Source organism: Neocloeon triangulifer, unplaced genomic scaffold (genome assembly GCF_031216515.1).
Source record: "Neocloeon triangulifer isolate White Clay Creek 2 clone unplaced genomic scaffold, ASM3121651v1 ptg000001l, whole genome shotgun sequence".
Taxonomy (NCBI): Eukaryota; Metazoa; Arthropoda; class Insecta; order Ephemeroptera; family Baetidae; genus Neocloeon; species Neocloeon triangulifer.
In genome coordinates, this window is record NW_026775544.1 from 3,921,960 (window position 1) to 4,163,588 (window position 241,629).

Consider the following 241,629-nt stretch of genomic DNA (forward strand, 5'->3'; position numbering starts at 1 on the left):
TATCTGCGCATCTCACACATAATTTAATTATCTCCCATATCGTCCTTAACTGAGAGAAACGACTCATAAAAAGATCGTGAATTTTTCTTCATCATTAGTCATTAGGGTTGGGAAACTTCGACTAAATGCAATTTTATTTTTCTTTGTATACTATCAATTCTTCACTAAAATTAAAAATGGAATTGATATCTAAAAACGAAAAAATTAAATCATTTTAAATATGCCATCTGATGCCATCTATCAAACAAATATGTATATTATTCGCACAATAACAATGATGATGTTAAAATGATAAAGGAGTGCTCTTTAAATAAATTGCCCTACTTTTAAGATATTCAATTCAAGAAACTCTAAACGTTCATTAATTATTATTTATAAAGATAATGAATAAAAACAGTTAGAAATTCATAATAAGACTGAAAAACATAAGGCTAAATAATTGATTTATTCTTGTAAATTCATATGAGAATGTCACACAGTTACCAAAGAATCAAATATCAATATTTAGAATGAATTTAGTTTGTTTGAAGAAGTTGACACTCGAGGAGATGATCATGGAAATGAAGAGGACCAAAACTGGTAGAGCCATTATTTGTTTTTGAATAAAAACAATTTTTTTGCAACGAGGAAAAGCCCGATCACTTCATTTCCACGAATTTAGTTGCAAATGATTTTTATTGATATTGTGTTTAGGATCAGACTTTATTTTTGTTTTTTCTTTTAGCCTGGCACTTCAGATTTTTTCAGATCTTTTTGTCAGTACAATTGCATTCAATTTTTATAAATTGTTCAGATAAATTTCATTAATTCGCCTGATATACTGGTTCAAATATTGCTGCAACAGTTTATTTTTTCGTGGATTAATATTTTAGAAATTTTAGAAGTTATTATAAAATGAAATAGATTTTTTCACCTAAATAAACACTTACCAAGTTTCCTGACGCGAGTAATAAAACAGAAGAAAATTGCAGAAATCTAATTCAATTTACGACTGGAGTAAAATTAATTCTCTGCAGGCTAATCATGAAAACTGCAAACGCGATTACTTCGCTAATGAGACGATAAAGCAGATTATTTCCCAGAATGCTAAGTGAGAGATCACACGAGGGGTGTATTTTTTTCCATTGGCAAATCCAATCAAACGGAGCTCGCTGTTCTCCTTGGTGCAAGTTCATCCGGGATTTAATTAAACTTCCCGTTCTTGCTGCGCTGCTACAAACGAACTTGTTTACAAAAGTCGAGAGAGGAGTCTGTTTCCTCTCAATGGCCGGGCGCGCGCTCTCATTTTTTCTTCTTTGAATTAGCCAAATATCCAGCAGCACGTGCCTTTACCCTTACCGTGACCTTTGTTAATTTGACGATCGCCAGCAGCACTTTCGCCGCTCGATCATTTTTCAAGACACGCGGCAGATCTCCATTAAAAGTTGCCTGGTTTTTTGCTATCCCTACTCGAGCTACTTAATTGGACTTGCGGGACTTGTTCGATGCGACAACGATAACGTTGTTTTCCAGATTAATCTTTTGTAACTCAAACTTTTGAGGAAAGCGTTTTTCTGAGGGCTATGAAACATTGTTCAAGATTGCATCTTGCAACTTTTAGCTGAATAATTAACGCACACAATTTTAGTTTTTAATTATCCGTAAATTGTGACGTTGGGAACTTTTGGAGATTTTTTTTTTAGAAAATAAATGAATAATAATTTTAAAATCTTTTCATTTCCAAAAAATTTTGAAAGCTTTGAATGTTTGGATTTGTAGTTTGGAGATAAATTTAGAGAAAAAGTTGTATTTTTTTCCCAGTAAAAAACTTTCCTTCCGCTTATTCGTTATTTACTGATCATACTTTATTGTTTTATTATCAAATCTTTATTTTTTCCAAGACATGTGTATATGATTACATAAACTAGTATAGTTTTCATGAATTGTAATTTACAGCATTATGTGAATACATTTTTACCTTATTGAAAACATTCATATTTCTAAACAACAGTTTTTTACTTTTCACCTGAGACTTCTGAAATTAATAAGAAGGTTAACGGAAATTTGGCATACATGAACCGTTCGGCCCTATATTTCTTGTTTCATTCCAGGAAAATGCCATTTTATTGACAAGAGTTTCCTTCTTCGGATTGATATTTGAGCAAACAAAGTATTATTCTCCATGACGATCACTCTCAGCTGCTTGTTTATATTTATCTTGCCTTTTTTCAAGGAAGGAAACAGCGGCGTGGCACGAAGGAGCCAGAATCGAATTGCGAGGTGACGGCGGAGGAAAACTTTATCAGTCCGCAGCAGCCACGAGCGAAAGCTGCTAGGGGTGTCACACCCCCGAACACACCACTGAACACAAACAATAACTGCACACGCCACTAAACTTGGTAAACAGAGAGCGCGGCGATTTTGGTCTCTCACGTCGCAATTTGAGCAGAAATCCGGCAAATATACTTGCAAAGAGATTAACCGACACTGATAGGGTCATACAACAAGAGGACAACACGTTGCGTGGATATAGAGCCCCGATGGATTCGGTGACACAAAGCAGATTCAGAGGGCAAATAATCTGTGCACTACCCAAGTCGTCTTGCTGCTTGGGATCGCCACGTTACGCTCTAATATGGAAATGTCCAAGAATATAATTATATTAAAAATTAGAAGCACAGAAAATGATACATTATATGACTTGCCAGATAATTAAATTTTTATCTCGTGTTTAAATATCATAATATGTAAAAAAAAAAAAAGAAAAACAAATTGAAGTCTCCTAAAATAACAAACATAGATTTCAGTTACAAATGTCACGTTAAACTGAACTCAATTTAAATTTATATAATTTTTAATAAGTGAAATCTATTATATTAGAATGTTCGAATGTTCAAATCTTCTGATTTTTCTAATTTATAAACAAATAGGAAGTATATAATTTTATTATTTGCATTTAATTTGTTTTGTATGACATACTTTTGTAAGAAGATAAATAAAGGCGATTTCAAGTTTTGGTGCTTTGATGGATTAATTTTAACTTTTCCTCTTTGGGCAAAATGTGGTACTCCACTGTTTGTTTGAAGCACCGCGATAAACTTGCCCAATCTAGGGCAGCTCGTTGGTCGTTTGATCGGTTTAAATGAGACGACGAGCTTCTCTCATCCTGGTGCACTTGGAATTTATTAGTCGCCCAGAGAGAAAGCAAACAAAACTTCACCTGCGCGACTCGAGGTTTGTCTTTCGACAAGATTATCCGCTTACCTGGGGCTCGTCAATTCGGATTATTCCTGATATTGAAGCGCTACAATTTGCCTACAATCCTATACTAACATTAAGGATGGTCCTCAAAAATTTCTGAATTTACGCTTCCACAGATAGTTGGATAGTTTTATAATAAAATCTCGATTTGATTGAGATAATGTGCCTTACCTCGTCAAATACCTTCAACGTTTTGAACATAAATACAATTAATTTGGGCTATGCGATATGGAGATGTCAATGTTTTGATCAAGATGATGCTGTTATATCGAGTTGATTAAAAATATGCAATTTCTAAGTTCCATTTTATGGAGATTTTATATTAAAATTAAATTTTTGGTGAAAGTATATAAATTATTTTTTTTAAAGTTCTATTTAGAGCACTTTTTTAGGAATGTTAATTATTTAACATTTAAAATGTTTGTATCTAATGCTTATTTTAAATTTTTTTTGCATTGAATGATGACATGTTAATCACTCACAATTATTCTGATTAGAAGATTTTGAAACCATTTTTAAACGTAAATAAATTATTTGATTTTACTGGTGCATTGTCTAGAAGTGAGTGTTTTGTTTCTTCAATATTAAATGTCAATGAGCATGTTTTAATTTATTATTAATAATGTATAATAATGAAAATTTTTAATAATCTTCCATTTCAAGTTAAATTATTACGCAAAATGGCAAAATAGACCAAAATTGAACGAGCTATACTTGATCAGCTTCATTTTGTGTTAACTAACTAGCTAACACTAACTAGTAAAATGCATTAGGAATATGTTTTTAAAATTAATTCATCAAACAAATGTTGCAAGAACTTTTCATTATCAAAAACCTGTCCTGTGAAAGGCAGAGGAGTGAAATATTCGCCTAAAATTGAAATCACCTCATCAAGACGCGCAGTTTCTCTCAAGTTTCATTAAGGCTGATGCTCCCTCGCGAATTTCAACAGACTCGCATCCGCAACGCGGTGCCTTCCGGGCCAATTACCGAATTTACGGCGTCGTCTCGCAAAGAAGGGTATTCGGTGAAAATTTAATTTCACCTCTTTCGCCGACTCTCACATTTGCATTCAGACGAGTATAACGTGACGAATTCGAGCCTTGTCAAACAAATGTGACTAGCGCAATGCTCCAGCATCGCATACATATTCCAGCAGAGCCACACAGGGCACGTAAGGGTGAAAGCCCCATTTGCGAGAGAGCCGCCGTGCTAATGGCGCGTTTCATTTGGCCGCTCTCACTCCTTATTAAGTGATAAAGTAGTCATTTATGTTCTGCTTTTTCGCCTCTGGGGCCGCAGTTGGTGGAGATGCAGCGGCGGGTCCAGGTGGGGCCGCGCCTAATTGGCGAGTGCTCGTTCTAATTAGCCCCTGCGCCAATTCCGGGCGCGATTTCGGGCTTTAATGAGGATTAGACAGTGTGTTCTCTCGCGCATCACGAATTATTTAAAACTGCAGGTTTAGACACAGCGCATGCCACCACAGCTCAAGTATATTGTTAATTTGGAGACAAATGTTGACCATATTCAGACATTAAGCATTTCCAATTTAATAAATGGAAAATTTTGAATAATTTTTTATTATTCATTATTATTCATCGAAAATGTGCTAATTTTGTTGATCCTAAGATCTAAATTTATCTTTAAATTTACAAATTTCGTACAAGAAATTTCAAAATAAATTACAGCAAATAAGTTGAAAAAGTGTTCACCTTTTTTATCATCCCATTATACAAATAAATAATACTTTCATATTTGTTTTTGAAAAATTAATAAAAATTAGAGAGTCTCCTACACCCGATTTTAATCATCTTTCAACAAGTTTGAGACTAACTGAGATGATGAAAGTTTTGCATTAATTGCTCTTAACAGCGAGTGTGTGTCACCCAACGTGCAAGGCCTTGCTCCTCTTCCATCACTTTCTCTCTGAAGAAGACCTTCTCTTCTCGCCAAGTGCGATGCGATATATAAATTTGTTCATTATTTCTCGCGGAGAGCTCCCTGGAGAATCCTTGGGAGCAATCCATCATTAACTAATTTGGCGTAAGTGCTACCAGGATTTACTTGACTCGCATATTGCATTATAACGCACTCTAAACGAGACGACAACTGGGGCACAAGGAGACGAGCTTTCCCTGACGCAATTCACTCACAGGCAAGCAATTCATTAGCAATTAGTCATCAAGTATTAGTGGGCGACGGTATAATCAATCAGGGTTCAATTTCCATTGATAAGATTTGTTCGTTATATTCCAACTATTAAAAAATGGTGATTAGGCTTATAGTTGCAAATTGTGTTTATTGATCTATCACAAAGGCAATTGCTGCCCATAACGGGATACATCATTTATACATTCAAAATTATACAAGTTAATATAATTGAGAGAAAAGATGATAATTTTACATACAAATTTTTACAATAACAAAATACAAAACAAAAAGAAAAATTAACAGTAATAAAGTTCTTTGGACATTTTTTTTTCTTTTTCTGGATGCTGAAAGCTTGCATTTAGATGACTGCCTGATACTTCCGAATGCCGCTTTCTTTGTTCTTTTTTTGCTCTTACTCCTGGCAAAAAACTGCAGCTCAAATTATGTTTAGTAAACAGGCTTTATTTTCGCCTTTGATTTTCGCCTCGCAATTCAGCTTTTATTATTCCAGATCAGTCCTTTTAAATTCTATATTAATTTTTTATTTCATTCATTCAGCCTATACTGGTTCAAATATTGCTGCAATAATTTATTTTTTAATGAGTTAATATTTTCATTCAAACACCAACTCTGCGGTAGTGCATTCCAAAGGCGATAGCTTGTCATTCTGAAAGAGTCATCATTGCAATCAAATGGCGGAAGGAGAAACAATCTTATATGTCGATTATGAAATAAAAATCGATGTTTTTAAATTATTATTTTTTTTTTAAGTGAAATGCCAGTTAATGAACAGTTAAAAATTATTTTACCAATTTTTTAAAACAAAATTTGATGGATGTGTTTGATTAAGGCACTTGTCAGAAAAACTTTTGATATTATCGCGCCAGACAGAGCACCGGCCGGAATATTTGCAAGTCGTTGGAGGTGAGCAAGCGGGCGCACGGAATTAATAGATTGACCGTGGGTGCCGAGATAAAAATATCAGCGTGTTATTGTGCTGAGGAGAAGAGCAAAGTTGGAGAAGATGAGAGATAGACGGGTGCGAGCCCATTACATGTATTGGAGGCGGCAGACAGATCTGATTGACTGCAAATGGAGAGAGCTGGGGGTTATTTGTGCCGATGATGATCGTGGGATGGGACGTGGAACGACCGTTCGGAAATCGATGCTGCTGCACAAACTTGTGCATTTGGGAATCGAGGTCATCGTAGCGTGAATAAGAATGGAGAAGTTTGAGATAACAAAAAATGCCTGTTCGATAGGACCAGATAAAAATTATTAAATATTAAAATTAATTTGGGCTTAATTGGTTTTATTTGAAAAAAAAGTGACAAATACTTGGTCATTTAATTAAGATACAAATTTTGCGCTCTAAGCAACATCAGTCAGATAATTTTTATGTAAATAATTACTTTTGGAAGACAATTTTTTAACTAAAATTATTTATTTAGGGAACAGTTTAAAGTAAATTTTTTTTTAATGTGTCTGTGATAGCGTTTCTTTTTTTCCGATAGTGTGGGTTTACCGCGGCGGCCGAGTCTCTTTTGATGTCGGGCATTTTAGAGACTGAGAAGAATAAATAATAATAAATAATCTGAATGTATGCCATAGATATGACTACTTATTTGCGTTGCAACTAGTTCGCAGTTCACTCAAACACGTGAATTAGGTGATTTTCCATCTAATCGGTGATGTTAACAATGATCACAGTTAACTAATTAAATTTAAGAAATATACATGAGTTTATATAAAATTTGATTTCCAATAAAGGTAAAAAGGTTCACCACCTATTTTTTGATCCCTATTATAGCATGAAATGAATTATAGCGAGGCAATATATTGGACTTGAAAATAAATCCAATTTACCGAAAGCTGTTTCAACTTTGGTCTGAAAATAAAAAACGAACCACGTTTCTTGTGCCGCAAACATCGTTGCGAAAGTTAAATGAAATTTTCGATATTGTATGAACTTGTGGATTATGAGAAAAGTTGCGTGGCTCGCCTTGAAGCACTTTGCCAACTTTTTGTTTGACATTGCCTGCGCTCGCGTGTGCAAATAAACTTTCTTTCCTTATATTTGACCCAATTATTTCCGCGGTACTAATTAATTTAGCATCAATCGAAATCCTCACGTTCCGAGATAGAGAAAGTGATGGATCAACTGAGAGTAAATTTTGAGCGGAATCTCTCTGGTTCGCCGCAGCCGCCGCCGCTCGTTTTCTCGTGTCTGAGCCGGCGCGAATTTTCTGTAAACACCTTTATCACGCGCCGCCAAAATTGGTAAACATTCATCGGCACATAATAGCGCCATAAAAGCACCTCTTCGTCTACTCAGTCGATCGTTGCTGGCACAGCCAAAATAAGAATACGCCGCTTTCGAAGAGAAGAGATAGATATAGGCAACCGGCTGGGCACGTTTCCATTCAGCATGGGATTGCGAGTCGTAAACCGAGAATGCCGTCTGCTTTATTAGAACTGGAAATCGTCTCTTTGTCAAACGATTCATGGCATTCAATTCAGCACCTAGTAAATACATAAATTGTTAGACATTTCTATTTTAAAATTAAATTTAAAATACTTGCAATTTGAAATTTGCAGCAAGTCAGCTTGGCCTGCTGGCCTAGTGAAAAGCACCGAAAATTGCTGATAAGACGTTGGAACTTCCGATAACAACACGCCGCGGCGTGCTCTTTTTCTCGGCATCGCCACCGAATCGCATCTCGTCGAAATCAAGGGAACGGAGGAAATTTTCAGCACATTAACTCGCGACCTCGCCGCCCTCGCACCCTCCCTGCAGGTAACTAATTATTTCATTCAATAATTTGAACAATTTTATTATTTATAAATTATTCAAAGCTATTTTGGTTACAGTTACAGCAGTGACAAATCAAACACAAAATTTGTTGACTTTTTTACTGTAGTTTTTGTAAACAATAAACATTAAAAAACGTATGTTTTCAAAATGACGCACTACTTTTCCGCTAAATTAGTTAGGGAATGAACTGCGCACGGCCCTCTCAGATTGATATGCAAAAAGCAGAAGCGCGGTGTGCGTCTGCTTGTCATAATCAGCAGATTTTCCGTTGCCTGCAAATATGAGAACGGTTTTGCAATCAACCAGCGTCAGCTCATCCGCTTTCTAATTATCGATCATGTTTGCTCAGCGCGCGCAAATGGAGAGTATCGCACACTAATGAGTTTAATCTGCATCCCCCTGCGCCGAATTCGACCCAGAAAAAGCTCTCCAAACTGAATGGCTGTCAGAATAAACGAAACGAGGAAAACGGCGAAACGCGCGGTGGAGGGTGGTTTTGTCAACAGAATGCACCTGCACGAATTTCGTTATCAGCGCCCACCAGGGCCGCAATTCGTCGAACACGCGGCCCACGGCTATTTGCTTTAATAGCGAAACTCACTTAGCCCGGCCGTGATGAGCAAAAACCCTCCTGTTGCGTTCAAGCCGAGCAAAGTTATATTCTGCTGACATTTCATGACAGCCCATGGCAAAAATCAATTTATTTGGACGTTCGGAGAATCACCAGTCTGTTTTTATCATTCCTTTTTTCCCTTTTTTGTCAATATGTTTTTCAAATTTCTGAATTTCTGTATTATTGATGATACATTTACGATCAGATTCTTCGTTCTGCTATTACCCTCAATATTAATAAAAATTGTTGAATTTAATTGAGAGAAATAGTATGCTCAGTTTTAATCCAAATATTTTTGGCTACAGGGAACCCACCTCTAATAAAAAAGCAAGACATTACTGAACAGTAAAGGGCTTTTTTAGTCTGGATATTTATCTCGCAAATGGGCAAATAATTTCAATAAAAAATTTAATCGTTTTTGATCTTTCTATTCTCTTTTTAAAACTATAAATGGACTAAAATAGAGTCGATTATTTGATACAAAGGAAGCTGCTTGTCTTATATTTTACAATGAGGCTGGGTTATGTTCTAACATTAGTAAACAATATCTCTCCATCTGTTAGGAACAATTAATCATGCGCCGCACCTGCTGAATATAATTCGGATCTCCGTTAAAACAGAAACCGCGCAAAGTTTGTTTTGCCTCATGGCAAAAAGCACTTTGGAAGTGATGCCTGGTGTCTCGCAATTGACGTAGGCCGCCGAATACAAATGAGCTTTCGGTCTGGCGTTTCTCTCGTTTGCCCCGAGACATTTCTACGTGCGTATTTGCCACGAAAATTGAATCAGCAGTTTGGAAAAACGCCCATTAGTGTCATAACTCCTTTCTTGTGGCCCTTTAGCTTGGAAAAAAAGAAATGAATTCTCTACTGTTAATATTTGAAGAGGGTGAGAAAGAAGTGAACGTGACTGTGCTGCTCCTCAATTGGGCCCCATCATTTTTTTTTCGATTTCTGTCGACGTTGCCTTAATTAATGAGTTTTTTCCTCTTGTTGGATTTTTATACTTTTTTATTACTGTATATTATACAGGTGCGCTCTTTAATTTAAATTCAGTAGACCTTGTGAAAGGTTTGCACGGCATCTCTCTTTCAATTCTATAAAATAATGAGTCGCGAATAATTATTTTTTTTTCAAAGTCGCGTTTTCCTCTCTGGCGAGAATATATAAAAGCTTTTATATCTTAAAGAAGCTCGGCACTTCCCAGCAGCTGCTCACGACTTGTTTGACTTTCCAGCTATTAAATTACGGCAAAAGATCAAAAGCGGCCGAGACACCAATCTGATTTCCCTTTACTTTGAATGACTCGTGTCTTCCCACCACAGATACTAAAATTCACTTAGTAAAAAAAGGGTCAGATTGGGGTGACAGTATTAGTTCAAAACAAGGAGGACCGAAAAGAGCTTATGTCAGAAAATTTAATATCATAATAAAAATAACTGAAAAATAAATTTCAGCAAGTTTTTTCTTCTCAAGTCGAAGCTACAATGCTATGTGATTCTGCCAGGAATAATGTCAGAAATTTATTTAGCCTCTAATGTTTTTTTCTTTCAAAATAAAAACTTTCCTACTATTATAAATTAATTATCTATAATTAAGCAGTTCAGAATTAAAAGATAATAAAATTAAAAATACATAAATCTTAAATTCTTTACAATTGATTTTTAATTAGTTGCTGGATTTTTTAATTCGGACAAAATATGGCGACCCACAAAAATTTCGTCTTCAAAGGAAAATTCTCATATATATTCGCTTATACTGTACCATTAATTAAGTTTATTCCCTCCCTTTTCTTTCATTAGCTCAGCAGATATGCAGGAATTTGTACATTTGAATTGACTAAGCCATTCAACGCGTCACTGGAAGAGATTATTGATTTCCAGAGGGAGCGAGCGCCTTTTGTCAAGGAATTCCAATCATCCTCGAAATTCACTTTCCCTTTTCAACAAAAGCAGCCAATCTCATACTGACAGAACGAGAATCCAAATCCTGTATCCAATTGTAATGGAAAATTGTTACATTATAAATGCACAAAATCCATAGAGTTGTTTGCCAGAGAGAAAAAATATACCAAAACACGCGATCTATTTGTCAAAGAGCGATCAACTGCATCCCAATATAGCTAATGATGGCGAACTACAATAAATTATGTTTGGATGCCTGCAGTATTGCGAGGCTAGCTGATAAAAACATGCTATCTCTGTTGTCCGACGGGCAATTTCGCGTAAAACGTTTGCACTCCATAGGCGGGACAATGAATAATTTACCGGCAATATCAGCGGTTTGTTTTGATTGGGCCTGGCAAGCGTATAAAGTAATGCAAAGTGGTGGCCATTAATCAAGCCGCAAATATCACACATCACTGAGCAATGACTATACTAAAATGACTTTGTAATCATACACATTGAGGAAGTGAAATTTTTCTCATCAAGAAGAATAAAATTATAATTATTCATAACTAGTCTGATATCAGTCTGTTATGAACATTTATGATCATGATGTGATTAAATGATCTTTTAAATTGAAAATTAATATTTTATGTATCACCTTCGTCTGTGATATCAATCAGTAATGTGTTTATTCCCATCTTTCCAACTCGCCCTAATTCCCATATTTGATTTTTTTTGCAGATTGAGGTACATTGAGAATAAAATTGATTGGGTAATTTTTTAACACTGCCGACGCTCTGTAAATCAGTGAACCTCTTTGAGGTTGTTTTCCATTACGCAGCAGCTTAGAGAGGCTTGTCCCATTTCCTGAACCGCCAGACAGTTCACTGTTCAGACAAAACGGCCGCAATACACATTTTATTCCTTCTCTATCTCATTAAAAAGACAAAGTACAAAGAAGCGAGAGCGGAGCAGAAATCGCAAGGGATGAAATTAAATTTGAAAGCTCCCCTCAAAGAAAGTCCTTTCTGGACTCTGAAGGAATTCTAGCAGAAAACGATGTGCTTTTTCTAGCACTTCTCTCTCGGCCGGAACAAAGAGACCAACTCTCTTTGTAAGTTTCAGATGCGCGGCCTTTCTTCGTTGTCATAAAATCCGCAGGGAGCAACTTTCGCCTGCCAAAGAAAAGAAGAAGGAATTCTATTCGAAAGCAAACAAGTCCAGCGTTGAAACTCTAGTTTCTCCATATATGTGGTGGCTGAGAAATAGAAAATAATTTTCTTGCGCTTTTTTTCTTTCAAGTGTGGTCTGCTTTACGCCGCACTCAAATCATTGCTTTATTAGCAGTCCCATTGCATTAGGTCAGTTTTTTTGCCAATCTCGCGTGTTGGCGCCACGCCAAGATAAGCACCATCCAGGAACGGCCAATTACTTGAACATTTTTCTCTCCGAGTTCTTCCCACAATTTGGGCCAGAGAGGATCTTTTTTTGTGCAATATGTAATCAGCACGCGAGCCGACGGGGGTGTAATTTTTTTTTGCCTGCCGTGGAGGAATTTGTTTTGATCTCCCTGCTGACGCCGGGTGATGATTACCAAGTGAGATTTTTTTCTTCAAAAAATAAGGGGAGCAGAACTTTTGCCGTTCGCTGCTGAGTGAGTATTACTGATGCAAAACAATGTTTTGAATCTTTTTAACAATAAAAAAGAGGCGAGCAAAGTAAGAGGGCTAAACATCTCGAGGGGAAAAAAATTATTTTAACTCCATGGGAAAACAAGCAGGCACTTGAATAATTTATTTTGCGTCTCCCAGAATCCCAGCACAATCCAAACTTATTACTTTGGCGAACCGCTCTTAATTAGTGGATTAATTAATTTAGGTCTGAATTAGTTAGTTTGGAATTTGGAGCTTCTTAATTAATTGTGCAGGCTAAATATGATATCTCTGGAATGCTTTGCATTGACCATCGTGAATTTGTTTGACGTTGATGGGCTTTAAAAGCAGGAGGTTTGCACAATCAATTAATGTTTATAATATAATGGTTGTTTGGAATGACCAGGAATGACGATCCAAAACATTGTGAATGAGAATTTTAATTTATGAGGTAAAGCAAAGCTGAAGGGAAATATTTTAAATATATTGCAAACTAATTTTTTCAAACTAACTTTACAGTAAAAATATTTACAATATAACCATTTTTGTTTGTTAAAAACCTGCGACCTGCGATGGTGAAAACAACCGGCGTAAATTGTCCAATAAAAATTATAAATTTAAACTGAATAAAAAATATTTATTTCATCTAATCCAATTCGATTTTTCTTTTTGATGGTTTCACAAAGTTTATAAATGAGAGAGAATGAGGTATGTGTGTTTTCAAAAACATGTTCAGAACGTTAATTTTTACAGTCACCCCTGCCAATTCATTAGTGACGTTTATATACATACGGAACGTGTTTCTCGTTGTCTTTGATGTGCCTCGGGCTTAAATCTATTTAAACAGCGAAACAACAGGACGCACTGGTGTGTTTGACCACTCAAACCCCAGTCCTGAGCGATACACGGTCATATTATGATGATCCCTTTGGCACAAGTTCGACGTGTCACTCTCGGAGAAAAGTTCAAAGTCACTCTGGCTCGATAAATCAGAGGGCGAATATAAACATCATCAAAACCGCGGAACACCAACTCCTCACCTACTCATCAAAACTTTTGCTAATGATGAATCTATCTCGTATGAGCAAAGACCAATTAGGGTCAAGAGAAGCAATTTTAAATCAAGTGCTCTTTCTCCACTTTGTTGACGGGCGTTCGTTTACAACTGGGGCAAGGAACAAAAAGGAGATAAAAATTACATAATTATCCTGCTGTGCGTTCTACTTTTCTCTTCTACACAAAGAGGGATCACAAATATTCTAAATTCTTAATAAATCTCCTAATTAAAATGAAAAAAATATATAATTTGTTATCTCAAGCCTATTATGCTCTCAATAATTCTTAAACTTGGATAAATTTTTAAAATCTGTTTTAAATTTTAAAATGCATTGCTTGCATCCAAAAAATTATAAATAATTAATAAATCAATATGTCAGAAACTCATTTCCATTTCTTACTTAACATATTAATAATTCGAATTACTCAGAGATAGAAAAGGATCCTTTTCTATCATTTTTTTCCTGTTACCAAATTATAAATTTTTGTAATTACGGCTGTAATATGTAATATCACACCATAACACAATGAAATCAATGCATTTTAATTGTTACATGATTTTCATAAGCTCAATTGATATTTTTACTTTTCTTTATTTTGTCTTGTCCTAAATAATTATTTTTTTGAATGCAACCACTTGTAAAATCCATTACTGATTGGCGCCATTCCCTTTACAGCCGGCCTAACTTTCATTAAAAATAAGTCGATGCGCGCAACATGCAAATATAAGTGAGCAAGATTTTGAATTATTAAAAGAAGCCGCAGCAGGTCTCTTTGATGCGCCACCGCTTTTGAGTGTGGTTCACTAAAAGCGAAAGTGCGAAACCCATTCATAGCTGCATGATTAATCCTTTCATTCCTCTCTGAAACCTTATTTACAAACAATAATCCGGCGTAATCTGGGCCACTCGCTTTAATTGCCAACTTTACGGATAATTCATCAGTGCCACTCACTCGCAGCGATGAATAATTATTGCGCAGCGGCTCAATTATTTATAACCAGCGGTATAATATAAAAGTTGCCGGCGACGCAGAAAAAAAGGGGTGTACGTTTCATTTTCAGCCCGTGGGCTTGCTCGCTTACCCGGAGTTTATTCAGGAACGCAACAACAACACTTCTTCTGTTTTGTTTTTTTTCCTCGTTTTTACCATCTCTCGCGAGGAAGACAAAAGAGAGCAGCGCGAATAATTAATACATTTATTTTTAGTCCGACGAAACACACACCTGCGACCTTTTTGATCTTGTGGGCGCAGCAGCTCATTAAAGGGAGAGAAATATAATCTTCTAATGCTTCAGATGCAATTTCGCCCTTCTCGAATTTCAGTACATATGAAGGGGGCTTCTCTAGTGCGTGGGATGTTGCAGTCTGCGGTTTTATTGTCGCTGCACTCTGATTGTTTTGGTTTGCCTGAAGCCATTCTTGTCCTGGTTGGTAAAAGTTGCTTGCAATATAATCAAAATCTTGATTTGGATTCCAAAAATTGCCTAATGGCAAATATAAAGGAATTAATTTTAAAATAATCAATATAATAACTTTTGCAAAACAAAATAAAATATTAACAATTGGCAATTTTAAAAAGAAAAATCATAAAAAAATATTTTTTTTTAATTAAAATTTTTATTTATTAAAAAATCCAAACGATCATATCTTTGCCACACCTAAAAAAAAATTAAATTAAAATTAAATTAATATTTTTGTTTATTATAATTTTTAATTTTACAGCTTTTTAAGTTCCTAGCTAATAAAATAATATTGTTTCCATGAAAAAAAGATGAACTGCGGCTAGAAACCTGGGGTTCCTTGTGGCAAATAATAAAAAAAATTGGGTGGTGCCTTCTGCAACACTAATAAAGGGCACAGACTTTGTCTTGGCCTGACCCTAAAAACTTTTTTTTTGTATTTTGGATTTTCTGTTTCTCTGATAATTATTCAAAACTTTAGGTTTAATTGAATTTTTTTCACCAAATTTATAACATAAAATCGAACACATTTCTTCAATGTCATATAACTTTATTTTCATTTTAATATTTTTAAAGCTACTTTCAATTTTCTAATGAGTTTGCTATTTTTTTTTTATTTTTTTTTTTATTTATAAATTAGAGTCATTTCTCTGATCACACCATTTTCACTATTGTACTTTTCTACAATTATAGGAATAAATAAAGCATTAACTTCTTTATTATTCTGCTAAAACTTTCAATACGCAAACAAAGTAGGGCGAGCACCTTCTTCAATATAAAATGAAAAACTCGCTGTTCACTGAACTATGGAATTACTTTTGTTCATCGAGACAAATATAAACATGTACAAACAAAATGGCAGCTGAAAAAGTATGATATTATTGCGCACACAACCTTCAGCTTCAATGAACGCAAAATAAAAACGCTCATTGTCAGTTCGATTCCTTTCAATCTCCCGTTGAAAATTGGGCAAAAAATATTAGCTGGATTCCTTTTGTGCGAATTTCATTAAACTCGAAATACACTCTCGACGTAGAAAAATCAGAACAGATTGAGTGGGTGAAAGTGGGTTGCAAGTGTGATTCTATAAAAGCAGGCGCAGGGACAAAGAATTGCAAAAAGGCATCCTACGCCTCGCTGATTGTCGCACTCAATTTGGCTGGAAATATCAGAGCGTGGAAATTTTTCAACAATAGGTTGCTCGGGCAGGTGTAGGCTGCGTCTATTTCACTTCGTTTCATCGCACCTCTGTTTATCAGAGCGACGTTTACACCTACGAATGGGTGAAGCTCAAAGCATTTCGTGCACACGTGATTTCCCAGTCTTTTTTTGCATTGCGATATCGCAGCAAAAAACCATATTATGTATAATAAAGTATTTTATTGCAAAACATACTGACAGTAGCAGTCCTTTCGGTGAATATCACTGTAGTGCATGTTCAACTTCTATTTTAAGTGTGCATTGTTGCTATATGGACTCTGAAAGTATTCTTCTGTTTTTGGCATTATTGAAATAAATTGTACTAAATGAAAATCATACATAATTTCATTTATTATTATTATAGAAAAAACGGTTTAAAATTACACAAAAGAAGCAAGTAATTAAAGTTCTTTTTCATAAGGTCAGGATTTTGCTAAAAGAATCTAAATTCAAAGAAAAAAAGAAATTTGACGCCGAAAGATAATTTTTTATTAGTTTTTTAAATAATACGACGAAGAAAATAAACAACCAAACTATATGATGTCACATCAGATATAAACTAAAATATGATACCGTCTGCCTCAGACGTTTTGTGAGAATTGCAATGATCACATCTTCAACAAAAAATTAAATTAGACAATGGGGATTATTTATCAGCAAAAAACTAAACTTACTGTTTAACTTAAATTTTGCTTTCACACAAAAAACTCGGTGCCTAACAGGCTCAACAGATGTGGGCTTATCTGCCGCACTTCTGCGCGCTGCAGCTTAAAATGCGGCAGTTAGGCTCATTTCTCACCGCTGCCGCCTGCCTGCAAATGTGCGGCAGGTAAGCACGTTTTAAGCTGCAGCGTACAGAAGTGCGGCAGATAGGCTCGCTTCTCGCTACTGCCGCTTGTGCGCAGAAGTGCGGCAGATAAGCCCACATCTGTTGAGCCTGTTAGGCACCGAGTTTTTTGTGTGTTCACATGAGTATTTCAAAGGAAAACCTTGGTTAAGGAAGTAAATGGTTTCTTTTGAGATAAAGTTTAGTGAGGAATCAAGGATGCGAGAAAAAACCCATATGTGATAAAAATGTAATTAATTATAAAAGATGAATGGATACATCAAGGTTGAAGTGATTAATGCTTACCAAGAACACAAACCACCTATCTACGCTTAACTTCTTAATAAAAAAATTTTCCAAGACTTCTAGAACAATCCAAGGACAACTGTTGAAATTTAATTAAACGCATAATTAAACTCTATTCAAGTAAGCAGTCCCGTAGATAAAATATTATTTGGTTGGTTTATTGATTATTTAATTACTATGTACTAAAATTAAACCCGTTGCATAGGCTGAACAATCATGTAAATTAATTATTTTCTAATTGTCAAAGGACTCTGTCATTTTCAGTAAATTAAAAAGCGCTCATAATTAAATTCAGAGGTCCATGCTTTTAATTATGCCGCTTTCGTCAAATTAAACATTAAAAAGCTATAATTATCCACTAATGTCCAGAGTGGAGGGGAATTTCGCCCTGATCTCTCTGCACTGCAGCTTGTCAATATTCAGTGAGTGTCTCTTCACCCGAATCTCGCTCTCCAAGTGGCCTCTCATCTTGATTAATTCTAAAAGTCGCTTGTGCGCCTCTTCGAGGCTCGTCTGCAGTCTTCCTGACGAGCCGTCACTTTGCTGTACTTCGCTCAGCAGTCTGCAAGCAAAGAATAATTAATTAGCCTCGCAAAAACAGACAGGTGAGAAAGATGAATTTTTGTCCCGACGCCCAGCCAAAGCTGAAACTTGAGAGGATATCTATCTTTTGCAATGAATTATCCAAAGTACACTAAAAGTCCTAAATTTGTTATTTCATATAAAAAGTTTTTATTCCGTTTGTATTTTGAAACGGGATGCTATTTGCAGAGCTTCCTTAAGAGAGAATTTTACAATGTATAATTATTGAAACCTTCCCTGATTGACAAAATCCTGGTGATTTTTCAAAGAAAATTATTTATTTTATTTATTTATATAAAATAACGAAAAATATAGTTCTCCGTTATGGAATAAAATTAATCCAATACTCCTGAAAACGTATGTATATAACTTTTAATTATAAAACCCGCGAGCTTGAAAAGTATGAAAAAGAGAGATCATCAGTCCCAGCATTATCGCTTTGATGAACGACCCATGGTGTATGGGTTGGAGCATTTTGTTTCTATCAATCATTGAACCTGACGCTTCGCCTGCTTATTTATGCATGATGACGGTCGGTGGCGGGATTCATCAAAAGCTGGGTCAATTCCAATGGCAGACACCGCCGCTCATCAAATTTTGTCCACGGACTTTGGAGAATTTCATACCAAACGGTAAATGTGCCGTTTGCGTAAATTGTAAATTCAATTTGAGAGATGGAAAATGGGAATTTGAATTTAATTATTTTCAGCATTTCCATTTAATGCTCATGGCAAATTCAAAATAAACTATTGGAAAGGTGTAACTCCAGAGGCAACCACCTCATCAAAAACCAATTAGGAAAATAAATAAAAAAATAATTTACATAAAATAAATAATTAGTATATGAAATTTTTATTTCACATAAAATAAAAGCAAATATATTTCAAAAAGCTTAAAAAATAAGGCAAATTAACTTTTGTAAGCATCCAATTGAATAAATATCAAGAATTTTGTCCTCAATTGAAGTTTTTAGTCACTCATACTCATAGAGAGAACAATGGAAGCAATATTTAAAAACTCATTGTGTTACAGCAACGTGTGAATGGAAACAAAAGCCAAAAATTGTTCCAACCGAGCGAGTTTTTTGGCTGCTGGGCGACCGTGATTAGTGCCATCACTTTGCGCGGTGGCGGCGCCATGTTGACTTATATTATCTGAGCAAAGCACATTAAAAATTTTCCGCAAATTACATTCATGAATGATGGCGGCGATTCATAAATCTCACCGTGTGAAAAAGTGGGTGCAATTTGGAACGTGCGTCGTTTGACGCAAATTTTAATTGCCTTTCCCAAGGGACACCATTCAACCCCGGCCTGAATACGAAGTCCACAATAGGGATGATTAACGTGAAAATGACAATTTTTTTTAAAGGTGATTCTTTGGATCAAATTTTAGTTGAATCAGTTCCAGGTAATGCCGGTAATAAGCAAAAGAATCTATTCCAAATGGTCAATTTTTCGAACACTTTAGAAGAAACTAAAATTAAAAGTTAATAGTTTAATTTATTTCTCTGATGTAAATTTATGATTTATGAGGGCAGTGAGTTTCAATTTGGTGCAATAATTTAAAGACCCCGTCAATTTTATTTTTAAACAAAACATTCGTTTGCTGTAAGTTCCTAATAATTTATACCTGTATTAAATATACATCAAAAATTAAAATTCTGGAAATAAAATACCGGCAGCCTAAAAATAATCCAAATCCAGTCCCAGATGTTTAAAAAAAAATCGTGGGATTAAACAATGCATTTTTATTTTTTTCCCTTTTTTATCAAAAATAGGGAGGAATTCGCTATCAGGATGAATTTGGTAGGGCGAATTAAAAATAACCAAAAATACTTTTTTCAAGAGAGTAGGGTCGGTCACAACTCATTTTGTATCTATGGAACTTGCGAAACGCTGCAAACAAAGCTTCTACGCCCTGTTGGAAAGCTTTTAATGGAAAAGCAGAGTGCACAGGTGCGCAGGCTGGCAAAATGAGAGCGAGAGAGAGCTTTTTGAGATTCCAAGCGTGTGTTTCGAAACGACGGTGAATAATTTTGGAATCGAAAATCGATAGGGCTTTGCCACAGAATGAAAAATTTGTAGCAGCTCACAGATGTCAAAGTAATTTTTAATATGCAAGGCAAAAGAATAGGTAATGCTATAGGCTATAAGTGGAAAACCTCAAAATAGGTTATTTTAGGTCATTATATAAGTAGCTCTAATTTTAAGTATGTGAAAAATTAGGCCTAATAACATTAAATATGTAAGAATTATTAATATTATTACATTGTCTTCATTTTTTTTTTTTTTTTTTGCAACAAGGAGGTTAAAAAGGTGGTTGCATAATATTCAACATCTCCAATTCAATTACTAACAAATTAAATTTTCTCGATCAAAATATTTTTCTTTTATTGTTTCTTTTTATAAAATTTGACAGACAGATATTGCTTTCATCTTTTTCTGAAATTAAATAGGTTTGGATGGAATGTAATGATATCTTAATAAAGAATAAGTTGATCCTTATATCCTTATAAACTTATTAACAATAATTGATATTGAATTTAATCTATAATTATCAAAATATCTGTTTTGTAAATATATCAACGCGCAGGAATTTTAACTTTTGTAAGGTTCACACATTAAGTAAAATTTTTAACGAAAAATATTAAAAATAATTATTGTAAAAAGAACTGGAATAAAAGAAGTTGAGTTCAGGATCTTGAAGGAGAAAAATTATTAAATTTATTCCATTTTCTATCTGTATTTCTACTTTAAGTTGCAAATCTCCATATAAGTGGTTGGATTTGTTTGTTATGCTATGCAACCCATAACCCATGCCAGTTTTGGTCGGTGCCCTTCAACACAAACTGCATTCAGAGCATAATTCTTGGGTAGGCAAAATTGAAATTCATGGAGCACACCCTTCCCTCTCGTTCCAGTGCATCCGTTGGAGGCGCATTGTTGCACAACGCCGAGGGTTGATTTGAGGCTGAGAGAGCGAGCAGGGGCTGATTGCCCCTTGGGTGCCCGGAATTTAAATTATCATTCATTAGCTTAATTGAATCGACGCGCACGCTCTTCGTAAATTGAGAGTTATTCCAATGAAGAGAATTTCTTTTCATGCTATGGTCGGCGTTTTTTTTCTGTAAAGAAATTCCCCCTTTCTAAAAAGTTTTCTAACAAAAGAGGAGAACTTAAATAGTAAATTTTTCCTGAAATTTGTTGTCAAGAGAATGAGTGAAGTGATTTTTTCGGATCGTGTTTTCATCAAACCAAAACAAACTTTGATAAATGTTATAATACCCCTTTCTTGCTTCTGTGAATGTGTACGATTGACATTTTTTGTTGCTTTTCATTTATCAAAATTAAAATTGACTTTCATTTGGATGATGCAGGAAAAAAACATGACTAGCTTCAGCACTTATTTGATTAGCCAGTTGTTAGTGTGCGTGGATTGTGGTATTTCGCTTGGAAATGGTAACAAAAGCAGACATTTTCGCTTTGTGAATTTTCTGTATGGCTGTAAAGCAAAATATAACTAAAGCGAACGTAAATAAGTTGCAGCGCAGGAAAATTTAAAATGTAGCTCATTAAAACTTTTTAATTGGAATGGTTGGGAATGGTTTGATTCAGTGAAAAAAGCTACATGCGTTTATTCAGTGTGCTCTCACGTTCAGTCAAGTTAATGGTTTTCAGTTATTATTAAAAATATAAATAAACACTACGCATATTCAGAAGTTTACAAATTGAAAGAAATATTTTTCATCATAAACTCATCAGCACTCAGGATTTTTTTTACCGATTAAATTCACTCATTCAAAATAATAATAATAATAATCTTGATTTAATCGGAATCTATATTTCTTTATAGAGGTTTAAATAATTTTAACTGTTAAAAATTATCTACAAAATAGTCAACCAAAGAAGAGAAAAGTAGCAAAAATTTATCAAATTGAAACATGCTCAAATCAATATAAATACGCTTTATTGCAATTTGATAAGAGAGAAAAATGCGTGTTAATAATAATAAAATAAGTTGCACTTGCCCGTATTGTGGCGGATCATCGCAGTTTTCCGTAGGCTGAGGACGCGCCTTCCGAATCTGCAACCGTTGCTGCGCCACCCTGAGTGGAATGCCATTATTGAACGACGCCTTTTGCAGGTCGGCTATCAGTTTCTCCGTGTCAACGATCCGCTGTAGGACCTGAAATAAGTGACATAAGACATAATATATACTAGTTATTTCTTTTGCCTGCCAGATTTAAATTTGCACTGAAGAATCATAAAGATTTTTTTTTTAATTCAAAATGTATGATTTCTTGAACAAATTATTTTAGTTATTATTTCTGTGAAATCAGCTACATTGACGATCCTATTCCCTAATTTTATCAAATTCTGATAAACCTGCATAAGAAAATTGTAATTTTAAATAACAAATTTAAAATACTTTGGCGGTCTTTTAAATTAAAAAATATCGAGTCCAGAAAATTAATAATACCAAGTCTAGCTGGTGCTCCAAGGCGATCCTGCACTCTTCAATTTCAGAGATGCGTTTTTCAAGGGCGTTCTCCACCGAGTCAGCCTGTGATCGCAGATTTCGAGCAACCGTGGTTAGGATTTTCTCGATGTCTCGTCGGAGGGTGGCAGACGCTGCCATTTGTCGCTCCACGTGAGCCATGTTTTCCTTGCTGAACTGCTCCCACTGCAGCGGATCCACTTGTCTGGAAGAATTGCAGCGTGTTTTATACTCTCGCTGGAAAATCGTTTTGCTCGGCAGGGAGTTAAGGCCGCGTGACATGTGTCTACTATGATTGAGTGGGCTCTCTTTTGTCGGGTGTTTTGGGAGGTCTTTGTACTCGGCGTCACAATAAAAGGACAATTTATGAGTCTGGCCTTTGAAAGGAAGAGCGACTCCCGACGGCGGAAAATGGTCCAGCGTTATATCTGGACCGTAAAAGATGTGAAAAATAGCCCTTTTTCCTCTTTTGAGAGATTTCTGTTATCATTGAATAACGAATAACGGCTTTATTCAAATCAGAAGCAAACACCAGACTAACAAATTCTTTCAATAGTGGAATTGTATCAGTTTTGCATTACTTTCATTTTGATGAAACCAAAAAAATTAAATAAATAAAAAATAAATGTTTCCAATAGATAATTATCAATTCATTTTACTTAAAACGAGAAAAGTTTTAGGCTGCAATTAAAAACAAGTTTTTATAGAAATTGGGGGAAGATTTTGTTACACAAATAACTACTAAAAATTTTTAGTTCACTGGTTTTCAAAAGTGATTTACATTTAGTTTCAAGCTGCAACTTCTTTTTATTTATAATTACTTCTCTATAGAAAAAACGACGTGCGTTATTTAAGCAATAAGTCTTGCTTGGATGTAAAAGCAACAGAAATTAAAATTCATCACGCCTACCCCTCTTTTGTTCTGACTTTATTTTTGCTTTGAAAGGAGGAAAAACTTTCTTCATTTCCAAACTTCACGCACGAGTTAAGTTATATTTAAATTTTTTTAGAATTTCCATCTTCCCAACTTTGATCAACCTACGCAGTTTTATTTTTTACAGTTAAGTTAAGAGAAAAATTTGTTATTATGAAAAAAAAATGCAAAATACAGTTCAAATCTATTTCATCAAAAACACGTACGTGCGTGAGTGAGAAGGATAGATGCTTGATTTAATAATGCCAAAGTGAAGGAACTGACAACTAATTTGGCAACTTGGTCGATCTGAACACAATTGAAAATGGGAAGTGCGTGTTTTATTATTCATGGCAGCGGTGCAGAGGGACTACTAATGAGTATCAGCAGACGGACGGACAGGCGCAAGCAAGACTTAATTTTGTTTTCGCCCAAGCCGACCAAGCGCGAATTAGAGCAAAGTTTGCCTGTGGTGCGGTTTTTGCCCTCAATAGATTAAGGCAGACTAATGCGCTGCGGGAATCGCCAGAGCAGATCAATTAGATCGAATTCGCTGCAGACTGGACTTTGAATGATTCAGTGTGGTTTTTGAGTGAGCAACTCGCAATTACATCGATTGAGTGATAAATATTAAAAAATTAGATTGAAAGTTAGAAGTATATTAAAAACTTTTATCAAGAAAAGGACTTGAAAAGTCATTTTTTTCCTAACACAAAAATGAAATTATCAATCCCATAAAAAAAATTCAAATTTTTTTTCCAGTTGAGTGCTGTTTGACGGAAAATATTTAGGAATCTCTGCGTTTGCCCTTTGAGAATTGAAGGACGAGGTGAGGTTGTAAATTTATATATCAATGATTAATGGAACTGTCTGCCTGGTTTGAAGTTCTCTTGATGGCAAAATGATATTCAACTCTCTCGTAGAAAAAAAATAAATGTGAACTGCTTTTGCGGAAGCTGTGGATGACGTTAAAAAATAAAACGTGCAATGGAAATTGCGGCAACTTTTGCAGACTTATTTGAATGCTGCAAATTAGCTGTTGATATGAATGCAGCTAATTTTCTGCTTGTAACTTTATTAATTGATCGGAAAATTGCTGAGAAATTCGTTCTGTATTTGACAGGTTAAAAATATTAAATAACATTCAGCTGCCTGAATAAAGTTGCTCAATGTTTGAAAAGTAAGCACGTCAACGGCATCGAAGCATTGGTTATTTGATTATTTCTCAACTTTGAAGCTTTCAGTGTATTTTTTTAATTTTAATAAACTTCATATTTTATAAATTTTGATGTTTATGCTAAAAATACTTTCTCCTCTGTAAATACCTATCAAATAACTTTGAAGAAATTTACTTACGAAAAAATTTTAAATTTGATCAGACCATTTTTAGTTGCATTTTTAAATAACTTTATCCAAAAAAGCAAAAAAATTATGCTCTTTTTTAAGAATTTCATGTTTTATACATTACAATGGTTATCGATTATAGGTTTTGACTCGCGAATTTAGCGTCGCTCCAATAATTATTTCTCCTCCAATTTCGCCCTTTGATGTATATTTAAAAAAATCAAAGTCTCTTCAATCGTATTTATCTATTAATAATGATGGCGTACGTGCCATGCCGCAGCAATCAACCCACCATATTGCTAATTTAGACCGTGTTATTTCGCCCTTCTGATTTCTGTAGAGAATGCTTCAGTTGTTTCAACTGGCATTATTCATTTGGACAGCCCTCGTGTGAACTTCAGTCTGCTGCTGTCTGTCACTTGGCAACACAGTTCACTCCCACACTTTACTCGGAAAGCAGGGCTTTGATTGGACCTTCCGAATTGCAAATACTAATAATTCGCCTGGTATATTCTGTTGATACAATCGATACGAACCAAAAGTATTTTTTTTCTGGCCCTATGTTCTAGGTTTAATTTGGGCAACAAGCGCCAAGTCAACACAAATACAGCGAGAGAGTAGCCAAATTATCCGTGAGAGCTGCCGTCGTGTTTTGCATGTCAGGCAAACAGTCGGGCTTTCCTGTAGCACGGGTTGCGTAACGCGGATAGCGTAGGCGCGAAGCAAAATAAGTGACCCTCGGAGGCACGTGTAATCTCAGAAATCGGCCAAATTTGAATTGCGCGTTATTCAAGTGGATCTTCGCGTGTTTGCAGATTAATGTAGCTTACGAGCGACGGCATTTTGATAAACAAGCTGCTCATTTTCCGCAAGACCGACCGAAAATGGAGCGAATTAATTAAACACGCCATTTGAGTTTTCGCTCCTGTGATTTCATTAGCACGAGTATCAAAAGAAAAGGAGACGTTGATACCAACTTCTGGGCTGGCTACAGGCAGAATTTAACTTTCGGTGGTGGAATTCGTGTAGAACTTTTACCTTTTCAAAGTTTTGGAGCAGTGGGTGTTCTTTTGGAATCTTAAATTACACTTGTGATTGTAATACAATTCTTCCTCATTCATTACGTTAAACTGGAAGAGGTGGGTTTGCAGACGAAAATGATTGATAAAAGTGTCGAAAAAACCTACAAAACGATTTTGAAATGGATTTGGAAGTAATTCAATGGTTGTATATTATAGGTAAATTAAAATAATTATTTTAGATGATTTAACTTCAGTTTTGTCAATCTTAGAGACCGTAGACGACCTAGACACTATTAAATTGAATAATCATAAAATGTTTTCAGAACTATAATGTTTTTATTTAAGAAAGAAATGCTTCAGAAGTTAAGTCTCATAAATTTTTGCGCAGGTAAATTAAATTTTCTGTAAATATAACCGAATATAAAGAGGAAATGGCTGAAGAAATTAATAGAGTCAGAGAATTCGGTTCTGCCTTTTGGCCTGGAGGAAAACGTGTTAGTCTTGGCAAGAAAAAGTAAAAGGCCTATGTGTGAAGAGGGACTGTGTTTGCGCGTTTTTTCTTGACTCTTCTCTCAATCTTTTGTTTTGCAAGAAAAAGATTCTTACTGAAAAGGTAGATGAGTCGCCGAGGGGCAGAGGCGCGCCGCGTCACATCTCGCCGTGTTTATGAGCAGGCACTCGGTCTCCAAGTGACCTGCTTTTATTTTGTTGCTCCAGTCTTGCTCGGTGAGATCGCGGCCGTTCCGCAGACTGCACAACTGCGACCACGTTTCTGCCGACAAATTCTGCAACATGCTTCTCGTGCTGTCAATTAAGCAGCTCTCCTGCAACACGTGATGGACCAGAATTAATTTCACTCTCGAGTGATTTATTTATCTCGACTTTTTCTACAACCCAATCGCTTCGTTTTGAAATACATGTTCCTGGCTGCGAATACGATCGCCGCAGCCAAGTGGAAGAATTAAGTGAAAGCTCTCATTGTGTCTCCGGAGCAATTTGTTCCATTTTCGAGAGTGAACGTAATCTTCGTTACTGCACACTTGAGTCGGCCTTTTGTGACGACGAAATGGACTGCGCGGAGTGCTGCGTTTTTGTGTGTTTCCATCTGCCAGTGTGTAATTGAATTCGCCAACTTTTAATGGGCATGCGAAACTCGTGGTCTTGCTGTCGAAGTTTATTGCTCAGACTTAATCCTAAAACCATCCTTCTACCATGAACAATCAAACAAGAGTACTTAAAATGATATTCGTCTTAAAAGGGAGCCGCCCCCAACATTAACATTTGAGAATTTTTTTGTCTTCATATAAAGATTATTTCAATGAATATATAAACAATTCAGTAATTTTGATTGAAAATTACCAATGAAAATTGAAGAAAATTTGTGTAAAATTCCACGATCAAGTGTTAATTTGTGGTGTGAATTGAAAGGCGGCTTTTCCTTGCAGGCAAGTAAGATATTGTCTTTTACAAAACACCAAATTAAATTATTTCTGCAGCTCACGAATTTTATAATGAGGTGCGGTGCGTTGAGCAAATTGATATTGGAAGGGAAACAAGGTATCAAAATTTTTTCTTATTTTTATTGCAAATCCTAGATTTTAAAAATTATCAAAAATTCACATGATTATTATTTTACTAAAGAGTATTGTACGTTTCTTGTTAACAATTTACAAAATTCACATCAGTCATAAATATTATGTGTTTCATTCCATAGGGAGATTCGTTCGCGAAATGGATAATCCATTTCGCGAATTCTAAATTTTTAAAATTGTGACTATTGAAATGATCACAAATTAATAAATTCTCTTTCATTTTAACTCAATGTCGACTTGTCGAGTAAATTTTGGTGACTCTACAAAATACATAGGAATATTATTTTAATTGAAATTTTCTGACCTGGTGAAGCTGCTCCTGAACTTCGTCTGCGACGAGGTCTTGCTCCAATCTGTTCTGCCGTCTCTCGAGGCATTCGGCGTTGATCAAAGCCGGCGTCGTGAGGGCCACAATGGACCTTTTGACGCGCTGCCTCTGCGTTTCCAGATGCTCTTCCTCCTCGCGGCACATCCAACAAACTTTGGACAGGTCGCACAGAACGCTGCGGATTTCCTGGGCGCGGGCGGATAAGAGGCGAGAATTGGTCTTTTGGTCCGTATCACTGCGACTCGCACACTCGGTCATGCATTGTCGGCAATCCCTGTTCGTCCTGCGGCAAAGTATGTGGGTAATAGAATTCCTCTATGTGCAATACATATAATATATATACATAAAAACTGTGAGTTGCGATAAATTCCAAATAAAATCACCAAAAGCAAAAAGCGAAGAGTAGATTTTAATAGAAATTTCAATTTTGTTTCAACTGAATAATGTTTGAGGATTAAATAAAATGTCAATAATTTTTATTCAATATTATACTATAATATTTCTACATGCGTCTACCAGCAGCTTCAATTATAAGCTCTAGATTGGTGTATATAAACAGAAATTCACTTTCACATAATCAAATTTACTCTGCGTTTCCACTTGAGAGAATTCGTGGGCTTTGCTCATTTGCGTAATTTCAGCGCTCCTGCGTGAAATAATTGATTTCGCTCTGAGTCAAATTTCAGCAAGCTGTTGCCAAGAATGAAAATTTGCTAAATAAACAAATATCCTCTGATCTTCATCGGTGTTAAAAAAAGGAGCGGCTTAAAAGTTTGTGAATAATTCAGTTTCTATGCACGCAAGAGAAAAAATAATAAACGTTTATTGCAAAAGTTTTTATAAGAAGCTTAAAAAGTGTACCAGCTTTAGGTGATTTAAAAAGTGTACACAAAAATATAACTAGAGCTAGGTGGTGTTTGGTTCTGTTAATTTTTCGTTCGCAGGATTTTTTTCTTTAGCGAAAGCGACAGGGGTGTCACTTGCAAATTAATTTCTCCTGGCATCGCGATCTCCTCTTGCAGCCGCGACACGTTCCGCGCATTTTATCAAAACGAGAAGAGCCGCCGCGTCAGTACGTTAATTAAAACTTGCAAAAGTTTGTAACTCTGTCTCGTCGCGCGACACGAAGAACGACTCTCGAACAGACGCGACGAAATGAGTTGAAAGTTGACACGCCGACGTTTACCCGTACATAGTTTCCAAGACAACGCACCCACTTGTGACAATGCAAATGAGTGAAATGAGCAAATTGTACGCAAGGAATATGGAATATCCATTAGAATTATGATGGAATGTGAAATAATGTGATATTAATTTTTCTGTTACGCAAAATTTATAATTATAATGTAAATTAATCTTATATTACATGAAATTTAGTAGCATAATATTGGTGTTCAATTTTCAATTTGCTATTATAAAATCTAATTTATATTATATTTTATACACCGATTTTACTGCAAAATTTGCATTGTACTGTATAAGTTAAGTGAAAAAATAAAAGTTAAAATATATAACAATGATTTTTAAATTATAAACTTTAGCAATGCTCATTTTTTTATGTTAATTAACTATTTATAATTAAAATAAAAGATTTCTTACGTTCTTTCCTCCATTTGAAATTAAGTTACATTGATGTAGCACAACATACATCAAATTCTATAATATCTTAAAGAAATAATTTTTTTTTTATATAATTTATATTGTCAAATATCGTGGAAATCCTCGAGTGTCAACTTCTTCAAAGAAGTTGTCAAATATCATCTGTTTCATCAAAAGTGATACGATTATGAGAGATTATAAATGCTCTTCTCAAGTATAAAAATGAAAAATTTTCTCATGTGAAACCTAAAACTGCGCAATAAAGGGGCGCACGTATAGGCACTCTTTTTTCTGCAAAATGCGCAGTGCACATAGTTAAAGAGCTCTCGTTAATGACTTTGTGCCACTATTAAGGGCGCAAGAAATGTTCGCTAACTACGTGCACCTAACATGCTCACCGATTTCGTAAAGCCGCGCGTGAAAGGCGAGCTAACGAGAGAGTGAGAAGAGAGACCAAAAGTGCGAGATAAAATTAACCATGAACAGGCCATGGGATGAGGTGATCACATCATGCACAAAATGAAACTCTCACCGAGCAGCACATTTTGGAGGAAAATGAGAAAAAAGGGTTATCAAAAAAGCCTTTTTGGCATTATTTATGAACAATGTGCGCTGAAGGGTGAGGCGCGAAAATAAATCCCCCATGCTGGACGTAAATCTGATTAGATATTTTTCCACTCCGTGTAAATAAAATAACTCGTGATGAAAAGTTTTACGCTGAGAATTTGCATGTACATATAACTGGCGTATTTAAACCCATATAATTTGTATGCAACCGCGGCTTCACAGGAAAAGTGTCAAGCACAAGTTGCACAACAAAACTCGGAACTTTATTATACAAATGTACAATTACGCAAATAATTTTTCCAATAAAACTAGCATTCTGCTCGGCTTCACACTTTTCACTCCGCATTATACATAAACTTTTTACTGCTCTGCTTTCCGTGCAATTTCTCTTTTTAACCCATTGTCGCATCAAATCAGTGAGGAATCGGTTTATTTCTTATTTCCACAGCTTGGCTGGTGCTCTGGGAATTTATTGCTGGCAAGGGAAATGCATTTATTTCACTTACGCGAGTGCAGCGAGCTGTGCATCCGTTGATCGCGAGCACAAATCCGCATTCGCCGAAGCCCATTCGGCCGGAGTGTATCTGCACAGGGCGTACTTCCGAGCGGCTGTGTCATAATTTGCGATATGCGTTGGAACTTGAGCTTGCAAATCTACGTTGGCAACGATTTTCGGCTTGAAATCGACTGTGCTTGGGTCTATTGAAAAGTAAGAGCAGAGAAAAGGAGCCAATTTAGATAATTGCACACTCAATTAAGTGAAGTGCGCAGCGCTAGTTTCTTTGGAGAAGAAAAGCAGGTCTTTCATCTCTGCAAAAAGGAAAGCTTGGGACGGTGGTTTCAAGAGAGACGCATGTGGTTTTAGAGTAAATAATTAATTACCATCATTGCCCGCCGTATAGTGGCAGGCGGCCTCTTTGTTCAAAGTCTCTCGGCAAAGCGGCCGCTGCTTGGCTGAGGTTGCCCTGCTGCAATTTTCCATTCCGTGCTTTCTCGCGGTTATTAACATTTTCCTCTCTATTTTTGTTCACAAGGAAGAGATACTTGCAGGGTTCACCATAAACAGGAATCCTAGCAACCGTGCGAGAAAAGACTACTGATTCATATGAAAAATCAATAACATGAGGAAAATATATAATGCAGAGAAAACAGGACACTCCAGAAATTTCTGCTTCTTCTTATTTAAGTGAATAAATAAATATTTCAAACTTAAAACATCTGCCCAATTCCAAAAAAACAATTTGTAAAGAATAAAATTACGAAAAGCTTTTAAATACAAAATTAGTGATAATATGTTTTTAGTTATTCAACTTTAATTGAACCTAAAAGACTAATCAACTTTGATTTATTTTGTGAAAGGGTTTGGTAATAGATTTTTTACAATAATATGCTTGAGTACACGTGATTTGGGTTTTATTAGCATATAATTTATGCAGAGTCGAATAATTCAAAAGAATAGACGTCTGCTAGATTTGCAGACTAAATCAGAATGCTCTCATACATTATTTGGTGTTGTTGCAATTTGCAATCCCAAAATAATATTATACCTAAGTGCCTTCTTCATACATTATAATATAAGGAGGCGGAAAATCTCTGTTTTAAGAGTAGTGGAATACACTAAACACATACAACAAAAGTGGAAAAAGAGATAAGAGTAACACATTTCAAGTTCTTTATCTTGCAAACTTAGCGACCACAACAACTGCCAGATTGAACAGCTTCGGCTAGTAGGTGTGTTTGCTCCTGTGTTGCTTGGCAGCGCGGGAAGATCCTCCGGCACCATGATCACGCTTCTTGGCCCTTTCATGGCTGCAGATGGTAAAATTATTAAGTTGGCATAAATCAATGTTAATTGCTGGACAAGTTTCTCTTTAAGTTATGTCAAGAACAAATCTTAGTAAATATAACTCAACAAAAATATCAAGTAAGGTTAAAATGCATATGTATTAGTAAAATTATGTAAAAGAATATTAAAATAAATGTATAAATAAAACAAACGTAAAAATAAAAACAAACCTTGTTTGAGATTTGGAAGTAGATGGGCTTGTCTTAGGATGTCTTACTCTTTGGGAAGTGCTTCAATTTTTAATGTAAAAATAAGAAACAAAACAAATTTTTTGAAATAAAATTCACCTTGGAGGGGGAGCAGCCAATGCAAGTTGCTCCCTGTTCCCAGTATCTTCAGTCACGTCTTCAATAGTAACTCCACCGTAGTGGGCGATCCTTCTTTGATTCGCACTACTACTGCGCGGGTATCCCCTTGTAGCTGATTGCCACTCGTTATTGAACTCCTCGGTCTCATCTAAATGAGCTAAAGGTTTTTAGAAATTCTTATATAAAAAAGTTTTAACTGACTGACCATCAGAAAGGTTGACGAGCTCTATGTGTTCCTCTCTTTGTCCAGTCCGTGTGTTTTGTCTCTGTTCAATGATGTGCGACCTTTCGCCAATGTGGTGTCCGATGGCCATTTTCTTGGTGCCCGTCCTCGAGTCTGACACAGTCTTTGTGGTTTCCTTGACTCCGCCTGGAGCTGCTTTGGTGGTTGAGGTGGCTTGGTAAACTTGAGGGCGCCCGTCGGGTCCGATCGTCATTGAGGTCATCGAGGATGAGCTGTACGATAGACCCTGAAAGTCACAGACCAAATTTTAACTCTGTGCAATTTAAGCATGGTGATTTGTTTACAAAACCAAAATGTGTTAACAATTCAAGAATTTCTTACGTTGTTTCCTGCGTCCATCATGAAGGGATTCATCATTCCTGGACCGGGCCTACCTCGGGGCATCATCTGTCCACCTCCCATGCCCATCAGAGGGCCGCCGAGAAGGCCAGGGAAGCCCATTCCGGGCATCCGCATGCCTCCCATCATGTCCCCAAAGGCGTCTGACATGACGGAGTTCATCATCGCATTCATTTGGTTCATGGCCCTGGAGTGAAACCTGAAATTCAAGGGCGATGCTGGTTTAGTTCGATTTGGCAGTCACAAACTCGTTTTGGTCCTTCTCGGAACGCAGTGGCCGGAAAAGGCGAAAGATCGTCTTTCAAGCTTAAAACGGGCCGGATAGAAATAACTCACCCAAATATTGGGTCGTCGTCGAGGTCGCCTCCCAACATATTGAACATTTTAAGGCCAAAGTTTGCGAGAATATGGATTTATAAACAGCTATGTTCTTGCCACACAGCTGAATTCGAGGTCTAGTTGGCTGAAATGGAAGAAAGATGAAAGTTGTTTTGAGGACTTTTACGGGCAATCCTCCTCGCACCAAAAAATGAGGTTACACAAAGGAGCGCACTTACTGTTAGCGGGAACATTCGAATTCCAATGCTCGAATGCTCCTGTAAAGGAGAATTTAAATCTTCGCGCCTTTTATTTTCGATTTTACAAATCTTCCATGTGGATTACACTTTGTATCTAGAAAATTCTGGAATTCTCTTTCTTTTTATCAGTAAAAAGAAATAAATTAGCCAATGTAGACGACAAAACGTTTATATGACGACAAATTTATATTGTCGAATTTTACAAACAAATAAAATTACTCACATTTTTTAGGTTTTTTTTTATTTTCAAATGAATTGCTTGCAACTCCCTTATGCACACCCCAACTACTGTAAAGACCTCCTGGAAAAGTCTTGTTGTCCCCACCATCGCTTTGTTTTCAATTTTCAATGTCAAACATTTAAGGGGGAATTAGTGTGGTTAGAGTTATTGGAAACCCTTCTTTTCACATCTGCTTTCCCAAATATTAAAAAATTTGTGAACTTTTTTTCAAATGAATCATCTCCTCTGGCCTCGCGAACTGCGCGGCGCGCTGCTCTGAGCATGCAACTCTGCGATCTGGAGTTTTGGCTAATAAATCTTTCTATACGCCCTTCAATCCGTTTTTAGTGGCATCAATCGAAAGATTAATGATTTTGGTAACAGAAAATGTTCATAGTAGCACATATTCGTCGATAGTAATTAGCCAGGAGTTCAAAAACTATATTTATTTTGCCGTGTGATCGAACAATATTGAGTTTTCTCAGTGAATAAATTGAAAGCGGTTATATTTTAATGTTTTAACCGGTAGCCTATACTCTCAACTGATTTTTCGTACCCAGAAATATTCCTTTTGCGTGTCCTAAGTAAGAAATAATCGGTTTTTCTTTCGGTGAAAGTGCGGTGAAAAATTGGAATAAACATCCACTTGGCAACACCGCATTCGTTTTCTCGCTTGCTCTTCTTGCCGGCCGCCCCGTTTCATTTTGTGGAGGGGAGGCCTGCCGTCGGGCAAGAGCCGCTCGTTTTGATAGACTTTTGCGCGAATGCAATATTTTTTTATAACGCGTTATATTTAAGTATTCAAAATTTCAGCGTTGAAAGAAAATTGAATCATGTATTTTTTGATATGCTTGTTTTAAATTAATTTTGACTAGGAGCGGAGTTATTAACGTTTCCGCAAGACTTTTGTTTTTTTAATTTAAAAATTAGAAAAAAAATTTTAAACATAAAAACCCTTGATGAAAAATGTTGCCAATTAAATTTCCTACAATTTCTTTCACAGGCTTGATGACGTCAGAATTTTTATTACATATGTACGGAAGGCTCAAAGTCAAAATATAATTTTTTAACATAGAAAAAAAATTTTTAGAATTTTTTTGAGATAGCCAATCGATTGGAAATTTAATTTTAACTCTGGAATTCAAATTTCATCAAAAAATATTCAGCCGTTTCAAAATGAGAAAGTTATATTTGATGGCACCTCAAACTGCTTTTGAAGACGAAGGCGGCATCAGAGCGCTCATGAGAAAGCAAGCTGCAGCTTAAAAACGGCTCAATATTTTTTCATGAAATTTGAATACCAAAAATAAATTTAAATTTCCAATCGATTGGCTATCTCAAAAAAATTCTAAAAATTTTTTTTCTATGTTAAAAAATTATATTTTGACTTTGAGCCTTCCGTACATATGTAATAAAAATTCTGACGTCATCAAGCCTGTGAAAGAAATTGTAGGAAATTTAATTGGCAACATTTTTCATCAAGGGTTTTTATGTTTAAAATTTTTTTTCTAATTTTTAAATTAAAAAAACAAAAGTCTCGCGGAAACGTTAATAACTCCGCTCCTAGTCAAAATTAATTTAAAACAAGCATATCAAAAAATACATGATTCAATTATCTCTCAACGCTGAAATTTTGAATACTTAAATTTAACGCGTTCTGAAAAAATATTGCATGTGCTCAAAAGTCTATCAAAACGAGCGGCTCTCGCCCGACGGGGGCGTCGCTGGTTGCCACCAAATGAAACGGGCCAGCGGCAAGTGTTGTTTCGGCCGCGTACGTGTCGGCGGCGCACTAAAACGCAAAATAAATGTCACCAGCCGATTCTGCAGTATGTTTTACGTGATTAGTGCATTCCCAGAGCTCAGAAAAAGCAAATTGATGGACTCGATCGCGTGCCGTTTTCGCGCCTGATTTTAAAACACGAGCTACAGCGCCACGCGCGGCGAGACTTATGAACTAATCTACCACACTAATTCCCCCTTAAAAGTAAACAAAAAGATCGTTCTGTGCGAATGCAAAATTGTTAGATTACATACAACTGCAATACATAATGCCGAAAGTCAAACGAAAACCGGTTAAGCTTTGCGATCGGAACATTGCAAATTCGTCTGCTGGGGGAACGTCGTCGTCTGCTAATGCATCTGAACAAAAACAAAATGCAGGTATGAAGATTACATAATTTTTGCCGGCAAAAATCAATTACTGGTATGGGAATTTGACATCTCTGTTTTTCCATTTCAGCAAGAACTCCCAAAATTGCTATTTTTGACATGCCAAAAGGACTGGACGAATTCTTAGATGACTGCAATTATTATCTTTCAGTCAAGACAGACAACGCCGAAGTTGAACCCCAGCACTATAACCTGGGGTCGTTGCTTCTTAAACTGGCGGATCCTTTCAACGTGAGCCTTTTAGACAAAGTAGATGAACTGTGGCTGTACGTTAGTGCAATCCCAGGCCGCAGTTTCATTTATACAGAGTGGGTGGAAGATAACGAAGAGCTGAAACAGAATGTCAAAAAAGCAGTTTTCAGCCGCATTGATGAAAGCACCGACCTGTCGTTTTTGGCTGGTGAGCAAATCTAACCAATTCTATTTTTACAATGAATCACGATCCCATTATACTTCCAGATGATCAGCCTGGCAAAATGATTCGCTTTGTCTTGAACCCTGTCACCGACCAAGTGCAGTTGGTCATCAAAATTAGTCTCTTGGATTCCTACATCAGCACAGACAACCCGTCGGGCATGCAGGTCAAAAGCAACAAGGGCGTGCAGAACGTCATGAAGCACTTTTACAACGTTGAGATTCCTCCGATCAAGTTTCAGCGTGAGGAGCGCAGTTCCGTCAAGCATCTTGATCTACTCTACTCAAGCATCAAACAGTTCCACCAGGCCCAGAATTCTCCCACAGATGTCCAACATAAGGAAATAAAAGTGCAACTCAGGCCCTACCAAGTCAATTCGGTCAACTGGATGCTACTAAGGGAAAGACTTTTGCACGAAACATCGTCGGAGGAGCTGCACCCTCTCTACCAGGAAATCGTGACGCACACGGGTGAAGTTCTTTTCTACAACAAGTATCTCGGGACGTTTGTTAAGAAGAGGCCAATTGTGAAGCCACCAACTCCTGGTGGCATATTGGCTGATGAAATGGGCCTTGGAAAGACGGTGGAGGTGCTGGCTTGTGTCTTGGCAAACCCTCGGCCAATGGAAGAACTCAAAATTGTTGATATTGTCGATGAGGTGAGAGGAAAATTATTTTTGTGCCCAAAAAATGAGCAATTGTAAGAACATTTTCTAGATTTTCTATTATTTACCCCAGTCATGAAAATTAGACAGGTGATGCAAATACCATAATTTCAAATTTAATTTTTCAGGATAATGTGCAGGCATACAAACCTGCCAATGCATTTGATTCATCGGCTGAAACAATTATTAAATCTCCAAGGAAGTCGAAGATCGATGCCAAAATTGATGTCATGTTTCGCAGTGAGAGTAAAAAGTCGGGCTCTGTAAGTAAAAAGCTTTTTTTCTTTTTTACTGCAAATTTAATAAATATATCCAAATTAGGCTTGCAGAAAAAGATCTTTGTCAGAGATGGAGGTAGAAGAGGGAACGGACGAGTTGCAAGTTAAAGAAGAACCCCAAGGAAAAGAAGATAAAACAGTTGTGCCGAGAAAAAAGGTTAGATTTTCTGATGAGATCAGTCTGGTCCCAAGAAAAGGCAAAATCAGAGAGTTGCCTGAAGAGCCAGAAGATCTCCACCTGAAATCCATCATCAAACCTTTTGAGAAGCCAGAGAACCTTCCAGTGGATGACAAAGCAATAAGAGATATGGTTCACAAGGCCAGGAAAAAAGCTCGGGAAGAAGCGTACATGAAAGAACTCTCAGCCTATTCAGCTGTGAAGCATTTGCAAAATAATAAAAAGCGTCATTCTGGCTTATTTGAAGGAGAAATCGAGCGCAAGTCCTTTTTCGAATGTGTCTGCGGAGAGGTCGGCAGCACTGACATGTATGATAACGCAAAGGTCAAATGCACTGAATGCGGCATAATTCAACACAAGAAATGTGTACGCTTCAATGATGAGAAAATGGGTGCTTACTTCTGTCCTCATTGCAACGTTCGAAGACCACTGGTTGAGTCAAAAACCACCCTGATCGTCGCACCAGCGGCCATCAGCCAGCAGTGGATGGACGAGGTCAAGAAACTTGTGAGCGAGAGTTCTCTGCTTATAAAATTCTACAAGTAAATGAATTATATCTATGGGTTTCAGTTTTTCTTAATTATAAATTCTCTAGTGGAGTTTTCAGTGATGGCTACTATCAGCCTCAATCATTTGCTGCTTTTGACATTGTCATCACTACCTACGAAGTCCTCAGCAAGGAGCTTGACTACGTTGATTTGCCACATTGCAATGCGGTGGATGGAAGGAGGTTCAGAAACGCCAAACGATACACTTCCCTTCCCTCTCCATTACCCTGTGTGCAGTGGTGGCGTGTCTGCCTTGACGAAGCTCAGATGGTTGAGTGTACAACTACAAGATCGGCAGAAATGGCCTTGCGACTGAATGCAGTCAACAGATGGTGTATTACTGGAACACCAGTCCAGCAATCCCTTCAAGGTAGTGACAGTGACACAATGTATTTCTGATTGATTTATTCCCAAAAAGGTTTTAAAAAACCTCTTTGTGAGAAAAAAAATTTTATTTCAATTTAGGTACAAAAGCATTGCAGAATTTGTAGAAAAAAATTAATAATTAGATTTTTTTTATTCTTTCAAAATACTTATCTTTAATATTTCAGATCTGTATGGCCTGGTGATGTTCCTTGGCGTTGATCCTTTCTGCTTTGATATGTGGTGGAATGTACTTGTCCAAGGCCCATTTATCACCGGCAACCCAATCCCACTCTGTGAGCTAATCTGCCCTCTGATGTGGCGCACAGCAAAGGTTGACGTTCTTGATCAAATCAATATTCCACCCCAAGTGGAGGAAATCCATTGGATCAATTTCTCACCAATTGAAGAGCATTTTTATCGCCGGCAGCATGTTGAGTGTGGGAAAATGGTCCTGGGCCGCATCTCGCAGCAGCCGAGCTTGGACCTTCGGTTGCAATCTTTGCCCAAAGACGTTCTTGATAAAATTCTGAAGCCTCTGATCAACCTTCGACAAGCTTGTTGCCACCCGCAAACTGTGAAAGGAAAGTTTTCCGTGGCCAACGCTCACAGCAACAAAACCATTACCATGCAAGAGCTCATGAAAAATTTAATTATAAAGGCAAAAACGGAGTGTGAAGAATCACTTCGCATGATCATCTCGTCTCTGAATGGTATAGTTTTTTTTATTATTATTTTATATTTTATTAATTAAAACTAAACCTTCCAGGGCTTGCTGGTCTTAGTATTATTCAGGAAAAATGGGCTGAAGCTGCACAATACTACCGGGAGGTTTTGACTTTTGTCGATGAGAACAAAGATAAAATCAAAGCCGACAAACTTCAAAGGATTCACACCTTGCGAAACTTGAAGGAGCTTTTGGAAAGCAACCATGAGAATGTTATAATTAGAGAAAGTGAATTAAATTTGGATAAAGATTCAGAGCAGCTGGAAGACGAGTATCTTGCCAAGTTTATTTCGACTGTAAATAGTATATTCACTTATTTAGTTTTTATATAAAATAAATTTTTTGTTAGGTTGATAATGCCAAGCAATCTTTGCTCCCGTTGTCAGCCAAGGTAACTGAAGCTGAAAAAGAGCTAGTTTTGGAAGAAGCGTGGTGGAGTTCGGTACTCACATTGGCTGCAACTCTTGACGACGAGCAAGAAATTGTGGAAAGAATCCGACAGACAATTGAGGGTTTGAACAAGAAGTCGCCTAAGGAAACGAAGATAAAAATGAACCAGTAAGAAATTGGCTTTTTTATTGTTCTTATAGCTATTCAAATTTGATTTCAGATTCAAAAACTTAATTGCTATTGAAGCGACTCTTCTCCACAACACAGAATCTTTGGACAAGGAGCATAAAAAAGTTCTGAAGGATATGAAAAAAATTCAGTCCATGGATGCTCAATCTTTGGTGAATGAAGCCGTCGATTGTCACTTGAGAACCATTCTCACTGATGAGGTCAAGAAGAAGAAAAATAAGTATGCTAATAACTAAATTATCTTGCCTCAAATTCAAATCATTGAATTTTTAGGTGCAAACTTTGCCTTGTGAGTGATTCATTCAAAAAATATGAAAAGGTTCTCTTCAGAGAAGTGACTTCCAAGGACAGCTATGAACATATGGATCTTGATGATGTTCGTATTTTTGGGCAGCTCCAGACAATTGTTTGGGCGGCTGGAGACACCGAAAGAGTTCTAAAAAGTAATTTCATTTCATCATTGCATCTAACAATAAGTTAATTTTTAAATCTCTCCTAATAGCATTGCATACTTATGCCAAGCTGAAAAACGTTGACGAAGATTGGATTAAAGACGGAGCAGCACAACTAAAGTTAATTGATGCTAAGAAGAAAGAATTTAAAGTAAATAAAAAAACTACCTGATATTTAAATTAATTCAACACAATTAATTAGAATCTGAGAAGCCTATGGAGTCAAATCAACGACTACATATCAGCTCTGGACGAACTCAACATGTGCAAACTGCGATTCCGTCTTAGATACGAGAACGAGCCCTTGGTCAAGAATAAGCCCAGAAAGAAAAAGGGAAACCCTGATTTGGGCAGCAATATGCAGAATAAGGTTGAGCACATTTACATAATTGAAGAACATGAGGTGGAACCGCAGAGTTTGCGGCTTACACTGGAAAGAAGTGAAGGCGAGAGAAGTCTGCGCCGTCGAAAAGGCCAACTGCAGTACCTGCTCAACCTTGAGCAAAATGACATCGCCATAGCTGGAGGGGAAAATCCTGAGCCGTGTCCAGTCTGCAGGAAGACTCTTGGGTCTCAAGTAAGCTTTTTCTTAATTAGAGACCACTTTTTGCAACTTTCGGTTTTTACTTATAGTGGACTGTTTTACTTTGCGGACACTGCTATTGTGTCGAATGCTTGGAAGAATTGAAGCGCCGCCGAATAAACAAGCGCATTTTGAAATGCCCCATTTGCCGGGAGGACACGGCTTCAGGTGAAATCTCTTACATCAACACCAAGATGCAGCCGGAAATTGATGCTAAGAAAAACGAGCTTGACGAGTTGGAGGACTTGGAGGCGATAAAAAAACTGGGTCGGCAGCAGTCTGCGAAGGCCGAGGTGATTGTTCGGGAGATTAGGAAGATCCTGAAAAAGGACCCAACCGACAAAATCCTTATCTTCTCTGCCGTAAGTGTTATTAGGATCTAGGTACAATGCATATTTGAATTGTTTTTGTAGTGGGTGAGCATGTTGGACGTCCTGCAATCAGCGCTGACTGAAAATGACATTTCTTGTGCACAAGTCAAGTCGGGCAAGAAGTTTCAAGAGGCAATTCAACTGTTCAAGGTAATGTGCAAGAAGCAGAGTTGCGGCGTTTGACCCTTGTTTTTGCAGGACCCGCTGAAGAAAGTGACGGCGCTATTGTTGCCCGTCTCGAGAGGCTCAAAAGGCTTGAACTTGACTGAAGCACGGCACGTCTTTCTTGTTGAGCCTATTTTGAACCCCGCCAGCGAACTCCAAGCGCTTGGCCGTGTGCACAGAATCGGCCAAAACAAGTATTTTTTTTTCACTTTTTCGAAGATTTTGCTCATATTAAAAATTTAATTTATTCCTCAGGGAGACAATTGTGCACAGATTCGTCGTCAAGGGAACCATTGAGGAGCGGATGCACATTGTGCTGAAGGCACACCAGGGTCACACCCAGGTCGAAGAAGATCCAGTCACCCTGAGGGATTTGTACAACATGTTTGCCTCTCAACAAGACACTCCAGATTCTCAAGAGGAGGAGAATGATGATCTGCATGATATGGTTGTGATCTAAGTTGATATTTTTCCATAAGTATTCACAGATAATTTCTGTAATAAATGTAAACTTAGGTTAAATAAAATCTAGTTAACGTCCTAACTTATTTTTAGCTTGGTGAAGTGTCTCAATAAATTTTGAAGCCAAAGTGAATTTTATGAAGTTTATTTTCAACTTTTACATTTCTATATAAATTGCCAACATATTCCTTCATTTTGTTTTTTTTCACTATCATGTTCTCTTTAAATAATTATTTAACACGCCTTAACAGATAGTTCCATATAAATTACAAAATGCAATTTCCTCTTTTTTTATTAAGTATAAACCTCACTTTACAGAGTGCGGCCGTGTGTATGTTAAAATGTTTTACTTTTTTACGTTTTAAAATAATATACAGAATTTTTTTTCTTTTGACAACACCAAATTTCCTTTTGCCATTTAGGTTTTTATTTGTATTGTTATTTCATATTCTTGTTAAATACAATAGCAAATAATGCTCTTTTTAATTTAACATTGATGCACAGTAAATCGGCGAGAAGAAATCAACCAGACCAAAAAAAGCACTGATTGCCATTGAACAGGAGACAGAGAGGATGAAACAAGTATTTTATTTTCGCGACATTTAACTCCGTGATGATTTTTTTTTTTTGCCTTGCGAGTATGTTCAAATAAGTGAGCAAACGTCACGTTATTATCCTCCAATACACGTATGTCAACATGATAAATGCAAATTTTCCAACAACCTTTACTTGATAACTTTTTACGCGTTATAAGATGCAAACAATAACTTTTTACTTTTGAGTATCTCTCTGATGTAATTAGTATAATTGCTTTTTGTGTGATTAGAGATGTGTTGACAATCTGAGTCGAAAAATGAAATTATGTGACAATCAATTTCGCAATCTCGTCAATGATTAGTTTGTGATAATTGTTTGAGACATAAAACATTACTCGTCGACAGGCACCTACAAACACATAATTATTTTATGCACTCCTATCTAATCGATTAAATCAGTAGCAGCGACGATTTGGTTAAAAGCAAGTCCGCGAGTTTAGAGATTGAGAGATTTTTTCGTATTGAATGAAACATTTTTTGCCAGATTTTGTTTAGCCACGCCACAGCCCCAAATAATTTTCAGATTTTAAAGTTTTAGGATTCTGACTGATCAAGTGAGTGAATTTTGCCAACAAACCGCGCTATAGACAAGAACTGCTGACTAAATTTTTCTTTAAAGTTAAATCCTTTTTTTAGATTATCTTCTTTTTAATTCCATCTTATTTAAGTTTCGTTAGCATATAATTAACACAGCTTGTTAAACACCTGGTAATGCATAATAATAATGATAACAAACACTTTTTATTATTTACGTTAATTTTTCTTAAGGTATTCTCTTTAATGTTTTGACACTTCTTTTTTTCACCTCACCTCTCCATTTCATATTAAAAATGATTGTTAACAATGAATTATTTTTGGCACATGTACCCATTTTCCAAAAACTTTGCACGCGTTTTTTTATTTTTATTTTTGCTCCTTCTTTCGCCCTCGTAAATTTGTTCTCGGGTGATTTCGATTTAATTCCCCTCCAACCAACAATTCCAAATATTTTAATATAGTTCGTGGATTTCAACATTTTTCACATCCAAAATCAATCACCACCGAGCACTCAATAAAAACGCAATTAATTTCAAATTTTCGTGTGCATAACAATTTGATAAAAAAAACGTAGGAAAATTTTTTAATTTTACAAATTTATCTCAATCAAATAAGCTGTATTTAATTATATAAGTAAAGCGCACTAATGCTATCACAAATCTTTTTCCAGTTAGCAATTGCAAAGTCGGAGCTCGTCAATGAAAATATAATTTAACCAAGGAAAATAATTAATTGCGCGCAACACCGTTAACTTTCTTTATACAGGAAGACCCAATTTGCTTATTTCCGTAAAATACTTTGTGCTGATTGGCAGTGACTCGCACTTTTGTTATCATTGTAGCGGGGGAAAAAATTAATAACAGTAATTTCAGCCAAACTCTGCAACTGCTCCGGTATATTATATATTTAGTTGAAAAATAAATATAATCGAAAAAAATTATTAATTCCAAATTAAATGTTAAAATCTCACATTCTCACTTGAGTCACACCTGTACAATTTTTTAGTGTTAAAAATGAGCACAATACATGATCAAAGTCTCTTGATTAAATCTGCGGCTCCCAACAACGCACGGAACGAACGTGTCCTTTTGTCCAAAAAGTGTCAAATAGAAGTGTGTGTTTTTATTCAGTGGATTTGAGCGTTTGATATATATAATTTTAAATTTCTTTATCCAGTACGAGACAGGACAGCCGGCTGCTGCTCTTCTTCATTTTTTTATTTATTGATTTTTTTTAAATTTTTCTAGACACTGTCCACGCTGCTGGCGTAGTGGAGTTCGGGGGCGTCGCACACGTGTTGCATGCTGCGCCGGCTGCCGGCCAGACTGGGCGGAAGACTGCCCGCCAAACTCGGGGGCAGGCTGCTGGGGGCGGCCAGGTTGCCGATCATGCTGCCCGCCAGGCTGCCGGCCAAACTACCGCGGTAGCCGACGCCTGGGGAGCCGCGCTGCAGGCGGCGCCGCCGGCTCTGGCGGCGCCGGCGCTTGCGTTTGCGGTGACACCAAATGCAGAACGCCAGGATGAAAACGACGGCACCTCCGATGCCCGCTCCGAGCATGGCCAGCGGCTCAAAAGGCGGCTCCGTGTGACCTGCGGGACAACGCGCCAACATAGCACGCAATTTTTAGTCAAACTTGTCGAAATGGCAGGTTGGACGACGCGATTTTTTCCATATATTTAAAAAAAATAAAAATGTTTTTGGCACTGGACGTTTATTGCACATTAAATTTATTGAGACCAAATCGAGTTTTAAAGCTTGTTTAATCGGTGAGGATTTGTTAGAAAAATTTGAGATTCTTCACATATAGACAAATTAGTTGAACTAAAATTTTTTGTAAAAGTGTTTGAAGAACGATAGATAAAAATTTGTGGCAAAATTTCACATACATAATTTTGGAAATTTTTCAGCTTGATTTGACTGCGCTAGCTAACACATAATATTAAAATTAGTTTGAATATTTGAATAAGAAAAATTGCTCTCTGCACAAGCTGCAAACTCGATTTGGTGTCGGACGTGTTTGCTCTACGCAGACCAGGAAATTACTTATTGATTTTTCATTTTTGAACCCGCGGCGAAAGATAAAATTTGCATCTCAAAAGAGCGGAGACGGGCTTGGGTTCGCTACAAAAGACTTCTTCTGAATGCAATATAGAGACGAGCGAATGAGCATGATTTTTAGTTTTAGTCGTTTTAGAGATAGTTATGCAACTGTTTGAACGCATCTGCTCGGCGTGTTGCGTCCCTTATGTACTCGAGGTATAATTTTAATAGGCCTCTGCAGTAATGATTTTTATTATCGATTTCAAAAAAACAAAGAATTATTGATATTTAACAAAATTTTAATCGCAATTTTGATGTCTGGTATGAAATATGAAATTATGTGTTTATAATAAAAATCATTAATGAAGGACTTTAATTTGGGGAATATAATCAGATTTGTACAAGAAAAGATTCATTCCTGGTTAATTGCTTTTGAAGAAGAGGGTGAGAAATTTCATAGTAGCGTCCAGTGCCAAGGGGTCCTTAATCCTAATGCAAAATGCAGTGCTCATCAATTCATGCGTCATGCTCAGCAAATTAAGAGAAAATATTAAATAGAGAGAGAATTGCAAAGTTGTGCCATGCGTGCGAATGCATTATCTCATTCTCAAATATAAATTTATCAAGTGTCCATTCATCGATCACTTTTTTTTCAGATAAAAAGCTACATCTCGAATTTTTCTGCTGGTGATTATAATTTTTTTCAATTTATATTGTGTCCTAATGACATATAATATGAAAATTATGTACACAAATAAAACTGACTAACTGTGATAGTAGTTTAGAAATTTGTCCTGAGGAACAGAATCTAACGTACAAGGACAGAAGGCGAAAATTGGATTGAATTTTGCACAATTAATCCAACAAACACAAACATCGCGAATAATATCTTTTGAATGCAATTTTTTTCAGTGCATCGAAAAGACAGCTCGGTTTTGAAAGAAAAAAACGAAAGTCACAGACAAAGAAAGAGGTACTGATATAATATTGTTATACAGATATATAGAGAAAAATCATAAAATCAATCATCTGGCCACTGGTTTAAATATGGTAATAAGAAGCGATATATATAACTTTAGATAGAGATATATGCAAATCGCTGGTGTTTACCTCGTATTTATTGTGAGGAGACAAGATTGTGAGATTTTGGAAAAATAGCAGGCGCTTTGAATTGAGCTGGATTCTTTTTATCGGGGTCTTTTTAGGTAGTAGCAGTAGTAGTAGAAGTAGTGCAAAGTGAGCTGTTTGTTACAATTTTTTTTGTTCATTTGGATTTGAGAGGGAGAGAAAAATGTTTGCTCTGAATAATATCGCGGCAAGCATTATTCCTTCGCTGGCATCGTCAGTGTGAATGTGTGTGAGTTCTAGAGGAGGGAACATCACGAGAACATGAGAAGAAAGCAAAGACCACATAAGAGGACAAGGCTGTCTGTGTTGCACGATACTGGGGAGGCAAATGCACCACCTGCGGCATCAATCAACACACACAATAATGAGAATCATTCAATTCACAACACCCAGGCAATATATATAGAGATAAATTTCTTAATTAATATTAAAAATGAGAGGTCTATTTAAATAAACAGGGATTTCAGTGAGGAATTATATAGAAGAGTCACCATTCGAAAAGGGAAAAATATCAGTGCAGTTTGATATTTAGTTTCAGGCAGCAGGATTCGATTTAGATTAAATTTTTTTTAGAGAAGAATTTTTATTGTATATATAATGGTTTAGAAAAGGATCGTCTCCTAGGAAGATATTTTCTCTTTGTTCGGTTCTGACAAAGAAGATATTGACGAAATGATCAGCAACGCTCGTTATCGTAAATGGGAGGGAAAATCTTTCTGCTGCAAACTGCCGGAGAGAAAACATTTTCGTGACTTTATTATGGTGGATTTCATTTCAACGTGGCCTCTAGTTGACTATCAAAATATAGCAATCTTTGCAGAAAAAAAAAATACTAACTAAAAAAATAAAAATTTGATTTTTATACATTTTTTTCTGTTACGAATAAACATAGAAAAGCCATTTTGTGAGAAATTTTTCAATAGTGACCAAACGTGTACAAATTCACTTTCAGTTAAATTTTTACTTGAAGCCCAATTTTGGAACTGAACACCTAGCTTTCTCACGAGAAGGTGTTTGGGAAAATGTAACTCGTCTTAAATTCAAATGTTGCTTATTTTATATTATGCTCCAGACAGAATTACATTTTTGACCCCAAGATTTCAGATCAAAGAAATTATTTAAAATGACATATAAAAAAGTGCTACTTTATTTGTTTAAGGAAAATATAATATAAAATATAATGAGAAGGTTTTTTACTATTTATTCTTTTGTTAGTTGCAAATAATATTATGTATTTATTGATTTTTACTTTGCGAAAGATATGACTCATTAGCATAATTAAATATTCGGGTCTTGTTAATTTTTGATCCTCAACTGAGATCACGATGAAATGAAATCCAGCATTCTTAAATCTGGGCCACTAGTCCTAATTGAAAACTATTTATATAAATGTGAAAATTCCATAACTCTTTCTGACTGAAAATACTGATATAATTTTTTTCTTTCTAAATTTGGAGATATAGCTACTGAAAGTATTGACCTATCGGCTATTGATCGATCAGTACAATGAGAGAACTGCTATCAATGGCACTCACTGTAATTAAAAGCTCCCCTTCAAAGATTTCGATGGGGGTGCTTTTAAGTACAGTGGAAGAGAGAAAATTCAATGCACACGACATCGAGAATGTCAGTCTGCATGCCAAAAATTCGAGAGAGAGTAATAATAGATTGTATAATTGATGAGTGAAAGTGAATAACAATTATGAATGAGCAGAGAATTTTGATATATGGGTAGAGTAATAGTAATTATGTATGTAGCAGGCTTTAGCAGCATTGCGTGGTCTTTTTTTCACACTTTGATAATAATATATCAAATTGGTTAGTTAGTAGGCGTGCGGCTTGCAAGTTTCTTGGAGGCAGTGATTTAAACCATTAATTTTTTATTTAATTTCCATAATTCTCAGTTTCAAATAAATTCATCTCTTATGGTTCTTTATTAATTTTAACAAATCGTGACAAAATGCAGAGTCTTATTATTATTAAACTTTTGATAAACGTTGGAATCATAAAGGAAAGAACCAATTTTTGCAGAAATTTATAATTTATTTGTAAAACTTTCAACCTATCCAATTACCAATTAGGATTCAAGCTTTAAAATAACAGAGTTTTTTTCCAAGAAACTTGCGCGGCCGCAGCAGAAATTAATGCAGAATGAACGGATCGCAAGAGGGGGTTAACGAAGAGAGAAATATATTGGAAAGTGAGTGCGGTGATGACTCACGTGTCAGCGATACTCACAGTTGGTCTCGTCCGAGCGGTCCTCGAAGCCACAGTTGTCGACGTTGTTGCAGCGGAGGCGCTCCGAGATGCAAAAGCCGTTTTTGGAGCACTGGAACTGGTCGCAGCCCGGCGACTCGGTCATTTCAGTCCACACGGCGCGGAAGCCGACGGCGCCGACAGACTTGTCGGCTGAAATAAAACTGATTCGCATCACATGGTTCTCGGAGGTGAACTGCGTCCGGTCCAGCGGCAGCTTCTCGCCGCACAACTCGAGCGGCGGGCCCTCGTTGCCGCGCCAGATGCGCACCACGGCCGCCGGGCAGCCGCGGTTCTGCGGGTCGCCCTCCACCGCGAACGCCTCAAAGTTGAGCAGGATTTTGAAGCGCGGCCGCACGCTCAGGTACCAGTTGCACGTGCGGCTCGCCAGGCCCCGCTCCGGACCCTCGTAGTTGTTCGGCCAGTTCGGACTCGTGATCACGCCGTACTCCTGGCTGCTCACGTTGCTGCCGCAGTCTGTTCCAAAATAACAAAGGTTGAAAATAAGTTAATTGAAAGTAAACAAGAAACCGGGGACCATGCACTCTTGCAAAATTTATTGGTAATTGAGATGAGAAAAGGACAAGAAAAGAAAAGAATATTTTACTAACAAAAAATTGTTTCCTCTTTTACTTTCATAAGTTGTAATTACTTCAATTATTCATCTTGCTTATTTCAATTTTCTTTAGAATTAAATCAATCAAATATAATTAAAAATACATTGACTCAATATAGTCATTTATAAGAATTTCTCCTGTTACTCCTGTTATAAATAGGTAATTTAAAGTGAGAAGAAGCAAAATATAAATGAAAATATTTTTTTATTAACTCAAAAATATATATGTGAGATTTTTCTTTTCATAAATACGCGATTAATAGGTAATTTTTAAATCGCAAGTTTTTTCTTATAAAAATAGCATAATTATGGGCTGTGTTTGAACATTTTAGTTTTTTCCCAGAAGATATGTGTTAAAAAGTTGGTCAATTTTTCCAACCTCATCATTATTTCAGTTAAAAAATCAGCTTAATTAATATGCACCTATTTCACCACAAATAAAATATTTTTTTTTCCAAATTTTTTAGTCTTAAATTGTTATTATTTACAAATAAATTAACAAAGACATAAATTTTTCTGAATTTGTAATTCTTATTTTAAAATTCAGAATAGAAGTTGGAAAATGTGACTGACCTCCAAATATTGATTTGGCCACTTCGAACATGTATCTAGCCTTGAAGCCGCTGAACACGCCTTCGTCGTCCGAGTGCAGCAGCACCTTGAGCCCGGTGGCGCCGCGATTGGACTCGACGGGGCCGGGCGCCGTCACGCCGCAGTACCGACCCACCAGTTTCTCAGTGCCGTCTTTGTACATGTTGTAAATCTCCAACCAGTCTTCTTGGCAGTAATGGCTGCGGAGGGACCACGCAAATTCATTAGCCATCAAGTGTAGTGAAAACAAAAGCAGCTCACCCGTAAGAGCCATGAGTGGTGTTGGCCGAGTCAGCTCTCACTTTGAAATGGTCAAAAACGATGTTGACCTGCTCGTTGGGAGTGGCAATAAAAATATAGGTGCAGTTTGTGCCTGAAGGGTAGTTGGAAGGATAGCGCGGCGAGTTGAACTCGCCCCTCTTACGGCTAGTGCTTCTGTACGTAAATGTACACGACCCGTCTGGAGCTGCAGTCCCAGGTATCCGGTATTCTGTAGAAAAAAAATAAACAAAATGATTAATATCTATTTAACAATTTCAATTTGCGTGTTTATTATTTAGTGACGCCAAAATGAATACAATTTTGACATATTTTGACCAGAACTTAATAACCCAGATAACGTTATAATTAAATTATTATAAATATTACCAAATGTTACTTGGTTAAAATTATATTGACAATACCAAAAACATCTTGAAAGATCAAACTGTATCATTTCTTACTTACTAACGGAGCATAATATATGAAGTTTTTAATTTATATTATTTATTGTTAGAAACAGAAAGTGTTGATAAAGTGATTTACATACATCAATCAATTAAGTTTTCTTTAAAATCTAAAGTTTACGATTTATGTTGCACAATGTAAGAAAAAATAAAATAAAATTTATTATTAAATTACTCAAACTCTGAAAACCGTTAAATGGATTGATTTTTTTATCATTGCTTTTTATTGTGTCAAACTAATACGCTAATTAATACATTTATGTTCACTTTATTAAAATATATTATACTTTAATTTAAAAATAATTGCTGATGCTGAAGCTTGCAATAAAAATTGAAAATAAAATAATTATCTCTATTTCATCCTCATTATAAGGTTTGATAAAAAGAGGGACTTTCAAATTAATTAGTGTTAATTAGTATGTAATAACCATATTATTATATTTTTCTGTGGCTTATTCCCAGATAAATAATAAAATGAGCAGAAAATTCCAAGGGTTAAAAGAAATTTTATATTCTAAAAATTAATTTGAAAATTTCCTACCAGTTTCAAAAGTGTACTTCGCTTTGAAGCCGCGGCCCTGCACTTCGCCACTGCTGAACACCATGACAAGTCGAGGCCCATCAGAGACAACCTGCGCCGGCAGCATCTCGCCACAGAACTCGTGGTCGTACTTGTCGTAGGCATCCATGGTCTCTTGGCCCTTCAGGTAGATCTTCAAGTAGCCGTCTGAGCACCTGCAATCAATCCCAATATTCAGCTCTCGATCACCAACTCTTCTCCAGAACTCACTCTCCGTTTTGGCCGCGTGGAATTTCGAACTTATCAAAACTAAGGCGCACCCTCTCCAGGTGCTGCATATCCTGCATGCCGTAGATGAAGTAGCGGCACACGATCTTCGGGATGTAGGGAAACGGGTAGTTGGGGCTGTACACGATCCCGCGCGATTCTTTCTTGCTCAAAATCTTCTGGTCGCACTCCGAGCCGCGTATATGCTCACCCTCACTTTTTATAAAATCTAAAACAACATTATAAAATTTATTAGAAAATAATTAATTGGTAATTTGAATTAAAAATGTATCTAGAATTAAACAGTAAATTTTTGTTGATGGGTGTGATTTTTAACATTTTCGTTTTTGTCAAACACAGATACTGCTGATTTTTTTTCCTATAGAGACATTCAAATTTGCATGTCTGCGTAAGAAGGAAAAAAATACGATAATGTTATTTTTCGCTTTCTCACAATCAACCCATCCAATCAGGGAAGTCTGGTGGAAGCACTCACAGCGCGCAGGGCCATTATATTACTGCCGATTATTATGATGTGACACTGGGCCATCGCATCTGATAAGAGCTCTCTGTCACTCACTTACACATTGTGACACGCCGAGCTCCCTTCCTCCGTCACCCATTTTCTTTCTTTCGCAACAAACTTGGCCCCGGTGCTGCCAGCAGCTTTCCCGACCCCGGCCAGACCTCCCATGTATATTTTTCTCCCCGAGCTAGCGGAGAATAATTTTGCCAATATAAAAAAAAGAAAGTGTCGGGGGAGAATTTGAATTTATCGATCGGCCGAGTTGAGACAGAAAATATCTCATACGCACCTAGTTTGACAAAACTCTCGCTGAACTCAAATATCCCCTTGAAGCCCCGGTTCTGAGTGTTGGCAGTTCTCTGAAGCGTGACAAACGAGACAAATAGCGACGACTCGCTCGAATAAAGCACCAGGTTTCGTTGTTGTCCACAGTAAGTGCCAATTGTAGCACTTTCATTAGTTAAGCCATCATAGACCTTCACATAGTCAAATGGGCAGCTGCAAACAAAAATAAAAAAAGAGATCAAACTTGGGAACTGAAAAAAGGTAAACACTTTTATATTTTTGTCGCATATAATTGGCCGGCAACTCGAAGGAAGAAGTTTCTTGGGCAAACTTTTGTTCCCCTTTTTTACGGAAACTTATTCTTTCTGGCTGCGCGTCCTTGTTACTGTCAAACGAAATGGAACGACAAAAATATATGCCCGTGATATGACGATTTTTGGCAAAGTGTGCAAAAACTTACTGAGGGCCTCCGAAGAACAAATCAAAGTCGCGGAACTCAAGTCGAACACGTTGGCCAGGCTTCCCAATGAACTGGTAGGAACAGGTCAAGTCCTTGGGGTAGACTCCTGGGTACGTGGGGGAGATAATGTTTCCTGTGCGCCTCACATCTGTGTGCACCGTGAATGTGCAAGGTGTGTTTGGCTCAGGGGTGCCCACTTCATATTCGGCTGCAGTGCACAAAAGCATTTTAATTCATAATAAAGTCATACTTTAAAAAAAATATGTTTAATTTTATATTTTTATTAAATGAATTTCATACTATTTTTCTGTTTTACAAAAAATTGTCAGTATATATATGCACTATTTAATTTTTTAAATTAAAACATTTAATATAGATTGTTATTGCATTAAAAGCGACAATTAATTCTTTTATGAGCTATGAGCGTATCTTTGTATGGCTCATCATTATAGACGATGGGTATTTTTCTGCTTAAGTATAAAATTAAATATTCCTCTATACTTTCTGTAAAATTTAAATCAGCTTATTTAATGAAGATTTTTTTCCCCTAAATCGTCAAACTTTCTAAATAATCTTTTATAATATAAATAATCATTATTATAAAATCAACGATACTTTTCTTAAAAATCATAATCATAATTCAACTTGTAAACTATTTTAAGAGCCACATAAAATAATTTCGAAAAAAAAAACAGTGAACATTGCTAAAGCAAAATTTCCCAACCGTATGCTTTGAAAAACAGACTCACAGTCATTGATGAAGGAGTACGTCCCTCCAAAGAGATCAGGGTAGGTCGCGTTCTTGTCGGTGAAGAATCCGAGGGCAAGAGTGCGGTAGAGCGAGATTCTCCTGCGAGGTGCGATCGGACCGCAGTAGCGTCCGCCAAACGGCGAGTTGATCAGGTCGGAGACGTTGCTATCCTTTATCTCGACGTACAGGTCGATGTACTCGTGGACGCACCTGCAACACACGGCGCCGGATGTAGCTTTTTGGCACGCAGCGATTGGCAATTTCCCGCGGCTGTGTGTGAGTGTGTGGGGTGAGTGAGTATATATTTTATGTGAGGAGGAGAGAGAACAGGGGGCCAAATAACAGGGGAGCATAGCAGAGTCATACATCATTGCCGCGCGATAATTGATTGGTAAATATTATGCATGTTATATAATATAGAAGACGCATGCACGAGCACGTTGATGAGAAAGAGCAGGTGCCTGAGTAATATGGTATATGATATAAAAAAATAATAATAATGAGAGGTAACTAACACACTATACATTTTTTCACGCAATTTATGTAATGAGTTTTTAAGCACTTGGATTTTTACTCCCTTATTAATGTAATGATCGATCCAAAAATGAGATGCAAAAATTCATTCCGAAAAATGCCATTTGCATGATTAAATATTTTCTAATTAAACTCTAATAAAATCTAAAATACAATTTAGATCGGCCTCCATCTGAAATGCAACCTTTGTTAATTATTCTATAAAAAATAAAATACGAAGTTGGTCAATGAAAATATGGAAAATCCCTGATGCGAAATGCAGAATATCTAGAATCGTGATATCAGATTTCAAGCTGGAAAAATCATTAGCAATAAAATTATTTAACTTGAATTTTAATAATAATCTAGCCTAACTCTTCTCCAAGACAAACTAAATTATGCTAACAATAATAATATTTTATTATTTTTCTTTATAAAATTCGATGTAATAAAATTATAATTGTGTCTACTAACGACATTATTTCTAATCAATGTGCACCATATTATCATATTATTGAGATTCTCCCAAAGTCTTTGCGAGATGGATAAAAATATTGAAGCAATAAATTTGTATCAAAAGTGTCCATTTTCTTATATTATCAGTCTTCAGAATTTAACATTAAATTTGAACAATATAAAAATTTAATTAAAATTTTCAAGTGATTATTAATCTAAACGATATGATTTTTTGTTGAGCCCAAAAGAGAAATTTGCTTTACAACCACTTGTTATTAAAGTTGGTCTGCAATTGATGTACAACTCCATTGTAACCATTGTTGAACTTAAAAACTGAAGTCTTCTCCAAAGTACAAAAGGTCAGCTCAGCTATTGAAATCAATATTAAAACATTGTTGCTCACTTGACAGCTTTTGTTCCAAATAAAATGCCCTTTTGGTCCAACATCCAACGCTGTACACCATATTGTTTATATAACAATGTAGCTCGGAGCTTCTGCTATGAAGCACTTCAGCACATTTTACTTGTTATTCAACTTAAAAATAGAGGCAGAAGTACAAAAATTTAAATTTCAAAACTTAATTTTTCAATAAATTTAGGGTGCCTCATTTTGAATTAAGTCACTGCAATGAAAAATGGTTCGATTGCTGTCTGTTAGCACATTTGTGAAAATGTAAACACACTACATAAGAATTGCAAAAATTTTTATTTTAGAGTCTTGCGTTATGGATAAGTTGCCACCATTTTATTTTTTAATGAATGCAACAATGTAATTTTTTTATTCTTGCTCTTATCTTTGAAAAAATAAATGGCGTCTCAACTTATCTTCTTCTGTTATCCATATCGCGGGGTATTGCACTGGTGCCTCAAAATTTCTCTTTGGAGCGGTTGGTTCTCTTTAATTAAAACCGCAAAATAAATCTGAGATCAAACTTTTCCATTTTTTTTCTTCAAAAATTCCTGATTTTTTTTATTAGAGTTGTTTCCCCTAAGCAATTGATCATAAGGTCCCGGCCTAAAAGCGTCACGAGGGAGCAGCGATAATCTGTCTGTGACAATCCCTCTTCACAAGACCCGAGGGACGCGTTTTGGAAAGACACAAATACGGATCTCTCTGTTTATGTCGTCCCAGACGGAATTTTCGAGTCTGCCATGAAAAGCAAAGCAACAACCAAAAGCTGCAATAGGTGTTTGGAATGAGAGAGGCGTATAGGTTTTAGGATAAGTCGTAAAAAGACTAAATTGATTTCTCTCTCCGAATCGCCTCACTTCCGATCGCCGTCAAAAATAATCTCGATTTTTCCGCACACGCGAGATGGAAAGGATTAATTCGTTAGAAAAGAAATGGTGAAAAATGCAAAGCAGGGGGGAAGATTTTTTTCTTCTCTATCTCACGTGAAAGACTTCAATCAGTTGTCATTTCGAGGTCGGAGTGTGCTGATTTAATGCGAGGCCCAAATATAACTGACAATGAGCGAGCGGAACTAGGGCCGTAGGTACGTAGGTCGGCTGCACGTTTGTGTGTGTGTGACGTAATCCCGGGGATCAATGAATTCAGTCAATCAGAACAATGGAGGCGCTGCAAAAGGTGCTAAGCCTTTTCATCGTGACGAGAGCGCGCCTGAAAACGCGAACAACAAACGCCCCGGGGGCAAACCGGCTTTTGACCAAACAGTCACGTCAGAGCGTTGAAGTGAATCCTGAACGTGACATTGGGCGTTATTCAAGGGAGGAGGTGGGAAAACTTTGGGGGAGAGTTTGTTGGAAAAAGTTTCAGTGATTTTGGAATTATTTGACTTAAGATTTTTTAAACCAAAAAGAATTAAATCTTATTATTAAATTAATATTTAAAAAGGGTAAATCCCACCTCTACTATCATTATTCATTATGAATTCATTACTTTTTTTTAATCAAAATCAAATTTGTTCTTACTTAATTTCAAATTTTCACAATCATTTAATGGTCATATGAATTTTATTCAAAAGGTATCTTTTTTAGAGTTTTTTTTTAAAGTTGGAGAGTAAATTGTATTTGAAAATTTGACATTTTTTTTTCAATCTGAAAACATTTGCATACTTTTAAAATCCATTTTTCAAGTCCTTTGTAAACGATTTAATAAAATTAAAAGGGAAAGACTTGTTTTTACTTCAAACTCTTGCTCGTGCTTGTGTTTTTGTATTTTTCTGTCTTCCAGGAACAGAATAATCCAGCGAAAATACTCGTGTGCTTCATGACCAAAAATCACGCAAGTCTCGTTAAATATGCAAAAATTGTCCCTTTCATCCTCGGCTCTTTCGTTCTGGGAATTAGCGCGTAAAGGTTATAAATGGAACAGGTTTCGTGATGTGAAAAATTTGTCGTTTCTATGTTACATATATATATTTAAATTATTTCTATATTTATTAGACACGCAAAAGCATAAAAAAGGGCAACCACCATGACAGGGCAATGATGATAATAATAAGCACGTGGAGGCAAAAGGAGGATAATTGAATGAATGAGCACATGACTGATTGGTGTTTTGGAGAATTTAGCCATTCCATGAAACATCAGCTGCATAATTATAATATAATTATTCAATCCAATGGAATATAACAAGAGAATAACTAATTAGATAATATATCACATGCTAATTATTAAAATTAATCGATTATTTTGTTATATTATGCCGATGAGCGATGGAGACATATTATAGCCAATATATATGAGAGTGAATAAAAGTATGTATGTAACTGAAAAACTGGTGGTAGCAGTTTGCAACACATTCAATCATTCGCCCAAGGATCAATAATAATTGTCATGTCAGAGAGAGCCTAAATAATCTACTTACGCTGGCAAATGTCCAATCGAAGATCCACTGAAATAACACATGAAAATCAAGTGTGATATCAGATAGTATAAATCACGGTGTTAGTGGTCTATCTCTAAGCCCCGGGGTTAAAAATACTTATACTGCAGCCTGAAAAAATTCGTGTAAATTTTTTAAATTATGCTGTACAGTTGTGCATTTTTTTCTGCTATCGATTCTTACTTGGTGGGGTGTATTATATAGCCTGAAGTGCAAATCTCCGGTATTATTTCCTCGAGTGCAAAATGTCGAGTGCGCGAATAAATATATATAGAGTAATATACACAATGTGCGGTTAGGACTAATAATAGGAGACGTAATGGCATCTGACGGTGCGGCATACATAAATGTCAACCGTGGAACGTCGCCGCAAAAGATAATTTTTTCGCCTGACTTTTGCTCTTGCACAAAAGAGGAGTTTGTGGACAAAACTAGTGCTACTTACTCTGGCGGCGTTCCTCGAAGTCCAAAGCTGGTGAAGCCGACCTCGACCCGCTGTCTGGGGCCTGCTATGAAGGTGTAGATGCACTGTCGAGACTGAGTTTGGTTGGTTGGGTTAAGGATGGTCGGCGCCTCGAAAGTGCCATTCTGCGGCGCGCCAGGCCGACTCACGAAGGTCCGATCGCACTCTGAAAGTTCACCATCTTGGCGTTAGCAAATGCGGAGGTGTGCAAACATACAGCAAAAGCGGCTAAACATCAATTTGGAACGAAGCAGTCGAAGTTTTAAAATGAGATATTTCTCATTTGTGAGACGTGAAATTAAAAGTATTAGTAAAAAGCTAAAATTTCCCTCATTATATTAGCCTTATTTTTTTTATCATTTTTTTGGGGGGGAAAATTCAATTTTAATTAAGGAGACTTTTGTTTTGAAATTAACATACTTATGCAGATTCCATTTCAATAATGCGCACAAATGACTTTTAATGGTGCAATATTTCAAAAAATTTAATTTTTTTTTATTAAATACCATATATTCTTAAGAATCTGTTCAGAAATTTACAAATTTTTAGATTCGCCAAGTATCTATTTGTTACAAATTAAAAATTAAAAATCAAGTTTCTGTACAACTTATATTTTAAAGCGATACTCAGATTCCAAGCAATTAATTTAAATTTCCAGATCAGCAATTGAAGTTAAATTAAAATTGAGATCCATGCAACCTGCGTGACTGCCGTGTGTTTGGGTTGCATACTTTAAAATGCTGAGCAAAACTTGAAATTACCGCTTTTTTACGGCTGATGATGAAATGAATATTTCAGCTATTAAAACGACACGGGCGCGAGAATGGATTTCTTTCTTGCTGTTGAATCAGAAATGCAATTTCCGATCCAGCAAAAAAAGTCGACTGCTTCCTTTGAACGAATTGGGTTGTGAGGCGAAAATGAGATGGGAGTAGATGATGTGGACAGGGTTTGTCGATGAATCAAAGAGAGATGAAACATGCTTTAACGGTAGGAAAGTTTTCTCTTGGTGGTGAAAAACGCCTTCATTCATTTGATCTGATTGAGGAAGACAGATTGAGAGAGAGAACGGAATTGCAAAGGGGCACACAAATTACGGGTTAGTTCTAGAGTCAATCTCGAGTGGCTAATCAACGTAGGTGGGGGTTTAAGCACTTGGAAACCAACTTACTATCTAGAGGTATCTAAACACATAGATAGAGAGAGCCCGAGACACACACACACTAGAATGAAAGAAAACATACTTGGAGCTTTAGTAGGAAAGGAAGGAGCGCCCGACGCTAAAGTGGAGGCTGCAGCCTGAGGGCCGTCCGCCGTCGCCGCAGAATTGAGCAGCTCTACTGAGACGGCGGCGGAGGAGGTGGAGGAGGTGCCAGTTATATTGCCCGGGTCCTTTGCCGCGGATACTGCACCGTCAGACAGAGTACGTGTGAGAAAAGTTCGAGTGTCCGGTCAGTCGGACGGAAAGGAAGAGAAATAATAATAGATTTCCTTATTGATATTATTGAAAAAGCTCTAGAAATTTTCTCGTGAGAGTGATTAATCGAAGGATATGGTTAGTTTTAATTCCTCAGATGGCAAAAAATTTCATTTTAACCGTTTTTTTTATAATTTTTCCACATTTTTATATAATTTTAAAAACTGCCCTTTGGAAATTGAGACTTTTTTTTACATAAAAACAACTTTGCTTGAGATTTCTTTACTTAAAATATAAGGACTCAATACCATATCTCCAAATGCTATACTCATTGTTGAAATTTCAGGCTGAATGTTTGTTTTTATCAATAAGGAGACCTAAAGAGGGATGAAATTATGAATTCACTCAAGCGCGTCCCTTTCCCTTGATATAGGGCTGATGCTTTCTCCCTGTGAAGATGTTTGCGAGTGTGTTTGACTTTGTTCGCCTCCGCGCATTATGGTAATTAGACTTGCTTTCAAAGTTGCACCAGACTTTAATGGAATCGGGTTTACGGTCCCGCTCTTTTGCTCTGTTTGTGAAACGCAGGCAGAGCAGCAGGCGACCCAACCCAATGCGTGCATTTTATCAAGCTGGCGTTTTTCGAGAGGGTGAATTATTTAAGCGACTAAACCCTGCGCTATTATGCTGAAGAGTGTGTTAGTAGGATAGGACTAGAGTGTCAAAATCAGCTTGTACTAAATCGCATATAAATTGAGAATTACTGAATCAGGAATTTCACCTCTATACATTTTAAAATTTCATATTTTCTTAGGAGCATAACAAATATTCCTGAATTTAAAGCTCCATATTTCCAATTATTAAATTTTATGGAAAAACAGAATGAAAATAATCAGATAAAAATGACCAAGTGAGCTTGAACCCAATAATTGATTAATTTACTACATACACCAGTAATAATTATTTATCTACGAGCTATGATTTATTTATATCAAGCATAATATAATTATTTTTTAATAATGTTGAAAAACTTTACTTTGATTACCTAATTTAAAATCAAGAATTATATTACTAAAATAAATTATGTAAAATATTTACATTTAAAAATCGGACTTTTTTAAATTTTAATAATTTAAATAAAACATTAGGAAAATGCTACTATTTTCTTTTGCAGTAATAAAATTAAACATAAACAATTTCCTTTAGGAATGAATGGCTCAAAATTGATATCTATTGATTTGTTTTTAACGATTTGCTCCTCTGAAGTCGTCTCGAGCCTCTTGAATATTTCGTAATAGCATCCTAAATTATTATATATTTTCTAGAACAAAAGCTACTTCCCTTACTCTCTTAAAAGTCGTGTGCAAATTAAAACGAGTGGCGCGCACGTGCCGTTGGAGAGATTCTGGTCTGCAGCATTTTGTCAATTTTATTCAATTAGCCTAGGTAAGAGGCTGCTCGAAATGCGCATCACGAACGAGAGCGGCGCCGGCTGGTTATCAACAATGCCTTTTAATTGGCAAGTGAAAGTGGCTCGCCCGGAAGAGACCGCGTGTTTCAATCAAGCGGAGAGAGCGAGAGAGAATTCTCATCACACCAGCCGGGGGCTCATGCCAGTCAAAACTGGAAATGGCCGCTTTTGCGCGTTAAGAGGCGACGGTCGTCAGGGGGCCGCTTGCCTGCTTTGCTGCCTTGCGAAATATTTTGCCTCATTAGTTGTTGCAAAACTTATTTCGAAATTCGCTCGTAATTTTCGCAGATTTCTACTGACGTAATTCGAGCATGAAAATTATTTCTGCTATTTTTGCGGAAGAGCAAAAAGAATACCATAAATTCACAAGAGTGCATTCACCTGAAACTGGCAGCGTTCCTTAACGCGAGATGTTTGTCGGTGGCCTGAATATTTTTCATGACTAGGCTGCGATATGGGCCGGCAAAGCAGCAACGCAGCTCCAGTGTTGATTGCATGAAAGAGCTCTCTTGCTCTCAAGTTTAAAGTTGGCGGAGCAACTTTTTTACTGCTAGGGAGGGTACTTGTTATTGCTTCGAAACCCTCATTTTTGTTCTATTTTAATTGTGCAGCACGGCAAGCGACTCATTGTGAATATTAGGTGAGGGTAAAGTTTTGAAAATAAATTTCCCTCATTAGAATAAATATCCATTACTTTTAACAAACGCGTAGATTTTTAAAACTATGCTGACTGCAAATTGTCCAATCATGTATGAAAAAATAATTGAAATATATGCATAAAGTTTGCAAACAATATTATGAAACCAATGACTGAAATATTATGATACGCCAATGAGTGAGATTTTGTTCAAAATTTAAAAAACAATATTCCTATTAAATATATCTATTTTATGTACATTTTTTTAAATCAGAGATATTTGGGAACCAGTGAAAAAATGCGGGAAATAAAAAAATTGTGGGGCAGGGTCTTTTATTGGAATGTCAAAGTTCTCGAAGATCCATTATCAAAATTTATTTCAAAGTTTATATAAAATTTAAAAAGATCAGGTTTTATGGTAAGTATAATTCTTTGCGTCTATTTTCCCAAGTGACTTATTTCAGTAAAATTTTATAAAACGTACGATTAATATTTCCTTGATTCCTTTTAGGGCTTTATGAAATTTTCTGTAGCAATAATAATTAATAAATTTTTATGATAATCATTACAATTTTATTCATTTTCTTCATATCCCTCCCTTTTTCCATAAACAGGAACGGTTGCAAAGCTGCTATTTCTATGTATTATCTTCAGCGATTTTCCCTAAATCAAAATGTAAAAGGTTCCATCTCACAAGCCGATGCCAAGAAGGAAACTTGAATACTGGCAACTTTTAGAGACATTATTAATTTATCTTTTTACCTAGAAAGTGTTTCCAGGAAACGGAAATCGCCTAATTACGCGAGTTTTATCTTTTTTCGGGGTAGGACCAAACCAAGGCCAATATATGTGAAAAACTTTTCATGTCATCCGTCTCTGCTTTTACGGCCGAAAACTTTTTTACTTCTTTTCGGAAGAAAAATATAAAGTGAGCTGGCTGCACAAAAGTCAAAAAGAGCCAGTCGGTCAGCGAGAGATGACGGCGAGTCACACAATTTACACAAACAAATAAGCCTCCGAAAATACCCGGCGGTCGAGTGGGGTGTCCGATTGGCGGACTGCAACTCTCGAGTGGCGGCGGCGCTGCGATGATTTCGAGAGTGCTCGCCCGGCAACTTTGTCATTAAAACTGGGCGCACCCTCGTCTCTCGTGAGTGAGTCTCTGCAGCCCACCCCGTGTCTTTTGTTCTTATATTGTGAAAGTTGCAGGTCGATCGCTGCACCCCTCGGATGAACGGAACCGGCTGTTCTCCCCCCTACACCTCTTTCCCTCTTGGTTGCACATTTTATTCTTTTTTATTATTGTTTTTGTTTGGAAAACCTCCATGTGCTCCAAAGCCTCTAAATAAAAGATTTGTAAAATCGGGCATAATTTTTTTTCCAGTGGAAAATTTGTATACTTACACATTTCTAAAAAATTAAAAAAAAAAACGAAGTTAAAGTTTGAAATATATATATAGTGTTGTCTCTTTGGGCAGTATTTTTCAAGTATTTACACAGAATTTTTCGTCATATTTTTTCTCCCTTCTTAAATAATTATTATAGTTTTACATTTCAAAATATTTGGACAGTTCTATTGTGGTGTACATTCTTTTTGTTCCGTATTTCTTTTGTTTGTTGTATTTTACGACACAATGCAATCATCCCCCTATGGAATACATCTTCATATTCAGACGAGAATTTTCTTTTCCAGTAAAATAAATATTAAAGGAGACACTTTTTTTTCATTTTGGGAACATGGAGGTGATCCTTTCTTTCTTCCAGCACGTGCCATATTTAAATAGGACACGCTGGTGTGTGGAGAAAATGCAGCACAAAATCAGAGTAGCGCTATGTGTTCCACATTTCGCGATGCAGACGCTGCAATAAACTTCAAGACTCGCCCCTGTCGTCAGGGCCGCCGTCGAGTGCATGCGCGCCACACTCTCGCCGCTTGCTTCAGCGATTTTCTGTTTGTTTTATAATTATTCCTGCAGGGAGAGATACTTCTTTCCACTTGAAATATTTCCAACGTCACCGAGCCACTCCTCCTTCAATGTGCGAACTCATTTCCACTGCGGGTATATTTTTAGAAGCACATTTATATCGGCACTTAGGCTCTTGGTATAAGCGGAGAGAGCATTTTCTGTCTTGCTCTTAAATTAAGAAAGAAATTTTTTATTAGATGAGCGAGCAAATTCAATTGTTTAAAAATTTGAGTGAAGCATAGTGAATGTATAATTATGGTCTTTGCAAATTTTAATTATTTTGGAAATCATCAGGTTTAAGGACTCCTTATTGCAATGCTAAGAGTACCAAGGAGGTTTTTTTTGATCGCACATATGCCCAATGTTATTTTTTTGCCCCATGAACCCTCAAATTTTTTTCTGCTAATCTGTTTAGGGTCATTCGCTTATCATTTTGTGAAATTTTGAGCAAAAAATTTCGGGCAGTTTTTTTTAATCACCAAAAACAAAAATTTCCATAAGACGCAATGTAAAAATTCAAAAAATCATATTTCAAGAATAATCGGCGCTACCCCCCATTTTTCTTTGTGCAATCAACTCTACTGATAGGTAGGAATCTATAAAAAAAATCTGGGTCCAAAAATTTCGGGCCGATTTGCCGCAAACAGGAGTTGTAGATGTCAATAAGCAGGCCTTAAGGGATAGTTTTCGTCAAGATTTTATCATAACTTATGTAGATTAGTTTTTATATATTTCATTTTTTTTTAACAGTTGAACTTTAAATAAATTTGTTACATAAGTCAATACTTTCAATTCCCAAATTTGTATTACACTGCAATAATAAAGAAAGTAAAGAACAATAATTTTATTTATAACTAAGATAAAATCAAATTTCAAAATTTACTATTCTAGTATTTTCTTTTTACATGCCTAATCCCTAAACCCTATTAATTTTGTCTAAAATTTATATATCTTCAGTTCTTGAATAAAATTTCAAACTTCGTTTTATTTTTTTGTGAGTAACAAGTTTGGAAGGTTAGGCGAGCGAATCCACCTCAACCGTAATGGATCGAAATCTGCGAGGGCAATAAAAGAAAAGTAGTAGATCCGCTTGCACTTTCATGATTATTTAACGACCTCCGTCTCCTCCACATACACGGACCGAGAGTTGATCCTTGTTTAATGCTGTTTCGATTTGTTGCGCGCCGGAACCAACTTTGCGCAAACTTTTTCATCCCACCTATAGACGCAGCTATAGGTGGCGGTGGTGGCACGTGAACAAAAGGTCGACGAGCCATGAAGCAAATATGTTTTTGACTGGATCAGAGGATCAGACTCATCAATAATACCAACTCTGATGGATGGGGTAATTAAAGGGCACACAGACGTGCTAGCCGAGGGGCATGATCGCCGATAAAAGTACATACAATATTTTCCTTTGAATCAAAGCGAGCGCCACTTTGCCCCCTATTCACTCGGTGCAATCGAGCGGCAGAGAACACCGATTTTTTTTAAAGGCCTACACAACTTTATTGATTGTTGTTTATATTTAGACTTAATTAGAGTTTTCAGGTCAGCAAATTGAGAGCAACTTATATGAATTGTTTAAAAATTAATGAGAGAAAAAGTTAATTATTAATGCAGCAAAAGTTTTCAAACTTGAATATAAGTAAAAATTTATAATATTTAGCTCAATCATTCACTAAAATTAATACAAACACAAAAATAACTTCAAATTAATTTATTTGGGTTCATGAGTGAGAAGGATCCAAGCTCTACAAGAAGGTTATGTTAGAGATAAATAAATAGGAATTGTGCTTTTAATGTTTTGAGCATCATCTTTTGTTGATCATTGAATAAAACTTATCATATGAGGCCAATTATTCCAATTTTTTTTTAGATAAATTTACCATTTCTCAGATCTTCCCAGATCCAAATTTGCAAATCCGCTTTCTTCATTTGACACGAACAAATTGCAGTAAAATCCCTTGTGCAAAATGACTGCAAAAAAAGTGAGATTTTCTGCGTCAAATGCAGACCTGGATAGCATTAAATCAAAGTTTTTATAGAACTTTGAATAGGCGGACAATTTCCTTAAGCTCTCTTTTTTCTTTCTGTTTGGACATACAAATTGCTAAATAATTTATAAACTGAAAGAGCAGTGTTTCTGTAATTGTTTTATTTTTTGTAAGTTCTTCGAATATATTTTCGCGGCAAATTTTATCTCATTTATTGAAATTGTAGACTAAATTTCTGCTCCTATAAATTACATCTGACTATAAAAGCCATATTTGAGTAACTTTTGAGCATTTTCAACCCAAGTTTCCACTTTTGACACTAAAAATTACTCCCCCACTTCTGGGAACTTTTTAAAATTTTATAACTCACCATTTTCGTCCGTCATCAATTTAAATATTCAACATTGCCGAAACGTGAGAACTAATTAAATTTTCAGCAAAGAGAAAAACTAATGAATCCGTCGACGAGCAATTAATTTCGGCCTCTCACTCACTCAGAGGGTGTCAAAGTCAGGCGGGGCGGCTTAATACGCGGCGCACACACACACACACACCAAGGCAATAACTTTCGCCTGACACATAAAGCGCAATATTAATAGCAGTGGATGTGTTGAACAAACAGTTGCTGCACGATGATGAAACTCGAGCCCGCTCCCAACACACAAGACGTTGCAAGTCAGTCAGTCACCCCGTTCGCTCCGACCATGCCAGATGGCCATAAATATTCTGGCTTTTATGGATCGCAACTCTCAAATCTTAAACACATGCCGAGTTGCTTCTCTCCGGTTAAAAATATGAACTACTCAAGAAACTTTCCGATGACTTATTGCGCACTCAACAACTGACTCTAATTGACTCAATTTAGGCTGGTGAAAAAGTCATTTTGTTTTTTCTTCCCTCTAAAGTTTACCCTGGCAAAAATGATCTTTGCGAATGATGTCATTTGGATGCAAAATATGTACAAAATAAAACAACCTTTTTTTAGGACTTTTTCTATGAGCAACAGGATTGGTATTAATATTTCTTATGAACTTTTTTGCTGCATTTCAATTTTCACTGTTGATTGTGTCAAAGGTTTACAAAATTTTGTAAAATAAATTAACCATGTTTCTTAATGTTGTCAAATTTAAATAGAATTTGCACAGTTAACTATTTCGACTTTTTGATGATGAAAAGCACCAATGCCTGCAATTTCAGGAAAAAAGATAATTTTTTACCAGTCTACGCAATACTAATGGACGAGTAGCGCCGATTTTCCAGCTGTGTGGTGTGTTTTTGTTGGGGGCGTGTTTACGGTGGAGGTGTTTCTTTGCGCGGAGATCGATGGTCAGTGGCAGGTTTGGCGAAATGGAAGCGAACAGAGATGAATGGCAAGACACCTTTTCTCCGCCTCGCATGATTAATGTTGGCCTGCGGTGCTCCGATAACAAAAGGGACGTCCGGTGGACATGGACCTTAAGATGTAATAACCCAGAAAGGGACACAAAGGATGAGATTCATTATCGGGACTATTGGCGAACGACTTCTTCTAATACAAGCAGAGACCGATGCAAAATCGCGCGCCACGCCGCTAATAATCGCAAATCGATAAACTAATAATTTTCTGTTCCGATGTCAGGTCGAATTTCCCAATGGATTCATTTCAGAATGGACCAAACCAAAAATATATTATCCTGTATGGATAAGTTCACAAAATATATAAAATGCACAGTGCTGTAGTTCGTTTGTCTGGAAATCTCTTTTTGTATTCTAGAAATTGGACTCTGATCGATGGCGATTTATAAATTCAATTAAGGACTTTAATAATTTACTTTTTCCACAAACCATTGTAATTCAACCTGATCATTTAAATTATTTAAAAATTTATTTTAAATATCCTCCTAAAAGATTAACTTGATTTTCATTTTATATAAATTCCTACTTGTTTAAGACTTCACGGTGTTGCAAATATTTCGCATGACTGATTCTTCAGTAATGTCCCTTTCTTTCATTCATTCTTTGGAGAGCTCCTTTGTCTCTCCACTTTTCACTGAACAAATACGCACTCGTTTCATCTTTCCCTCGGTGCGAGACTTATTAAGAGAAAAGGCCCATTTCAACTGAAAAGAAAATGACCAATACGCAGCAGCAGACCCTTTGGTGTAAAAGGGGGACTCTCTCGTCAGTCATCACAGGATCAAACTAACTGCTCTCCATTCATAATGAACGCACGTACTTTGTGTGTCTGCGTATATAGGCAGATGGCAGACGAGGAGCTTCTCTTGAAAAAGCAGTCGGAGAAAAAGAGCAGACTAGTCTTTTATTTCCAGCGGAAAGCGCCGGAGTGGACAATCTGTTCTCCAATAAAACGCAGCCACGTGCACACGGATTGTGTCTTCTTTTCTTTCCGTCGTCGGTGAAGGAAGAAAAGAAAGAAAGTACACACAAAAGCTCCTCTTTTTCTCATTCTCATTGTCGAGTTTTTTTCGCTCTCTGCAAGGACACGTGCATCCCTTGCAGCTGGAGCGGCACTGATTTGAATTTTCACCGATTCATCGCGATCGCTTGTGTGCAGAAATAAGAGAGAGACGGACACGCTCGCAACCAGAAGGAGAGCAGATTGCATTAGCGTGATAAGCGGGAGCGAGTTCGAAGCGATTGTAAAAATCATCATAGTGGATCATTTCTGGTTCTACCGGTCTCTATAAGAAGTCGTCGAGCGAGCGGTTTAAGCCACTTGTGCGCTTTGTTGGCATAAAGGCGACTTTGAATGTTGATTTGCTCACTGATTAGACGCGTTACCTACCAGAGGGACTGAGTTAATTAAATGTTTGACTAAGTTGGGGAATCCGATCTCTGCACAGAGCTGATTGAATTGTAGATCAGATATATATTTTTTTTCTTCAGAAAATGAACGGAGAAAATCATTCAAACTATTATTCAAAATTCATAACTTGGCGTGAAAACAGGTTTCATCATTTTAAAATGTTCTGAAGGTTTAAATTTCGCAATGCATCACTTCTTAGTAAAGCAACAAAGAATCTTTGGCTATGATTAATTTGAGATGCAGATTACAAGCTAAAATAGACTGAAGTAAAAAATAGCATTTATATTTAAACAAATTTTACTCTCTTTTGATCATTTTTATATCATAGTTAAAATTCGAAAACTTGCCAAAACATTTTATTGTTTTATGCATATGTTGAAGGGCATTAAAAAATATTTGCATCCTTTTGTATCGACTTGAAAGAAACAGCAATAAAACACATACACTTAGTTCAAATTTAAACGTCATTAGTTCTTAATTGAATAAAAAAAGAGCTTTTCAAAATTTCCTAAAATTCTGAGCTACATTACTTGCTTTCTTTTCATGAAAGACAATATATAGGTACAAGCAAATTGCACAGCAGCCTTGACCTTTCGCAGCGGCGGTTAGCGAGTGCAAACCCCGATATATTCATCGACCTGTGCCCTCTCGGCTCTCGGCGCGCCCAATAAATCCGCAGTTCAGCAAAGAAGTTGCAAATGCGAGCAAAAGGTTCTCTGTCTCTTATATTCTTTTGACTCTTTCAGCCGATCGCTCTATTTTCGTGTTTCAGCCTCTTTCACACGGCGGGGTGGCCAAATCTCTCCCTTTCGTTCCTTCTTTCTTTCTTGCTTTGCACGTCGAGGAAGAGAGGGACGAGTAATTAAGGCGCGACAAGGAGTCTGGTGTGTGCTCTTTGCGCGAGTTGGAAAAAACCGTCGGTCGTGCTTCGCGAGACTGCGACGAACAATGCAAGCAAGTGCCTCTCGATGTCACTGATACTTGATGACTGTGGGAAAAGCAGGAGGCGGCAGCGCGTGACGAAACAATAAATGCGCGCCAGCCCTTGCATGTCTTCTATGTGTTTAAAGCAGAAAAACACACAGAGAGAAAGAGCGAGAGCTGCGTGCCCTTGATGGGAACGCATCCCAGTGCCGAAAAGAAAGAAGAATAAAACTCCCTTGCATGAAAAGTGCGAGAAATAGGGCAAAAGAAAGAAATATATATTTTTTAACATAAAATTATTAAATTTAATGAACATTTCTGCGTTGAAAACTGTGTTTCACTGACCAAAACTATTTTGAAAAAGAAGCTACAAATGGTAGTAAATTAGGTATGTTCGAATGGAAAATGATAATTCTTTATAAATTTTTGCTATTAATTTCCTTCTAGAAACTGCTAAATTTTAAAATAGGTAAATTTCTATCACAGTTATAGAGTTTACTTGTAGCAATACCAAATATACTTTTCTTACGTTTGAGTAAATATATTGAAATTTTCATAATTCCACTCATTTACAGAAATTTTCTGTGGAAACTATGAAACTAAAATAAAAAAATTGGGTTTTTAATTGATCGTCTTTCAATTACACTTTTAGCTCGTTGCGTTACACAAAGGCAGGTCAAAACTGATATTATTTAAAAATAATAAATAATAAATGCATTTAAAAATGCAGAGCATAAGAAGAAATTTAATTAGCAGAGCAATAAAAAAAAATTGTATATAATTGGATTGGAAATCTAAAAAACTGTCAATATAATACTTTGTGTAAAAACCGTGGAAACTTTTTAGACATTTCAAAAATTAATCGAAATTTGGAGCATTCCCATTTGAATCCACAATCCAGTCATAAAAACACACTCCGTTTCGACACTAGGGTTGCACCCCCTCTTCACCGAGTACATTTTTGTCGGCGTCTTCTCTCCGTGCTCTCGTTTCTCATTCTCTCTCTCTCTCAGCAGGTGCCGTTTATTATGATCATTATTAAGACGTGTACCATGGCAAAAATTATTCTCGCTTGGATTAAAATAAAAATAAAATAAAAACACGAAAGCGAGGGAGCACATATACTACATAAAAAGTGGGGAACTGAGTGAGCAGGGATTTTTCCAGGGAACGGAAAAATACACGCAAAATGGCCGGATACTTTGATGTGTAATAATTTATAGTGGGGCCGGCGGACGAGCGGCTCTCTTTTATTAGGCACCGCCACCGCGCAGGATTAAAACGAATGTTCTCTGGTAAAACTTTTTGTCGGGGCCGAATTCAATTCGCTGCTCTGCACACCACACAAATGCCAGGGGTGCCCGAGGGCGAGCTGCAAGTGGACGCGTTTTATGTTGTCGTACGTCATTCCGAGTGAAATGACACTTCCGTTTCATCGTTTCTAAATTCTAAAAGTGGTTCAAATTAGCACGCCTGCGACCCTCGAGCGTGTTGTAGCAGCAATTAGAGTGTGTGCGTCAAAAACTGTATCACGGCCAAAATTAAAGCGTTTACCTCATGATTTTTGGATTAACTTTTTAGTTATTTTTTTAACTCATAGTAAATTAAATATGATTTTTTTTCTCCCTCAGAAATAAATAATTATGCATCAAGATTCTAATAAAATTAAACGTTAAACCAGATCAATATTTTAAAAGGAAGAGAATGTACAAAGGGTTAAATATTCAAATTTTACAATCATCTCTTCTCTCTTTAAAATTATGGATGATCTATTTGAGCAAAAAACATTCCACATATAATTAAATTATCATTTAGCAAAATTAATTTCATTTGAATGCAAATTTTAACACTTTTCAGAACCTGAAACTCACAAACAATCCTTTTTATCGATTGACTCGCTGTGGCGAAAAATTTAACTGCCCACGCAAAAGCCACCATACCTTTAAAACTTGCAAATCTCCCAACGAGGGCAGCAAAATCCACCTCCCGCGCATTAAATTTATAAAGCTGGAAGGCACTTACGAGGTGCAAAACTAATTAATTCTGCACAAACTTTGCCAAAACCAACATCGCGTCTACTAAAAAAGAAAGCAAAACAACCCCTGGTGCCCATGTACTGCATATTCACTTCCCATATCGATCCAATTATTTTTTTTTTCAATCCACCCGCATAAGAATGATTAACGGTCGCGTTTATGTACATGGGACGCGCATATAATTAGTAATTCGAGGACGAGCGGCTGCTGCTGCTGGCGGCGCAGAATTTTAATGAAACAAGCAACCGCCGTCGCTATTAGTTGCGGTCTGATTTCAGTGCCGGGGTTAAAACAGGTTAATAACCAATTATTCACCGCGCACTTGCATATACCTCCCATCCAAATTGCAATCTCACCGCAGCAGTGGGTGGCTTAGTTCAATTGAAAGCTCCGATGAGATATTTTAATTTTCAATTTGTGAGAGGTTTGGCAAAAAGTAATCAGTTTGGAAAATGGTTTTGATGCAAGGAATAATAATATTTATCGATAAAGCTTGAAGATAAAATTGGTTCTTTTTGTATTATTCAAATATGTGTAAGGAAAATAATTTCTGTAATTATTCTAGCTTCTGATTTTAATTTTTAAAAACATAAAGTGCTTTTTAAGAATCCAGATTTCATCCCAATATCTCGTGTAATATGGCTGCGCACCAATATTGATTAATACTTTTTTTTTTATCAAAGAAACCAAAATATGAAAGAAAGATCAGCTTACTTTACTTTAAGAGTGCCCTCTTCATTTTTAAAATTTATTTCTAACGTTATGCAACTTGTACTACGGTGGATTTAATGAGATTTATGGATCGATTGATGAGTAGGGCATAGGTAGAAAATCAACAAAAATTTTTTTAAGTTCAATAAAAGTTAACCGTCATTCAAGTCAATCTATCAAAAGATATTTAAAGAGTTTTGGATAAAATAGTATATGATAAGATGCTCCAGTGTTCAAATGAACTTGACCACTTGACCCATCATGTGAAAGGCAACGTCTGGTCTTAAACCAACAAATATGGCGCCCGAAATAATCCCCCTCTAATATGTATGTGTTATTTGCTTGCTGTTGATTGCTTTGCTGGACCATCATCAACACAGGTACAGAGGGCACGTGACCTATATTCCATTTATTTTCTTATAAAAAATATTATAAATAAATTTAAAAAGCATGCAGCAGATAGATTTTCAGCATAAATGATAAAACGTTCTGTAAAAAAAGTATTTAAGGTGTTGTTCCATTTTCCCAGATATTTTTCAATTAACTGTCAATGTGATAACTTCTAATAGTGCTAAAATCTTGTTTCTTATTTTCAATAAACTTGAGTTCAATTTTGAAAAGAAATATGATCGAAAAATAAATCTCTGATTGAACACATAAAAAATTGCAAAGTAATTCATCGAAAGAAAATTAATAACTTCATTAAATCCAACAAAGAATTTGTGAAAAAGTTTGACTTGAAAGGATTTAACTTTAATTTTGAAAATAAAACTTAATTAACAGAAAATATTTTGATTGAATCAGGGTGTTCCGCACACTTGAAAAACACATCCCTTCGGCAAGTTTGTTCTTGCGATTAGAGGGGGAAAGGAAGGATTTGCTGACAACTTCCATCAGCGCGATTCGGCAAAAGCCGAGCCGTTTACCTGCTGATGTGCAAATAAACAGGGCCCGACTTTTAGTGCAAGCCACGCGGGGAATAAATCAAACGAGAATGCTTTTGCCGGCACACCGACAGACGCAGCCCGGAATTTAAGTTGCTTTTATGTACTATATAAAACCACACCCGGCGGTGTATTTTAAAAGGACCATATCCGAGCACTGTGTTTTGAATAAATATGTTTTGATATATTTATAGCACGCGGCGCTATCACACGGACGCAGAGAGTGATTATTTGTGGGGGGTGTGAAAATTATTGCGAAAGCAATTTACGAGTTTTCCTTTTTTTACGGACCGGCAACCTGTTTTTCTATGAAAATAAAAGTGATAAAAGGGTGGAGAGAAGGTTCTCTATCTCACCGATTGTCCGAGGAAAATGATGAGGATGATGAAAACGGCGAGCAGCACCAAAATGCAGCCTATGGCGATGGCCACCATTGCAGACATGGGTCCCGCAGGCTGAGGCCTCGGATACTCCCTACCTTCTATGGGCATAGGGAGGCGCGGCCAGCGGGCATTGTTGCACCTCTCTCCCCAACCGACGTCTGTACCAAACTATCTCGCATCCCGGCGGAGGTGCCAGCGCCGCTCTGATATCGCGCTGAATTGCTCCGGCCTGCGCACTGCCTGCCTGCCTGCTTGTCACACATTGCATATTGCCGACGCCACCGCCGCCGCCACCGTGCGTTCGCGAAAAGATATTAAAATAATTTTCATCGCCCTTCTACTTCTTCTTCTTCTCCCCTTCTGCTACTTTTGTAATTAAGTTTTGCTCGCCCAGTAGAGAAAAAGTTGTCTCTCGATTTTTCCTTTACTCTTGATTCGATTTATATTTTCTTATTGAGTCTAATTTTAAGTTAATGGACCCGACTCACTCGCCCACTTGCTCTCTCCGGACTAATGCAAACACTTGACTGTTTGCTTTGCATTAATTTGGCGAAGGCGCGAAAAGCATTTTGAGTGGCGGTGCTGATTGAAATATTTTGCACGGCAGATTGAACAAAAACAAACATTCATTTGATTTAATTATAGATTTTTAGTATCAAGATTAATTTATACCAATCATCAATCATTTGAATCAGCATCAATTCAGTGATTCATCGCTGGGTTCTGCTTTAAAATAGTCAGCAAGTTGATATTTACATAAATTTTAGTTATTTTTATTGTTGTCGATATTTTCATCACTTTCTGACTAGGAGAATATTATAGAATAATAAATTAACAGCTACAACACACATACCAACAAAAATGAAAAATTATTGATAATTCTGGAAATAATCAAACAAATTAAAAACTAGGAAAAAAAATAATAATACCTTTTTTGGTCAGGCCAAGACAAAAAGCCATCGGCCTGTGCTCTTTTGAGCTTGCAGAAGACAAGCTCTTATTTTTTATAATCGGATGATTTTTGTTTTCATTGTAACTTAATTATCAACATTCATCATCATCAATTATTTGGCGTTCACAGAACATGAGTTTTTTTTTTTTTTTTGCTATTTTTGGGAAAAAAATGCCCTCTGTATCAATTTCTCAATAACACAATTTAATTATTATATTTTATCTTTTTGTTCATGTTCAAGATATTATTGTGTAATATTCTTTTGGGTAAAAAGTATGACATTATTTTACAATTTGTTATAAAAATTTTACACTGAACATGTATTATTAATCTACACACAGGGAAGAGTTGAAAAATAAATGTATCACGACCAGATTTTTTACTGTTTGTTAAATAAATGTCAAGAATCAAAGGATTGAATGTTGGTAAAAATAAATTGCAGGCGCGTTCTGCAGGTTTCATAAATTTAATTAACAGTGCTTTGAACTTCAATTAAAATTTTAGACTTTCGTGGAGTTTGAGAGTTGTATGAAATCTTGAAGAGATTAAACAAATCTTAGCCCTGACCGAGTGAAACATTAAAATAGATTTTCCTTGAAACACACTTTTTTCCTCATTAGATTTTATAATAAAAACTTGTGTTATGAAAAGGAAACAATAGGACCCCCAACTTAATTAAAACATGCCCGAGCTAAAAATAGAACCAACCGTCTTCTGCGAAATGTCGCAAAGCTCAGCAACTTCCGCCCTCTATTATTTTCCTTCCTTGTTTTTGCGCATTTCTGCAGCAGTGGCACTTGACAGACAGGCAGCTGAATGAAATGGTCTGGTATGTATAATGAGCGTGTGCCTGAACGTATTAATGAAGCTCCTGCGGTGATAATTATTATCTTACACAAAACGACAGGGCAGCAGAAGCAGGGCGCGCCACAATGAACATCGTCGCCACACAAAGCGCGCGCACGGCTGCTGCTGCATGTCACCGGTAAATAATGAGAGCGAGAGCGATGTATCAGAATTATGTATGTATTGTGGCTCCATTATTGCACACCCAAGTATGTACGGCTGGCAAATGTGCATTGTCAGCTGCCTCACATAATATGATATTCCACCGTGCACCACCAGAGAGAGGCTGCAATAATCCTCTCAATAATTGATTTTTGTTTCATATATTCGCGGAAAATTCGGTCACAAGGGAATTGTGATTGACCTGGAAAAAGGGCATAATTTATGAGCGCACGTGTTGTGTCGCGCGCAGCCATCGGAAAAGTTGAATTTGCATTTCAAGCGCAAATCTGATCTGCTCTCTGTGATTGATTTTTATATTGATGTTCATATATATCATGGTGTGCATAGATTTAATGCAAACTCGCTACAAATAGAATAAGAGATAAATTTTTATTTAAATTTGGGGTGAGCTCGATTCTTAAATTTCTTTATAGTCAAAATTGTTAACTAATTTAGTCAAAGATTAAGCAAACAAGAAGACTCTTCTATAGTCAAAACCAACTTAAAATTTTTAATTGTTAGTAAAATTAAAAATCAGAACAAGGAAAGCGTTTACAGAGAATCCTGATCACTTTCTGTGGCCATCGATTTTCATGCCCCCTTCAAAGAAAAGTTTTAAGAAAATGAAAACTGAGTGAAAATTTATTTTTATCTTTGAGTAATTAAAATTAATTTACCAAAATACTAAAATATATTGGTTCAAAACCTACGATTTTGCTCAACCGTTAAAATTACATAATTTGGATAAAAACCATTTTAAGCTATTTTTTTTAATCCATATTTTCTACATCTGATTGTGAGTAAGATTGATCATTAAAGGTCTGAAATTATAATATTGGCCAAGAATATTGGCAGCCTTAACTCCAAAATTGTTTGCTTTAGTCTCGTACGTGTCATAAAGTAAGATCGTTTGTGTACACAAAATTACGATTCAGTGCAGTGTGCACCGCCAAAAATTACACCCGAACCCTAATCTGCATAACACCCAACAGCGGGTCCCTCGACGAGCAACGTGTGCCTGTTGTTTGCTGATCGAATTTCAGGGCGAGAATCCGAAGGGCCGCGCGGCACACATTCGAAATTACCATTATACATAAAATGCAAATTTGCTCGCCGCGACCAATCCGGTTAATGAATTTACTCTCGGTCGGTTTACGATAAATGTATATTGCTGAACAGCAGGTCGAATCATTTAGTTCTCCGTTTCAAATCCCCCGACGCGAGCAAGCGAGTGACACGACCACCCTTGCCTGCTTCCAGTTCCAGCGAGCACTCTCATTAAAACCACCCCCGTAATTAGCTCCCCCTTTATCGAAATAAACCACCCCTCTTTTCTCGTTCTCTTGCAAAATCGCAGCCAGCATCACGCATTTTTATCGCAGCCAAACAAACTCGCTCGCTTTCTCTCTGCGTCTGATAAATTGGCAGGTGGGCTCAAAGGAACGCGTGCGGTGGCGCCCACCCCCCGACCCCCTTCCTTCCTGCCTCCGAGTCTTCCTCATCTGTATGTGTAGGTTCGGCATGTTTCAGCATCCCCAGTAACAAGCGAGCGAACGACGTCACACAAAGCACCGTCCATCTCTCTTTCTCTAACCATGGGCTCTCTCTCTCTCTCTCTCTCTCTCTCTCTCTCTTGTGAACCCCTCCAACCCCTTGCAATGCTGAATCGATTTACCCCACAAGCACAGTGTTATCACTGCGAGACCAATCGGCGGCGCTGTCGTTCAGCGGCTCTCCAAACTTACTATTTTGCTTCAATGTATTTTGTAAAATCAAAAATTATTTCTCATATAAAATATTTTAAATTGCTTAATTCAATGATGTTATTTATTTTACCTTTATTATAATTAATTCCATACTTTTTATAGATTTTTGTATATTTAATTGTTTTACAAAAGGTTTTTGAATTTTTTTTTTTTATCAAAATTTAAAGACAAATTAATATTTATGTAAATACAATCAACAACCATTAAATTTGCTGTAAAAGTAATTTATTTTCTTTGTAATTATGAGAGTTTGAGTGTAAGATATTTTAATTATGATATCTTGAGAAATATAAGAATCTATTGAACATTCTCTGAAAATATTGATATAAAATGATACTTTGATAGATTTATTTATGCTCTAATAATTTTCCTCCCTTATTTATATCCCCAATTCTAATTCATTTCACTCTCCCCTGAGACAGATGATGATAGTAATTGCCCTCGCTCGCGCCCCGCCTGCTGCGGAAAGTTAAATGAGATTTGCATAAATTCGCCTGAAAAGTTTTGTCGCGCCGCTTTTGAACAATTTGTATTTTATATTAAGTTGTCAGCTGCAGGCGTGTTCTGCGAATTAAGTTCAATGTTATTAGATTTGCAGGCGGACTCGCGTGCGCACGACTGCATTCGCACCAACATCAAACGTGCGAATCTCTATGTCTGTGCGTGCTCATCAGCAAATGCACGTAGCTTTTTTATTCAAAGTGTGTGTATTTGCAGACACAGTGCTGTGTTTGTGACGTCCCATTTCTCACCACCTTCTTCACACCTTTGAAGAATTCCAAGAAAGATTCATGACGTGATTTCTATATGCGTAAGAATATTTTTTGCCTCTTACATTTTTAATTATTGTTAGATTCAAAGTGTTTTTCATTTTCTATGAGTAATTTTTTCCTTTTTTTTGTGCTGAATTTAGTTACCATTAATAATTGACTAACTTATAAACAGAACTGTCTAAACATAATTTAATTCACATTCTAGACAAAAATAAAAATTATATATCTAGGTGAGTGTACAACCACATAAAAAAAAAACTAAAAAAAACTAAAGTTTAAAATAAACTATACTTTCTCGTAAAAATAATCAAGTTTAAATCGGAATCAATATAAAATTTAATAAATAAATTTCATTAATAAGTAAAAAACAAAATATAAATTGTTTTGGAATATTATCAAAAAGTTATAAATTAATCAAAATTGTTTTTAAATATTATTTAAAAATAATATAATTCTAGTTTTAAGTCCACTATCTGTACATTACATTTTACGTAACTTGGTCAATTAATTATAAATGAATTAAAAAATATATTGTACTAAAATGACATACTTTATTGAGATAAATTTTCTTTTATTTCTTAACTGCTTCTTAATAATCCTCATTTGAGCGAGTGTGAATTTCCAAAATCTTTTATATAAACATGAATCATGAATCTCAGGTTCAATGCAGTGTCATCTAAAACTATGAATTATCATTAGTGTGAAAATCATTTAATAAAAATTTCTATTGAGCATCCATTCATGTTTTAATAAATTTGAAATGTTATACCCTTTAAATATCATTTTTTTTTTAGTCCCATAAACGGAATCGAGCGTCTGAATACAAAAATAAAATATATTTAGTGTCATGTTATGCACAGCCTTTTACTATTTAAAGCCTAGCTGTGCGTCACGCATGATCAATACATTTTCTATTATCTAGCGCGTATCAACTCATCGTTATGCAAGTTTTGCCGGAAAGTTGGTGGGTGATAAATTGCACTTGAGGAGGACTCAGTGCCTTGAGCCCCGAGTTGCCGGCGGGCGCTTTCATGCGAACGCACACAGAAATGATCATGCCTGCGAGAGAGAGGTGCCGCGGAAAATGGATATTTTCGCAAGATGCGCAGATTAAAATGAATAGTGAGAGGAAGGAAGGATAAGACAGTCGCGCTCAGAAACACCGCCGCTCTCTGCTCGCACGCGCGCTCTCCGCGCTCTCGGCGGCCGCTTTTGAAAAAGATGCCATTTCCTGGACGAGGGGAAATCTTATTTTCACCCCGTACCATTTTTCTCCTTCCATAGTAATTCAAAATAATAAGACTTTTGTTTCTTGAGAGTGAAAAATGGGAACTAAAAGTTAAAGAGAAATGAGCGCGTTTCTATTTTACCAAGGATTCTCTTGAATATATCAAATTTTTTTGGTATGTTATATTTCCGATGATGTATTAAAATGATATCTCTACTTCTATTTTCATATCCATGTTTAAAAAAAAAAACATCGATAATTTTCAGGATGGACAAAAAGAGGAAATTGAGACAAAATAAATATACGGAGAATGTTCAGTTTAAAAATAAATAATAAAATTATTTAAAAAAATTCTTCATTACAAATTAACTAAGGAAAATAGTGGTATTATTTTGACATTTTTAACATTAAACCCATACAATAATACAGGGAAGGCAAATCAGACCATGGAGTGTTGGATTTTAGAATCAAACTGCTCTCTTAAATAGAAATGAATAAAAAAAAAAATACATTTATTTAAATATTTAATTTGAATGCATGATTTCTTAAATACACACAGTAAAATGCCAGTTTTGTAATCGATTTCTGATCTTCTCCCTACTTCAAGTAAAGAGTAAACAGCAAACAACACTCTCTTTCTGAGTTTGATTAATTCCTTCGGTTTCATTTTATGCAACTGGCTTTTGATGTTTGTTTGTGATCCCTTTGCAAACTCGTTTGATTTGCCTCAAACACCGAACTTGGGCAAATCTTTTATGCAAATTCCCCGAAAAAGGTCTCGCTCGCTCTTGAACCGCACGCTCTCTCAGCTCTCGTTAATAATATGCCATGATCGCGGCTGAAATTTCGGTCTGGGCGACGCAGCAAAAGCGTTTTTGTGGCTTACGCTCCGAGTAAACTTGTGAATATTTATACCGCGGGCATTAAAATTTAAGCGCGCCGCATAAATAGCGTTGTTTTTGTTGATTTTAAGTCTTCGCCGCACAAGCACACGCACAAGGTAGGAAAGATGGAGAGAAAGCGATGGTGACGCAAACGGCCCTCGACCGACCCGCTGCTTTACGAGCAAGGAAAAAACGTGGTGGACACTACCGGCCTCAAGTGTCCCCATAAACTCGGAAATTGCCTGTTAACGATCTCAATAACCGCGCGTCCTTCCGCATTTATTTCCAGAGCTCCAATTTTAATCATCATTTCACCCAATTTTGCTTTTTACAGCATAAAACATACCTCTTCAAGGTGGTAGTTTCCTTGCAGTGGAAAATGAATATTCCATAAAAAATAATTATAAATTAATGTGCACTTTTGTGGATTTCATATTCTTATTCCCAATTACGTAAACAAGATACTTGGTAATTTATTTACACTCAAGCTCCATTAAAGGTATCAAGGATCATCATTCACTGCACAACATGTTGGTAATAAAATAATTTATGTTTCTCAAAATGAAATTTATAAATTAAGAAATTACAAGAAAATTATAAATTAAATTTTATTTGAATTAAATGTTGAATTTTAATTTATAGATCAAAATATTTAATTTCAAATAATGAAAACATTTAAATAAAAACATGATAATTAAATTATTAAATACTAAGAAATGGGAGTCTAAAATTTTAAATCTTTCGTTTTTTTTTTAAATATTTTTTTAATTTTTTTTTAACAGAATTTAGCCATTACTTTCTAAGTTTTTGAAATAATTTATTCTCATTCTATAGTTGGCAATAAATTTCTATAATATAAGGAAATATAAGGCAAGAGACCGACCCAATAGCCTAATAAGCTCACGGGTGCCATAAGCAAAAAAAAAATTTATAAGGAAATAGTAGAAGTTTGTTGTGATTTTGGATAAAAACTAGAGTTCTGGAGCAGTTCTAATGGAAATAATTTAATTTCCTACCGTTTTCTTCCAAATTCATGTTACAAAATTATGAAAAATATTATTCAACTGTGGTAATGGGCTATGGTAATTTGTATGAGGTAAAAAATGATATGAGGGAGCGCCTATATGAATTTTTCCCACAGAATGGTCCACTTTATCATGCTGATGATGTATAAAACGACGTGATTATCATTAGCTTTACACTTGCTCCACCTTAACTTATTCCGCATAATTCAACCGTAAATATTTGTGCGGCGCTCTTAGACCGCTCGCTGCTGAAATATGTAGAAAAAATAAGCATGCAGCTGTGGCCGGGAGGGCCGCCAAAAGGGGCAGCGCCGCTTTAATATGTAGAGAATTTGTAAATAAAATTCGTAATATAATATTGTGCACAAGAGAGCACTCGAGTGGAAAAGATGCAGCGTAAGGCAAAAGAGTATGAAATATGTGTGGAAATGCGTGGAATGGTTTTCATGTGTACGAATGGGGAGGCGCTGCTACCCAGCACCTCTTTACAACAATTTCCATCAAAGTGTATACATATTATACGGGGGCGCCTAAACTAAAGTGGGGAAAGCTCAGCACAAATTTGATATACATATGCGGGTGTTGTCAGGAGGGGTGGCATACACGACAAATAAAAAAAAACGGCTGGCATACCTGATCCGGAGAAAAGTGGAAGAAGGGAAAATAACACCAATAGCACCAGGAATGGGCGCCAGATGACATCACCAGGCAGCGCTACTCGGATTATTGACAACGAGAGCCGCTTCTGCAGATCCTCTGACGCCATGGCAAAGTATTCTGCAACACAACAATACATTTTTTGTTTATTAACAATTTTGAATATCTTCATAAAGAAACAATAAATCTTTATTTAAAAAATTTAATGATATTTTTCATAAAACTATTTTAATTTTGCATGCAGTATTTCTTATTTTTTGTATAATTTGTGATATCTTATTATTTCATTCATGCTTTTTGCAATATATAATGTTGATGCTGCTATTTGAAGTTGATATTAAAAAACGATATTTATGGCAAGATTTTTTTCTTATAATAGATTTGTTCTATAATTGTATGATGTAATGAAATAAATAACTATTCTTTCTCAATTACGATTATCAAGCCACAAATGGATTAATAATATATAAATCTCATGGCAAAACATTGATCAAATTTATTTTAATTTCTTGTACTGATGGATTTTTTTTACAATGAAAGAAATTAAGTAATTTATTTTGCCTAGAGTGTTTAAATTTAGGCAACCATTTTTATAAAACATTTGTGTTCAACTTTTTCTACCTTGGACTATCCCTTATCCCATAGCTGCTGAAGCATTTTTGAACCAATTAGCCATTTAAACAGTGTTCAATAGAAACTATGCATTTTTAATTATATAAGAGTTCTCAAATATGCAAAATATCTGCAGTGATTACTTTTTTCAAGCATTATTATTCATTTTTTTTTTCTTTTTTGCAATGAAACAGAAAAAATTTAAAAAACGGTCAAGAAGCTTTGTTTTGGGTTTTAAACAAATGCATATTTTTCTTCTATTATATTTCAATACAAAATTCTGAATTCAAAGATATATTTGAGAATTGATCAACAAAAACTAGATGGGACAGGTAATTTCCTCTTTTTTCGACATTTTAAATAAAAGTGTCAAAAGACAAGTATTATCATAATGGGTATAGAAAGGGAGCAAATCAATTCATCTCGTTTGCATCTATTCCTAAGAACTGTGATTTGCATATTATCACATTAAATTTTGTACGATACTCTCTTGTAAAGCACAACTTTTTTATAAGAATGCTGACATTTCCTCTTCAATCTCTCTCAAATATTTTTGTAGCGCTTTCTATTTTAATTTAATTAAAATCTCAAAGTCGCGACAAGTCGTTGTGATGATAACAACTCTCATTTCGTGAGCATCAAGACGAGATTAATGTTTTAATTTGACGAAAAAAAATGCACTCCGGGGCGTTCTGTCACGGGGACGCGCGCGACCATTAATCAAATTTGCGCCGCGTGAAAGGAAGCTTTGTTTAATGAAAATTTTAAACGGCTGGAAGCTTCTGCTGCTGGTGTGCTCTTAACGCGCGCGCACAGTTAAGATTAATACGCGTGTAAATAAAAATATATGTACTTCTGGCACGCGCCCTTCTTCCGCCGCAGAGTGGATGGCGGAAGAGTGTAACGAAAAATTGAAGCGAAGAAATGGAGTCACTTTCACTCCTCTCGCTTCGCACCTGCGTCTGACTTTTAAATTTTCCAAACTAACTTTTACATATATGCGTGAAATCTTCTCTGCAAAATGAACAGTTTGCAGCGGCAACTCGTTTAAGTCACCAGCGTATGTTTATTATTGTCATTATTATGTGTGTTAAAAGCAAGGGTTGATAGAAATTTCCGTTTAATATTGATTTTTGATATGCATAAGTTTCTGTACGTTCAGTGAATCGATAATGTATTTACAAATGTTTCAGCAAGTGGAAAAAAATTCAATTTGAATGAAATAATTTAATTATTATGCAATGAAATTATTATTAGACCCACTATTAACTTACACCACCAGATGCTTTAGCTATGGGTACTCAGAGCTCACAATGCAGTATTTTAATCACAATTAATATCAGTATGGCATTCTAAATGACCTAGTGTCCTAGTGACCAAATTAATGAATTTTTGCCAATTTAATTTTTTATATTGTCAGCTCTCTCTCCCTATGCAATAAATATTATTAATTCTCAATGAGTTTTTACCGAATTTCAGTGCTTTTTTTCAAATTGCAAAATTTAATTGTAGATTGATTTAATTCAAGACCATTATGAAAAATTTGATTTAGATATGGTGATTAATTTCTTATTCTCAACATTCTCTTATAAATATTGTTTGAATATTTTTATTTTTATTATAAGTAAAAAATGCATGAATGCCGAGATCATTAAATAAAAATTTTGAAACATCTACAAAAGAAGAATAAATAGGTTACACAAAACTGGAAAACAAATAATAATAAAAAAAAGTGTTAAATAAACAGTAACTTAATTAGAATTAAATGATATGTTTTTTAAAACTTTTAAAAATCAACTTATTATATTAAATTTGTAATCAACATGTTATTATATTTTAAGCTACAATTTGTTTTATATTGCATAATGGTCAAATTACATTCATATTCGTCAATGATCTGGAATTTGTATTTTACTTTATTAAAATAAATGTATATGTATAATAACACGTTTCCTACTAAATTAACCTTCTTCCAATTTCATTGCCAAATAGTAGTGCTTTTCAGTTACGGTGACGAAAACTCAAAAAAAAAAATTAGAATTAAAAAAATATTAATAATTTGATACTAATTAATACTCGTCTTTTTTTTAGCAGAAGTAGGAGTGTCCCCAGAGTGACAATTGCCTATCTCATTAAAGATGAAAATCAATTTTTGGTGTGTAAACGGAGCGCTTCATCCGTCTTGTAAGAGCTTGCCTCGAAACCACCAAATAAACAATCGAGCCGCCGAATTCGGTGTTGGCACACGTTCTCGTGCATGTACCGCGCCGGTTCAGGGGCAATTGCCGTCTTTCAATTTATAATGAGTGCAGCGGCAAGAAGTTTCGCCTCAAGAGCCACCGACGGCGGCAGCACCTCAACTTTGGCGGCGGTGCATTTTAAAGTCACTTGAGCGCGCGGCTCGTAACCACATGCAATTCGCGCTGTTGAGGCATTTCGCGGCAGGGCGTGGCAGCTCTGAAAAGTCGTGTCAGTATCTCTCCCAGCGCGCTCATGCACAGTTCATAACATCCTCTTAAGGCTCGCAGACTGGTTGCTTCGAGCGCCCCATAATAACACACGGGCCAACTTCTTCTTTTCAAAGAGCAGCGCGTACACTTTTTTGGTGTTAAAGAGAGAAGCCAAAGTTGTACCCCGTGCGAGAGAGAAAGAAAAGAAGGGCGTGGATTAAAATTAGAGCTCGCTCTCTCTCTCTCTGGTGGGCGCAAATGGGGATGTATTCCCAGCCTACCTCCTCGCTACTTCCTCGCCATAAAAGAGCTCCTCAATAATTTATCGGTGCCAAGACCGTTTGGCAAGCGCTGCCAAAGTACAAAAATATTGATTCTCAGTTTGTAGTTCAGTAGTATCACCGGCGTGTCTCTCGATTTTTTTTTATTCTTCCGGGTGCATACGGAGATAAAAGATGGAAGTGAATTCGCGGCTTGTTGGCGGGCTAAGTGAGCGGAAAAAATATAATTAGTGAGTCGTCCACTCCGCAGAGAGAGATAATAAAATAATAAGCCACATGCCATTAGCAGGGCCATTAGTTATCTTTTTGTCTCAACGGCAATCCACGGTCATTATCGTCGCCACTTGGCTGGCCAAAAAAGGAGCTCGCGATAAACGCGAGAGCAAAGGGCCCTATATTCCGTTGGAGTGTCGGCGAACCCATCCGACGGCCTGAATTTCCCGGCGCAAAACGCTCTCGCCATTCTCGGTTAGGCAACCCGTCGGTCAAACGTGATGAACTGATTGCCTACTTACGAAAGCTGCAGGCGCTCCCGTTGCGAGCAGCAGTGCCACGGCGGGAAGGGAGGGGCTAGAAAAATGCTCGTCCTAGAAGAAGAGACGAGGCGCAAGCGGTCGCTGTTTTCTATAAAAATAATAAAAAGTTGGATGCCCTCAATACAACAGTGGAACAAAATCAGGTTAATTAGGTAAATTAATTAGGTAACTACTAAACACAAAAGTCTTAAATTTAATTTAAGATTTATTTGCCGCAATATTCTTAGTTTTTTAGGGAGTATAATAATTAATTTGTAAAGAAAAAATATTATTATTATATATTATTATAAATATTTCAAATATTTCCAGTAGAAAGTGATTTAAAAACGCTTTTGAATATTTAGCGGAGCATCTGCAAGTGGAGATTAAGTCGCAGCCCATCAAAGGAAGCCTTTGAACGAAGCCAAATCGCGTGAATGAGTCGGTGGCAGACGAATTATTTCAATCGAGCGGAAAAAATGAATGGGCGATTTCTGAGGCATCAGCGATAGAGTGAGAGAGAGTGGGCCATGTGCGAAACAACAACAACAAATACAAGGCCAACGGGACGGTGAGGTTATCAATGCATGGGCCGTCAGAGTCCGCGGGATGATGTCGAAGGTCGCCAAAGACCCTGAATAACAAACCTTGAACTGGCGCAATTTTCGCGACAAACGTAGCGGGACATACATATTTAATGTGCGCCACGATCGACGGGCCGCGCCCGCCGCCGCTAGCGAGGCCCCCCTCGGACGGCCCAAGAGCCCCCGGACGCGAGGGCGCAACTCACCTAAAAACAGGAGGATTTCCAGACGCAAAAACAGGGTGTTTTTCCGAGGTGGCGGCGGCCATTTTCCCCTAGCCGGGAGGCTGGTGCTGCTCGGAAGGTGTTGGCTGCTCCTCTTGCAGATAGCAGCGGCGGCAACCTGGTCTGCACAGTCTGCACACGTGGGCATGGGCCACCGGAAACGAGGTCGCCGACCCAGATCACAGCACCACACGGGCGGTTCACTCGGAAGAAACCCTGAGGCGGTGGTGGCCCCTCGGTGGAAAGCCTCATACGTTCGCAGCATCCATCCTACTTCTTACGTGCTTCTCTAGCCTGTCAAGACACGGTGGAGGGCGTCGAGCAGAGCATTATCGCGGCTGGCCACCGGCAGGCTCACAGCATCGCTCTTGTTGCTGGCCCGTCTCGTCCTTAAGCAGCGCGCCCAGACATTAATTGCAACACGTCTCGCTGATATTCTGGCCAAAGCACAATTCGGTCTCGGGCCCAGCCGCCCCTGCTCCAGTGGCTGCTACCAAGCCAATCCGCTAGGTACCGCCGTCGACGCAGGGAGAGTTCATCTCGGCCGAGCGGGGGAAGTTGCCCCTTCCCGCGCCTCAATTATGCAGCCCGCGCCGCATCTCTCTCTCTCGCTCGCATTATATTTCTCCGATTGACTTGCGGGCCCATAGCATTCCTCTGCGCCTTGACTCGGCCCGGGGTCCGCCAAGGCCCCAATAATATGTCTCCTTGGCAATATTAATATTAGATATACTATCGCGAATGACCACACGACGTGCACCCCCTGGCCAAAATCAATACTGCAGTGTCGCGCACGTGTCCGTCTGGGAAAACCGCGCGCGGGACTGTATCTAGCGGGTGTGCTCTGCTCTGGTTCACGAGGTCGAAAATGAAAAGGGCCTGAGGGGATGCACGTCCGGCCAACAGCTGGTCACTGTTGGTCAGTGGGAAAGTGCATGGCAAGATTTCTTGCGCCGGCAACACGCAATCAATATTGGGTGGGGCAGTAGGAGGGCATATTGATCTCGGCCAAGCAAATTGAGTGAGACAACATCAGGGAGGTACATGCTGCAGCGCGCGAGGGGCCAAAGATATACGCAACCAGAGAAAGCGAGTTTGCCCAATCCAACTACACTTGGCGATCTCTCTGGCTTTGATGTGTCGCGCTCAATGTATTGGCCGCAAATTCTCGAAAGGTTTCGCGTTTCGCCTATTAAAATGTCTGAGGTTTCTGTTCTCTCTCAGCGAGAACCGCAACAACCCTCAAATTTGGCGCAGCAGCTCGCTTGACGTACTATTTTGGTGTTTGGTTCACGTAAGGAACATCAGGAAAGCAACTTTTAGTTTGGTGGAAACTATCAAGATAAAAAAGTAATCTAAAAGGAGAGAGTGGTAAAGAATTTTGAGAAGTGTGTCGGTAAAAATATTAAGGATGCAGCTTGGAAAAAGTTATTTTAATAAAACAGAACGTTAAAATAAAACATAAATATTTGCTATAAAAATTTACTTTTAAATTAACTTTTTTCTTTCTACTTTCAAAGACTTAAGTAATTCTGCATAACATATTTTTCATGTTAATAAGTGAATTTATTTTTAAAATGTTTACACCAATATATTTACATTTATATAATATAAAAAATTATAAAAGTAGCTTCTTTCTTAATGTTTTATTACTTCATACATATTTTATTTTTTATTAATTTATTTTGTCGAATGACAAAATGTTTTAATTTTATGCGTCATAATAAAGAATCAAAGGAATACAAATTTTTAACTCTCATTTTAAATTAAAAAAAAAAAGCTTTTTAGTTTTATTTTACGCGAAAGAAATTTCACTTTAAAACTTAATATAAATTATTTTAGCATGATGTATTGAAATAAATTTCTAACTATATGATTATTCTAAATGTTGTGATATGATTTTAGGTTTTTTTTTTATTGAGAATTGATATCATGGTATGTAATTCATAATCATAACATTATTTTTTTCAAAGTGGAAAATTCCGCCGATTATATTTAACTAAAAAGACTTTTTATCGATCAATTTAATTTCACAGTATTAAAAAAGAGAAAATCAACACTCATATAATATTTGATTTTGTATTTAAAGATTGGTGGTTAAGTTCAAAAGAAAAACAACATTCAGTATATCTCTTACAACTTTATTGAGACATGTAAGGGGATTACATAAAGCCGTATAATGCAACTGAACAGCCAGTGCCTTTTTATATTATTTTTCAATTATTCTGCTATATACTGACCCAAATTGAACATGAACCAAGTATATAATCCGAAAGTGTCATCATCGTTCCATTCAAGTTGAATATAGCGACAATCATAATTTTTAAACTTTTATTCCCAAACGTGAGTTAAATACTTTTTTAAAGTTTTCTATCATCAAAACTTTTCTTCTTTGCTTTTTTTTTTTTAGATAAAGAGGCATTACTATAGTACACTTAACTTTACACTGCCAATTAAATTTATTGTGAATGCAGAGGGGACAATCTAAATTATTGTAATTGAATGAAGGAAATAAAAAAGGAAAAGAAACTGCAGAATTAATGAAAAAAACTCCGAGTGGGCCTAAAATTTAATGAAGCACAAAAAGTTCTTCATGATAAAATTTAACATGCAATAAAATAGGATAAAAGGAAAATACAATATTAGAAATAGTTGATCGTGTATTGAAATACACTCTTGAAATTCAATTGAAGTTTATAAACGAGCGTGCCGTAAAAGAAGAAAATTCAATAAAAATAAATGTATAATTAATGTATTAATTTACATCACAAAAGGGTGCACGTCTCAGCAAATTATTATCATCATTTTTTTCGCGTTTTTCGTTTTATTATAAAAATCATGCTTGAACCGAAGGTAACATACCCTCGACACAAGTATTTTTGCTTTTATTCATTAGCATTTAATTATTATTATTTGAAGACATGAAATTTTTCATTGAACAAACCAACACTGGAGGCGATACAATATTTGTCTAGAGCGTTCAACATCTTGTCCAGGGCGGCGACCCGAACAGCCAGTGTCCGGGCGCGCCGGCCGCTTTTAAACATCCTCATCAAAATTCGCTTGATTTCCAGTATCCAAATATGGATCAAACACTCGTATTTAAAATATACCGGGTTAACAATTCTTTCCGCGCTCTGCCAACATGTCCATCCACCTTCCAGGATGAGAAACTAACAAAAGCTATTAAATTTTCCAGCGTTTCTTTTTTACTTCACGAGAGTTGATTTCATAATTATTATAATTTCTTTTCTTTCTTTGTGTAAAATAATATTTTTTTTACTCTTTTAAATTTAAAAATAATTCATAACATTGTACATAATTATTTAAAAGTAATTGCTATCAAAGCCAAAACCCACTCCTCACAATTACCAGAGAAATTTTATAGTTATGTGTAATTAAAACCTAAACAAAAAATTCAAAATGACAATAGCGTTTTTGTGGTATTCACAAAAATTCTTTGCTGGTCATGGATTTTTGCGCCTTCTGTTTGTGTTGTAGTTGTTGTAGTACAAAAAATAAAAATCCATTACCGGCTGGGACAAAAAGAACTTCTCGCCATTTCCCGCCGCCAAGTGGCTCGGCGTCGGAAATATCGCACATAATTAAGTGGGGCGGCTGCCGCCCCCCGCGGGGGACGAGCAGCCGCCCCTCTTGAACACAATGTTAGTTGAGAACATGCATTAACGGGTACTGTACCGCGCCTACTTCTTAATACCAAGAGATGAGATTATACTTTGCAGTTTTGGCACATTGAATAGTAGGACAATATGCTCTTCTTGTTGTGGTTTCACCCATGCACATTAAATAATTAACATTTTTATTTTCATACGATTCAACAAGGGGGCGCAAAAAAGTCGCCGTCCCTACTTCTTATGTCACATTTTACATCAGTCTTACGCATGCTTTTTTCTGAAAAAAGCATCTCAGCAATCTTGTTTCAACATCCCTTATCAACCCATTCATCCATCCATGACAATTTGTTGTTTGTGTGTCTCTGTTAATCTTTCCAGTTGAATTTTCATCGTTTGAACTTTTTTTACGGTTGGTTGTTTTTTCGTCATTAGATTTTTCGTCACTACTCAGCAAAGACCAAGTTTGTGTATACCACTATTGCAATAATTAAGCCTATTATATGAATTACAATCAAAAACTGCTGTCGACATGAATATTGTAGATGATGTATGCAGTAGGTGTAAAAAGGTAATACAGAAAATTGAGGCGATCGGCACGTTCGACCAACCCGAGCGCCGGACGGCCGTCCAACTGCTGTGTCATTCCGATCCACCGACCGAGAGCCGGCGGTCGGGTCCGTTCAAGCCACCAATCGCCGGCAACTACGTCAAATAATTACAACTTAACATTGAAAACTTACAAGAACATTATTAATTCAAAAAAATTTACTGTGTAAATCAAATCTATGTATATAAAAGAAACACTAAAAATGCCAAACTGTTAAAAATCAATTCATCTCGCTAGTCCCATGTTGCATTACTTGCACAAACAATTAAAAGCCTTGGCATATTCATCTGTCAGGAGCTCGATTTAGTGGGTCTGCGTAAATTGCGGGAGTACTCCTGATTTCAAGTGGTGTTTTCTTGTCATTTTGTCAAATACCGCGCCCGCACTTACAAATTAAATATTTATAATCAATCGATCAATTAAAATCGTGATAATCGGCATTATTAAATCGTGTGAGTTTTAACTTTTAGCATAGCGTGGTTCTGTTTTTCGGGTGTCCCCCACAGTGTGATGTGGTCGCCAGAACTTAGGGGGGTTAAAAAAAGGAGAGGCAACTGATTGCATATGCGCAAGGGAGGGCTACAAAAATAATAAACGTTTTTCTGGAATTTCTAATTTCTGTAAAAAAGGTTTTTAAAACCGTCGGTTAATATCTGTTTTGCTTTTGTCATCATTTGAATCCCTGGTAAATTTCAGCAGTGTAATAGAACATTCACTGAGTGTATGTAATTTTCTCGTTTACAATTTGTAGTAATACTAATCAAACTATTTAAGTGCTTTACAAGCACGCACGATTTGGAAATAAATAATTTTTTCACCATTGATAACATTTTTATCACAAACTTGGGCTTAGACCATTAAATGCGTTGTTAGGGTTTCAAACAACAATTATTTCCATCATGAATAACATGCATTAAAATTTCGTAAACACTCTTTTTAAAAGTTTTTAACAAGAATGCGTGTGTATGTTTCTTTGTATATCTTTTTTTCACTTGCGTGATTAACATGCTAATTCATGTTCCTAGTCTACCTACAGAGTGAGTGTTCTTCCTACGGTAAGACCAAGAGTGTGATAAAATATTACCTTTCATTTCTATTACAGAGTGGACCTTTTTGTTTCTTGTTTTTTAAAAACACCATTTGCATGGGAATTACTTTTTTTTAGAGCAACATAGCATTTTGAATGAACTGTATTATTATTAATATTGAATTTCGGATAAGACCGAGTAGTTTTGTTGTTGCTTGTGTGCAGTACATAATTTCATTTTTTTTTGTTGTATGGATGTTTTTTAAGTGTACAAAGTGGGTTTGCTGAGCAACAATTCTCACTTAAGAAGTAAACAAACAAAAATTCGAGCGACTTCCTTCTTCTCTAAGATTTTTTCAAAATAGGCTAGAGACGAAGTAAGTGGCTGAAAATTATTCACTTGCAGTTCATTACAACAACATTCTCTCGACCGTTACTCCCCCCTCCGATATGTCCTGCAATTAATTCCTCTTATTGTGTCAACTTCCAACACAGGGGTATCGTTTGAATTTTAGGCTGGATACAGTAGTAGGAGGCTGCTTTAGATGATGCTGTTGTTAAAAGGGGTGGTTTTGTGTATGTGTGTGGGTGGTTTTCGTGTTTTGCTCTTTTTCTGAGAGAGAAGAATTCCGCTGGTTCTACGGGGAGAACTGACACCTTAATTCCATGATTGTCCATATGAGTCTTGGTACCACTGCTGGTCTCCTCCTCCTCCGCTGTTGGGCGAGCAATAGGTATTGCCACCATTGACACCACCACCGATAAACGATGCACTCAAGGGCTGCTGTGGAATTGGCTGACTGCCCCATGTGTTGCTTCCACTGCCCTCTCCGCCACTAGCTGCCGATGAGCTGCTTCCTCCTGCTTCTCCTCCATTGTTGCCTCCTGATGAAGCTGTGGTTTGGAAGCGCCTCTTTGACTCCCCTTGGTTCTGGTGCCCTCCGTCGAACTTGCGTTTACCTGTGCCAGAGAGGAAACGCTTATTACTTACACCTGCAGTCGCGCCTCCTGCTAATTGGATTTTGTGGCCAATCCGATTATTTGCGAGAGAAACATTCCGCAGTGCTTCGACCAAAGGAAAAGTCAATTTCAATTGTCGAAGGACCTTCGAACTGTTGTCCCGCAAATCAGTCACTAATGTAACTTAGGTACTTAACGGTTGGATTAGTTCTTGCAGAAGCCGTCTTGCAGTTAAACAAGCCACGGTTCATAGTAACTAAGCAACCATTTGGATGTCTCAAAAAAATTGGCTCATTTGTTAAGAATTATTGCAAAAGTTAGAAAAACTTGCACATGGACATACTCCTACATAATTAGCAGATGCAGCTAGTATATGCATGTATTTATATTGTCCTGTCTAAATAAGTAAGCCAATAACAATAACCTATCATAAGCCAATTCGATCTATGAGACGAGCTCCCCCAAAAGAAAATTACCAACCGAGAATCGGGGATCCAAATGTGAAAAAAATAATTATTCATATAATGGAAATTATGCGGCCGAAAACTAGTGTTCTTGTTGAGAATTTTGGATGGGAAGATTACAGGGTGCGGATGGTTGTCTTTCAAAAGAGCTCAGGTGGTGAATACCAAAACAAAAATATTCACCAAAATGCATGCTTCTCTGCCGTCCGTAAATGAACAAGATGGAAAAAGAAAAATAAGTAAAAAAAAAAAATGTAAATGTGACAAGACTCAGAGGAACACACATTCTCAATTTTAAATAAAATGTACAAAAGAGTAAAAAAGGAACCAATACAGACCATCCTCACCTGGTAAACTTGGGCCCGCCGATTTGGCGGCTGCCGCCTCTTTGGCTGCTGCCGTTGTTGCCCCACGTGTTCCGTTGTTGTTGGCCTTGCCACGTGTTCCCCCGTTGTTGGCCCCCCCTCGGCTGGGTGTTCCCCGGCCACGCTGTGGCATTCCCGGAGGGCCACCGGCCCTGCCACGCGCTACCACCCCACGCCCACGGGAAGCCGCCTGTAACACGATCAACAAACACAGTGACTAGGTGTTCTTGCGGGGCCAAACAGGTCAGAATTTCGCCAAACAAAGGTGAGCCAATTCTTGATTAGTGATGTGAGGAATTTAGTTGTTTTAGAATTTTATGTGTAATGACCAGCTCAATGATTGAAGAAGACAGCAATGAAAAATTTTTTATAGATAGAGAGGACCTTCTGGTCTCGGTTGGCAGGACTCGAAATGGAAAAGCTCACTCGGTGAAAAAAGTAGAAAAGTGCATGCTGCTACCTGCTATGCTCTCAACTGTGCTGTTGTGTAAGCCAGTTTTTACCTTGTTGCTCGACTATCCGACTAAGGGCTATTATGAGGGCCATGCTGTAAGGGTTAATGGAAGTGCATTCATCTCCATTCACACCACAACACTGAAAACCTTGGCAGAAGCAGCATCATCACAAGCAGCCGGTCTTAGAAAGCGGATGTAGGTATGCTATTTTGGGGGATGGCTTGGCAGCTAGACCTGTTGTAACAAAATTGGCCAGAATAAGTGCAGAAGTGTGCGCGGTTCCGTTTGTACAACAGGACTGGCTGCAAGCATTGCGTTGCAACTACATTACTAACTACAAGAAACACTAGTTTTCCAAAATATAGGTAATATATATTTATTACTTTAAGTCTCTTATCCAAAAATCATATCTAAGCAAAAAACTTACTAACAATACTGGTTTGTATATTATAATATATGTATGTATTTATAACTTTAATATTTGTATATAAAATGCTCAAGTCTTGTCGCCCCAGCTCAGATATGATGGCTTAACATTTAATCACAATTGAAAAATTTTGATAAAGAGGGCCAAGCTCGCGACTCTTACATCAGCATAACTCGAGCGCAAGTGTGACTGAGAATGGCAGTCATTATGTCTGATGTTGGGACACGAGCGGCTCCTCGCCGTAAGACATTCAACAATCATCTAACAAATTTGAAAAAATTTTAAAAACCCACCGGCTGGGGCTGCCTGCCTCTTCCACGTGGGGCCGCGGATGGATGCAAGGCGTAATCATAATAGTAATCGTCGTATCTATAATAGTCATCAAAATAAGGATCACTGTAGCCGCCACGATAATCACCATAACCGTAATAGTCGTAATCATAATCTAAAAACAGCCAAGAGAGATCCAATTTAGCCGAAATTGCCCCACCATTGATTGTTTAAATTAAAATCTTTGGTATAAAACGAACTTAAAAATAATGGCATGCTGTGATATCAAAGAGGTCTAATACTTCTCAAAGAGAGGGACAACTGCAGAAGTATCAGACTACAAAAAGAACTTTTAATGTAACTGGCACCACAACCACAAGTTCTCTCCTTGCCTTGTCAAATTTAAGTTACAACAAGGATAGTTGAGCACAGGTTAAGAGCCATGCTACTGTGATAGGTGATGACTGAAATAAAACAAAACCATTCATGCAAACAAAATAAAATCACGATGAAATGATATTTGAGAAGAATATATATTGAGGAGCCATGATATGAATTTAAATTTAAGACAATTAAAAAATATTAATTAAAAAAAAGCTCACATCACTGGGCACAGGGTTTAATGAAATGATAATAGCAGAACACATATGTAATGTAGGGACACAAGACTCGAAACAGAAAATGACGGGACAGAATGAGTGGTAATGAGTGTGACAGGTAGTTATTTTTGATTTGGAAATGAAACTGCAGTCTGGCAGTGGGAGAGGTCAAGAGGAGTGATGAAGCTACCACAGAAAGGCATTTGGAGGATGTGTCAAGGAAATGTCGCCAGCACCACAGTGTAAAGGGTTTATCCTGCTGGGCTTACCATAGTCACCACGAGTAAGACCGCCTCTCAAGGGGGTGCCACCTGGGCCTCCACGGGGGCCAATGCCAATGCTGCAATTAACTGCAATGAGCAATCTGCTACCGTAAGGGTTGTGTTTCCAACATACCCTGCTCTTTGGCCGATCATCTGCATCATGCGCCTCTCACGGGCTCTCAACATTTCCTCTTTTTTCTTTTTGTCGGAAGGAGGCTTGGCTAATGAAACCTCAATGTGTGCTCCATTAATGTCCTTTCCATTCAACTCATTCATAGCCTGTCGATAAGCCTTAAATGTAAATTGGGACCATATTTATAGGTAAAATCAACTCACCAAAACAGCTTGATCACGGTCCTCAAAGTGCACAAATGCATAATCCTTGATTTTCTTTACCCTCTCTACCTTTCCAAATGACTCAAACGATTCCTTCAACTTTTCCTCAGTGCAGTCTTGTGTAAGATTCCTCACATAAAGCACCTTCACCTGCAAGCAACAAAGACAAATTTATTACTTATTTAATACCCCTTCATTTTATTGTTACCTTCGACATTGTCTCTTCATCAGGCTCCTCTTGCGGATCTGCCCAGTCTACAATAATATCACAGCCCCAAACCTTTACACGACCTGTTCCCAAGCGACGCTTTGCTAATGATGCTGCCTTGTGGGATTCGTACTCCAAAAAGCAAAAACCCCTATTCTTCTTCTTGTCATCTGGAGAACTGTAGATTATCACCTCTGTGAGGCCAGCTGCAATTGACAGAAACGATTAACCAAAACTTTTAGTCACAAGCTGTCAGAAATGTGAGGAGTGGAATAATGAAAATTTAGCAATCGACGTGGAAACTGCTTGTGAATATTATAACACTATGTACAAATAGTGTGACCAAGAAGTGCAGTCGCCGGCTGGAAAGAAGCAGTCTCCAGGCGATTCTAAAAAATATATGATACCAGTCAACCCCCGTAACAAACGCACGCCGATGCATTTTGCCACGCACTGGATAGCCAGCAAGGTGCCTCCGATTGATGTCAGCGGGATCAAATTTGTGGAGGGCAAAGCCTCTGCAGTGAGATGATGAGCTCAAGGCAGAGACTCTTTTTAGAGAATAGCAGCCACACATTTTAACCCACTGTGACTGGTATTATATTGAGAGATGAGCCAGATCATTATTTACAAAGAGACGTGGATGTAAGAAGGGTTAAAATAAGATGATGTAATTATAATAAAAACGAATAATTATTAGGATGTAAAAAAATATTGAAGTACATCAAAATGCAGCTGGCTCAACTTACGTGCATGTTTTGTAAACTCTTCTAATAATTCATCCCGATCACGGTTCTTAGGTATATTTCCAACAAACAATCGATGATTATTATAGGAAATGGTAACACCAATCTTTTTGCCTTTTCGAATTTCATAATCATTCAGCTGGAAACAATGATAAAAGCATACAGAAAGCCAATTAGTACAATAATTGGTATCTATGCTTTTGGGTGGGCTTTGATTTGTTTTTGTTCAAAATCATATATATATGAATAAATTGCATGGAGGAAGGGAACTGGCTGAAAAAGAGGGGTGTGGTAGTGAGAAGGCAGGCGTACGCATTTCGTTATTAAACATTAGGGCAGCACCCTGACTGGCTCCTGTTTTTCTGACCCTTTCCTAACCCTTGACTCCTGGCACTTTTGCTTAATTTATTTGTTTCAGCTTGATTTTTTCATCAGCTTAACTTATGAGCAAAAAAGATAGAAACTTCGAACCGACACCTCTGTCCGATTTTTCTTTTCAACTTTACCTGTTAATTTACCGAATTCTTCCATTATCTCCTCTTTGCCTCTAGACTTAGGAATGTTGCCGACAAAAAGACGCAGATTCGGAACACTAATGTTAACTTTCAGTGTCTTGCCAGGTTTGATCTCATAACTATCGAGCTGTGAAGAAAACAGATTCATGCCAAAGATTCTGACTTTTGTAACTTTCCTTAACAAAGAATAAAAAACAAAAAAAGAATAATATAACGCACCCCGCTGAAGGGCGGAGAGAAGACAACAAGCAAGTTTCAAAAGAAAGAAAAATGCCTATAGGAAGAATCAAAATCATAAAATGGCTGTTATGTCGTATCACTACTTCCAAAGGAAAAATCAACAGGGCATGCAATCTCTTGATTTTACAACAAAAAATAATTGAGTCAACTAAAAAGTAAAGCAAAAACGTAAAAAAAAAATTAAAAAACTCATGTTCAACAAAACATGGTGATAATAACTTGCTTTCTTTAAGTACTTGGCTCCGATGGTGGAAGTGGATTGATTTTCCGAACATCCTCCTAACGCACTATGAACCAAGTCCCAATTTTGCTCATTTAAACAAAAGCAAAGAGGAGACCTGGAAGCAACAGGAGCCCATTTGTGTGCCGCCTTTTGCGAGGCCCTTCACGCCTGGCTGCTCGCTCCAGGGGTTTTTTCTACTCGAACTAGTTCAACTACTTGGTGGTTTCAATCAGGAAGGGGATTGGTAGGGGGCAGATAGAATAAAGACAGAGAAATAGAGAAACTGTCGAGTACAACTCAGTGAATATTTGATCGGTTGTAAAGACTTTTTTGTTAATTTGAGAGAAAAGTAGATAAAACGTTAGGCCCAAATACCAATAGGTGAGTGGTATTCAATCGGTTTTGTGTCTTACCTCACGAACAGCCTGCTGAGCAGCATCCCTCGAGGTAAATGTGACAAATGCATATCCTCGATTTTGCCCGGTCATCGGGTCCATCATGAGCCTCAGGTCCCAGATCTTGCCACATTTTTCAAACAAGGGGATAAGTTCGTCCTCGTACATGTCTCGAGGTATTTTTCCGCAAAACACCTAAAACATGGCATATTGTCTGAATTAGCAAAATAATCATTATAAATTATATAGCAAAAATATTAAATATTTTCTTTACAAAAATAATAATAATAAGGGCCCTTGTGAAAAATATTGCTGAAGTTAATATTCTAAATGTATGAAGGGGGGGGGGGGTTAACACAGAAGTTAAGGACTCCTTATTGGCAAAGTCAAATCAAGTCTTTACAACAATGGTGATTAAAATTTCCAATTGTCTTTCAACAATCGCAAAAATCTGTTTATATTGTTGTATCGACTTGATTTGACTATGTCAATAAGAAGTCCTTAACAAAACGGAATCCATCTTAATACTTAATAGGCTTTATGTTTGTGTTTCCAATTAATTAATTTTCACATTTTTAGTAGTATAGGAACCATAACATGTATCTATTAATTTGTTCAAAATCAGTTATTTCAATAATCATTATTTTTGTATGAAATTACAAACGTAAAATTTTTAGAATGGCTTTATTTCCAATGCATTTGTTTGCCTTTATATTAAAATATAATTTGAGTTTTTTAAATAATTATTTTACTGACGACCATAACATGATTACAATTTTTTTAGTTAATTTATAGAGGAGTGCGGATTTTATATTTTTTTCTAAGAAAATGAAGGTTTGGCTGATAAGAGAAGAAACAGACATCCACTTCCACTTAACAGGAAATTATATTTTTAGTCATTGTTAAAGACTCATAACATAGAATTATAGGAATCTTAAGCAACAGTTTTAATTTATTGAGAAATATTCAGCAATTTTTTCTAATTTTAAAACCATTCTTTAAAATTTTAGAAGTAAATTATTAATAATTGTTATGCCCAAATACATAAATGAATAACTATGAAGATTGAAGATAAATAAATTGGCTGAAAAATTTATTTACTTAAAATTGGGATTTTCCACGCGCAAAATACATAACATTATTGCTTTTTAATGTCAGCAATGTTTTGAGCTGATCATTGTTTAACTTCCTGTTTAAACGCGTCAGCAGTTTTTATTTCCATCAAAACAAAAATTTATTGTGTTTCGTTAGGGCTGACGTGTACCAAAATTCAAAATGTTCGAAATAATGAAATACATAAAAAAAACAGTTACAAGCTACCACTAATTGTGTTAATTAAAAACAAACAGTACCTCGCATCCATTTCCAGGTGTTGGCTTCTCCCAATTGGGTGGTGGTCCGCCGTATTTGCGTTGACCAGTTGTGACGTCAAGGGTGTAGCCAGTTCTGTCAAGGATGGCCCGAATTTTGTCTTCATCGGGCGCCTTGGCGGTTGTAGGTACTTGTGAAGTTTGGCCGGCACGGCTCTTCTGGCGGTAGGTTTTCATGACCCCGCATAGGAACGCAGATTTGTTGGAGACATGCTCCAGATTAGAGTCCAGAAACTGTGTCAGGACATTTAGAGCACCATCGACCGGGAACTCTTTCAGGGCATCTAATGCTCTTTCGTCCAGGTCTGCATGAGCTAATTTTCCTGCACGACAAAACAGCACACACATCAGCTCACGTGTCACAAAATTGCACACTCGGAATGACCAACCTGTTTTGTAGATTTCATCTAACTTTGAGGCAACTTTTTCATCTAATCCGTACTCGATGAGTTTGCTGTAGTCCTCGGAGTGAGGCTCTGATGAGCTTTTGTCTAGTTCTTCTTTATGGTCCATCTTGGGGTCACCATTTCCCTCTGCCATAACTGCCAACACAAGGTCAAAAACAAACAATTAGAAATGATTTTTTAGGAAAAGAATTCGGAGAGAATTTGGAAAAAGTGTCCCGGCGCGATGACAACACCACAAAGGAACTCGCCCGTGTCCATAACGAATGTATATTTTCGGCTGCAGCAATAACAAGCAACGTCTCTAATTGCCCGCTACCCCCCGAAGCTAAACACGCGTCGTGATGGCCCTCGAAAAATCAAAACACTGGTCCCGAAATGGTTTGCCGAGCACCAACGACCTTCGAATGTGACAACCCACCGTTCGGCGCGTGTCCGATAGGCGGAATCGGCCCGCAGAATTCGCGAATTCGTACATTCCTGAGCACCGTCTCGGTACACTCATCGCGCCAATTTGCAAGCCTCCATTACGAATCTAAGTGCACGCCAGCACCGTATTACCAAAATCCGCGATACCAGTAGAAATTAGGTCGTATTCGGTTGGGACAGCGAAGGAATTCTTGGTGCGGCCGTTATTTGATGGCGAGGCAGTGGCGGGTTGGGGTGGCCGCCGACGAGATCGAACAAGAATCAACAATCAAATTTGGCCGGCCGGTTCGCAGGCGGTTGTTGTGCGGGACGAGAAAACGGTCACCGAATAGTGACACGTTCGAACGCGTTTCCGACGTGTCGCGAGCCCCCTAAAAATGACCCCGGGCGGCGGCGCAACCAGAAAGAAATGACGAGTACCTGGAAGACGGCGTGAGGTGCGAATCTAACGAATAATCACCAAAAACATTACCTTATAAACACACTAATTGTATCCTCCGCGAGGGAAATGGCGTCGAGGGCAACGTCAAGCAACGTGATCAGCCAGATATCTCGGGGGTTTCAAAATGACGCGCAAGGACTAGCCTCGCGCGCAGACCGCTGCAAATGTGCGCCAGCTTATCAACGGGCAACGCAAAACGGCGTACGCGAGTACCTCGGTGGAAACTTGAAACCGGCCGAGGCATGTGCGTCGAGAGTTCGCATTTTTACGTCTCACTCATTCGCGTTCAAACTAGACAGACAGCGCACCACGGTCGCAAGTGGGAGATATTGCCATTTTTTCGCCACCGCTGACAAATGCAAAATTTTGCGAGCGAAATTAAATTCGATGGGCACTGAAATCAAAGAATTGATTAAACCTGAAACAGTAAAATAAAATTTAATACAAATTATTTTGAAATTTTGCAAAAATTAATTTCAAATTTAATTAAAAATTTGCACACATTTAAAAAAAAATTTGAAAGTTAAAAAAATGTAAAAGTACCTCATACAATATAAAATCACTTGGTAACCTCGTCTATTAAATTTGCGAATTTGCAAAAATTACTCCAGTGGCGCGGAGATTCAAACTGCCAGACTAGCAAACGACGCTCCCATTTACCAAGCAATGCCAACATGTGTACGTCATGAACATAACACACCCTCCCAAGATAACACACAAAGAGAGAAACTATGTATGTATGTGTGATAATATTGATAGAGATGGCACAGGAATCATAATTCTGTATCAAAAAGATTTCCTTCAAAAAATCAAAATTTATTGTTAACAAATTTTTTTAAGCAGACTAAAAACTGAGTTAATTCAAAGTGCACATTATAGTAAATTGCAGTCTCATTGTTAACATCCAAGCACAACTTCAGGAGGTTAAACAGACCCCAGAAATCCAGACTTTTCCAGCAGCTGGTCTCAATACGAGCTTTTCCATTATTCGATGAAACACTATTATGGCTAGAGAAGAAAAATTGTTATGTACAGAAATATTTTGTGTCTGGCTATAATTATAATTGGTTGGGAAAAGCTAATAGTTCACAAGTTGCGATTTGAGGCATAAAAAACAACCTCATCTTTTCAAATGAAATTCCGATTTTTCATACTAGAACTGGGTTGCTTATCAGTGTAATTTATTATGATAGTTTTTTCGCTTTGTGATAAAGTGTGTCAACAACTTTGCCCATGCTGTGGATCGTCTCCAGGGATGACTCAAACGTCTTGTCAGTGGGCGTCTCCTCAAATACTACTAACACACCCTCGCCTTGATCCAAAATTCCGTGGAATTTCTTATCGAGGATCATTTGCGACAACTTCTTTTCCACTTGTAGCATGGGAAGATCAATGGTTTTGGATATGTAATCCACCTATAATAAAAAAAAATGTGTTATTTTTTAATTTTTTAAAAACCAACAGAGCCGTATTTTAATTTAACAGTTTTATCTTTTAATTAACGCAGAAATTATTGTTTAATTTAAATAATATTTAGCCGATTCGAGACTTACCTGAACTCTAGAGTATGGTTCAATGATTCTACACAGGTTCTGCTCAAGCATGGTGTCGTACAGAGTGTCAAGATGTGCCCTGACGATTGGGTCATTTTTCAGTTCTGGTCCGTAAAGTTCAAGAGCCTTTGGGAAAAATATTATTTTTTGTTTGAGAAAGGCAGCAAGTAAAAACTTTCGAGTCATTACATTGCAAAATGGATTCTTCGCTAGATATTACTTACTTTAAATTGACTTGTTTCGGTTCATTTTAAAATTTCATTCAACAATTATTTTTACCAATTTGTATCAAAGATCTTCATTAAAAATCAAAATTTCTATCACTTTTTCTAATATTTAGCAACTCTTTAAATTTTGTACTTTTCCAGCTGGGAAATTATGGTTGATTTTACATATTAAATTTTTCATTGATTGACTCAAATAAATAATATCTTCTTAATGTCACAACTAACCGATTTGAAGTCGGCCAGGGACCTCTTGTGGCTGGCCATTGCCACCATTTTCATTGCCTCGATGTCCCTGCCTGCATACTTGAGGGCAAGCTTTCCACTGACAATGTTCTGCACGTCATCTGGCCTGGAAAATTCAATGCAAAAATGTAATTTTCCCCCTTCAACGTTATTTCTAAGTGTACGTGTTGAGCATGATTTTGGAGAGAAGCATGTACTTGAGGGCAGTGAGGGCTCTGCTGCTCTCGCCGGTATCGTAACCTTCAAACGCTTCGTAGAAATACGAGTATGCAGTTTTGAAGTCTCGCTCATCCGCAGCATGCAATATTCCTGGAATAACAATTTAAATTAATAATTTGTCAAATCTTCCCTTTCAATAACTCGTGTTGATAGGCTACAACACGAGTAGCCACAGGATATTAATTTTACTAGGACTTTTTTTTAAGGTTTTTATTTTATAAACCTCTCTTATTCACTAAACTTGAAGGATGTTTGTGCTTTTGAAGACACTGCATTATGAATAAATAAAAGGTAACATTTTCTGCCAATTTTACCTGACTGAAGGTCCAGAGACGCTTGCATTTTAGGAGGGCAGTAGATGGAGTTGGCCGTTGTTCTGGCTGAAGTAAGAGCAGCACGTGCCTTGGGCAGATTGCTCAGGGCATGATATGTCTTGCTCTCCAGCAGTTGAACCTGGGCATTGCATAATATAATAAAAGCTCAAACCTAAAACTTTCAATTTCTACCTCGACCAACAGATTTTTGTCATCCAATTTTTTGAGCTCTTTCAGCAGAGTGGAACCAAGGTGCAGGGCGTCTGTGTACATTTTGGTGTCAAAATACAAAGCTACTAATCTGGCTTCTAGGGACTGTCTGAGGAAGGTCCTCTTTTCCTGTTTTGCCCAATCAATGCATTCCTGTTTCAGACGAGGAAAATTTTATGTTTTAAAAATAGGAAATTTAGTTAAAATTACCAAACACAAAGGAACTTCGATGCCGATCCCGGCTTCAAGGTCCAAGAACATGTCCACTAGGGAGCGAACAAGTTTAGCAGCCTTAGCTTTGCTGATGAGACTGAGGAAAGGCCGTGTTGCCTTGATCAGCTCTCCAAGTTCTAGAAATTATAATTAGTATTAATGAGTTTTGAAAACTGATTTTTTTTACCTTTAGCTTTCTTCTCCTTCTTGAATAGCTCTCCCAATTGCATAATGCCTTGCTCCTTAATTCGAATTGATTCCTCGTCAATTGCATCTGGATCAAGTTTCCAAACTGTAAAAGAAACTAAATATCAAAACTCCAAACTTTGAAGAGAGATATATACATAAGCCAAAACAGTGAGAGTAATATTATTGACCGTTAATGAATTGAAGAGTAAATAAATTATATTTCAATTAAAAAATATAACTATAATTTAAATTTGATTTTAATCCAAGTATTAAGCAAAAGTAATGACTCTAAGTTGCTCAAGGTTGCATTGAAAACGTTCGATGAAAACTAAGTTGTTGGACTTTATTATTTCATCTTTATTCCGAGACTTAATTTTTCGAAGCGGTTGATCGTTAGAATTCTGCATATTCAGAACACTAGAATGGGCGAAACGGGTTTGTAACTTGGAAATGATTCCCAAAATTGGATTTAAAAGGCGCCGGGAGATCAGTGACCCCAAAATTTACACATGCCTCCAAAATTTTAAGTTTCTTCAGAATTCGCACAAACTCGACGGCTGCAAATTTTGATGTCAGATGAGAAATCATCCAAAATATTTTATAAAGCGTTTTACAAAAATTGAGACGCAGTAAATTATTGCAAAACGAGAGAAACTTAGACGTGACACTGCAAATTTTGCAATACGAAAACACGTCTCAATCGATGCGAATTTCCAAAAATCCGCACCAGTCAAGGCGACGATTTATGGTTTCAATGAAAGATCAGAGTGTTATCTACAAAATAACTCACCGATTTCTTTGTATATGCTAATTCCTTTCTCAGTATCTATCGAAGAAATCGCCTCGGCGCGTTCTAGCAACAGTGCAGTAGCCATTTTGGAAGCAGACGGGTCTCGACTCTCGACTGGCCGCGATCTCACGTTTTGCCGTCATCAGAGATTCCTCGACTGCCCGCTGCAATCTTCAGCGCTGCTGTCAGTGGCGCGAAACTATGCTGCTGCACTTGCACTGCTCTCAAATTCCACTTTCTGACTTCTGAGTCTTCTGATTCTGACGCGAATTATTTTTCGAAATAATTCTAGGTTTCAACGGTTTCACTCACAACCTTTTCCAAGAAGACAAAAAACAATTGAACAAATTTAATAAAACATTGTTGCGAAATTGAGTTCTCTGTCTCTAACAATGCAGACAAAAAAAAATTTGAGTGGATATTACATTGCAGTTTCAAGACTGGAAAAGGTATTAGGGTAAATTTGTTTTTGATGCAAACATATTGCATTAAATCTCTATCCCTCTACTGATTACCTCCATACCGATCCATAAATTTTCCATTTATTTTTATTTTATATCGTTTTATATAAAATTGAAGAGATGTGAATTATAGAAATATAATGGAGAGAAAGAGAGAATGGAAATATTTTAAATATTTTTATCGATTTTTATTGTTCAAAAATTTTAATCATGCAAAAGGATTATAACATGATACAATAGCTCTTATAAATAAATATAACTCTCATAAAGGCTGATTTTAATTTCTAATTTTTCGAAATTTAGAAAATTTCCTTTTTAACTAAAAGAAAATGCGTTGCAAAATTGAGCAGAATATCAATTAATCTTTTGCGTTTTTCTTTCTTTCTATATATTAGAAAAAAATGTGTGTCGTCATTCTATTAACAGTACAATTTTATGATTCTTATCTTAATATCTGATGGAATTATCATTATGCATTTTAGGACAAAGAATTGTAATAAAATTGACACAATTTTTTTTAGGAAATTATCCGTGTTACTTTTTAAAATAGTGATTATCGGTGATTTGATTAAGATAAGACGTCGACGTCATTTACTTTTAATTTATAGAATTTGTACAACAGGGAATTACCAGAAAACTTTTAGGTTCAAATTCGCAGTTTTTTCCAATAACAATAGTGATTTATTAACATTTATCAATATTTTAAATAATACCAGTTATTATTTGCTCTTTATTTATGATTAAACAACAGAGAATAAAATTATCATTTATTTGAGCCAAGTCTGATTGATATTTCTTTTTTGTATTTGAAAATTTTTTCGTTCAATAGACGCTATGCAGTTTTAAATTTGATACAAAATTTATAATTTACGTTCAAGTGATTTACTGCAAGAATTCAAAACATTGTACTAAATAAGTTTATTTCGTTTTTCTTTTTTTAATTTCAGTTTTTTATTCCATAAATAATGATTTTTTTTTATTACAATTTAATATAAGCATTATTCATTTGTAAAATTTTTGTGCTGGAAATTTCAAAGAGAATTTAAAATTTTGGTGGTGCAAAAAATGCGAGAGGCGGTGAAGTTTTGATTTAGATTTTTTTTTTTTTATTATCTCCCTGCGGAGTGCGGACGTCTTGCAAATTTTATTAAAGTACATTCTGCAGTTATTCCACTCAACTCGCACGCAGTCACAAACTACAAAGCATTCCGAGGATGAGAGAGAGGGGAAAGGGACTTTTTATCGCAGAGAGCGGTTGATGCGGTTCTTCACCTTTGCGGCGGCGGCGGCCTTTCTTCTTTTTAGAGGTGTCGCATAAAGCGCGCGGATAAATATTTAGGTTCAGCCGCCAGGTGACTCTGGAATGCAGTTCCATGCTGGCAAGTTGCTGGCAGCATCCTCCGTCCTAGTAAACGTCGTCATCTCTTGGTGGCGCCTTCTCAAAGACAGAAAGACGAAAGACCTAGCGAAAGACACACATGGGGTGATTTACGGCTGCTGGTGGGTTGTTGTGCTGCGGTACTGGTCTATAACAGTCAAGTTCTCGGCCGGCGCTCGACACCCGCGGGCCGTTCCTTTTGTCAGTCTTCAGAGGCCCCGTCCGAGAGAAAGGAAGAGCACGGCCGATGCTAATTCACCGCTAGCCCACCATGGATAAGGACGTGCGGGTCATCCTGCGCCGGGTCATCATCGACTGCCTCATTTTAGGATCAGGTGAGATTTTATTTTATTTAAAAAAATCCTCAAAATTAATCATTAAAAATTTATATTTTTTTTATATTATTATTTAATGCACTGACCTGATTTCTTTCAGTGGCCTTGCCGTTATTGATTTTCAAAATATGGGGCACGCCGTACAAGCGCGGGTTCTTCTGCAACGACGAGTCCCTCAAGCACCCCTTCAAAGACTCGACGGTGACCTCTGAGATGCTCTACGTCACCGGTTTTGCCGTGCCGATCGCTATAGTGCGTAAACGATCAGGTGGTCTCTCAGCGAAAACTAACTGTTTGCATTTTATTTTTAGTTCCTCGCCACCGAGTTCCGTCACCACCATGGCACCCGCTCCATCGGCTCCAAGCCGGTGCCTCTGTGGGTTTGGGAGAGTTACAAAATCATCGGAATCTTTTTGTTCGGCGCCGCATGCTCGCAACTGACTACTGACATTGCCAAGTACACCATTGGCAGACTACGGCCGCACTTCTTCGACATCTGTCAGCCCGACATTGACTGCAACTTGGCTGAGAATAAGCATGTGTACCACGAGGCCTTTGTCTGCACAAACAGACAGGTCAGCGCCTTCCGACTCAAGGAAATTCGTCTCTCCTTCTTATCGGGACACTCGTCCTTCTCCGCCTACACAATGGTCTTCCTAGTGGTAAGTTTTGTATTTTTTTGGAAGAATTTCATATTTTCATGATTGAAGGTTAATCCATTGAATTTAATTTTGGCTTTTCTACAATGAGGGTTTCTTTAAAATTCTTTTTCTTTTATTATTGTTTGTAGGGTTTGTAGGATGATTTTTTTTACTAGGATTTTGTTTGTCTTTGTAAGAAAAAAAGCACCGAGGAAAAGTTGAATGTAAATTTAGTGTGAACAATTTGTTTTTGAAATTTAAAATAATCAGAAAACTACTGAAACATAAACTTACTGTTAACAGAGAAGTAACCTGAGCTTTATTTTTTTGCCATAATGATTTATTTTAACTTTATTTAATCGTTTTAAAATTTAATTATATATATGTGATTATATGGCTGTAAGCATTCAATCAAACTAAATCTTGTGGCGTTGTGGTTATAGTATTGGATTTTATGAATTATTTCTACAAATTTAATTTTCCGCGTTTTTCCAGATGTATTTGCAAATGCGATGGAATCGACGGTTTTCGACTCTGCTGCGCCACTTTCTTCAATTTTTGGCGCTCACCATGGCCTGGTACACTGCCTTGACCAGGGTGTCCGACTACAAACACCACTGGAGTGACTGCCTTGCAGGGTCCGCACAAGGAGCTCTTGTGGCCATCCTAATTGTGAGTGACGCTCTTGAATTGTATCTCAAGCAAACAACTTTTGACTCTTATCTTCAAAATACACATTCCTGTGGCTAAAAAGCCAGATTTGTGTCAAGTTAATGCGCGTGTGTAATTAAGTTAATCAAACAAGCGTTCTTGGCACAATAGGAATATTAAGGCGTTTTCTCACTTTTTCTCCTTTGCTGCTTTGGAGTTTTTCTTTGTTTCTATTTTTGCTACTACAATGAGAAACATGCTGGTATCAAATTTCATTTCAAAGTAAAAAGACGCCTGGTAACAAAATATTGTGCGTCATATTCTCATTTTCAAGCTAAACGCACTCTTAACTTAACTAGAGATTAAAACAAAATAATTTGGGACAAGAAAAATCTTTTGCTTAAGAAAATTGAATTGATTTGAAATATGAGTAAAAGTTTTATGGAAAAAGACTTCAAAATTAAAGCAGAGTGTAAAAATATTTAAGTTAATCGAATTGGGAAGCTTGCAATTTCGACTTAAAACAGATTCTTGGAAAATTGGAGTTTTAAAATATCACAATTGGATGAATTGGAATTATTTTATTAAAGAAATTATTTGAATATTGCATTTTTATGAAAATCATAAAATGTTATACAATCGCAAGTTTTCCACAAATTATATTACAAATTTTTCATATTATAATGCATCAATGAATAAAAATTATTTATGTAGAAGCCGCTAACACAGACGGGTATATTAATAGATTAAGTGGCGTTTACTTGTTGTTTCACTGTCAAAAATTCCATTGAATTAAACAGATGTGGGTTTTGGAGGAAGTAAAATCCTTCTGTGTTCCCGTATTGAATAAAGGCAGCACTCTCTTCTGCTTGGAGCTCATTAAACTAAGTAAGTTCTCTTCCCCGTCAAGCCATTAAATCTCTGAGGGGTCTGCGTCTCTCTCAGTCGGCTTCAAACGCGGGTGCTTAACTTATACTTTCCATTTGACAGCCGCGCCCGATAAGAAAATTAAAAGGCTTTGTTATCGGCAACTTCCCACTGTGCAGTATGACTAATTTGAGTCTCGAAAAAGGCGTGCGACGAATTAACGCTGGTCGTCTGTTTCTCTCGTGCGTGAAATCATCTCTGTTTGCTCAGCCTTTTGCTCGCAATTAGATTACACTTTTTGTCTCGCCGCGCTAACTCCATTTGACCTCTCATGCCACTTCTGACACACTCGCCGTTTTCCAATCGACTCGTCCTTGGAGCCGCTCTATTGCTAGAGAGCATCTGCAGCGGCAGACGCGACTTGCGGGCGAGCAGGCCAACTCATTAAAAAATGAAATGCCGGATCAATTTGGTTGATGTGAATCTTTTATTGTTGGCGCCGACAATATTTATTTAATATAATATCAATGATTTAGCCACAATGCTATCAAATCTTACCCAAAAAGTGGCCACTTGTGCTGATTAGCAATCATTCTTTGATTCGCTCGTGGTTATTTGCAAAGAGATAAAAAGAGAAACAAATTGCAGTTCAAGTCTGCAAAGGTCAATCAATAAATTCTTGTTTATCATAAGATAAAAATTTAATTTATCTATTAAAAAAATATAATATAATCTAAAACATCGTTGTTTTGCTATTGAAAAAAAGCACACTTGATTTTTTTTAGAAAGTATTTGAATTATTTATTAAGATTTATATGAATTTCAGAATCAATTGATGATTGAATTTCAAGTGCACCTTGTATAGTGATTATGAATTCTGAACGGTAGTTTTTTTTTTTTTTTTTTTTTTTTAATTAAAAAATAAATCAGAAACAAGCTTAGAGAAGCTCATTAATACTAATTACTTTTTATTTTGTTGTAAAATATTTTGATATCTCGTTTATTAATTATGTTCTTTTTTATATTTACGTACAACCTATTCTCCCAATACTTATAGAAGCGTATTGTTTTTATTGAAATAAATATTTATTTGTTTTATAAATGTGGAAGGCTCTGAGGGTACTTAAAGTAAAAAAAATAAGAAAATCTTCAAGTACGTCAATCCAGTTGAGCACGTTCTTACTTATATTATCAAATAACTTAAAGTACCAGTATGTTATGTACCATAAGAAATTAATCAGAAAAATTCTAGATTCATACGATTTCAAAATGCAAAAATCTGAGCGTTTAGACAAACGTGATTTTTATCATTTACTACTGCTCACTCATTTTTATCAATTTCGATTTCATTAAACTATCACATAGTAGGTTTATTAGTCACTTCTAAGTAAGCTTATCGGAAAAAACGGACAATAATTTGACCGAAAATCACATGAGCAGAGAGAAGAGTCATCTTCCTCTCCAGATTGTAAGTGCAGACGTTGGAGAGGAAGAGATAAAATCAACAGCTCGCAAATTCGATCAACATATTGCCGCGACTGATGATGCAAAAAGAGCGGCGGCGTCTCTTTCTCTTCCTCTAGCGCAGCGCCTTAAAAACATAACAAGCCCCCCATTCATTAAACCCTCTCAGAATAAGTAGCTGCGGTCGTCGTTGTAAAAAAAAGCAATCAAGTGCGCGCCAATGAGAAACAAAACACCCATTAGCCGAGAGTAAAAACATAAGCGGAGGGAGAGAGGAAGTAGCTGAATGAAGCATCGCCTTTTGTCTGTTGTAGGTGACGTGTGTGTCTGGCCTGACGAAGAAGAGGCCGAATCTCGACTCAAGCGGCAGCCTGCCGATGGTCCAGCCGGGCACCAACAGCTCCATAGACACCTGACAGACGATAAAGGGAAACGGCAGCATTTTTTAAAACAAAACATCAATGAACATTAAGAACAAGTCTTAATTAACTCCAGCAGATTTTAATATTAGAAAGGGATACAAGTGAAAGAGATTTTAAATAATATTTTTCTTTTATTGTTAACTAAAGCAAGGCCTTAAATCCACTCCGGACTAAATTATAATTAAATAATTGTTAAATAAAAAGAACTTGTTGAATAGCGATTATATATGATGATATTAATAAAGAGGCAGCGATATATTCTATTGATATTAATTTTTATCTTTCCTTATCTCCCTGCCTATCTATGCATGCCCGTGGATGGGACGGGGCCCCTCCTCGTTGACACTCAGTCAGCCGAGCATGGCGAAACTGATCGGCTTCCTGGGCAGGTCGGTCCTTGTTGACTGGGGCGTCCTGGTGGCAGGTGCGTTTTTCTCAAGCTTCTTTGCGCCGCCGAGCCCCCGCTTGCGTCACCAGCGGCCTTAATTGGTCCTAAATCGCGGTTAATAATCCCGCCAACCATACCAGCAGCAGTATCACTTACAGCCTCCACTTTTATTGTCAGTGTGTGTCAGTTTGCCTGGGGACTCATCCGTCATACTTTTGCCTCTGGACATTTTTTTTGTACCATTTTTAATAATATTTCCTTCCTCTTGAGAGGGCATCACCGTGCTGCTGGTGCCGCTCTTTTCCAGTCCCACATTGCGCGGGTTTTCCTGCTCGGACAGCTCAATCCGCCTACCCTACCTAGGAGATACAATTCCGACATGGGCACTCGGTGTTGGATTCATCGTTGGAGGCCTCGCCTTGGTATTTTAATTGCTGATCTATTTTAAACACCTTTGACACCTTGTTGAATCTAACTTGTAAGCGGAGTCACGCGTTGCCAAAGAGAGATATTTACGCAATTTCTCGCGGCAGGAAATTGCCGGCAAGTTTAATTAATGCTCAATCGACCGTGCAGACTCTGAGTGCGGCTCTTTTACACCGTCTGGCGCATCTAATCACTTATTTTTGTATTCTTTTCAGTTGAAACGAGCTTAATTATAATAATTATAAATTGGAAAATCATTTATCCTACTTTTATTAATTTTTTTACCATGTATTAAAAATAGCTTCAATTTTCTGTACTAAAAATCAGATGTGGAAGAGCTTGTACTTATGATTTGAGTTTAATTTTCCTAAAATTTAATTATTTAAATTCTTAATTGTAAATCTAGAACAAACTAGAGTATAAATATGTTTATTGCTATATCTTAATTAGGTCATATTCTGCATATGCAATGATTTATTTTTATTAATTTAATTTCAATTTAAATTATAGGAAAAGCTATAATTCACGATTATATTGATAGATTAAATCCAAGAAGACGTTTTAATATCATTTTCATAGTAAGAAAATGCCCTGCAATTGAAGAAAACAGTTATAATAGGAAAAGGCAATTATTTAAAATCAAACCTGAAAATCTTCATTATTTTCGTTTTTTAATATTTTTTAATAACAACAGCAATTTATATTTATCCAGATGGTTTTACTCGAAATTTTTCTTTCAACCCCTGGTCCGAGTGGCGTTCTCTGCCGAGGTCGCGCCTTGCCAGTGTGGCTGGTCCAACTGTACTCGGTCATAACCGCATTCCTTTGTGGCGCGGGATTCAGCCAAATAACCACGGACATCGGTAACGTTGCTTATAATTACACACGTGCGCCGGCCGCAGAGCTCGCTCGGGCCGACCTTTTTTACGACACCGATGGATGCTAACTGAATTTCAACAGCCAAATACCACGTGGGAGCCCTGCGACCGCACTTCTACCAGCTATGCGATCCTGGTAACTTGTGCGAGAGTGTCACGGATCCGTTCAAGTATTTCTACCCTGGGGATGGCTTTGAAAATTACCAATGCAAAGGATGGGACTTACATCGAATCAAAGAGGCCCGCTTATCTTTTCCTTCTGGACACGCCAGTTTGTCCTTTTACGTTTCAACATATCTTATTGTGAGTCAACATGCATAAATATGCCATTTTTTGATAATAAATGCCTTCAGCCAGTGGTATAGAATAATGTGAAACAGATTAAAAAAAATTCGAAAAATTTAGATAAGACTAACTCAGTCACATACAGACCTAATTATTCAACTTTCTGATCAATATCATATACAAATAAGGTTAAAATTCCTCTGCATGATTTTCTCTGCGATAAATTCCAATTAAAAACTACTTTAGGACTGAACCTTGTTTAATTTTTTTTTTTTTAATTTAATGCTCTTTCCAGTTCTACTTCCACAGTAGATTAAGGGACTGCAAAACGCAGAGAGCATTAGCGTGCTTCATCGTCAGGCCGTTCATCCAAGGGTTGGCTCTTTTGGCCGCGTGGTTCACTGCCGTGTCGAGGGTCATGGACAACATGCACCACTGGCGAGATGTCACCGCCGGAGGCCTCATAGGAATAACGGCCGCCGTTTTGATAGTAATGCCATTCCATAAAAAAAAGGAAAATTTTACGGTGAAATCTTTCTTCTTTTTTTTTGCACAGGTTCAAAGTTTAAAACCATTCAAAGATGTGCGTTGTCTGAAACCAAATGAGGAGTCACCGCTGCGGCACCTGCAGGCAGGTCGGACGGGTCTGAACGACATTGAGAGCAATTCAAATTGACTGGGAAAATAAAAGTGTCAAAAACATTAATTACCGCTCAACTTAACTGTGAATATTCGTTGAAAACGATTGTTTACTTTGACAATTTATAAAAAAAAATCGCGCATATTTAGGAATGTACAGTGCGTTTGGTTTTTGAATAATTACATATATTAAATATTTGTCAGAGAAGAGAGAAAATAAATCAACACTGTTTAGGATGATATTTTTTGCAAACAAGAGAAGCTAAAGTTATGAGATGTAGCAGCGTGACCAACAATATACGATTTATTAAATATTTGTTGCGTTTTGGAATTAATTAATTTATTGAAATTTTGGCATTGTTATTTTCACTTAAAGATTGTTTAAAAATTATCTTAGCTGTGATTGGGCTTTAAAATCATAATAGCAGAAAATTATAATTAGCATGAAAATCTATTTCTAGCTGCGTGCTTTCCTGAGGCAAGATAAAAAAAGCAATAATTTATTAATAATAACAATAAAAGCTGATATAATATATTAAAAATAAAGCTGCGTGCTGTAATTAAATTGCATTTCAGAGAAATAATTTAGTTTTTAGCTATAATTCAGTCAAGATGGAGGCAACAGGGCACAATTAATTTCACCACAAGATAGCGAAATATGAATATCTGAGAGTTTTGAAGTATATATTCATTTTAGTATCTCAAGTGCGTGTTAAAAAAAGACGAAAAATTTTATGATAGTAATGTATATAAATAAAAAAATAAAAATTTATGACTGAATTTTTTTTTATAATTCATGACTATATAACAATTAACTTTAAATTTTTATACTAATTAGAACATTGTATTGCAACTTATAACTATTTTTTCCTCATTTCTGTCTTCAATATTACATAAATGTGAGCTTTCATAGAATAACATTCTGTTTTAAAAATTGCGTTAGTCTTTAAGGAAGGTCCGCCAGTGCTTTATATAAAATAAAAGTAGTAAATCTTCTTCAAAATTATCCCATATGAAAAAGAAAAATTTAATATTATTTGGAGAAAAGACCCTTGCATCCTTGCATCACTTGCATGATTGATACAGTATAATAAAAGCAGAGCTGAAGCAGAGTTTGAATTCTGATTATATCAATGATCAAAATCAAACAAGGTCCACATCTGATGTTAATTGACTAAAATTAATTATTATTATTGTAATTCATGACATGACAGAGTATTATTCATTACTCGCATATGATTATACTCATCAAGAAATGCAGATAATAATTGAAATGAAAATCCACGATTAGATATGCGTCATTTTCAACTCCAGATTCATAAAGACGTTGGAGTTTAAGATGAGTGATAAAATTAACAGCTTGCAAATTTGATAATCGTCAGCATAATATCGCAGCAACTATGATTGACGCAAAAAGAGCGACCAACGTCTTTCCCCGGCAGCCCCTGATGCATATTGCATCCTCTAAAGAGGCAGCGATATAATATATATTATGTTGATATATTTTTATCGCTAAATATCTCTTTGCTTATCTAACAATAAGGGGTGCCTGGCATATATGACAAGGATCCTTCCCTTCCAGGCTCATTGTCAGTCATCCGAGAATGGCGAAACTGGTCGGCATATTAGGCAGGTCAGTCCTTGTCGACTGGGGCATCCTAGTGGCAGGTGCGCTTATCTCTAGCTGTTTTTATTTTTGAGCAGCCTTAAATATAAATCCTTAATCGCGTCTAATTAGTCTCTTCATTTTCACTTTCTTTTTAATCTAATAAATGTCACCTTCTAATTCTATGTATGTATGTTCTACAATATATTTCACTCTCCTTAAGAGGGACTCACCGTGATTCTGGTGCCGCTCTTGAACGTTCCTATTAATCGCGGGTTTTCCTGCTCGGACAATTCAATCCGCCTACCCTACCTAGAAGGTACCATTCCAACATGGGCACTTGGCGTCAGCTTTATCGTTGGAGGCCTAGCATTGGTATGTATAGTTTAGAATTTTCTATTTTAAACACCTAGTTGATTATAAGGGGAATTAAGTAAATTATCTTTTTCTTGTATTGACTGCAAATTTGAACTAAACAAGTTAATTTAAAGTGCGCAGTTTTTGAGTGCGCGCGGGAGCTCTCTGCTTTTTGTATCTCGCCCTCTGCACATCCAATCACTTTTTCACATTTTCTGAACATAGCAAGCAGATAGCAAGTTTACTAATCGATCTGATTAGCTATCATCACGCAATTATAATTACTATCTCACAGATTAAACCGCGTTTCATAGCAATATGGAATTGAGGCTCAATAGAGTTATCTTATTATTTTGTGAAAATCTCATTTTTAAAAATAATTTTGACTATACAGGAAGATATTCTCTTTTATCTTATTTAAGTCCAAATATCCCAATAATCTTAATTCAATTCAATACATAATAAGAATAAGTATTTGAATTGTTAAAATAATTTAATCAAAGTTTTTCTAGAAAATTTTAATTATAAAATATAATTGCAAAAAAGTGGCCTTCTTTTATCTTTAATTCAATAGCTTGAATTACATTCATGAATTACATAGCAGGAACGGCCGGAAATGACCACTTCTTTTTAAACCTATTACTTATTTCACCCTAAAATAAAATTAAAAGTTAGAAATTGAAAAAGAAAATATGTTTTTTTTATCCAGATGGTTTTACTTGAAATTTTCCTTTCAACCCCCGGTCCGAGTGGCATTCTGATAAGACGTCGCGACTTGCGAGTGTGGCTGGTTCAACTTTACTCGGTTGTAACCGCATTTCTTTGCGGCGCAGGATTCAGCCAAATAACCACCGATATTGGTAATTATGATTATAATAACGAAAGTGCACCAACCGTCTGAATTTTTACTCTAAATTTCAACAGCCAAATACCACATAGGAGCCCTGCGGCCGCACTTCTTTGACGTGTGCGAGCCTGATATCTTTTGCAATAGTGTAAAAGATCCGTTCGAGTATTTCAAATTCGGGTCTAGCTTTGTTGGAAATTATTATGAATGCGATGGTGGGATTCTATCCCGAATCAGAGAAGCCCGTTTATCTTTTCCTTCTGGACACGCCAGTTTATCCTTCTTTGTTTCCACCTATCTCATAGTGAGTATAACATTAATTATGAATTATGATAAAATTGATAATAGCAAATAATAATTGTAAAAAATATTTTAGTGAAAAAGCATTAATTTCATTACTTGAATATTTTTTTAAATAAAAATTTTAGGATTTAAAATATTCCAAAAAATTCCTTTTTAAGGAAAATAATTTAAATAATAAAACTATTTGAAAACAAAAAATAATTTAATTTTTTAATCTTTCCACTCTAGTTCTACCTCCAAAGCAGATTAAGGGAAGACGACCAAACACAGCGAACATTAGCGTGCTTCCTCTTTAGGCCGTTCGTTCAAGGGTTAGCTCTTTTGGCCGCGTGGTTCACAGCTGTGTCAAGGGTCATGGACAACATGAGCCACTGGAGAGATGTCATTGCTGGAAGTCTAATAGGAATAACTCCTGCCGTTTTGATTGTATTGCCTACCACAAAAAATTACTTATAGAATTTAAGGAGAAAATTTATTTTTCGCAGATTCAAAGCTTAAAACCATTCAGAGAGTTCCAAAAAATCCAAGTGGAGTCTTCGCTGCCCGTCACTGACGACATCAAAAGAAATTCAAATTGACGCATGAGCACATATTATTTTTCTCACTGCTCAACTCAATTTAATATTCGTTTATTTGCATAACTTAAAAGAAAACAGTTGCATACTTGTACACATAATTTAAATAAACGAACCGTCAAAGAGAAACAGTGCGTGAAGAATATTTTTTTCTTTTTTTGTATTATTTTTATTTCTTCTCTATGCAACCGGTGCGACAAAAGAGCGGAGAGGGTTGCACAGCTGCGCCGGTCGTTGGTTCCCATAGTAGATATAGAGAAAAAAAGACGATAGAGCGAGAGCAACAGATGGTCAGGTGGGCGCAAGTTGCTCTCTGTTGTCGTTGTGACACTCAAGGCTAGAGCAGGGGCGGAATGCGCGCTTTTAATTTCACTTTCATCTTTTCGGCCGTTGACCGCGCGCGCTACAGGAGAGAGAAATTACAATTTCCGAAGTCATGAGCGGAGACGATACCCGCGCGCACTTTCATCTCTGTCACGCGGGAGGAGGAGAGAGAGGGAGAAATTTTTTCGTAACCCACAGGCAGACTAAAAAATTTAATGTGCGATTGTAATTATGAGCGTCGCTAAAATTAGGAAATACACTGGAAAAAATGAACTCGTCGCCAATTAGAGGAATTCGCCTAATTGCCAAAGCACGCGGGAGATGCGATGGGGACCTTTGGTCTCTCACTAAAAAAGGCATCGGCAGAAGGTGAATTCAGGTCGCCCCTCCCTGGCGCGTCAGGTGGGGGAGTGACGTCAGCACCTGGCCGAGCCCTGCTCGCTCTTCGTAGTCTTCGTCGAGCTGCGAGCGAACATGGCCGCCACGTAAAATGTATCGCATGAATTTTTACGAATCGACGTGTCTGCGATGCCAGCAGACCGTCTACCAGGTGGACCGGGTGGGCCCTCTGAAGGACTTCAGCTTCTTCCACAGCGGGTGCTTCAAGTGCGCGGCGTGCGGCACCAAGTTGACCCTAAAGACCTACTTGAACAGTCAACACAGCCAGGATGACAAAGAGGTCTACTGCAGCAGTCACGTCCCAAAGAGCGGCCCCGGACACCTGGATGGCCAGGCCGTCGGCATCCGCTCGGCCCTCAACGTTCCGCGATCGTCGCCCGTTGTCAACGAGCAGATCCGCGGCTCAGGGCGCGCGGGCACCTTCGACGCAGAGGCTCTCAACATCCGGTCGCACCTGAGCAATGGGCATTCATATCACCAGAGCGGCGCCCTGGACGCGTCAACAGCCTCGGCGTCGTTGGCGGCCGCGGCCGCCGTGCACCACCACGAGTACGGCCGCTTCGACGCGAGCGCCCTGCACATCGCGCACGCCCTCAGGGCCACCGAAATCCAGAAGGCGTACAACAAGGCCCGCGAAAAGCCCATCGACTACTACCTGGTGAGTATCGCCTTTTTGGGGCCTGCGGGGCGGGGCTGCCGCGGCCCACGCGCGGCCCACGCCGCACCTGCCGTGCTCGCCTGACGTCACGCACTGGGTCGCCCTTTTTGCGCGCTCCACTAACGCTGCCAGGCCGACCTTGCCTGACCTCTGCCGAGCTGCATTCGAATACCGCGAGAATTTTTCGATGTGCAATAGAGAGGAACGGCGGCCGCGAGCAAATAAATAAATAAATGAATAAAAATATCAATGCAACAATGCTTTCTTTTCGCAGGACAAAGACGAGCAGACGCGGCTCGAGATGAAACACCGTAAGGAGGAAGATGACCTGTACAGAAAATTCGCGCGCCAACGAGAAGAGGAGGACAAACGGATGAAGGACGAAATCAGGGCAAGTTTTGGCTTTTGTGTATATATGGGTGTCGCTCTCTTTCGCGGTCGGCGGAACAGGATGGGTTTTGTTGTTAGTTTTTATTAGATTGACTTGCAAATAGCGCTGCAACGCAGGTTAAACGGGCCCCTTTAAATTAGGTATGTAATGCGCATATTTAAATATGCGGTTTAGCAGGCCGTAAAATTGCGGCGGGATATCATAAAAATATCGTTTTTAAATAAAATTTCAAATTTTTATTTCTGTGGTAAAGATTTTTTTAAAAAATATTTTAACACAAATTTATACAGCAATTGTATCGTTTATGTTTTTATTCCATTTTTTTTAATAATTTTTATTAAAAATAATTAAAATTTGATATTGATTTTTGATAATAGAAAAATTTAATAGATGACAAAAAAGGTCTTCTACTTAATTTTCAATGATAATTAGGAAATTAGGGTACTAATTTTATGACTCAATACTTAATTTGTTTAATATTAGAGCTAGAAGCTATGTCTGTTGAGCGCACAAGAGTTACTGTTAGTGACTTGAAAAACATTATTGATAAATCTCTAAAAATATCAATATGCATAATCATGATATGGATTTTATCAATCTATTAAAATTTAAACAGAAATACCTAGTAAACTCAAAATACATCTTTTTCTTTTGATCGTTTAAAATTATTTCAAGATATTTATTAAATTTAACGAATAATTATGAACATTTACTGGCCTTTCATAATTTAGGGATTGGGTAAAGAACTATATTAATAAAGCCCAGATACTATAATATAATATGTACATATGTTGATAATTTAGTATCACTTTAAGTCACGTGTATCATGAATTAACAATATCATCATCAATTATTTTGAAATTTTTCACCTTTTAGCATAAAAATTAAATTTATTTTGGTTCAATAGAAAGGCAGCTTCGCCCAACTTTGCCCCATGCAAAAACTCGTCCAAAAAATATTACCGTTTTGGATTTTGAAATATTCAACTGAAACCACCTATTTTCAGAAAAATATAAACAGGAGCTGTTAAATAATTCACTTAAAACAGGCAAAGACTAAAATTTTTATAAAAAATAATCCCATATTTGACCAAAGGTATGTGTACTGATAAAGGTTAGGAAACAAATATATTTACCGGGGGGGGGGGGGGGTGAGCTGTAAACATACCTCTAAATTAAAAAAAACTTATTTTGATCTTTTGAATTTCAGGAAGAATGGGAGAAGGAGCTAGAAGTTCTGACAACGCGCTTTGAGCGCGAAATCCGAGGCAGACGGCGCGCCGACGAGCACCGAGTGCTGACGCTGAAAATGCAGCAGGAACGCGACGACCTGGAGAAGAACATGACACTGCGGCGCGACAAGCGCAAGGAGAGTCTGACGCGGAAGTTGCTGGAGCACGAGCGGGCCGCGACGGCCGCCCTCGTCGAGAAGCAGAGTCGAGAGATGTTGGAGCTGATCAACGAGAAGCGCTCCGAGTACATGATGGCCGAGTCGCTGTACCTGGACGAGGGCGACGGCCTCACCGAGGGCACGCCACCCCTGCCCTACCCCAGCATCCCCCCGGCGGCGTGTCCGCCCGCCGTCCCCAAGTTCCAGCTCTACCAGGACCCCATCGAGTTCTCCGACATTGACCAGATCGCGATCTCGGTGGCCCAGGAGGACCAGAAGACCTTCACCGACTTGGTGCGCCAACTCGTTGGCCGCTGCGGCTCCGACGTTGAGAAGGCGAGGACCATTTTCAGGTCAGAATCTATTCCTTCAGCAGTAATAACCCTTATTTTTTGCAATTAACTAGGAAAACTAGTAAATTAAAAAAAAAACTTGAATTTAGGTTTCTTCCTGTTTTTTTTTTTTTTTTAAATCACCACCCCTTAAACAATCGTGAACATTTGCACGGTATTTTTAAACAAAAATTTTAATTATTGATAATATAATTTTAAGTATCTTTTTGTGAAAGAAAAACACCATCAAATGCCGATTTGAGTTATCACATCTCCTTTTTATTATCTGCATTGACGCCATTGACTAGTAACCCACATTTCTAGTTTGATAATGAATAAATCACATTTTATCACCAGAAGTTAAATAAATCTCACCAAAAATAACAAATTTTCAAGAAGAAAGCATAAAATATTATTGTCAAAAATAATAAACTTACAAAATGTTGATAAAAAAGACCATTTTTTTCATCTATTTGTCCTTTTTCTCCTTAAATAAATTGTTTCTCCATCAGCTATTATATTTTTCAATACAATGGAAAAGCTAACTAACTTGATGCAAATGCTAAAAATTAATTAATTAATTAATTATTTCTTTCAGTGAACATTTAAAATAAAATTATTTAAAAATGCTAAATTCTTTGCAGGTGGATTACGGTGAAAAACCTGAATACGATGACCTTCGACGACAACATGCGGGGCGACACGCCGATGGGTCTGCTGCGGGGCATCAAGCACGGCACCGAGAGTTACCACGTGTTGTTCAAGCGGCTGTGCTCGTACGCGGGTCTGCACTGCGTCGTGATCAAGGGCTACTCCAAGTCGGCCGGCTACCAGCCGGGGGTGCGTTTCGAGGACAACCGGTTCCGCAACTCGTGGAACGCCGTGTACGTGGCGGGCGCGTGGCGCTTCGTGCAGTGCAACTGGGGCGCCAGGCACCTGGTAAACGCCAAGGAGGCGCCGGCGCGCGGCAAGTCAGACGCGCTGCGCTACGAGTATGACGACCACTACTTCCTCACCGACCCTCGCGAGTTCATCTACGAGTTCTTCCCGCTGCAGCAGGAATGGCAGCTGCTCAAGAACCCCATCAGCCTCACCGACTTCGAGGAGCTGCCGTTCGTGCGCTCGCTCTTCTTCCGTTACGGCCTCTACTTCCCGGACAGGAATACCAAGGCGGTCATGGTCACCGACTCGACCGGCGCCGCCACCGTACGCATCGCCATGCCCGCGCACATGCAGCAGAGCCTCATATTTCATTACAACCTCAAGTTCTTCGACAGCGACGGCGACACTTACGACGCAGTCAGTCTCAAGAGATTTGTCATGCAAGTGAGTTCACTTTATTGAATTTTATTACTTTTTTCATTTAGTTTGGACCACAATTTTAAGAAATTATTATTGAGGGTGAAATAACACAGAAAAGGATTAAATAAAAATTGGCTAAATATTTTAGTTTTTGACCCATTTAATTCACGAAACGTCAAAATTATTCAATTCAAACAGAAAGGCCCATTTTTATACATTTTTTGGAAGTCTTTTTTCTTTTACCTCCTTCTTCAATCCATTGAATCGGTCAATGCTTATTTGAATTTTTAACTCTTTTAAATTACCATAAGTTTCATTAAAAGGTAGTTTGATTTATATTCTCCGCCCCTCCTGAATAAAGAATCCTGGTTAGATGGCCAGGTCAAAATTGTAATGCAAAACTTTCCGATTTCCTTATTTTTGAATTCAAAACTTCAAATGCAGTGACAATTTTTTTTTTTTTTTTTTGCTTATCTTTTCAATAATTTATATTTAAATCTTATCTGATCCGCCACATTTTTTTTGCTTCATTCCAGTGTAAAATTCCATTCAAATCTCTAATGCGAATCCTTAAAATAATTTATAATGTCCAAATAAAATGTTCCAATCAACCAGTAAACTTTTATTATTTTAAAGGGTATTTTTTTTTCATTATTATGTACTTGATAGTAAAAGTTCAAATTATTCTAATATATTTCTTTCTCTCATTTAATTTTTTTCTAGTCTGTTGTTGGAAACATCGTGGCATTCAGGGTACACGCGCCAAGGTCAGGCACCTTGTTGCTGGACATTTTTGCAAACGCTGTGACGCCGCGAGAGTACCTGACTGGCGAACCCATGAAATTCAAGAGCGTTTGCAAGTTCAGGATCGCCTGCGAGGAGCTGCAGACTGTGATGGTTCCTTTACCCGACTGTGCTAGTGGAGAATGGGGCCCAACAAAGGTCAGTGATTGATATTTTATCATTAAAAAATTTACTACAGTATTACGAATTTAATTTTTTATCTTTTATTTTATTAACAGAATTGATTTAATTTAATTTAATATTTCAATATAAAAAATATTTCGTCATAATATATGAAATAAAATTAAATTGTATAATATGATTTAATTATTTTGCAACTAAAATTGATTTGTTAATTTGCTATTTATTGCAGAAATAACAAATATTAAAAGTAAAACAAATTAAATAAATAAATTTACAACTCTTGTGCAATTAGCTGTATTTATTTATCAGAATAATGTAATTGTTGGCCTGCAAAGACAGGTGACATGTTTTTTTTTTTTATAAAACATTTATTAAAATAATTTACTTATTTAGTAAAAAAGACAAATATTTTCAAATTGCACAATTATTAAATATTTTAAAATATTAAATTTTTGTTCTGCTTCTAAACTTTCACATTTTTTATTAAATTGTTTAAATTTATGTTGTGGATCTTGTTTGCATAAATTAATTATTTTAATAGGCGACGCGCTTGTTTGGCCTGATACCGGTGACGCACCAGGACGCTCTAGTGTTCGCCGGCCGGGAGTTAGAGCTGCAGTTCCGCATGTCCCGGCCACTCACCGACTTCATGGCCACTCTGCACAAAAACGGCGTCGAGGAGAAAAAGCTGGGCCGCTACGTGGCGTACACGGTGACCGGCGACCTGGTGACCTTCAATATTTCGTTCCCCGAGGAGGGCCAGTACGGTCTGGATGTGTACACACGCGAGGGCCAGAGCACCGAGGGCGAAAAACACCTGCTGACCCACTGCTGCAAGTACCTCATCAACTCCTCCAAGAGGAATTAAAAAATTACGAGAAAAATAAACAATTTAAAATTAATTACGAAATTTACGAATAAAACGAGAAAAACACCGGAAACCAACTAAAAAGCGTAAAAGTAAAAATAAAAAAGTGAAGAAGAGAAATAAAAACTGACAACGATGACCGACCACTAACACACCCCTACTCTATTGCGATATATATTTTTTGTAAAATAATAGCTTTCTACATTGCTTATCATTGTTTATTATGATGAATAAAGAGTCTAATTTTATTTAACGGCACAAATAAACAAACGTGTATATCTACCGAGTGCATTAGTTTTCCTCGTCTATCTTGTGGCGTTTGATTGCACGGCGGGCCAGGCGCGTATTGATCTGAGGCTGGGGAGCTCTGGTTACTATAGCAGCGTACTACTGCCATTCACACAATGACGGGAGAGGGGAAGCGCCATCGATTGAGGCGTGCATCTTCTTCAGTTTCCTCTCCGGCCATCGCCAAACCGCACCGCCATGCAGTGACTGCTCGCCGATCCGTTTAAATATGACATTCGTAAGACATACGCAGACGGTATGCACTTTTTTCGTCGTTCTAACAGGTGAGCCGTTCCCGTCCCTCCGTCGGGGGCCCCTTTCAGGACCCGCGAATTTCTCCAGCGACCCCATTTTGGCGAGGGGCGTTGCCGGCGCAATTACGGGGGTGGAATCGTGATTTTAATTATTTGGGCCCGGTGGGCCGGCTGAACATATACGGGTGAATGTGTGTCAAGAGAGAGAGTGGAGGCATGCGCACTCGACCCCCCGAGCAATTCCAAATTGATATCGACCCGTGCCCAGCAATTTTTCTTCTGCAAAATGAAGGAATGATAATTAGCACCGGTCACGACATCCCCGGCGAATTGCGAAAATCCGTCTCTGGCACCCCGACCCTCTCCGCCCGAAATCGTTAAACGCGGCTTTATTCTTTCGAGGGAGGAGAAAAAAAATAATAAAAAAAAAAGAATCGAAGAAGCACCGGCATCCCCTTTGTTTACGAGTGCGTAAACCTGCACTCGAAACAAACTCTTGAGAGAGAGGGTCGAGTTTCATGACAGAAATGGATGGCGCCGATAAAAATTTAACGTGACACTTGACCCGGCGCGGACTAATTATTTATCATCTTTTTTTGCGGCAGTTTTGCGGCGAGCGATGGGACTGGAGCAGCAGGGCCCCCTGTTCCTGTTGGAGCCGCCGTCGCGGGTCGAGTTCTCCAACAGTTCGGGGGCGCATATCGACTGCTCGGCTCACGGCAGTCCACCTCTCAAAGTCGAGTGGCTTTTGGCCGACGGCAGCCCCGCCCTGCCGGTGCCCCGACTTAGGGTCCTGCACGCCAACGGCACCCTTGAGCTGCCACCCTTTGCCGCCGAGCGACTCCGGCATGACGTCCACTCGGCCCTGTACAGGTGCCGGGCGCGCAACCAGCTCGGCGAGATCATCAGCAGGGATGTGCACGTCCGCGCAGGTTGGTACCTATAACTTCGCCTGCTATTCCGCCGGTAGGCAACCGGCTCGCCACTCGTGTACAACAATAAGCCTATGTCGATCTCCATTCTCGAGACGAGAGAAAGACGAAGCGGGGGGCTCAAAAGGGGTACTTTCTTTTAGAAAAATCAATTTTTGTTGAAAACGCTTCAGTGGGAAAAGGGAAAAATCTTTTCTTCGCAGAATCTCTTAAATTAATTAAAATATGAAGGAGGAAACAAAAATACTTAAAGCTCTGCAAATGAGTTTGAATGAACTTTTATGGATTCCAGCTTATGTAAGAAAAGACGCGACCCCCGGGTCTAAAATTTCTACTTCCTTCATTGCTTTTTCCGCTCACAAAACTACGTGTGACCCACTAAACGTTTCTTAAATGAATGACATATTTTGCTAAACTATTTTATGTTTAAATAAAAATGGAATCATTTAGTTGCAAATTTAAAAAACAACATTGAAATTGATTGAACAATGAATTTCAGGAAAGCCATGGATTGGTCAAAGCAAATAAAAAAAAAATGTACGAAAATTCGAGATCAGAATAGTCTAAATTATGTTGCAGTTTTTGCGATTATTAATGAGATTACAAGTTATGTTATGCTGAGAAAAACAAGAAAAAGTCAAATTTAATCATGCAACAAACGATTTATTCGATTCATTAGATGATATTAAGAATATCATACAGATTAGGCCAGTAAAACTACCATTTCTTTTTTTATTTCTAAAGTAACTAATTGATTTTGAACAGTTTGGGAAGAATTTCAAGTTCATAAAATTTTAAAGCAATATCAATTTTTTTTTTCAGGTAATATAAAGTTTTGATTTTTATGTTTTATAGTGTTTTTGCTTTGTGCAGAAAAAGCCTGCAGGTGATTCCCCATATCAAATCTGGGATTAAAATTGTTGTTATGGGTCCCCTTTGATCAATTTCAAAACATCAATCCATTTCAGCTAAAAAGTTAGCCACAGCCTATTATTCTCTTTTTAACTTTAAAAAAGGCTAAACCTTTAACAAAAATATGCATTTTAGGATTAATGGTTATGTTTAAACACATTCTGAAAATATTTTACTTATAATTAATATACTTCACTTCAAAACTTAAAAAAAAAATCAGAAATTAGTTTGATTTGCAAGTTTATTATCTAAAAAGGAATAATTCGGATAAAAATTGTTCAAAACCTTTTTCCAATGTTGATTATACACAGTTTTATTTAAACAATAAAATATATTTTCTCATTTTCATTGTTTGGAAAAACTCATTTAATGTAAATGAGATGGAAATTTAAAAACAAAATATGAAGATGAACTTTGTCAAAATTTAATTACTATGAACTTTATATTTCAAATAACAAAATTATAGTCCCCCCCCCACGAAACCCAATTCAAAATTTTATTGTTAAATTTCACTGATTTTCAAATTTAAAAATTCCGCAGTCGTTCAGCAGCAGTACGAAATGCAGGTGTACGATGAATACGTCATCAGCGGCAACACCGCCGTGCTGCGATGCCAGATACCGAGCTACGTGGCCGACTACGTGATGGTGACCTCGTGGCTGCAGGACGGCAGCGTCAATATCTACCCGAATACGGACACAGGTGGCAAGTACGCGGTGCTGGGCGACCTGTACGTGTACAACGCAGGTCCGAGCGACGCGTACAAGAGTTACGCGTGTCGCTCGGTGCACCGGCTGACAGGGGAGGTTCAGTCCAGTGCGTACCCCGGACGCATTGTCATCTCGGAGCCCAAGGGCAACGAACCGCCGCGCATCACCGTCGAAAAGCACTCGAGCAAGCACGTCAAAGTGGGCGACGATGTGACGCTGGCGTGCGTAGCCCAGGGTTACCCCGTGCCAAGCTACAGGTGGTACCGCGAGGACAGGGAGCAGCTGCTGCCCATCGCCGTCAGCGAAAGGCTCAACCTTGTCGCCCCAGGGCTGCTCAGAATTTCAAAGGTCAGTTCGGGTTCTTCTAAATTAGTTAATAATTTTTTTATGAAAAAATAAATCTTATAGTTTTGGGCTTGGCCTGCAACCCTCTAGCATAATTAAAAAATATATAAAAACAAAAATCAGCAAAATTTTATATAAAACAATATCACAAATCACAAAAAAAAAATGTAAATTAAAAAAAAATCCAATAAGTATTATTTTGTAATAATCTTTTACTATAAAAAGCTCCAACTTTCGTAGGGAAATATTTCCCAATATTTTCAATTTGCTTCTGTGAGTTTGTGGTTTTTTTTTTAATTTTTGTATAGAGTTGCGTCGTGTTTGCGTTGTTCAGTGTATTCAAGTTTCCGTTTTAATTTTCCAAAAGAAATTTTAACGGATTCAGAAACTGAGCGAGGAATCCAATGCTCGGAAAACGAATGAAAATGTCCAAATCCTAGTAATATTCAGAGTGTTGCCGTTTGTCTAAATTTTTGAGATCTAATTGGAAAAACTAATTATTTTGGAAACAGAAATCCAAATCTGTTTTAAAAGAATTAATTAATTTCTAATTGGCATTATTTTTTTTAATGGGACCCACTTTTGGCATGGGGTCGGCGGATCTTGTTGAAAATTGGTAGTTTGGTTGCCCTTAGGTTGTAGACAAATAGTTTAGAAGGATTTTTGAAAATTCTCAAAATTGCCTATTTTACAGGGGCTCAAAGTTGGGGATTTAAAAAAAAGGTGTTTTCGAAAATCAAAAATATCTCAGCTCCTGCTGCAGATAGCGCATGTGTGTATATAAACAAAGTTGTAGGAAATTAGACGCCCTACAACTTTGCAATAGTAACCAAGGTCATAGGTCAAAGTTCAGGGTCAACTTTTTAAGCTTGAATTTTTTGATGCGCCACCAAAGTACCTAGTACATAAAAATTTTTGATTCCATTATAGCCAAAAGTTGCTCTAGTTGGTAGTCAACAACATATTAAAAATTGGCGAGACTGTTTTTTTCCGTTTTCGAGATATTTCAGGTCAAACGCAGAAAAACGTGGTTTTCCGAGCATTTTCCTACACAAATCAACATTTAACCGCCCGTAACTTTTTTCCTGCTAAAGTTACGCAAAAATGTATAATAACAAAAAATGATTGCCTTGACCTGTTCTTTCAAACCATGTATCGCACATAGTGACCAGGTCACAAAAGGTCATTGACCTCGGTGACCTGTGACCTTGCAAGTGCAAACCTGAATTTCAGATACTCTAATGTTTCTTTTCATTGAGGTGAAACATTTCCAGCAAATATTTTTGGAAAGGTCACAGGTCTCCGAGGTCAATGACCTTTTGTGACCTGGTCACTATGTGCGATACATGGTTTGAAAGAACAGGTCAAGGCAATCATTTTTTGTTATTATACATTTTTGCGTAACTTTAGCAGGAAAAAAGTTACGGGCGGTTAAATGTTGATTTGTGTAGGAAAATGCTCGGAAAACCACGTTTTTCTGCTTTTGACCTAAAATATCTCGAAAACAGAAAAAAACAGTCTCGCCAATTTTTAATATGTTGTTGACTACCAACTAGAGCAACTTTTGGCTATAATGGAATCAAAAATTTTTATGTACTAGGTACTTTGGTGGCGCATCAAAAAATTCAAGCTTAAAAAGTTGACCCTGAACTTTGACCTATGACCTTGGTTACTATTGCAAAGTTGTAGGGCGTCTAATTTCCTACAACTTTGTTTATATACACACATGCGCTATCTGCAGCAGGAGCTGAGATATTTTTGATTTTCGAAAACACCTTTTTTAAAAATTCCCAACTTTGAGCCCCTGTAAAATAGGCAATTTTGAGAATTTTCAAAAATCCTTCTAAACTATTTGTCTACACCCTAAGGGCAACCAAACTACCAATTTTCAACAAGATCCGCCGACCCCATGCCAAAAGTGGGTCCCATTAAAAAAAATAATGCCAATTAAAAGTTGAAATTTGGACATTTTATTTTGTTTTCTGAGCATTGGTTTTCTCGCTCAGGCTTTGAATCCACGTTAAGATTTCTTTTGAAAAATTTCCCAATAAACAGCTGCGGCTTACAATTGCATTTTAGAGGTTTAATTTAAAATAGTTGACATTATACACATAGCTTTTCCTTGTTCAACAAGGCTTGTTGAAAAAATGCTTGCATTATTTATTGAAAAATAAACAGCTCACTAGTTGTTGTGGCTTCTTTCTGCAGCCCTGTAAGACCAGTTTTCTAGTTCATTTTTTTTCTTATTAAATGAAATAGGAGCTGCCGACTAAAGCCAAAACTATTCTAGCTATTTTGTCCTTTATTTTTTTTGAAAAGCCCTGTTCTTCGTTTTGATAAAGTTTAATTTCCTCAATTAAATTGTCATTTTTTGTAAATTTTTGCTCTTCCATAGATTTTTTCGAATATTAATTGTAGTATTTAAGAAGAATGAATTTTATTGAACTAAAAATTAAATTTGGAAATTTCGCAATTGGTGTAGATCCGCTTGGAGGATCGTGGCAAGTATTTGTGTTGGGTCAACAACTCTGCTGGCGAAGAGACAGTGCAAGTGGCGCTGACGGTGACGGCGCCGTTGTCGGTGCACGTGCAGCCGCAGCACCAGGTGGTCGACGTGGGCAAGTCGGCCGTCTTCCAGTGCATCCCAGGCGGCAACCCCGCATCGCAGATCTTGTGGCTGCGCAACGGAAGGCCGTTGGCTGCGGACGCGCGCTTCGACATGTCGCGCCGCGAGACGCTGACCATCCGCCCTGTGCAGAAGGATGACCACGGCATGTACCAGTGCTTTGTTTCCAACGAGTGGGATCAGGCCCAGGCCACGGCCCAGCTGCTGCTCGGCGACGCCAGTCCCGAACTTGTCTACTGGTTCTCCGAGCAGACCTTGCAGCCGGGCCCTGCCGTATCCCTCAAGTGCGTCGCCACCGGCAACCCCCCACCCCAGTTTGTGTGGACGCTCGACGGCTTTCCGGTCCCTGATAATAATAGGTAGGACTACAATCACCTTGATTTAGGTGTAATTTTACAAATCAAATTTAAAAATCGGAATTTACCAAAGACTGGTAAATAAAAGCCTAAAAAAAATAGAAAATTTTATTTTGCGCATTGTTCAAAATGTTTGGTACTACCATTAGTTCTTTTGGAATTTTTCTTAAAAATTAATGTCTTGGGCTTCATGAATTATTTTTACTTTAAAATAATGAACCGTTTTTTGTGAAAATTTGCAGATCTACAATTTTACTTTGATATTGTCAGACAATATTTAGTTCAAATTTCAATATATAAACTTTCATCAAATGACTTCTTTGAAAACTACATGTTGAATTGAAACAGCAATAATATTCTAGTTGGAGAAAAGGAAGAATTTATCAGAAAGGCAAATAAAATTATGAAAACTTTATCATTTGAATTCCATACACTTTTATCCGCTGAACTTCAGAATTCCATGATAGATTTCATATATTTGTTGCGATTAATATCAAATGAAATAATTTTATAATGTTTATTTAGGACGATATAAATATTATTTTGTTTTTTTTTTAATAAAAGAAGCATGACTGAAATAAATAATGAGATTTTGGGAAATAAAATTAAAAAATTGTCTTCAAATTTTAGCTTGGAATGCTGTATCTATCCCTATTTTCTAGTTATTATTTTTATTATCCAATTATACTTTTGTGTTGCCCTATTATGGGTTAAATTTGCCATTACTTCCAAGTACCTCTTCAGAATCTCATTAAAGATGTCATCAACTTTCATGGCTCTCTATACCCAATCTTTATATGAAAGAACCTAATTTCCGATCGATCATAAATTGGACGAGTACATGAGAGCGTTGTGTTCTAATTTTAGGTTTCTCGTGGGTCAATATGTGACCGTGCACGACGACGTAATCAGCCACGTGAACATCTCAAGTTTGAGGGAGGAGGATGGCGGAGAATACACGTGCACGGCACGCAATGCGGTCGCGCAGGTGTCGCACAGCGCTCGCATCAACGTCTACGGACTGCCCTTCATACGGCCCATGCCGCGCATCACGGCCGTCGCCGGATCCGACCTCATTGTCAAGTGCCCGGTTGCCGGCCACCCCATCGAATCGATCTCGTGGGAAAGAGGTGCGTCACTAATTTATTAAAACTTTGATCGTCTACCTGCGAATTTAATATTATTGATTTTTCTCTCAAAAAAATCTTGAATCCATTGACAATACAAATTCATTAGTTGAGATTATGTTTTTTTTTTCATTTATTAAAAAACAAAGCTTTTTTATGACTTTTTAAGCCATGATGAAAAGACAATTAAAAAAATTATATAATTGAAATTCTCCGTGCATTGTTTGCATTACCAGTTATAATTCCACCAGCAAACCTAGTTTTAGATTTTTTTTATATAAATTCATAAATGTTTAATTGATATTTTTATTCTTAGTAGAAATTCATATTTTATTAAAATGTTATTTACGGCATAATTTTATTTTTTTCAATTTTTTTTTTACCAGCCATATTAATAAAATTATCTTAATTTATTACTTTGAAGATTAATTTAAATGAATTAACTTCAGTGAAGTTTATTTACATTTTCATAAAATAAAATGATTTGAGCTCATTTAAAAAAAACCGGTGCAGATAAACTTTTAATTGTATCCGTTTTGTGTGCAAACATAACAGACGGAGCCGTTTTGCCGGTGAACCGCAGACAAAGGGTGTACCCGAACGGAACCCTGGTGATCGAGCACGCACAACGACCAGCCGACGCAGGGACGTACACATGCCAGGCGCAGAACCGCCAGAAGCACACGGCGCGCCGCGACGTCGAGGTTCAAGTGCTGGGTAAGTGGCTCGGCATAACTTTTAGGCAACCCGCTGCGCATGATTGCGCGCTAGATTGCATAACCCCAATTCCGTAGGCGCTTCGAAATCTATAATGAAAAGCAGCCGCATACACATACATGATTTGAAGAGTTGGGTTAAAAGTCGAGAGACCCCCTGATGGGATCGCGCGATCTAATCGACCTCTGCCGACCAACGCCCTTTTTATTTCTCATTTCCCGACAAGAGTTTTCCAATTAATAGTAACTAGAGATAAAAAATTGAATAAAAAAAAATCTTATTCCCTTTCGTATATTTACTAATTTATGACATTTACTAGAAAAGATAGAGTTGGGTTTACTTAGTTTACTATTATGTTGAAGAGTAGATGTACATTCCATTTTAATTATTATGTATTGTTGAATAACTATTATTATTATTATTATTATTTTATTTTTATTATTAATATTATAATAATTACAGAACTGAATCATTGAAAATTTTATTATTGATTGACTTCAAGAAACTAAACAATTTGCATTTTCCCTTTGTTTTTTATTTTCGTCTGACACAAAATCAAAATTTATTTTTCATTCCTCAATTATTTTTTTGCAGTTCCGCCAAAAATTCTTCCTATACAAGCAATGACGAATTTACTGCGCGAAGGGATGCGTGCCGCGATATCGTGCCAAATTATTGAAGGAGACCTGCCGGTGACCTTCAGGTGGGAACGCAACGGCCACCCTCTTCCGTCGCCGGGGCTGGCGGCCATCGCCCGCCGTCTCGACGAGTACTCCACTTCCCTTGTGATCGAAAGAATATCTTCAGCGCACAGCGGCGACTACACGTGTATCGCGCAAAACGTCGCCGGCACAGTCAGCTTCACGGTGCCACTCACCGTCAATGGTAATGAAACAAATTGACAAATATGAAACCTTCAGATATCAATTTTAATCGAAAAATCATAAATTAATACACATTTATTAATATCAGCAATAAAAAGTATTTTGAAATATTTGAATAAGAGCCAAATATTGATTTAAAAATTTAAAAAATTCATTTTTCACAAAAAAAAATGCAATAAAACTGAACTAAATATTTGTTTAAATTTGGTTCGGTTATCACCAGTGTTGTGCTTTGTGCTAATTACTTTTGTCAAAATTTAAATTCATTATGTAATTTATGATTTTTCTTGATCGTATTCCTTTGGTAGTGAATTTGTATTTTGGCTTGGTAATGATTGTTGTCTTTTTTTTATAAGTTCCTCCTCGGTGGGTGATCGAGCCAAGCGATTCAAGTGTTGCGTCAGGAAACGATGTGGTTCTCAACTGCCAAGCCGACGGCTATCCCGTGCCAAATGTCACTTGGAGGAAGGCTGATGGCACAAATCCAGGCGAATACAAAGATTTTTTATTCGAGCCTAACGTCAAATTTTACAAAAATGGATCACTCGAGTTCACGCATATTGGCAAAGAGAGTGAAGGGCAGTATGTGTGCGAGGCCAAAAACGAGATTGGCACCGGCGTCAGCAAAGTCGTCTTCCTCAAAGTTAATGGTAAGTGTATTAATCATTCCTATTATGATTTTTGAAATTAAAAATAGAATGTAAGAATTTTACAATACAATTAAAGATTTTATTATTTAAAAATTAAAGGACCGATATTTTTGCCGAATTAAATTTTATATAAATAAATTTTTAATTATTTTTCCTTTTTTTAATTAATGTATTAATTAAATAAGATTAAGGTAAACAGAAAATTTTCATTTTTCTAAATAATAAACCAAATAATTTTAATAAATTTTTTATTTCAGTAATATTTCATCATCACAGTTGTTTTGATCACAGAATAAAAATATAAAATTTTAGAATAATTATGAAAATTAAGTCAAGCACCTTAACTTCCTGTAATCTTGCAGGTTTAAAAATTTTAAAATATGCATTCTAAATACAATTTAATTTCATTGTGTTTATTCATTTATTTACAATTTTTTTTAATTTTAGCACGGAAAATCTACTGGCTTAATACATACATAAGAGTTAAAATTTGAATATGTTTGTTTTTGCGGAGCAGCTCCAGCTCACTTTCTGCAAAAGAGCAAACAGATCCAAGTGGTGAAGGGCGAGCAGGCGCACCTGCAGTGCAGCGCCCTGGGCGACAACCCGATGGAAATCGTGTGGCGCGTAAGCGGGCAGCGGGTGGCGGACGCGCGGTACACGACGCGAGAACAGCTGCTGGACGAGGGCATGGTGTCCGAGCTGGGCATCAGCCACACGTACCGCCACGACACGGGCGTCTTCTCGTGTCACGCGAGCAATTCGTACGGCCAGGACGAGATGAGCATTCAGCTGATCGTGCAGGAGGTGCCCGAGGCGCCCAAGAACATCCGCGTCAGCGACCAGCAGTCGCGCTCCCTCCAACTCTCCTGGTCGCAGCCCTACGCCGGCAACAGCCCCCTCACCGGCTACCTTGTCCAGTACAAACTCGTTTCAGACACGTGGACCTCCCAGCCGCTCAAACTGGCCGTGCCCGCTTCACAGACCACGGCCACCGTGCAGAACCTGAGTCCGGCCACGTCATATCACTTCCGCATTTTGGCCGAGAACAGACTCGGCCTCGGCGAACCCGGAGAGGTGATTCAAGTCACAACTCAGGAGGAAGGTAAGAATTTTCAGAAACTTTATTTCAGACAAGTGCAATTATATATATAATTTTACAGTCCTCGAATTTAAATATTTCAGTTCTCGTGATTTAAACTATCTAATTCATTGTTTTATAATTTGGAGAAGCTATTAACTTTTTATCTTTTATTAATTGTCTGAAATATATGTAAATAAAAATTCAACCCTCATTCTCTAAATATTAGAAGGTGATATATTTTGCTACTTTTGATAGATTTGCAAATACACATAATTGAGCAGTTATATATAGAGGACAGCAGATATTTTCCACACTTGAAAATTGCTGAAAGTTTTTGATGGAGGGAAGCAAAGAAAAATATCTGCTCTCCTCAGTACTAGCAGATCACACTGTAACCTATACGGTCAGTTAATTATTTTCATCGAGGTTATGGCCGGTTTCAATTTTTGAACATAAAATTAATTATTTGTAAAATTTTACCACTAAATGTTTCAATATAATATTGTATATTTTAACAATATTTCCTAGCAAACAAGTAAAAGTGACAATAAAAATAATTTATGATGAAAAACGGTCTACGCATTGAAACGAATTGACTCACAAAAAACATTTAAACTTTTAACATAATTAAATATTTAAATATTCTTAAGTATTTTTAAGTTTTTTTTCACTCAAACATTCAAATTTGAATAAAACAAACAAACGTTATTGATTTGAATATTCTGAATGGTATCAAAAATTTATTACAATGCATTTAATGATTATTAAAATTTATTTTGTGGATCCCTCTTGTAAAATAATTTCAACCTTTTCTGATACTTATTTATTTTTTTATACTCTTTATTTTTTAATTTTCCGTTTCAGTACTCGTTTGGTATTCTGTTGATAATAAATTTAAAATTTATTAAAGATCAAGACCCAGATGGCGCCGATGCAATTTTTAAAAGTCTGAACAATATTATTAAGTGGATGAACACAAAAACTATATCGGCAAACCCAGAGAGGCCGTTAAACTTTAAGCAAGGGTGCCATAAAATTAAGCCCCGGATGTATATTTACTTAAACCCTGTATCGACGGTGTAATAAAAATAAAACTTGCCTCAGTCCCCAGCGGGCCGCCGCAAGACGTGCGCGCCGAGGCGCAGAGTTCGACGGAGTTGTTGGTCTCTTGGGAGCCGCCGGCGCGCGACAAATGGAACGGCAACATCCTGGGCTACTACGTCGGCTTCAGGTCGGCCGCCGACGCGCAGGTGCCGTCGCCCGCCCCCGGCGGCTTCAGCTTCAAGACGGTGGAGGCGGGCTCGGGCGCCAGGGTCGTCCTGCCGGGCCTTGCGCGCTATTCCACCTACCACGTGGTCGTGCAGGCGTACAACAGCAAGGGCGCCGGACCAGCCTCCGAACCGGTCGCCGCCCGCACCATGGAGGATGGTACGTTTTTTTTTATTTTCGTTTCATGTGCAAAAATTCACTCTCGCACCAAATTGGTTTACTAGTGATCGTGTTTAACACAAAAGTTTAGTCCTAATGAGTCCAATTACAGGTATAAAAATTTCTTAAAAACAGCCACGTTTTTCAAAAAGTTTTGGCTTTTAACATTAAACAAGGAAATTCTATTTTCTTATAGCAAAAACTTTCAATTTGCTAGATGGCAAAGATTCTAAAATATGATACCATTTCCATCTTTAATGGTTTCATTTTTATTTTCAAGTGTTTAATAATATTTTTCGTCAGCGCCGAGCATGCCGCCGGAAAACGTGCGTTGCCAAAAGTCAACGTCGCAGAGCATCGATGTTACCTGGGAACCGCCACCAATGGAGGGACGAAATGGAATTGTCCAGGGGTACAAAGTGACGCACCAAGCAGTCGATGAGTGGTTTGGTGAGTTTTATGTTGAAAATTTTAAATTGAATAATTATACAGTGATTTTGGTTGAATTTGGCAATATTTTAAAAATTATTTCTCAATTATACTTTACGATAGTTTGATTCAATTCAAGATTAAAATTTTATAATAAAATGATTTAGCAACTAATTCCCTTGGAAAAATTAGTAATTTTTTTATTAATTCTAATGCATAATATGTTAACAAAAAAATTTTTTTAATTCTTTTATTTTAATTATTTTCTAGAGGTTTCCAAACGGTTCACTTAGTATTGGGCAAACTGGATTATTTAATGAAATTCTGCTTTCATTTGCCAGTTTTTTCACCAATTATGCATTATGTTTAAGCAGGAGGAAAATATGGAAGCACTTCTTATTTTATATTTCTATATAGTGAACTTCATTATAAATATTATTGCTGTATATATTTTTTCCAATTTTTACAGTGATTAAATTTCAAAGTTTTTAAACATAGAAAAGTTTTCTTGTGGCAATATTGATCTTGATCCATCCCCTAAAAAGATTTTTACAAAAAAGCTATAGAGCCTCACTACTGATTAAGTTTGTAGGAAAGTTTTCAACTTGCAAACTGGTTGCAGATGGCGAAGGAGCGGAGACCAAAGTGACAAGTTCGCTAAAAACCGCTTTGCAAAGTCTGTCAAAGTTCACAAACTACAGCGTCTCTGTGCTCGCGTTCACTGCCGGTGGAGATGGCGTCAGGAGCGACCCGCTTCTCTGCCGAACAGAGGAAGACGGTATTTTTTCCCCAAAACAATTTGAAATAAATTTTAATTTTTATATCTGAGCAGTCCCATCGGCACCAGGCGGAATCAAGGCGGTGGTCAGTGCGCCAAACAAAATTTTCATCGCTTGGCTTCCGCCGCCCGAACCAAACGGCGCCCTCGTGGGCTACACTCTGCACATATCCGAGGAAGGGATGGACAGTCCTCGGAAGAAGCTGCTAAATTCAGGCACGGAAAGTCATGAATTGGTGCGTGACGACTCCACCATGAAGTTTTGGCTCACGGCTTCCACATCCATTGGTGAGGGAGAGCCGACGAAGACGGTCATAGTGCCACCCTCTACAAAAGGTATGCAAAAATTTGGTCTCAATTCCATGTTTCACCTGCAAGTCTGTAATAAATATCAAATGGGTTTAAAAAAAATTGAATTCATATCTGTTAAATATTTTCAATGTTTAATATTAAAATTTAAAAAAGTGTTTTCCAAGGATCTTTTTTTAAATTATGTAACTTTAATACACTGCAATTTACACTTTTCGTTTCAATTTGATTTTCAACATCAATATGATTGAATTGTTGAGCAGTACCTGCTCGAATCGTGTCCTTTGGACGAGAAATCGCGACCGCGTGGAAACAGGACCTGCAGCTGCCGTGCAAACGGGTTGGGGTGCCAAGTCCGCAGGGGTCGTGGCGCCTGCGAGGTCGCACCCTTGAGACCGGCGGCCGTAAGCAAATCAACAAGGACGGCTCGCTCACAATTAGAGACGTGCAAAGCACCGACGAGGGCAATTACACGTGCAAAGTGGAGAACACGCTGGGCACCGACGAGATCTCCTACTTGGTCAAAGTCAGAGGTGAGAATTTCACTTTTCTTGCTGCAAATATTTCACGAGAAAAAGTAATTTTGGATAGTAAAAAACAGAGAAAATTGATTTTCTTTTAAACTATTTCAAACTTCGTTCTAAATTTCGTAGAAAGCTGTTTTCCCTTTCTTTAATTCTTTTTTGTTTGTTCTAGTTTCCTTTATGTCGTCTTTAAAAGAAATTATATTGTGATATTGAAAGCCTAAAACATGAGCGCTTGCTTTGCCTGTGCATTTGGTGTCCTGTATGTTACTTAAAAATATTAAATAAACAAGTTTTAATTAATTTTTAAATGTATTATTTTATCTTTTTTTTTTACTTTTTGTAGATTCGGCTGAAAATTTATATTTCCAATTTTTACAAAAACATTTTAAATTGCATTTTTTGTCTAAAAAGAGTAAAGAACTATAAATTAATTTAGCGTAGATCTTTTAAATTTAAATAAATAATTTTGTTCATTGAAATACAGTATATATTCTAGTTCAACCTCTCTCTTCATCAAACTAACTTGCTCTCTGAACGACAAGACAAGTGCTTTTGTTTTCGCCTCTCGAAATTAACTATACTTAGTGGTCGGGCAAGTTGAAAGCCCCATGGCACATAAAGTTAATGAAATTTTTCGTTGAATTGGACGCAGTGCCGCCCGAGCCGCCCGTCTTGTCAGTGGTCGGCGCCCAAGTGGACGGTCTGCAGCTGCAGTGGAGCAGCAAAAAGAACGGGGGCAGCGCGATTCTAGGCTACGTTGTAAACTACAAGCGGGATTACGGCGACTGGGAGGAGTTGCAGATCGAAAGCAACGTCGAGTCGCACCTTCTGCGCGGCCTGTGGTGCGGCACCCACTACCAACTCTACGTCACGGCCTACAACCGAATCGGCACCGGCTTGCCAAGCGACATCGTCAGCGCCACCACCAAGGGCTCAAGTGAGTGCAATTAACCCTTAAAACTTTGCCCCAAGTTTGCCACACATTAAACCTTTAAAGTATTATTTTTGACAAATGGAAAAAATTAATATTAATGAAAAGTTTGGTTATTAATAAAGATCATAATTGAGGGATTTATTTAAATATAAAAACCGTTTCCAGTTAAAAATGCAAGATAATTTTATCCAAATTAAGTCATTCATAAAATTTGAACCCTGCAATCTAAAATTTCACTTAACTACACAAACTTAAGGTACCACTCCACAGCTCGAAATTTTTACACAAAAATGACACGCATAACTTACAAAAAAATAATAATTTAAACTTCTCTTTATTTCCAGGGTAATTATTTTTTTTTCTAATTAAAGATATTCCATATTTCTAATGTTTCGATTTTTTTTTATAAAAAGTTTCCAATTTTCTAAAAATTCTATTTGCGGGCTCAAATTGGCTTTTTAAAACTTCCTTATTATATTTTTTTTATTTATTTTTATTGTTAATATTATTATGAAATTTTGCAGCCCCCATCAAGCCGACGTCCGCTCAACTGATAACGAGCAACGCGACGGTGGTGACGCTGTGGCTGGACACATGGGCTGACGGCGGCTGTCCGATTTTGTACTTCAGCGTGGACTACCGCGAGTGGCGCGCGTCCGACTGGCTGCTCGCGTCGGCCAACGTGCAGCCCTCGGAGCGAGTCTTCAGCATTGCCGAGCTGCGCCCAGCCCTGCGATACGCAATCAGAGTGACGGCCTACAATAACGCGGGGTCCACCCAAGCCACTTACAACGTCACAATGGCCCCGCAAGGAGGTATGTTTTGTCTCATTTAATTAAAAAACTGACTGAAAAAATGGACTGAAAAATTTTACAAATCAAAGTTTGTGAGCATATTTTTAAGCAAACAATTTTAACTATTGATAATTTATAAATTTTAACTTCCCATCTCATAAATCTCATAAAACATATTTTAGAATAATTTTAAGTTTTATTAAAATTAATTTTTTAATTGCTTTTTTAATTTTAGTCTTCACTTGACTGATTTCATATTTTATTCAGTAATTCTTATACAATATTATTAATTTGTGCATTTTTTTTATATAAGGTGCAGAGATACAGAAGCATGATTAGGCTGGAGAATATAATAAATGATGTTCAATTTAATATTACTTACTTTTAAAAAGGCTGCTTGTTTTAAATAAAATATGATAATATTTCCAGTTTGATGAAGTATATTTACTTTATGCTCTTTTGTAAAATTTTTCAAACAAAAAAAAATGGTAATTTCCTTTGGCTTTTTGCCATATTTTTTAATTGGAATGATTGATTAGTCTCCGGAGTACCTGATGAGCCTGCGCCTACAGAGCACCTTGACCATGTGCCTTTTTACGCCAATGCCGCAGTAATAGTGTCAGTCATAATAGCCCTGATATTCCTCCTCGCTCTTTTCGTAGTCTCCTGGTTCCTAGTTTTGAAAAAGAGTAAGTCTGAAAATCTTCTCGCAAAAATCGTCAAAATATTTAATTTTAAACTATACTAAAAAGGAAACATGAACGCCCAGGCGGCGCAACTTGGCGAGTCGCCGTCGCTGGCGCAGCTGCAGAACCAACAGAACAGGGACCAACAGTACCTGGCAGTGCGGGTCGCGCACCAGGGCCTGGAAACCGCTTCGTACAAGACGCAGGATTCTGCAGGTCAGTAAAAAACTCCAATTTTAATTTTCAATTGGTTAACATCTTAACTTTTGATATAGCAATTTATCAAAATTCTTTTTTAATTGCTAAATTTAATATAATTAATCTTAATAATCTTGCATCTGAAAGGTTTGCTTTTCAGTCTGCATTTTCAGTCAACATACCCACTCACTTACTTTTTGAAAGAAAAAAATCAGTAAAAATAGTATTTTTTATTAAATTCAAATTACTTTTATCTTCTGCGTTTGGAAAAATCTTTTATAAATATTTTTTTTTTTTACTTACGATAAAATTAATTTTAAATACCGTATTTATTAGAGAAGCCAAAAATATATTTTAGAGGGGTAAGTTGAACAGTATTTAGCCCTGTTCACTTGGAGAATGAATTAAAATTTAAATATTTGAGTAATGGATTGAACAATGCGTTAAATTGGGTTGCTCAATAATATTTCATCAAAGCTTTTTTTTATTTTACAGAGGACATTTGCCCATACGCCACATTCCAACTGGCTAAGAACCCTTACGGCGAGAGCACCTACAGTGGAAACGTGTACAGTGGACCCTACCACTCGGTCCAGGGCTCCTTCGTCTACCATGACCTCAAGGCTGGAGACACTTACAAAAGCAGACATGTACGTTTTCCAATCATTCAGCCTTAAAGTTACTCCAAACGTAACTTTTAGAAACTAAATTAAGAGAAATAAGGAAATATATATATAATATTATATAATCCAACCATGAGCAAAATTCTAGAAAAATATAATATATATTTTAGAAACCTAAAAAGAACAGTTTATATAAAAAAAATCTTGCAACTATTTATATTTTCATTAAAATCCATTTCCGGTAACTTTTTCCAAAACTAAGCATTAATTGTGAAAATCCTTGTTTTTCGAAAAATTTTCTGTTCATTTTTAAGATTAATTCAATTAACTCCGAGTTTCTAATAAAAAATATTTGGAAATTTTTAAACAGTATTTTTTTGTCCCAGAAGGAACCTGAATACACAAAGGTACGAAGAAAAGGTGGCCGATTGAGAGACCCTGAGAGCCAGGAGTCGGACAACCTGGGCAGCACTGACTCTGAGGTCAAGAAAATCCTGACCTTGCACCTGCCCATTTCGGAGTACGACACGTTAGGCAGCGACTCGGAGGTGGAGCAGGAAATGGTTTCGTTCAGACACCGACGCGTGAACCGCGACTCAAGCTCCTCGTCGGAAACGTCGCCTTCAAGCGGCCGAAAGTCGTATCCGTCGAGGAAGGCCAAGGTCAAGAGCCAGGCCACCGGCAAGCGCCAGGTGCGCAGTAGTAGCGGCTATTCTAGTCACACCGAAGAAACCACCTTCAGGTAATAATTCTTTTGTCAATTTTTTTAATTAAGAGTTAAAAATTAATAATGAAATTGAGATATTTTTAGGAATTTTACCGCAATTTTTTCTTTGTAAAAAATTAGACTTCAGGCTCAAAAAGATGCTTATATTTTATTAATTCATCAAACTCTGCTTGATAAAAATTCAAATTTTTTAATAAAGTAATAAACCCGTATTATTAAAAAAGTAACAAATTTCAGAATAATGATTTTTCCTTCATTTTTTTACGCAAAAGTTCAAAGTATGCAGCCCCTTCTCGCAGGACTCGAAGTGGTATTGGGACTTTTCAACACATTGTTCGCAATCGCAGTCCTCCGCGTCATCAGTAGAATGTAAAATAAGTTTTTAAAGTTTAAAAGCTTTGGTATTTAAAATTTATTTTATATTATTCTATAATTAATCAACATAATTTTTTAATTTTAAAAATTTTAATTTTTTTGACAATTTTACACTTTTTCCTTAATTTCATTTTAATAACGCAATTTTAATTTCACTATTTAATTTAACAGAATTAATTTTGATTACTGTTTTGATCATTAAATTTTATAAATATTTTGTTTGCATAAGTTGATAATAGATGCAATGTCAATTTGACAATATTTCTTATAGAAAAAAAGATATGGTATTGTGCAATTGTATTAAATTAAAAATGATGAGCGCTCAAATTGACATTAGCATTCCCAAATGTTGATGAGTAAAAAGGAATATTATTTTATTACCAAGAATGGCAAGAATTGTTTGAACAAATTTTGAATATAAACTGCTGATTAATTTAAGTTTTTATTTTGGATCACTCTCATCACATTATTTCCAAGGTTTACGAACGCACTAATTTTCGGCAGTACTGTTTATTTTATTCGCGTAAATTAAAACGTTTGCTAATTATATCAAGTACCTTTTTCAAGTTCAATAAAGAGTTTAGGATGATTTTTTAATTTCTCTCTCGCACATTTTTACATTAATTTCCCGTAATTGATATCAACTTGTATAAAATTAATGGCCCTCGAGTTTCAAAAACTTTGGGGTTTCTTCGCGTTATTTGACGTTTTAGGGCACTCAAGATATAACGCTCACAGTTCCATTTAAGTTTACTCGATACCTAGAGGCGATCGCCTTTTATTAAAAAAAGCCTCTTTAATATGATTTCTTGAAAGATTAAACAGAGCGCAAAAGAGCGCTCTTTTTCTACATTTATTGTAAAAAAGCTCACTCTCGCGCTCTTTCATAGCGGTCGTCAACCTTGATTATTTCTAAAACAAAATATTCCGAAACATACTTAAGTAGAATTTTTTTCAATTTAATTGCTCCTTTTTCTTGCAAAATGCGACGACCAAGTAAAATAAGTTGACATTATTGCACATGATTGCACAGAAGATAAAAGAAAAACTAACAAAAATGTATGATAAGAATTCAAACAAAAATTATGAATTTTCAAATTCGCCAAGAATAAACATATTTTTTTAAAATTTATTTTGCAATTTGATGTGTATTTATTAAGAGCTTACAAATTTTCAGGTCATACAAATAGTTTTATTATTTTGCTGGATTTTGCGGCTTCATAGTTAGAAAAAATTAAGTAGACAAATATTATTTGTGTTTCAGTGGTCTGGCCTCAAAGAGGGCGTCATTTTCCGAAAGGCTGCACCAACCGCCGACACGTTTTTCCGACTCGCGCCACGAACTCAGTGAGGCCGAGTGCGACCGTGGCCGCGGCAAAACTCCCCGACTGTCGCGCAGTAGAGACACGACCTTCCAAATCAACGTTTAGATCGAGGGCCCATTTTTGTCTGTGATTTGTTTTTTCATCATTCCCGTGCACAACAACAAGTTCTTTGTGAATAAGGCGAAAAAAATAATAATAATAAACATACAAAATATACTGACTGTTGACTAAGAAAAAAATTGCAAGTCGCTCTGGCACTTGTTTTCTTCTTACAACTCCTCCTGACTGACTTCTCTTTTCTCGACTGATGAACTGGCCAGCGCCTTTTTCATCGACGCTTCAATTTGGCTGATGCTGCCATAGTAGTACTTGTAGCTGGGGTTGCCGAACTCATTGATGGCGTCTATCACAGATTTGTCAGGATCTGAAGAAAAACGAGAATATGTAATGCTGGGGCTTGGGAAAAATTGTTGATTGTTAACTGATGAGTGTATTCTCGTTTTTTAAACGATTAAGTATTTTTAGACATGATAAAAGTTGCCTTTTTGCCAGAAAAAAATAATTAAAATTCCTCTGTAATTTTTAATATTTTTGCTCTATGTTGAGACTGAAGATTATTTTTTATTTCATAATTAATTTGGAATTTTTTGATATTTCTAAATATTTAAAGATTTTCCTTTGGATTTTTAATCTTGTATAAACATTTTTTTTTTTTTTCATATATTTAAATTTCTCTGCATTTGTTTTTAAATACTCCTAAGTAAATTCAGTATTTGGCCTTATCATATCATCCCTTTTTAGATTTTAGGCTAGTTGCAATTAACACTTAAGGCTGGAACAGCGGTTGTCCGAAATGCCTCTATCCGAAAAAATTTAACGACAGGGGGGCGTTCCCATCCGAAAAAACGAAAAACCAGACTTTACGACAGAGTCTGGCCGCGCCAGACTTTTCGGACAGAAAATAAATTCGGATAGGATTTGAACCAATCACGTTTCTTGCACAAGTCACGTGACCATGACACGCGCGCCCAGCGCCCTCAGTGCTCACTTTCGTAACTGGTGGCCAATACTAAACCAAGGTGCTGATCATTTTTAAGCCGCATGAAATTATTTACCCACATTGGCCACAGAAAAGATTATATTTCCATAATAAGGTTATCTTCGACTATTTTGCGTGCTTAAATAAATTTACAATGCTAGAATTAGACCAACAATACAAAAAAAGGCGCGACGTCGTGATGTGGGCGGGGATGTGATTCGGACAGAATTTTCGGATGACCGCTGCGTGCTCTATCGTTATTTTGTATTTCGGAAAGTGCGTTTCGGATAGGATAGGAAATTCTGACAACCGCTGTTCCAGCCTTTACTCATGAAGTAAATGCGCGGAATGTATGTTCCATCGACGGCGAACTTCGAATCGGTCGGCGCATCATCGTCGCCAGCAATAACCATAACGAACTTCTTGCTCAACTTTTCTATACTCGCTGATTTGGCAAACTGCGGCTTAAGAGCTGTAAAAATTATCAGTTTTGAAACCAATAATAATTAATAATGAAAAAAAATGATAAAAGAAACCAAACCTTTGCAGGCGCCGCACCAGCTTTTGTGCATTACGAACATTATTGGCTTTCCAGTTTTTTCTGCTTCGACATAGCCATCCTCGAGTGAATGCCAGTCGTATTGACTTCCGAATCCTAAAAATCATATAATAAAAAATGAGGGGACTCTCCGATACTACACATGCATCCTGTGTAACATTGGCGATTTAGAATAAATTCAATTTTTTAAATTAAATGTACATTCTTAATTTAATAAGAATAGCCTATGAGTTGATCGGGCTCTTTTCGATTACATTTTTTCTAATTCTCGTATTGATTTTTACCTGCATCGTCGACTTTTGCCGCCTCTGCGATAATCAGCAGAAGTAAAGAAACGAGCACTGATAAAGCCATGACTGACGGACCAAAACAGACTGCAAGCAAGACGGACAGCTGCGATGGAAAATGGTTCGTGCTTCCGACAACAGAGGACCTTTTTCGTTTTATAGATGGAACCGCTTATGAAACACAGGCTCATTTCGATAAACATAGATTGGAATATTATAATTTCATAATTTTAATGCTGAGTTTGCAGTTTAGTTTCCTTGATCTGTTAACCAACTTTTTTGCTATCTTCGTGTTTCGAGATTATTTGCGAATTGCTTAAAAAATTCAGTTGTGAGGAAAATATTCGTTTTATTCAGATATTATAACACGTCTAAAAAAAAAACTTTCAGGATTTGGTCATCTTCTGGTATTCTGGCTTGCCCGAGAACAGCCCCAGGAAGGCCTGGATTTTTTGACTTATCACAGCTGAAATTAAAGAAAATTATTGTAATTTATAGTTGATTAAAATACCGACTTAAAGAGTGGATAAATTCCCCCATGCAATGTATTTTGATCTAAGTAAGTTTAAAGCAATTAAGAATAGCTCTAGGCGGCTGGCTCTAGGGTGGAATTAATTTAAATTTAAAAATATAAGCAATTTTGTTATAAGTGATTGAGCATCAAAGTTTTTCCAAAATTTCCCTTGGACAAAGCATCCTGGTAGTAAATCCTTTTTTAATTTACAATCTGTATGGGAGATTTTAAAATATTTTCTATTATGGAGATCTAAAATAAAATTAATTATGTGTTTATCAACCTGAGGTAGCAAAAACTCCTCCGACTACGGCACACAACTTGGTCAACAGGGTAAACCACGAGTCCCTCTCCTCAGTGATTGTGACTCGGAGAGAGCTGCTGTCGTACTTGAAATAGACCCCGGGAACGCCATGCGAGCCTTTGGCGTGCGAAATTGGTCTGTCCGCCTCTCTGACTGAGTATTGGTACGTCCGGACGTTGCTGCCCCGAACGTGCACTTCCGTTGGCACTACAGTGATGAAATATTGGTACTGCATGTCCTCTGAAAAATAAATTTGTTTATTTATAAAATTTATATTCAAATAATGGCATGTTTGTTTAGTTTTTATTTGAAGTTTTTACATTTTTTTTCTAATGGCATCCATATCCATATTATAGTTTGTTTAACTTTCGGGTTAAAAAAAAATTGAAGTTTAACATAAGATTATAAAATTATCTAGTTTTATTTAAATTTCTCAATAAAATTCACTTTTTTGGCAATTTCATCTGACTATAAATTTTTAACAATGACAAAATAAGATCAAAATAGATTTTTTGTAAATCTATTTTAGAATATTAATTATTTTTTCATTTATATTTTTATTCATTAATAACCCTAACCTGGGCTAGCAAATTTGTTTAAAAAGTTTTAAGATTTTGTTCAAATGGAAATATTTTAACCGTAATTTATGAAACAAAATTGTTTTGCCACTCTTTGTAAAATTCAAATTTAAATAAAAAATAATTACGCGTTAGTGTAATAATTTATTTGTAAGCGTAGTGAGAACAAAAGTAATTATTGAAAAATCTACTGATTCAAATAATTTTTGATTGTATTGAAATTGAAACATATAAATGAAAAAATATAACTAAATTCAGAAAATTATTGCATTTACATGAATAATAATTTCAAATTTTATCAGGGAACAATGAGATTTTGTGGGAGATTACCCTGATCAGCGATTTTCTCGTCGCCCTCAAGGGGGTGGACGACCCCGTGGTCGGGTGGGCCAAAGGACAGTCTTGTGATTCTGTGCGAGAAGTTGAGGTTGTGGCGCATGCCGGCGAAGTGCGCGTGGCCGCCAGGCAGCGGCAGCGTCTGACCTGCGGCCACGTGCAGGTTTCCGGCCACCTTGGTCAGCTCGAGGGTGCCGCTGATGCGACACGCGTCGTGCGGTTTGCCGACCTGCGTCGTCCGCTCGGGCATGTCGTAGGTGCGACTCAGGGAGGCCTTCCACAGCACCTGCTGCAGTGCATGCGCCTCTTCCCTCAAGTACTCGTTCACGTACTTCAGCGAGGAGAAAAAGTCGCGCTGGGCGCTGTCCAGCTCGAACCACGTGTCCTCGTACTCGAGCTCTCCGAACGAGGTCACGCCCTGACCTGTAGAGTCCACGACGTCTGCTCCGATTGCTGGAAAATAGAATTGTTGAAAATTTGGATTTCAAAACAGTTTCATATTAAATTTATACTTTAAATTATTAGATCAATAAACAATATTTAACTAAATTATTATTTAATGACATTATTGTTGATATTGAATTTGTTAAAAAATAAAGTTAATTGTTTTCATTAATCTGTAATGAGTGTTTATATGGAGCATTAATCCTGTTCTTTTGAATGATTGTCATCGTTTTTAAATACTTTCTTATGATTTTATTTAATGAGTTACTACTTTTTTTATAGCGCTGATCATTTCCTGAATTGAGGAAATGATGTGATGAATTTTAAGCAAAATATGAAGATGAATCATGATCGTTTTATGATGTGTTCTACTAATCTTTTCAGACATTATACTTAAAAGAAACTTCCTTTGTATTATATCGTATTATATATTCAGTACTTTATGCATACAATTATATAAAAATTTCCAAATTAAATATTTTTCTTTCAAAATAAAGCAATATCTGTTTTAAATTTTAATTATAGATAAGGCATAAATTGAAGCCATGATATCTGATAGGAAAAGAGCAATGTGAACAGTAAGTAATGAATTAAATGAAGTAATTGAATTTGAAACAAATAATATCAAATGTATAATGATACATTTTAACACATTTTAAATTAATTAAATTACACATTATTTAATGAGAAGTTTCACAATGACACCCTCAAACATATTTATGATTTCCAATTAAAAATATTAAAATTAAATATTGAAATATTATATCTTGTTTATGTATCAATAATTTTATAAAAGAAGTTTAAAAATAAAAAATAAATATGAAATTTATTATAATTATGTTATGCAAATAAAATATTAAATTGATTAAATTAAAGTAAATGAATGTATTTTAAATAAAAGTATGTATCAAAATATTAAAATTATATAAAAACAACTATAATTAAGAAAGATAATATTATTTTGTAAAAGCGTCAAATAAATTAGTTTTCATAGAGTATTGTGTATTTTTATAATTTTCAAAAAATTATAAACTATAAATTGAGAGTTTTTCCGATTCATTTGATAAGAATAGTTTTAAAAGACTAATTGCTTACTTCTACAAGGCATCGCTATGGTAATATCAATGTTGACTGGAAGCTTTTCGTCCATGAGATCGTCAGGTCGCAATTTGAAATGTAGTTTTGAATCCCAGAAATATGCAAACTCCGACTTGAAGAGCCAGACGATGAGGAGCAAACTCACGACGGTCACTGAAACAAAAATTACCAATTTTTGCAAAAATTTTATTTTTGAAAATCCAAACTCACTAAAGCCGCCGACGGCGCTCGGTTTGATTGAGGATTCTTTGAGTTTGGGGAAGGCGTCGAGTTCAGTGACCCTTTCTAGCGGGGTCTTGGTCTTGCCCCGAAACCGCAGCTGCTGCTCGGTCTGCATCTCGCGGCCCAAAAACCGGCCCTGTCGGACCCACCGGCTGTGTATAGACGTTTCCAAAATCACAACAAAGAAGGAACACAAACAACATAGGAGGAAACGCCGGCAGTCGACGATTGGTCTGACGAGCGGCGCACGATCGCAGATGCGCGACTTTGGCTCGAAAGGCGCCAACAAAATAGAATGATATGAGTACACGTTTGGCGCCTCATAATCATTCAGAGTTTAAAATAAAAGAAAATTATTTTGACATTGTCATCCTCGATTATTGATATATCTTAAAATCCATCCGCTTTTCAAGTTTTGGCTTCTCGTGCTTTTCCTTAATTTGCATAAGAAGAATGCAGTGAAAATTTGGAAAATTGGACAAAATAATTATGTAAATAAAATTTACAAAAACTATTGCCTACTCATACTTAAATTTCAATACTTTCTGCAATGATTAGATGATTGTTAAAAATTAGTTTAATTTTTTTTAATAATTTTACTTACAAATTATTTAAATTTTTCATTAAAAACATTTTAGTAAGTACTGTTTAAAAATTGAAATAAAAACAATAATTTTAAGTTAAATAATTTTTTATATTTATAATGTCAAAATCAGTCAAAATTAAAAAAAAATTATTATAAACTACATTATATGGATTAGGATGATAATATATAAAATATATGATAATTATTTTGTATTAGAACATAATTTCAACTGATATATTGTGAACATTATCATCGTTTGTTCAATTCATTTCAATTCAATTCATTTTATTTTTCTCCAAACAAGTCAAACAATCATGTTCAACGCATTTACGAGTAAATTTAATTAAGAAACTTAAAATTCCGAAAATGAACAGCTAGGGCATTGCAAGTATCGCAACTACAGATGTCTGCTAAAACGGCCGACATTGAAGGAGACACGACCGCCGCAGTGAATATCCACACACTCTAAAAAAAAACACACTTTAAAATATTTTGCTGCCACAAAACACTGCTTCCGATTAGGGCCCGGATATTGCTTATTGGGGAGTCTAATAGTAATATTTTTTGCAATATCACGCCTAAAAAAAAATTGCATGGAAAAAAGAAATAAAATAAGGTTTTTAATATAAATATTTACCAGCAAGACAGCAGGTCACCGCTTGGAGTCAATTTTTCGAGTATAATATTAGTTATATTAATAGATGGAGGCTATATTTTTTCAACCATTGGAGTTAACATAAAGAATGAAACTTTTTCAATAAATAATAATTTATATTAAAGCTAAAAGAATACAAAATAAGAAATTCAATGAATTAAAACCATAATATTCTTTTCAAATATTTCAACAAATTTCAAATAATTTTTGACACGGTTGGAATCAGACCAATTAAAATGATTGGCATGCAATTATAAAAAGATTAAAAAATATTAAAATGTATATGTCCACTATTAAAGACAATACAAGTAGATATTTTTATATATTTATGTGTTGACTGGCCCTGACCAAGATGCAACAATCAGGGAAAAATATACAGTATTACTTCGGGAAGAGATTGACACGCCAAATAAAATTAGCATAAAGTTTTCATTCACACATTCAATTCCTAGAAACATCTCAAAGCGATTTTTCTCCTTGGAAGCGCAAACTGCTTTTGAACTTTTCGTCTTCTCATTGCCACTCGATCTTTGCTTGCCAGCACAAATTAAAAGCCCCCATAATATATAGTTTAACAGTTCCTGAAAAGTTAGCGCGTTGGCTAGATATACGTGTGCAATAAATTTACGTGTCACCTTGATGGAGTCCAGCCGAAAACTCGAGCAGCGACTTGATATCCTATATGAAAATATATTATGCGATTCGCCTTGTCTGCGGGCGATCAAAATTTGTTCATAGTCTGGTCAGTCCCACCAGGTAAAAAAAAAATATATGTATATACAAATTGCTGTGTGTGCAGACTAGACACGCGTGTGTTTCAAGACAAGGAAATAAAAGGTTTCGTTTAAAATTTGTCAAGAATTATTAATGTGAGTGTCTTTATATGAAAGCATATATATTTTAAAATAACTCCAGCATTCAAGCATAATTAATTTTTGACAGCGAAAAATTACATACTGCTTTTTATTTTGAAATAACAGCAGGGCATTTTAATTTCCTGATGCCTTGACTTTGAAGAATTATATTTAAGTATTAACTAACTTTAACCAGTGTAATTAATATCAACTGCGGTATGTAATTATGCAATTAGGTATTCATCAAATTGATTTATTTTCAATTTTAAAATCTTTCATGAAGCAATAAAGTTTGGCAGTTCTTTTATTTTTATTTATTATATTGAAAGATTGCATGAATATAGTTTTGACACTTATACTGGATTTATTGTGCTTTAAATTATGACTATTTCTATTGCCTGGCCAATTAAGTTTATGGCGAACAGAGAAAGCAACTTTTAAGAGTAATTAAACGATTTTAGCTTAAGGTGTGTAAAAAAATATATCCTTGTGTCGTAGCTGGTCATAGCTAGCAAAAAAAAACTTTTCAATCTGAATACTGTGGATTGTGTGCTTCTATTATTGAAAAAATAATAATAATAATAACTAGCAAATCCATTATTTTGTATTTAAAATATATCAAAAGGAAATAGTGCATTATTACATGTATGTAAAATTTTCATTTACCGACACTAGTTTTGACGATTTTTTTTATGTTTTAAATTATTGATCAAAAATAAATAATAGCCTTAGAAATAACTAAATGATCCAAAATTGCTGTTAAGTCTATATTTGTAGTGTTTAACTAAATTTTATTTTTCATATTTTAGAAATAAATATTAAATTTTTAAGTATATAAAAAAATTATTTTAATAATTTTGAGGATTATTTTAAAAAGTAAAAAAAATTTGATTAATCTGTATATTAAAAATTTTATTTTAAATAAACATGTTTGGAGTATTAAATTTTTTTCCAATATAAATTATAGTAGCAAAAGTAAAAAAATTAAATATAAATTTTAATAGTTTTAAGTAAGAGCCCTGGAGATTATTTTGCTGTTTTATCTAAAAAATAAACTAATCTCTTTGATTTCTTCCATTAACTATATTGTATTATTATTGGTAGTCAATAAAAACTTTCATTAATTGAACAAAAATGAACTGGCGTCGACGAGCTCTAGTCCAATAAATTGAAATCCATTAACAAGAAGGCTCGGAGCGTGAGAAATTCTCTTCCACCATCAATTCCATGGAATCGCGAGCAGCTGCCCATTCATAGCTGCCGGGAAAGGTCAGCCTTCTGTCGGTTCGATGCTTTTGCAACCCATCCATCTATCCGCGCGCAAATATATGCACATTATCATTACGTGATTCACTATGGCACAGGTGACGAAACTGCTGGCCGTGATTTGTGACCTTCGCACTTGGCCCGTGGGCCTCTGTTCGCACTGACCCGACCTTAGGTTCACCTTGGATGGCCCGACTGGCCGCTCATTCTCGCCAGACATGGTGTGCTGGACACACGTGCTCGTCACCCTCGCGCTTCTCAGCTCCGCAACCCTCGCCGGCTTTTCGGTAAGTGAGCCCTAAGTACAAGCAATTTTCAGATTGTGGGTGTTGACAGGTCGATTGAGTTGTTGTTTACCACCTACTTGGTAGACACAATGGGACGGGATGAGACGGGAGGTCATTTCATTTAATGCCTAGCCGCGCCGAGCTTGTGAAAAATTACAAAGAGTCCAACCGGCTCGAGATCATTCAACTTTCCTCGTCTTCTCATTTGAATTTAACACGAAAATCGATTCAACATTTAAGCAGAAAAGTTAAAAAAGAAAAATCTGCATAAAGATTTCTCATTTTTTCGTTCGGAATAGGAAAATAAATTCCGCTTAAATAGTTCTGTTTTAAACAGATCTTCTGGTGGTCGGTGGTCCTTCATTTTTGTTAGTCATTTTTTAAAAATTTTATTTTACCCATTATTAGAACCCAATTAAATACTAAAATTTAAAATAAATTCTTAAGATTCATGAGATCTGTAATGAAATTGTTAAAAAAACACACACATTTGTGGAAGTTTTTTTATTTGTCAAGTGTAAGAAAAAATAATTTTTAAAAACTCAATGTAAATTATCCTCTTGATAAATTATTTGAAGAACATATATTGGTTAATATATGCAAAACTACTAAATACATACATATAAATATTTTTTTCCAACATTTAATTACCATGTAGGGTATTTGTTCTGTGCACCTCTAGCTACTGACAAAATAAGTTACAATGCAATTAATTTTATTAGCTTAATTGCTGCTTGTGAGGTTATGTTGAATTGATATACATAGCTCTTTTGCATGGACTGTAGGCAAAGCCAAGTCTTAAAGGATATACAACTTTTTACTTGATCGTGCTCCATTTATTTGTTTCAAGTTGAATCTTAACCACACACACTTGATATCAATCTATATCTATACTCTTTTGACTCTGTATTGTTGGAAGAAATAATTTGATTTAATGACTTGAATACTTAATAATTCCCTAATTGGATCAGGTAAGCAAAAAAAATCATATTAATTTAAATATAATTAACATTAATTGAAAATAAATTTGGTACTCGAACAAATAATTAAAAAAGATTTTGAATAAATATTAATTTGTTCTAATTTCCACTAATTTCTATCAATATAATTTTTTACATAAAACCTAAAAGCCTCTGCACATTAACTATTTATTATTATTTGTCAATTTAAATTTCTCAGCCAATACTTTTTTTATTGTTTATTCATTACAAACCAAGTCTTGACTATAGGCTACTTGTCTTTAACTTCAAGTGTATTTTAAATTAAAAAATGAATTTCAGTAAACAAGACGTTCAAGTTTAGAAAAAAATAGACATTTTGTGTAAAGAGTTGAATTTTTGCTTACAAATGGGTCTTGGAAAATTCCACCTTACATCTCTCATTGTACTTTGGAATAATTTTTGTATTCAACGCTGACAACTCGGTCCTACAACGCAAATAGACGATTAGATCATCAATCAAAAATCAAAAGTGGTTTTGGCAAGCCTGTATACAAATCGTGGGCGTTCCAAAAGTGCATTCTTGCACGTCAAGTGCCAAGCAAAAATAAATACATATCCGTGTTTGTTTTGGTTGCTCGACCAAGAGTGATTATCGAAAACAAACGATTTAAATACATAATCTGCTGGCTTCCCGCCCACCAGTGCCCGAACGGATTAAAAAAAGATGCATTTTGCGGTGATCACGATGAGACGTGCTTGATATCACCCATACCTTGCAACAGGTTTAAATTCGAGCCGAACAGTAAAACAGCCTTTAATACAAAATATATACAACACTGGCGGCTTTGAATGAAATTTTTTGTTCTTGGTCTCTCTTGTAACGGTCACGGAGAAAATAATACGCGTATATATATTCTAATGCATTAGCGCACGTTTGCCAAGGCTATGCATGGTTTTCTATTGTTGGTGTGCCTATAATGATCGTTTGACCAAACAATTTTTCTCATTATAAGGACATAGCTGCCGGCTAAAATAAACAGCTGGACCCAAAGTATGATCTTGAAGAAAGCGGAGTTCGATGATTTTTAAGCAGAGCAGATTTTTGCAACACCTTGAAGAGATGAATTGAAAAAGATTTGGATCAAATAAAGAAAATCCTCAATTAGGTTTTTTTAAAGTTTGTTAACAAAATTGGCAATGAAGAGCTTTAATTTTTTTTAATTAAAATTAAAATCAGGGATTTGGAATCATTGTCTTAATTTCTTCCAGCTCAATTCATTTAATTCCCTCAGGAAAGAAAAAAAGGAAATAATTGAGTTCTTTCTAAAAAAATAATCTGGGAATATTTTGCTTTTTCAACTTATTTTACCACGATGAATCGATTTTATATTTAAAATAAAATATAAATTCACCAATTAAGTAGCTTAAGTTGGAAATTCAATTTTTAATAACACGTTTTCAAATCAAATTTTTTACTTTTAATTGGAAATATAGTGCAATTGATTTATCCATTATTATTTATTATTAATTTTTATTAAGTTTAAAAAAATTGCCCATTCCTTCATATTTTACAGAGGAAATTAACCAAGCTATGAATTTAAACAATAAAATGAGAAACAATATTGCTTTTAGCGGCGGCAAACCAAAGTTCCTAAGTCGCTACCCTTCCCATGTCACCACGCGGAACAGTTTCGGTCGTTGCAGCGGCCGAATTCCGTACACAAACTGATGCCTGGTGACATCGATGTGGTGGCTGCAATGGGCGACAGCCTCACAGCCGCCACTGGAGCTGTGGCCGAAGACATCTACAGCGTCATTTCAATAGAAAATCGCGGAATGTCATTTTCCATAGGTAACTACGTTTCTATATTTTACAATTACTTTAATTTGATTTAATATCAAATATGTTACAATTTAAATGAAAATATAAATTAAAACTTAATATTGCAAGAAGGAAATTGTGACCTTTATTACTTTTAATAATTGTAAATATTGTTGGCCTACATAGAAATAATATAAATTTCTGAAAGCTCCCAAATATACTAATAATTTTTGTATTTAAAAAAAAAACGATTAAATTTTGCAATGCAGGTGGGCAAGGGACGTGGCGCGAGTTCCTCACCGTGCCTAACATTCTGAAGAACTTCAATTCGAACCTGACCGGCTTCTCGGTCGGAGACGGACACTCAGAAAGCCGGAGCTCGCGTTTCAACGTCGCTGTCAATGGGGCAATGGACCAGGACATGGAATTTGCCGCCGCTACCTTGGTGCGGCGAATGCAGGCGGATCACACGATCGACTTCAAAAACGATTGGAAGGTGAGCAACAAAATCTGACCGGCAGACCAACTCTGCCCACGTCTCTCGTTATGTAACTAACGAGTGAGACCCAAAATGCTGGGTCTTGATATCATTTTTGGCCATAATCAGTCGCGCGGTCTTCGCCATTAAGGACACCTTTCCTATTATAAGCTGCTTTCAAGAGCATCTCGCGGCCTTTTTTTGCCAATCATCTGTTTAATGGAATTTTAACACTATAAGCGCCTCCAAAGTAGTAATTAAGTGCCATTAAAAAAGCACGTGGAGATTCACCAGACAAGTTTTTTCCCCAAAAATTTTAATGCCATTTAAAAGCAAAGAAATCAGCCCAAGGTGATAAGTCTCGCCTTTTATTTTTTTTAATAATAGATGGATACCATGAGTCCTTTGGGGTTTTTCAATTCAAAAATGATTGACCACGTGTTTTGGTATTTTTGTAAAATACAAGACTAATACAGACTTTTTATAATTTTTTTTATACTCCTTGGCAATTTTTGTTGTTCAAAAATATTAAATTTTCCTAATAATTGAAACTCCAGACCATGAATTATTATAAAAGAAGGCTTGAAAACTAATTTTGAAGGTTTTTAATTGTATTGGGAAAAAAGCAAAGAAGCATAGTGTCACCTTTTTCTGAAAAAAAAATGAGATTCTAAAGAAAAATGATTAAATTCTCTCTCAGACGTTAGCATGTGCAAAAAGGAAATAACAACGAATGAATCCTTTGACGATGCAAAAAAAAACTTAATTTTTGTTAATTTGCTCTAAGACTTGTTATAAGCACTAATGATGCGCTGCATGTTATGAACTGCACCTGCGTTTCATCTTTTCATTTATGCAAACACTTAACTTTTGCGGAATATTTTCCTACCTTTTACACTGTCAGAAGTCCCAAGAAAATTGTTCTCGGTCTAAAAATAAATATGTAGTCAAGAGTGTCGCCTTTTTCATTCTGTCGATCCGCTTACAAAGCGTGGGATTGATACAAGTTCAGTGGCATAAACTATAATGCTTGCGATCGAGTGAGTGCGAGAAAGAAAAAATGAAGAACATAACAATCAGCAGTAGGAGCTAAGAGTGATTGCCCCTGGAATCTCGCAGTGGCAGCTAAATAACAGAGCAGTGTGCGCATTTCTTGTTAGCCTATGCGCAACCGTTAATTTCTGATCTATTGTAATTAATGTGCCTCCGATGGGTGCGGAGCGTGGAAGCTGATTACTAATTTTTGTTTCGATATTCTGCTAGCGAGCCCATAGCAACACCAAATTTGAAAAATCGAAAGATCAAAATGATTATGGTAACTCCTTTGATTAAAATTAATCTTTAGACGGTGATTTTAATTTAAAGTCGGCTTTTGCTCGACGGGTTTTGTGATTTTTTTAATTATAGAAAAACACACAAACAAATAAATAAATAAATATGTGATTTTTAAGTGGTTTACAAACAACCTTTGGATAACTTCATCATGCAATAATGATAATCATCAATTTATGTCTCACAAAAGTAAAATAATGAGATAAAAAGATACAAAATCACATTATTATTAATACAATAAATTAATTATTTAATAACATAAGATTTATAAAGAAGCTATAATTTATTTTATTCTTATGATAACTATGTTTGCATAGTTTAAAAAAATTGTCTATTTTGTCATAATAGTTCACGTTCTTACTCAACGCAATTATTATTATAAAGACGAAATTTAATGTTTTTCCTGGAAATGTAAATTTCCTTCTAATTTTTTTCCACTATATCTTTATTTAAATAAAATTGAAGACTAAAAACTATTATATTATCGTTTTTATGGTATTTTAGATGATAAACGTTTGGGTCGGGACGAACGACATTTGCAGCGATTTCTGCTACGACGGCAGCCAGGGTCCGAATGGGCACTTCCTGAATTTGCAGAAGACCCTGGACTACCTGCACCAACACGTGCCGCGTGCTTTCGTCAACCTCATCTCCGCTCCGTGTAATTACAACCAATGATTATCGAGATAATCACCGGTGCGCCGAATTCACATTTTTTTTTTAATTTGTGTCCCGCAGACATTCCGGCGTACGCTCAGATGAGGGGCGATGAACCGACCATGTGTCTGACGATGCTGCCGTTCATGTGCTCGTGTCTGTTTGGCATCAACCACCCGGCCAAGATGAAGAACGTGACCAAAGCCACCCGATACTTCCAGATGGTGGAGCAGGCGCTGGTGAGTGATTGTGAGAAAGAATCGAGTTTCTGCGAACACACGTCGCTAATATCCGTTAATTGCGTGGGAACCTCGTGATTTCCGCACACACAGAGAAAGATTTAATGATGAAATTGTAAAATAAAAATATCACAGTAGCAAGAAGTTTTAACCGAAATTTAATGCGAATTTTTAAAAATAGAAAACATTTTTACTCCCTGCACTTTGACAAAAAAAAAAAAATTATTTTAACTTTGATTCGGTTGATGGGAAAAAAAAACTTCGGTAAAATTTAATTTGACCCTCATTGCAAAGTCGTTTTTTTCTCATTATACTGCCTCACTTCCATTTTATTGGACAGATAAAAAATCAGTGAAAAACTGACATAGGTCTTTCTTGCAACTACTCTGTGTACGATCATGAAAGTTCAATATAGTTTAAGGAATTGTAAGATACTATATTATTTTTCAAATCTTGTCTTTTTTATTGCCTGTTTTTTGGAACGATTAAGATTCCGTCAAATCTGGCGACCTGAATGAATAATTTCAGGTGGAAAGCGGCAGGTACGACACGAGAGATGACTTCACTGTGCAGTACCAGCCGACGTTCAAGAAGCTCAAGTTTCCCAAGTACCGAGACCGCCGAACCGGCGTCGAGCACACTGACTACTCGTACCTCGCGCTTGACTGCTTCCACTATTCACAGAAGTTCCACGCCGTAGGTGAGATAGAAAGATGATTCACCGCAATAATAAATTCAATAATTGACCCACGAAGTCATCAGCAGAGACATATTTATCGTAATTATAATAATATTGTTTGTTTTGCGTCATTTATTTAATTTAAATGCGCGCAATTAAATCAGAAAAAAATAAACGCAGCGGGGATTTTTTGGAGTTAATTCAAAGATATGGTTTTCATTTGGTGTACTTGCGTGTATTTTATTATCGTGTTTGTGTCACTCTGTTTTTAGGAAGAATGGAACTATCCCTTTTTATACATCCTTCGACTTATACAGGAAAAAATGCTTGTTTCAGCCGCCAACACATTTTGGAACAATTTGCTGGAGCCACCAGGGCAGAAGATCAGTGAAATGGGTCCTCTATTTGAGCACTTTGAATGTCCCACCAAGGAGCGGCCGTTCTTGGCCACGCATCTCAACATCAAGTGAGAGCATTAAGAAGCGTGTTCAATATATATTATATTTATTTTTAATTTATGTCATGTGAACATTTGAGCCTAAATCAAAATAAAACAAAGAGAGCTATCCAACCAATTGCTGCGTGCCAAATAACAACCTGTGGTGATTTTTATCTTAGAAAATGTCTTTTCTTTCTTTTTTGTACTTGGAATATGTGTGTGTGTGTGTGATTAATTGTTGCAAATTTTTAGCCTAGCCTTTTGCAGGCCTCTTTTCTATGGTAACTAATTCCGGGCCTGCAGAGGTAGTCCAATGGCACTGATTCGGGGGAGGAAGGCTAGGGGCTGCGCGGGGGCCGCCGCGGGCTCCGAGTCGGGGGCCTCACGGCCTCTGTCGGCCGCGTGTGGGGACCAGCAGGGGTCGTGAGGGTCAAGTCGAAGCCGGCCGCTGGCGATTTAGTTCAGGTTCTTTTGGATCCAGGGCAGGAAACTGGTCACGCGCGTGTACACGCCGGGGTATTGGCCCTTGCCGCAGCCGATGCCCCAACTCACGACGCCCACTTGCGTCCACCGGCCGTTGTTCACCATCAGGGGGCCACCACTGTCACCCTGAAATCACACAAAAATGAACTAATCATTTTACACGATATCAGAAATATTTCAAATAATCCACATATTATACGGAAAAATATATAGTTTTTGTTTTGAAAAAATTAAGTTTAAGAAAAACCTTACAGCAGGATTAAATTTAAGGAAAATTTGCGTTAATATGCAACCACATTTAAATGTGTTATAATAATAATTGAATTGATAATAATTATTTTATTCACAAATTATGACTTTTCCAGTCCAGATATAGTAGAAGATTTTATTTTAATTAAAATGACCAACAGAGTTTATTGTCATTTGTAAATTTCATATATTTAAGAAAAATATAATTTGATTACTTTTTAAACAAAATTTTCAATAATTTATTTTGCGGATCCTTTAAGCAAAGCTAAAACCTCAATAAAATATTAAAAATAATTATGCTAATATTAATAATAGAAAACTTTCTTAATCTCATCATTTCTATATAAAATTGTCAGTTATTCAATTCTCAAAAATAAATTATATTTAATAGGCCCCAACACTCAAATTAAAATGTATTCCTAAATTCCCATAAAAAGTCAATAAATTTTGTGATATCTTGTAACCAAAATCAATTGTTTTAACAAATTTTTTTTAGTTTTTAACATTTAGAAGACTTGAGCTTATATATTGGCAAAAAGAAACATTTTAAATAAATAAAAAAAAGTTTCAACTTACACTACAAGAGTCTCTTCCAGCCTCTCCCGCACAAATGAAGTGTTCCACGATTCCTCCGGGGGCGGCGTTTCCGTACTTGGTGCGGCATTCGGTGTTGGTCCAGATGGGGATGTTGACCTCCTGGAGAATGGAAGGCTGGGGTCCGCTCTCCCTCAGACTGCCCCACCCGACGACGGTGGCCTTCTTGCCGTCGTACGCGTCGCTGCCGGTCGGCAGGCAAATGGGTCGGATCATGCTGGTGAAAGTCACCGGCGAGTCAAGGGTGAGGATGGCAATGTCGTTGTACTGCGACACAATTTCATCAATTAATTAAAATCGGCCGAGGTGTGAAAGAATGCAAAGTACCAGGGTTCTGGAGTCGAATCCGCGGTGCCTGACCAGTCGCTTAACCTTTTTCTCCACGTGCTTTGTTTCCGTGTTGCTCTTGATGTTGTATTCCCCAAGGCGGACAGTTAGTCTTGAGACGTCCCATGAGGTCATGCTGAAATTTATAACAAATACCTGAGCGATCGAACGACAACATTTTTTTCACTTGCCGTTCACTTGTGTACTGCGCACTTGGCGCGCAATGAATCGGATTTTTCAGATATTTTATAAATATATACTTTATACTTTTGTTTCAACATTAATAAAACGATCACACAATTCATTTTTATAAATATGTATGTGAACCGAACAAAAAAAATTAAAACTTGTTGCGCCGTGAAATGAAGCGTGCGTTATATATTGTGACAGCGGCAGTTAGACAAGGCTAAGGCCTTGGCTGGACCCAATAAGAATAATAAATAATTTATTTATATGCGAATGGACGTGAAAATGAAACAGATAATAAAAAAGGGACATGAGAGAGAATAGAAACAGAAAAACACTCACTGAGCAATGCAGTGGGCAGCTGACAAAATGTGCGTGCTGTCGATCAACGAGCCCCCGCAAAATTGTCTTCCGCCGTTGAAAAGCGCCGCCTGAAAACAATCCAATTATGCTAATTTAGATGGAGCGCCCTCTCATAAAAAGCTAAAGTGGATATGAAAATTTTTTTGTAGGTTGGTCCATGCGATCATTGGAAGCAAGAATATTCAAAATAATTTATCTAGAAAATGTTGAGAATAATATGATTTTTTTTCCAAACGTTTCTCTTACAGTAAGAAGTGTCATGTGTAATCTTAAATTTCCAGAATGTTTAGAAAAGGCTGTGATTACGAAACTGGATTTATGAGGTAAAAATTCTTTAATTGGGGAAAAAGTGCAAAGCATTTAAAAATTTCAGAGAAAAATAGAAAAATAGCTTTTAAGGACTCCTAAATTATATAAAATCAAGTTTAGACAATTCATTAAATCTTCTGGTATGCATTTAAATTTCAATTGACACAATTGCTCTTGGTTATAGAAAATTAAAAAAATCCCAATGCCTGATTTAAAAAAAAAATAATAATAAAGAATTAACCATTCATTCAAAAAGACCATTAGATAAAATAGCCTGTGGTCCATATCCATTTTAATTAATTAATAACTAATTTGGAAAAGTATAAAACTCACGATCCAAGGCCACTCGCCCAAATCCGCGTTGTGGCCACCAACGATGCGCAGGTCCTCGTCCTGGTCTTTGGCGCTGATCATTTTGGCGCCGCAAGAGGCATCAGTGATGACGGGACCGCTGGTGGGGGCCGGCGTGACTGGGGGCTGCGTGGGCCGGATGGCCGGGGGTTGGGCTGGGTAAACGGGAGCAGTCGGGGGCTGCTGGGGCGGCAGCGTAGGTCTGGGGCTAGTTGGTCTGGGGGTGGTGTTCTGGGGGACGACGGGGGCCGCGGGCTTCGTCGGTTGGACTCCGAAGAAGGGAGGGTGCGTGGCGGCCGTGTGGTCCGGGGGGTGGGTCGGCAGGGGAGGAATAGTCGGGGGCCAGTTAGGGGGCACAGGGTTCTGCGGGTTCTGGGGCTGCGGTTGCGGCGGCAGCACCGGGAACGGCGTCGGCGCCGCGGGGGCAGGAGGAGCGACGACAGGGGCTGTGGGTCTAGGGGGCTGGATTGGGCGCTGAGTCGTTCCAGCTCCAGATCCACTTCCGCTTCCCGGGAACGAGGGGTTCACGCAGCAAACTCCAAAAGCCTGCGATAAAATGAAAAAAAGAGGGAAAATATTGTGATGAGAGGTTTGTATTTAAAATTGAAAAAAAAAATAAAAAATTAAAGTATCAAGTCTATCAAATTTTTTTTTTTTTAATTTTAATTGGTTGAACGTAGATTTACTAAAACTTCACAGGAAAAACTGCCCTAATGAATGGAATTCTAAGCTGAAATTTCTACACTTTTTAATCACTCAGAAATTTTTCTCCAAAAAGTGAAGCAAATTAAATCTTGTATCAAAACAGTTTAATTTTTACTAGAAAAAAATATAATACAATCAACTATAATTAATCTTCCTTTACTTTCCTTAAATAAGCAATTCTTCTAATCCAATAATAAAAGTTATTTTAACTTTCTCTCTTTATGTAAATTTGAAGCAAATAACAACAAATAAAATTCAAGACCAATATTTGGTATGCAATATATCATTAAATATTTAATTTGTATGTATCTTAATATAAAAGTTTATCTTATGTGTAGAATCTCAAATTAAAAATAATTTTGCCTTTAGTCCTCTCCTTTCGAGTTTTGATCAAACAAGATGCGAGTGTGCTGTTCCTTTGAGTGCAAGCGAGCGTGTGTGATTATTGAAGCGTAGGAGGAAAAGCCGAAATGCGAGCGAGCGAGTTGAGTGACCTGCGGCTGCTTTTTGTAGTTTGGCGCAACGCAAATATTTGCAGTAATGACACTTTTATTGTGGCGGTGATCTTGAGGAGGGGCCGAGGTTTTGTCCTTATTGGAATGGGTTGTCAAAAGCGAGCGACTCACGCAGTGCCCACCTACTGCCATATTCGCGCTCCATTGTCATTTACACGCTTATTCTCGCATATGTATTTGGAATGACGACCGTGCGTGCTAACATCTTTTGTAACTCGCTTTGTGATCTTTATCTCTCTCTATGCTCATTGTATACATAATAAATAATACCCTAGGTGCGTTCCACTCGCCTGGTCAGAGATCAACTTTTCTCGGCGTGCCTAAATCTCTTTTTAACATCTTTATGTAACACACAGTATCACAAGGTGTCGAAGGGCGTGGAGTTCAATCAAATTAAACGGCCTCACGTAATGGCAACTAGGGCAATTTTTGCATACACGTATAATTGAAATGGAATTAGCAGATTCTGAAGGGCAGCTTGACTTAATTTTAATAGAACGAAAATTATTTATTCATCAAATAATAATTAAGCCAACGGATGCTCATTAAAATTATTTTCTAACTCAGTCAGAAGATTAAGAAAAATCTTTGCTAACAATAGTGCCTTTTTGTCTCTCATTGTCAGTGATTGCTTTCTTTCTCAATTTAAATTTTTTGTAAAAATATGGACACAATAGCAAAATTATTAAAAATGGTAATATTTCAAGAAGCAATTAACATTCCAGACTTAATTTAAAAATTGATCGATTGTAGAGAAAACAAATTTGTATAAATTTTTAATTTTGAGTGGGGAAACCACTCTCAATTTAATGAAGAGTTTGCCACCATAATAAGAAAAGATTAGAAAAAAAAACATGTAACGTTTTCAAAAAATATAGAAATTAGTTTCGTTTTCAGGGGTTATGAAATTTGCTGGGTTTTTTTCTTCATCATCAAAATATGCAGTTTTTTATTATTAATAGAAGAAAAAATTATTAATGAACGTCTTTCTCGTTTAGTGCCCACTCATTTCAGAAGCAATCAAATAGAGTTATTAGAAAATATGTAGCAAAACTTTTCGCTCTTTTACAACGCAGCTCCCACGGTTTTTAGTTAGATCAATTTCGGAACGCATTAAGCACCTGGATGGTTAGCAATAGAACGCCCTTGGGCCTAACAATAACCGCTAGGCACGTTCTATCTAAGACATTTTTCTCATATACTAATAGAGACACCTTTTTCGTGCGATTTACAAAAAGCTGCCTGATTGCGCGTCGGCTTTTCTGAGAAGACTTTTGGCATGTGGCGCGAGAACAAAACACGGCCGAGAGCCAGCAAACATTATATAAAATTTAAAAAAAAAATTGCGCTCAAAAAGAAGTTGAGAGGGAGAATTTTCTCATTTATTTTTTTTTTTCTATATGATTCTGTCCATCTCTGGTCAATAAAAAGAGCGACTTTTTATTACTCAACACCGAGTGCAATTTACTGCGAAAAGCGGCCAGTGTCGGCCTTCTGCGCTCAAGATCAAGTTCAATAAGCCCCTAGGGCCACACAACAAAAACACACACCGACGACTGCGTCTCTTTTGCGCCTCACCTGTCGGCCGTTGCTGTTGAAGTAGCTGCAGGTGTCGTACATGCCGAGCACCCACGAGTCCCAGTTGTTGAGATCGGGCAGCTTGAAGTAGGGGTAGCATTGGCGGAAGCTGGAGCACCGACCGAGCTGCCCCTGGGACGTGAAGCACGGCCCGATGGGTAGCGCGGGCGGCCACTGGCGGCCCACGTCGCGGGTCTTCCTCACGCCATCGGGTTCTGCAAAAATCGACACAACAAAGAAGAAAATCAGCGTGACGTGGGTGATTGCCTTGGCGAGGTCAGTGGCCGCGCGACCTTGCCATCGCCCGCCCGCCCCTCCCTCAGATGCTCGCGTTTTTTCACTTTCTCAAATTATTATACATTTTGGCAAACCGCTCAAGGCCTGGGGGTCAGTGACTGCGTCGCCGACACCAAGGCCATCAGCCTATACCAGGCCCGTGTTTGCCCTTTTGCGTCTCTTTTTCTTAATATTTATTCTTCAGCCCATTTTAAATCAAATACAAAATACACGGAAAGAAGATTCATGTTTGCTTGTGGAAAAAAGTTTTTTGAAAAAGTATAAAATTACTTAAATTTCCCATCAAGTTTTTGTTTAAGCAAAAGTATAATAAAGGCCGTCCGAGGTGGACGCATTTCTTACCTGCGTCAATTATTATGGCATCTTCCGTCTCGTACACTTTGAGTTCTACGGGGCGCAGAAGGGAAACGAGTAGAAGCACTAAGAGCGGAGCCATTAAAGCGACTGTGTTCCAGTGTTTGTTGTTTCTGCCAATAAACTGGTTAAGTAACCTGAGGACAGTGGGGAGGCCTCGCGCGCAGCCCCTACCAGCAGCATTCGCGATTTTTCCTCTTCCTCGCTGACTGCTGCCGCGAGAGATCTCCCACCGCTCTGACCGATCCTTTTCTTTCCCGAAAAAATCACGCAGAATTGGATCGATCTCGCTTTCCCCGCCGGGAAAGACCACGAGGAAAACGCCGATTTAAAGAAATTTATTACCTGCTTTTCTTTTTTTGGATTAATTTGCAAAATTTCTTGATGATTCATCACTTGTGATTTTCCGTTTGATGATTAATATTATGCAGTGTATTCGCGGTCGATGAGCAGACCGACTGCTCCCCTTTCATCTAACTGTTATTATTTATTCCTCGCTGTACGAGTACACGTCTGATATACCGCAGGTTACATTATACATGATATGACCGGGTGCCGCTGACAGAAGAGAGACTTAAAAAATGATATAGCCGGAGAATTTATATACACATGCCCGCAATTAAACTCTGCGATTCTGTCAAGTCAGCACTCGATTAAATTTTAGCACTTAACGGTATAATCGCACACCGGCAAAAATCATCGGACTCGCCGCTCTATTTTCTCTCGTGCGGCGAATCTGCTTCTGACCGATAGAGTAGCAGAAAAATACAACATAGAGCCTCCGGGTTGAAATTTTTGCGTTCTCGGCGGCTGACTGAGAGATTAGCCCGATTGATGTCAGAAAAAATTGCCTAGATGGGCTGTAAAACGATTCGCATAAACAATCTAATCTAGTCACGGATAAAAAAAGTGCTGCTTCGAGGAAAACGATAAAGTTTTTTTCTTATGAATATACTACTCTCGCGGTTTTATGGACTTTTTATGAATAAGCTTTGAGCCGGGTGCGTGGTAATGAGTCACGATAATTTCGTCGTAAATCGTTACATAATTAAGGCAAATTTGTTATACTATACTCGATTTAAAACGCAGATAAACGTGCAGCTGGAGATAATTCCCTTTTTAAAACGATCGCAATAGCCGATACCCAGATAATTACAAAGAATGTGCAACGCATTGTTGACTTCTTGAGCACCGACAGAGTCTTTATTGTTAATTGAGAAATGCCTCTCTCGTGGATAGATAGATATACACTTACTTACCTTTTATACATTATAATATAAAAACAACGAGCATAGTTGTATTTTATTTTGCTTTGTCTGTAACTGTAAAATCATAAAATGTTTTGCATTTCAACTTGCTCGATAAATTTGCAATCTGTTACTTCTCATTAAGACACTCATTATTCAAGCAAAATTAATGAACTTCTTGCGGGAAATGGAATTTCCTCACTCCGTTTTCGCTGATTTAATTTCTCATTTAATGGCGGAGACTTGAACGCTTGAACTGATATATCCATTTTACTATATACTTGCCGGGCAGGAACCATCAACTCTTTTACACACAGCGGGAGCAGTTTTCGCAAATTATACACGCCTTATAACAGCGGCGATTAAAGAGGAATTTGATGATATATAAAAGAACACACATATCTATACAGGCAGATATTTATTAAATTCGCTTCGTGACGCTCTCAGGTGTTGAGGCGGATAAAAATAAAAATGCATCATCCGCACAAGTATAGCAGAGTACAATGTGTATTGAAACGAGTGTATAATATATATTTATTTTTTAATCGACTTTCAAACATACAACAAGGAAGACTGGATCAGATTGTCCCTCTTTTTACAAGAGTGGTTTCCAATAAATCAAGCTGCAATAAAAATTTGCGTCCGACACAATAACAAGCGGCCGCGTCGCGTTGTTCTCCTTTTGATTGATAAATTGTGCGGTGCTGCCGTTGTGGGCACCAGTTTTCGTGTTCCTCAAGGTCAATAACAATTACACACAAAGAGAGCGAACGGAGATCGAGTGCGAAAAACGAGAAGAATATAATATTGTAATAATCGCTGCGGCTATTCTTTTGTCCCGTTCCACGCAAGAGGCGTTGGTTCGGCAAGAGAATAAGGAGTAGCCGCTGCGAAAATTAATAATTGTCGTCGCGAGGTGCAATTCTCGCGATCGACGCCGGCGATTAGAGGGAAAACTCATTTGGCATAGAGGGATTTTCGGCTGCTGTGCGCGGCTCGCGAGATAGAGCGACCCGGAAAAAGGGCCCCGCCCTGAGCAGCGGCAGATAAAGCCAAGGCCGACAAGAGAAAGAAAGAAAGAGGCCCGCCCTGTACCCTGGCAGATGAGAAAACCGCCTTATAAATTTTTCGCTCTGATTGCAATTTGGTCGTGACTTGCGGAGGATGCAGGCCTTGGGACGGCCAAACGCACACGAGGCCTCAAGGCTGCTTTGCCAGGGCAGGGGTGGAGGCGGAGTGGGTGGACGCGGGCGACACCTGCTGACGACGGTCATCATTTTTTGGTGCTCATGACTGCCTGATTAATGCCTGCGCCGCGTTACCTTGGCTCGGCGCATCGATGGTCGCGTGAACGGTGGTCAGGCGCGCGCGCGCGCGACATTTCTTTCTCGCGCGGCGTGTCCGTTACCTTCTTCGCCGCGACCCTGCCGAGCATTAACAAGCAAAGCTCGCGACCGCGGCCAACTACTGCACTTTGGCTCACTCTCATATATACACACTTGGCCGTTCTGTAAAAAAAATAATGCTGATTATGTATGAATTGTTATTGAGCTCAAGAAACAGAGAGAGAGAGGAAAAAAAATACAGTTTAATCAATCATATTGTAAAGACACTGCCTGACTGATCAGGTCACCTAAAGGGCGCAGGAAATAAATAGATTTTCTGATTGATTTTTATTTTGAAATTTTGAATGTATATTTCTAAAGTTTTAAAAGTACTAAGGCAAATTGAGACAACCTTTTATACCTTTTTTTTTTAATTTTAAATCATATTTTCTCCCAGACAAAATAATATATGTGGCGAATTTTGATGCAAATGAATCTTTCATCATTACAAAAACAATTTTTGTGAATTATATTGTATTATATCAAGAGTTATCATTCTAAAAATAAGTAGTTAAAAAATATTAAATTCTTATAATTTTTTCCTTTGATTGAATATTAATTTATCAAATTACATTTAATCACAATCACAATAATTTTTAAATTGAAGTATAAATTTAATAATGTTTAATTTAAAAATAATAAAAATATTTGTTTCCGAGTAGTATCAAAAAAATATATAAATTTTATTCATTTTAGTTTGTTTAAAAAAAAAAACTGTGGTGTTTTTTATTCTAGTGATAAATTTTACGAATTTTACATAATATAAATTTACCAAATTATAATATTATATTTATTGATTTTGAAAGTTTACATTGTAAACTAAATCAATTTTCACGGTCGGTCATTCGTAAATATCTCACATACCTTACACTTCATCATGCATTTGTCCCTTCAATATAAAAAAATTGTTAGTAAAAGTCCTTGAATTTATTCAATGGCACATGCAAAATTTATGTAAATCTGGGCTTACAACTCAAGGATTAAAAAGACGTACTTCCTTGTATTAATCCCAAAGAATATTCTATTGCAGCCCATTCCAAAAAATTTTGATTGGCCCGATAGCCATTAAAACGCATACAACACTTTTGTTCCCAGAAGTCTGAGGACATTTTTGGCAGTCTTTCAGCAACGACGATATAGACTATAGAGGGACGCACTACTTTCACAATACAGTGGATAAGAGTAAAATTCCCAGTGGAAAATATACCTTTCGCGATCCGTGAATCAATTAATTAGCGTTAAATGTAAAAATAAGTAGTATGCGTGCTCTCTCGCAGGTGTATGACCTTCACACTACGTAAATGGCGCAAATCGAAAGAGAGTTAATTAGAAAAAAGGCAAACACGTACATCTCAAGTGGAAAAGGAAATTTTCTGCTCTTTTTTCACCTGCGTTACTCACTTTTAGCTCCTGCGAGCGTCTGCAGACCCGCAGGACGCGGCCGTGGCGCCGGTTGCTCTTCTGCAGAATCGCGTGGACAGTTCGGAGCAGGGCATGGCCGGATGCAGCACAGCCGGCCCTTTTTACTTCACTCAGCTATGCCGACATCTTGCCTAGCCCTGTGCGCTCCGTTCGGCGGTGGCGAGTGGTGTGGCCCAGGGAGCTGCAGCCCTCGGACCCTAAAAGCCGAGTGCAGAGCCGCTAATTAGTCAGGAGACGAGCAATGATTAGCGACCGAGTGAAGAGAGAGTCTTTGTGTCGCTGACAGAGCTGGAGGTGCTTGGGCGATGGCGTCATCCTGGTTGGGACAAACGCGTGCCTCGAATAAAAATGCCTCCGATTTCCTTTTTTCAAGCACGCGTGACTCAAAAGACAAACGGCTCTTCTTTTTCAGCCCATACCTTTGTTGTCTAGTTTGGAAGTCCCACTGTCCACTTTCAGCACACACGCTAGCTGCTTTTAAATTTTATTACCGGCCTATCTGCCCATCTATAACAGGCGGGATTATAAATTTCGTTAGGGCCTCAGGTTGACCTATCAAAATTAATTGTTATCGCCATTTAATAAGATCCATCTTGATCTAACAATAAAAGGAGCCGCGCAATCTTACCAAAAGGAATTCCTTTTTTTTTCTAATAATTTCATTTTCTTCTCATAGCCTCATCTAAACATTTTTATATCTTTGAAATTAATCTAAATATTTTGGAGCCTCAAACTCGTCTTCTACCACTCTCTATTTATAGAATGCTGGTGATAAACTGTTAGTTCGAAAAGTTTTCAAAGCGCTAATTATAACATATAAGGCTGCCCGCTTAACTCTTCTAGAGTGTGTGGCTTTGCATTTATGGGCAGTCTGTTGAGTGCGTGTGTGATCGGAATCATTTACAAAATGCTCGTGCTTGCATATAAATGGGCATATTAAAAAGCAATAACTCGCCAGACAATTGCTTTTTGCGCATGTACGTATGTGTGTAAAAACGACGTTCACCCTTTTTGTCCGTTTCATCTCTTCTCTTTTATTTCCTCTCTCAGCAGATCGAGACAATGCTCTGTTAAAAGCGGCGAAGAATGAGATATGTTCAAATCGTGCCTTTTGATATGAAGGGAATCCCACTAGATAACAATGGGGAAATAGCAGCACACCATAATTTCTATGAGAATATAAACCTTATGAATTGCCTATTTTATTACACATTTTGCTTCTTCTTTTCCTTGAACATTGTAGCTCAAAGTGGAATTCTGTTATAGCAATGAACTCGGTAGGAAGTTGTCTTTTGCTAGGGGCTCTGGGCTCTGATTGATAAAAATCAATGGATCAGCTGGAAAATGGAAAAAGAGCGTGATTATCTTGAGTGGCTCTCGCATTGTTAAAAAAACCTTCTGCTGGAACGCTGGAAGCATTCATGAGTATTTATTAATACATGCACTTTTAATATCTATTTAAATTTTTACTAAAACTTGAATACAAGAATCGATATTAAATTTAGTTGCAAATTGTGTTTATTGATCTATCACAAAGGCAATTGCTGCCCATAACGGGATACATCATTTATACATTCAAAATTATACAAGTTATTATAATTGAGAGAAAAGATGATAATTTTACATACAAATTTTTACAATAACAAAATACAAAAAAAAAAGAAAAATTAACAGTAATAAAGTTCTTTGGACATTTTTTTTTCTTTTTCTGGATGCTGAAAGCTTGCATTTAAATGACTGCCTGATACTTCCGAATGCCGCTTTCTTTGTTCTTTTTTTGCTCTTACTCCTGGCAAAAAACTGCAGCTCAAATTATGTTTAGTAAACAGGCTTTATTTTTAACTGTTTTTTTTAGCAATGAATTAAATCCATGCATTGACCGTACTCCCATTTCAAGATAAAGATTAATGTATATATTTTTTTTCTTATAATTAGTTTTATAAAATATTACATTAAATAAATTGCACAAAATTAACTTGTAACTTAAGTGAAGAAAATCCCTGCTAAATTTAAAGTGCAAAATAATAATTTAAACAACGAGTAAAATATGCAAAAATTGCATAATTAAGTTTTTAATCATGTGAACTAAATATGCATCAATTAATTTAGCGCACATAAATAAGCGCCTATGAATTTAATTAATTATAAAACAAAGTTTATCACCAAATACTATGATTTCTATGAAAGTTTATCCCGTTTTTTTTCATTGTGGCAATTGGTAGCAATCATTTTTCATGAAAAAAAAAACAATAAAAATTAATCAGTTACGCCGTGTTTGCAGGGCTGCCCAAAGTCCCCACTCCATGAAGCTTGAAGTTTTTTGCATGAGTATTATTTTTAAAAACAGCTTGTCAGTACAACGCGCAACACAATTACAATTTCATTTATTAAAGTTATATACAAGGAGACCGTGATTAATTTTAATTTCTTTCGAATTTTATGAATATATTAATATATTAACAATTATTTTTTATTCATTTTCACTCAATGCAACTCATATTATGGCATATTTACTATTTATATCAATTGGAAAATAAATATATAATTGGTTAATTATTTTTATTTGGTTTATTTTTCCCAGAATGAATCAAAATTTTTACATTGCAAGAAAAGAAAAAGCAACAAAATTCATAAATAAAATTGTTGCGAAGGAAACAATGAAATTTTGGACAAAAAGGCGCCATTACAAAATATGGCAAAGATTATTAAATCTTTAGATTTTTCAACATAAAAAGACCCTCTATCTGCCGCAGTAATCCTCTTCAGTCTTGTTAAACTAATTCTTGAAAACTTGTTTTGAATAAAAATAAAAATAAAATTTCGCAACAAGGAAAAACCCAATATCTTCATTTCCATGATCATCTCCTCGAGTGTCAATTTTTCAAACAAAAATTTTCTCCATTATGATTATTATAATTATTTTGTATATTATTGAACCCAATCATTATTATTATTATTAATGAGCTTTACCAATTTTTGAAAATATTTTCACATTTTAACAAAATGTTTTGGTATTTTAATCAATTCGACCAATTTCACGAAGACCTGTATAGTTTGTTGAGTTTTTGCGAAGACGTTTATGGTTTCTCCTTTCCCGAAGATAACAAAAAAATATTGGGTTAATTTTTTTCAACATTTTCTCGGAATTGATTTTTTTCTGTTTTATCATTTTGTGATTTGTTTTTAAACAATTTCATTAAAGCTGTATCTAGCTTAGTGACATTTGTAAAAAGCTCTTGCAAGAAAATAATTATTATTGAATTTTTCAACATTTTTCATTCACATTTTTCCTTTTCGTCATTTGCGCGTTTTTCTCATTATTATAATTTTTGTCACAATTTATTCATTTTTTGATTCAGCCTGGCATAGAGAAGTTCCTCTGCAGTCGCGAGAGTGCTCTGCAGTCACTCCCGCCACGTCCGTCCATAGGACGTTTCCCGATTGGCAGGTGGCGCGTTGATCGTGGCCGTGCATTATTTTGGTTTGTTTTGCAAGGCTGCGTCTGACTGTGAGTTGGCCTCTGACCCCCGGTACTCTAAGCCAGGTCAACGTGAGTTTGTGAAGAATCTTCGTTTGAAGTGAGACGGAACGATGGCCCCAGTGCCTTTAGAGGGGCACCAGGCGCCCGTCGCCGGCGGCCAGGAGGCCCGCGGCGGGTCCTCCGTCTCGCTCAGCCTCCTCATCGACTTCATGGTGCAGAGGACGTACCACGAACTCTCCGTTCTCGCCGAGTTGTAAGAATTAAACCTTGCTTGATTTACCTGCAAATTAAAAATTAATTTAATCCTAAAGGTTGCCGAGGAAAACAGACGTTGAACGCAAAGTGGAGATTTACAACTTCAGCGCCCGGACCCGGCAGTTGTACGTTCGGCTCTTGGCGCTGGTCAAGTGGGCCTCTGGTGCGTCCAAGGTGGAGAAGTCAACCATGATCATGCAATTCCTCGACAAGCAGAGCATGCTGCTGGTTGACACGGCCGACATGCTCACCAGGATCGCCAGGGACACCCTGACGCACGCCCGTCTGCCCAGCTTTCACATTCCGGCGGCCGTCGAGGTCCTCACCACCGGCACCTACTCACGGCTGCCCGCAATCATCAGGGAGAAAATCGTGCCTCCTGACCCAATTACACCCAGCGAAAGGAGGCAAACCTTGCTCAGGTTGAATCAGGTCATCCAACACAGACTGGTTACCTCTGACATTCGGCCGCAAATGCGCAATCTGAAGGTTTGTTTTTGAAATTGACAAGGAAACTCTCATGGACAATTTTTATCTTTTTTATTTATTTGTGATAACTATTGCATTGATTAGATTATTTATTTATTGAAATATAAATTTCTCTGGTGTCAATAATCCTTTAAAAGTTAGAGATCCAGATTTTAAATTCTAAATTCTAAACCATAAAGCTCATATGATTAAAAAAATAAAATGGAGAATTTAAATTCATTTCATATACAAACAAAATTTAAGCTTATAACTAGGCAATTTAGCCACATCCCAGTATTATAAAAAAAACTGGAGATTGAATGATAACTATGATAAGTGATACATTGAAAAACATAATTTGAAATACAATAGAAAAAAATAAAAGAAAACTACTAAAAACTTTTATTTGATTAGAAACAATAGGAGTCATTTGCTTCAGATACTCTTTAAGGATAACCATTTTGAAAAATGTATTATCTTTAACAATAAGATGTCTCAAGAGAATATCCCTCATATGAAATGGTCAAATGGAAAAATCATTCATCAAAAAACAAATTGTACTCTTGCCGTCAAATTTGTTTTGAGCAGTCAAATAAAATGAAATAATAAAATTCCCGAGGAAAAATAAAAAAACTCTTATAACTTTCCCACAACTCATTTTATTTATCCAAATCATGAGCAATCAAAGCTTTCTTCAAACAAAATATTTCTTACATGAAGTGCAAATCTCTTCATTAAATACCTAATTACCTAATATTGGATTTTTCATTTTAGATTGAGGCTGGTCGGGTGACTTTTGTTGTTGACCGTGAGTTTGAAGTGTGCCTCACCGTGATGGGCGAAGGAGAAAACGTTCCCTGGCGTCTTCTCTCGGCAAAGATCCTGGTCGCCGATAAAGACACTGGTGAAGGTCGTCCTTTGGTCCACCCCCTCCAGACACAATATCTGCATGATGTCCTCCAGTCCCGGCTGGTGGATGAAAAACAGCCCCTCTACGAAGTGTACGACGTGCTCCACTTCTTCTGCCTGGCCCTCCGGCTGGAGGTCCTCTACTGCCAGACCATGAGGCTCTGTCGGGACAGACTGGATGACCACATCCGAATCGACGACTACAAACCGGGAAAGTCCCTGAGCATTTCCTACTGGCGTCACCTGCCAGAGCAGCCGCAACACCACTTCACAATCCACACCGACCCACACGACCCTGCCAAGTCACTCGTGGTCACTCACCTGCCGTCCTTGGCCCAAAAGGACTCTGAAATTGTGGACAAAGCACTTTTGATGGAACAGCTGAGCATCGAACGCCTCCTGGTCCAGACAATCTACCTGAGAACAAAGTCAAGACTTGCCGAACTCAAAACAGAATTGGAGACTATGTTGAAAGATGTGGATTGTAAGTTCCATTGTAAATTATATTGACTTTTAAATCATCAGAAGTTTGAAATTTGCAACTGATCAAATCCATTCGAATTTTTCTTATTGAACCCAATAAATGTTTAAAAAATAATTTTACTGTTCAAATATTTTTTGTTCAAGTTAATGCTTTAAATATTTTAATTAGTTTGCTTGTAGTTTGTTAGGAAAGGATCAAATCTTATGAATGCATAATTTTTTAAAATAAGTGGACATTGTTACAGGTCAGTTGCAAGGGTCTCCAGCAATCCTCTCTGTTCCTGTTGTCCAACCTTGTCTGAGAGCCGAACTACTGCTAATCACTGTGGACACTCACTCTGGCTCCTTCTTGGCCCACGTGCCTCAATACTCGTCCCCGATTTTGCCCGAAATTCAAAATTCTCTCAACTACGACCACACTCGCCTTCCCACTTTGCTGCAAGAGTTGCGCTTTTGGATCACTCAGCGGCGATGCGAGAAAACCCTGCAACACCTTCCTGCCACAGCCCACGAGCGTCTGCCAGTCATGCACGCTGCTGATCATCCCATTGCCAAACTCAGTCGGCACAAAATGTTTGTCAGACTGCATCGGCACCAAAGGGTCATTCTGGTTGTGGAGCTAAAGGAGAAGCCGGAATCTCCCTGCGAGGTCAGCTGCAGCTTTTACCTTGTTATGGTAAAGCCTTCAAGCATAGAGGACAGTCCGGAGGATGAAACTATTGAGACAGAATTTCCCAAAACTTATTTAAGGGTAAGATTAAAAAAAAAATAGTCAATCTTGGACGTTTGACTTCATAAAAAACAGCTTCACAAAATTATTAGTAGGACGCATTTATAATAGTTATTGACAAAAACAAAACTGAAAGTTACAATAATTTTCAGGAAAAGCTAGAACATTTTCAGACTAACTGGACTTACAGCCAAGTAATAATTTTAATGACCAACTGTACTACAACCGAACCTAATTAAACTGAGAATTTTCAATTAATTTCCAGGTTCAACATGTTTGCGAGCTCGACTCGTTTGTATCGATGCACGGTCCATGCACTGCTGTGGACGAGTCTTGCGGCCAGAAGAGAAAAATGTCCGACGGGCCTGCAGCAAAAAGGGCCAAACACCCTGCCTATTTCATCCCCGAATTGGCCCACGTTGTGGCCATGTGCGACGAACGCTTGCCCTTTGTGGCCATCGCAGCAGAGTTTTCGCGTCGAGGAATTGCCCACCAAGGAATCCAGGTTGAGGCGGGGGCAACTGCTGTTGTCTTGAGAGTCGTCCAGCTGCCCACCAAAGTGAAACCGATCCTTAAGAGACTGCTTTCGTTGTCTCTTCGTGTGCAGGGCAAAGGAACCAAGGCGTGGCTGGCAGAGTTCATCTTCCATGGGGCTCCTCTGCAGAGTTTGCACCCAAAGGAGCAAGGACTGCGCCGGCCAGTGTACTTCCAGTATGAAATGGTTCCCGAGGAAATTGCGGGAAGGACTGTTGATGCGCTGTTAAGAGATTGGGAGCAGATTTGCAACCTTTATGAGATTGTCTACGACTTGACCGAGTTTTTAAAACATGGTAAATTTTACATAATTTTGAAATTTTGGTTATTATGTTGTTTATTTGCCAAAATTGTTTCATCACAATTTTTTTAGTTTAATTGCACATAATTATGTTTCTTTAACTGTTTCGTTTTATATAGTACTAAATTAAGGGAAAATTATTTTAATAACATTATTTACCACAATTTTAATTATTTTTGAAAATTATGCTAACCAACTATTCCCACAACTTTGGACCCACAGAGGAAAAATGTATTACTTTTTTAAAGGAAAAGGGATTAAATGAGAAGTAGAAAAACTCTTTACAGGATTACAATCTTGCAGGGAATTATGGAATACTAAATTATCCACTATTCTAATTAAAAATATATTATAATATTTTCTTGACGTATAAATTATATTACATTGCATTAACTTTCCTGGCAAAGTTTATTTTAAAAATTATTTCAATTAAAAAATAGTATAAATTTTCGATTTTAACTTTCATTCTTTGCAGATAAATACGGTCTATCTGGAATGATTGCTGTAAAATCATACTCATACAGCCGGCTTGTGCTTTCCTATGGCGCAGATCGATCTGCAACCATGACCGTTTTCTGGTCGCCAGACCACAAGGCATTCCGCCTCATCTTCAGCTCCAACCCTGGCACACCAAACGCCCATGCCGCCGTCAAGGAACAGCTGCAAGCCCACCTAAACCGAAACCGCAGTCTTGCTCAAGTTTTGGTTTTGCTCTGCGAAACCTACGAGCCACTTGTCTCTCTTGGAAAACTTCCTGGATTGCCTCAGTTGGGAGTGCACCAGTCCAAAGCTCCGCAGGTCGCCACACAGGGTTTCACCCTCCTGCCTCAATCGCCCACCCAGATCAGGGTGGTCTACCAAGGAGTTTACTGCCTTGAGGTTCGAATTAGAGGCGGAGGTTTGGTCAGCGTCCGAGACGGTTCCTACAGCCACCTTGATCGAACGCACGTCCTAAGCGATTTCACCCCTACCCAGGGGCTAAAGGTTGGAAGTGAATAACGAAGACAAATATCCATTTAATTTGTTTTCTTCAGGCATTCCTATCTAAATACGTTGACGAGTCGGCTGTGTTTTTGCGTCGTCGCTCACAATCAGAGGATGACAATCCTCCCTCTCCTGTTGTGGCAATGGAGAATGTGTCCAACCCTGGCAGCGCGTCCACCCCGGGACAGTCTGAGAACCAGGCGACAAGCTCACCATCTGTTCCTTCGCCATTCTTGGGAGGCATTCGACCCCAAAGTCCAGCTACCAGAGGTACATTAATAATTTGTAACAATGTTTGAATGGGCATCAAAAATTTGTGCTAATTTTTGTACAGCTGCTGATGCGGCGTCCTCTAATGTCTTGAGGTTTCACCCTCCACATACACCACCTAGCAACCCACACACACCAGCCAGTCCTCACCCGGCCATGGTGAGTGCAGATATCATATTTCTTAAATATATTTTTTATTTTTTTTCCCTCAAACTTTTATGATTTTTTTTTTATCGTTTAACAAATTTTTCAGCATGATATTGGCATAATTATTTCATTTATATTTCATGGTTTCTTCCATATTTTCATTATAAAAGATCAAAAGAAAATTGTTAAAAAAATATATATATAGAATAATCAAAATTTAAAACTAGTAAAACCCTACATTGCCCTGGAACTAGCAGCTTAATGCAACTTAAAGTATTTTTTAATGTCGATTTTTTAATTATCTTTGGTCCATTAAGTGGTTTATGAAGTGAAAATCAATTAGATTTGACAGCGTAACCTATAAAGGTTATATATTCAGTTAAATCACAGAGAAGTTTCTCTCGCAACAATAAGCATTGCTGGTAGTTTTCTGACTGGTGGTTAAGATGGGCTGGTGGTTAAGACTGAGAGTAACAGTGAAAACTCGCGATGTAGTATCAGGAGCGCATGAAGCGGCAGTAGGTAGCTTACCGTGTCAAAAGAAGCCTTTTGTGCTACTGTCTGACTAGGGATTACCAGGATGACGATCATTCAAATAAAAAGCTTTTTTCAAATCAACTCCTCTCTATTTTTAATGCGTTTTGGTCCAACATTAAATTTAAATGGGAAAAAATATTAGATTTAACTTAAAAAATGGTTTGCTCATTGTAAGTAGTGTCTCTCATTGCTGGGTTTGGTTAGTCTTCTGACTGGTGGTTAAGGTTTCTGACTAGTGGTTAAGGTTTTGGACGTGGCGGTTAAGACTGCGAGTAACAGTGAAAACTTGCGATGTAGTATCAGGAGCGCATGAAGCGGCAGAAGGTAGCTTGCCGCGCAATAAGAAGTGTGCAGTTATATAAGTTACACTGTATGAAATTTCATGGTTTTTACTTATTGATTATATTACTATAGAACAATGAAAGCTGTTTAATTTATTTTTATTTATTTCAATATCAATAAAATATTCTTCTCATTTTAAATCCAAAGACTCTAGATAATTTTTCTTGATTTTTCTTCAAAATGTTAAATATATTACTATTATTATTTATTCTTCTAATTCCTTTAAATTATGCTTGGATGTATTTAGTTTCAAAGTAAAGATTGAAATTTGTTAACCAAAATAATTTCTATTTCTTTTCAGGGCCATGGATTTTCGCCAGCATCCTTCAGTCTTGCGTCTCCACCTCCAGCGCCTCCCATTGTAAATCCTTCGCCCACCGTTCTGCCCTCTCCTTCGCCCATCCTCAACTCCCCAAATCCACTTCCATCACCTCTCTTGCCGCAAAGTTCACCCCAGCAACCAATCGGTCAATCACCTGCCGCTGCCAACTTCCCTCAACCCTCTCTTGCAGACTCAAGTCCCTTCCCGTCATCACAGTCGATGGCCTCCTCCCCTGCACCTTCAAACTGGCCCAGCAGTCCGAGCGTTCCTCGGCCTTCACCTGGCGCCGCCCGAGCTCCTGGCCACAGTCCGGCAGGAGGATTTACTCACAGTCCAGACCCTGCCAAACTCACTCCTCACCTATCAAGAATTCTCCCCCAACGGTCTTGGGCTGGAGCTGTACCGACATTACTCACCCATGAGGCCCTCGACTTATTGTGCACTCCTGCACCTCTTCTTCAAACAGCTCAGGGTCCTGTTAGTACCCTGATTGAACCCAGTCCACTTGAAAGATTTTTGGGCTCTTTGTACTTGCGGCGTCAACTCCAGCGATTCATTCAGTCCGAGGAGTGTGTAAGTAGAATACTTATTTTAAGAATTTGAAAATTAATATTTTAAGTATTTTATTAGGAGTTTAAATCAAAACATATTTTATGAACTAAAAAAATAAAGGAATTATTTCATGTACTTCAAGCTTTTTTTTTCAAAAAATTGTTTTATTCATAACAAATTAACAAATTTAGAATTTTCGTAATTGTATAAATTAATCGGCATTTATTCTTATTTAGATGCAATCTATACCAAATCCCGAGCCTGGTGTTGTCCACCTGAAAACAGACACCCTCCTGTGCCGAGTCTTTCAAAACACCACACATCTGCAGTCGCTCCATTTGAAACTCTCACCACTGAATGAGCATGACGAGACTTCCTGGAGCCCAGATGAGTTCCAGATCTTGGAGAAATTCTTTGAAACAAAAGTTGTTTGCCCACCTTTCAAGCCACAAGCACTTTTGGCCTTTGCTAGGATGCTCACCGTTCCCTATAACATGCTCAAGGACTTTGTCCAGATCGTCAGATTGGAACTTGTGAGTACAATCTAATTTTTTATTTTTAAAGTTTTTTTTCTAAATTATTTAATTTTTATAGCTGCCTCAGTTGGGACTGCAGCAAGGACTCAGGTGGTCTGTTCAGTGGCCACTGAGGAATCCTCCGTCAGGAACGCATCTCATACCCACAGGAGTTGCGTCATTCCTGATCTGCCGAAATAAAATTCTCTTCTTCTTGTGCATAACCAGACAAGGCGTCCAGTATCCACCAGGAGTCGAACCTCCGTCTATGATTTTGCCTCTGGTTTATGATCTGCACACCAACATCACTCAACTTGCACAGAAACAGGACCAGAACCAAGTGCACCCTCCTGCTTTTGCTGCAGCCAATTTGCAGATGAAGAGATTTGCTGACTACCATGCCAATGCCAACCTGGACCAGTGTTCTGTTTTTCCTGCACTGAGAGACTTGATGGCAAACTTAGTTTTGCCTAACGAGCCACCACCAATGATGGCACCCATGGCCGCTGCTCAGGTAAATATTGCTAGCAATTTTTATGTAAAAATTTATAGTTTAAATTTCAGCAGGTTGTTGGTTCTCCTGCCATGCAGTCACCTATGGCACAAATGCATCACTCGCCTCTGCCCCCAAATGCGATGGGCCCTGGTCCACAACACCAAGGCTACCCTCCGCAACAACAGCAGGGCTCACCAATGATTAACCCCCACGGCATGATGCCTCAGTAAAAATTATTATTCTTATTAATGTAAAAATTTGTTAGTTGGAATTAATTATAATACAGTCACTATTAATGTAACAATTACTTTTTATTTTTATTTTGATTCAGTTTGCCTTTGTGAGTTGCAACAGGTGAATCTTCACAGCAGTACCTGTAAAATACATCACATTTCAGAAAAATCTAAAAATTAAACATTTTACTTTTCGGACCTTTTGGCGGACACTAATTTTATGAGATTTTCTTGGTCAATGGTGAGCTTCTCGGCGACAGCCATCAACTGCTTCAGCTCTCGAACCGACGAGTCTCTGCAACTCTCTGCATCCACCAGTTTAGTTTGCAGCCGCTCACTGCGACCTTCCGCTCTCCTGCAGCACAGGGCAGTGAGCGGCTAACCCTATGCCAAATGAAACTTACCTCAGCAGTTTCTCTAGAGCCTTGGCTTTGGCATCGCTGTGGTTTGCTTCAGAATGAGCCAGTCTGGCTCTGGCCTCAGCCTCTACTTTCTCCTTGGTCATCATGGCAACTCGTTCCTCAAGCAGTTTACGATCCTTGTCGTAATTGGAACGAAGCTCTTCCAAAAGCCTAAAATAGCATTTTTTTTTATTTTTTTCATTGAAAAAAATTTATTTTACGTTTTGCACTCGTTGATTGAAGACTGATGGTGTTGCTGGGGTACCCTGCTCTCTACCTCTTTCATGGCCTCATCCAACTGCTCTTGCAGAAGTCTGTAGTCCCTTGCAAGTGCTTTCATTTGAGCCTGCTGTTGAGAAAATTCATCATCCTTTTTCATGTCACGATGTCCTGTAATTACTTTAATTAGTTTCAGTCAACGGCTTTTATTTTTAGTTCCTACTTTGTTTGATCAACTGTTCCTCCAGATCTTCAACTCTAGTTTTGTAATCCTCCAGGCGTCCGAGCAATGCAACATTCTCACTGTGAAGACTTTCAACATCTTTGGAAGCAAGTTCTCTCTCATTTCTCTCCATGGCACTCTAAAAATAATGCATTTTAATTTAAATAAAATTCCTAAGACATAAAATAAAAAATTTACCTCATTTCGCACTTCTTCAAGAGCTTCGTGGAGTTGTTCATTTTCGTAAACAACCTCCCTGAGTTCAGCTCCCAATTCCTTCAACCTGAGTTCGTACTTTTCAATGACGGCATCTTTCTCAGAGAGAGCTTCATCGTACGCAGTCATAAGTGGGCCAAGTGTGGTTGGGTCAGCGCGACACCAAGCAGGGGCAATTCTCTCACCATCAGGTACATCACCCTGTCCTTCGATGGCTCGCAGTCTTGTCTCGTAGCGACCCAACTCGACATTCAGCCTCCAAACAAGATTCTCCAAGAGCTCGCGATCCAAGAGAAGGGACTCAGCAGTGTTTGGTCCATTTCTTTTCTGAGGCCTGTGCACCTCAGGAATGTCCTCGTCAGCTAAATCTTCCTGTTGATGTTGATGCACCAGAGCGCCAGCACTTTTGGATCGAGAAGACTGAAAACAAAATTGTAAAAGTTCGAAGCAATTTTTGGGATATGATTATATTAAATTTTTGCCTTGTTTGATCTCGCTGGTCTTGTAGGTTCCATGTCGGTCTGATTATGAGACCTCCTGGTCCTGGAAAAGGTCCTCCGAAGCCTCGTCTGAAATCTCTCAATTAAGCCCTGGCAACCGCAAAACATAACAAACTTACCAGTAGGTCGATATTCATATTGTCAAGCCAAGGGCCAAGCGTGCGGTTGTGCGTGTCGTGACTGGTTCAGACTTGTTTTACCGCCACATGAAAATACATTACCGTGGAAGTTTGGGAAGAGACCGCTAGAGCTACCAAATATCAAAAAGCAAAGAAAGACACGCTTGTAAGTAAAGGAGTTAAATATTTTATTCACATAATTTAGATAAATAGTAGAATTAATGCAAATATCGTGAATAAATTACTTAAAACATTCTTAAATTGTAACTTTTACGCGTATAACTTTATTGAAGTTGGTTATAACACTTAAAAATGTCATATTAGCAGCTCCGAAGTCATTCCTCTCTGATATCTCCTTTCAACAAAATAAAAATAACAGAATAAACAGAAGAACAACGACTTTGAAATTATCTGGATGTCTGTCGTATTGGCAAAAAAATTCATGAGATTTTCACGATGTTATTCCATTGAATAGAGTTGATTAATAGGAAGTATTAAGCTCGGATATAGCTTTAGAATAAAACGAATGGTAAGTTGTGAGGTTTAAAGATACGCTTAGTGCGTATGACGTCCCAAAAATGCCCGAATTCGAGCTTTGTTTTTGTCCTACAAATTTGTCAGTTTTAATTCCTCTACGCTGAATTTAATTAAACTATTCTTAAATAGCAGAGATCTAAGAAAAATATCATTTGATTCAAAAGTTTCCGTCACTGCTATGTAATCCAAACTGCTAATTTTAATTCCGTAATGTGTATAGCTTCAGAATGATTAACCTTCACTTTTTACCTTGAATTCACACCCCCATTTGTTCTTCAATGCTTCACCGATTATAATATTTTTCCAAAAAATTTCAGAAGAATAAAATGTGACAAAAATGCCTGCCACGGAGCTGCGATCCATAGAGTCTCTGCAACCTGCCTACCCAACCTTCATAAACGGAACGACCAGAAATGTGGACATAGTGTGGCTCAACTTCTCTGGGCAGCCGATAGTGTACAAGACCCTGCAGCCACGTCGACCCTTCCGGGTCAACACCTTCGTGACCCACCCGTGGTTGTTCGTTGATGCTGACTCAAGGGACAGACTGCTAGGCCGGGGCCAGCTAATTTACATGCCTGAAGCTCCAAATTCGGAACCCATCAAACGACACACCGTGCTGATCACCATTCCAGTGTATCCTCTGCTCGTCCGATCCCTCCAGGTCCTTCGAGACTGCCTGAAACCAGAAATCATTAACATGTGCATGCAGTCGGAAAAACTTCCGGAGGCAATTCAAGGACTTCGTTTGCCAAAAACTTTGCAAGTGAAGTTGGTTAAGTTCATCAGGTCAAGTCAGGAATTCAGAATAACAAACGCTGAACAGTGATGTGCTTGTTTTTACACACAAATGTACACTTTAATTTTACTTTCGAGGTCTTGCCCCACCCCTACTTGGGCCACCTCCGCCTCTAGGGCCTCCGCGCTGATTGAATCCTGTTAAAAAATTGCAATTAGTGAGACTTGGCAAATTTTGCTTTGAATGTGATTTCTCTTGCCTCCGCGTTGGAACACGCCGCCTCGGCCACCGCGTTGGCCACCTCGAGGACCCTTGTTGTCGCCACGGCCACGACCCTTGGCCATCACCTCCTCTTTAACGTTTTCGATGACGTCGTCGGGGATTCGCAAATACTTGATTGTGCTGCCTCTTATGTAGCATTCAGGCATCCTCCAGAATTTGTCACCATCCTAGAAGATGAACGTTTTTATTGATTCAATCAAACTAAATTATTTGTGGATGTGGAAATAAATGCGTAACAGGCGCCACAAAATTAAATCAATTTTGTTGAAATGTTAAAAAAAGCTTATTGTGCTTATCATTTCTTAAAATACAAAAGCTAGAAGTATATTTAAAGAACAGGCTAATAAACAAACAAAAATATATATTATTTTGGTTGCATTCAGTATCAGCGACTTACTCTTGATGTGCAGATCACCTCTCTCAAGTTAATGTTCATCCAGCTGTCACAATTGACAAGGTGACCGTTGTATGTTTCTCCATTTTTCAATTCAACCAACTGAAAAATAAGATCTTTTATTGTTTATACTAAAAAAACCTGCAGAAAGTCGTTCATGAAAGTATGTATGACAATACAACATACTTGTTTTGAATCTTAGTAATTTAATTTTAAAAAATCAACTGCAGGAAATCTCGAATTTATTTTGATAACTATGAATTAATGCAAAAAAAATATCATTACCATGGGATGATTTTGAGCAGTTCGGAGCAGAGACAGGGGAAGCTGAAAAGTTATAACAAATTTTTACAAACAACTTAGATTTGAATTCAATAAAAATACCATGTTGTCCCTATTTAACGGAACGCAGCTACAGATTCAGTTTTAAATTAGTTAAGAAAACTGCTTTCCTAGCAGATAAGTCGCAAAATCCAGCCGGGAAAGGAGGATTCGAGGGAAAAATCGAAAATTTTTGCAAAAGTCAACAACCGGCTTGAAGCTTGAAAGCTTGAAACAACAAAACAAAAGCCCAACAGGGTAGTGCGCAATTGAGTTCGTAAAGTATCCTGCGCAGATACGTAATATTGATGTTTGCGCAATAAGCCATGGATCTGCCTTCGAAAACCCCACCTGCAATTTCCCACGCGGATGCTGCGCGCAGGATGCGCGGATGTTCAGGATGTTGTTTGTACTTTGTTGTTGTGAATCGTGAAATTTGCTCCCCGAGTTTCTGAATACAATTTGATTAAATTTCGCTCGATTTTCGTCAAGCCAGTCTTCTCGACTTAATGAGAGAGCAAAGCGGCCCGGAAAATTCTCAAAGCAAGCACAGGCAAGTCCGTCAAGTCCGTGTTTTAAAGAGCGTTTCGGACCACGATTATTGGATCGATGAGAGTTCATAATTTGCGGCAAAAAATTGATTAAATTTGCTCATTTAAAGGTAATTGAATTTCCACCTAAATCGACCAAACTGAGACTAATGCAAAGTTTTTTCCAGCATTCGAAAATGTCGGCTGAGAAGGGCGACGTGACTGCCGTGATCATCGTTCCCAAAGAGGAGCCCTCGGAGCCGCTGTACTGCATCCGAGAGGGCTGCACGCGACAGGCCATCCGCAGCCCTGAATGGGAGGACGAGTATTGCTCTGCAGAGTGCGTGGTCGCGCACTGCAAGACGATATTCAACCAGTGGTGCAAGGAGGCCAGACAGGCCGCCGACCTGAACAATATTAGTGCGGAGAAAAAGTAACCATGAAATGAGAAACACAAGATAAGTTCCTTTCCCTATAGCATAGATTTATTGGCAACAATTTGGTGCTATTGATCAAGAAGTGATGAAAGACAGAAAAATATTTGTTCGGTTGAGAGACTCGTTGTTCCTTCATTTGTTCAGCTGCTTGCTTCTTGCCGTGGAGGCCTCGATGGCGTCCATGACGGCCACACTGCATTTTTAAAAATTAAAGAAGAATTAAATGTATATCAAGTTAGACACGAATGCGTGAGTTTTTGTAAGAAAAGTTTTTTACAAGGTCTGCTCGAAAGGCAGTTTTTTCGAATAAGGAACAAATCAAAAATTTTAAATAATAACTGTTGCCTTGGCAAATTTGTGAAACTCTTTTTACTTTCAAAAATATATTATATCATAGGCGGTAGCATTCAAAATAGATTTAAGTCGAAATCGTTCCTTCTTATAATGTAAAATCAAGAAATAAATTTATATGGAAAAAATTAAATTGTACTTGAAATTTTGTCCTTTTTTGAGAGCGTGGAGCCCAGCAATGGTGGTGCCAGCAGGACTGCAGACCTCGTCCTTGAGCAGTCCAGGGTGCTTTCCAGTTGTCTGGACCATTTTAGCGGCGCCGAGCACCATTTGGGCTGTCAGTCTGTTAGCCATGTCTCTTGGAACTCCTTGGGCCACGGCACCGTCGGCCAGGGCCTCGATGAACTGGTAGACAAAGGCTGGGCCACAACCCACCAGGGCGCCTCCGGCGTCCACCAAAGTCTCGGGCACTTCTTCGGCGAGACAGTTTCCAGCTTAAATCAAAATTATTTTAAAGTTTCACCTCAGTTCGAAGGTCTTGCTCAAGATCAACATAAATATAAGCTAAAAAGATCCTATTATTTTGCAAACTTTAAAAGGTTGATGTGAATTTTAATTTAATCAAATTTTGAATTTTTATGGCCTAGTTTCCCAAAGAAGGAAGAGCTAATTTTTAAAATATCATTTCTGGGATTAATCGCAGCTATCCTTAAGATGAGTGAAAATCTGAAAAAGATATGAATTTTTATAAAAATTACTCCAATTGATTTTTGAGCAAAGCCTTTCTTTTAATCTAATTTATGAAACTTCAATGATTTACCTCCAAAAATCAATTTGGCAATTTCAATATGTTCTCTTGGTGTGTAAGGATCGGCACAAATCACCGTGGCGCCTAAACCGGCCATCATTGGGGTGTTGGGCATTGTCCGAACCACAGCAGCATTACCCCGGAGAACACCTTTCCCTATGATGTTATCCCGTATAGCACCAGTGCTGATTCCAGCCATCACAGATATGTAGAGAACCTCTTTATTTGCTGGTAATCGCTCTGTCCATTGTCCTTGAAATTGCTGCGGTTTCAAGGCCAGGATGACAACTTCACTGGCGGTGGCAACCTCACAGTTACTGCGCACCGTTTGTGCCCCAGCGTCCTTCCATTTTCCCAAATTCCGGTCACTCGGTGCCGAAACTGTCACTTGGCCAGCAGGGAGCCCTATTTTAAAATTTATTACTGAAATAATTCTAATGGTCATTGAAGAAAATTCTACCTGCATTTAGGAGGTTTTGGAAAATGGCCCAAGCCATGTTTCCAGCACCAATGAAACCAATGGTCAGATCGGAAAGACTTTTAGTTGATGACATTGTGCCTCACTTTGCTATTGAAAAATTGCAAAATCAGCAAATATATTTCAGTAGCTCCATTAAAATAACAGTAATTCCTCTAATATTTTATAAAACTTTAAATTTTTGGTAGATTAAAATTTTATCTCTAAATTTTTACTGCGCATAGAGAATTATAAACAGATTTATCCAGATAAACACTGGTTGGTGCCAATTTAAGAAAGTTTATTTATTTTTCACTGCATTAAGTCTTAAATTTTGCTTTTATTATCATTAAAATTAAATACTTGCCCTGCCTTATTAATTTTTTTTTAAATCTCAGATATTAACGCTAAAAAGCAAAAGAGTGACTTCTTGGAAAAAATATCTCTGGAAAATATTAATTAAACGGACATTGATGGTTTAAAATTTAAAACGGACTAAGAAAATTATCCAAAATAATAAAAAATTATATCTGCATTAGATCAAAGCCTATGTTTACGTTGCTCCACTCCTTGTCCTTGCTGGAATGCAGATGATGAAACAGGACTTGACGGTCCAGTTGCAGTTTTCATTCAGCGGTGTCAAATCTCTGGGCGAACTTTTGTTTTGACTCGCAGCCAGGCCGATGACCTCGAGGTGCTGCGATCTAGAGGAGAGCACGAAAAGGACGAGCGCTTTGATCTGCATTTTGAACGTCGCTCGCTGTTCCGTTAATTCGCCGCCAATTGTGTGTGCATTTATTTCCTGCATGTCTCCTTTTCTTTCCTCCGGGTGACTGATGTTGAAAAGTCACGCTCGCCAATTCTCGCGCAACACGCCGCGCCGTGAGTCGTTGGAAAATGCACACATTCTTTATAATAATTCTTCACTTCGCAAACGTCTCCCTCCCTATTACAAAATGCAAAAAAATCATCATTGCTATAGAAAATAAATAATACTTTTTGCATAACTGCTTTTATATCTAGCGGTACTTTAACAGTCATATTCATTAATTAATAGGAAAAGTCGCTTTTTTTCTGCCGTTGAATGCAGTTCTAATGGACAACCATAATCATATAAAATGTGTAGTTAAAATAATAATTAATAATGCTTCCAATTATTAAGGAAGCTTACGACCCATTAAATTAATTTATTAATGACGGCTCTACTGGCTCAAGCATTGCAAAAACTTTAACAAGAGCAATTTTTATTGAAATATTTTGCTAATTTTCTGTTTGCCTTATGAAATGTTAATTCGCTTAAAAATTTTAAATATGAAATTCTGCAATAATGAAAGTAAAGTTACATTCTCTATGATACAGTAAAACTTTTAAATGAAAAAAAAAGATCATAAAGTTCAACGCAAACAACTGAAACAACGAGTATAGTACCTTCTAAATTTAAAAGAAAATATATAATTATTTAGTACTCAATTTATTTTATTAATATAGAGTTTTTATAGAATCATGCGAATCATGTAATGTTCTTAAATACAATTAACATTTTGTTATTTGTTTATTCTCCATTCATTGTAAACATTAGTAACAATAAATATGCATTAAATCATAAAAAAGTGCTTTATATTCATAAAATGCTACCTTGTCTAAAGAGTACGCGCAACACAAAAGTAAAAAATATTTTTTAAATGCCATTCAAATTGTATGGCATTCGATTTTTTTTCAACTGTTTTTTCAAAGCTAATGTAATTTTGGAAATATTTTTTAAAAACATATTACGTATGCACTATGCAGTTGTTTTTGCAATGAATTTTTATGAAGATCATTTTGTGGTGAAATATAAAATTCCTCTAACGTTTTGTATTTCATTTTGTACGTTTTCAAGTTTATATTTCAAACCTTTTTGAACAACGTCCTTGGGTAATCGTGCGTCATCAGCTGCGGGTGCAGAGCCTGCAGATATTATATATCTGCTCTCACGCCAAGCGCTGATGGAAGAGCAGCGCAATTTCAAATTACACGGACCGCTAACTTTTCTGACCGAAATTAAATGCTCCACAAGCGCATCCTCCTCCTCTCGCATATTTTCCTTCGGTCTCCTCTTCTTGTATATATATTTTTTTTTTTTAAATTTACGGCTGCTCCGCGCGCAGCGGAGATAATGACCGGCTGATAACAAACGCGAGAGAGATGCAGTGGATTTTCTGCCAGGCCAGGAATAACTGTGCTTCATTTCAATTCCTTCACGTCTCACGCTTCGCTTCAGCGCCTGATGGAGCGACGAACCTTGGTGTTCGTTTTTCTTTCGACCACCACCTGCTCCTAGAGCTCCTCACCAGCGCAGTCCGCTCGCAACCGTCCTTCAGCCAAGTGCACCCGATTTATTCGGGTTTGCATTGCATGACGTGACCATGGTGCCTGTCCTCCTCGTCCTCTGCCTCCAGGTCGGATTAAATTCCTTTCTTTTATTTTAATTTATTAAAAAGCCCTAAATAGCTATGGTGAAAAAAATACGGTTACAAGGGTTCAAAAATTTAATTTATTTCGACTTATTTCAACGCCAATACTATCTAACTTTAAAACAGCAAAATAGGTATGCGCGTATTATTTATAAATTTTGTGAAATCAATTTAACTTTACAGTAACTATATATAGAAGTCACATCATGTTTCAACGAATTTCATTTCAATTATATAAAAAAATTATAACAACTTTATTTAAGGAATTCATCCAGATATCATTTATTAATCCAAGTGCTGGTGATTTTTGAAGCTACAAAATATTTCAATCTTGTAGAATAAAAAACTAAAATTTTTGAACTCTGTCAATTAAACTTAATCTGTTATATTTTAATTTGGTGATGGTTTAACTGTAAGTGAAATGGTTTTGCTTTATAGGCTTACTTGAGGCTAACAGGAGCGGACCGAGGAGAAATTAACTCTGTAACAGGTACAAAATTAATATTAGAATTTAATTAAATGGCGTTTCAAGCAATGTCATGGGCTCTTCTAATTATCCACTTTTTGCTTCTGGCGTTGTATTATTTGGCAATTATATATTTGCCGAGAACAAACCGTTTTTGTTTTACACACCTTCATTAGGTTATATTTTAACCCGATATTTTTTACTGCCAACATCCTCCGAACGCCTTTTATGTTATGCGCCTGACATCCTGTTACGTAAATGAAGGGACAGCTAAGGGAGATTATCTCACACATTTGGCATTGTCGCCGCCGCGCACACGTCCTCATTATTTTATTTTCCACGCTTGATAAAATCCGTTAACTCCATTTAATTACTAAATCATTCATATAACCCAAAATAAATTAAAAATATCACAATAATTTCAATTTAACACTGTCAGTTTTGCATAATTTAAGTTATATATTGATGTACTTATATAATGATAATAAAATATCACTGCTAAAGCAGATTTATTTTGGCAGTGTATTATTTATAATCAACACTGCTTTACTTTTATTACTGATTTAGTAAAGTAAAATTAAATTCAAACCTTCTCAGAATTATCTCAAAATGAAAATCAAATGTATTATATCATTAATGAGGATGGCAATTTAAATTTTAAATTTAAAAAATTAATAATAAATAATTCAAACGATTTTGGTAATTTTTTAGAAAATTATTGAAACACTCCCATAAAAAATTTTGAATTGTCAGTAAACACTTTTTTACGTTTCAAATAAAACTAATTTTAAAAAGTGGATATTGCATTTAATAAGTTAAAATCACATAAATAAAATCAGAAGTTTATAATGCAATAACAAATTAAAATTTGTTTCATTTATTTCTATAATTAAGATATTTTTGTGTTTTAATTAATCTGTCATAATTTTGTTGTTATCTTTCTAAGCAAAAACATTGCTCTTTCAGATTTGGAGACGCAATGTTCGTCGTCGGTCATGCAAATCACCGTGCACTTCTCAGCGCCGTTCCACGGCCTCCTGCACGCCCGCGGTTTCCCCAGCGAGTGCCTGGTGCAGGGAACGGGACTGCGATCGCTCACACTGTCCCTGCCAACCTCGTCCTGCGGAGTCAGACTCACGCAGGACCTGCACTTCCAGGCGGCCGTTGACATCCAGTTTGATGGAAAACTGCAGCTGGCGCTCGACGAGCGGCGCCTTGCCTCTTGCGTCGCGCCCCTTGAGGACAACGAGATTTTCACAGAAGCGGCACCACCGGGGACGCCGCACCACCAGGCCCTCCGATCTTCCTCGAGGGAAATGGAATTTGAACCTGCCAGGTGATTTCATTATTTGTTTGCAAAATCCTTCACACAATCATCATTTTTTTATAATTAATTTAATATGATTTAAAATTTCCTAATTTGCTCATTTTTTCTCTAAATTTTTAGCTGAAAATTTAATTTTCTTAATTAATATTTGATAAAATAATTTAGTTAATATTTCTGTTTCTTAAATAAATATAGAATTTAAAAGCTAAAAAAGTCTCTATTGAATTTTAATGGATAGTATATTAAATTATTTAAATTCAAATAATTTATAGTTTGGTGTAGAAAAATATTTTGACCAATTTCACTGTTTCGAAGGGCTTGGATGGAACTTGAGGCTTCAGGCGGAAAAGGGGTGGCCCTGGTTGGCGAACCGGTGCGGCTGAGAGTGAGGACCAAGGGCATTGATGGTCTCAAGATGCGGATCACCGACTGCGTAGCTCACGAGGGTGCCGGTGAATCTCCTCAAAAACTGCTGGATGAGCTCGGTTGTCCCATTGAACCGCAGGTCCTAGGTCACTTCAACTACACCAAGCAGGGCGCCCTTGCCATTTTTCCTGCCTTCAAGTTCCCGGACAGGGAAAGTCTGCACCTGCAGTGCGTTCTGATGCTCTGCAGGGACGCGTGTCCGGTCGGCCGCTGCCGCGACAACACGATGGCGGCGTCCGGTGGAGTTCACTCGCAGGTTGTGCGCAAGATCAAAGTCTTCAACAGTCTCAGGGTGGCCGCCCCTGGTATCGAGATGGAGGCCAATGAAGTTGCTGATTTTCAAAGTAATAAAAAATTGATTTAAAAATTAACCCTAAATTTCTAATGATAAATTTGACATTTTAAAATAGGATTAATTATGAGTTAAATTCAATTGATTCACATTGAAAATATTAAATTTACATCTACAGAATTTAATTCATTATTGCATTCTAAATTATTCTTGTGAGCCAAATTATAAATTATTTTAATATTTTTTTTTTCATGTTTTATAGGACAAGACGATGTTGAAGTTGAGAAACTGGAGAGGAACTTTTGTCTTTCAGCTCCGAAATTGGCGCTAGCCCTGGCCCTGTTAGGACTGTTGCTTGTCCTTGCAGTTGGAGTGGCTCTTTTCTCAGCGACGGCCAGTCGTCGAAAACCATACGTTCGGGTCATTTATTAGATTTATGTTTATGTAGGGAAAAAAATTACACATATCAAATTGACATCTGTGATCTCTTGTGGTGGCGGAGGGAAAATACTCATCTTTTTGGTTTAACGGTTGGGGTTTTGAAACATTTTGTGTTCTTTTTTGTGTACAATTTGGCAAATAGTACATTAAAGAGAATGTTCAAAATAAATCTAATTTTATATAAAATAAAATGAATTTTGTTGTTTGATTTAAATTATATTGTAAACACATCAATATAAAAATTTTTAATTTTAATTTATAAAGTTATACATTTAAACTGCAAGTTTTACATTTTTTATTAATCAATTTCCTAATAAATTTCTGGCATATTTTATTGCTGACGTATCAATTGTTAACAAAATTGCGCCGCTGCAAACGTCGGTTGAAAATTAAATCAACAAAAAATTGTATGACAGGAAGTTGGCGGGCCGTGGCGGGCCGCACTTGTTTGATTATTCTCCACACGACCAATGAACGAGGCGTTCCTTCAAGGAGCCTCACCTGCCCCCACTCCCGAGCATTGAGATCATCTGCTCCATTGTGAATCTGCATCCGTTTCGCGCGATCTTACGCTGGACCAACCTCTCTTGCCAAGTTTTGAGACGGAAATTCGGCGATAAGTTGACAAAAGCAGCCGAGCGAATTGGCCCTGGGTCGAGACAAGTGCGCGGCCAAGCGGGTCATGATTTGTCTCACTGCGCCCGGCAGCACCTGCGGCAGTTAAAATTCGTTAAATCTCCACCCTCGACAGGTGCTTGTTTTTGCTTCCTGCACAGGCAGCCGTCGTTTTTTAAACAGAAGCAGCAAAATGCTCGAGTGGAGTGGCAGAGAAGATGCTCAGGGCTTTTCCATTTTTGTCAGGTAAAAATTCACATTTTTTTTTATTCATAAAAAATTTTTCTTCCTGTTTTTTGTAGAGCGGATTGTCGAAGGTACGAACCTCCAGGGTGGTCAGACGTCGTCACCAAGGTTCGTCAGTGCCAAGAACTGCGCGGCGTCCACCGTCGGACGGCGGCGAAACTGAAGGTTTTGTCTGACGCCATCAGCTGGTCAGATGTCCGGCTGGACGTTTTCCGACTTGTCCTCGAGCACCATGGTTTCCGGCGCGAGGACAACTCGATGCTTCTCTCGCCGACTGCCCTTCGCGCCGTTCTCGAAGACGTTTTCTTTGCTCTGAGCAGAGAGAAGGCTCTTGACGTCGAGATGGCCGCCGAACTGACGGCCTGTCTGCTATGGCAAGCCTTCGACCGCCATCGGACGGGGTGTCTGACCCTTCTGCAGGCCAAAACCACCCTTGCGATTCTTTCTAGAGCTTTTCCTTCCGAGTTGTTTGCATACTTGGCTCACGAGGCTGCCGACCACGACGGTCAGGTGGGACCTTTGAGGATGAAGCCTCTTTTGGAGGCCGTCAGGGTCTTCATGAAGGCCGTTGGAGAGGACGTTGCCTCGCTTGAGTTTAAGGAAAGGAGGATTAATCACGTTGAGGCTGAGGAGTGGATGAAGGCAAGAATGGGGTGGGCTGCTCATCTCGCAAGGTTCCGCGTCAACCTGAGAGGTATTAATTACAATTTTTATTTTTCATCTAATATAAAATCAATAAATTGCTGTTTGAAATTTTAGAATTTAATTTGAAACTTATAATATATCACTACAAATGAAATTTAAAAGTATTTTTTTTTACGATCGCCAAATTCTAAAAAATTCAAATAGAAAGTTTGATCTGTGTTATTTTCCTTTTATTTAATTTAATTTTTTAAATAGAATATTTTATGTGTATATTTTTTGCTTGTTATTCCTGAATTTTGTCCATTTTTCCAGAAATCTGGCATGGCCCTTGTGTAGTCTGCAAACAAACTGGCCTTCAGGGTCAGGCGTTTTTGTGCCAAAGCTGCCCTTGGTACTGGGTGTGTCGTCGCTGTGTCCTCTCTGGCAAATACACATACGGACACCAACCTAGCCACCCTCTCAAAGACTTTGTCACACCCCCGGTAACCTGTTTTTTTTTTTCATTTTTACAATGTGAAATTTATTACATAATCTTGTAGAATGTTATTGTGGAGGTGATGAAAGCGGGAGGCCGAGTTATGAAAAAGGCATTTTCACACAAACGACGACAATCGAAACAAAAGTTCACCGAGCCAGTTGGATTGTAAGTAATTTTCCTACGTTCGTGAAACCCTGCTAGATTAAAATTTTCATCAGAATTGAAGTGCCGCAAGTTTTGGATGCTGGACCAACAGAAGAGCCACTGTGGAGTTTGAAAATGAGACTTAGAAACATAGTTTCGCAAATCAATGAGGAGGGAAGGTAGTTTTTTTTTTAAATTAATGTTTATCTGATGATATAAATTTGGTTTTTCCAGACGCCTGCAATCTTCTGCAGAACAGTGGGAAAATTTACAAGAGGCGAGTCGAGCTCTAGAAGACCACGGGCAGCGCCTGCAAGCTTTGGGTCTGAGACTGACAGGCCTGACCACCGAGCACCAAATCACAAGCACCCCGAAAAGCTGTGCGTCCTCCAGGTCGCTGGAGATGAGCCCTATTGCTGGCCCGGACACAACTCTTGAGTTCAGCACCGTTTTACAAAAGAGACTGTCGGTTTCTGCTGAGTCGAGGGCTCCAGTGACGGCGGCGTTGGACAAACTGCAGGCTATGCTGGCCACTTCGACTGCACTTGAAGGTAGGAAAACTATTTTTATCTATTCTGCGAAAGAAAAGGGAGACAATTTTATCAATACAAAAGATAAATCCCTTCATTTTTTAAATTATGATCTGGTTTTTTCCTTGTTGAGAAAGTGGTTTTTCTCTCTAAAGAGTGTAGTAGTAGTCTTGATTCGTAACTAGAGAAACAAAATAATTATAAAAATAATCAGTTAAAAAAATATCTTAAATATTTACAACGTTAGTAAATTAGTAGAGCTGTTTACCTAAAAACTTCAGAAAAGGTGGAAATGCCTGGCATGATTAACCTCAAGTGTCACTTCCTTGTTGGCAAAATTATTATTAAAATAAATATTATTTCCAACTATAATTCAGAGGAATTTGGAAATTTTTGTTTAAATAATCGCTTTTTTACTATACAAAATGAAATTTTCTTCTAATGGTAAGTTTTATTATCTTTTAAAATTTACATTTAAATTGATTTATATTCATCAATATCTTTAAAGAAAAAAAAACCAAAAATACATGGAAAAATTTGCGGACTTGTTTAATTAATTAAATTTTCGTAATACAATTTTGCTCTTTCAACTTTTCATTTCAAATGTTAAGATTTTGCTGACATTGACATTTAGCTTAATCTTTGCTTCTTGAACTTACGGCGTGCTCTATCGCGAGTTGCCCTCGACCGAAATGTACCCAAGATCATGATTGTCAATTGCTTGGAGGGCTCTGATTTTTTAGTTTAAATTAGCTTTCCATTAAAGTGAGGTATTTAAACTTTCATTTCAAAGTGTGTCCGGATATTACAGACAATTTAAATGTTTTTAAGGCAGCCCTTTGTTTTGCTTCGGCAACCGCGAGTACTGCGCGAGTAGCACTTTTCACCCTTTTAGTCATTCAATATAATTGTCTATGGCGCCGCCACCGCTTTTCTCTTTGTGAATAATTCATTCCGTGTTTATCCCCTCGAGAGATCACAGCGGCACTTGTGTTGTTTCAATCAAAGGCAGCCTCGCAAAGCGAAGAGAGTGCTTTCAGAATACAGAGTTTTGCCGGCTTTTGCATTTCGCGTGTCTCTTTTTGTCTGCAGAGAGCTTTGGAGACAACGAGCAGCTGGAACGGGCGGCGCAGGAGCTGGAGAGCCTCTTGGGCGGCGTCATCGCGGGCATCGAGGGCCACAAGCGGCCCTGACCGAAAAAAAGACCATTCATTTTGAACAATTGTGATTCTTTAGCAATAAAGTAGCGAGTATAACAGAAAGTGGCGAGCGTTGTAGAAAAAACACCTGCCCTTGAGTCTCGGGGCTGCTAGGGGTGGGGGCGCGTGCGCCGCGTAAAGGGAGTACGCGTAGTGGTGCTCGGGCGATAGTGAATCAATACGGGATGAGGGCCTAATGGAGGCGACCCGCTGGCTGTGCTTCGTTTGCCTGCTTCTCGTGGGCCCCAGTGCCCAGGACGAGGACATTCCCCACAATGAGTGAGTTTTGAACCCCCGGCCCGACAATCCGGCCCCCTCCTCCACCCTTGGGGGCCGCTTTTCCGCTCCACGGAGCACATCTGCAAGTGCATGGACCCCGTCCGCTTCACCCCTTGCATTTTCATCATCCGCTTTTCCACAATTTCACCCATTTCGACTCAAGTTCAATGTTCAGATGGTTTTCTTTAATTTATTGCTTTTAGTTTCGACCGGAAAATTTTAATTTTTGTCCTTACTTTCGCCAAATTTTGAGATGCAAAATTCGCGAGGGGATTAATTTTGCACCCTGGTCCAGTGCGCAGGTGCCAAAAGTGCATTTCGCATTTGGGTAAGGGACTTGCTTCCGTTTGCGAATTTCTGCTGTATTTTGGTGCAATTTTGGAAATGCACGCTTGCTTTCGCAATCTGGGTCGATGGGTCTGACGGGCCGCTCCACTTTGACCCTCTTCTTAGCAGACCCTTACCGCCGCCGCTCAATACCACCCAGCCAGGCTAGCCTGGGGGCTGGAGGAGACGAGAGGGCGCAAGCCGGCGCCGCGCAGACGCCGACGGCCGCTTGGCTAATTTAATACCACTTTTTATGCAATCGTAAAAATAGCAAAATTGATCAGTGCACCGAGATGCAACATAAAATTTAACCAATTTGCGGCGCCCTCCTTTGTTTCTAACTTGATATTTTTACTACTCCAAAACTTTTACGGGCCTCTACCTTTTGTGTTATTTCCAAGATTTCTTTCCTTTCCATCTTAAGTAATTTTCCTTTCTAAGCTTTTTTTGTTATTCAATAAATAAAAGCTATTTTAATCAAAACTCTGCAGGGTCAAAAACTGGGCCCTCAAATTCGGAGTCGACCTCTGGGAGTTTGGTCGCCAGTTCACAAAAATGAATGAGCTGCAAAGAGTAAGAAGCTATTTTTACACCAAAAATCAATAGTCCTGACGGAAAACATTTAAATAATTTAGAAATACCAAGACTTCGAGGCCACCGTAATACGTAAGGATGGCTTGCTGCTCATCCGCGAGCTGGCGGCAGAGGTCCAGAACATGATGGACATCAAAATGAACGCCGTCCTTGTAAGCCAGACTCTGTTTTTGTTCTTCCTAAATTCAATCATTAACTGCAATTTAAGCGCATAATGGACTCGGCGGAGCAGGCGGCGCTGACAAAACACACGTCGGCGTCCACCACTTTCTTGGACGCTCAGCGCCTCAACGCCAAAGACAACCGTGGCGCCAACGAGGTGAAACTGGTGGCCGGGCCTGCGGCTCACTTCGGAGGACTGGCTGTCAACACCACCCTGAGTGCAGTACTGCTTCCATCTACTGTCGACCTGAAGGAGGCGGAGAGCGCCGTTGCCTGGTCAGAGCTGCTGGAGCCGCTCTTCGTCAACAACTACGAGTCCGACCCGGCGCTTTCATGGCAATACTTTGGAAGTTCAGCAGGATTCACTCGACTCTATCCAGGTAGAGATAGAAAATATTTATATTAATTATTAGGAACCATTTTGTTTACATTTTTAGCTAAAAAAAAAATGATAAAATTTCCTTGGTTTTTTCATTTTTAAGCTACATTCCATTTTTTTTTTTTATTAATGCAATTCAGAAATTTCTCTTTCCTTAAAACTAATTCTTTTTTTAATTTGATTGGAATTTTCAATTAATTTTTAATTCTTTATCATTTTCAAATTTTAGCCGTTCAGTGGCCAACAGAGCCTCCGGACTCGAGATCAAACGCCTGGTATGTAGGCGCAGCCACCAGTCCGCGGGACGTCGTCATTCTTTTTGACGCGTCTGGGTCCATGGCTGGAGAAAAGCGCTCGTTAGCCCTTGCCACAGCATCTGCGATCCTCGACACGCTTGGCGCCAATGACTTTGTTAATGTATACCGCTTTGCCGAGAACACTCAGGAGGTTGCTCCTTGCTTTAAAGATTTGCTAGTTCAGGTACTGAAATCAGTAATATAATTATAAAACAATTGGTTGACCATACCATTTCATTTCAGGCAAATTCTGAGAACGTTAGAGAACTTAAGTCGGCTATGAGTGGAGTTAGGCCGGAAAATATAGCGAATTTTACAGGGGCACTTGTTACAGCTTTTGAAATTCTCCATAGGGTACTTTGATTCAATTTAATAGCGCGGTCTGTTGTTTAGCTCATGTATTATTTACACAGTACAATCGAACTGGGCAGGGAAGCCAGTGCAACCAGGCCATCTTCCTAATCACAGATGGGGCTCCGAGCGAGTTCAAGGAAATCTTCAAGCAGTACAACTGGCCCCACATGCCAGTGCGCGTTTTCACGTACTTGATGGCCCCGTCGGGAGGCTCTGGTGCTGAGCTTAACTGGATGGCCTGCAACAACAAGGGTACATTGCTTTGATTCCCATGGGTCAGCAAGTGGCTTTATGATTTTTCTTCAGGTTATTTTGCAAGGGTGAGCAACAAGAAGGAGGCGAAAGATGCTGCTTTACGTCACGTTGAAGTTCTAGCTCGGCCATTGGTGCTATATCAGAACAATCACCCTTTATATTGGTCACCATCCTTTGTAGACGTCAAAGTAAGAAAAAAAATTAATTAGTTAATCAGCAAATTTTAATAAAAATTTATCAGCGCCAGTGCCTGGCTCCTCATCCAGAGTGCCCGAGGCCAGAGCTCATGACGTCTGTAGCAACTACAATTTTTGACCGTAGAAACTATTCAGTAAGAAATCTCCAATCAATTTTTTCCCAGATTTTCTTATCTGTTATACTCCAGGTTCGCACAGCGCAACTTTTAGGAGTGGTAGGAACAGATGTCCCTATTAGTGAGATACAAAAAATGGTGCCACCCCATAAGGTGAGAAATTTTCCCAAATATTGAAATTTGTGAGTTTAATTTTGTTATTATTCATCTGCAGTTGGGAGTAAATGGATACGCTTTCATGGTCAACAACAATGGACATGCGTTGTTCCATCCTGAGCTGCGTCCCCTTGTAAGTTGCAAAATTTAAGTTTTAATTAAATCAGATTAATTTAATTTTCAAATGACAGCCTCAGCCCCCTGGTTCTCGTCCCGAGTACAGCTCGGTTGACTTGGCCTTGCTGGAGCTAGTGGAGGGTGAGGGCGCGCTCTACGAGAATCACTCTCTTTTAAATGATGTGGGTTTCTCAAAACTTTTTGTATTTATATGTATTTATTTGAATTTATTTTCCAGTTGCGAAACGATCTTATTAATCAGAAAGAGGGTGAAGCTGAATTGACAGTTCTTGTGCAACAGGACAAGATGGTAAATTTGTTTCCTGAATTTTCATATAATCAATTTTTAAAATAGCTACGTCATAAACAGAGACGAGTTGCCTCAAGAAGGCAAAAATATTTCTACAAGGGCATTGACGGCACTCCGTTCACCTTGGGCATCGCTTTGCCCGAGGGTTACGGAATGCACGAAGTTTTAGCTGAGCAGGAAATTAAGCTCAGCAAAGTCAATGGTAATTATTGATAATTAAAAACTCGGGCCAATAATTAACTGCCATTTCCTCAGTCACCGACTTCTTTAAGGGCGCCGATTGGAAAGTTCATCCTGATTGGTAATTCCTCAAAATTTTCCACCAACTGATTGGTTTATTTATTTTATTTTTATACTTTTAGGGTGTACTGTGAATACAACTATGCTAATGAACAGCCCTTCAGCACACCTGAAGATAGGGTATTGCACTTTTTGAGCCGAACTTTGCAACCGGGCTGGAAATGGATGTCGTTGAGACCTCGTTCACCTTTAAAAGATAGGGAACCAGGTAAATAAAATATTACTTTTTGAATATTTGATGCTATTTTATAAAAATTGAAATCAAGCAGGACATAAAAAGATGGACCGAGATTCATACTACTGCGACAAGAACTTGCTGCAGTCGCTCGTTTTCGACGCAATGGTCACCGAGAGTCTGGAGAGGCCCTCGTCCAGGGGCAAAGAGAACAAACAGTAAGTGTCTCTCATCTTACTAATGAAACTTTCTCTTTCCCTCTTGCACAAAATCTAACCCTGCACTCTCTCACTAGCCCAATAGCCACCCTGATGGCGCTGCTGCACAGGTAACCTTTCTCGCAGCCAGGATTTGTAACCGCCTGACCTTTTCAGTGTCCTGCACCCCCGGTTGGTTCTCCTCTTTCTTTTTTTCACAAATAGCCGCAGAGGATTCGGTAGGCCGAGGAGAACTGGCTGGGTTGAAAATCTGTCCGTGTCCAGGGACTAATGCAGCAATTCTCTTCCAGGCAAGGCTATCAGATGTTTGGTGTGGCGATGACTTTCGTGGCCACTCGCAGCGGTCTGATGAGGTGGAAGGACCACTCGGACCCCATACCAGACCAGCCGCACTTCAGCGAATCAAACATGAGGTCTCTGGATGAGGTTTGGTACCAAAGGGCCGTCGAGCAACACGCTGTTGAGCCAGACAGTTTTGTCTTCTCGGTGGAAGGAGAGTCGGACAAGGGTGCGCCTCTTGTCACAGCCAGTCATGCCGTTTTTGTCGAGCACAAGGGCCACCGAGCGCCAGCAGCAGTTGTTGGTTTGCAGTTTAAGCAAACTGCCCTCACCTCTCATTTCATCAACATAACTTCAACGGTGAGATATTTTATAATTTTTAATTATAATGCAGCCTCAAGCAGAGGCAGAATTTCATAGTTAAGGAGCTAAATTTAAATTTTTATTAAAATAAGAATAAAAAAATTGTTTTAAAATAAGTTGAAAAATTAGGCCATATCGTTTGTAAAGTATTAACCAAAGTTTTGAATTTCATTCATAAAATAGTGCCAAGGATATCCGAATTGCCGAAAGACTTGTGCCTCTGATGAACTGGACTGCTACGTTTTGGACAATAATGGATTTGTGATTCTGTCGGAATCCCCTGAGCACTCGGGAAAATTCTTTGGCACGCTGGATGGGACAATAATGGACTCATTGGTCCAGGATCGCATTTTCAAGAGGGTTCCTATGCATGACTATCAGGGCGCTTGTCACGACACTCGAACAACTTCGACAGACGCTGCTCCAAAACTTTATGTAAAAAAACTCAAATTGGTGCATATCTTGGTTACTAATTATTTACAAATTTGTCCACAGGCGCCCCACCGGCACCTGAGTGCAATTTTCCAGTGGGCAGGAGCCAAAGCGCTGTGGATGCTGTCCAGCCTGATTGCTCCCACTTGGTCGATGCCAATTCCTCAGGAAGAAGACGACTACGAAGATGAAGAAATTGAGTTTCCACCCGAGCCGATGACTCCTGCGCCGCCACCTAAGCCCACAGCACCTGTACCCATGGGACCGGCAAGGCCGTGCGAGAAGCGCTCGGATCTCTACGTGTTGCAGCCAGAGAGGCTCAACACTAGTGGGTCATTCAACCCTTTGAAGGGAAAACTGACCAACTGCCACGTAACTGGCTGCGAAAGGTAAAATTATAACATTAAAAAAATCATTAAATTGTTAAATCTTTAAATTCACGTTTCAACTTGTTTGGAATTTTAACTCAAAATTAATTCAAATTCCCAGGCCATTCAGTGTGCAGAAGATTCCTCACAGTAATCTAATCCTGCTAGTAGTCGACACACTCTGCCCGTGCGGCTCCAAGCAGCTGTTCATCACACCCCAAGAGGTGCCACCGTCGGCCACCTGCCCCAAAGAATCTCTCTTCCGCCGACGACCACAGACATGTGTCAACTACCACCCAGAGGTAAGATTGGTATTTTAGTATTAAATAAAGATTTTAATAATATTTTTTGCAGGAAATTGAAATTAAGGTTTGCGGGAGCTGCACGGCTTTGAGAGCCTCACTTCTCTTCTGCCTTCTAACCTCGGCGTGGCTGATGGTGGTGAGCTGAACTACATATCAAGCGAGTGTGATGACTTTGTCTTCCAAGTGTTGGCCCGCGGGCCCTCGGTCACGGGACAATAAAAGCGATAATAATTTTTAACTCTAGCAAAATGAATGGGTGCACCGCGCGAGTGAGTCGTTGTTGTTGTTGAGTGCTGCCAATTACAATTTAATCGATTAATAGTCTCTGTACCTCAATTAAGAAAAATTAAACAAATGCCACACTATTAATTATCACTATGCCTTGCAGTTTGCATTTTAATTTCACTCCATCAATTAATTTGCTAGGTAAAACATCAATAATTTAAATATATAATTTACTTAGAATACAACACGGCAAATGCATGTTAGTCAGTTCCTGACTAGGAAGGAGATTCAGTAAAGCGTCTTGAGTTGCTCGAAGGTGACAAAGAAAATCACATTCCACGGACCCATGCGCACCAATGTCGGCACAAAACCTTTGTACAACGCAGACACACCCTCAAACTTCACAGTCTGAAACGAAACGTCAAATTTTATTATTTATTCAAAATTTCAAACAGTAAACAAACCTGCAGTAAACAGTCTAAGCTTCCTGAATAGATTTTGTCCGACCCTACCTTCAACCTTCTTTGATTCATTAAGCGTGTCTGCGGGGAAGAATGGAAAATAGAATATATTTAATCACTGTTGATTAAAAATTATCTTACTCTAATCACATCTATCGGAGTAGATGCTACAGCACTTCCGATGCTTGCAATCAAACTGGCACTGAAATAGAAAAGTCAAAAGTGAGTTCACGTGTTTAGAGAGTGATGGTGGCGTGTTCAGATATTGATCCAGGGAAGAGCAAGAAATGCGGAGCTTTTGTTACATAACTGTGGAGTTTTCTCTTATCAAAAAATTCACTCGCACCAGCAAGAGAAATTTCAAGTTGAACTGATAAGAAACCGGTCCAAATTTTTGTTTCAATTTTAATTAAGTAGCAAAAAATTAAAAATTGGCACCTAAAATGGTTAACAGTGGTGTCTCCTAGGCGCTGCCTAAGTTTGTGCTTGACCCAGTCGTAGACGGGCAGCTCGACGGCCGCGATGATGGCCGCCCTTTGAGCCGTGGGTCCGACGCCCCTCCACAGTCCCCGGACGCCCTCCAGTTGCCAGACGTCGACGAAATTGACCAGCAGAGAGCCCTTGGTGGTGCTCGCCTGCATCCGGACCTTCAGAACGTCCGTCGGGTTGGCAACCGAGGCGGCCAGGACGGCGGCCACCACGGCACAGCCCACGTTCAGGGCCGGACTGGTCCCGGTGCCCCCGAGGGCGCCTTGCATCCAGTAGTACGATCCGAACTTCAGGGTGCCGTACGAAGCCTGTCGCAGCAGTGCAGGCGCCATCCTGTGGACACTCGGTTAATTAGTAGACGGACGGGGTCAGAGGTGAGCGAGCACTGACCCGGAGTACAAGGCGCGAAAGCCCTCCTCTTTGGAAATGTTGGCCAAGGCGTGCAGCATCCCTCGGTAGCGCTGCAGTCCACCCTGCTGCAGCTGCAGCCGAGTCTTGGTGGTATCGATCGGAAAGGTGCCTAAACACAAGGTCACCTTCAGCACCAGGTCGAGAGTGGAACTTTCGGACACTTACCGAATTCGGCGGTGATGGATGCGAACCCTCCATAGACGAACAGTCGCCAGTCCTTGCCCATGCGGTCGAACAGCCCTCGAGTGGAAAACAACACGAACGACGCCTGACGGGTGGCGACGCAATCAACTCGCTCCTGCGAGTGTCGGCGGCCGGCAAACGCGTTCGCGTTCAGACTCGTTCGCGGCGCTAAAAATACTACTCGGTGCTGGCGCGCGAATTGTGTGTAGTCTGTAGTCTTTTCTTTGTATTTGCCGAGAAGGAAGATAATTATTTCTGCTTTTTTGCGCCGAAGTGTGAAGAGCGAGGGAGAGATGCAGCGTCAGAAGAAGAATAATAATGATGATGACGAGATTATTGTTTTCCCGCCGCCGTCGCCGCGACCACAAAAGATCTCGCAAATCTTATCTCGCGCCGAGGCAGACAGAGAATCCGACGAAGTGCACCAAATGCTGCGAGGTGCACACGATTACATGCCGTGATTTTCGCGGCGTGATTCACATTGTCACAATTGGGAAAGCCCGCTTTTAAGATTAGAAAGATACATACTTATTAAACTAAAGGGATACTTATTAAATTAAAACCCGAAGTTAGGAAAAATTTAACAATCATCAGCCTTTAAAAAAAATATTAGTAACTTTTTTAAATTAATTACTATTTTCGTAGAATATTTCGTTAATTTTCTATGTATAGTTATGCATACATTTTAAATTTTATTCACATCAAGAATATTTTTATTTAAATTTAATTAACTTATTTTCAAGTTATTCTATGCTATTCTATAATTTTACAAAACGTTGCAGAAATCAACCATCCTTCACCTTGTTTTTAATCTGATGCACGTTGCTGTTGTAAATCAAGTAACTTGTTTACTTTTGCAAAACTAATGACATATTGCAATTTTATTGGTATAATCTGACAAGAGTGACGCGCTGATCATGCATGCGTGTGTAGTTATAATCTATAGCTCGCATGAATATATGAACGCGCGGAAATCAATGTCAATAAAATTACTAACTGATCGCAATTAAATATTTTGCAGATGTGCTGGACAAAGATGAGACTCGGGGCGAGGCCAATTCCAACTACAAGTCGACGGACAAATTTGTGCACAAGGTTTGCAGGAAGTTGAAGAAGATCGACCGCTCGTCTTTGCCAAATTCCTTGAGGAAGCAGGAGAAAAGCAGTTTTGAAAATTCAGAAAATTCTGAAAATCCATCAGAGGAGGAAGCAGTGCAAACTCCGCCAGATTCCCCAGAATGCTCAAATTCCAATAGTGCAGTGTCTGATTAATAGAAAAATCTGGAAATATCAGAGTAATAAAAAAGGTGAAATTTGTAAATTAGTGTTTGCATGATCAATAATAATTATTCTATTAAATTTTTAATTGAATTTCGTAATAAACATAAACAATAATTACATTAAAAATTAAAATTTTTAGTAAAAAAAGTTACATACTGAAACTCTTCAAAAGTCTGTCAATATTATTTTCATATCAACTTAAAAATCAGGAAGTCCTCTATTTCATTTTATTAATAGCAATGTAATTTAAAAAGAAATAAATTTTAACTCATAAAAATTTACTCAAATTAATAAAATATAAAATTATCTGATTGAGAGAAAGATTCTTTGAAAATTAATTTTGTATGTAGTAATTTTTTTCCCAAGCTTAAATTTTAATTATTCACACACAAAAATCATGATATTATTACGTTTACCCAGCGTGTACCCATAAAATTATAATTAATTATGATTGCAATAAGTTTCAATTACTTCTTGTCTACTATAATTATAATATATAGAACATTAGAAAATTGCTATAAATTGAAGATTCATAAATAAGAATCATAATATAACTGAGCTATTTAATTTAATTGTATATAAATTTGCATGTTTGTCGGAATTGCAGATCAGCTATTACTTGATGATAATAAGTTGTACATATGCGACTTCATTGCATTATTCTGCTGATTATTGTGTTTGAAATGTAGATGCAGGATGATCTGTAGCTAATCGCCTGCACAATAAATGAAGTATCGCGTCTCGCAATCAATTGTGAAATAATTATGTAAAAATATCACTTAATCCGATTAAGCAAAAAAACACAAGAAAATTTACAAATTTTTAAAAATGAGTTTTCTCTCAGGTTTATTTATTTTTCTGTTAAACATAATTAATTAGGAAGATCTTGATCATGACTTGATTCACACTTTTTGACACATTCAACTTAAAAAGAACCATTTTATTATTAATTCCTCTCTATTTTGACTGCTTTAGGAGTAGTCGGCGTGTCCGGCCATCAACTTGTTGAGTTTGAACTCGCACTTCTGCATCTTGTAGGGGTCGTACGAGTACTGCTGGCAGGCAGCGTTGGTGGTGGTCGTCTTGGCGGGGTCGAACGCAAAGCCCTGCCAGAATTCGGCCTTGCGTTCGCACTTGGCCAGCTTGTAGGGGTCGTACGAGTACTGCTGGCAGTGTGGCACCTGCGTGGGGCCACCCTGGGCCCGGTCTTCGCACTGACTCAACTTGTACAGGTCGTCCACGTAGCGGCTGCACTGCGGGGCCTTGAGGGGTTCGCCGGCGCGGTGCTGGCCCTGCTCGCCCTGCTGGGCCTTGCGCTCGCACTTGGCCAGTTTGTAAGGGTCGTACTCGTAGTGCTGGCATTGCGGGAACCGACTGGGGGGCCCCTGGGCGCGCTGCTCGCACAGGGCCAGCTCGTGCGGCTCCTCATACACGTACCGCTGGCACCGCGGGTCCTTCGCCGGCTGCCGAGGGGCGCGCTGGGCCAGACACTTGGCCTGCTTGTATGGGTCGTGCGCGTACCTGTCGCAGTAGTTGCTGCCGCCCTGCGTTTGCTGGTTCGGCCAGTCGCCTGGGACACAAATTCAGACAAAAAATCCAGATTTAATTAATTTTAAATTGGATTTAAATTTAAAAATATTTCATTAGTTTACCATTACTGAATTGCACTATGGATGATTAATAATTAACTTAACAAGGTCAAAATGTAAATATAATTTTAGGTTGCTCTTACTTATTGTTAGAAAATTTGATTTATTACTTAAATTTATAAATAAATCTTCAAAAAGATTTCCGAGATTTATTTTAAACTTAAAAATAGCTCAAGAAATATGTTAGAAAATTAATTTCTAACAAATAATTTTTTTATTTACCTTTTTTCTTTTCTGAAATTTATTGAAAATATAAAATAATACAAATTTGTAATAACATAATATTTAATTAATTTGATGAAAATGATAGATCAATCTATGAATATATAAAAATAAAATGTTAAATTGTCATGAAAACAGGAAATTAAATTGAGCTAGCAGTGAATTACTATTTTTGAGGGCAAGGCATTATCTTACAATTAGTTGGTATATTAATCAAAACTCATCAAACTAAATCAAGTGCGAACAGATAACAAATAATCAAGGCAATCGTCAATAATCTAGTTTTTATAACAACGCAAAAAGTTTAAATTGGGAAAAACCGAATAGAAAAAAAATGCAAAGCATGCATATTAATTATTAATTAATTAATTTATAATATAATTAAATGAACAATGAGAAAGTTGACAATTTACCTGCATGGTGATATCTCCTGTTGTAATCTTCACCATCACTGCTGTAGCTGGAAATCAAAGGTTATTTTGTATAACACATAATTATCTATACTTTTTGTAATATTCGTTAAACAAAATTTAGAATCAAATTTTTAAATAAAAAGAAGTAATATTTGCTGAAGAAATTTTTCTTACACATTTTTGCCTCTTTGATGATTATCGTTAAAGTTTTGTTGGTAATCATTTTTATTCCCAATGTATTCGAATCTACCCTGCTGCTTCCAGGGCTTGCCACTTGAATTAAATTTATTTAATGAAAATTAAAAATCAGAAAAAAAGAATGTATATCAAGCAAAGCAGAATGCAAAGAATATCAGAAATGCAAAGGAAAATTCAGGCAAGGCAGAAGACAAAGATTTTTGAGCGACTGAAAATGCTTGAAATGCAATCAATGCCAATGTAAAATTTTTTTACCTGTCCCTTCTGCCACGGTCGTAGTCCTGCCATGCCGAAACCACGCTCAAAAGCACAACGGCCAAGCACAAAATTATCAGAGACCTGGAAATCACAAACGAGCCGCGCTTTTATTGGTTGCCTGGAAAATTTTCCGCACGCATTCTAGAATTTTCATTCCAGCAAGGTCAGTTCAAAATATCTAATTTTAAATTATTAAAAATTAGCCTAAAATTTTGTGAATATTAAAACTAATTCAACGATCAAGTTGGCAGAAGTTTGATGTCATCGTGATGAAACAAGGAAAGAAAGTTAAATTTAGATTTTATGCAAACATTCGTGAAATGCGGTACAAATTAACTAAATTTAGAATTTCACTACAATTAAAATTGTATTCTTTTCTCTTTCTTTAAAATTGATTCAACGTTAATTGAATCGTGAATCGTTCCTTGATGGTAGCAATAATGTTATGAGATAAATTAAAATTCGCGAAAATTCTGCTTACCTATTCACAGCCATGGCTGATGTGGAGAGCTGAGCGTCGAGCACCGAATTGACACAAAACTCCAAGGCCCAACACCGTTCCCCTTTATAGCGGTGGCCCTCCCCGCCACCGGTGCTCAAAAAGTGACGTTGGGGCTGGCTCTGCAAAAGTATCAATCAAGAAGGATTTTTATGCTGATTTGTAATTAATATTTTTTTAGTTAATTTCTTTTTACTGTTTCAACGCTTTTATATTTACATTTATGTAATTAAATTATTTTTAAAATTACCTTTGTTTGTGTTTTTAATTTTCCTTCTAAATAAAAAGAAAAAAAAAATAAGCTCAAATGCAGTCTGCACTCATAATAATAAATCATGACACGAGATTTAATCACCACAAAACACAAAACGCTGTTCTCCCATTCCACAACTTTTGTATTACAAGATAATTATTTTTTTCCCAAGCACTCTTCAAAATTAAAACTTTTTTTCTATTTGTATAGGGCCTTTTAAGAAGATATTTTTTGTGACAAACTTAAATGGAATAATTATAAGTTGAAGACAAATTATTCCAATTTATTTCCTTATGAGTGATGAGATGTTATTTCCTACTTTTCATTTATTGTTAGTGAATGAAAGTTAATTCATAATAATATTTATAAAATTTGTCCACAGCTTGATATTTAGCGCCACATTTAAAAAGACCTCTAAAAGGTTGACATGTTCTCCGAGAGAGGGGTCGATGTCAGTTGGTGCTCAAACTCTGGCTCATGGCTGACATCTACATTGGTGCTTATGAGCTAACATAAGCTGTGGGTATTGATTGAAATTGAAAATTTTAATAATAAAAAGTTAGTCTTCATCACTTGTTTTAATCAAGTGATAAGTAATAAAATTATAAATATTTCCAGAAATAATTCATAAAATGTGATGAAATATAAGATTTCGTTACAGCACCATATCAAAATTGATTATTATTTTATTTTTAATTAGAAAAGTAAAAATTATATATTTTTCAAATGAATTTAAAAAAAGGGGATTCCTTCATCGATATAATTTATCTTATTTTTCAATAATTTTTTAAATATCAACATGGGGCACCTTATGGAATTAATTTTATGCAAAGAGTAATAATTCAATACCATGAACAAAATCAAACAAACGCTACTATCAGTCGCATGCCACCGTCTCACAATTTCGGCTTTGTTCACCTTGGGGAGCGTGCGTAATTGGCGTCATCGAAAGTGATTACCTACGCGCAGTCAAATGGTAGAGCAAACATACACCACGAGGGCTTAAATTTACACTCGGCAACGCTCTGTAGGGCCATTAATATATCTTAGCAGCCCTCCTATGAAATTTAAGATATTTTTTCTCGATGCAATTGAAATATAATTTCCTTCAACTAGGTCAACTAATGTGATTTGTTAAACAAGCGTGATAATTCATTTAACTGGACCATACTTAAGATCATGAGTCCGTTTTTTCTTTAATTTCATCACAAAAAAATTACACAGAGAGATTAAATGACAAATGCGAACCTCCACAGTCAAACTCACTTTTTGGCAAATGAAAATTTTAATTTTAATTATTTAAATAAGCAAAATTAAAATAAAATTACTATTAAAACTAATCTTCAAATAGTAAAACAATCTGCTACGTTTTGTGTTCAAAAAAACAGAAGGCCATTGAAGAGAAAATAACAGGCGGCTGATTTATTTTTAACCCTTTCTCGTGTTCAAGTTGCTGATGGAGCGTGCGAGAAAGACGAAGAAAAATTTAACTGAGAACAAACGCAGAGCATTGATTAGCAGTGACCCAATTTCTGATAAATTTTCTTTCTAAAAAGAGAAAAACTAAAGCTCATATGATAAGAAATCCCACAGACAGATTCCTCTGGATTAATTTAAATTTAAAGTGCATTCGCAGGTAGATAAAAGGGGCAAAGCGCGTGCTGAAAAAAAACTAGTTCTTGACACCCGCTGAAAAAGCGCGTGTTTGCGTTGCAATTATATGCATGCCGGCGGACTAATTAGTCGCGGGCGCGAGAAGTTACGTCACTTGGAGCGCAGGTCACGTGACAAGGTGAACAAGAGAAAGATTTTATCGGTGGGGCGCGCAGTGGCGACGGCGCGCTACCATCCTCTGGCCTGGTCTCTCTCGCGGCGGGTGCACTCAGGACGGCTGCATCGCCAATTACTTGTTAATCGCCAGTGCCTCCGTCACCCTCACCGACCGTCGAAATGTCCGCCAAATTCTTCTGCCTTGCTCTCCTCACGCTTGTCCTCTCCGCACAGACAGGTGAGACCTTTATAAAAGAGACGAAGGAACGAAAATTTTTTTCCAGCTACCCCTCTGCCAAACGGGCACCCACTTCACTCGACCCTTCATTCCCTTTTCGGTCTGAATTTGGAAAATTTATAAATTAGTCAAATGCATTTATTAATTCATTCCCTGTTTTCAATCGCGTTTCCAAGGAAATAAAGTTTTCGGTCGATCGCTTTGCGCCGATTTGGCCCATTTTCAAAAGAGAGGTCCGGGGAGCGAAAGCAGGGCCGAGGGCGATCAATACGCGAGCATTGGCGGCGCTGCAGCATCCCGATCCTCTTCCCGACCCACTAGCTTTCTTTCATAACTGTGTCGTTTGAGTCGTTTCCATTTGATAAGATTTTTGTGGAAATAAAAAGACGATAACTTTATCTCTTCAGTTGCGGTTAAAAAGTGGGCACTTGAGATGTTCGCGAAGTGGAAAAAAATAAAAAACCTCTTCAAAGAGAATATGAACGTTTTAAGAAAAACCAACGCAATGAAAACGATGTTGAAAAATTGCATCTTTCAATAGGAAATCGAAATTCTTTCAAAGTAGAATCAAACATAATTTTAGATATTAAATAATAAATAAAAAAGAACACAATTGTTAAATTATTACGGGTTGGGTTAGAATAATACATACACAAAAATATGTAGATTTGAGTAAAAAACGTATTTTAGTGTTTTATAGAGGTTTTACATGAATACTTGTTTATATTTTTTATATTTATATTGCTGCTATATTTCTTTTTGATGAAGCTGGTTGAAACTTGGCTATTTTAAATAATAAAAAAAAACACACAATTTGAAGGTTGACTAAGCCCTTTTTATTCTTTATTTTATTTTCCCCTGCACTGTGAGCACAACCAACAGTGCGATTTAAAATAAATTTTTATAAAATATAGTTATATTTTTCTCGTCTCTTTAGTATCGTCTCTCTGCCAATATATTCACAGATCCTTTTCTTTAACCAATAAAACATTGTGTAACGCGCCTCTAACGGTGTTATGTTTGCTCAGCAATTATGATAAGATTTCACCTCAAACTCGGGCACGCGTTCGCCGGCTGCAACAGTCAAATTTGTATTTTTTTTTTTTTTAATTTCGAGTTGTTCTTGTTGCTATTGCTATGAAATAATTTTCCGCCAGTTTCCAGTTGGTTTTGCAACTTTCGACATTTCATAAGCAAGATACAAAGCGACCTCTGCCCCGGGTTTTATCTTTTCAGATATATCCGTATTTATTCGAGCCTTTGACCGCAGTTGGCGACCCTAATTGGTTTTTCGTCACTTGACAAAAAAAATAATAGAATAACAACACTATTTGACGAAAACAATTTTGTGTGATGGTGAAAAATCTGGCCTTGATGTTAATAAAAAGGACCGTGTCAGCTTTTTTATAGCAAAAATAAATATCTTTTTCTTGTAAAGATGCGCTGTAGTTCAAAATATTTAATAATTTTGTGCATTTTTTTTTTATTAAATCAAGGGAATTTGATACTCAATTTCGTTTGAGATAAAATATTTTTATTATATTTTTAAGAGAAACCCTAAAAAAAATTAGAAATTATTTTTTTGTAAATTATTTAAAAAAATCGCAATTGTTCCCAGGATATGCGATCAAGTGTTTTGTGTGCAACAGTCACACCGACAAAGCGTGCATGCAGGACCGCCCACCTGAGTCCCTTGAGAAGGATTGCACGGACGCTCCTGATGGCGCCACATACACCATGTGCCGCAAAATTGTCCAGCACATTGACTTCGAGGTCAATGGACGTAAGTTAATTAATCATTCGACAGTCGAATATTTTTTATTAAAAATAAGCTTTTTTAATTTTCAATTGAATATTTAAAAGATTATTCTTTAGTTTTTAAGGAATTTTTATGTATATTTATAACTATGATTATTTTTTCTCAGCTAAAAAAAAATACTTTAAAAAAGGTTTCTAAAGTAGACAGTAAAATTATTTAATCTGATATATTTTTTCAAAAATTCAAATGCGATTGTGCACAAATCATTACATAACGATTCTAACAAATATTTTCTTTAATTTTAATTGGCCTTCCGTTGAAAAAGGGCAAAATAGACTTTTCTGAAGTTTTTAATTTTAAACTAAAAAAAAATTCAATAAAAATACAAACTACGCAATATTCAAGAGGTTTATTGATATTTATTACTTTAATCAAAGTTTTTGGATGCATTAATAGAAAATAAAAATTGTTTTAATTACCAGCAATTAAAAACCTTCTATTTTTAATACAGTCCAGCCTGACCACCGCGTGATTCGCTCGTGCGGCTACGAAGCGTCCAACTATGTGGACAAATGCTACCAGAGGGCCGGATTCGGTGGCCGCCAAGAAGTGTGTTCTTGCACAACAGGTGACATGTGCAACTCCGCGCCGGGCATCAGCTCGATGTCTGTGATGGTGACAGTGGCCGTTGCCGCCTTGGCCCGTCTCTTCCTGTACTAGAGAGACCAACTGGCCGAAAAAGAGCTGAAATTCATTCAAACCAAATAAAGAGGGTGCCAGCAATTATCCTATTCTTCCGCCATCCGTCGCCAGCTCTTGGATCGGTTTAGAAAATAAAATACCAAAAGCACGCATAATTTGTTTGTACAGAAAGAGAAAAATTGTTCTTCTTTAATTTTAAAAATAAACATAACTTCGAGCTTTTTAAATTGGAGCGAAATTTTCATCGCCTCGTCTCTCACAGTTTGATTCTTTGATTGCGCGTTTAGAATGAACTTTAGCAGTTGACCCCTTCTCTTCTTCTGTAGTGACCGTTGAGCCATATAAAGAAAAAAGACACCATTGATTAGCATCAAGAGATATTCCACTGTGTTAGTGTAAATAATAAGGGATAATTATTAATGTAACGAAGGAGTCGGATTTTCCATCAAGTAAGCCGCTGGGGTTTGTGCATGTCCATAGTCTCATTGCCATTTACCTATTTGCGATTCAACATGCAGCTCAAGGGAGGTAAATATGTTTGGTCGACACACAAAGGTCGGCTCGAGATGGAATGCTATAGTAAAAAGTCGAAGTAATATCACTGGAGAAAGCCAGCATGCAACACAAGAAAATATTTAGGGCTGAAATAAATATACAAAAATCAGTTGTTGTACGCTTAATTATTGTTGCTTTGGATATGAAAAAAAATACATGATTATTATAAAACTTTCACTTTCTTTCTGCGAGATAAAAAGTGAAAATATTATAGTTGTACAAGAGATATAAAAAAACACTGTTCTTAAAAAGATTTTACCTCAATAAAACATGGAAAAAAATAATAAACTTTCGTTTATATAACAAATTAAATTTATTTCCATCATTTATGAATTTCAGTTATGTTTACGTTAGGCGCTCAAATTAAAACTACGTATGTATTCATATTTCAGAATAAGCTCATTTAATTAATTCTCCCCGCACAGCAAATACACGCATGAATCACTTTCATCGAAACACTGTCGTCACTCGGAACTATTGCTACAGATTTTGTCGTGGAAGGTGGAAGCCGTGCATTTATCGTTTAATTATTTTTACAAGGGGTTCTAGTAGTTGTTGAGGTACTAATTTAATTTTTAATTATCTGGAAACTGCTAAAAACCAGAGAACGAGGATGAACGTAAATTACCAAATAAAATAAAGTTATCGGATTATTCAAATTATAGAAATTGATCTTTGGTCGTTACATAGACTTACGTTTAAGTTTGTTTCTTGATTCATATCTAATATCTATTTTCTTTTCTAATTTAAAATACTCGCGTTGTGGTCTTAGTTAGTCCCACTCATCAAAGTTATGCAACTTGCAGCACATTCCTGCTACGCGTGTTGCCTAATATTATATTTTCATGAGTTTCTTAATTAGCTACTTTTTTGTGAAATTAATTAAATAACGCAAAATTTTGATACTTTTAGACTCTAGATAGCCAGATTTACAAATTGTCTCTCTCTCTGGACGATTTAATAAGAACTTTAATTAAGTAATGAAGGGAGAGAGAGTTTTGTCAGACTGTGCATGCCAGTCAATAATTTTATGATATGCAAATGGAATAACTTTTTCTTTTCAGTTCTAGTACAAAATGTTTCGAAATTGCAAATCGTTGCGTATTTCATCTACACTATATTTTAAACTTACTTCACAACTGTCAACGCAGTAAAGGTTTATAACCTCTGTGGTTTATTTAGTTTTACGTTTAAAATATAAAATGCAATAAAATGTTTAACTCTCGGAAATAAATGATCGTTTGATTTTGAGAAGATTGCTTGGTAATGGATACAATTTTTGCTATTTTCCCTTTAATTAACACTAAAATTTTTATTGATACTAGACATTTTCAAAATAACACATTTTATTTATATGGCCAGTAGGGCACGTTTTGCAACTGATCGAGATTGTAAAGTTTTATGCCTTTTTTTTAATAATATAGTTTTTCCAGATTATTCTGTGCGTAGAGATCGATATTAAATTTTAATTATTTCAAATTCAGCAGGTAGATCATTTGATTAAATATTTCCAGCCTACGTCATCGAGTTTGTTTCTCTGGAATTTTGGAAAATATTCACTCCAAAGTTGAGACTAGCAAAAGTTTTAATAGTGCGATTCCTTATGTTTTCACACCCCATGCCCAAATTTGAAGTTAGCCGATTGAGATTTTCACAGCATAACAACCATGACTTAGAAGCAACACCCCTAAATGTTTTTTAAAAAATTTCCAAAATTGCTGGTTTTATGGGACATTTTGAAAAAATTAAAAAACCTAATTTTCTCGCGTTCGTAGAACAAAAATCCGGGTATGGTTGAATTTCGTCGTAGGTCAAATTTCAAGGTCATTTTTCATGACCTCAAATTTTCAAACTCAAATTTGAAAATGGGCCACACGTTTTAAATAATTTTGAGATAGCCATTCGATTCCTCATAAAATTTTACATAGTATATGTAAAAACTGGAGTGACGTTTTTCTTTGTTAAATTTAAAAATAAAAAAGAATATTAAAAAATGTGGTTTTTAGTGCTACCGCAGGCAGGGTCAACATTATGATCGCCTTAAACGTCGTCCCTGATCATTTTAGGTAAAAAGTAATAATCACCAAAGTTAATGCTCACATCAAGCCAAATCGAATGGTGTATATATTGATGGCCTTTGGTGACTTTCAGGTCCAAGGTCACCCAGATCAGTGACCTGAGGTCGCCTGACCTAGATGAATGATACGTACTTAAAAAGGTCTCGTTGAGACGATAATTTTGGTCACCAATTTTTGGTCTGTACCTCAACCACAAACCGATTAATTATGATTTTACAATTAATTGTGTTAAAAATTGTGCATTGAATTAATAAAAAGCACAATTATTCGGTTTGTGGTTGAGGTACAGACCAAAAATTGGTGACCAAAATTATCCTCTTAACGAGACCTTTTCAAGAACGTATCACACATCTAGGTCAGGGGACCTCAGGTCACCGACCTGGGTGACCTTCGACCTGAAAGTCACCAAAGGCCATCAATATATACACCATTCGATTTGGCTTGACGTGAGCATTAACATCGGTGATTATCACTTTTTGCCTAACATGATCAGGGACGATGTTTAAGGCGAATGTAATGTTGACCCTGCCTGCGGAACTGCGCGGAAGCACTAAAAACCACGTTTTTTAATATTCTTAAAACCTCTTAAAAATCCTTTTTTATTTTTAAATTTGACAAAAAAATTCTCTCTAGTTTTGACATATATAATGTAAAATTTTATGAGGAATCTCAAAATTTTTTTAAAACCCATTTTCAAATTTGAGTTTGAAAATTTGAGGTCATGAAAAATGACCTTGAACTTTGACCTACGACTTTTTACACAACAACAAAGTTACTAGTAGTGCTAGTACAGTACTAGCTAATTTTTTCAAAATGTCCCATAAAACCCGCAATTTTTGAAATTTTATCAAAAAAATTTAGGGGTGTTGCTTCTAAGTCATGATTGTTATGCTGTGAAAATCTCAATCGGCTAACTTCAAATTTGGGCATGGGGTGTGAAAACAGAAAGAATCGCACTATTTACAAATTGCACTCTTCACGACTATATACCCGCGAAGTATGATTGCAAAATTACATAATATGAACGTATTTTAGATATTTTCCCAGAAATATCTGGAATCAGCTTTTCTTGAGGGTCAGCGAATTCAATAGTTGAATTAGTACGTTCTGATTTTTTTTTTATGAAAATTCAAAATTAGATTTCATCTCAGGATCAGATAGTGAGAATTAACAAAATTAATAAGTTACAGAAATAATTAAATATTTTTTAGTTAAACACAATATTTTCCAAAGATCGCTAGGACGAAAAGTTCATTGCGGCTGCATCTATTTTTTTGCTTTTCAAAGGTTATCCTATACATTTAAACTAATTTTGATACTGCGATCAAGTTATTTAAAGGCGACGTTCAATAAGGCAGTGGCTGCTGTGGAGCGACGGCATTGACGGCAAGGCGACGGATTGTTTTTATTTTCAAAACTCTCTTTCAATCCGTGTAAAAAGAATTGTTTTGTCGAAATTAATGAATAGAAAAGCTGTAATACCAGAAGGATAAGTTTTCTAACTAATATTAATTACGTTAATTATGTTTCTATGAGTAAAATTTCACGCTTTCCTACCTCAGGTGTTTTAAAAATCATTCACACACGCTTTAAAAATGGTTAATTTGGTTTGTTTACAGAAACAAAAATGCTCGTTTAATATTTAATAAGTTTTTCCCTGCAAATTATAATTTTAAAAGTTATAGTCATGAACATTGAAAAATTATAAATAAATAAACTGTGTGTGATAAATTGTGTAGATTTGGGTCCAAAACCTTATGCTTCTTGTATTTTGTTTAAAATTATTTGTAACCGTTGTGTCCAACAATTCAATTTTTGCATCGAACAATTGTCTTTTTAAACTTAAACAATTGAAAAAATTAAAATAATTGGAAAATGAAAAGCTCAAAATTTCTTTTGATGGAAAAAAAATTAAATTGAAATAGTTGGCACTCAGGCTGAAAATTTTAGAGTAAAAATTTGGTCCCCAAGAAACTTTTTAGCGACCTATTTTTTATACAAGAAAAATAAAGATATTTTTAAAAGAAAAAAAAAAATAATAAAAATAGTTTAATAATTTGAATTTAATAATATTTTTGTTCTTAGTTTCTAAATTTCTTTTTTGATTTCTCAAAAAAAAGGTCCGTTATTTGTAATTTTATTTCTCAGATTGCTTTTCTTGTAATCTGTTTGTAATCATCACGTGACTTTTGCGTCTCTACTTAAAATCAACAACCAATAAAAAGCTGCGCGCAATATTCAGAAGAAAATCTGATCGTGGAGTTCGTGGACGCTTCGTGCGACTGCCAAAAAAGTTCGCGCGAACATGCGGTTGCGCGACCAAAGTTCGCGCGAACAAAAATTTGATCGGAGACTAGCCTTAAAGCACAATTGTGCTCAAAGGCGAATGCACCTGATTTCAATTGATGGGATAAAGCAACGGAAATGCATAAGTAACACAAAAAACTTGGGTACTCTAAGCTTCGGCTAGTTAAGTAAGAGTCAATATGGAAAATTTAAAACCGAAATTTTAGCTGTTATAATAAGATACGGAAAATACGTTTGAACCAGTAGAATGGCCAAAGGCAAATCAACGAGGTGCAGAGCAGCCGCTTATTCTTGGTGCGTGAAGAGTAGAAGAACCACTGATGCTAAAGTCTTTGAGCTACAAAATTCAACGTCAGACGAAATTATTTTGGCCCTTTGGCCAAGCACCGGTGGACTCCTCGATTTAATTCATTTAAAGGTTTGAAAGTTTCTTTTGTTCTTAATTAAAGATGGACATACTGATGGTTTATGGTGTGTGGACTCTATTAAACATCAACCGAACGATGAACATTACTTACTTGTTCGGAAAAACAAAGGTTCATTGACAAGAGATATCGATAAAGGCTTGGTTCCCCATTGTGGAGTAGAAAGCACTTTTAAACACAATTACTCTCACACACATCAATCACATTTTTAAAATAAATAATCTAAAAGTTATATTATATTTAAATCAAAGTTAAAAAGCCACAAAGTTAAATACAATTTTTAAATTTTATTTCTATTGTTTTATTTTAAAAAAAATCCATATTCTTGTATTTAAGCGCTGTGTGAGCTGTGAATCAATAAAAATTCTTTAATTACAGATTGAGGACAAGTCAATGTTGGGGATATAGTCATGAAAAGGTCAACCTGCCTGGTTGATCTTGACCACGAAATTGGGTTCTCCGTTATTCAAGGTTAAGCGGAGAACTTTCTTACGAGGCAAACACCTTTTCAGCACAAACTGTGCGTCTCGACCAGAAATATCTGCTAGTAGGGTGTCACCCTCAGCGATGAGGGTCAGGTGTTTCACTCTGTCATAAAGGGTAGCCCTGTTATCCGCAGAGTCACTAAAGTTGGACTCGAAGCGAAGAATGGAGGCAATGTGGGGCTGGGCCTTCATGATGCTCATGTTCACTAAGGTGAGGTTGTAAATTTTCAGATTCTCCACAAGGAGCCAATCAGGGCAGAAAACAGTGTTGTTGCCCCTGTTTGGAACAAAGTCCAGGACACCAACAAAAGTGGTTTGTCCATTTGGGGCTATCAGTTTCAAGACGACGTCCTGAAGTTCATTGATGCCCAGGGTGGCCATTTTTGATGTAAGAGTGTCGTGAAGGTTTTGGCTCAAGCGCACTCGATTACCCAGGATGAATTCGTCAAAAATTCGTTGCTCCGTGAACTCGCTGATGTGAGACCATTTGACGGCCTTGATCCTCCTTTTCAAATTCACAGTCGACATCTGTGAAAAAAAAAACAGGGATTAAAAACGAACCGTGATTATATTAAAAAAAGAAAAAATAAGATTATTATATGTAATACTGTATAATAAATGGATATTGGAAGACTTCTTAGTGTGGATTGGACAAACCATTGTTGTCCGCACAGAAATTAGCATTGATTATTATGGGGCACACAGAAATCTGTTGTCAAATCCACCTGCAATATATCCATTTAAATAATGAAATTATGATTTTTTTAATGATACCAAAAAATGTTCGCAACAATTAAAAAACAATGCTAATTTCTGTGCCGATAACAATGTTTTGTCCAATCCACATGTACACTTCCAATATCCTTAATAAAAAATATGGCAGCCTCTCGTCATAGAAACTTTTGCAAATAATGTTGAGATATTTTTCAGTTGCGAATTTTCAGTTACATAAAAAATTAAATATTTTCCAAAGCTTAGTAACAACCCCCTTATTAACAACACTATATATTTAAATTAAGGCATTTAGCTTACTGTGATCACAAAGGAACAGGACAGGATCGAAGAGAATCGGATTTCACCAGATTTGGCTATGTACCTTTTGTTGTTCTGTAAATTTGTATACATACGTCATCAAAATGGCGGACAAATGAGAACGTATTCAGTGACAGTGGCGCCTCTAGTTGGTGTCAAAGGAGACGTTGTTGAAAAAGTGGAACATTTTTCAAAATTTTAGAGATTTTTTTAGTATACATTACAATTATATGATTTTATATAGGATGAATTCCATACCAGGTCCTCGCAAAAACTGCAGATCAAAATATTATTACATTATATTATTGAATTAAAATATTCAGCACGTTTCAGGAATATTTTGCAATAACGAATGAGTTTATTTGCTTCGATAAATTAAAAATGTATTCCACTTTAATTTGAAGAAATTATTTAGAGTTAAAAGATTATTAAGTTAAAAAAATTATTCACAAAATATTGCAGATTAATTTTTTAATATATTCCTTTGTCAAGGAATATTCATTTACATTTTCAAATCTTGTGAAGTCCTACTTTTCTTTAAAAAAAAAAAATCAAATGAGCTTGATAATTATTTTGTACAATTGTGAAACATAAATTATTGCTGACTGGGTGGAGTTATGCTTTTTGAAAGATTGAGTTTTTTTAAGCAAAAGAAGATGAAAATTAAGAGGAATATTAGAATAAATTTAGTACTGACAAATTAAGCTGACTGTTTCGACTGTTTTCCTTAGGGTTTGCATTTTATGGCTGGGTAGAGGAAAAAGACAAAAATATGAATCTCTGCTGATTGCTGATGACAACTGTGCAATAGTTTTTATTTCCTATTAATTTCACGCCTAATATTCGGGGAAATTATTTATTGTGCTTGCAACGGGGAATTTCACTTGACGGGGTCGGGTTATATAGATGGGCTGACTTAACAAAGGAAATTTCCTTCTTTCTTGGCTTGCAGATGTGGCCGGCAGCGAAGGGAGCAGGAAAACTGCTGGTTTAGCTGTGGGTTTGCTGGCGGCTAAAGTTCGATGGCCGGACGTCTGGCAGGGCAGGTTGGCTGCTTGGCGAGGCCTCACATCGCGAGCTTGGTTTGGTACGTGTGTCTGTGTGGCAAGCAGCTGGACTGGACGGATCATCAGAGGGGAGCCTGTAACCGCCGGATGGTGAGTATGTATTGATTGTTTAAACAAATATATAATGTTGTGCTTGTAATTCATTTGCAACTGTGTATGAGTAGCGCCGAGAGACTAAAAAAGTTTAGGTATGATACAAGAACCAAGCGAACTGCCACTGCATCAAAATACAAATTTTAATTTACCTGGGTCTAGTATGGTAAAAAAATACCAGTGCGCCTCTTACATTAATTGAAAAAAATTAAACCATTAATTTTGTTTTATTTTTTGGCACTTTTTTGACAGACAGCTGTACTACCTTGGCTGTACTAGCTGTGGGTGTATTGTAACTTGCAAGTACATACTAATGTTGTACAACTCGACAAGTTTGTGTCGTGTGAAAAAATGCAGTGGAGCAGATGTCTGGCAATCCAAGTGAACTTTGGCAGGGTCAACCGATCATTACCAAATTTTACAGGGTGATAGACCATGTTAAGAGGTTTCCAAACATATATAGTTTTACCCCAATATCTCAAAATTTCCGGGTTTTACGGGCCATTCAAATTTGGATTTTGAAAATTTTTAAACGTCTGTATCTCGGCTTCCCGTGGTCGTAGAACAAAAAACTTGGGTGCTTTGGAATCCTCTTATTGCTTTCTACAACTTTGCTTTGAAGTGCAAAATAGTAGGTCACAGGTCAAGGTCACTTCCGGTGACCTCGTGACCTTTGACCTCAAATTTGAGGGTGAGCCGTCACTTTTTTCAAAATTCTGAGATAGCCATTTTGTAGATCGCTAAATTTTACGTAGTATAAGAGAATAAAAAAAATGGGACCCCTCTTAGTTTTTTTAATTAAAAAATAAAACCAATAAAAAACGTGGTTTTCCGAGCTCTGAACTTGGAAAAATAACTTTGAAGCTCTGTAACTTTTTATGTGTTAGAGATAGGTAAATTGTTCCAATGACAAAAAGTGTTTATTTTTAGACGGGCAATCCAACCATGTAACACACATAATGATCAGGTCACAAAAGGTCATTGACCCTGGTGACCTGTGACCTTGAAATTATTTTTTATGCCATTATGATACATCGTTGGAAAGAGGACATTAAGAGGATAATTTTGGTACCCGGAATTTTGTAGTAGCTCAAATAGGAACGGAGTTATTGCAGTTTTTTTAAATTAAAAACTAAAAATATTAATTATGGATAACATTTAAACGTTAATAACTTCGTTCCTCTTTGAGCTACTACATAATTCCGGGTACCAAAATGATCCTCTTAATGTCCTCTTTCCAACGATGTATCATAATGGTATAAAAAATAATTTCAAGGTCACAGGTCACCAGGGTCAATGACCTTTTGTGACCTGATCAGTATGTGTGTTACATGGTTGGATTGCCCGTCTAAAAATAAACACTTTTTGTCATTGGAACAATTTACCTATCTCTAACACATAAAAAGTTACAGAGCTTCAAAGTTATTTTTCCAAGTTCAGAGCTCGGAAAACCACGTTTTTTATTGGTTTTATTTTTTAATTAAAAAAACTAAGAGGGGTCCCATTTTTTTTATTCTCTTATACTACGTAAAATTTAGCGATCTACAAAATGGCTATCTCAGAATTTTGAAAAAAGTGACGGCTCACCCTCAAATTTGAGGTCAAAGGTCACGAGGTCACCGGAAGTGACCTTGACCTGTGACCTACTATTTTGCACTTCAAAGCAAAGTTGTAGAAAGCAATAAGAGGATTCCAAAGCACCCAAGTTTTTTGTTCTACGACCACGGGAAGCCGAGATACAGACGTTTAAAAATTTTCAAAATCCAAATTTGAATGGCCCGTAAAACCCGGAAATTTTGAGATATTGGGGTAAAACTATATATGTTTGGAAACCTCTTAACATGGTCTATCACCCTGTAAAATTTGGTAATGATCGGTTGACCCTGCCAAAGTTCACTTGGATTGACAGACATCTGCTCAGTGCTATTTAAATTAAAATAATAATTGTTATCATTAAAAAACAACTCTAACCAAGATTAAATTCTATTATCTTTATTTAAAATGAAGCGAAAAAAATATGATAAAGTAATTTTTACAATTAAAATAATAATAATTAATCACTGATATCTGTGAAGTTTATCGCCGATGTAATAACTCCAAGTGCGGTTGGCAAAATTGTTTCTCACATGGCCATCAAGGCCATGGACAAAATGTAAACAAGGCATGATGCATGATGGCCCAGAGGTGTCATGATGGTCCAGGACGACTTCAGGTTCATAAAATGCGACTTGAATCCATCAAAATCTACCTCTGCTATGGTATTGAGGTAAATTAATGTAGAAACAGACAAATCGTTAGCTAAAATCCAAATTTTTTTTTAGCTCGATTTACGCAAACACGCTGAACACAGAGGCCAGCAGGCGGCTTGTGGAGTGTGAATTCAACGTGCAAGAGCAGCAAAAACAGTTTTGTATGTGAACGGCCGGAGGTCGCATGAGGCCAAAAGGGTCAGGATTATGCGAATTCAGAATCCCACTGTATTCCCAGCCTTGCACAATCAACCTTGAAGGAAGAGCCTGCAATGCCTGCATGGAATTTTGCAAGTGTCACCTGTTGGGGGCTGACAATCGGGCCCAGAATTTCTCAGAGAGATTCCGAGTCACATGCAACTGCAGCGCGCCCATCGTCTGTTCTAAAAAGGCCAAGAAAACATCAGACTCTGGTAGTCCAACAATAAGTTCAGTATTCAACAAAAATATAAAATTTATTGAAAACTCTTTATTTTAAAATCCAAATTGGTAAAACGTTTTGTAACAAATCTCATGGCCCTGATTTAAAAAGTACCTCTGATCTCTGATTATTGATAGAATGTGATAAAAACGATAAAAACTAATAATTTTTATATTTATGCTTAGGTTAATTTTCAAAAATGAGAAAATCTGCTCAAGTAGGTCTGTGGACTTTCTCAGCGCTAAAAATTGTGTACAGCGAATTTTTTAATAAGTCACTTGTATTCTAAATTTTTAAGTCATTTTATCACGGGCACGATTGTGCCTCGTCCATAAACTCCACAAGTTATTTATAGTCAGCAATATGTATTATGTAACTATATGAATTAATGGAATAAGTTGAGATTTCAAAAAGCACACAAGAAAAGCAGCCAAGCGGAATTTTTTATTTGAAAAAATTTTTATCACATTTTTTAGGAGACTATCAATTAAATATTTGGAATAAAATAAAGATCAATCAGCAGTTTTGTCTGCGAAACTCTAAAGTTAGGTTATGAAAAAGTTCATTTAGCTTTTCGTAATACAACATACAACGCCTCTTACATTTGACCCAAAAAGGTATTTCTGTTTGCAAGATGCCTGAAACAGAAAACAAATAAGGCTGTCAACATAAACTTTGCTCAAATCTCATGAGAAAAGTTTTCTAAAGATGATTTTGAATTTGTCTGGAACAATGTGCTTATGAGATATGTGTCATATTGTCATCGATGTCAAAAATAGAAAATATTTAGCTCTTTGTACTTAACCCCTACGGAGGCAAACCAAATTTGTTCAGCTTTTTTATAATTTAACTGGATATTAACATTGTTTCAATGGAATATAAAGGTCTCAGCCATGGTGTTTTGCGCGGCAGCTGGGCCATTGACTTAGTTAAAGAATTCCACAATTTTTGCAGAATGAGAATACTTTTTAAATAGGGTGGATTGAATTTAAATTCGGCTTTTCCTCGATGGGTTTTTGTGAGTTTGTATTGTTTAAGAAAAACAATATCCTGCTCTACATGTTTCGGCTGCGGGCTGCAGCCATAATTCATGAGCTATGAAAAACATTTTGACAAAAATTAGTACAAAATTAAATCTTTTTTCAAAAATAATTTTTCCTTCAAATTGACAATTTTTCGTGAAAAATTATTTAAATTTACTTTTCTTCACAAACAATAATTTTTAACCAAAATTTGACATTTAATTCAAAAAATTTTTCAAAAAACAAAATAAGTTTTTATAATAATTTTGGTCAGAATATTTAAACGTGTGTTTTGAGCGTACCTTTCTCGGCGGTGGCCGAAACATGTAGAGCAGGATATTGTTTTTCTTAAACAATAAAAACTCACAAAAACCCATCGAGGAAAAGCCGAATTTAAATTCAATCCACCATGCATCAACCCTCAATCGTGAACTTCTACTACAAAACTTTTTAAATAGTTTGGAATAGATCTTAAAAAATTTGATTTTTTTTATCTCCTTCAGGGCAAGGCAAATGATCATAACTTTTGTCGCCTGGGGGTTATAGTAAGTTATTATGCAAACTAGAACAGGGCAAAAGTAGTATATCTTTGGGATTTAAAAAAAAAAATCAAGTTAATTGAGACAAATTTATGGTTCTGGTTGGCATATTGGGCATATTGAGATGATATTATAAGTTAATAAGGGTAACCTTACTTGGTCCGAAAGGAATTCGTTCAAAATGCCTTTTCAGACCAGACATCATCTGAAATCTGAAATATGGAAACGGCCAAAAAAATCGGAAAACACGCGACTTACTAGGTGATCGAAGTACACATGTGCATTGTGCTAACGTTAATGATGAATTTAAGGGACTTTAATTACATAAATTTAGGCTTCTCATGCGTAAATATTCATTTAATTATTTAATTTTAAAAGATAATTTCGTTTATTGCAAATTAAATCAGTCTTTTTATTCGAAGTGGCCTCTGAAAATCCTAATTTAGCTCCTTCTCAAGACGTTAGTGAAGTTGGCGATATCGCCAACAGATTTTGGCATTTTTTTAAAAGTGGAGAAGTTGGCAATATCACCAACTTTTTTTTATCTCAAAAAAGGGCTATCAAAGAATGCTGATTGCGTTCTGGGGGATGCATTTGGCCTTTTATAAGTAACCCGTTATGCATTAGATCTCTAGAAGTACATAAAATATGGGTTTTTCGCGATTTACACCCTCACGGCCGGGTCCAGCCGCTTTCTATCCCACCCCAACTTACACCCTTGAGACCCTTACATAAAAAACAACCCTTACATCGCGGCTGAACCCGGCCTTCTAATTTAATTATTCACCCGAAGGAATTTTTATGGTGCCGATGACACCTGAAAATCGGATTTTCGCGATTTACACCCCCACGGCCGGGTTCAGCCACTTTCTAACCCACCCCATTTGACACCCTTACATAAAAAAACCACCACTACATCGCGGCTGAACCCGGCCTTCTAATTTAATTATTAACCCGAAAATATTTGTCTGGTGCCGATGACACCTCAATGTAGTTTTTCGCGATTTACACCCCCATCTACCATATCTGTTGTTTCAAATAAAAATTATTTTCTTGTTTTGATTTCCTAGATAAGGAAACAAATTACACTCCATGCATTTTTGTTTATGAAATACAATTATTACGTCACACACATTTTCCACTATTTTGATTTAATAATTTTGCACTTTTTTCAATTCAATTAAATTGTATTGTTGTTTCTTAAAATTGATTGCTATTACATATTCCACTTCAATTATCTTTTGAGAATTTCATTATCTTGATATAAAAAAATCAGTAAATTTAGTATTTAATAAAAATAAAATTTATTATGAAAAAATTTGAAACAAGTCCGGGGCAGTAAACACATATATATGGGTAAAATTGGGTAAGGTTAAAAATAAAATCCTCATTCAGAAGCATCAAATATTTCAGATGAAACCAACAAGAAAATCTCAATTTTCTCAAAAGTGGTAAAAAAAAACAATTTAAAAAATTGGAAAATAGAAAATTCAAACCAGAGTGCTGCAAATTGATAATTTGACTTAGAAGTTTATGAAAAAAAAAAAATTTGCAAACAGGTATGGTATGGGTTGCTCTGGGTGATGCTAATCTGTATTAATACGTCGATTTAGAATTAAAAATTAAATTGAATAAAATATACTTTTATTTGAAACTCATATGAGTACAACTACAACTTAACTTACAATTAGAGAAGTTTTTTGCACTTGGCCAGGTGGTACTGGGAGCATTTCTCACCGCTTAGCAAACACACGCAGGAATCACTTTCGTCGAAGCACTGTTTTCGCTCGCAGCTATTGCTACAGAATTGAATAATGTAATGAAAAAATGTAATGCATATTTTTGATTATTAGAAATTTTCTTTAAATCTTCATTTCAATCAATTTTAATCGAATTATTTTTAAGACAAAAATCCAGATATGAAAATGACAGGCCGGAAAGATGATGCACATAGTCAACCCCGTAAAGTTAAAAATTAATTTCTTGTTAATTTTCACAATTCTATAAGAGTTTTATATGGCAACCGAGGAGGACTCTAGCGCCAGGAGCAATTCTAGTTTCATGTCTTCCATGATTGCAGGTCAAGAGACAGTTATAACACTTTTCAGGTTTCATGACCTACAATCGTGGGGGATTCTAGCGCTTCTCGATAAGTGGTTGCAGGTCAAGTGCAGAAGTTGTAAAAATAAGGTTTTTAAAGTAGCCGTTGTGAAACCAAGCACTAGAAGTGCTATACTAGTCTGATGCTTGCAGGTCAATTAACAAAAAACTGTAAAAATATGGCTACACATATAATCGTTGTGGATGTTAGCGCTACTCGATTGGTGGTTGCAGGTCTTTAATCAAGAATTTTTAAATTATAGATTCACCTGACCGTCGTGGATTCTAGTCACTCTTGCGCTTTTCTTCCGGTGATCTGTGGTGGTCTGTGGGCAAAAGTTATTAGAATAATTTTTCTATTTTGACCGAGGTGGTCTCTAGCGCTAGAGGCACTTCTCGTTTCATGATTGCAGGTCAAGGGGTACAGTAATAGCACTGTTACGGTTTCATGATCTATAATCGTGGTGGATGCTAGCGCACTTCTAGTGCTGGAATTCACAACGTCTTATTTTAAAACCATATTATTACAACTTCTACACTTAGACCTGCAACCACCAATCGAGAAGCGCAAGCATGCCCCATCCCCAACGATTATTGATGATGCCCTTTTTTTACAATTTTTAGTCATAGTCCTGCAACCACCAATCGGGAAGTGCTAGAATCCACCACGATAATATATGATGCCTGATTTCTACAATTTCTGCTCATATAGACCTGACACCATAAATCGAAAATAAGCGCTAGAATCCCTCACGATTATATTTTATGCCTGATTTCAACAATTTTCGATCTTATTCCAGTAATCATCAGACGAGTAGCACTTCTAGTGACCTGCAACAACTAATCGAGAAGCGCAAGATTGCCGATCTACCACGGTTATTAATGAGGCCTCATTTTTATAATTTTAGCTCTATAGACCTGCAACCACCAATCGAGAAGCGCTAGCATCCACCACGATTTTATATGATGCCTGATTTATTCAATTTTTGCTCATAGAACTGCAAAAATAAATCGAAAAGCGCTAGAATCACTCATGATTATATTTTATGCGTGAATTTTACAATTTTTGTTCTTATTCCAGTATTTATCAGAAGAGTAGCTCTTATATTGCTGGGTTTCACCACGGCTTATTTTGAAACCTTATTTTTACAAATTCTGCACATACACCTGCAAACATCAAACGAGAAGCGCTGGCATCCTCCACGATAATATTTGATTCCTAATTTGTACAATATTTGGCTCCTAGACCTGCAACCATCAGTCGAAAAGCGCTAGCATTCATTAATATAATATTTTTAGCCCGATTTTTTAATAGTGTATCTTATTCCTGTATTCATAAGACTAATAGCACTTCTAGTGCTGGGTTTCACTTCGTCTACTTTTAAAACCTTATTTTCACAAATTCTGCACAGAGACCTGCAACCACATGTTGAGAGTCGAGAAGCACTAGTTTCACTAACGATTTTAAATGAATTTTTACTCTTACAATTTTGTATCTTAGTCCTGCAATCATCAAACTTGTAGCACTTCTAATGCTGGGTTTCGCCACAGCTACTTTTAAAACCTTTTTTTTACAAATTCTGCACATAAACCTGCATCCACCAATGCATCATTAATAATCGTGGGAGATGGGGCATGCTTGCGCTTCTCGATTAGCTGTTGCAGGTATATGTGTAGAACTTGTAAGAATTCGATTTAAAAAGTAAACGTGATGAATCCCAGAACAAGAAGTGCTACTAGTCTGATGATTGCAGGACTAAGTAACAAAATTGTAAAAGTAAAATCGAAAGCAATCATTCATTTTGAATCGTTGGAGATGCTAGCTTTTCTCGACTGGCGGTTGAAGAGCTCTGTGTAGAATTTGTGAAAATAAGGTTTTCAAAGTAGACGAAGTAAAACCCAGCATTAGGAGTGCGATTAGTCTGATTATGACAGGAATAAGATTAAATATTGTACAAATCGGGCATCAAATATAATCGTGGTGGATTCTAGCGCTTCTCGACTGGCGGTTGCAGCTCCTGTGCAGAATTTGTGAAAATAACGTTTCAAAAGTAGACGAAGTGTGACCCAGCACTAGAAGTGCTACTAGTCTGAAGATTGTGGACCTAAGATAAAAAAATTGTAAAAATAAGCTTCATTTAAAATCTTTGGAGATGCTGGCACTTTTCGACTGGTGGTTGCAGGTCTCAGAGTAGAATTTGTGAAAATAAGGTTTAAAAAGTGGACGTGATGAGACCCAGATCTAGAATTGTTACTAGTATGATTATTACAGGAATATATCTTAAATTGTTAGAATCAGGCATCAAAGACGAAAATAAAGCATGTTTACTAAACATAACTTGAGCTGCAGTTTTTTGCCAGGAGTAAGAGCAAAAAAAGAACAAAGAAAGCGGCATTCGTAACTATCAGGCAGTCATCTAAATGCAAGCTTTCAGCATCCAGAAAAAGAAAAAAAATGTCCAAAGAACTTTTTATTACTGTTAATGTTTCTTTTTGTTTTGTATTTTCTTATTGTAAAAATTTGTATGTAAAATTATCATCTTTTCTCTCAATTATATTAACTTGTATAATTTTGAATGTATAAATGATGTATCCCGTTATGGGCAGCAATTGCCTTTGTGATAGATCAATAAACACAATTTGCAACTAGAAGTGCTACTAGTCTGAAGATTGAAGAACTAAGATAAAAAAATTTTAAAAATATGCTTCATTTAAAATCTTTGGAGATGCTAGTGCTTCTCGACTGGTGGTTGAACGTCTCAGTTCAGAATTTGTGAAAATAAGGTTTAAAAAGAGACGTGATGAAACCCAGAACTATATGTGCTACTAGTCTGATTTTCACATGAATCAGATTAAATATTGTACAAATCAGTTACAAATATATTCGTGGGGGAAATGAGGGCTTCTCGACTTGTGGTTGCAGGTCTCTGTGTAGAATTTGTGAAAATAAGGTTTTAAAAGTAGACGAAGTGTAACGCAGCACTAGGAGAAAAGCGATTAGTCTGATTATTACAAGGAATAGGATTAAATATTGTACAAATCGGGCATCAAATATAATCGTGGTGGATTCTAGCGCTTCGTCTCGACTGGCGGTTGCTGCTCTTTGTGCAAAATTTGAGAAAATAAGGTTTTAAAAGTAGACGAAGTGAGACCCAGCACTAAAAGATCTACTAGTCTGAAGATTGTAGACCTAAGATTATAAGAATATAATCTTGGGGGATATAAGGGCTTGTCGACTAGTGGTTGCAGGTCTCAGTGCAGATTTTGTGAAAATAAGGTTTAAAAGTAGACGTGATTAAACCCAGAACTAGAAGCGGTACTAGTCTGATGATTTCAGTAATATGATTAAAAATTGTAAAAATCAGGCATCAAATATAATCGCGGGGGATATAAGGGTTTCTCGACTTGTGGTTGAAAAAAATTAAGCTTCATTTAAAATCGAAGGTGATGCTTGCGCGTCTCGACTGGTGGTTGCAGGTCTCAGTGCAGAATTTGTGAAAATAAGGTTTAAAAAGTAGACGTCATGAAACCGAGAACTTGAAGTGCTACTTTAGTATGATGATTACAGGGATATCTCAAAAATTGTTAAAATCAGGCATCAAATATAATCGTGGTGGAATCTAGCGCTTCTCGACTTGCGGTTGCAGCTCTCTGTGCAGATTTTGTGAAAATAAGGATTTAAAAGTAGTCGAAGTGAGACACCCGGGTCTAGGCCTAGCACTAGAAGTGCTACTAGTCTGAAGATTGAAGAACTAAGATAAAAAAATTTTATAAATATGCTTCATTTAAAATCATTGGAGTTGCTAGTGCTTCTCGACTGGTGGTTGAACGTCTCAGTGCAGAATTTGTGAAAATAAGGTTTAAAAGTAGACGTGATGAAACCCAGATCTATAAGTGCTACTAGTCTGATTTTCACATGAATAAGATTAAATATTGTAAAAATTAGGCATCATATAAAATCGTGGGGGATATGAGGGCTTCTCGACTTGTGGTTGCAGGTCTCAGTGCAGAATTTGTGAAAATAAGGTTTAAAAGTAGACGTGATGAAACCCAGAACTATAAGTGCTACTAGTCTGATTTTCACATGAATCTGATTAAATATTGTACAAATCAGTTACAAATATAATCGTGGGGGATATAAGGGCTTCTCGACTTGTGGTTGCAAAAAATTAAGCTTCATTTAAAATCGAAGGTGATGCTTGCGCGTCTCGACTGGTGGTTGCAGGTCTCAGTGCAGAATTTGTGAAAATAAGGTTTAAAAAGTAGACGTCATGAAACCGAGAACTTGAAGTGCTACTTTAGTATGATGATTACAGGGATATCTCAAAAATTGTTAAAATCAGGCATCAAATATAATCGTGGTGGAATCTAGCGCTTCTCGACTTGCGGTTGCAGCTCTCTGTGCAGATTTTGTGAAAATAAGGTTTTAAAAGTAGTTGAAGTGAGACCTACTACTAGAAGTGCTACTAGTCTGAAGATTGATGAACTATGATAAAAAAATTTTAAAAATATGCTTCATTTAAAATCTTTGGAGATGCTAGTGCTTCTCGACTGGTGGTTGCACGTCTCAGTTCAGAATTTGTGAAAATAAGGTTTAAAAGTACACGTGATGAAACCCAGAACTATAAGTGCTACTAGTCTGATTTTCACATGAATCTGATTAAATATTGTACAAATCAGTTACAAATATAATCGTGGGGGATATAAGGGCTTCTCGACTTGTGGTTGCAAAAAATTAAGCTTCATTTAAAATCGAAGGTGATGCTTGCGCGTCTCGACTGGTGGTTGCAGGTCTCAGTGCAGAATTTGTGAAAATAAGGTTTAAAAAGTAGACGTCATGAAACCGAGATCTTGAAGTGCTACTATAGTATGATGATTACAGGGATCGATATCTTAAAAATTGTTAAAATCAAGCATCAAATATAATCCTGGTGGATTCTAGCGCTTCTCGACTTGCGGTTGCAGCTCTCTGTGCAGATTTTGTGAAAATAAGGATTTAAAAGTAGTCGAATTGAGACCCGGGTCTAGGCCTAGCACTAGAAGTGCTTCTAGTCTGAAGATTGAAGAACATAGATAAAAAATTTTTAAAAATATGCTTCATTTAAAATCATTGGAGTTGCTTGTGCTTCTCGACTGGTGGTTGCACGTCTCAGTTCAGAATTTGTGAAAATAAGGTTTAAAAAGAGACGTGATGAAACCCAGAACTATAAGTGCTACTAGTCTGATTTTCACATGAATAAGATTAAATATTGAACAAATCAGTTACAAATATATTCGTGGGGGATATAAGGGCTTCTCGACTTGTGGTTGCAGGTCTCTGTGTAGAATTTGTGAAAATAAGGTTTTAAAAGTAGACGAAGTGTAACGCAGCACTAGGAGAAAAGCGATTAGTCTGATTATTACAAGGAATAGGATTAAATATTGTACAAATCGGGCATCAAATATAATCGTGGTGGATTCTAGCGCTTCGTCTCGACTGGCGGTTGCTGCTCTTTGTGCAAAATTTGAGAAAATAAGGTTTTAAAAGTAGACGAAGTGAGACCCAGCACTAAAAGATCTACTAGTCTGAAGATTGTAGACCTAAGATTATAAGAATATAATCTTGGGGGATATAAGGGCTTGTCGACTAGTGGTTGCAGGTCTCAGTGCAGATTTTGTGAAAATAAGGTTTAAAAGTAGACGTGATTAAACCCAGAACTAGAAGCGGTACTAGTCTGATGATTTCAGTAATATGATTAAAAATTGTAAAAATCAGGCATCAAATATAATCGCGGGGGATATAAGGGTTTCTCGACTTGTGGTTGAAAAAAATTAAGCTTCATTTAAAATCGAAGGTGATGCTTGCGCGTCTCGACTGGTGGTTGCAGGTCTCAGTGCAGAATTTGTGAAAATAAGGTTTAAAAAGTAGACGTCATGAAACCGAGAACTTGAAGTGCTACTTTAGTATGATGATTACAGGGATATCTCAAAAATTGTTAAAATCAGGCATCAAATATAATCGTGGTGGAATCTAGCGCTTCTCGACTTGCGGTTGCAGCTCTCTGTGCAGATTTTGTGAAAATAAGGATTTAAAAGTAGTCGAAGTGAGACACCCGGGTCTAGGCCTAGCACTAGAAGTGCTACTAGTCTGAAGATTGAAGAACTAAGATAAAAAAATTTTATAAATATGCTTCATTTAAAATCATTGGAGTTGCTAGTGCTTCTCGACTGGTGGTTGAACGTCTCAGTGCAGAATTTGTGAAAATAAGGTTTAAAAGTAGACGTGATGAAACCCAGATCTATAAGTGCTACTAGTCTGATTTTCACATGAATAAGATTAAATATTGTAAAAATTAGGCATCATATAAAATCGTGGGGGATATGAGGGCTTCTCGACTTGTGGTTGCAGGTCTCAGTGCAGAATTTGTGAAAATAAGGTTTAAAAGTAGACGTGATGAAACCCAGAACTATAAGTGCTACTAGTCTGATTTTCACATGAATCTGATTAAATATTGTACAAATCAGTTACAAATATAATCGTGGGGGATATAAGGGCTTCTCGACTTGTGGTTGCAAAAAATTAAGCTTCATTTAAAATCGAAGGTGATGCTTGCGCGTCTCGACTGGTGGTTGCAGGTCTCAGTGCAGAATTTGTGAAAATAAGGTTTAAAAAGTAGACGTCATGAAACCGAGAACTTGAAGTGCTACTTTAGTATGATGATTACAGGGATATCTCAAAAATTGTTAAAATCAGGCATCAAATATAATCGTGGTGGAATCTAGCGCTTCTCGACTTGCGGTTGCAGCTCTCTGTGCAGATTTTGTGAAAATAAGGTTTTAAAAGTAGTTGAAGTGAGACCTACTACTAGAAGTGCTACTAGTCTGAAGATTGATGAACTATGATAAAAAAATTTTAAAAATATGCTTCATTTAAAATCTTTGGAGATGCTAGTGCTTCTCGACTGGTGGTTGCACGTCTCAGTTCAGAATTTGTGAAAATAAGGTTTAAAAGTACACGTGATGAAACCCAGAACTATAAGTGCTACTAGTCTGATTTTCACATGAATCTGATTAAATATTGTACAAATCAGTTACAAATATAATCGTGGGGGATATAAGGGCTTCTCGACTTGTGGTTGCAAAAAATTAAGCTTCATTTAAAATCGAAGGTGATGCTTGCGCGTCTCGACTGGTGGTTGCAGGTCTCAGTGCAGAATTTGTGAAAATAAGGTTTAAAAAGTAGACGTCATGAAACCGAGATCTTGAAGTGCTACTATAGTATGATGATTACAGGGATCGATATCTTAAAAATTGTTAAAATCAAGCATCAAATATAATCCTGGTGGATTCTAGCGCTTCTCGACTTGCGGTTGCAGCTCTCTGTGCAGATTTTGTGAAAATAAGGATTTAAAAGTAGTCGAAGTGAGACCCTAGCACAAGAAGTGCTACAAGTCTGAAGATTGAAGAACAAAGATAAAAAAATTTTATAAATATGCTTCATTTAAAATCATTGGAGTTGCTTGTGCTTCTCGACTGGTGGTTGCACGTCTCAGTGCAGAATTTGTGAAAATAAGGTTTAAAAGTAGACGTGATGAAACCCAGATCTATAAGTGTTACTAGTCTGATTTTCACATGAATAAGATTAAATATTGTAAAAATCAGGCATCATATATAATCGTGGGGGATATGAGGGCTTCTCGACTTGTGGTTGCAGGTCTCAGTGCAGAATTTGTGAAAATAAGGTTTAAAAAGTAGACGTCATGAAACCGAGAACTTGAAGTGCTACTTTAGTATGATGATTACAGGGATATCTCAAAAATTGTTAAAATCAGGCATCAAATATAATCCTGGTGGATTCTAGCGCTTCTCGACTTACGGTTGCAGCTCTCTGTGCAGATTTTGTGAAAATAAGGATTTAAAAGTAGTCCAATTGAGACCCGGGTCTAGGCCTAGCACTAGAAGTGCTTCTAGTCTGAAGATTGAAGAACAAAGATAAAATAATTTTAAAAATATGCTTCATTTAAAATCATTGGAGTTGCTTGTGCTTCTCGACTGGTGGTTGCACGTCTCAGTTCAGAATTTGTGAAAATAAGGTTTAAAAAGAGACGTGATGAAACCCAGAACTATAAGTGCTACTAGTCTGATTTTCACATGAATCAGATTAAATATTGAACAAATCAGTTACAAATATATTCGTGGGGGATATAAGGGCTTCTCGACTTGTGGTTGCAGGTCACAGTACAGAATTTGTGAAAATAAGGTTTAAAAAGTAGACGTCATGAAACCGAGAACTTGAAGTGCTACTTTAATATGATGATTACAGGGAAAAATTGTTAAAATCAAGCATCAAATATAATCCTGGTGGAATCTAGCGCTTCTCGACTTGCGGTTGCAGCTCTCTGTGCAGATTTTGTGAAAATAAGGATTTAAAAGTAGTCGAAGTGAGACCCTAGCACAAGAAGTGCTACAAGTCTGAAGATTGAAGAACAAAGATAAAAAAATTTTATAAATATGCTTCATTTAAAATCATTGGAGTTGCTTGTGCTTCTCGACTGGTGGTTGCACGTCTCAGTGCAGAATTTGTGAAAATAAGGTTTAAAAGTAGACGTGATGAAACCCAGATCTATAAGTGTTACTAGTCTGATTTTCACATGAATAAGATTAAATATTGTAAAAATCAGGCATCATATATAATCGTGGGGGATATGAGGGCTTCTCGACTTGTGGTTGCAGGTCTCAGTGCAGAATTTGTGAAAATAAGGTTTAAAAAGTAGACGTCATGAAACCGAGAACTTGAAGTGCTACTTTAGTATGATGATTACAGGGATATCTCAAAAATTGTTAAAATCAGGCATCAAATATAATCCTGGTGGATTCTAGCGCTTCTCGACTTGCGGTTGCAGCTCTCTGTGCAGATTTTGTGAAAATAAGGATTTAAAAGTAGTCCAATTGAGACCCGGGTCTAGGCCTAGCACTAGAAGTGCTTCTAGTCTGAAGATTGAAGAACAAAGATAAAATAATTTTAAAAATATGCTTCATTTAAAATCATTGGAGTTGCTTGAGCTTCTCGACTGGTGGTTGCACGTCTCAGTTCAGAATTTGTGAAAATAAGGTTTAAAAAGAGACGTGATGAAACCCAGAACTATAAGTGCTACTAGTCTGATTTTCACATGAATCAGATTAAATATTGAACAAATCAGTTACAAATATATTCGTGGGGGATATAAGGGCTTCTCGACTTGTGGTTGCAGGTCACAGTACAGAATTTGTGAAAATAAGGTTTAAAAAGTAGACGTCATGAAACCGAGAACTTGAAGTGCTACTTTAGTATGATGATTACAGGGATATCTCAAAAATTGTTAAAATCAGGCATCAAATATAATCGTGGTGGATTCTAGCGCTTCTCGACTTGCGGTTGCAGCTCTCAGTGCAGATTTTGTGAAAATAAGGATTTAAAAGTAGTCGAAGTGAGACCTAGCACTAGAAGTGCTACAAGTCTAAAGATTGAAGAACGAAGATAAAAAAAATTAAAAAATATGCTTCATTTAAAATCATTGGAGTTGCTAGTGCTTCTCGACTGGTGGTTGCACGTTTCAGTGCAGAATTTGTGAAAATAAGGTTTAAAAGTAGACGTGATGAAACCCAGATCTGTAAGTGCTACTAGTCTGATTTTCACATGAATAAGATTAAGTATTGTACAAAAGAGTTACAAATATAATCGTGGGGGATATAAGGGCTTCTCGACTTGTGGTTGCTGGTCTCTGTGTAGAATTTGTGAAAATAAGGTTTAAAAAGTAGACGAAGTGTAACGCAGCACTAGGAGAAAAGCGATTAGTCTGATTCTTACAAGGAATAGGATTAAATATTGTACAAATCGGGCATCAAATATAATCGTGGTGGATTCTAGCGCTTCTCGACTTGCGGTTGCAGCTCTCTGTGCAGATTTTGTGAAAATAAGGTTTTAAAATTAGACGAAGTGAGACCTACTACTAGAAGTGCTACTAGTCTGAAGATTGATGAACTATGATAAAAAAAATTTATAAATATGCTTCATTTAAAATCTTTGGAGATGCTAGTGCTTCTCGACTGGTGGTTGCACGTCTCAGTGCAGAATTTGTTAAAATAAGGTTTAAAAGTAGACGTGATGAAACCCAGAACTATAAGTGCTACTAGTCTGATTTTCACATGAATCTGATTAAATATTGTACAAATCAGTTACAAATATAATCGTGGGGGATATAAGGGCTTCTCGACTTGTGGTTGCAAAAAATTAAGCTTCATTTAAAATCGAAGGTGATGCTTGCGCGTCTCGACTGGTGGTTGCAGGTCTCAGTGCAGAATTTGTGAAAATAAGGTTTAAAAAGTAGACGTCATGAAACCGAGAACTTGAAGTGCTACTATAGTATGATGATTACAGGGATATCTTAAAAATTGTTAAAATCAAGCATCAAATATAATCCTGGTGGAATCTAGCGCTTCTCGACTTGCGGTTGCAGCTCTCTGTGCAGATTTTGTGAAAATAAGGATTTAAAAGTAGTCGAAGTGAGACCCTAGCACAAGAAGTGCTACAAGTCTGAAGATTGAAGAACAAAGATAAAAAAATTTTATAAATATGCTTCATTTAAAATCATTGGAGTTGCTTGTGCTTCTCGACTGGTGGTTGCACGTCTCAGTGCAGAATTTGTGAAAATAAGGTTTAAAAGTAGACGTGATGAAACCCAGATCTATAAGTGCTACTAGTCTGATTTTCACATGAATGAGATTAAATATTGTGAAAATCAGGCATCAAATATAATCGTGGGGGAAATGAGGGCTTCTCGACTTGTGGTTGCAGGTCTCTGTGTAGAATTTGTGAAAATAAGGTTTTAAAAGTAGACGAAGTGTAACGCAGCACTAGGAGAAAAGCGATTAGTCTGATTATTACAAGGAATAGGATTAAATATTGTACAAATCAGGCATCAAATATAATCGTGGTGGATTCTAGCGCTTCGTCTCGACTGGCGGTTGCTGCTCTTTGTGCAAAATTTGAGAAAATAAGGTTTTAAAAGTAGACGAAGTGAGACCCAGCACTAAAAGATCTACTAGTCTGAAGATTGTAGACCTAAGATTATAAGAATATAATCTTGGGGGATATAAGGGCTTGTCGACTAGTGGTTGCAGGTCTCAGTGCAGATTTTGTGAAAATAAGGTTTAAAAGTAGACGTGATTAAACCCAGAACTAGAAGCGGTACTAGTCTGATGATTTCAGTAATATGATTAAAAATTGTAAAAATCAGGCATCAAATATAATCGCGGGGGATATAAGGCTTCTCGACTTGTGGTTGCAAAAAAATAAGCTTCATTTAAAAGAATTTGTGAAAATAAGGTTTAAAATGTAGACGTCATGAAACCCAGAACTAGAAGTGCCACTAGTCTGATGATTACAGTAATATGATGAAAAAATGTAAAAATCAGGCATCAAATACATATAATCGTGGGGAATGCTAGTGCTTTTCGACTGATGCAGGTCTCTGTGCAGAATTTGTGAAAATTAGGTGTTAAAAGTGGACGAAGTGAAGCAATTCTTTTACTGGGTTTCATTTCGTCTTCTTTTAAAACCTACTATGTTCATAAATTCTGGATTCTGCAAAGTGACTATCAGTCGAGTAGCGCTTGAATCCCCCACTATTTTATTTGATGCCTGATTTTTACAATTTTTGATATTATTCCTGCAATCATCGGACTAGTAGCATATCTAGTGCCTGGTTTCGCCACAGCTACTTTTAAAACCTAATTTTATCCAATTCTGCACATAAACCTGCATCCATCAATCGAGAAGCGCTTGCATCCTCCACCCTCCACGATAATATTTGATTCCTAATTTATACAATTTTCGCTCATAGACCTGTAACCACCAATCGAAAAACCCCCATGATTATATTTGATGCCCGATTTCTACAATTTTTAATCTATTTTCTGTAATCAGTGTAATCACTAGACTAGTAGCACTTCTTGTTCTTGGTTTCATCATTTCTACTTTTAAAACCTTATTTTCACAAATTCTGCACAGGCCACAGAGAGCTGCAACCGCCAGTCGAGAAGCGCTAGATTCCCCCACGATTATATTTGATGCCCGATTTTTACAATATTTAATCTTGTTCCTGTAATAATCAGACTAATAGCACTTCTAGTGCTGGGTATCACTTCGTCTTCTTTTAAAACCTTTGTTTCAAAAATTCTTCACTGAGACCTGCAACCACCAGTCGAGAATCTCCAACCATTTTAAATGAAGCTTAATTTTTTTATTTCAGTCCTACAATCTTCAGACTCGTGGCACTTCTAGTGCTGGGTTTCACTTCGTGTACTTTTAAAACCTTATTTTCACAAATTCTGCACAGAGACCTGCAACCACCAGTCGAGAAGCGCTAGCATATCCAATTATTTTAATTGAAGCTTTACTTATACAAATTTGTATCTTAGTCCTGCAATCATCAGACTAGAAGCACTTCCAGTGCTTGGTTTCACCACGTCTAATTATAAAACCATTTTCTTACAACTTCTACACTTATATAGACCTGCAACCACCAATCAAGAAGCGCAAGCATCCACCACGATTATATATAATGCCTGATTTATACCATTTACACTCATAGACGTGCAACCACCTTAGTCGAAAAGCGCTAAAAGCGTTTGAAACAAGTGTCTTAAATATCCACAATACTTAACTAATTTTACTTATTATAAGCCGTCATTGCCAGACGATTTTGCATCATAAATACGGAATAAAAATTGCAAAATTTAAATAATATTGTCACGAGGCCCTCTGTGTGGTTGAGAGTGACACCGTGCTAGTAGTAGAGGACCTCGTAACAGGGTGTAAAAAGGTAGAAATGGTAGTACGAGAGTTCTGGATAACACTATGGATGGATTTATTGTGTGGCGTCGGACGGTACAATGATTATGGTCGGAATTGCTTGTGTGGGTGACTCGTAGGTGACTGTCCATGTAGGTTCACTGGATGACGGCCATGGTGACGGCGTCTCGTTGGACACTCTGGTCCAACTGCTCAGTGAGGTGCAACTCTACTGGTGCATGGCTGCTGTACGACTTTCTGTGCGCCTGATGCACGACTGCCCTAGTGCATGACTCGTGTACGACTGCCCGTACGGTCCGTGTACGACTGCCCTGGCTGCAAGGCCCGTGTCCGCCAGTACGCTGTACTGCTGACAGTGCGCTAATACCTGAATCAAGCTTATCCGCTATGTCACACCGTGACAATATAGCCAACTTAAATTTGTTATTTATTTATTTGAAACAAAAAATATTTATTATTTATTTATCACAGAAACTAACTAGATGACTCTAAAAATTAACATTTAAGATGAATTTCATGAAATCTTGTTAAAAATATTGTTGCTTGAAACTGTTTTTAGACTATTCTGCTGAAATTCTCTTTCAATTTTTTTTTCTTTTAAAATCGGATCTTTATACATATCAAATTTGAAAAAAAAAAAATTCTCTACCCTTAATATTTTTCATGGATTCATGGACATAAGAAATTTTAGTTTCTAAGCTGGGGGCCTGTTGTGTTTGTTTGTTATTTTCCTTGCTCTTTATAATTGCTTATGTTTGATTGTGTTTTTTGTTTGTTACTAATGATTTATTTATGTGCAAAACTATTTTATAGTTTTTTTACCTTTCTTGTTTTGTTTTGGTTTGTTTTTTAATTATATCATGATCTTTCAAAATAAGTAAATTTTTTATTGATCGTCAGTTTCAATTGCCATTTTTGTAAGTCAAATAAACCTTCTTTGCAACTGAATCAACAACCTTTTTGCAACGAGATTCAGCCCGGTCTTGGTTTAATTTACGCTTGGATATTGTAGATTATAGTGTAATTAAGCAATAAATAATACATTTTTGTTGTTCTTGTTGTGAGGAAATAAATCACACCGAATCACACAAACAAAACCAAATTTAAAGTCTCAAAAATTTGGGCAATGATAGGCAATGAGAGTCCATGGGTTCAAGCTTCAATTTTTTTAAACACTTAAAATTCATATGAAATCCTTTGAAAGCCTCTCATAATCTATAATTAAAATCAATTATATAAAATTGGTGTAAATATAGACCTGAGAAATAATCGGTAAAATTCGTTTTCGAAATTAAAGGAGATAATATTGGATTGACTGCCGATCGACGTGCAGATTTATTTATTTGCCAGGTTGGTGTGCGCGCGTTGTTGACGTAATTTGCCAGTTGATTGAATGGAACTGCTGACAAGGAAAACTGGGGAAATGAAATGCTGGCGTGCATATTTACCATATTTATCCACGGTGGGGCGAACGAGCGTTGCAGGATCACACTTTATCATTACATCTCATCTCTCTCTGCGAGTTGCGAGCACGGCAGAAATGAGAGAGAAACCAATGTATGCATGGGCAATGGAGGTGAGCAATCAGCGGATTGCAGCCCCGGTAATAGAGGTGATCCCGACACAAAACTGCACCTTTAACCTATGCAATATAATCCTCTTTTGCAACCGTAAAACATCTTATACCATCTCACTATTCATATTATA

At 37.1% G+C, this 241,629-nt stretch overlaps 28 protein-coding genes and 1 long non-coding RNA gene across 55 annotated transcripts; 15 read left to right on the forward strand and 14 right to left on the reverse strand.

Moving 5' to 3' along the window:
* Positions 1-17,079: 17,079 nt before the first annotated feature.
* LOC132192832 (tektin-4-like) lies at positions 17,080-30,638 on the reverse strand. Its single transcript, XM_059613004.1, has 7 exons — positions 30,539-30,638; positions 30,163-30,355; positions 27,467-27,773; positions 26,177-26,394; positions 22,274-22,496; positions 21,822-21,979; positions 17,080-17,771 (listed from the first exon to the last, which is right to left on the reverse strand). The coding sequence occupies exons 1-7, from the start codon at positions 30,636-30,638 to the stop codon at positions 17,561-17,563; spliced, it is 1,410 nt and encodes a 469-aa protein (XP_059468987.1). The 3' UTR covers positions 17,080-17,560.
* Positions 30,639-31,052: 414 nt separating this feature from the next.
* LOC132201496 (myeloid leukemia factor) lies at positions 31,053-32,904 on the reverse strand. Of its 2 annotated transcripts, none has more exons than XM_059627703.1 (6): positions 32,730-32,904; positions 32,376-32,592; positions 32,016-32,280; positions 31,790-31,967; positions 31,673-31,732; positions 31,053-31,465 (listed from the first exon to the last, which is right to left on the reverse strand). In XM_059627703.1, exons 1-6 carry the CDS (start codon positions 32,774-32,776, stop codon positions 31,381-31,383), a joined length of 852 nt encoding a protein of 283 aa, XP_059483686.1. In that variant the 5' UTR covers positions 32,777-32,904; the 3' UTR covers positions 31,053-31,380. The 2 variants fall into 2 exon arrangements, with proteins under 2 accessions (XP_059483686.1, XP_059483693.1); XM_059627710.1 differs by having other exon boundaries at positions 31,790-31,958; positions 32,730-32,899.
* Positions 32,905-33,298: 394 nt separating this feature from the next.
* On the forward strand, positions 33,299-41,281 carry LOC132201471 (E3 ubiquitin-protein ligase SHPRH). Its single transcript, XM_059627656.1, has 18 exons — positions 33,299-33,330; positions 35,173-35,354; positions 35,434-35,763; positions 35,823-36,436; positions 36,571-36,705; positions 36,764-37,440; positions 37,494-37,816; positions 37,998-38,522; positions 38,579-38,832; positions 38,886-39,094; positions 39,147-39,335; positions 39,389-39,558; positions 39,618-39,718; positions 39,770-40,144; positions 40,201-40,512; positions 40,564-40,671; positions 40,720-40,880; positions 40,942-41,281. Exons 2-18 carry the CDS (start codon positions 35,243-35,245, stop codon positions 41,144-41,146), a joined length of 4,800 nt encoding a protein of 1,599 aa, XP_059483639.1. The 5' UTR covers positions 33,299-33,330; positions 35,173-35,242; the 3' UTR covers positions 41,147-41,281.
* Positions 41,282-41,342: 61 nt separating this feature from the next.
* LOC132201480 (tolloid-like protein 1) lies at positions 41,343-85,595 on the reverse strand. Of its 4 annotated transcripts, XR_009442285.1 has the most exons (15): positions 84,962-85,595; positions 80,290-80,433; positions 57,972-58,133; positions 56,710-56,893; positions 56,247-56,273; positions 52,446-52,657; positions 51,697-51,904; positions 51,241-51,449; positions 50,429-50,654; positions 50,180-50,373; positions 49,175-49,403; positions 48,896-49,113; positions 47,689-48,183; positions 45,433-45,787; positions 43,732-43,871 (listed from the first exon to the last, which is right to left on the reverse strand). XR_009442285.1 is itself a non-coding variant. In XM_059627668.1 (14 exons), exons 1-14 carry the CDS (start codon positions 85,242-85,244, stop codon positions 43,525-43,527), a joined length of 3,138 nt encoding a protein of 1,045 aa, XP_059483651.1. In that variant the 5' UTR covers positions 85,245-85,595; the 3' UTR covers positions 41,343-43,524. The 4 variants fall into 4 exon arrangements, 3 of the variants coding, with proteins under 3 accessions (XP_059483651.1, XP_059483669.1, XP_059483660.1); XM_059627668.1 differs by lacking the exon at positions 45,433-45,787 and having other exon boundaries at positions 41,343-43,871; XM_059627686.1 differs by lacking the exons at positions 45,433-45,787; positions 57,972-58,133 and having other exon boundaries at positions 41,343-43,871.
* Positions 85,596-87,099: 1,504 nt separating this feature from the next.
* On the reverse strand, positions 87,100-100,019 carry LOC132198424 (heterogeneous nuclear ribonucleoprotein R). 9 transcript variants are annotated; one of them, XM_059622519.1, is made up of 12 exons: positions 99,903-100,019; positions 98,474-98,626; positions 98,067-98,407; positions 96,733-96,909; positions 95,848-95,983; positions 94,596-94,801; positions 94,388-94,537; positions 94,185-94,342; positions 94,058-94,128; positions 93,213-93,364; positions 92,011-92,227; positions 87,100-91,208 (listed from the first exon to the last, which is right to left on the reverse strand). In XM_059622519.1, the coding sequence occupies exons 2-12, from the start codon at positions 98,622-98,624 to the stop codon at positions 90,907-90,909; spliced, it is 2,061 nt and encodes a 686-aa protein (XP_059478502.1). In that variant the 5' UTR covers positions 98,625-98,626; positions 99,903-100,019; the 3' UTR covers positions 87,100-90,906. The 9 variants fall into 9 exon arrangements, with proteins under 9 accessions (XP_059478502.1, XP_059478527.1, XP_059478466.1 ...); XM_059622544.1 differs by lacking the exons at positions 95,848-95,983; positions 99,903-100,019 and adding exons at positions 95,345-95,480; positions 99,390-99,531 and having other exon boundaries at positions 94,185-94,330; XM_059622483.1 differs by lacking the exons at positions 95,848-95,983; positions 99,903-100,019 and adding exons at positions 95,345-95,480; positions 99,390-99,531.
* A 135-nt stretch (positions 100,020-100,154) lies between these two features.
* LOC132198472 (26S proteasome non-ATPase regulatory subunit 11) lies at positions 100,155-103,465 on the reverse strand. The gene is made up of 9 exons (XM_059622556.1): positions 103,318-103,465; positions 102,526-102,630; positions 102,336-102,475; positions 102,108-102,278; positions 101,916-102,054; positions 101,547-101,691; positions 101,365-101,488; positions 100,913-101,038; positions 100,155-100,774 (listed from the first exon to the last, which is right to left on the reverse strand). The coding sequence occupies exons 1-9, from the start codon at positions 103,400-103,402 to the stop codon at positions 100,544-100,546; spliced, it is 1,266 nt and encodes a 421-aa protein (XP_059478539.1). The 5' UTR covers positions 103,403-103,465; the 3' UTR covers positions 100,155-100,543.
* A 1,686-nt stretch (positions 103,466-105,151) lies between these two features.
* Positions 105,152-109,803, forward strand: LOC132198480 (putative phosphatidate phosphatase). Its single transcript, XM_059622568.1, has 5 exons — positions 105,152-105,491; positions 105,592-105,743; positions 105,803-106,153; positions 106,628-106,804; positions 109,429-109,803. Exons 1-5 carry the CDS (start codon positions 105,428-105,430, stop codon positions 109,528-109,530), a joined length of 846 nt encoding a protein of 281 aa, XP_059478551.1. The 5' UTR covers positions 105,152-105,427; the 3' UTR covers positions 109,531-109,803.
* A 93-nt stretch (positions 109,804-109,896) lies between these two features.
* Positions 109,897-112,903, forward strand: LOC132198494 (putative phosphatidate phosphatase). Its single transcript, XM_059622569.1, has 6 exons — positions 109,897-109,960; positions 110,195-110,346; positions 111,063-111,213; positions 111,311-111,531; positions 111,809-112,003; positions 112,070-112,903. The coding sequence occupies exons 1-6, from the start codon at positions 109,897-109,899 to the stop codon at positions 112,187-112,189; spliced, it is 903 nt and encodes a 300-aa protein (XP_059478552.1). The 3' UTR covers positions 112,190-112,903.
* A 708-nt stretch (positions 112,904-113,611) lies between these two features.
* Positions 113,612-115,990, forward strand: LOC132201531 (putative phosphatidate phosphatase). Its single transcript, XM_059627747.1, has 6 exons — positions 113,612-113,820; positions 113,982-114,133; positions 114,825-114,975; positions 115,040-115,266; positions 115,494-115,691; positions 115,751-115,990. Exons 1-6 carry the CDS (start codon positions 113,757-113,759, stop codon positions 115,841-115,843), a joined length of 885 nt encoding a protein of 294 aa, XP_059483730.1. The 5' UTR covers positions 113,612-113,756; the 3' UTR covers positions 115,844-115,990.
* A 561-nt stretch (positions 115,991-116,551) lies between these two features.
* On the forward strand, positions 116,552-122,716 carry LOC132201512 (hillarin). Its single transcript, XM_059627722.1, has 6 exons — positions 116,552-117,221; positions 117,496-117,616; positions 118,826-119,354; positions 119,978-120,659; positions 121,359-121,577; positions 122,104-122,716. The coding sequence occupies exons 1-6, from the start codon at positions 116,655-116,657 to the stop codon at positions 122,428-122,430; spliced, it is 2,445 nt and encodes an 814-aa protein (XP_059483705.1). The 5' UTR covers positions 116,552-116,654; the 3' UTR covers positions 122,431-122,716.
* A 132-nt stretch (positions 122,717-122,848) lies between these two features.
* On the forward strand, positions 122,849-142,572 carry LOC132201551 (cell adhesion molecule Dscam2). Its single transcript, XM_059627781.1, has 21 exons — positions 122,849-123,002; positions 123,578-123,904; positions 125,357-125,874; positions 128,354-128,856; positions 129,721-129,983; positions 130,536-130,697; positions 131,292-131,582; positions 131,938-132,231; positions 132,749-133,336; positions 134,420-134,743; positions 135,047-135,193; positions 135,795-135,950; positions 136,005-136,286; positions 136,523-136,792; positions 137,439-137,723; positions 138,245-138,535; positions 139,054-139,203; positions 139,267-139,416; positions 139,894-140,048; positions 140,408-140,763; positions 142,388-142,572. Exons 1-21 carry the CDS (start codon positions 122,948-122,950, stop codon positions 142,551-142,553), a joined length of 5,733 nt encoding a protein of 1,910 aa, XP_059483764.1. The 5' UTR covers positions 122,849-122,947; the 3' UTR covers positions 142,554-142,572.
* A 97-nt stretch (positions 142,573-142,669) lies between these two features.
* On the reverse strand, positions 142,670-144,491 carry LOC132201535 (thioredoxin domain-containing protein 12-like). Of its 2 annotated transcripts, none has more exons than XM_059627768.1 (4): positions 144,331-144,491; positions 144,029-144,142; positions 143,816-143,959; positions 142,670-142,872 (listed from the first exon to the last, which is right to left on the reverse strand). In XM_059627768.1, the coding sequence occupies exons 1-4, from the start codon at positions 144,398-144,400 to the stop codon at positions 142,718-142,720; spliced, it is 483 nt and encodes a 160-aa protein (XP_059483751.1). In that variant the 5' UTR covers positions 144,401-144,491; the 3' UTR covers positions 142,670-142,717. The 2 variants fall into 2 exon arrangements, with proteins under 2 accessions (XP_059483751.1, XP_059483743.1); XM_059627760.1 differs by having other exon boundaries at positions 143,798-143,959.
* Positions 144,492-144,662: 171 nt separating this feature from the next.
* LOC132201522 (endoplasmic reticulum-Golgi intermediate compartment protein 2) lies at positions 144,663-148,036 on the reverse strand. Its single transcript, XM_059627735.1, has 5 exons — positions 147,818-148,036; positions 147,605-147,760; positions 146,060-146,518; positions 145,131-145,391; positions 144,663-144,799 (listed from the first exon to the last, which is right to left on the reverse strand). Exons 1-5 carry the CDS (start codon positions 147,942-147,944, stop codon positions 144,720-144,722), a joined length of 1,083 nt encoding a protein of 360 aa, XP_059483718.1. The 5' UTR covers positions 147,945-148,036; the 3' UTR covers positions 144,663-144,719.
* A 3,005-nt stretch (positions 148,037-151,041) lies between these two features.
* Positions 151,042-158,704, forward strand: LOC132199577 (phospholipase B1, membrane-associated-like). 2 transcript variants are annotated; one of them, XM_059624414.1, is made up of 7 exons: positions 151,042-151,208; positions 151,289-151,477; positions 154,051-154,270; positions 154,510-154,736; positions 156,555-156,711; positions 156,789-156,946; positions 157,475-158,704. In XM_059624414.1, the coding sequence occupies exons 2-7, from the start codon at positions 151,409-151,411 to the stop codon at positions 157,661-157,663; spliced, it is 1,020 nt and encodes a 339-aa protein (XP_059480397.1). In that variant the 5' UTR covers positions 151,042-151,208; positions 151,289-151,408; the 3' UTR covers positions 157,664-158,704. The 2 variants fall into 2 exon arrangements, with proteins under 2 accessions (XP_059480397.1, XP_059480389.1); XM_059624406.1 differs by having other exon boundaries at positions 151,042-151,193.
* Positions 158,113-164,520, reverse strand: LOC132199557 (proclotting enzyme-like). The gene is made up of 7 exons (XM_059624373.1): positions 164,364-164,520; positions 163,725-163,939; positions 160,909-161,472; positions 160,246-160,334; positions 159,718-159,853; positions 159,373-159,657; positions 158,113-158,673 (listed from the first exon to the last, which is right to left on the reverse strand). The coding sequence occupies exons 1-7, from the start codon at positions 164,455-164,457 to the stop codon at positions 158,521-158,523; spliced, it is 1,536 nt and encodes a 511-aa protein (XP_059480356.1). The 5' UTR covers positions 164,458-164,520; the 3' UTR covers positions 158,113-158,520.
* Positions 164,521-171,831: 7,311 nt separating this feature from the next.
* On the forward strand, positions 171,832-180,059 carry LOC132199527 (mediator of RNA polymerase II transcription subunit 14). Of its 5 annotated transcripts, none has more exons than XM_059624334.1 (13): positions 171,832-172,163; positions 172,222-172,654; positions 173,408-174,026; positions 174,256-174,776; positions 174,908-174,949; positions 175,021-175,585; positions 176,066-176,574; positions 176,625-176,844; positions 176,909-177,003; positions 178,172-178,765; positions 178,981-179,277; positions 179,339-179,773; positions 179,827-180,059. In XM_059624334.1, exons 1-13 carry the CDS (start codon positions 172,021-172,023, stop codon positions 179,983-179,985), a joined length of 4,632 nt encoding a protein of 1,543 aa, XP_059480317.1. In that variant the 5' UTR covers positions 171,832-172,020; the 3' UTR covers positions 179,986-180,059. The 5 variants fall into 5 exon arrangements, with proteins under 5 accessions (XP_059480317.1, XP_059480312.1, XP_059480334.1 ...); XM_059624329.1 differs by having other exon boundaries at positions 171,838-172,163; positions 179,824-180,059; XM_059624342.1 differs by having other exon boundaries at positions 171,843-172,163; positions 174,271-174,776; positions 179,824-180,059.
* LOC132199564 (protein Cep89 homolog) lies at positions 180,046-182,851 on the reverse strand. 2 transcript variants are annotated; one of them, XM_059624386.1, is made up of 8 exons: positions 181,667-182,851; positions 181,530-181,616; positions 181,030-181,467; positions 180,832-180,970; positions 180,611-180,779; positions 180,393-180,560; positions 180,188-180,343; positions 180,046-180,129 (listed from the first exon to the last, which is right to left on the reverse strand). In XM_059624386.1, the coding sequence occupies exons 1-8, from the start codon at positions 181,682-181,684 to the stop codon at positions 180,060-180,062; spliced, it is 1,245 nt and encodes a 414-aa protein (XP_059480369.1). In that variant the 5' UTR covers positions 181,685-182,851; the 3' UTR covers positions 180,046-180,059. The 2 variants fall into 2 exon arrangements, with proteins under 2 accessions (XP_059480369.1, XP_059480377.1); XM_059624394.1 differs by having other exon boundaries at positions 180,188-180,293; positions 181,667-181,930.
* LOC132199590 (von Hippel-Lindau disease tumor suppressor) lies at positions 182,037-183,548 on the forward strand. The gene is made up of 2 exons (XM_059624428.1): positions 182,037-182,195; positions 182,521-183,548. The coding sequence occupies exon 2, from the start codon at positions 182,541-182,543 to the stop codon at positions 183,030-183,032; it is 492 nt and encodes a 163-aa protein (XP_059480411.1). The 5' UTR covers positions 182,037-182,195; positions 182,521-182,540; the 3' UTR covers positions 183,033-183,548.
* LOC132199595 (U6 snRNA-associated Sm-like protein LSm4) lies at positions 182,981-184,182 on the reverse strand. Its single transcript, XM_059624441.1, has 5 exons — positions 184,003-184,182; positions 183,904-183,945; positions 183,622-183,720; positions 183,202-183,391; positions 182,981-183,139 (listed from the first exon to the last, which is right to left on the reverse strand). Exons 1-5 carry the CDS (start codon positions 184,003-184,005, stop codon positions 183,069-183,071), a joined length of 405 nt encoding a protein of 134 aa, XP_059480424.1. The 5' UTR covers positions 184,006-184,182; the 3' UTR covers positions 182,981-183,068.
* A 735-nt stretch (positions 184,183-184,917) lies between these two features.
* LOC132197075 (pyrroline-5-carboxylate reductase 3) lies at positions 184,918-187,192 on the reverse strand. 4 transcript variants are annotated; one of them, XM_059620143.1, is made up of 5 exons: positions 186,997-187,031; positions 186,466-186,573; positions 186,018-186,410; positions 185,397-185,691; positions 184,920-185,099 (listed from the first exon to the last, which is right to left on the reverse strand). In XM_059620143.1, the coding sequence occupies exons 2-5, from the start codon at positions 186,557-186,559 to the stop codon at positions 185,039-185,041; spliced, it is 843 nt and encodes a 280-aa protein (XP_059476126.1). In that variant the 5' UTR covers positions 186,560-186,573; positions 186,997-187,031; the 3' UTR covers positions 184,920-185,038. The 4 variants fall into 4 exon arrangements, with proteins under 4 accessions (XP_059476131.1, XP_059476126.1, XP_059476118.1 ...); XM_059620135.1 differs by lacking the exon at positions 186,997-187,031 and adding an exon at positions 186,830-186,975; XM_059620127.1 differs by having other exon boundaries at positions 184,921-185,099; positions 187,020-187,180.
* Positions 187,193-188,622: 1,430 nt separating this feature from the next.
* On the forward strand, positions 188,623-192,055 carry LOC132197063 (uncharacterized). Its single transcript, XM_059620115.1, has 5 exons — positions 188,623-188,900; positions 189,354-189,405; positions 190,348-190,717; positions 191,024-191,478; positions 191,689-192,055. The coding sequence occupies exons 1-5, from the start codon at positions 188,868-188,870 to the stop codon at positions 191,856-191,858; spliced, it is 1,080 nt and encodes a 359-aa protein (XP_059476098.1). The 5' UTR covers positions 188,623-188,867; the 3' UTR covers positions 191,859-192,055.
* A 620-nt stretch (positions 192,056-192,675) lies between these two features.
* LOC132192840 (dystrotelin-like) lies at positions 192,676-195,718 on the forward strand. Its single transcript, XM_059613017.1, has 6 exons — positions 192,676-192,728; positions 192,785-193,422; positions 193,686-193,855; positions 193,913-194,016; positions 194,230-194,546; positions 195,618-195,718. The coding sequence occupies exons 1-6, from the start codon at positions 192,676-192,678 to the stop codon at positions 195,716-195,718; spliced, it is 1,383 nt and encodes a 460-aa protein (XP_059469000.1).
* On the forward strand, positions 195,172-202,086 carry LOC132200312 (voltage-dependent calcium channel subunit alpha-2/delta-3). Of its 4 annotated transcripts, none has more exons than XM_059625737.1 (23): positions 195,172-195,295; positions 195,618-196,003; positions 196,822-196,903; positions 196,966-197,076; positions 197,133-197,466; positions 197,695-197,945; positions 198,005-198,115; positions 198,175-198,367; positions 198,422-198,558; positions 198,612-198,701; positions 198,756-198,836; positions 198,898-198,972; positions 199,031-199,138; positions 199,195-199,266; positions 199,312-199,468; positions 199,522-199,567; positions 199,629-199,774; positions 199,833-199,959; positions 200,250-200,598; positions 200,785-201,036; positions 201,097-201,422; positions 201,523-201,703; positions 201,756-202,086. In XM_059625737.1, the coding sequence occupies exons 2-23, from the start codon at positions 195,921-195,923 to the stop codon at positions 201,849-201,851; spliced, it is 3,408 nt and encodes a 1,135-aa protein (XP_059481720.1). In that variant the 5' UTR covers positions 195,172-195,295; positions 195,618-195,920; the 3' UTR covers positions 201,852-202,086. The 4 variants fall into 4 exon arrangements, with proteins under 4 accessions (XP_059481720.1, XP_059481802.1, XP_059481887.1 ...); XM_059625819.1 differs by having other exon boundaries at positions 199,836-199,959; XM_059625904.1 differs by having other exon boundaries at positions 199,327-199,468.
* Positions 202,072-203,703, reverse strand: LOC132200544 (mitochondrial uncoupling protein Bmcp). The gene is made up of 6 exons (XM_059626115.1): positions 203,458-203,703; positions 203,272-203,401; positions 202,831-203,214; positions 202,534-202,594; positions 202,396-202,473; positions 202,072-202,339 (listed from the first exon to the last, which is right to left on the reverse strand). The coding sequence occupies exons 1-6, from the start codon at positions 203,516-203,518 to the stop codon at positions 202,220-202,222; spliced, it is 834 nt and encodes a 277-aa protein (XP_059482098.1). The 5' UTR covers positions 203,519-203,703; the 3' UTR covers positions 202,072-202,219.
* On the forward strand, positions 202,661-204,951 carry LOC132200607 (uncharacterized). Its single transcript, XM_059626246.1, has 2 exons — positions 202,661-203,913; positions 204,497-204,951. The coding sequence occupies exons 1-2, from the start codon at positions 203,769-203,771 to the stop codon at positions 204,745-204,747; spliced, it is 396 nt and encodes a 131-aa protein (XP_059482229.1). The 5' UTR covers positions 202,661-203,768; the 3' UTR covers positions 204,748-204,951.
* A 615-nt stretch (positions 204,952-205,566) lies between these two features.
* On the reverse strand, positions 205,567-208,058 carry LOC132205299 (uncharacterized). Of its 2 annotated transcripts, XM_059634270.1 has the most exons (5): positions 207,978-208,058; positions 207,494-207,577; positions 207,215-207,313; positions 207,041-207,087; positions 205,567-206,326 (listed from the first exon to the last, which is right to left on the reverse strand). In XM_059634270.1, the coding sequence occupies exons 1-5, from the start codon at positions 207,989-207,991 to the stop codon at positions 205,728-205,730; spliced, it is 843 nt and encodes a 280-aa protein (XP_059490253.1). In that variant the 5' UTR covers positions 207,992-208,058; the 3' UTR covers positions 205,567-205,727. The 2 variants fall into 2 exon arrangements, with proteins under 2 accessions (XP_059490253.1, XP_059490261.1); XM_059634278.1 differs by lacking the exon at positions 207,215-207,313 and having other exon boundaries at positions 207,978-208,056.
* A 2,030-nt stretch (positions 208,059-210,088) lies between these two features.
* Positions 210,089-213,413, forward strand: LOC132197468 (uncharacterized). Its single transcript, XM_059620776.1, has 3 exons — positions 210,089-210,256; positions 211,875-212,039; positions 212,527-213,413. Exons 1-3 carry the CDS (start codon positions 210,199-210,201, stop codon positions 212,733-212,735), a joined length of 432 nt encoding a protein of 143 aa, XP_059476759.1. The 5' UTR covers positions 210,089-210,198; the 3' UTR covers positions 212,736-213,413.
* A 4,949-nt stretch (positions 213,414-218,362) lies between these two features.
* LOC132195738 (uncharacterized) lies at positions 218,363-219,705 on the reverse strand. Its single transcript, XM_059617921.1, has 2 exons — positions 219,600-219,705; positions 218,363-219,095 (listed from the first exon to the last, which is right to left on the reverse strand). The coding sequence occupies exons 1-2, from the start codon at positions 219,690-219,692 to the stop codon at positions 218,502-218,504; spliced, it is 687 nt and encodes a 228-aa protein (XP_059473904.1). The 5' UTR covers positions 219,693-219,705; the 3' UTR covers positions 218,363-218,501.
* Positions 219,706-220,597: 892 nt separating this feature from the next.
* LOC132194291 (uncharacterized) lies at positions 220,598-225,768 on the forward strand. The gene is made up of 3 exons (XR_009441527.1): positions 220,598-220,756; positions 222,835-223,025; positions 223,081-225,768. It is a non-coding gene; the product is annotated as an uncharacterized LOC132194291 (long non-coding RNA).
* Positions 225,769-241,629: the final 15,861 nt, after the last annotated feature.

Coding starts and splice junctions, on each gene's coding strand:
- LOC132192832 (XM_059613004.1), bottom strand. CDS start 30,638: ATGGAAAATTGCAGCAGGGCAACCTCAGCCAAGCAGCGGCCGCTTTGC. Junction 30,356..30,538: donor CTATACGGCGGGCAATGATG/GTAATTAATTAT, acceptor ACTTTTCAATAG/ACCCAAGCACAGTCGATTTC. Junction 17,772..21,821: donor GATGATCCGCCACAATACGG/GCAAGTGCAACT, acceptor CTTTGCTTGCAG/ACTGCTGAGCGAAGTACAGC.
- LOC132201496 (XM_059627703.1), bottom strand. CDS start 32,776: ATGTTCAATATGTTGGGAGGCGACCTCGACGACGACCCAATATTTGG. Junction 32,593..32,729: donor GACGACGACCCAATATTTGG/GTGAGTTATTTC, acceptor CTTGAATTTCAG/GTTTCACTCCAGGGCCATGA. Junction 31,733..31,789: donor TTGGCTGCTCCCCCTCCAAG/GTGAATTTTATT, acceptor TAAAAATTGAAG/CACTTCCCAAAGAGTAAGAC.
- LOC132201471 (XM_059627656.1), top strand. CDS start 35,243: ATGCCGAAAGTCAAACGAAAACCGGTTAAGCTTTGCGATCGGAACATT. Junction 38,833..38,885: donor TTGCCAAGTTTATTTCGACT/GTAAATAGTATA, acceptor ATTTTTTGTTAG/GTTGATAATGCCAAGCAATC. Junction 39,719..39,769: donor CTAAGAAGAAAGAATTTAAA/GTAAATAAAAAA, acceptor ACAATTAATTAG/AATCTGAGAAGCCTATGGAG.
- LOC132201480 (XM_059627668.1), bottom strand. CDS start 85,244: ATGCTGCGAACGTATGAGGCTTTCCACCGAGGGGCCACCACCGCCTCA. Junction 80,434..84,961: donor GGAAATCCTCCTGTTTTTAG/GTGAGTTGCGCC, acceptor GTTGTGTTGCAG/AATACTTTGCCATGGCGTCA. Junction 49,114..49,174: donor ACCACTCATGGCTCTTACGG/GTGAGCTGCTTT, acceptor GTCCCTCCGCAG/CCATTACTGCCAAGAAGACT.
- LOC132198424 (XM_059622519.1), bottom strand. CDS start 98,624: ATGGCAGAGGGAAATGGTGACCCCAAGATGGACCATAAAGAAGAACTA. Junction 98,408..98,473: donor AGATGAAATCTACAAAACAG/GTTGGTCATTCC, acceptor TTTGTCGTGCAG/GAAAATTAGCTCATGCAGAC. Junction 93,365..94,057: donor TCTTACTCGTGGTGACTATG/GTAAGCCCAGCA, acceptor GGCTGTTTTTAG/ATTATGATTACGACTATTAC.
- LOC132198472 (XM_059622556.1), bottom strand. CDS start 103,402: ATGGCTACTGCACTGTTGCTAGAACGCGCCGAGGCGATTTCTTCGATA. Junction 102,279..102,335: donor TCGAAGTTCCTTTGTGTTTG/GTAATTTTAACT, acceptor CGTCTGAAACAG/GAATGCATTGATTGGGCAAA. Junction 101,692..101,915: donor GTCTCTGGACCTTCAGTCAG/GTAAAATTGGCA, acceptor TTGTTATTCCAG/GAATATTGCATGCTGCGGAT.
- LOC132198480 (XM_059622568.1), top strand. CDS start 105,428: ATGGATAAGGACGTGCGGGTCATCCTGCGCCGGGTCATCATCGACTGC. Junction 105,744..105,802: donor TTGCCGTGCCGATCGCTATA/GTGCGTAAACGA, acceptor TTTTATTTTTAG/TTCCTCGCCACCGAGTTCCG. Junction 106,805..109,428: donor CTCTTGTGGCCATCCTAATT/GTGAGTGACGCT, acceptor TGTCTGTTGTAG/GTGACGTGTGTGTCTGGCCT.
- LOC132198494 (XM_059622569.1), top strand. CDS start 109,897: ATGGCGAAACTGATCGGCTTCCTGGGCAGGTCGGTCCTTGTTGACTGG. Junction 109,961..110,194: donor CTGGGGCGTCCTGGTGGCAG/GTGCGTTTTTCT, acceptor CTTCCTCTTGAG/AGGGCATCACCGTGCTGCTG. Junction 111,214..111,310: donor CCAAATAACCACGGACATCG/GTAACGTTGCTT, acceptor GAATTTCAACAG/CCAAATACCACGTGGGAGCC.
- LOC132201531 (XM_059627747.1), top strand. CDS start 113,757: ATGGCGAAACTGGTCGGCATATTAGGCAGGTCAGTCCTTGTCGACTGG. Junction 114,134..114,824: donor TCGTTGGAGGCCTAGCATTG/GTATGTATAGTT, acceptor TTTTTTATCCAG/ATGGTTTTACTTGAAATTTT. Junction 115,267..115,493: donor TTGTTTCCACCTATCTCATA/GTGAGTATAACA, acceptor TTTCCACTCTAG/TTCTACCTCCAAAGCAGATT.
- LOC132201512 (XM_059627722.1), top strand. CDS start 116,655: ATGTATCGCATGAATTTTTACGAATCGACGTGTCTGCGATGCCAGCAG. Junction 117,617..118,825: donor GAAGGACGAAATCAGGGCAA/GTTTTGGCTTTT, acceptor AATTTCAGGAAG/AATGGGAGAAGGAGCTAGAA. Junction 120,660..121,358: donor TCAAGAGATTTGTCATGCAA/GTGAGTTCACTT, acceptor ATTTTTTTCTAG/TCTGTTGTTGGAAACATCGT.
- LOC132201551 (XM_059627781.1), top strand. CDS start 122,948: ATGACATTCGTAAGACATACGCAGACGGTATGCACTTTTTTCGTCGTT. Junction 132,232..132,748: donor CGTCTTCCTCAAAGTTAATG/GTAAGTGTATTA, acceptor TTTGCGGAGCAG/CTCCAGCTCACTTTCTGCAA. Junction 136,793..137,438: donor CTACTTGGTCAAAGTCAGAG/GTGAGAATTTCA, acceptor AATTGGACGCAG/TGCCGCCCGAGCCGCCCGTC.
- LOC132201535 (XM_059627760.1), bottom strand. CDS start 144,400: ATGGCTTTATCAGTGCTCGTTTCTTTACTTCTGCTGATTATCGCAGAG. Junction 144,143..144,330: donor GGCAAAAGTCGACGATGCAG/GTAAAAATCAAT, acceptor TATGATTTTTAG/GATTCGGAAGTCAATACGAC. Junction 143,960..144,028: donor CTGGTGCGGCGCCTGCAAAG/GTTTGGTTTCTT, acceptor TAATTTTTACAG/CTCTTAAGCCGCAGTTTGCC.
- LOC132201522 (XM_059627735.1), bottom strand. CDS start 147,944: ATGCAGACCGAGCAGCAGCTGCGGTTTCGGGGCAAGACCAAGACCCCG. Junction 146,519..147,604: donor CATAGCGATGCCTTGTAGAA/GTAAGCAATTAG, acceptor TCTATTTTCCAG/CAATCGGAGCAGACGTCGTG. Junction 145,392..146,059: donor CGAGAAAATCGCTGATCAGG/GTAATCTCCCAC, acceptor TTTATTTTTCAG/AGGACATGCAGTACCAATAT.
- LOC132199577 (XM_059624414.1), top strand. CDS start 151,409: ATGGTGTGCTGGACACACGTGCTCGTCACCCTCGCGCTTCTCAGCTCC. Junction 156,712..156,788: donor CAACCTCATCTCCGCTCCGT/GTAATTACAACC, acceptor TGTGTCCCGCAG/ACATTCCGGCGTACGCTCAG. Junction 156,947..157,474: donor AGATGGTGGAGCAGGCGCTG/GTGAGTGATTGT, acceptor GAATAATTTCAG/GTGGAAAGCGGCAGGTACGA.
- LOC132199557 (XM_059624373.1), bottom strand. CDS start 164,457: ATGGCTCCGCTCTTAGTGCTTCTACTCGTTTCCCTTCTGCGCCCCGTA. Junction 161,473..163,724: donor TCAACAGCAACGGCCGACAG/GTGAGGCGCAAA, acceptor ATTTTATCGCAG/GCTTTTGGAGTTTGCTGCGT. Junction 159,658..159,717: donor GATTCGACTCCAGAACCCTG/GTACTTTGCATT, acceptor ATTGTGTCGCAG/TACAACGACATTGCCATCCT.
- LOC132199527 (XM_059624329.1), top strand. CDS start 172,021: ATGGCCCCAGTGCCTTTAGAGGGGCACCAGGCGCCCGTCGCCGGCGGC. Junction 177,004..178,171: donor CCAGTCCTCACCCGGCCATG/GTGAGTGCAGAT, acceptor ATTTCTTTTCAG/GGCCATGGATTTTCGCCAGC. Junction 179,278..179,338: donor AGATCGTCAGATTGGAACTT/GTGAGTACAATC, acceptor TAATTTTTATAG/CTGCCTCAGTTGGGACTGCA.
- LOC132199564 (XM_059624386.1), bottom strand. Junction 181,468..181,529: donor GACCAGCGAGATCAAACAAG/GCAAAAATTTAA, acceptor TTTTGTTTTCAG/TCTTCTCGATCCAAAAGTGC. Junction 180,344..180,392: donor GCTCTAGAGAAACTGCTGAG/GTAAGTTTCATT, acceptor CCTGTGCTGCAG/GAGAGCGGAAGGTCGCAGTG.
- LOC132199590 (XM_059624428.1), top strand. CDS start 182,541: ATGCCTGCCACGGAGCTGCGATCCATAGAGTCTCTGCAACCTGCCTAC.
- LOC132199595 (XM_059624441.1), bottom strand. Junction 183,721..183,903: donor CTGCTCAAAATCATCCCATG/GTAATGATATTT, acceptor CTTATTTTTCAG/TTGGTTGAATTGAAAAATGG. Junction 183,392..183,621: donor AGGTGATCTGCACATCAAGA/GTAAGTCGCTGA, acceptor TTCATCTTCTAG/GATGGTGACAAATTCTGGAG.
- LOC132197075 (XM_059620143.1), bottom strand. CDS start 186,559: ATGTCATCAACTAAAAGTCTTTCCGATCTGACCATTGGTTTCATTGGT. Junction 185,692..186,017: donor TGCCAAATTGATTTTTGGAG/GTAAATCATTGA, acceptor TTTTGATTTAAG/CTGGAAACTGTCTCGCCGAA. Junction 185,100..185,396: donor AAAAAAGGACAAAATTTCAA/GTACAATTTAAT, acceptor TTAAAAATGCAG/TGTGGCCGTCATGGACGCCA.
- LOC132197063 (XM_059620115.1), top strand. CDS start 188,868: ATGGTGCCTGTCCTCCTCGTCCTCTGCCTCCAG. Junction 189,406..190,347: donor AGAAATTAACTCTGTAACAG/GTACAAAATTAA, acceptor TTGCTCTTTCAG/ATTTGGAGACGCAATGTTCG. Junction 190,718..191,023: donor ATGGAATTTGAACCTGCCAG/GTGATTTCATTA, acceptor ACTGTTTCGAAG/GGCTTGGATGGAACTTGAGG.
- LOC132192840 (XM_059613017.1), top strand. CDS start 192,676: ATGCTCGAGTGGAGTGGCAGAGAAGATGCTCAGGGCTTTTCCATTTTT. Junction 193,856..193,912: donor AAGACTTTGTCACACCCCCG/GTAACCTGTTTT, acceptor ATAATCTTGTAG/AATGTTATTGTGGAGGTGAT. Junction 194,547..195,617: donor CACTTCGACTGCACTTGAAG/GTAGGAAAACTA, acceptor TTTTGTCTGCAG/AGAGCTTTGGAGACAACGAG.
- LOC132200312 (XM_059625737.1), top strand. CDS start 195,921: ATGGAGGCGACCCGCTGGCTGTGCTTCGTTTGCCTGCTTCTCGTGGGC. Junction 200,599..200,784: donor TCATCAACATAACTTCAACG/GTGAGATATTTT, acceptor TTCATAAAATAG/TGCCAAGGATATCCGAATTG. Junction 201,037..201,096: donor ACGCTGCTCCAAAACTTTAT/GTAAAAAAACTC, acceptor ATTTGTCCACAG/GCGCCCCACCGGCACCTGAG.
- LOC132200544 (XM_059626115.1), bottom strand. CDS start 203,518: ATGGGCAAGGACTGGCGACTGTTCGTCTATGGAGGGTTCGCATCCATC. Junction 203,215..203,271: donor TTTCGCGCCTTGTACTCCGG/GTCAGTGCTCGC, acceptor GAGTGTCCACAG/GATGGCGCCTGCACTGCTGC. Junction 202,340..202,395: donor GCTTAGACTGTTTACTGCAG/GTTTGTTTACTG, acceptor GTTTCGTTTCAG/ACTGTGAAGTTTGAGGGTGT.
- LOC132200607 (XM_059626246.1), top strand. CDS start 203,769: ATGCAGCGTCAGAAGAAGAATAATAATGATGATGACGAGATTATTGTT. Junction 203,914..204,496: donor AGTGCACCAAATGCTGCGAG/GTGCACACGATT, acceptor AATATTTTGCAG/ATGTGCTGGACAAAGATGAG.
- LOC132205299 (XM_059634270.1), bottom strand. Junction 207,314..207,493: donor GACCGTGGCAGAAGGGACAG/GTAAAAAAATTT, acceptor ATTTAATTCAAG/TGGCAAGCCCTGGAAGCAGC. Junction 207,088..207,214: donor CATCAAAGAGGCAAAAATGT/GTAAGAAAAATT, acceptor TTTGATTTCCAG/CTACAGCAGTGATGGTGAAG.
- LOC132197468 (XM_059620776.1), top strand. CDS start 210,199: ATGTCCGCCAAATTCTTCTGCCTTGCTCTCCTCACGCTTGTCCTCTCC. Junction 210,257..211,874: donor TGTCCTCTCCGCACAGACAG/GTGAGACCTTTA, acceptor AATTGTTCCCAG/GATATGCGATCAAGTGTTTT. Junction 212,040..212,526: donor TGACTTCGAGGTCAATGGAC/GTAAGTTAATTA, acceptor TTTTTAATACAG/TCCAGCCTGACCACCGCGTG.
- LOC132195738 (XM_059617921.1), bottom strand. CDS start 219,692: ATGTATACAAATTTACAGAACAACAAAAGGTACATAGCCAAATCTGGT. Junction 219,096..219,599: donor CCTGTTCCTTTGTGATCACA/GTAAGCTAAATG, acceptor TTTTTTTCACAG/ATGTCGACTGTGAATTTGAA.